Here is a 288358-nt window from a genome sequence, read left to right on the forward strand (position 1 = left end):
GTCTACAATTACGAAGGGCCCTATGTCTGTCTTTTATGAGGGATATTTGGAAAGAAAACCTGTTAGCACTTGCTGTTGGTTGGAAATCACCACACAGTTTTCAGTTGTGGTTTCTAACTGTGGATACCTCAGCAAGACGTCAACTATTTGGTTCCTGGAAAATGTACTATACACTTTAATGTTTTCATTCTGCCGCTGATATATAGATTTGAAACTTATTATTTGTGAACCACAAGAAATAATTGCATTTTATAACTGTCCAGATAGATAAAATTAAAACATAAACCGTATCCAATAAAAGTAACTGAGACTCTTAGCCAACGAATTCTTTCAGCAATTGGCCTTAGAGTGAACAGAATAATGTTTAACTCATAATCATGCTTTGAAATTCACCAACTGCCCTGTCCCTTTGATCACTCCAAAGAGAAATGTGTTCTTGTCCATTTGAAAGAGAACCAGATACAGAACACTTTGGCTATGGGCCCTATACTTGGTCACCAGATTCGTAAACAAAGTTGTTTAAACTACAAAGAAAAGAAGGAAGGAAAAGCTGTTGGAAATTCAGGAAATAGTACCTAAAGAAGAAGAAAAAATAGAGTACTGTATGTATGGGTACTGTGAGACAAGGACTCACAAGATGTCTGTGACTCAAAGAATTAGTCACAAATACTACATGTGATATTTTCTCATGCCCATGAGAAAGAAATTGGCCACGCTGTGCATGGAAAAACTTCGGTGCTTACAAGAAAAAAAATCAAACTCATGAGGGACCATTAGGAAGAAAAGTTTGACATACACTTGTATTTCCAGATACTGAAGTGAAAATTCTGTTTGGATGAGCATCAGAGGATACTTAAGGGCCCCAGAGTGTCTTCTCAGTGGAATATAATACACAGACTTAGACATTGTAAAGAATCTCTAATTTGAAATCTCACTTTCCAGATTAAACTCCATGCAAACTCTCCAATTCAACTAGTTTTTCAGCCTTCTTCGGTATCCTGTAAGTAGATCTTAGCTCATCATGGGAAAAATATTGAAAACATTCAAGTTTTAGAATAATTCGTTTTTTTCTCATAAATTTAAAAGACTTAATCACAAGGTGAAATTAGTTAAACTTTGGAAGTTGGAGCAAACAAAAGCCCATGTAAGGGCCTAAATTAGCATAAAGCAGTCTAGACACTAACTGCTGGACATTTAATATCTTTCTAGCTTTCATATCTTTTCCTCCATCTTTCTCTGACCTCATCTGGATGGCACTTTTACAAGCTTGTTCATCTGATGTGTATTTAAAAGACAACTCTTTTGAACTTGGAAACAAAGAGGAAACCTGTAGTATTATTGGCAAAAGATGTGGTTGACTAAACTAGTTATCAATGGACTCCAGAATAAAGGTTTAGGAGAGATTTTCTAGATGGAGAAAATGAATGGCAGAGCTAAATGATAATATTCTTGAGTTATATTAGTGAGTTCCATTAAACACGTTCAGCAAATTATTGGTAAATTGTGACCTATTATTACTAAACAAGAATTAGAAGTTTCAGAATAGTTCTAAGAAAAGCATTTTAAGTAGCTATGGCTTCTTAACAAATTATCCCAAAACTTTGCAGCTTGAGAGAACAAACCTAAGGATATTAAAGATGGAGGGTAGGGAGGGAGGGGTTTGGGAAGTGATAGGTTAAGCAAAGGGCATAAAGGAAGAATGAATACGCTCATAATAAATTTAAAAATTTAAAAAAAAAGTTTTACAAAATAAGATGGATGAGGTTTTTTTCATGCAATTTAATCTATGTGACGAGAATTGTGCAAGTCTATGCACCTTGCCCCACCCATCACTGATGGTATGTAAAAGTCTCTGGGAAGTCAATGGCAGGCATATTCACAAAACTTGCCTTTGAGATCCAGACAAATCTACAGTTCCTGACACTATGAACCACTACAGCAACTACTACAGAGGCCTGGGCTACTGCTACAGAGGCTTTGATGGCCTGGGTGCATTGTTAGGGCAATGGTTGGAATCCTGCCAATGTAGCCAATTGTATGGTTAGGACCACGGCCCACAGATCCTTCAAAGTCATTGTTACAGACTGGGTCACCAGACCACTCACATGCAGGTCCACGAGCTAGATAATCAGGAAAGATCCTGGGAGGTGCTGGCAGATGACATGAGCTCAGTCCTCAGCTTCCTCAGCAGCAGTAGCAGCTTACAGCAGCCTCTAGCAGCAGTGGTGGTGGCCTTCTGGAGTGTCCTGAGGGCCCTGGCAGCAACAGCCTCCAGCAGCAGTAGCAGCCTTCCTGTGCCCTGCCCCCCCCCCCCCCAGAATCCTGTAGGTGGGGGTGGGGTCAGTGCCATGGATCAGAGCCACTCGTCCTTTATACTTAAGTCTGATAACCCAGGACACCTGGTTGCAAGTCAGACAACCGAGGAACACCTGGGTGCCCACACACATCCACAGACAATACCCAAGGAACACCTGGGCACACATGCAGTTACATATTTACATCAAATGCTCAGCAAGATTCTGCACATCTGAGGGAGCCCTGACCATTTTCCTACATTTTTTCTGCACTGGGCTATGGCTATAAAGGCTTTGGTGGCCTGGGCTGTGGCTATAAAGGCTTTGGTGGCCTGGGCTATGGCTATAAAGGCTTTGGTGGCCTGGGCTATGGCTATAAAGGCTTTGGTGGCCTGGGCTGTGGCTATGGTTCTGGCTGTGGAGGCTACAGATACCTCTATCACCGCTCATTGTGCTGTGGAGGATACAAATTCTATAGCTTCTACCAAGTGAACTTATTTTTTGGATTATTAGAATCTGCATATCATCCTGATTTAATTCTGCTTTCAAGCCCTTCTACCCCTGTGTGAATTACACAGCTACTTTCTTGATAAACCAGATACACCAGCAGAGGCTGCTGTGTGAACTTTTCAAAATCAAGACTCAGTTCTGGCAACAAACACTGAAAGCAGCAACAACAGAAAGGGAAACTCTTCTGGTAGAATGACATGGAATCTCATCTTTCAAGCTGTTAATTCCTCTTCTCTTTTAATATATCAATATGGTACCAACTCATATTTCAATAAATTGATTTCAATAGCAAAAACAACAACAACATGCATGTATAATACCTCATAATCTGAAAGTAAAGAATTTAATCAGGGCTCAGTTGGGTAATTCTTCCAATACATATAGTGTTGACTAGGGTCACCCAGTAGATTTAGCTGGCAAATGGGCTTGTCTGGAGGGTCCAAGACAGTTTCACTTACATGTCTGGTGTGTTGGTTGTGATGACTGGAACACTCAGTTTAGCTGGGGCTCTTAACTAGTTTAGGCCCTTAACTAGAGTACCTATCTGTGGCCTCTCCATAATGGTTGTCTCAAGGTAGTCAAATTTCTTGTATGGTACCTGAAGGTATGCAAAGAGAAAGTTGCAAGAGACAAAAGTTGGAAACTTCCCAGTTTCTTAAGGCCTGGTCCCCCAAACTGGAAGCCCATCATTTCTGCCATACTTAGAGGACACAGATTCCACTTCTTAGTGGACAGTATTTCAAAATTTGTAGCCATCTTTATTTTGTATGTTGTGGTTACTAAAATAGTAACCTATATGTTTTTAGCTATCTGATATGGAGACATAAGTTATGAAATCTATTATTGAACATGTATCATACTTTTTATTTTGCATTTTTAAACCTTCCTATTTCCATAATAATCAAGAAAAATGAGTGGATTTTGTTTGGATCCTGAACTGAAAAAACCAGTGTAAAAAGAGATTAAGACAAGAGAGCAAATCTGAACATGAACTAGGTATTAGATATTGCCTGGGTATTGAATGATTTTTTAGATGTGATAATGTATGTCATTATGGTTGTGTAAGAAAATGCTGTTATTGCTGTTTTTAAGAAACACACTGAAATATTTAGGAATTAAATTACATTCTTTTGGGGATTTGCTTAAAAATACCCTAACAACAAAAACGGGCAGATAGCTGAAATAAGTATGACATAATATTGATGATTGTTAATGCTAATGATGGGTATTTGAGGGTTCATTATAATCTCTACTCTTGAGAATGCTTATACATTTTCTAATAAAGAGCAAAAAGAAATGCTTTGTTGTTTTAAAAATGCACATATTTTATAATTACCACTGATTCATTCCTTAATAGAAAATGTTTTAAAAGTCACAGCACATTTCTGAAGATAAAAGTTCCTGTTGAATCATTTTTTAGTTTATCATGCACAGGTTGTCTCAGGGTATAGTTCTGGATCTTGCATATTTACAGACACCCCTGCATCTGTTCTCAGCAGCTTATTTGTATTAGTTTTTATCATTAATATAACATAATTTTCTTTATAGGTATTCATTTATTCCATCACAAGTATTTCTTGAATGCCTACTATGTGTCAAATGTGTGCTAGGGGCTACAGATAGAATTTTGAATAGCAGCAATAAAACAGACCTAATCATTATTTTAAGAAGTTTACAATGTAGTAAGCGAGACAAATATGTAAAACAACAACTCAACAGTACATCTGCATGATAACAAACTGTGATATGTGCTTTGTCAGAAAGATCACATTATTTTGAGAATAAATAAAGGGGACATGACCTCATCTAGATGGTTACTTAAGACTTGGCAGCAGAAGTGATAATTAATTTAAATCTGAAAAAAGGAATAGGAATCAAATGAAGGAGAAGTGGGTATATTCCAGGCAGAGGGAAGAATGTGTGCAAAAAAACATGTGAGTGGAGGAAGCATGGTTTATCTACAAAATAAACTAAAATGAGGCATTTAGGGCTAGAGTGCTGAGAGCATAGGGAATGGGAAGTTCAAAGCATAGACAGGAGGCAGGCACGCAGAGCCTTATAGGTCACAAGAAAGAGTTTCCCTTCCTTCCCTCCTTCCCTCCTTCCTTCCTTCCTTCCTTCCCTCCTTCTTATTAAAAACTAAGAAGCTATGATAAATCATGGAAAATGATGGGTGGAGTGTAAAGTGATCATGCTTTCAGTTTGAAAAGAATCTTCTTACAGTGTGGAGAGAATAATTTAAGGTGAAGGGAAGAAGGAATGGATTCAGGGTGGTTCCAGTAGACATGGAGACAATTTAAGAAGTAAAATCAACAAAACTTGGTGATAGATTAAATATGGAGAATTAATTGAAAGGGACTGAAAATTAAATGCCAGCTGTCCACCAATATTCATTATCTCCCGCTTTAATAACACTCATTTTAACCTAAAAACAAATGTACCAAGCACAGTTCTAAATACTTTTCTTATGAAGTAGATGGAGTTACGCACATTTTCCATAAGAGGAATCTGGTACACAGAGAAGCAAAAATAAGTTGTCCAAGATCACACTGTTGATTAGTGGTAGAGCAGGGATTTGAACCCATGAAGTCTGTGCCAAGAGTCTGTAATCTTAACCCTAAACCATGCTAATCCATTCCAGTTTTGCTAGGCTCATGGCCAATCAACTAAAGATTATATTTCTCAGATTACAACTCCTTTGCAGTTTGATGTGTTTTTGTGACTAAGCTCTGGCCAGTGATGTGTGAGCAGTACTGACACATACCACTGCTTGATCATGTATTTTATTCCCCTGCCCTTTCCCTTTTCCCACTGAGAGATGATAAGCATTGGAACACTGCTTAAACCCAGAAATGGATATTGTGTATTGAAGAGAGCATGGCTGCCCCAACAGCCTGGGACCACTTACTCAGAAACCATGTGAAAGAGAGACATGCTTCTGTGTTATTTAACCTACACTAAAATAGAAGCTATCTGTTAACAGCAACTTAACTCATCCACTACTTAATATTAGGATCTGTCATAGATAACTCCTTTTTTTCTGGAGTATATAAATGGAGGCATGAGGGGGCCGTTCACTAAGAAAAGGAAACACTTCCGTTTTGGAAGAGGGAAAGATCATGGGGTTAGTTATAAACAAGTTAAACCGAAGTGACCTTAAAGCATTCAGACAGAGATGTTGAATAGGTAGCTGTGTGCATGGGAATAGAACTATATATATATATATATATATATATATATATATATATATATATATATATATATATATATATATATATATATATATATATAAAGATATAGCTGAAGATAATAGTTAAACTAATTAATTCTTACAGTTCTAAAACCAGCTGTACATCAAGTGAAAAAATATATATTCCTGAGATGAGATAGCTTGTAATAATCTCAAATGCTAAAAGGTACTCTACGCCCCCAATTTATTCACTTTCAAAACTTATCTAACAAAATACATTTTTAAATTATCAATGATTAGAATAGATGGTCTAATTTAATCTTATATTTGCGAAGAAACATTTGCCTCTTAAAAGCTAATTTAGTAATGATGTGTCAGAAGAATTACCTGATTTAGGGAGGTTAGGTTATTGGTAATTGTATTAGTTGTCTATTGCTGCATAACACATTACTCCCAAAACTTAGCAGGTTAAAACAACATATTATCTCATAGTTTCTGTGGATCAGGAATCTGGGCAGAACCCAGGTGGGTGCCTGTGACTTAAGATCTTTCAGGAGATTGCTATCAAGGTATAGGTTGCATCTCAAAACTCAACTGGGGCTAAAAGATCTGCTCCTAAGCTCATTCAAGTTGTCATCAGAAAGCTTTAATTTCTTGCAGCCTGTTGAATGGAGGAGCTCATTTCTTCCCCATGCTAAGGGGCCTCTCCACAGGGCTGCTGACATCATGCAGTTTGCTTTCCCCAGCATGAGTAATGAGAGAGAAACACTGAAGAAGAAAGATTCAGATGAAAGTGCCATCTATCCCCTCTGCAGTATTCTATTCATTAAAATTGTCAGCAAGCCCTGCCCTCTCAAGGGGAAGAGATTATGCAAGGCTGGAGATAGCTGGAGGCAGGGATCACAGGGGGCCATTTTAGAAGCTGCCTACAAGGGTAATCAAGAGTGATCCTATTGATACTAATGTAGATTTATGGGTGTACTTAAATTCTCCGAGTTCTAAAATTTTTAAAAGTTACAATCAATGTTAAATTTATTTATAAATACAAAACACATATTTTGTGGAATACAAATATAAATAAGTCATAGGCTATAAATAAGTCAGGCTGATCTTAAGTAGTTTCTGCTAAGACATGGGATCTACTTACTCCCCAGTTTGAAACTGATATTACTTTTGGAGCTCAGCTGGATAGATATAGATATAGGTAGATATGTGTGTGTGTGTATATATACATTCTCCATATGGCAAAATGGGGTATCAGGAAAAACTATATTTTTTCTCACATGGTGATAAATCAGATAATGTCTTTATATTTGACATAGTAAATGTTTTAGGAATAATAAAAACTAACCATCCTATCATATTTAGGAATTGATGTTCTTAACTTTCATCAATAAGACATTTTTATTCTTAAGAAATAGGAATTTAAATACTTTTTTTAAATGTGCAAAGGCAAAGAATGTAAAATGCTTTTACATTTCATATTTGTTGTAATAAAATTCAAGGGGAGAGTGATGGTGAACCTCAGGAAAGCTTCTTAAAAAATTCATTGCAGATATGATCCTATTTGTTAAGCTTAACAAAAAAGCAATTAAATTAAGATAATTAACACAAAACACAGTATTCATGCTCAGTTGGGTTACTATATACTGGATTATAATTGAAAATTGACAACTTCTTAACCAGCACACTAACCAAGGGCTTTTATTTCATCTTGAGAAGATTACATATCAGTATAAATCCAGAGATTAGCAAACTCTTTGTAATTACACAAATTGCCTCTGTAATATCATGTCAGTTTGAATGTTACATAAAGATAGAGCAATAAAGCTAAAAAGTCAAAGTAAACAACCATTTCACTGCTGAAGAAAAGTCTATGAAAAGGGCATACTATGCCCTCTACTAAGAAAATATCAAAGAGTTTCAATTTTTTTATTGATGAGCTCATTTCCAGGATGTGAATCCCTGTAAACTATTGAACTCCGGTGAAAGGAAACAGATAAATTCAAATGTTGCAAATAAATCACGGCACTAATTCTCTGATCCACTTATAAAACATTTGCTACTCCATTGTTTCGTTTATTTTTCATATTAAATTAAATACATATGATGGGATAGTACATAGGAATTATCCTTATATGTTGGCACGATTGTTGTTGATATGTATAGTCTGCAACAGTCATATTTAAAATTATTGCCCTACAATTTAAACAAAGATCAATTAAGAAATAACTGGATAAAGTGTTGACTGATTAGGCACTTAATTAAGTGGGCAAAAAAGATTCTTGGGTAGGTAGAGAATTTTTCATATATTGTCTAAGATGAACAGAAAAAATTACACCATCATTTTGATATGTAATATCTACTATTCACTCATCTATTAGATTCCAACAAACATTGGTTAAGCCCTTATTATGGAACAGGTATTGTTATAAGCACTCTATGTGATGCAGGAATGAATAAAAAGATAAATACAAAGATAATATAAGAAGTGATGTATAAAGCACAAATAATGTCATGGAACCTAACCTCAAGAAGTGTATAATACAACACAAGGGTTATACATTTCCCAGTTTGAAACTTATATTACTTTTTGAGCTCAGGTAAGAAATACTAAGGGAATTGCTCTGCGTAAGTCAGCACCTTTCCTTTTCCCTCCTAGATACCATCCAAAAGGCACAATGATAACAAGGACCTCTCTAACTGCATTTTCAGGGAAACTAGGAAGCAGAATTGAAATGTATGTACTAAGCAGAAGCTACATAGAAGAAATTACAGAGAATAATATGAGAGTTATAAAATTGCTCAGTGGCAGCATATTTCAGAAAGCACCAGCAAAAGTATATTTTCTGAAGGTGAGTGGCTTACTGTGAATTGTGAAATTATATCCCTTCTTTGCATTAACAGGAGTGGGAAATGTTCTAAGCAGTGCTGATGATATATATGTCTGTCCCCCATTCCTATTCAAAGGGGTTTAATTGAAAGAAGCAGAGGTGGGAGGGCTACACAGGAAAAATCTCCTAGAAGAGATATTTTAGCAGGAAGCAGTCTAGAGAGGTATTTGTAAGTAGAGGAGAGAATTTTTGGATTTTGAAATCTGGAAGATAGTCTGGAATATCTAACTATAAAGAAATCTCCTGCAAATAGTTTGTCCAGAAAAATTCCAACTCTCTCAGTGACAAGTAATACAAAATGTATAGGAACAGCATCTATGCAAAGATGACATACAAAATGAAGCATAAAGCATACCACAGAGTAAAAACATTGCTATGGTGCCTATGAACATTGTGAACAAATATTTCAATATGAATTGAGAAAAAAAAAAACTCATAAAACAAGAGCCTCTATGATATTAGACTAGAAACACAAAGAACTCAGGTAGGAGATGTCGAGAAAATATGTGAGCTGAAAGTGAGCTGTCTTACCTCAGAAAAGAAGTAGAAAAAAATAAATTACTACAGACATACAGGGAAACATGAAGGCCATAAAGAATTGTTATTATAAAAAAATGTAGTAAGTGAGATAGAGAATAGAAAAGTGGAAAATTAAAGATAAAGACTTAAAAATAACTTCAAATATTAGCTATTTAAATTAGATGGTGGTACCTCTAACATATGCATAATTGGAGTCCCTGTTGAAGAAAGCAAAAAACAAAAACCAGAAAAATGTATTTAAAGTAGAATGGTATATAGTGGTTACCAGGAACTGGTGGGAGGAGGGGTGGGGGAGTTGTAGTTTGATGGGTATTGAGTTTCAGATTGGGAAGATGAGAAAATTCCGAAGACAGAGGCTGTTGATGATTGCACAACAATGTGAATGTGCTTAACACCACTGAACTGTATACTTAAAAATGGTTAAAATTGTAAACTTCATGTTACATGTATTTTGCCACCAAAAAAATTCATGAAAGAAGAAAAGATGACTTTTTAACAAAAGGGAACATCTTGTGCCATAGAAAATTAACCTAGAGCAGGCCAAGACAGACTTTATCAAAAATATTGTACATTAAAGACAGAGATAGGCAAAAATATGAAAACACTTGTAAAGGGAAAAACAAATCAAGCTGGTCTCAAATTTCTCCACAGAAAATTTTCAACACCAGAATTCAGTGGAGAAATATCTAAAAGATACTTAAAAGTGGAAAGCGTGAACCAAGAATTTTATATGCTGACAAGGCACACTCAAGTATAAAGTCACTGATAATTCTTTTAAATATGAAAATAACCTGGAATTTTATTCCCAAGAGACCTTCTTAAGACAAACACTAGAGGAAGAAACTTCAGCTAATTAAAAAAAGATCAGTGAAAATGTGACTAAAAAAAAAAACTTGGCATGGAGCATCCATCAAATACATTTAACTGCATAACTGTGATGATTAGGGTTAAGTCAGAGAAGGCAAAGGTATATTCCCTGGCAATAAAAAAAATAATTTAAAAAGAAGTAGGAAAGAGAACGTAGGAAAAAATTGGAAAGATAATTTCCTGCTTGTTTCATGTGAAATATCTGAGAATTAAAGAATATAATTGACAGATGATAATTAAAATACAAATATATAAAATATATATTTGTAATATTACATATATTTTCTCACCTATTGTCACTATAATGTAAAATATCAGTGGTTAAAGCAATAACCTTTAATTGCCAAAAGTCTGCTTGGCCTGGGCATCTCTGTTTCAGGAAGCAAGTCTGTAGATCCAAGTCTTCACCACAAGGATATAACCCTTTTGGGAACAATAGATTAGCTAACTAGGAATGATTTTGTAGTTATGGTAGGGGCTCACAAGGGCACACAAGGCCTCTTGTGCCATAGCATTGAAACAAACTGAGCTCATCTCTTCCTTGTAATACCTTATCACACGTAGTTAAAAGTAACCAATATATACTTTTGACATTCTTCCTGGAACCATCTTGCCCAACCTTCCATTCTACCTGGAATCACAAGATCACTGGCTACATTTTACAATTTTTAATTTAAAGTAAATGGCAGTTTTTCCCAATATTTTGCCACCGTATAAGACACTGGTTGAATTCCTCCTCAAAAATTTCACATCCTAATTCCTAATACCTGTGAATATTTGACTTTATATAGCAAAAGAGTCTTTGCAGATGTGATTAAATGAAGAATCTTGAGATGAGGAGATTATCCTGGGTCATTTAGGTGTGCCCAATGTAATTATGAGGGTCTTTATATAATGGAGGCAGAATGATCAGAGCCAGGGAAGGTTGTATAATGACAAAAGCAGAGAGATTTGAAGATGCTACCCTGTTGGCTTTGAAGATGGAAGAAGAGGCCATGAGCCCAGGAATGCAGGCAAATTTTGGATGCAGGAAAATGTAAGGAAACATATTTTCCCCTAACCCCCTTAGAAACCAGCCTTGCTAAAATCTTGAATTTGGACTAGTGAAACTGATTTTGGACTGCTGACCTTCAGAACAGTAAGATAATAAATTGGAGTTGTTTTAATTCATCAAGCTTGTAGCAATGTGTTACAGCAGAAGTAGAAACCAATATACATTGGTCACCAATTTTCTAAAATTATGTAATAAATTATTTTCTTACCAAATTTCTAACCTCTCATATTAAAGTTGACACAAAATTCACTGGAGAAGGGAGAAAAGGAATTGGCTGTACTGCAAGTTTTGCTAATTGTCTCTTCTAAAATACCTGAAAGCTAAATATATTATTTAAATATGGCAAATCAAGTAATGTAAATTTATGTATATTTAACAGCACAAAGGTAAAGGGTAATAAAATGAGCCAAATATTAAAAGGGGGGTAAGGAAGGGAAAGGAAAATGTACTAATTTTATTATTATAAGAAACTAATAGACCCTGTCTAAATCAATCAATCAATAAAGGTGTTGAGGTTGTAACTATAGCAATAGAAAAAATATATATTCTTTAACTTTAAATGCATGTACACACACACACACACCCACGAGCACACCACATACATATACATACCCAAATCAAAGAGACTTCATAGTGAAAGTGTACAAAAAACATGGGGAAAAGAAACAGAAAACATAACAAGATAATACGAAAATAAAGGAATGGTCAATAGTACAACACACAAATGAAAATGAAAAAATAAATAAAAGCAGGGGCGTAATTTTATCAGCTAGTACAGAATGTGATGAAAATATGAAGTGGTACCAAAGGAGAAATTTAAAATTATATAAGGTACAGTTCTCAATGAAGAAGTGATGGTGCAAATATCCACATAGTAAATAGCCTAACAACAGAAAGCAGAAATTATAGAACATTCAAGGAATAATATACTAAACACATTAGCAGTTAAAATAACTGACTTAACTCAATCCAGCAAATATTTATTGAGCTCCTATTAAGTCCTGGGAATATATCAGCTAAAAAAAAAAATAATAATAATACAAATGCCTTGCATGTATCTTGCATTGTAGTGTGGAGAGACAAACAATAAGTAAAATAAATAAATAAATAAATAAATAAATAAGCAAAATATACAATAGGGTAGAGGATGATCTGTTTGATAGAGAAATAGGAGAGAAATGGTGTAGAGAATAGAGTTCTGAGGGTGTGGGTTTCGATTTTAAGTAGGGTGAGCAAGGGAGACCTCAATGAGATGGGGCTTTTGAACAACATTTTGAAGATTACACAGTGTTGAGAGAGAGGATAATGAGAAGTAGTTAAAAAAAGCAAGAGTGAAAAATAATCTTTTTACTCTGTACCTTTTATAAATTTTGAACCATGTGATTATCATGCCCTTTGAAAAAATTAAAATATACTACTTTAAGAGTTAGCATTATTTGGAGAAACAAACTGAATCATTAGACAGAATATCTGGGTCTTGCAATTGCAGATAGATTTACCATATGACCCAGCTATCCCACTGCTGGGAATATACCCAGAGGAATGGAAATCATCAAGTCAAGGTATACCAGTTCTCCAATGTTTATTGCAGCACTATCTACAATAGCCAAGAGTTAGAACCATCCCAAATGTCTATCATCAGATGAGTGGATATGGAAACTGTGGTATATCTACACAATGGAATACTACTCTGCTATAAAAAAGAATTAAATACTGCCATTTGCAACTACATGGATGGACCTAGAGAGAATTATATTAAATGAAACAAGTCAGGCACAGAAAGAGAAATACCACATGTTCTCACTTATTGGTGGGAGCTAAAAATAAATAAATAAATACACCAAAAAAAAACCTGGGGGGGGGAGAAGACATAACAATTGCAATCCTTTGAAATTGATATGACAAGCAAACAGAGAGGACATTGTTGGGAGGGAGGGGGGAGAGGGAAGAGGGAGGGAGGTTTTGGTAATTGGCCACAATAATCAACCACATTGTATATCAACAAAATAAAATAAAATAAAGTATTTTTTTAAAAAAAAGAATATCTGGGTTTTGGTTCAGGTTTGGTCACTATCTTGCTTGTGACTATAAATGAGCCACTTAATCCACTGAGCTTAGTTTCCTGATCTGTAAAAATGATGGAGTTGGATTAGGAGGTCTTCCAGTTTCTTCCTCTTTTAATATTCTGTGGGTCTATGATTTAATACAGTGTTCACCAAACTGTGGCCTAGGAAAACAGTTTTGGAGTCTAGCCATTACTCAACCTTTTTATCAGCACTTTTGTCCTCTGCTTTCTTGAAACACAAAAATAATGAATAACTGTTTTTCCAATTCTGAAGTTATGTAACTCAAATCATGTAAGGAGTAAATATTAGAAAACTCAAGGAACAGCACACTTTCAAAGGGATTCAAGACAAAATGACAACAGGAAAATTCTCTAAAAAAATGAGACTGCACTATCCTTCTAGGCATAATAGAAATAACAATGAAATCATGAACATACTTTAAGATATATATTTAATGTAAATCTATAAATTTTTAAAATTCTTTTGTAGATTTGATATAGCCTATGGGTAAATTCCAGAAGAGCCTAATTAAAACTGTGAGAATAATATTTCTTCCCTCTATTTGGTCTAGCAATTCATGGTATTACATGACTTACCTTATTCTTACAGTTATGTACCTAAATTCTGTGTCCTATCTCTGCATTTTGTGAAATTAATTCCTTGGAATATGATCCCACTTACTTCCTCAGTAGCTTCCACACACGTACCCCAGAGCTGTGTACAAGAATGTGCTCAAACATGGCTCTATCTTGACTGACCCGTGACATGAGGGAGGATACAAGGAGCTGTTCAGGTGCAGCCCTCCTAGATGACGGTGACTTCTAAATTCTCTTCCCTTGATGTGAATGAGTGAATGAGAAAAATAGGCAAAGTAGGCAAAGTTTTTCCTGTCCACAGATCAGCATCCCTTCCCTTAGAGAGTCAACGCCCCAACTATGAGAACCTACTGTTTTTACAACATATAAAAATACAATAATGGTATTTTTGCTTTCTGATCCAATGGGGATTTGATACCCAGATGTTTATCTTAATGACAAGGAAAGGATGACTGTGATTTTCATAAATAGTCTTTGTCTCAACGTGCGGAAGGAATCAAGCTCCTCGAGAGCAAGGTTGCAACATTCTGTACAATCTCCATATATCCTCTGGAAACGGCTGGCTGATGTGCCATTTTGGCAAAGTGCCTTACTACATTTCTTCTTTCATTTACGTAAATGCATTCTTTGTTTTCCTCAGGGACTTTCCTGAAACTGTGGTTTTCATGTCTAGGAAATGATACAATTATTTCAAATCTTACACTGCAGTCAGAGTCAGCATTTTCTAAATAAATAGTTCTATATAGTCCCACTCCTATATGATTACAAGTTTATACATTATCCTTATTCACCACACATGAAAGTATGTGTTTTGTGATTTTCTTTAAAATCAATATCTCCTATGAAACTGTATAATAACCAAAAATCAGAGTGGCAGAATTGAACATCTTTTAGTCAGAGCAGTATCATGTTAAAAACAAGGTTCAGTCAGGATAACAAAGCTTCATCTCAGTTCTTCGTAGATCTGAAACAGCTGCTTTATCACGTGAACCAGCAGAAGTTTGAGCAGCTCTACTCAGAGGAATTCTGTTCTAATTATCCTCAATTATCATGGATATCACCTGTTTTGAATTTCTTACTCATACTCCTTGGTTAATTTTCCATTATTGAATTTATTTGTGTTTGCATGTAGTAATCAGTGATACGTAAAATGTATCTATTCTCTTTATACAAGGGGCCTTCAAAAATTCATGGAAATATTTGTATTATCTTTTAATTTTATTTTTCCACAAACTTTTTGAAGTACCCTCATAGTTGTCTTCTCTACTGTTCTCTATTATGTTAAATTACCATATTATTCCTGTGTAAAAGCCTATTATAACTATCCTAAACTGGAATAATGTAGTATAATGTTATTGCAAGCAATTCGAAAAAATGCAATATACAATACTGCAATAATGATTTAACAATTTGTCCTTCTCTTGAGTTTATATAAGATTTTCACTGACTAAAAAAAAAATGCCTCAATTTGTACAATTCTATATCTCATTTTTTTCTTGGTTGCAGCATTCAGCCATGTCATAAAATTGAACCTAGAAAATATCTTTATTTGGATAAGCAGCTTGGTAGAAAAAATGCTTTAAAATATTGTAATTTGGATAAGTTGTTCTTGGGAAACTGAAATCCCACCCATTTAAAAACTATTGTTTTCATTCCTGAGAAATAACTGAAACTAAAATGCTATTTTACAGTGCTATTAAAATTGGATAGAAGTTGATATAAAAAATAAAATCAGTCGTTTTCCAAAGGAGACCAGAAGCAAACACAAGAAAAGTTGAAATGAGTTTTTTAAAATATTAAGTATATTAGATTTATTAATTGTTCATGACATTGGTCCAAGATGGAGTCAAACTGAAAAAACCATTGGGCTGGATATACCCCTAATGCTTTCTTATTCTCCACCTCTAGGATGCACTAGTATTATCATCTCAACAGACAACTATTCTGGTTTTGTTGTTCAAACAATATTTATTTGGGAAAATCTTTATAATGTATACTTTCAAGGCATTTTGAATTTAAACTGAGGTATCCTGGTGTTTCCTGAGGTGATGTAACCTTTAAGATTTTGCTACATTAATAATTTTTATCACTTAAAGCCACTCAGTGCTTCCTGGGATCATGAATCCGGAAATTAATGAGCTAGCTTAGCAATATCATTGCAGATCAACAACCAATTGTTTTTATTTCACAGAACACCTAAGTTAGCAAAACCTACTGGGGATTCCACATTGTCAAAAAGAGAACACATATTGTATGGAATATCTTCATGCCAGCCATCAAGTTCGTAAAAAACCCCTATGGCAGAAATAAATAAATAAATAAATAAATACTTGAACCCTCTTTGCTCCTGAAGTTGGAGAGGTGGCCTGTTTTGGACTTGGGGTTCCCTAAACGGCCAGACCAGAAGAGTTTTTGAGACCTAAATAACTTCTCCCAAGTCTGCTCATTACCCATTCAACGGCTAAGTGCAAAATTCTGGATTACGTGCAGTGTAAATATATATACAAAAAAAAAAGCAACAGATTCTGTCCTGAAGGACCTAATAGTCCACGAGCAGAGGTGGTAAATATACACAGACATCTGGATAAATGGTAAAAACTAAACTCAGCCCATTTGTAGCTATCCTCATTCTCCTAGTTCCAAACCCACGCCTTCTCACACATCTGTTTTTTTTTTTTTTTTTTTTTTTTTTTATGGGCCACAGAAAGGAGGATTTATTATTTTTGAATGGTTCGATTTCTTTTTTTTTTTTTTTTTTTTTAATTTTATTTTGTCGATATACATTGTAGCTGATTAATGCTCCCCATCACCAAAACCTCCCTCCCTTCTCCCTCCCCCCCTCCCCCCAACCATGTCCTTTCTGTTTGTTTGTTGTATCAACTTCAAATAATTGTGGTTGTTATATCTTCTTCCCCCCCCCCCCCCGGTTTGTGTGTGTATGTGTGTATGTGTGTGTGTGAATTTATATATTAATTTTTAGCTCCCACCAATAAGTGAGAACATGTGGTATTTCTCTTTCTGTGCCTGACTTGTTTCACTTAATATAATTCTCTCGAGGTCCATCCATGTTGTTGCAAATGGCAGAATTTCATTCGTTTTTATAGCTGAGTAGTATTCCATTGTGTAGATGTACCACATTTTCCGTATCCACTCATCTGATGATGGGCATTTGGGCTGGTTCCAACTCTTGGCTATTGTAAAGAGTGCTGCGATAAACATTGGGGAACAGGTATACCTTCGACTTGATGATTTCCATTCCTCTGGGTATATTCCCAACAGTGGGATGGCTGGGTCGTATGGTAGATCTATCTGCAATTGTTTAAGGAACCTCCATACCATTTTCCATAGAGGCTGCACCATTTTGCAGTCCCACCAACAATGTATGAGAGTTCCTTTTTCTCCGCAGCCTCGCCAGCATTTATCGTTCATAGTCTTTTGGATTTTAGCCATCCTAACTGGGGTTAGATGGTATCTCAATGTGGTTTTGATTTGCATTTCCCGGATGCTGAGTGATGTTGAGCATTTTTTCATATGTCTGTTGGCCATTTGGATATCTTCCTTAGAGAAATGCCTACTTAGCTCTTTTGCCCATTTTTTAATTGGGTTGCTTGTTTTCTTCTTGTAAAGTTGTTTGAGTTCCTTATATATTCTGGATATTAATCCTTTGTCAGATGTATATTTTGCAAATATTTTCTCCCACTCTGTTGGTTGTCTTTTAACTCTTTTAATTGTTTCTTTTGCTGTGCAGAAGCTTTTTAGTTTGATATAATCCCATTTGTTTATTTTTCCTTTGGTTGCCCGTGCTTTTGGGGTCGTATTCATGAAGTCTGTGCCCAGTCCTATTTCCTGAAGTGTTTCCCCTATGTTTTCTTTAAGAAGTTTTATTGTCTCAGGGTGTATATTTAAATCCTTAATCCATTTTGAGTTGATTTTAGTATACGGTGAGAGGTATGGATCTAGTTTCATTCTCCTGCATATCGATATCCAGTTATCCCAGCACCACTTGCTGAAGAGGCAGTCCCTTCCCCAGTGAATAGGCTTGGTGCCTTTGTCAAAGATCAGATGGCAGTAAGTGTGTGGGTTGATTTCTGGATTCTCTATTCTATTCCATTGGTCAGTGTGTCTGTTTTTATGCCAGTACCATACTGTTTTGGTTATTATAGCTTTGTAGTATAGCTTAAAGTCAGGTAGTGTTATGCCTCCAGCTTTATTTTTTTTGCTCAGCATTGCTTTGGCTATGCGTGGTCTTTTATTGTTCCATATAAATGTCTGAATAGTTTTTTCCATTTCTGAGAAAAATGTCTTTGGAATTTTGATGGGGATTGCATTGAATTTGTATATCACTTTGGGTAGTATGGACATTTTCACTATGTTGATTCTTCCAATCCAAGAGCATGGAATATCTTTCCATCTTCTTGTATCCTCTCTAATTTCTCTCAGCAGTGGTTTGTAGTTCTCATTATAGAGATTTTTCACCTCCTTGGTTAACTCAATTCCTAAGTATTTTATTTTTTTGGTGGCTATTGTAAATGGGCAGGCTTTCTTGATTTCTCCTTCTGCATGTTCACTATTGGAGAAAAGAAATGCTACTGATTTTTGTGTGTTGATTTTGTATCCTGCTACTGTGCTGAAATCATTTATCAATTCCAACAGTTTTTTTGTAGAGGTTTTAGGCTGTTCGATATATAGGATCATGTCATCTGCAAACAGGGACAGTTTGACTTCATCTTTTCCAATCTGGATGCCCTTTATTTCCTTCTCTTCTCTGATTGCTCTGGCTAGTACTTCCAACACTATGTTGAATAGGAGTGGTGAGAGTGGGCATCCTTGTCTAGTTCCTGTTCTTAAAGGAAAAGCTTTCAGCTTTTCCCCATTCAGGATGATATTGGCAGTGGGTTTGGCATATATGGCTTTAATTATGTTGAGATACTTTCCCTCTATACCTAACTTATAGAGGGTCTTTGTCATGAATGAGTGCTGAACTTTATCAAATGCTTTTTCAGCATCTATAGAGATGATCATATGGTCCTTGTGTTTGAGTTTATTAATATGGTGTATCACATTTATTGATTTGCGTATGTTGAACCAACCTTGCATCCCTGGGATGAATCCCACTTGATCGTGATGAATAATTTTTCGTATGTGTTGCTGTATTCTGTTTGCTAGTATTTTAGTGAGGATTTTTGCATCTATATTCATCAAGGATATCGGCCTGTAGTTTTCTTTTTGGTTATATCTTTACCTGGTTTTGGTATCAGGATGATGTTTGCTTCATAGAATGAGTTTGGGAGATTTGCGTCCGTTTCAATCTTTTGGAATAGTTTGTAAAGAATCGGTGTCAATTCCTCTTTGAATGTTTGGTAAAATTCTGCTGTGAATCCATCTGGTCCTGGGCTTTTCTTTGTTGGGAGCCTTCTGATAACAGCTTCAATCTCCTTTATTGTTATTGGTCTGTTCAAATTTTCTACGTCTTCACGGTTCAGTTTTGGGAGCTTGTGTGTGTCCAGAAATTTATCCATTTCCTCCAGATTTTCAAATTTGTTGGCGTATAGTTGTTTATAGTAGTCTCGAATGATTCCTTGTATTTCAGATGAATCAGTTGTAATATCGCCTTTTTCATTTCTAATTTTTGTTATTTGAGTCTTCTCTCTTCTTTTTTTTGTTAGCCATGCTAATGGTTTGTCAATTTTATTTATCTTTTCAAAAAACCAACTTTTTGATTCGTTGATCTTTTGAATTGTTTTTTGGTTTTCAATTTCATTTAGTTCTGCTCTGATCTTAATGATTTCTCTCCGTCTGCTAACTTTAGGACTGGATTGTTCTTGTTTTTCTAGTTCTTTAAGGTGAAGTGTTAGGTTGTTCACTTGCCATCTTTCCATTCTTCTGAAGTGAGCATTTAATGCAATAAATTTTCCCCTCAATACTGCTTTTGCAGTATCCCACAGGTTTTGGTATGATGTATCATTGTTTTCATTAGTTTCAATAAACTTTTTGATTTCCTGCTTGATTTCTTCTTGGACCCATATGTCATTAAGTAGAATGCTGTTTAATTTCCATGTGTTTGTATAGTTTCCTGAGTTTCGCTTGTTATTAATTTCTAGTTTTAATCCATTGTGGTCTGAGAAGATACATGGGATAATTCCAATTTTTTTGAATTTATTGAGACTTGATTTGTGACCTAATATGTGATCTATCTTGGAGAATGATCCATGTGCTGATGAGAAGAATGAATATTCTGAGGTTGTTGGGTGGAATGTTCTGTAGATATCTGCCAATTCCAATTGGTCTAGAGTCTTGTTTAGATCTTGTGTTTCTCTACTGATTCTTTGCCTAGATGATCTGTCTAATATTGACAGTGGAGTGTTCAGGTCCCCTGCTATTATGGTATTAGTGTCTATTTCCTTCTTTAGGTCTAATAGAGTTTGTTTTATAAATCTGGCTGCTCCAACATTGGGTGCGTACATATTTATGATTGTTATGTCTTCTTGATGGATCAGTCCTTTTATCATTAAGTAGTGTCCCTCATTGTCTCTTTTTATGGTTTTTAGTTTAAAGTCTATTTTGTCAGATATAAGAATAGCCACTCCAGCTCGTTTTTCTTTTCTGTTTGCATGGTAAATCTTTTTCCATCCTTTCACTCTTAGTCTGTGTGAATCTTTATGGGTGAGGTGGGTCTCTTGTAGGCAGCATATAGTTGGGTCCTGCTTTTTGATCCAGTCAGCCAGTCTGTGTCTTTTAATTGGGGAATTTAAGCCTTTAACATTAAGAGTTGTTATTGAAAGGTGTTGATTTATTCTTAGCATTTTATTGGTTGTTTGGTTGTCTTAGGTGTCTTTTGTTCCTTGCTTTCTGATTTACTGTTTGGTTTCTTTGTTTGTTGGTTCCTTAGGTTGTAGATAGTGTTTTTGTTAGCTTGTTTTCTCTTCATGAATGCCATTTTTATTGTACTAGCGGGTTTAGATTTTTCTTAGGTTTTTATGGCAGTGGTAGTTATTTTTCAGGAACCAAACCCAGTACTCCCTTGAGGATTTCTTGTAAGGGTGGTCTTGTGGTAGTGAACTACCGCAGTTTTTGTTTGTCTGAGAAATATACTATTTGCCCCTCATTTCGGAAGGATAGCCTTGCAGGGTAGAGTATTCTTGGTTGGCAATCTTTGTCTTTTAGTATTTTGAAAATATCATCCCATTCCTTTCTAGCTTTTAGGGTTTGTGATGAAAAGTCTGATGTTAACCTGATTGGGGCTCCCTTATAGGTGATTTGACGCTTCTCTCTTGCAGCTTTTAAGATTCTCTCTTTGTCTCTGAGTTTTGCCAATTTGACTATGACATGTCTTGGAGAAGGCATTTTTTGGGTTGAATACGTTTGGAGATCGTTGAGCTTCCTGGATCTGAAGATCTGTGATTTTTCCTATACCTGGGAAGTTTTCTGCCACTATTTTGTTGAATATGTTTTCAATGGAATCTCCATTTTCCTCCCCTTCTGGAATACCCATGACTCGGATATTTGAGCGCTTGAGGTTGTCTGATATCTCTCTCAGATTTTCTTCCATGTTCTTGATTCTTTTTTCTTTCTTTTTGTCTGCTTGTGTTATTTCAAACAGCCCATCTTCAAGTTCAGAGGTTCTCTCTTCAACTTCGACAAGCCTGCTGGTTAAACTCTCCGTTGTGTTTTTTATTTCGCTGAATAACTTCTTCAGTTCAGCAAGCTCTGCTACATTTTTTTTCAGGACATTGATTTCCTTGTATATTTCCTCTTTCAGATCCTGTATACTTTTCCTCATTTCATCATGATGTCTAGCTGAGTTTTCTTGTATCTTATTCAGTTTCTTTAGAATTATCACTCGAAATTCCTTGTCAGTTATTTCAAGGGCTTCTTGTTCTATAGGATCTAGAGTATGAGATTTATTAACTTTTGGTGGTGTACTTTCTTGATTTTTTGTATTTCTGGTGTCTTTTTTTTGGTGTTTATTCATTGTGGCAGGGGGTTTCACAGTCCACCGGTTTAAGACTAATGACTAACTAGGATGTTGCTGTTGTTGCCAATTTGGTATGGCTCCCGCCGTGACTGCTCAGTTGGCCTCTAGTGTCTTGTGTGTGTGGTTGCCTCGGGTCTTGGGCTTCTCCGGGGATCCACCTTTCTGGTCAGCTTGTACTCTGCTGGGCTGGTGGATCACGTACCACAGGGTGTGTGATCTCTGTTGAGCTTTCACTTTCTGTACAGGACTTCTCCCCGTTCCGTGTGCTCTGGCCCAGGCTGTTAGATCGTGCAGTGGCGACCCCACCGGGTGTGTGGTTTCTGTCGAGTCTCCGCCTCCCTGGCCGCACGTCTCCCCCCTCTGTGCACACTGTGCTGGGTTGGGGCGTGTCTTCTGCACCCCTCGTCTATCAGCTGGGCCTTCAAGACCCTGCTCAGCACCGCCTCGCCCAGGAAGTCTACCAGGTTTCTGCTAGGCACAGACGACCGGTCTCTCTGGGTGCCTTTGTAACACTGTGAAGATCTTTCTCGGGTCTTGTTCACCTTTGTATCCCCCCGGTATAAACCGAGTCTAGTGCCCGCCTGCAGCCTGCTCTCCGGCAGGTTCAAGCGGACCTGGGAACTCTCCTACCACACTATTCCCAACCAGAAATTCGTTAGGCTTTTTTCCAAACTGGTGGTCGCAGAGATGGTATCTGCCTCCCAGTAACAGGAAGTTTACCGGGGCCGGAGTCCAGGGTGTGGTGGAGTGACAGTCAGCCCGCCCGTACTTCCTAGCCCTCCCAAAACTGGTCGGGACGCCCCACACCCCCAGCCCTGCCAGAGAACCGTGGAGGGAGTGGGAGAGGAAGCCGGCCCGCAGGGTCCGGAAAGCCCTGCACCAGGCCAAGCAAATGGGCTCAGTGATGGCCGAGCAGGGCGGAGCTGCCCGCACCTGGGAAAATGGAGGCAGCACCGGGGCAGTGAGTGGCCTGGTGGTGCAGTCGGGGAGCCGCGTGGGCAACCACCCCCCGAACAGAGCTGTGCCAGGGATCACTCACAGTGCTGTGCCAGGTCGGGCGCTCGCTCTGTCTCTGGTTTGTTGCCTTCCGTGTTCTCGGCGCTGCCGCCTCGGGCTGTTCAGTCGCGGCGCCGCTCGGGCGCTCCCAGGAGTCTTCTTTAATGCCGGCCTGAAACCTCGAATCTTGAATAGGGCAGCTGGCCGCCTTCAGTGCGGCCCCAGCCTCCGGGATCCTGGCTGCATCCACAGCAGCCCTGGCGCCGTGTTCCCTGTTTCAAGACTCACTTTTGCAGCTAAGAATCAGTTCTTTTCCTGCTCCACACTTCAAAGCTGTTGCCTGTAAATGAGGCAGCCTCTCCTGCCGGGGGCAAAGTGGCGTTGAGCCCCCACGACCGGCCAGCAGCAGCAGTCCTCCCTTAAGAGATGGCCAGAGGAAGGTCCACAAGTTTCCCGGCTGCCTGAGGCCCAGTGGCCACCTTTTCCACCTCAGCTACTCCGCGCCAGCCGCCGCAGCCGCCGCCATCTTGAAACCGTCACACACATCTGTTTTAGTAATGGTACACCCCCCTCATCCCCAATAAAGATGCCTAGCAACCTCCCCAACTCTTTCTTCTGACTTCACTTCTCTATCCCAGCTACCCATATTTTAGGTAAGAAACTGATCATATTTTTCCCCTAAATAACTGTCTGAGCAGTTCCTCTCGTCCCATAACTTCTTCACAATGACATTTCTGATATAAACATCTGATCATATCCTTATTGACAACCTACAAGCTGAGTTCCAAAATCTCATTTGGAAGATAAGGCCTCTGCCATCTCACTTCTGACTGCCTCTCCCATCTTAGTTCTCATTACTTTTCTTCGTGCAACTTAAACTCTAGCCACGCTGAGCTACTTTGTTGTCCTCAAATATGTATTTGCTTGTGTTCATCCATCTGAATGCCCTGTACCACCCCACTATTTATTCCATGTGGTTTACTGTGAACTCTTGTTCATCTCTCATTCTCAGTCCAAGCATTTTTCTCTCTGACATATTTCATAATGCTCCTGATAATAATATAGCCATATACCTATAAAATAGCATCTGTTGTTCTATACTTTCAGCACCTTTCAACATAGTATTATATTTGTTACTAGGTCCTGTCTTACCACCAGTTTGTGAACTTCTTGAAGGCAGGGACAATACAAGTATTTTTCCATCTTTGTATCTCCAGTTCTTAATGCAATATGGGACACAGTAAATTTTCAGTAACTATAGAATAAAAAAAAATAGTTATAAAGTAATAACACAAGACAGCATGTGGAAAATGTTATGATTCTAATAGTTTTACCTGAGTTGAGAGAGAGTACATGAGCTGAGAAAATCAGAAAAGACTTTGTGGTATAAGTTGTACTTGAGACAAAGAAAAAAGAATTCATAGAATTTACAGACATGGAAATGAAAGGGAGAAAACGCATAGCCTGGGGAGTTGTATGTTCGGGAACAGAAAGTTGAAGAAATATTTGCTGTGTATGAGGAACTGGTCTGAATAGAGAAAGGGTAAAAGAAAAAGAATTATAATAAATAAGGTAGAAAAGTTACCTCGGAGAATAGATTGGTGGAGATCATGAATATATACCTAGAGAGTAAAAGTTTGTGTTTTGTCTCTAGTAAATAAAATATGAATATATTGAAGGATTGTTGTCTTCACACACACACACATAAACACATATATTTTGTCAAGAAAAGAAACTATAACACATTAAGTAGGAGATTAGCTTGAGAAGATATGAAAGTTTACATACTATTTTTTTTCCTAGAAAATATGGATGTAGGAAAGATAAATAGATGATACTGTTTAGTTACAGATACCATTACAGAAACAGACATTGACACCAATATCCGGTCAAATAAAAGGCCGGAATTGAGAATGATTTTCACAAACTGAACTTGGGTAATTGTAATTCAGAGTATATAAAACTTTAGAAGACACAATCTACATAATTTGGTACCTGGTTAGAGGAGACAGAGGTAGGGAAAAGAGAAAAGACAAGGCAGAGAGATATGAATCAAAGAACCCATTGATTGGGCACCTTTTATCTATCACCTTGTACCATTAATTTACTTTCTTTGCATAAGCCAGATAAGTTTACTAAAGGTGGGGCTCTTTATTATCCATTTTTAAACTCAGTAGAGGATGTGATTTATTTTGGGTAATCAACAAATATTGAATTGATCTAACCACCGCTGGATAGTTAATGAGATAATGGCTCACCTTAGACTTACCTGTCTATGGCTATGTTAGACTTACCTGTCTATGGTTATCTTATGAAGGCTGGCCACAAATCAAATTCATACACTGTACCTTTTGAAAACCTGAGACTATAGCACTTAGCTTCAATGTGTTCTTACAGTTCAGTGGCCCCTGTTTAATCTTACCACATACGGGGAAAAGAAAAATGTGTCAGCTTGAGGAAGCACTGTCTTATTGTAACAGTAAATACACTGTCTTATGCTAAACTTAGTGAGACATACCATGTTTGCCAACAAATTATTCTTAGCAAAAATTGTGCATCTAAAGTTCCAAAAAAAAAAAAAAAAAACTGTATTTATCATTTAAATAGTGAAATGTAAATTTAGAAAACCAAGAGAATTAAGACACTGAATCTTTTATGCCCTCTTTATTATGTTTTCACTTTGTGAAAAGCAAGCTGTGCTGTATAATGTATCACCTACAGAAAAAAGGAATGCAAAACTACATGCAGCTACCAGTTTAAAAAATGTTATTAGCTACTTCTATTTACACGTTTATTCCCTTTTCTCTCCAAATAGTTTTTGTTATAATTTAGATATATAGAAAAATGACTTCCTTGAATATGCTAACCTTTACTACTGCCTGTTATGTCTAGAATAGCTATTACAAAGCTTTCTAAAAATCTTTGTAGTTTCTAAGGAGATATGGGAACTGTCTTTTAAACCAACTATTTTGCTCCCCCCTCTTCTCCAAATTCTAAAGTAATTGGATAGCATTAGGCCAATAATTATCTAATTTGAATTTTTAAAATATCGAAGTCGTTAAGGAATTGTCTTTCAGAGATGTGTGTCATTGAAAGGAAACCTGTGAATTACTATCCTACTTTTCTATGTCTATACATGACAGGATCTACTGTTTCTATAGTTAATTCAGTCAAAGGAACCATTTGATCTGAATGTTTGACTGAATGACCAGTGGTTTGACTAAACTCACAGCCATCGTGGCTGTTCTGCCCATGCATGTCCACACTGGCTTTGTTTGCCTGCTGGCAGTCTATGCACAGAGAATACACAGCATATGCCAGGTGGCCATGTGTCGGAGGCAGAGGGAAGGCAGAACAAAGCAAAAAAGATTCCATTTGGACAGAGATGCTTTAAGCCCTCCAACTGCCAGTAACATATTAAGAGAGAAGAAAATGCAATGATGCTTGAATATATTCAACAGTAAACAACTTCAAGCCCGAGATTCAGATCACAAATCTCCCTCTGCCACTGCAGACATGCTCAGCTTCAACATAGTTGCAGGAGACAAAGAAACCTGTTTGGAGAGGAAAATAGAAGAGAAGATTCCCCACCCTGATCTTAATCCATCTCAGATGAAAGTTTTAGGAACATGCTATATCGTAACCATTGTCTTCTTATATCATTGCGTTCTGTTGAATGTGAGCATAAGGGAAGAAGGTTCTAGAATTGTAAAAAACAAAACAAAACAAAACAAAAAAAAAACTTCCTTTCCTGTCCACCTCAGCCCCTTTTTTGCTACCCTCTACTTGACAACACACTTCTCACCACCATCTTCCCCACAAAGTGTGGAATACAGAGGGCAGATGCTAATGGCATCTCAGAAGTGTTGCGGACAGGGCCAGCCGATGGCTCACTTGGGAGAGTGTGGTGCTGATAACACCAAGGCCATGGGTTCAGATCCCCATGTAGGGACGGCCGGTTAGCTCACTTGGGAGAGCGTGGTGCTGACAACACCAAGTCAAGGGTTAAGATCCCCTTACCGGTCAAAAAAAAAAAAGAAAAGAAGTGTTGGGGACTGCACAATATTATTTTAGAAAGGCAGCAGGATGGTGTGGATTCCCTAAAAAAGTGGAATGAATAATTTTTTGTAGGAATATAGTATTGCCCTCATTCCTGCTTCATGATTTAGGATAAATTGTTTCTCTGTATTATTTTCCCATTACTCATTTATTGAGCAGCTGCTATGGGCTAGACATATGCTAGAAGCCTTACCTTCAGTATTTCCAGTCTTCCCAACAATGCAGCTAAATTCCACTGTGTTCGGTTTACAGATGGGAATACTGACATTCAGAGTAGTTAATTAACTTGCTCCCGGTCATTCAGCCAACAAGTGAGAAAGAGATTTAAATCCAAGATGATCTGATTCCAAAGTCTGTGCTAATCACACATTACACCAAACTACAACTTCATTTATATTAAACTGATAAGAACAGATACTACACTTGATCTTAGCCAAAAGGCCGAGAAGCGATACAACTTCATTTATAAGTAAGTCATCCTGCGATAATCTCTCAGGTGTTCTGCACTTGTACGAGCTGTGCCATTTAACCAATTTGAAATGAGTTCTCTGATGAAGTATTATTCTCAGTACTTCAGATATGAGAACACTAAAACTCTTAACAACCAGCTGGTCCAAGTCTGGGTCAAAATTCAAACATGACTCTACCCCAATATATATCTCCATGTTAGTCCCCACATTCAATTGACCTGGACTCAAGAGATGTAAAGAGCTACACTCTTTATACATTCTTGACGGTATTATGTCATCTCAAAATCAACAATATTGATGCAAATTTGAGTAGACATTATCATCATAGGACTGACTCCGTGTATTTGAACATTTAGTTCCTTCTGCCTGGAATGTATTTTTCTCTCTATTACATCTGACAAATTCAATTCATCTTTCATAATCTAGTTCCAATGAATGTTTTTTGGACATACTCTTTAATTCCATAAGTCAGAAATAGTTACTCCCTTCCTGGTGCTACAATAAGCACTACACTGGGGTACTTGAAAAAGTTTATGGAAAGATTTGTATTATCGTTTAGTTCTATTTTTCCATGAATTTTTTGAAGTACCCTTGTATTTTCACCTGTCTTAAAGCATTTTGCCATATGGTACTGGGCCATTATTTGTTTCTGGGTATGGCTCCTCCAGGCAACTTAGCATCACCCAGAGGACACTATCTGTATCTTGTTGACCTTCGAACTTCCACTACCCAAGTCAGTGTGTCCTATAGCAGCAGGTATGCAAAAACACTTGCTGTGAGAGTGTATGATTAAACAACATAATAAAAAGAAGCCATAAGAAAAACATAGATGTGTATCTGTGTTCGGGTGTTTAAAAGGCAGTATGGAAAGGGAAGAAATGTCATTTAAAGTGAAGGGACAAAGTTATATTACCTCTTATCTGGCTTGTAAGGGGAATTTGCTGAGCTAAAAATCCCATATTCATAGTAAGGCCTTACTTGAGTTGTCAATACCATCTAAGATTATTTTTAAAAAGATTTTAAAGATCTAATTCGCTTTTTGTCATGCACTGGTTGCCATTTGCATTCCACTCTGGTGGAACATTGAAATGAGACGAATCTTTATCACCTTTGTGTCTGGTCACGTCTGCTTCCCAGTCTCACTGTGCTAGCACAGTGCTGCAGTCCCAGGCTGTAAACACAGCAGCAAAATGGCTCATGAAAGAAAAAAGAAAAGGAAGCAGAAAAAGAAGGCTGCTCTGCCTCATAATTGGATGAAAATATATTTAATGAAAACATTTCTATTGGTAGCAGGCTTTTTATAAATTCTTCTTTTCTTTATAATTAAATTTTCTAAAATGCAGACACTTGGCCTTAGATAGCTCATGGATATAATATTGGCACCAGATCAGTTCAGCTTGCTAGCCAAGCTTAAAAGGGAAAATATAATGGGATAACACTGTGATTTTGTAGTTCATGTAAAAATGAGGAAATCACAATCTGCACAAAAACCCCAAGTAGTACGTCCCTAAATCTGCCCACAGAGAGACCGACATAAATGTCTACAGTTTTGCGGATGACCTTAGAAACCTATTTTGGGTTTATTTTAGTTTACCTTAACATAACTATAGACACATCTCAGCAAACAGATGTGCAGAACATGAACTTTATGTTCATTGGCTCAGGAAATGGAATTGAGAATTTAAACTAATTTCCATTTCTATTATGTAGTATGACTTTTGCTTCTTTGTTCTCTCATAATCAACTTCAGTCCCCCTAACTGGTAGCCTCTAACAGGGTGAGACTATGTGAGCTGAATGTAGACTTGTTTATGATCGCCTTACCCACATACGCACCTGACATACTTTCTCTTGGTGGAATAACAAATTGAATTTTTCAAGAGCAGGAGAGAGGTTCAAGCTCCTTCTAATAAAGCAAATATGATACCACTTGTTTATGGCAGAGTCTTTGAACTGAATTAAAAGTACATTTTTGAGGCATTTAAGCAGAGAAAATTTGGCATCTACATCCTTGCTAAAGAAGAAATTGCACTGAGTTTCTAGGTGGGGGTGAAGAGAACTATGTCTGAGCATTTGCACAGCTCATCTTCCTTTGCCCATCAAACCCACTTCCCTCTCCTCTTTGGCCTCTCTGTGTTTCCAAAGATGCTTGCTGTGACCTGCACGTTTTCAGCTCTTTTGCAGACTGACCTTCAGTTTTGTTTGGCCAGCAGGAGATGAGGGTGGGGGGAGAGAATAATGTGCACATGTTCTCCCTTTTCTCCATGGTTTAGTGGAGAACAACAGTGGCAGTGGCTGTGTCTCTGTACAGCTAATGCTTTCAACAGAAAGTCCTCCATCATGGTCCTCACTTCAGTGTTCCACCATAACTCCTTTCTGTGTTCCTTTGGCCCTTGGAGTGGCCAAGTCTACCTAATATTGCTAGTATTTTGGTGTCTCACCAACTCTTGCTTGCTTTCTTACCCCTGCTCCTGCTCTATATGTTTACACTTAAAAAAAAAAAAAAAAAAGAAAAGATGACCGGTAAGGGGATCTTAACCCTTGACTTGGTGTTGTCAGCACCACGCTCTCCCAAGTGAGCTAACCAGCAATCCCTGTATGGGATCTGAACCCTTGGCCTTGGTGTTATCAGCACCACACTCTCCAAAGTGAGCCACGGGCAGGCCCTATGTTTACACTTTTTATGTGAACCATCTGAGATGAATCCAGGGTCCTGCTAGGATCTGAATAATAGAGAATACAACCTCTTCTTTCTTTCTTTCTTTATCTTTTAAAAATAAATGGTCATTTGAATAAAATAATTCAGTGGATAGTCACAGAGTGATTCTAACTGGCTTCCAGTAGGAAGGCCATTGTGACCAAGGTTGTCTAATTACCTTCACCTTTAATCTCCATGGCAAAGACTGACAGAACATGAAATAACTAAAGTCTGCATCTTCTAAGGAAATTAAGAAAGCTTTCAAAACTCTTCCAGATTGTTTAAGGAATCTTCCAGATAGAGTGAGAATTATTTCATATTGATAGAGGTATAGAGGGTGGATTCACAACTCTCCTGGCTGGGACATAACATAAAGTGGAGGAGGAAGTGAATAGAGAATGTCCAGTAGAATATCCCCTTTCACTTGAAGTGCCAAGGACAGCTGGACTCCAGGGCATCTTAGTAAAAGAAAAAGGTTTCTAGGACATCTTTTTGTCCAGAAATTCAGGAAGTCCTCAATAAATAAATAAATAAATAAATAAATAAATAAATAAATAAATAAATAAAAATAAGAAAGAAATGGTTTGAACATATTGGGAAGACATGGGACTCAAAGGGGTTCCCCCTGCCCAAATATAGCCATTTCGAGCTCAAAATAGGTAGTGATAATCATTTATAACTTATTGAATAAAATTAGAATCCCTGCATTTATACTGAATGAATTAAAGAAGGAGAGGAAGAAGAAAAGGAAGAAAGGAAGAAAGAAAGAAAAAGAAAGCTAGCTTTTCCTTACAGTAGCATGCCAACTAATACATATATCATGATAAAGTTTAATAATGTAGCATTTAAAATCAATGAATTGTAAAAAAATAAGTAGTATTTTGATGAAGAAGAGGACATTTCAGAGTCTCAAAAAATCCCCCACAAATTGCTTCTTAATTACTAAGGGAAAAATAACAACTTCACCATAGAGAAACCTGTCAGATACCCCTAAAGGGTGGCAGAATATGACACCCCAAAATATGCCACTTTGGCATAGGAATGATTTTGAGTTAAAGGCACTTAGAAAAAAAACAGCAGGTGCAGGAAGGATGCTCTGGACCTACTTTGGTTCTTCCTGAAAGCAAGAGATAAACCCCCCTATGGAAGATGTCCTCCCTTTATCCGAAGCAGTAACATCTTTTTCAGTAAGGATGGGAAGTTGAGACGGGGAGAATTCTGTACAATGAGACCTTGTGAAAGTAATTCTTACCTTCCCTTGGCCTCCCCACAAAGGTTAGTTCACTTCTCCGCAATTGCCTCTCTTTGTTCAACCTATTATAAAAGCATTTAGGTTTTGCCATATCTTTGGGTCTTTATTTCCTTGTGAGGACTCCTGTGTCACACGAAGCTCATAGTAAATAAATCTGTATGCTTTTCTCCTGTTAATCTGTCTTCTGTTGGTTTAATTCTCAGGCCCTGCCAAAAAGCCCTAAGAGGGTAGATGTAAAATTTTGCCTCCTCTACACCACTTTAGTCAAAGGCTCAAATGAACTTAGTATCTCCAATATAGAAAAAACCATTCATGTGCCTCCTGATATGACGTACTGGGAATAACACATAATTTTTGTGATATTCTTGCCAAAACTAAGTGATGCAAAGAAATAACCCTCTCTTTCCTGTTGCTTACCTGACAGAAATTTCAATCTCATGTGTTGGAAAATACATACTTGCTGAAATGTTATAAGGAAGCAGATAGAGAGGACTCTTCTAAGACTGCTGGCATTCCAAAAGTCTGTGCCTGCAGGCACAAACGTTAAACTTAATACTATGAGAATGTAACTAGAAGAGAGTATTTGAGAGATGACAATTAAGAAACAGAGTAGAAATGGAAGGCAGAGTGGACTGACAGAAGACCACAGTTCTTCTACTCTTACATTGTTTTTCCTCTTTCTTTGACTACTAATATTTTATGTCTTCTGCTTAGACATAATTATTTTATTTCATTTAGAATCTATGGCAAGTCTATTAAACATTTTCTTTTTCCTATTTTTCATTTCTCAAGCCCTCTGTCAGGCACATCCCAGTGCCCTATTTATTCTATCAGATATTGGAGGTGCCAACATTTGTAACTTGCTCATGATTTCTTTATTGCTATTCAAACGTTAATGTCTCATTCAATTCTAGATCTCAGTGTTTGGTGAAATCCCTTTTTACATCAGTATTGATATCGGCTGTCAAAAAGGTTTCTGCATTATTTGTGTGTCTCCTTTTTCTCATTGCAATTATTTTAGCAGATTGCAAGTTATTCTTCCAGTTTGGATGTCTATTTTTGAGTATGTATACCAATTTTGCACTACAAATTCTAGAATACTTTAACCTTAGTCCCAAATCCACCAGAAATATTTTTTAAAAGTAAGATCTTTCAGATATCTTTTTTTAAAATAGTGAAACCACATAGGCAACTATGCTTTATTCCTTCCTTTGGATTTATAATGAGAGGTGCAATCATACATCAGAGGGCTTTGTTAGCAAATACTGAAACATTTATAAAAATATATTGGTGTGTATATTTTTAATTGCTACTCTGGGCACCTCTATTTAAAATGAGGTTATGAAAATATTTTCTGAGTGCTGCTGGGCCTGCAGCTCTGTGTCGAGCCATGGATGCTGATCTCTGTTTTGCAGGATGGGATTTTTTAAAGCTGTCAAGAATAAGGCCTACTTTAAGAGATAATGAATGAAAGTTAGAAGACAAGAGGGTAAAACTGATTACTATGCTTGGAAATGCTTGGTGATCCAGGATAAAAATAAATACAACATGCCTAAATATAGGATGATAGTTTGTGTGACTAACAGAGATATTTGTCAACTGCTTGTGCATGTATAGAAGGGGATATGATAGTGTACAAATATTGTACTGCGTGCTGCTGGTCCACAGGCTTCTCAATAGGTTTGACATGGACAAGATCTATGAAAGCCAAGTGAAGGTAAGACTGGAGATGAATACAACATGGAAAGCATTGATGGTCACCACGGTGCCTTCATCTATTTGGATGCATGCCTCGCCAAAACTACCACTGGTAATAAAGTTTTGGGGGTCCTGAAGGGAGCAGTAGATGGAGGCTTGTCTAACCCTCATGGTACCAAATGACTCCCTGGTTATGATTCTGAAAGCAAGGAATTTAATGCAGAAGTACATTGGAAGCACATCATGGGTCAGAACATTGCAGATAATATGCATTACCTCATGGAAGATGATTAAGATGCTTATAAGAAACAATTCTCTAAATACATAAAGAACACCATAGCTCCAGACATGATGGAGATATATAAGAAAGCTCTTGCTGCTATACAAGAGATCCAGTCTACAAGAAGAAGCCCAAGAAAAAAGTTGAAAAGAGGTGGAACTGTCCCAAAATGTCTCTTGCCCAGAAGAAAGATCGGATAGCTCAAAAGAAAGTAAGCCTTCTTTGTCTTTTTTAATGTTTTTTGGTTTAAAGTCTACTTTGTCTGATATAAGAATAGCTACTCCTGCTCGTTTTTGGTTTCCATTTACATGGTATATCTTTTTCCATCCCTTCACTTTTAGTCTATGTGTGTCTTTACAGGTGAGGTGGGTCTCTTGAAGACAACATATACTTGGGTCTAGCTTTTTAATCCAGTCAGTTATGGAATACTATTCTGCCATAAAAAAGAATGAAATACTCCCATTTGCAACAACATGGATGAACCTGGAAAAACTTACATTGAGTGAAACAAGCAAAGCACAGAGGGATAAATACCGCATGTCCTCACTTATATGTGGGAACTAAGAGAGAAAGGAAGGCAAGAAAGAAAGACCACAGTAGTGCCGTGATCCAGCAGAGGGAGAGAACATTCCTGGGGCTACAAATAGGAATGGAGGGGAGAGGGGGAGGGGGTGGAAGGTTGGGGAATAATTGAGAGGGAACAAAGTGTACAAAGATGATTTCTGGTGTTGGGTATGCCCCCAGTATGAATCTGGCCCTCACATCATGGGCAGGAGGGGGAACAATTAGCTTTGTATCTCATGAATATTCTTAATAAATAAATAATTTAAAATATATATAAATATATCCATTGTAAAAAAAAAAAAAAAAAAAGGGAAGCTTCCTCAGAGCTCAGGAGTGGGCTGGGAGGTAAACCGAACAACTTTCCATTAAGATTTTTCAGATAAGGACAATAAACTTATTGACCAGGCAGTCAAAGAAAAGAAAAAAAAAAATGTTTTCTAAGCATGATTCTTTCATGTGAACGAGTTATATTTAAACAATTTTAGTATATTTATGTAAATACAAGCATGCCTTTGTTTAGTAACTACTACAATCAAAGAAAATTTCAAATCAAACAGCCTTAGAAACAATGCAGTACAAAAAGGCAGAGTTATGACCTTTCTAATTGTATCTTAGTGTAGGGGTTATCCAGGATTCCATTGTTTTTATTACTCCTTTATTTTTTTTTTTACTTAGTCCCTCACATTTCCTTGTCTTCCGAGGATGTTCTTACCTACCTCCTCTTGCACATGACCTTAAGCCTTAACTCTTCTTTCCCAAGAACAAATTTTGCCTCTTCTGAGAACCACCCTTGACCAACTACTCTCTACAACTAGCTGAATTTCCCCTGTCCTGCTAAAACCCTATAAAGCATGCTATTTTCCTTCCCAAATTAGAATTTTCCTTGATAGCCTTCTCATGCCCAGTATCTCTGAAATTTGCTTAGGCTAATAATATTCTGGTTGCTTCTCTTCCACAAAATATGATATATGTGTATGTGCACAGAGGTGTATACATGAGTATGTATGTATATGTATAACATACACATGCATGTGTGTGTGTGCATGCATATAATAAGAGTTTAATTATCATAATGCTTTAAAGTAAATGAAATGTTTAACCTTAGTTTTCCATTTAATCATTATGATCAAGGATCATTTTTCTCCCTATGTTACAGAAGGGAACTTAGGTTCAAGCAGAATAAGGTGGAAAATGTGATGTAGGAGAGAAAGGGCTTTCTATGTAGCTGAGATGGTAGTTCCAGTCTCTAAGATAGGTAAAATGTGAGCTTAGTTTGGACATCATCAGTTTGAAATCACTCCTCTGAGATATCTAAGTGCAGATGAAAATAGCATGATGTATAGTCTGAAGCTCAGTAATTAGATTACATAGATTGGAAACTATCAAAAAGATGGAAACTGAAAGTTTTGGTCTTCCTACATATTGGGGAAATCCGAATATGTAGATTAGTTTAAAAAACGAATCATATAAACATAGCCCAAGAAATGTTAGGTCATGCAACATCCCACAGCCCACAGATAGACATAATGTTTCAAACCTGTTATCAGTGTTCTACTGAATCCTCTTGCAATGAACACAGTAAACGGGCCATAACAAATAACTTGGAATCATTCTTATATAAGCAGACCTACAACATGTTTAATCATTCATAATTAACTTTCCTTTTCTGTAAATTATAAATTATAAATTGGTACATTTCCTCAATTGAGTTATGATGTTTTACTTCAAGATTTGTGAAATGGCCATAGTTATACCTTTTCTAAGTTATAGAACTACAATTACTAAAACCATACATGATTATGTTAATTACTTTTTATTTCTTGTTCCCATATCTTATCCTACTTGAAGGACTTGGCTAAATATTGAATTTGTTAATTATCCTTTGAAAGACTAGGCTTCCATTTTGGAGAAACTGATGTCTCTGACAAATAATCTAATGAGCTGATTAATCGATTTCATAATTTCACCAATTACTAAGCCAGGATCTAGATGTCCCATTCTCCTTATTATCAGAATCTTTCTACTGAAACACCTATCTCCTCATCATATCCTCCATTTTATCCCTTGATCCCCCAATTGCTTCCTGTTGAGAGATTTGGTCTCTTTGTTTTATTCCCATTTTTCATCAGGTATGCTGTGAGGTAGCTTTTCTCAGACTCTACAGTGAATTTTGTTCCCTTAAAGAAAGTTAAACTAAAAAGACTGCAAATACTTCCCATAAAGAACTAGTCAATACCATTTGCAGAGTATGCTTCAACCAGCAATTAGTGATCCCATTTCTCCGAGGTTGTGTTAGAGCCCTAAAGCTAAAGGCTCTACTCTGACAGGGGACAGGATCTATCAATACAGGGGACCTATCAAAGGCTGAGATTCCTCTTCCAGAATGCAACAATGTGAGTTTTCTGTTAGAACTTTAATTTTAGCCTATAACATTATTTCATAAACTGTTTTCATAATTTTCACTAATTTAAAAAATTCACTCATTCGCAATATTTTAAACTTCTTTCTTTTCAGATTATTAAGGCAAAATAATCTCACAGAATTGTATACTTTTCTAGACAATCCTTTTATCTCATTCTTCATTTCACTTCACAAACTTTAAGGAGATTGTGCGATAATTTCACCAACAGTTTTTATTCAGATATAATCAGAAAAGGTAACTCAGATAGTGGTCAAGGGATTTTCCTAACTCTTTTTACAGTGGAGTTTCCAACTCTAATATGTGTATGTACTTCCTCCAAATTCTGCTTTCTTAACAGGTTCGTTTTTTATTCTGTATGGCCAACCTAAGGAAGTAGAAAAGCCAGAATCATATTTCAGACTTTCCCAACTGTCAGTTTTGTACTCAAACAAACTAGTCATTGCTGTCCCTCAGAAGGAAAGCTGCCTCTCACATGTAAAGAACCTTCTTCTTGGAAGATTCTGTATCTTAAAAGGTTGTTTTGAAATGTTGATGTACCATATAAGTAAAAAAATTCTCCAGGCAGATTAAATGCATATATAAATTTATAATAGCCTACTGACTCCAGTTGGCAGAGTTATAGCTTTAGGATAAGTGGCAAAACACGTTCCAAAGAAGTTTGGAGACTCTTTTTTGTCTTTCTGCCAAGTCCTCCCCACTGAATCTCACACACTGACTAATGCATATGCTTGTTTGTGTAAGATTCCAGGGAATGGTCTCTACTGAGGCTGGTAGGTGAGAAGACTTTCAGTCAAGGCCTATCTGAATTCTTGACTGGTTGGGGCTTCTACTGTATTTCTAATGGCTTTCCTTCTATATACATCAACATTAGCAAAATGGGTGTCCTGCAGTTTTTAATTCAGATTTGGCATCTTTAAATATGAAATATATCTTATAATTTTTAAATGTTAATTCTGAAACAACACATACATATTGTTTAAAAATAAGAAATAAAGGAATAAAATTTCCATTTAATCCAGTTTTTCATCTTTTCTAATAATTACCCTGAATAGTAGTCATACACCTCACCTCTTTTTATTGATTCATCCATATTAGAAAATACCTATTTTCTCCTTACTATATAAATGAAAAATTAGAATTTCAAATTTTCTTCTATTTATCAACCTCTTACTTCTATCAAAGCAACTTCTTCCTTTCTATGTTATCAGTGTTTACTGTAAGTAATTATTATTCATTGCTGCTAAATTTTCCATTATATAAATACTCCATAAATATACCATAATGTTATTTATTCTCCTGCTTTTGGGTAATTGAGTTGTTTCTTGTTTGGGTCGATTATGAATAAATTTACTAGGGAAATTTTTACACTTTTTTTTTTTTTTTTTGCCATAAGCACGCATTTCTGTTGTGTGTATAACTCAGAGTAGAATTGGTTATATGCATGTTCAGCTTTTGTAGATACTGCCAACACTTTTCCAACAGTGATTATAGAATTATGGAATGTTAATATGTACAATTTTTAAGAAACCTCTTTGATTTGTATCCTCACTAATATTTAATATTTTCAGCCTTTTAAAATTTTAATCATTCTGCTTAAGATGTAGTGTTATTTCACATGGCTTTTATTTGTATTTAGCTGATGACTAATGATTCTGAACACCTGTTCATATAGCTACTGGCCATTTGGATATTCTATTTGGTTAAATGACTGTTCAAGGATTTTGCTAATATTTTAAAAGTTATTCTTTTTCTTGTTGACTCATTGGCATTCTTTATATTCCTTGCATATGAGTACATATATACATATTGGACAATTCCCTCTCACTTTATATGGCTATATGTATGCACACACATACACATACATATACAATTATCTTCTCCCACTTGGTAGTTTGCCTTTTTACACTAATAAAGCTATACTTTAATGATCAGAATTAACTAATTTAAATAAAGTTCTATTTGTTAATCTTTTTTTATAGTTAATAATTTAAGAAATCCTCTTACCCTAACATTACTCACGCATTCTCCTATGACTTATTCTAGAAAAGTGTTCTTTGGCCTTCCAGCATGTCTATAATCCACTGCAACTTCAATTTTGTGAAGAGTATAAGGTAAGGTGTAGATTATTTTGCAAATGGATATCCAGTTGACTTGATCATTTAATAAAACCACCATCTTTTCCACACTGAATTGCTGTGGCATCTGTGTGATAAATCGGGCGACCATATGTGTCAGTCAGTTTCTGGATACCTTACTCTGTTCTATTGGCCTATTTTATTTTTATATCAACACCACACCAGTTGTAATCACTGCACCTTTATAATAATACTTGATCTCTGTTTGTACAATACAGCCAGATTTGCTCTTTTTCAAGATTGCCTTGCTATTCTAGGTCTTCTGCATTTCCATGTATGTTTTAGAATTAGCATACCAATCACTTCTCCCACATAAAGAAAAAAGAAAAAGAAGATATCTTTCTGGTTTTTAGTTTGTGAGAATGTTGAATCTATAGAACAATTTGGGAAGGACTTACATCTTAATAATGATGCGCCCTCCAAGGCAAGAACATGTTCTATTCTTTTATTTATTCAGATTTTTAAAAATTCTCTCAGTATAGTACTGTTTTACTGTTTACAATGTAGAGTACTTGGATTTTCATGAGAATTATTTTTAAGCATTTAGGGGTTTTATTTGTGTTATTATAAATGGTCTTCATTGATTCCTTTCTTAAAATTTGCTGCTAATATCTAGAAATGCTATTCTTTTTTGTATATTGATTTTATATTCAGTGAATTAATAAATCAAGATTAAATTTAATAATTTTTGTATATTCTTTTGAATTATCTAAGTACCTATTCATGTCATCTGTAAATAATGACAGTTTAAATCTTCCTTTCTAATTTCTAGCTCTTTAATTTATTTTATTTTATAATTGCATTGACAAGACCTCCCAGTATAATGCTGAATAAAATTAGAAATGGTGACCAGTGTTGTTTTCTACCACTAGAGAAAAGATTATAATACTCACTAAGTAATATGTTTACTGTAAGTTCATTTCTGAATATATTTTATTAGATTGATGAAGTTCCCTTCTGTTTCTAATTTGCTAAGGAGCTTTCATCATAAATGGTATCAAATGCTTTCTCTAAATGCATTGAGATAATCACACTGTTTTTTTTTTTTTTTTTTTTTTTTTCCTGTATGTCATTAGTGCGCTGAACTACACTGATTGATGTTTGGATGTTAAAAACCAAACTTGCAGTCCTCTGATAAACTAAACTTGACCATTACCTACTATGTTTTATAGTAAACATTGTATATGAATATATACAGATTCAATTTGCTGATATTTTGCTTAAAATTTTTTGAAAAGGTGTTCATGGGAGATTTTGGCTTGTAATTTGCTTTCCCTGTAATGTCCTAATCAGGATTTGCTATTAAGGTTATGCTGGCTCCATGTCATTTTTGAAGCATTCTTCAGAGCATAGTAATTAACAGCACAGTCTCTGAAGTCAGACTGAGTTCCAATTTCAGCTCCATCATTTACTGGCTGTGTAACTCTGAATTCTAGGTGTTGCTATCAGACTATCTCGATTCAAATCTCAGCTCACATTAGCTATGTGAGCCTGAACAAATTATTCACTATAATAAATTTTCTCTATATTAAAATGTAACTTCTTATGTTAAATAAACATAATAATAGTACTTGCTTTGTTGGGCAGGTGTAAGAATTAAATGAGATGATCTATATAATGTATTAAAAACAGTGCCCGGCATAGTAAGCACTTAAATGTTAGCTATTTACATAGATGATAGATATATGATAGATGATAGATAAATAGAGATAGCTATAAATAGATTTGTCACACACACACACAGAAGCAACTAATCATGTTAGCTTCACCATGAGCATATTTTCAATCTATCATTGGGATGATCAAATCTAGACTCTAGTGTTACTGCCCATTCTTATTCTCTATATGCCAACTCAAAACTTAAAGCCTTCACTTAATGTAAAAAACAACTCTCACTTTCTATACACCTTACACTGCATGTTTAAGAAGACTGCTAACTCTGCTTTGAGTTTCCGATTGCATTAGTCAGAGTTCTTCAGAGAAACAGAACCAATAGGATGTGTAATGTGTATGTAAGTCCTATTCCCACAGCTTCCTATATTGTTAAGGGAACAAGGAATGGTTTTGCTCCCATTTATAAAAAATAATGGGGTGGCAATAAAATATATATACCTGTCAATGATTGCCTCCTGGGATAAGGTATTAGGAATCTGCAGTGTGAGAAAGATTTTCCTTTCATTAAATATTTGTTTACACATTTATTTATTTATCTATTAATTTATTTATTTTTGGTGGTTGGCCGGTATGGGATCTGAACCCTTGACCTTGATGTTATCAACACCACACTCTAATCAAGATTTGTTTTTCCATGTATGTATACTTTTGTTCTTAATTAAATGTTCCAATGAACTTTAAATAAGTCATCTCCATATAGATTTTTTTTTTTTAATTGAGTTGCCTGTTATTTCCATAAATGAGTAGCTCTGGCCTAATGAAATTATCTTTTTATCTTTCTACCAATAGAATTGAGAAATAGCAAAAGGAATACAGGTGAGGAGGCAATGTAAGATTGGACCAAAGATACCACTAGTTGCCAGCCAGTAGCTTTTTCCTAAATATCAAATAAACATGTAAGTAAGTTTTATCACTCAAATAAAATTAAAATTATAGGGTTTTTAATTTGTAGAAAGGGTTTTAGAATACATATGCTTCTTTAATGCAATTAAGTTCCTGCGGTTTTAAAAGAATAAGTACCTAATGCAAGGTCTAATTTACATTCCAAGTAGCTAATTTATTTGGTTGAATCTGGCTCTAGTTATTGAAAAATTATCAACATTTAGTACTTAGGGCTTCCAAGTAAACAGAACTTTGCAACTGAATTCAATTCTAAGCTTTAGTAGATTTGGTTTACTGGGGAAAAAAGAGTTATTTATATTTTAATAGCATTTTATATGTCTTTTTTATTTTCTTCTGTCAAACCTACTGAAATAAACGTCTCTCAAGATAACCTTTGAAATTTCAAAGGAAGACCATTTGCCTTGGTGTTGTGGAAATTTAACTCGATAAAATTATCCCTAAAATGTTATTAAAATCCTTTCAGGACCAATAGAAACAGAGACTCCTCCTTTTGCTTGTGCCTCCAGGATTCTGGTATGAAACCGCTGCCATTTGCACTGCACGTTAACGACAAGCTGGATGTTTGCATGAAAGCCAATATGTTCTTACACTGCTTTTTGAGACAAGTAATAATCAGTCTGTCATCAATGTCATGCTGCAATCAGGCTTTGACAAGGTTTGCAAATAACTTGAAAGGAATTGCTCATCCCTGAACACTGCAGATCAAAACCAGACCTGAACAAAAACTAAGTCTGTTGAGCGTCAGCTGCACAGTCTTAGGAAACGTGCTGTGCATGAGCAGTAGCAACAAGAGAGAGAACGACCAAGTCCCACCTTGCTCCCCATTTTCACCTTTTTTTTTTTTTTTTTTTTTTGAGAACTTTTTTCAGCTACTGCTCCTGGGAACTCGCTATTCAAAACAATGATGTAGCCACCTGAAGACGACTGGAAAAGCAAACAGTAGACCCATCCTTGGTGTGGTTTGTTTTCTCAACCGATGGGCTGGAGCAGGCAGGATTTCTGACCAACTCCAGCACTCCCACCAGTGAGACTGTGCACGAGAATTTGCCACCAATTGCTTCCTTTCTCTCTCCTCCCCTCTTCAATCCTTCCCACTCCATATAGGGGGTAAAATGTGTTATTTGCTCACTGTTGTTCCTGACACTAGTTAACTTGCAGGCTTTCCCAGTTTTAAGAAACAAGTTAAATTTATATATAAAACTTTGAGAACAAGATCTTTTGGAGAAAAAAATTTTTTTTAAGTATCATCTGGTCACAGTTCTGCTCAGAGCTTCAGACCATGTTTATACTTTATGTTTGTATAAATAGCTGAAGAGTCACTTGACATGTAGACTTAAGCATACATGAATTATGCCTAAAACATGAATACAGATTTGAGATGCGAATTAATTGTTTATTTTATTTTAGCATAATTGAATAATTTAATTCAGAGTTGTCTTAATGGTTTTTACAAGGAATCCTGAAAATCAAACACTATTGAGTGGGCATAAGACATTCAAGGTGAGGAGAGTAATAAAAGAAAATAGGAAAATACATCATAAGTGAAAAGTCCACATTCCAAAAGGAAAAGAGATGTAAAACACATTTAAGATACCATTTCATGTGATTACAGTCATTTGGGACTATAGGCTATATAGTCCTAAGAAGAAATATCCAGTAAAGTGTCCATTTCATAAATAAATGCTGAGCACCATGATATTGGCTCCGTACCATGTTAGATATAAGAAATAAGTGTGATGTGTAAGAATTAATCCTTATTTTTCAAGGAGTTTATGATCTGGTTAGGGAGAAGATACTAATGCACATGAACATAAAGCAGTAACTTTTTGAAAGTGCATAGTGTAAACATTGAAATATGAGACAAGAACCACTTGAACTACACTGAGGACTTGCAACAAATATCCAGAGGCATATCTTTAAGCCACATTTGATTATCTGCCAACTTTTCTGGTCTTTTGAGCTTATCCTTTACCATTTAACTAAAATCTAAGTCCCAATCTCATAAACGCAGACCCCATCTCTGGTGTTTCTGAGGTCCCCACAATGTGGGCTGTACATATGCATCTAAACTGTCACTTGTCACTTCTCAATTTTGACTATAGAGATGGAATTCTTCAGCAATTGTCTCTGTCCATCCCATCATTGGTTCTCTTTGCTGAGCCTTTTCTGTCCAGTCAATTTCACCCCAAGACATAGATATACATCCACACACTGGCTGCTCTACAGCAATTTAGTTGAGATTAGATTGGTTTAACAAATTGACCTGAAGTCTTAATGATTGCATCAAAGAATTACAATGCAGAAAAGAAACTTAAAATGGGTTATAAAGTAGCATGTCTCCTGCAGTGAGTGTATCAGCTGTGAGCTCTTTTCATATTCCAAAGCTCTTCTATCTTCCCTGGAAATTTGAGACCCTCCTCTCCCTACTACCTAAATCTCCAACCTCCTTTGTCTGGTTTCTTCAGTGCAAATCCAATAATCAGTTAACATAACAAACACCTCAGAGGTGTGGCTGTGCTCAGAATGAAGCCAGACATTCATATAATTGACAGAGCTCTCCAAACCCTCTGAACTTAAACACTTCCTATACGGTAAGCTCTGGGCCTTGTTCAGATTTGTAACTCAGACACACTGCGAAGGAAAACAAAGATTTGTTTCTGGGGTTCTAATAATCTAGTGTGATTAGCAAGACTAGGTAGACCCTGAAACAACAAGAGTTCTTTACACAGAGTATTTAATGTTCAAATGAGAAAAAAACCTAAATCTAAATACTATTTGTTGAATTCTGCTTAGAAATACAGTAATATTTATCCATTTTTTGACATTAGTCATTCAAATACACTACAAATCTATCTTAGATTTCAACAGTTACTATATATATGTAACTGATGAAAGAATTTACACAGTACATGGTATAATACTTCCTGTGGAAAGGAGTTTTAAATACTTATTCATTTATGATTAGATCCCAATGTTTTAATTGGTAGTTAATTTTTAAAAATAATTTACATATCTGCAAACTGTACACTCTCATTCAATTCTCATTTGAATATTAAGTTAACCTAGAATTGTTACTAGAGAGCTCTCTTCTTCATGGAAAACCAAACTGTGATTTTAATTTAGATATCTTAGAGAAGGCATAAGAAAATCATCTAAGATATTTAGCATGAGTCTCTGTATTATTCTGTTTCTACTGCTTATAATGGAATATCTGAAACAGGGTGATTTCTAAGGAAATGAAATTTATTTCTTATAGTTTTGGAGGCTGGGAAGCCCAAGATCCAGGGATCACATCTGTTGAGGGCTTTGTTCTTGGTGGGAACTCTATGGACTCCTCTGGCAATCAGGGTATCACATGGCAAGGATGGGCTGAGCAAGAGAGAACTAACTTTCTCACTTGCTCTCCTTATAAAGCCATCAGAACCACACCCATTACTCGATGAATGAATCAATCTATTCACAAAGGCACAGTCCTCACAATCTAATCACCTTTTAAAGGCCCCACCTTTCAAATACCATTACTGTATTTCCCACCCTCTTAACACTCTTACAATGAGGATCAAGTTTTCAATTGAGTTGTTGGGGGACACATTTAACCCATAGCATTCTCATTGAGTATTATGCTTTTCAATTCCATTTTAAATAGCTCAGCTGGCTTTTAAGAAATCTTAAAGGATAACCAACTGTTTTAGGAGACTCAGAAGTAATTGAGCACAGAATAAAGGACAGAGTTCCACGGCAGTATACAGATGGTTCCTGATTTATGATGGTTTGACTAATAATTTTTTGACTTTACAATGATGTGAAAGCTACATTCATGTAGAAACCATATTTTGAGTTTTTCATTTTCTGTTTTTCATTTTCATTACCGTATTCAATAGATTACATGGGATATTCAACACTTTAGTATAAAGTAAGCTCTGTGTTACATGACTTTGCTCAAGTGTAGACTAATGTAATTGTTCTGAGCACACTTAAGGGTAGGCTAAGCTATAATGTTTGGTAGGTTAGGTGCATTATGTGAATTTTTGACTTACAATATTTTCAATTCAGGATGGGTTTATTGGGTTGTAATCCCATCTTAAATTGAGGAGCATCTGTTCTAGACACCTCCTGGTAGACTTACGTTACTTAACTAAGTCATTTGTTCAACAAATATTTGCTGAACGCCTGCTAGGAAAGATGCTGTGCTGAAAGCTGGTGAGTCAATGATAGACTAGAAAGCCAAGTATTGACCTTTAAGGAGCCTACACAATAACAGAAGAGAAAAATAATAACTAAGGACACAAATAAATAAAGAAAACAATTATACACTGTATTGAGTGCAAGGAAGGAGATAAACAGTGTTATTCTAAAGTAAAAAGAAATTTAAAAGTTCTTAAATGTAAAAAATATCTCAACTTCAAAAATAAAAAAAGACACATGTAAAACTACAGTGACAATGTTTTTCACCTGTCTTATTGACAAAGATTGAAAAGTTTGATGGCACATTCCATAAGAAAGAATGAAAGAAAACGTCATTTGATTGTGAATGTAATTTACCTTTATGGAAAGCAATTTGGCAATATCTATTAATATGCAAGAGTATTTCCAAAAGTTCATGGAAAAAATGGAATTGAAGGATGACATGAGTCTTTCCATGAACTTCTTGAAGGCCCCTCATATAAAAACATAACTTTTGACCCCTCATATAAAAACAACTTTTAACTTAATTCAGATATAGAATTATGGCCTATAAATTTGTTCTCTCATTTGTACAAAATTGTGTTATGTACAAGGTTATTCACTGCAGTCGTGTTCTTGGTGAGACAAGACTGAAAAAAAATCTAAACATTCATCGATAAGAAACCAGTTTAATAAATTATACCACAAACATAAAATAAAATGCAATGTAGGCATAGCACAGAATGAGACCGTAGCTTTTTGTTTGTTTACACACATGGCTCTCTCTACAGGATAGTGTTATGTGAAAAAATTAAGACTGTACCATAATATGCTAAAAAGAATGTGAACACTTTTATTTGCATATGCCTAAAATATCTCTGGAAGTGAAGTGTAGAGAGATTTTTTTTCAATGTACATATTTTCTTTTGTTTCTTTTACATTTTGAATTATGCAAATACATTATCTCTTTTAAAATATTGAAATATTTGGACAAAGATAATTTCTGGTAGTGTTATTATGGGATTCTCATTACCAGCTCCATAAACTGAAGAAGATAAAAATAAAACTGTTAAATTTACAAATGCAAAGTCAGGTACAGGACCTTAGAAGGGGCTTTGCCAGAGAAGATCCTCAAAGCTTAAGCTTATTTGTCTCACAGAAATCCACCCTGCTTCTCTTAGCAAACAAATTTTCTTAAACTTCCTTCTCTAGTTTAGCCTGAAAATCTACTTGGGATGGAGGGATGTAAATATCAATAAGGCCATAGGTAATTAAAAGAAGTTTTCCGTATCACTATCTAGATGACACTCATTTATTAGCTATTCTTCATTTTGGGAAAAAAAGTAAAATTAAATCTGCCGTATCAGATTCAATAAAACAGACCAGAGGTTTTCTCTTACAGAACATAGCATCTTGCAGTGCAATTTACATACTCTTCTTTTAACCTACATGTGGAAATTCAACAACGATTTTTTTCATTCCTCAAAAGTGGTTTGCAGTAGCAGTTCTGACAATTAATTCTCCCACCACCAAGCATTTATTGGTATGATACCACATAGCTCTTTTCCTTCGACAGAGTCCCTTTCCGTTCAGCCTTGACTGCAAAGATATGCTGAATTTCCCTTGATAGTAAGAAAAAAGCAGACATTTTCTAAGTTTTCTCTCTTTTATGATGCCAGGGCAGGTGGCGGGGGGGTACCATCTTCGACTAAATCTGGTAACCATGTTATCTAACTCTCAAAACATGAAAAATGATGGGGAAGAGAGGAGGCAGAAGTTCTAAGAAACATCCCCTGGTTATTGTTGCTAGGGCAACTGCTACTTGGCATCCTCCAAATAGTCATCGTCTGTCACACTTGGGGTATAATTCACAGACATGCAGCACATTTGAGTGGGTCTTGAAAAAAATGGTGGGGGGGGGATGAAGATTCATGTAAATAAATGAGGGAATTTTAAATTGGCACATAAAGAAAATGCATCCCTAATGTTTAGAAAGAAGAGAAAGGATAGGCATAAGAGGAATATGTTTTTGATAATGTAAAAGTTACTGCCATATATTACTGTTTCTTATTGCACAAATTAGCCTCTTCTCAATCCCAATAATTGTCTACCCATCTGCCTCCTTTTACAAGAATCCCTTCTTTCTCCAAATAATAGTCTTCTGTAGTATGACTTCAGACTAAAAATATGCAAAGATTTAGATGTCATTTTCTTTTTCACAATCCTTAAGAGAGCAAAGAATATTTTAAAATACTTCTTCATTGTTTATCAGAATATCTGAATTAGAAGCCAGCCTGGTTTTGTTATAATGGAAGACAGAGTATTTATTATCCAAATAATCATTGACGAAAACAGCCATAAGCCCTAAAATACCCTAGGCTAAATCTAAGTTTTACATTTCATTTTTCTTATGCCTTAATTTCCTAGAGCCAGGGTGTCTGTTTAATCTTTCTAACCACTGTCTCTTTTTCTTAACATTATAGGAATGTTATTTTATACATTGTGAAAAAAGCGGTTACACTGCTCAAATCGTATAACAGAAAGGAAGCCTTAAAAATACCTGTCACCACAGTCAGATAAAACCCTGACACTTTCAACCTCCTCATAGCATTTGCTGGTGTCAGCATCATAAAAATGTAAAGGAAACCCCTATCAGCGTGTCCCATTTACAAAATGGGTTTAATAACAAATGTGTTTTTTGAAAATAAGTGGGAGGAAAAGGAAAGAATTTTAACTAAACTGCACCAAATGAATACCAAAAAAAGCATAATGTATTAAAGAGGAAGGAATTAAAAAATCAGAAAAAGCAAGTTCTGGCATTGGCTTCCGGCTTTTCCTTCCCCTTAAAGAAAATTGTTGAAGTCCTTTTATGAAAGACAAATATATACTTTCATATAACCAAGATAATGAAACTAGACTCCAAAGCAAATGAAATAAACCTCTTTAATTACTAGGCTTACCATTGCACATTGATTCAACCAAACCAGCCCGGCTTTGGCACTATTTTACATGTTTTTAATAAAATCACTCAAATTTGGTGAACGGAGACACTCACGGCTTGGATCTCCAAGGAAGATATAATCACATGATGGTAGCCATAATAAAAATGATGGCTTGCTTTTGTGAAGTGCTTACTATATGCCAGTTCCTCATATACATTATAAAGATCAATTCATTTAATACTCACATTACAAAATACTGAATTAAATGATTCCTGTTGTACAGACTAGGAGTTAATGCTCATAGAAGGTATGTAACAGTAACCAAGGAGGTGAAAAATCTCTATAATGAGAACTACAAACCACTGCTGAGAGAAATTAGAGAGGATACAAGAAGATGGAAAGATATCCCATGCTCTTGGATTGGAAGAATCAACATAGTGAAAATGTCCATACTACCCAAAGTGATATACAAATTCAATGCAATCCCCATCAAAATTCCAAAGACATTTTTCTCAGAAATGGAAAAAACTATTCAGACATTTATATGGAACAATAAAAGACCACGAATAGCCAAAGCAATGCTCAGCAAAAAAAATAAAGCTGGAGGCATAACACTACCTGACTTTAAGCTATACTACAAAGCTATAATAACCAAAACAGTATGGTACTGGCATAAAAACAGACACACTGACCAATGGAATAGAATAGAGAATCCAGAAATCAACCCACACACTTACTGCCATCTGATCTTTGACAAAGGCACCAAGCCTATTCACTGGGGAAGGGACTGCCTCTTCAGCAAGTGGTGCTGGGATAACTGGATATCGATATGCAGGAGAATGAAACTAGATCCATACCTCTCACCGTATACTAAAATCAACTCAAAATGGATTAAGGATTTAAATATACACCCTGAGACAATAAAACTTCTTAAAGAAAACATAGGGGAAACACTTCAGGAAATAGGACTGGGCACAGACTTCATGAATACGACCCCAAAAGCACGGGCAACCAAAGGAAAAATAAACAAATGGGATTATATCAAACTAAAAAGCTTCTGCACAGCAAAAGAAACAATTAACAGAGTTAAAAGACAACCAACAGAGTGGGAGAAAATATTTGCAAAATATACATCTGACAAAGGATTAATATCCAGAATATATAAGGAACTCAAACAACTTTACAAGAAGAAAACAAGCAACCCAATTAAAAAATGGGCAAAAGAGCTAAGTAGGCATTTCTCTAAGGAAGATATCCAAATGGCCAACAGACATATGAAAAAATGCTCAACATCTCTCAGCATCCGGGAAATGCAAATCAAAACCACATTGAGATACCATCTAACCCCAGTTAGGATGGCTAAAATCCAAAAGACTATGAACGATAAATGCTGGCGAGGCTGCGGAGAAAAAGGAACTCTCATACATTGTTGGTGGGACTGCAAAATGGTGCAGCCTCTATGGAAAATGGTATGGAGGTTCCTTAAACAATTGCAAATAGATCTACCATACGACCCAGCCATCCCACTGTTGGGAATATACCCAGAGGAATGGAAATCATCAAGTCGAAGGTATACCTGTTCCCCAATGTTCATCGCAGCACTCTTTACAATAGCCAAGAGTTGGAACCAGCCCAAATGCCCATCATCAGATGAGTGGATACGGAAAATGTGGTACATCTACACAATGGAATACTACTCAGCTATAAAAACGAATGAAATTCTGCCATTTGCAACAACATGGATGGACCTTGAGAGAATTATATTAAGTGAAACAAGTCAGGCACAGAAAGAGAAATACCACATGTTCTCACTTATTGGAGGGAGCTAAAAATTAATATATAAATTCACACACACACATACACACATACACACACAAACCGGGGGGGGGGGAGGAAGAAGATATAACAACCACAATTATTTGAAGTTGATACAACAAACAAACAGAAAGGACATTGTTGGGGGGGAGGGGGGGGGAGGGAGAAGGGAGGGAGGTTTTGGTGATGGGGAGCATTAATTAGCTACAATGTATATCGACAAAATAAAATTTAAAAAAAAAAAAAAAAAAAAAAGAAGATTTCAACACCAAAAAAAAAAAAAAAAAAAAGAAGGTATGTAACAGAAATAAATTTGCATAGCAAGGAAATGGCAGTAGAACCTCTGTTTTTCACCTGAGTGTTGCGTGCTGTAGAAATTTGGCTGGATGCCCACTGTCCACTCAGGCCTATGGGCTCTTCTCACTTGGGGTATTTTGTGAGTTTGAGCAGCAGCTTCCTTATCTGACCCCCACTTTTTAGATGGCAGATACTTCTGATGGTCCTTCTTTCTGGGTCTCTGGTTTTCCCCTCAGATCCTTTTTTATACTTACATTTGCATTAAACCCCAGTATTGTGGGTTGAAGCAACTGAGAAGCTCGTGTACATATCCTCAGCCTTATTCTTTCCCTTGGTATTCTCTGCCGGCATCATTTTGCCTAAGTGGATACCTAACCCCTAGTGTCTTCTTCCCACCTTGTTTCTTTGGTTTAAATGCATTGAATATTGGACCATTTGAATTTGCACTTAAGGCATTGGTTGCTATAAAAACGCCTCCCTCCCTTCCCCACACACGTACACACACACACAGGGTTATTCTACCCCTTGATAAATCTTATGCTTATTTCTCCCTCATGAAGAATAAAATTGCCCAGAATAATGGGACATGTACCATGCTAGTATGGAACTGTGGGAATAAATGCAGAGTATCTTGAGAGCAAAGGCTAAATTTTGCTACTTTCTATATCTGCAACCCAAATAAATACCTAGCGCTGTTCCTTAGACACAGAAGATTTCAATGGCCAATTATAAATTAAATGGGATCATATGCCAAGCACTAGCTTTTTAATTTACATTAATGCGTACTAGTCAGGATAAGCTAGGCTGTACTGCACTAACAAGCACAACAAAATCTCAGTGACAAATTTATTTTTCGCTCACCTTGTCCTGCCTTGAAAGATAGCATGGAGATTTTGCTCATCATAATCATCCATGTTCCAGGTACAGGGAGTCTCCATCTCAAAACATGATCTCACATGGCTGAGATAGGAAAAAGAGAATATAGCAAAACAAATAGCTTCTTTACATTTCTGTGCAGAAATGACACATATAATCTCTACTCACACATTATTGGACAAATTAAAACAATATGGCCACCCCCAATGTGTAGGAGGACAGGGACAAGCAATCATTCTTTTGACTGGGAAGGAGAAATGAACAAAAATCTCAGTGAACATTCCTAATGACTATGGCAAGGGACGTGCCATTTATGCCTTTTCTCCAGAGTAATCCCTTCCATTAGTGTAAATGTGGTTAGCTTATTATCCTAGCCCCCAAATTGTGTGGCAAGCAGTGCAAAGAGAAAAGTAATAACAGACGGTTCAGATATCAAGGATATACCAAGTTCTAGCAGGTGGCACAGTCTCAGAGTAGGACTGGGGAGAGAAGACAGCAAAATGCAGTCAGCCATAGAAAGTTTTATTCAGGAGCAAGAACCTAGTCTCTGTGGCAAGATTTCTAGAGAAACTTGGATATTGGTTATACTTCCTCACGTAAGACATGGAAAGAGATTATCAATGCATCCAGGAGGTGACGTACCCTACCTAACATGGACCTGACTAGAGTAAGACTATGACATCTAATTTCCATTTTGTCTTTGACACCTACATCTCTGAACTTTCTGAAGTCAAATGTTCTGTTTGTGCTTAGCCTAAAACCTCTTGATGTGTTTATGTCCAAAAAGGCCAACAGTGTATCTGCAAAAATAATAATCCTGTGTATGAATTATGTATTCTGGATGAATCCAAACTAAAATTCCACTCATAAAATCTCCCAATAATAACTACAAGCTGAACCAACTTAAAGTTGTTGTTAAGATGCAGTATGTTCAATTTTTACAGTAGGAAAATCACTTAATCAAAGATCACATTCCTACGTAGTGCCACAATTCATTCACATGTCATGTTGGAAGTCACTGGTTCTAAGGTGATCTCCCCAAAGAGCGAGCATGATATAGGAAGCATGAAGGGTAGGAGACAGCTTCTTCTTTACCAAATCAGTATTAGCTTTAGAAAGTGATGGCAAAACACTGCAGATTATCTAGAAAGTGGAAAAAAGTAAGGTTAGTCTATGCTTACTTTTATACTGACAATCCTAGTTACTTGATTTTTCCATAGTATGAATCTTTCCTTTTACCTTCCTGTGTGCTCCATAAATTATTTCTGAAATGTATAACAGGAAATTCAAATACTCTAGCAATGATTTCCAAACATCACAGCTTCTGTCAAAAGAAGAATGTATCCTGCATCCTGCCTTACAGGGTGTACTTATGTTGTGACTAGTCCTGGACATTTAGATGTATCTCAGTATCGGGGGAATTATTAATGGAACAAAATTGAAAAGCATCCAATTTGTGTGGAGAGTGAAAATCCTCCTTGTAGAGATCTATTCTTGAGGAAACATGGATTTTTGGAACCCTGAGTAAGAATTAGTTGTCAGAAGGGATTAGGGATTCTGAGTACAGTGCCATGGCTCGTAAAAAGCTGATGCTGAGCCAGACACTTGCATGTATATCTATATACCAGAGAGGGAAGCCTAAAAGTATACTAGAAAAAAATTTTATGCTTCTCTCTCCCTAGCATATAGGGTGGATTTACTGAACTCTGTCATATACCAGTGTCCAAGAAACAATGCTCAGATCTCACAAAGAGGAGGGAACTTTAACTTCTCGTTGATCTCCACAAAGCTTTGGAATCTCATGGGCCCAAGGAACAACTGAAGGAGAATGTCTCTGCTCTGTAGAAAACAGAAAAAACTCACACTCTGTGAAGTGGAACCAAGTCATGCTAGTGCATGGCACACAAGAGGTGGTATGACAGTGGCTGCTATTCTGACAGATGGAGGCAGCCATCAGAAAGGAGATGCTGGATCTGGGTAGCACAGAGCAATGAAGGTGTCCACCACACCCAGTGAGCAGCAAGCACACCCTCTATGACTAGTGAATTGGAGCATCATTAGAGGGTGAATTGATCAGTTCAAAACAGCATTGAAGATCTGAGGACCAGTTTTGGACAGTGGCCATAGCAACAAAATCACTATGCCATGCAGAACTGTTTTGGGCATCATTTAGCTATGTCTCCACTTTTGTATTTTTGAACATTTAAAAGACCCTTGGAGAATAACAAATATGAGTCCAGAGTCTTTGCAATAAGATAACATACACATGTATTATCAGTAGATGATGGTAGTGATCTTTCTTATTAATTTAGTGATGTATATGATCTCATGTATATTCATAAGCTAGTGAGGCTGTGAAAGTTTAACTTTCATAGTACCACCATTTTCAAGGTAATAGGAAATTTTGTATTGCTGCATATATATACATATACATATATATATATATTTTTTGGTGGCTGGCTGGTATGGAGATCTGAACCCTTGACCTTGGTGTTATAACACTGCACTTTAATCAACTGAGCCAACAGGCAAGCACTGCATTTTTGTTAATAATTGTTCAAGGGGCAATTTAGTGCCCCCATAATTGTTTGCAAAGCATACCAGATGATGGAAAACTTTTGGAATGACTGTATTTTGAAAACTGATTCCAAGCATGTTATATAGATTCTTCTTAGCTTAAGCCACAAAGAGCAATATTTCCTTACCTAATGTTTTGTGTTTTCTGTTATCTCTGTTTCAATTACCTTTTGTCCTAATACATAATTTATTTTATAAAATCTTTAGAATCCTTTGAAAATACAATTACTTTAATTTTCTGCAAAGAATGTTCCAGATCAATAGTTGTTCTTGAGCTTTCTTGGTTCTATTTTTTTCGTGTGCACATGTGTGTGTGTGTGTGTGTGTGTGTGTGTGTGTGTGTGTATGTGCACATGCGTGCACGTACATGTGCCAAACACTCTCAATAGTAACATCTTTCAAGGAAGCCGCAAATCCAAATAGGGGGTCAGAAAGAAATGTCTTACTCTCTTGTGAAGTGATAGTTTGAAATAAAGCTCTTTCTACAATATAAAATGATTTCCTGGGGGGTTTGCACATACTAGGAGCTTTAAAACGATGTGTTGAGTGGTGAAATCATATTTTTATAAATTTGATTTCAAATTAAAATTAAAACTCATGTAGTCTATTATTTATTTCAGATGATGCAAAAATTTCTTCTATGCTCCCCAATAGACAAATTTGGTCCCAGGAAAAGGTGTGAATCCCACTGTATCCTTAAGGTCTTTGATTCCAACATGTAAGCCTTATTCTGAAAATGAATTTCTACTTACATTGAGTTGAAAATCTGCCTTTCGGAAACATTACCCATTAGGCTTGGTCATTATCTATGAAGCATCACAGGCAAAGCCTACCTCCCAACCTACATAAGAAAATTTCAAATATCATAAAGCAGACATTATGTGTCTTTTTAGGGGCCTCTTTTCAGTTTAACTTCTCTGGTTATTTCTACCATTTTTTCTACACCTTTCCCCATTCAGGCCATTCTTATCTCTATTTTATGTAATTTGTCATGACTCTCTTCAATTGTAATCCCTAGAACTGAACATAGAGTTACAGGTATGAATTTATCAGCATTTATTGTTCAACTTTCTTTAAATATTTAATGAGTACCTACTATAAGCCAGCTATTGTAGTAAGCACTAGAGGCTAAACAAGAGAGACACAGTTTTTACCTGCCTTAGGAAGCTTGGAGTCAAAAATGGTGCTGAGATTGTGGTGGACTTAACCCCATTAATACTCAATTATAAACTATGGTAAATTTACAAATAGGATAGATCAAATGTTTATCTCTGGAAATCATAAATATATTATAAAATCTAAAATTATGTTGGTAACTTTAACTTCCACACCAAAATTTTGATTAAAATAAAACTAGAGATCATTAATGTTTTCATATGATTTGCTGATAATGTCCATCAGAAAATTAGTTATACCTGATATTGAATTTCTCAGAATAAAGAAAAAAAAAAGGAAAAGCCAAAGGAAAAAAAGGAAAAGCCTAAGAAAAAAATGGTATGACAGCTCTAGATCTCTAATAAATGTACACTGCAGGGGGGGGGGGAAGCATAAGCTTAAACAATAAACCCAAAACCCAGAAAACATACATAAACATACATATACTTAAAGAACAAAGAATTTTGTTTTTCCTTGGTCCTTGGGACAGCATTTCACAGTAGACAGAGTACTGAAATAAGAATTTGGTGATTGGATACTAAACCAGGTGATGTAGTCCAAATTAGCTACTGTCTTTGATGTTCAATATCTTTATCAGAAATATAGAATTTAAAATTTTCCTTCTTCCTTAGTTATCATCTTGTGTGCTAATTTAGTTGATGATGTTTTGAGAATAATATGAGATAACTTGTGATTTTTTTTTGAAAAAAAATAAACCACAATGCAAAGGCACTTGTTTGTTTTTACAGAAGAAGAAGAGATATTGTGGTTTCAGCCATGATGAAGTAACATTCTTTGGATGTACTGCAAACAGCTATGAAATGCTGTTGTCATGCACAGATAGTTTCCCTAAAAAAAGGAAAACATGCTAAGTGAGCCCCACATTTACCTCAGCTTCCTATCTGGGGACACCCTCCAAACTGAGCCAAAGAGAATTGGAGACAAATATAGAGCAATAGTATTGCTGGGCAAACGAACTAATCAGGAGGATTTGGGGCTGCTGAGGTGGCTAAAATTTATGAGACAGAATATTGGGGAGAAGAAACATACACAGAGAGGGAAGCCCAGAAATCTTCATGGGGTCCTTCTTGATTCTTTTATGAAATATTAAGTTGTATTTGCACAATGTGAGATATCATGGGATCTGAAAAAGATCTCAATGAAAGCTGAATGTGAGCTGAATGAAAATTCTAGAGAATTCTTAGGGCTGAGAGTACTGGAGTTCCAACTAGTTAGAATAAACATCACTGAAAACCATGGACTTTCATTTCAGACTTCAAAAAGACCCAGTTTTAGAAGTAGGACTATTCCAGACATACCCAAGCCTTGTTGGGATCAGGCTGATCTTTGTATAAATCAATCACTTGACAGAAGAAAACTTAATCTTCTTTAAAGGAGACTATGTAATTTAGATTTCAGCAACATAACATCTACAGTGTCCAGCATACAAATGAAAGTACTAAACTTGTGATAAACAGAGAAAAATACAGAATAAACAGTCAACAGACACAAGCACAGAGATGAAATCGATATTAATTATGAGACAAGGACCTTAATATAGCTATAATAAATATGTTCAAGGATTTAAAGGACAAAATGGATATAATAAACAAACAGATTTTTAAAAACTCAGTAGAGAAATGACAACTTCTAAAACTGAAAAAGACAATATCTGAAATGAAAAACTAATCACAGATTAGGCACTGCTGAAGAAACAGTTGGTGAATTGAAGACAAACCATAAAAACTAATTAAAACAAAAGCACAAACTGTAAAAAACTGAAAGCAAAAAGGCCTCAATGACCTACCTATAAGGAAATATAAAGCAGAGCTACATATGTGTTTAAAATGCTTTTAAAAATGTCATCCCACAGATTCAACAATCTCAAATAACCACAATTAGTATAAACAGAAGAAAAGCACACATAAGCACATCACTATAAAATGGCTAAATCTCAAAAATAAGGAAAAAAATCTCCAAAGCAACCAAATAAAAAAGACACATTACATACAGGAAAAATATAACAAGAGACATTACTGACTTTTTAAAATAAGAAACTATACATTTCAGAAGACAGTGGAACAAAATTCTAAAATGCAAAATTTCTTTTAATGTCAGTTGAGAATTCAATACACTGCAAAAAAAAAAAAAAAACCCTCCAAAAATAAAGATAAAATAAAAACATCATGGTTAAACCACTGCTGAATTTGTTAACAGTAGATGTAAAATTCAACCAATGATAAAGATAGTTCTTAAAGAATAGATACCACAGAGGAACTCAAATTTATATGAAGGAATAAAGTGTAGGAATGACTAACTTGTGATTAAGTATAAAATATGCTTTTATTCCTTCTTAATTTTAAAATACAATTGATTGTTTAAAGCAAATAGGAACAACAATGTATTTTCAGGTTTATAACATATTTAGAATAAAATGGTATAATGCAATAGCACAAAATTGGAAGAGGGGTACTGTATATTGTCATCAGATTCTTATATAAGAAGTGATAGAATATTACTTTGAGGTACATGCTGATAAATTAAAGATGTATATTATGAACCTTAGAACAACAATTAAAATAAAAATAAAGTAGTTACATTTAATTAGATAATACAAAGAGTGGATATCTAAAGGTACTTAAATAATTAAACAGAAAGCAATTTATTTAGTGAGGCAGTATACTCCTGATATCAAATGGTGGTGGAAAAAATAAACAAATAATACATAGAAGTTAATAACAAGATGAAATATGTAAACCTGATCACAATGATAATTATATTAATGCAAATCCAAATAGACTAAACACTGCAATTAACAGATAGATAATATCCAACCTGCCAGAAACACAGGACAATGTTCAGCCTCCAATATAGTACCACATTAGACTCCCTTCACTGTGAACAGGACGGTGATTAATCTTGACAGGAACTGGCATATTCTGTAGGTAGCTTTGCCTTTTCTGCTTCACAGGACCTCAGCCAGCACCAATATCCAAGCATTTACAATGTTAGATTGAAGATCTACAAGCACAGATAGTGCATGAAACCCATTTTATAGCAAGAGTTATAGCAACGGGCACACAACAAAGGGACCCACTGCCCTAATGTGCACACCAGCATCTTCGAGACCAACCTTCCTTTAGAGTGGCCTGTTGAAGCTCCAACTGAGGCACCAGTTTAAATACGTGAGGATGAGTACCACCCTTAAGGGTGCTTAATTCACAACCAATATATGGTGCTATCTTCAATTGGTAAAAATCATGGGTCCAGGAAGAAGATGTGAAAGTGAAAGTGGCCCTATTTACCAATTCTTTTCTTTCTAAAAAAAAATATGTATTTTTTTCTTTTTAAAGATTTTTTTTTTAATTGAAACATGATTGATTGTACATATCTGTGGGCCATTACTTTTCTTGATCCATGCTTCAGGTCTTTGCAACAATAAACCCTGCAAAGGTCTCTGGAAATCCTAGTTATCCAAACAGTTAAAATTGGTGACCCAACAAAAGTCTTAATAGATTTTATTCTCTGGCTACTGCCTCAGCATTCTGAATTCATGCCAAGAAACTAGCAGAAACACAGAGGAGTCACTGACCCGAAGTAGCAATTGTCCTTTACAATCACAAGGAGTCAGTGCTGCTGTTATACAGTGGAAGAATAAATTTGGCACTCAGAAAACACACTTGAACAATTTTTGGTGTCCCTTTTGCACAACCTTGCCAGTTAATAAAGGAATGTAGCATCCACATCCTTAGAAGGGCATGCTGACAAGGTTCTCAGTACCCTCAGATACGAGGTTCTTGATCATCAGGTAAACCTACTAAAGGAGCTGAGCTGCTAGCTAAAGGTGGCTACTAGAGGATGGAGGTGCTGAATGTCTTTTGTAGCCAAGAGACCAGCTTCAGTGATAGAGGCTATGATTAATCCCATTAAAATTCCTTTTACAAATTTCCTCTGGGAAATGAGATCCACCAGAGTTCTTATGCATCTTTCCCCCAAAATTTTATGAAGTAGATCCAAATGGCACAGAAGTTGAAATATAATGGATGCAATTTTGTGCAGACCAGAACCCCAGCACCCTAGCCCTTTAGCACTGAAGGACTTATTCTCCTAGCTGCTCAAAGTAGCACTGGAAGATAGCTCTCAGATATGAGCCTTCTCTCAAACTACTTTCAGCTAAAAAGACCCACTCCACCTAGGGCTATTGCTCCTTTCAGTGCAACCTGAAACCAATGACTGATTCATACCTTGCCATAAAATTACAGTTCCTTTGCTCCAATTCAGGACTTTAAAGAGCTATCCAGATTTCGATATTCCCATCAGATCAATTGATACCTTTGTTGTGACTACATTTTAGCCCAACATCTCCTTCTAAGTAATCCTATTTCCATTACTTTCACCATAGGTAGATATTTATTCCAAAAGAGTACTCTGCAATAAACTTTGTGCAAGCTAGTCTGTCTTAGAGTCTGACCTGTAACACCAATACACAGAAAACTCAAAATAAACTAAAGAATATCTAAGTAGGTGAGGAGATGTATTAATAAATAACAAGCATAATATTGCTAAGATGTCAAATATCCCCCAAAGAGTCCTTTGGATTCAATATGATCCCACTAAAAATTTTGCAATTGTTTTATAGAATTTGGCAAGGAAGGTGACTGTAAATTGTATATGAAATAAGAATTTAGGTTGCCTAAAACAAACTTAACAAAGACAAGTTTGGAGAATTTACATCACATGACTTTAAGACTTAGAATGAGGAACATTAATCAAGACAATTTAGGTTGGTGTAAGGACAAAAAAATAGATTGAGCTAAATCAATAAGAGATTTGAGAAATAAACCCAGAAACTACAATTGATTAATTAATTTTAAAGACACTGTACTGCATTTAGTGGAGAATAAAAATCTTCCTGCCAAATGGTGCTAAAATAGAAAAAATATTCCTATGGAAAAAAGTTGAACATTGATCCCTATACCAGTGTCTTACCCCATACAAAGAAGTTAATTCAAGACGGTTCACAGATCTAAATGTACACAACAAAATTATAAAATTTACATAAGAAATTGTTGGAGACCAAGTGTTTTAAGTTTCTTATATGGAACACAGTGGATGAATCACAAAAAGAAAATAAAAGAGGATACATTGGATTCCACCAAAAATTATAACAGTTGCTCATCCAAAAACGTCTGTTTTTTAAAAAGTGAAAAGTCAAGCCACAGCCTGGGGACTATATTCAAAACACTTGCATCTGGCAAAAGATAAGTATCCAGGATATATAAAGACCTCTTACAACTCAGTAACAACACAAAAGAACCAGCATTGTTTAAATGGGCATAGTACTTGAATTGGTACCTCACAAGGGAAAATAAGAGAAATATACAAAAGGAAAATAAGCTCAAGAAAAAGTATTCTGGTTTACTACCGCAGGGCAGGGTGAGGGTGGTTAATAGTAAGTAATGTATCATGTATTACAAAATAGCTGGAAGAGAGGCTTTTAAATGTCTTCACCATAAATAATTGATAAATGCCCGAGATGATAGATACACTAAATACACTGATGTGATTTTTATGCAATATATATGTATTGAAACATTAAAGTGTATCCCATAAATATGTACAATTACAATGTATCAATTAAAAATAAATTAATTAATTCTAAAAAAAAAAAAAGAAAAAGTATTCTGCATCATTAGTCATCGAGGAAACGCAAATCAGACCACGATGAGATATAACTTCACATAAACTATAATGGTTATAATTAAAATGTTTGACAACCTGAAATATTGGCTATTTGGAATGCTATGGTCTAAATGATTGTGTCCCTTCAAAATTTTTATTTTGCAACCTAATCATCAATGTAGTGGTTTTAGGAGGTGGAGCCTTTGGGAGATGATTAGGTCATGAGGGTGGACTTCTCATGAATGGAATTAGAGGCCTTATAAGAGACCCCAGGGACTTCCCTTCCTCTTTCCACCATATGAAGACACAGCTAGATGGTGACATATTAACCAGAAAGCAAGCTCTCATCAAACACTATTCTATTGGCACCACAACTTGGACTTCCCAGCCTCCAGAACTGTGAGAAATACATTTCTGTTGTTGATAAGCCACCTGGTCTAAGGTATTTTGTTATAGCAGCCTGAATGGACTACGACATGGAACAAGCAGAATTCTCATATATTGCTAGTGGAACACTATTTGACAGTTTCTTATAAAGTTAAACACATATCTACCCTTTGATTTAGCAATTCCATTCCTTAGTATTTACCCAAATAAACACATATGTCAACTAAAAATTTCTAGGAGAATGTTCATAGTAGCCTTATTCATTATAGCTCAAAGCTGTAGACAACACAGATGCTCCTCACCAGTAAAATGCATAAACAAATAGTTACATATTCATACAATGGAATACTACTCAGTAACAAAAAGAATGAACTACTGTTGCACACAGGAACTTGAATGATTCCAGAAAATATTCCATTTATGTGAATTTCTAGAACAGTAAACACAAATCCGTGATAGAAAGCAGACAACAGTTGTTTCCGAGGGATTAGTTAACTGAGAAGGGAAAGGAAGAAAATTTCTGGGGTGGTAGAAATGTTCTATCTTGTTAGAAGTGTGGGTAACACAGATGTATGCATTTGTGATGCACTCTAGAAATATACGCATTTGTCATACACTCTACACTTATAGGTTGGTGGATTAGTGTATTCCACTGCATAAAAATTATACCTCTAAAAAACAGGAGGTATAATTATATGTCAGGAAGCTACTAACAGGCAATACATTTCAATATTTCTGGGAGGTCAGAACCAAATTATAAATTGTTGGTTTGCAGTGACCACACAACTGAATTTTGTCTTCTCTTCCTCTTTATTGAGTGTTCCTCTTTTTCTTCTGTTAGCAGATAAATATTTACTGAGTGTCCATTATATCTTAGGCACTATAATCTCAGGTTTCCTATGTCCGATATGTAATTGCACATAGCTAGCTAGTTAATTAAGTTAGAAGTTTCAACTTAACATTTCCTTTTCTTTATCATTTGTAAGAACACTGGGAAAATTAATACGGAAGAAAAAATCAACTCGGGAATTTTTCTGTCAGTGATAAACCAGTTGAGGAGAAATTTTTTATTTGGGAAATTTCTAGCCCTCCTGAGATCATTGAAGGCTTCCATTTTTCAAGTTGAATATTTTTCGACACTCGAGACTTTGATGGAAATACAAAAGCCAAATAGGACTAATCAGAGTAGAATTTTACTTCACTGTATCTTGTAGATATTCCTTGCTGGCTGTTTAAGCATTATCTGAAGAGCTTGAAAAATATGCAGATTTTGAGCCCTAATTTTGGAGATTCTATTTTAGCAAGGTTATGCAGCCAGCTTCTTAAAATATTATTACAGAGAGTTGGGTTTTAGAAATAAATACACAAATCCTTGGTGAGGAAAAGAGAAACGTCTTTATGGAAGATCATCACAGGTAAAAAAGGATGGTGGTATGAATGATTCCCCTCTTCCCAGGACTTACACCTCCCGCTCGGTTCTCTTAATTTTTTCTTCACTACAGCATCCAGGGGCAGACAGTCGGTCCCATTCTACAAGTCCCAGAAATAGACAAAAACCCTTTTCCCAATCTAGACACTTAACAAAGAAAACCTAAAATTTGAAAATAACATTACTAAGAACCAAGGAGAAAGTAAAAGAAAACAAAGAAAATGCAAAATTAGAAAAAGCTTTGTCTAATAAAATACAGATTTCTGAGCCAAACTTAGTTAAATGGAAACCACAAGTTAACAAGTCCAATTTACTGACATTCAGGCCAGAGTTTTGCTCAACTTCCTCCAACACATTCTACTGATTAGAGATTCATCTGGGTTTGAAAGAAAAAAAAAACGAAAACAAAAAAAAACCTTTCTTTTAAACTTACAAATTACTCCTTAAGGAGGTTAAGTCTATCATAAATTTTAATCAGAAAATCTTTTTTTTTTTTTTCTAATCCAAAACTGAGATAATGGTGCTGGGGGTGGTGGTGAGGGGAAGAGGACTGAATAGACAATTTCATAGCAGGAAACATGTCGGAGCCTGAGCTTTTAGCAACTCCTTGCATGTCCTTGCCACAGGCCCGAAGCACCCTTTACGAAACAATTAATCTTTCTTTTTTCACTAAGGGTTTATCTTTTGGCCCCCAGCTTTAAAGGCTCTATTCGCCTGGTTTTTAAATTCTCTTTGCATGTTCCCCTCTGAACAGTGACTCAGTTGGCCATCTGTGACTTGGCTGTAAGTTACCCTTGTAAGATGCTTTTTTCATTTGATTGGTTTTTATCTCTACAGTCTGGCCTCTTCCCAGATCTTGCCCTTGATTCCAAAATCACTGCCCTACAGACTTGTCGGTGCTCAGGGGAGCCTCCTTGTCTGGAAGTTGACATCAAATGCATGAGCGGTGAAACATAGAAGGCTGGGTGAGCAGAAACCCTATCAGGGCACTGAGAATGTGAACAAGGGTCATATGTGGGATTCTAAGTTGAAAAGAAGTGAAAAAAAGAATCTGCCCACAACATACTTCTAATAATTTTGTTTTCTCTGATGATGTCCATGACGGAGGTTTTTGACCTCAAAGGCATTGAAGCCATCTTGGTTCCCCGCATACCTCTCTGCTTTTCCTCTTTCTCATTGGGTGGAACTTTTTTTTCCCATTTCCAAGGTCTAATCTTTGGCCTTCTGCTCTTCTCTATTCTCTAAAAAATCATTCTTCTGTTTACATGTTTTCAAATTCTATCTCTATGCTTTCAACTTCTAACTCTGCAGTCTATGTCCAGCACTGTTTCTTTCACCTCTATTTTCCTCGAAAACAAATGTCATGACCTATAACTCAATAGCTACCTTCCTCTTGCTAATAGAAATATTTGCTGACAAAATTATTTGAAAGATTTTACATCCAAAGCATATGTTTTCTTTTTTCCAGTCTCTGACACACTGCCGTCTGGTTTCTGTTTCTGCTTTATCTTCATCTACATTCTCTCTCAGACCTCTCTGTTGCATTAAAAACTCTGAAGCCTGCCTCATTAAAGACTGTGAAACCCTTTTAGTAAACTTACCTCCTTTCTGATTTGCTTAAACCAACTGGAGCAGGGATATCATAAAGAAAAGTAGCACCAGTAAGGCTAGATACAAATTGGAAAGCTGCCTCCCTCCCAGTTCAACATGGTTATGTTGAAGTCCTGCTATGTTCCAGACACTTTGTTGAAATGCTAGAGAAACAAAAGTGGGAGAAAAAAGATGGATTGTTGAATTTTTGAATGGTAATGAATTCTTGAAAATAATTCAAGAAATTTTAATGAGAGTTTTATCTGTGTGAACTTGAGCTCTAAAACTCCATTTGCAAGATCTAATAGAAATATCTTGCCATAATCTTAATAGCAACAAAACTAAACTCATTAGTCTTTCTTCAATTGTCCCTGAAAAATGGCTTTTATGTTTTAGTCATCCAGCTCTTTCAGTCATACTTATATAACTTTTTTTATATTCCTTTATGTACGATCACTCACGAAGCTTACCTTTTCTAAGGTCTATGTACTACACTGTTAATGCCTCTTACAGAATTGATTTTTTGAGCTGAGCTTTGTTTTATAAGTCTACATAATACAGACATTTTGAAAATTATTAGAAAATACAAAAAAGATTTAAAAATTGTAAAACTTTTTGAACATAAGAGGAAATTCACATTTTTACAATCATAATGGGAAACTTAGGCATACTTTTTCCAGAAACTAACAGATAAAATAAACAAAAACTCAGCAAGACAAGGGAGGATTTGAAAAACATAAATACTAAACAATACTGCATTTAGATGGTAATACACATGAATTTGAAATGCACGTGAAATATTTACAAAAAATGACCAAATGACAGGGTCTCCGAGGAAGGCTCCAAAAGTAAAAAATAAACAAAATTATTTCATTCATGCAATCTATATTCACTATTAAAGCAAAGAAATAAAATTCAGTAGCCATTTTAAGTGAAACAAAGCAAAACAAAGTAAAAAGCAAACAAATGAAAATATTAGAGGTAATAAAACTCTCTAATTCTGATAGTGTATATTCATTAGAAGCCCATGGTGAATATCATGCCTCAAACAACTAATGAAAAACATTAAATATTTCCCTATTAAAGTCAGAAACAGGATTATAATTTCTATCACTATTACTGTCCATCATTATACTAAAGGTCTTAGCCAATGCTATAAGATAAGCAAAGAAATTAGGAAAAAAAATTTTTTTCAAATATTATGAATATTTTTGAAAGAAAAAAACTACTATATTTATAACAGGGCAAATAAGTGAATTTAGCAGTATAGCAGGATTGAAGTACAATTATAAATATCAATAGCTTTTCTAAATCCTGCCAATATAAGGCAGAAACAATCACTTTCACAGTAATAAGAGAAAATATAAAGTACTTAGGACTATATATTATAAAAAATTTTTTAAATGACGAGTAAGTCATTCAACTTATTAAAGCAGATAAAACTCAGGGTAAAATTTCAGAAAATAAATAAAAAGTGTATGTTAAAATATTAAAAATTGAAAAAATCAAAGATGGCCAAAAAGCAAAACTGGGTTCTGTAAAAAATAAATTCTAGATAAATTTAAGAAAAATTAAGCAAAATGTTATAGTGTTACAAACAATGTAACACAATGGGTTTTTTTGCACAATGTAGGTTACGGTAAATAAAACAAAAAAGCAAAAATTATAAATAAAAATAATTTATTATAAATAAATAAAAATTTTGATACTTTGACTAAACCAAAATTAATAGCATAAGTTTCACTAATATGCCATTAATAAAGCTCAAAGGTAAGCAAAGACAAGAGCGGATATTTGCAATGTTTGAGATACTAAAACATTTAGAGCATACTTCTCAAACTCTCTGTGGTAGAGGCTCCATTTTTTTTTTTTTTTTTGTCTATTTTTAATTTATGGACCAATACATTTATAGAATACAATAATAATGAGTTACCAGCCAAATAAAGTTTAAAAGTCACAGAAAAGCACTAATACTCAACACATAAAATATGCTAATAGGTCCTGGTAGCCAGGATCTAGTAAATTAAATCGACAAGACCTTTTAAAAGTTGGTAACATCAAGTCTTAGGAAAACTGTAAAGAAATAGGCCTCAATACATTGCTGATGATAGTACAAATTGGTAGAGCCTTTGAAAACTATCTGATACTATCTCTTAAAACTAACCAGATGCTACCAAATCAAAACTCTGTAACAGATCATTTTCCCCTAATCCTATGCTCTATAGGGGAAATCGCATATTTGTACCAGGAGACATGTACAGCCATGTTTTTTTTGTGATTGTTTATAAAAGCAATAAACTGAAAGAAAATATTTTGTATATAAACACGCCTTGTCGTTATTCCATAACTACCCTTTGTTCAGAATTATGAGGGCAAAATAGCATTCTAGAATCTTTTTTTTCTAAATGCTTAATTATCACTACAATATTATTTATGAATAAAATATAACATTCAAATACAAAAAAGCATTTCTTTACTTGTATTATACTCTCTCACAATACAATAAATGAAATTTTACATTCTCTAGGAACTTCTTTTGAGCCATTGAAAAAATTTTACTTTTCTTGGATGTGAGATGAGGCCTACTGGTTTCTGACTAGATTAAAAAAACAAAAACAACAACAACAAAACTAAAAGGGAATAAAAGTAGAGAACGAAGTAGTGATTCGTGCATGCCATTTACGTATGAAATGATATAAATAATGGTAAAGTGCCATGTTGCTCCCACAGGCATTGGGGTCTGAGAATGAAGTTATAAGGTTGAAGAGTCAAATATTGGTTCTTTGTAGGCACATAAAGTGAGTTTTTCTTCCTCACCCTGTATTTTATTACATCTGTTATCAGCCAGTGTCCAGTTACAAGGAAAAGAATCTACGCTAGCTTGTTTAACCAAAAGGGGTTTACTTAAGGACATTAAATGTCGTATAGCATCAGTAGGAGGGCTGAAGACCTTCACTCTTAGCTGGGTTTTCAGGAATCATTCATGAAGCTACATTGCAGAATTGGGCCATCAAGAGAGCTGCAGTTCCTGCCACAATCCAGAAGCTGTAAAGCAGGAAACTACATATGAAATCAGGAAGCTGTTGCTACCACATATACCAATTCCAGCACCAAACTCCATCTGCCAATATACGCAACCAGTTAAATGGACTTCTGATACTCTGACTTCCTAGCCACGTGACTCTGTTTGAAATCAAAATTTTGTGCTAGTTCATCTTATCAAAAGTTTATCAATCACATCTAGAGCTCTAGCCACAAGAGAGCCTAGGAAATGCAGTTTCTTGTTCATTTTTGTCTGTTTCATTTGCTACAAGAAGGTTGGAATGTCTGTTGAGTGAGCTCATTCATAGTAACTGTCATAGAATACAGTATATGCACCTGGTTTTTTTCTATCAGTTGAGAGAGAATACATAAGACATTATCAGTAAAGGTGTGAAAATTCTAAGAGATATTTGATATATTTCTGTTTTGGTTAATAAGAAAAGAAAATGTGGGTAGAGTTTTAGAGATTCAAGTTGAGGCAATGAATAGTTATTGAACTACATTATTGATTAAAATGTCAACAATTTCTTCAATTTTTACAGAAATGTAAAGCTTTTAACAAGTTAGTTTAAAACAATTAAGCCTCGGCACTACTGAGAATTTCTGCCAGATAATCTTTCTGTGAGAGGTTGTCCTGTGTATTGTAAGATGTTTAGGAGCAACTCTGGCCTCTACTTACCAAACGCTGGTAGCATGCCCCCTTCCTTCAGGTGTGACAATCAAAAATGTCACCATATATTGCCAAATGTCCCCATACATTGCCAAATGTCCCCTGAAGGGGGAGAAGGGCAAAATTGCCCCCAGTTTTGAACCAGTGGTGTAGATAGATTACATAAGAAGGAGAAGTCCAAATCCTGTTTTCTATTTTAAAAATAGAAACAAACAAACAAAAAAAACATCCGGAACACATAATTCTTCACATCGTTATAATTTTCTATTTTTTAAGTTTAGAAATATATTTTCCAATTTTAGGTTTTTAGAAAATATTGATAATAAGGATAAACTTCATTTAAGCAAATGACTTCTGCAGTTATCAGCACCTATCTGTACACTTGCTGCTTTAAACAAAGTGAGTAGTTTCTCTACATTATGAGATCCTACAACATAAAATGAAGAGGTAAATTTTAAAGTATCTCATTTTCATACGACATTCACATTGCGTGGATGTCCCATTTTCTAAAAATGTAAAAATAGTATGATTTCTATGTTTTTGTTAAAGCTATAAATTCACTGTAATTTTTTATCAGTTAATTTCAACAGTGATGTTATTTATAACCTCAAGAAACTAAAATTATCACTTACTTGTAAACATACCACTTTCTCACACAAATAAATCTAGATATTAGAATAAAATGGTGAAATACTTATCCTATTCCTGAAAAAGTGGGAGAAATCTCGTAATTATTGATTAATGTTGCCTTTGCAATAATAGTAATAATAGGTAAGTTGTATATTTAATACCTTCATCTCCTGGTCATCAGCGTGTTAGCTCCACGTCAAGCTCTTGCCTCAATCTTACAGAAGCAGTGAGAGTGACCGTTTTCAACCTTTTCTGCCTCAACCTTTTCTTTCCTAACAGTTAGGAAACACATCCTGAGAATAAACAGTTCGTGAATCAAGTCTCTCTCTTTCTTTCTCTTTGTCTCTCACCCCACCCTACTCCCATCCTGAAGAAGAAACCCTTAACAAAAGCGGGTATCTTCCAGTGCAGAACTGGAAATACTTTGTGTGGAAAAGGATGCTTTCTTTAACATTAGGACTAAATCTGGAAAAATGAGGTTCAGTGTCATTATCAACCTGAAATTTTCAGAAAGAATGTGGAGCCAACAGACAACTCCATAGCTCCGAGGATGGCTTTAGGAGGATCTTCTGACCCACAGTTCTATCCAGAATGCTAGACTGTTTCTGCCTCCATAGCCTACGTAATCTAGACACAAACGGTCACTCAGACAGCCTGACACTACCAGCTGCTGTGCCAGCTCTCAATCCTGTTTTATGTATGCTCCAGATCACAAAACTACTTTCTTGTAGGATTATGTGACTGTGAGAAATCTGGTTAATATTTTTGCATCTCTTTTCTCATCTATAAAATGAAGTAAGTAGACTAGAGAATTTCTAAAATCTATTACTGCTCTAATAATTTATTTCTTTCTTTGCAAGATTTTTGTCAAAGTGATTAATTATTGTTCCAAGCTTTAGAACTCCAATGGCATATATTAAGTTATTAAAAGATTTTGAATATGTATTTGCTTTCAAAGTCAATCACTGACCCTCATATTCTCCGTTTCTTCTTTTATCTCTGTTTTGTCTTGGCATCTCCTCTTCTGAGATAGTTAGTGTGATAGATTATCACATTTCAGTAGAGGGAAATTAATGGGCTAAGTATAAAACACAGAAGATAGAGAATGACAACTAAAGTGATAGAAAAAAAGAGTGAAGAGGAAGTGAGATCATAGATACCAAATGCACATGACTCTTAAAGATGAGAAACTGCCATAATGAGGTGTCAGCAAGGTCAAGTAGATAAGTACTAAACTTAGAGGATTCTGGTTACGTTGGCATTTGAGTTTGCAAATGGACTGTATACACTCTACCCCCTCCCAACTGCAGAAATCTGCCACACACTCTCCTGCTCTTGTGACAACTCTCTTCAGCCCTTCTCCTCCTGCAGAGAGTCATGAATAACAACCCCAAAGCCCCTGCAAAGACATCCCTCACCCCTACTGTAGGCAGGTGCAATCATTCAAAATATACGCAAATTCCACAGAGAGAAAGACATTATGACGGCATCGCAATCGATCTCCTCACTGCTAAAGAAGTTAAATCCACATGACCTATATTCATGTACAGATTAGCTCAGATGGAAAAATGAAAACTAGTGGCAATGAATCATGTGGTAAATACAGGTTCTCATAAATAAATAAAATCCCTGCGGGTAGGAAAGTCAGAGTTGAAATAAGAATGCCTGATAAATGAAAAAATCAGTTAGAATTATAATATAAAACTTTGGAAGAACTGGTATAAAAATTCTAATATCTGTAAATAGATCTTTCTCCTGGATTAACTAAGTGGAGGAAGTTTCAAGAGTAACCAAGTGACAGATAAAACCTAAATTTGGGGGGTTGAATGATTTGATATTTTAGCCTCTCGGTCTTAGTCTCTAATAGTAATCACTGTTATAAACAAGTTTGATTATATATACATGTGTATATATATATATATGTATATGACTATATATATGCATATGTGTATATCTGTATGTGCATATGTATGTATGCATGTGTGTAATGCATATATACACACATATATACATATATGTACATACACATATATATATCTCAAATATGTTTATATTTCCCATATATTATAGTTACTAATTTAAGGGTATATTTGCATCTATACATACTCATATACTTTTGACACAATGGGCTCATATTTTAGATTTTTTATGCACATTCCTTTTTTTCACTCAATATAGTCCCACTTTGTGGGGTTACAACCTGGCTTCACTACTTAATACTTATGTGACCTTAAGGTATGCTGTTCAAATTCTCTGTGCCTTAGTTTCTCCTTCCAAAAATGTGGATAATGATGGTACCTGCCTCTTAAAGTTGCTATGCAGTTTAAATGGACTATATCACGAGAGCTTAGAATAGTGTTAACACATTGAAAGCATTGTAGAAGTGTTAGTTCTTATGTTGGTTTTCACCATCAACGTCATTATAATCATCTTCATCATCACAGATAGTGGATGGTGTGGTATTATGACCAGATTTCCTCATCGGGGCATTTTTGATAACTCACAGCCTTGCCTCTTACTAGTAATTGCCCTTGGCCACAGGGAACTACCATGCACAAAGTTATGCTCACATTCCAGGGTACAGTCCACAGCTAATGGACTGGCTGATGTAGGAATATAAATGCTCAGCCTTCCTTGCCTCAATTAGGATAATTCTGAAGGGCCATCCCAGATCCAGAACTTTCTATAGGATTAGAAGCTAGCTTCTCCTTTTACTCAATTCTTTTTTCTTCTCTCACTTTGCACTTACAGATATAAATCCTGAGACCATTCACCAATAAGTGTACTACATATAATTTCCCATTTCAGAGTTTATTTCCAGGGAACCTCCCAACTAAAGCAATTAGTTCCAGAGGTAGTCCTAGATAACATGTTCTAAAATGGAATTTTCTACTTGGATTACCCACTGTTCAACCAGTATTGTAGACACTATTACTAGTGGATGATGGAGTATGGATAGCCTGTACCAGGTTGTAGTTCTCTGCTGTTAAAACTTTCACTGGTGGTGAACAGGGTTTGATATAAGTGGAAGGAAGGAGATACAGCTCCTGGTGCAATTTCTCTGTGGTTTGTGAGGAATCAGGTCAATGGAACTTTGTGACTATCTTTGAATTCTACTGATTGGTTAGAGAGATAATGATAGCTCAGGACGATTAATCAACAATTCAAGGCACAGTGTGAAAGACTGCAAGCGGCTTTTGTAGCATTTAAGAGAACCCTAATCTCTGGTAGCTGGAGAGCAGAGAGAATGAATGCTCACTCTAAGGACTTAAACAGAAGTGGAGTTTCAGAGAAAGTTGGGTTCTCAATCCTGGAAGGTCTCCTACACTGAAGATTTTATCTCCAGCTCTAAAAGTAGTGGGACCTTGAGACTTGGAATGGGGATATCTAGGTGAATGTATTTGAGAACCTTAAGCTCTCAGATTCCCCTGACGTTTGCTTGCAGAAGTGACCCATGCTCTCTTATTAGAAGACAGCACCACTCCCCACACTCCCTGCCCCTTGAGATGATTTTGAGGTCTCATATAAACCAAAGACATTATAAGACAATGCTTGCTCCTTCAGGATATCCTGGCATCCAGACCCATAACAAGGACCAAATCCCAGCACAGCCTAGTTAGGGAACCACCATGCATTCTAAGGGAAGACAGGGACTCTGTACTGAAGTTGCTACGCTATCTGGATAATATGTTCTGATAGGAGCAGGAAGGGTATGGGACTGAATCCTGAGCACTCTGGATCAAGGGAGAAGAAGATAAAGTTGAATAGGAAGAATTTATCAACATGGGATCACTCTGAGGAAAGAGAGGATTTAATATCATGGCAAGGTCCGCTAGAGATGGTGCTAATACGCTGTTAGTGTTACCGGGCACACAGGTTCGACTGCCTGCCCCCAGAAAAAAATAAACAACCCAAAAGTCAAACACTGGTGAAAATGGAAGTCAGCTTTTTTTTCTTTTTTTTCTTATGAATATTCATGAGATACGAAGCTAATTGTCACCCCTCATGCCTATGATGTGAGGGCCAGATTCATACTGGCAGCATACCCATTACCACAAATTGCATTTGTACCCCATGTCCCCACCCAATTATCCCCAACCTCCTTCCCCCTCTCCCTTTCCCCCCAACTCCGCTTTGTAGCCCAAGGAATGTTCTCTCCTTCTGCAAGACCAATGCACTACTGTGGTCTTCCTTTCCTTCCTTCTTTCTCTCTTAGCTCCCACACATGAGTGAACACATGCGGTATTTATCCTTCTGTGCTTTGCTTATTTCACTCAACATAAGTTTCTCCAGGCTCATCAATGTTGTTGCAAATGCGAGTATTTCATTCTTTTTTATGGCAGAGTAGTATTCCATGGTGTATATATACCAGTTTCCCTATCCAATCATCCATCAACGGACATTTAGGTTTGTTCCATATCTTGGCTATTGTAAACAGAGCTGCAATGAACATGGGAGTGCAGGTATCCCTTCGACATGATGATTTCCATTCCTCTGGGTATATATTCAAAAGAAGAATTGCTGGATCATATGGAAGATCTATCTGAAGTTGTTTGAGAAACCTCCATACTGTTTTCCATAGTGGTTTTTATTCAAGAATACTGGTGACCTGAGGAGAGATGTTAGGCTAATCCATCCCCCGGGTAAACTTGAAGGAAAATGGCCAGACTAAAGCCATCTCAAAGACCCAGATTTACTGAGGGGGTTCTAAAGAGTGGGCTAAGGGAATGGAACGTGGGAAATGAAAGGGAGAAGGGAGGGCCATAGGAGCCACCAGGGCTTCATGCAAGGTTTTAGACTTGCATGCAAGACTTCATGCAAAGTCTCACCAAGAATCCATCTGGTTTCTGCTCCCATCTTCGCTGTTATCTCAAGGTCCTGATGGAGGGGTGGAATCAGCATAGATTTATTGATGTCTTGCTTGTTTTCCCAGGTTCTGCAAGTTTGCACCTTCGGGCTGGCTGGAAAACAACTTTACATTCATGTAAATAATGCCATCTTGCCCATAACCAAGGTTCAAAATATTAAATAACCATAGGAAAAGAGGGCATGCCAAGAAAAATAAAAAACAAAAAACAACTCTGTCTTTCAAAAATTTGCCTACAGCCCATACATCTTTAGCTTCCAACATGGCTTCAGTCCTCCTCACCCCAACACTAGGAAGGCCTTTGAAAGCTAGGAGAAAGTAATGACTTGCACAAATGAAGTAGAAATGTCAGAAAATACTCTGATAGATAGTGAAGGAAGGGGTCAAAAGACTCAGAAAAATGAACATACTATCTAAGGTCAGAAAACTCACTGGACAACAAAGTTTTTCAGAGTGTCCCGGAGGATACTCCATTTATTCCAGGAATAAGGATTGTGCTGATGAGAGGGACACTGGAATTGCTGAGAAGCTGAATGGTGAAAATCATCTGCAGGTCAGGGTAAAAGCAGAAGATACTGTTGCAGTACTAAACTCCCTGAGAGTAATGAGGATAATAGGATCCTGAAATAGCAGTGGCTGGGCAGTGGCATGAACCATCAGAAGTGAGGCAAATGTGATTACTGCACTAAGTGACAACCCTGAAATTGTACCCAAGGGCCTGACCAGCACAGCTATGAATTTGGTAAAATAAACCTATTATCCCTAGAAATATGGGCAAGAAATACAGGCAGCATGGGTATTGTTTAAGAAATCAAGGCTATATGTACGAGTATGACCAGGAGCCTGAGGGTGCAAGCTGCATCAAAAACCACAATCTTTTATCAGATTCATAGAACAGCACAGCAAACACATTCAATAGTAATTTCTACAGTTTTTCCCAAAAGGAATTTATGGCCATTTTCTCAGGCAATTATGCAAATTCATTATGATTTGACTTTGATATTCAGGGACCCAAGCACAACCATGTCCCCCATTAGAGTAGAGGTGTGGGGGGCCAGGTGAAAAGAACTGGAATACTAGCCCACATCAGGATCACAGTGGGTCCACCGGGTCCACAGACTCATTCTATGGTAATTTGCCCAGTCCCTAAATAAATAATTGGAACAGACATACTTGATTATTAGCACAACGTGCACATTGGTTACTTGATCTGTGTAAAAATTATCTTAAGAAAGCCAACTGGAAACTTCTGAAATCGTGCCCCCTCCACAGTAGAAACTCAAAAATAATTCTGTGTTCTAGGACAAATGCAGAGATTCAATTCTCAAAAACTTAAAGAACACAGGAGTGTGGTTTCTTTCATATCAAAATTTAATTCCCTAGATTCGCCCTTAAAAAAATAAAAATAAAGATGAATCATAGCAGATGGCCATGGATTATTGCAAACTTAACCAAGTAGTACTCCTAATTGTAGCCACCGTCATATTTTTGCTAGAACAGACTAACACAGATTATGGTATGTGTCCATTGACTTTGCAGCTGCATCCTTTTACATCTCAGTCAGAAAGGAGTCTCAGAAGCAGATCATTTTCATGTGAGATGAATGATGTTATACATTTTCAGTCTTGACTTACAGCTATATTAACTTTCCCTCCCTCTGACATGATATAGTCCAAAGGGACAAACAGCATTTAGACATCTAACAGAATGTCACACTGGTCCACTAAACAGATGACATCATTCTAATCAAATCACCTTTTAGCAGGCGGGTAGGTCATGAAGACAGAGCCTTCATGAATGGAATTAGTGCCTTATAGAATTGGCCCAAGGGAGCCCATTTGTCCTTTCCTCCATGTGAGGACACAGAGAGAATGTACCATCTATGAACCAGAAAATGGGTCCTCACCGGACACTGAATCTGAACTTCCCAGACTCTAGAACAGTGAGAAATAAGTATCTGTTGCTTATAAGCCAACCAGTTTAGAAATTTTGTTAAGCATTTCAAATAGTCATAACACAGATAAGCCTTTGTAAAATGGATGAGATAAATCAGGTGTCATGCAAAAACAAGGCCAGATGGCGTGAGTAAGGTGCGGAAAGAGGAATAAGCAATGCAAGAATATAGACAGCTCATGGACAGTGGTGTAACTGATTTTTCAGGGTCTGCAAAAACTACAGATTATAAGATTGGGAACCAGGAGGTCTGAGGAAGTGGCATGTGAGTGGAGAAGAAGATAAAAGAAGAAATGAGGGGTGAAGAGTTTTATAGCACTTTTCAGTTCTTACCCAGAGAGCATCTACCATGAAGGAGACTCTAAATAAAGTTGATGACATGTCATGGCCAGTTTACATCAGCCAGCCTGTGTTATCAGCCACTCTTCTGTTCAATCAATAGGTGTGTGAATAAGTGGCCAAGGCAGTGAGGATGGAGGGTACGCATAGGCCTAACAAGATGGGCTTCCACCAAACAAGGCTTATGTAGTATTGTCATGCTGAATGTTCAAACTGCCAGAAACACAGACCAAAGCTGAGTCTCCATATGGCCCTACCACTTAAAACCATCCAACCATCTAACCCTGAAAACAACAGAAAATCATTTTGCCTTGTATTAACAAATATTCCTTGTTATGCGTTTGCTTTTTCTCCTTAGAGAGCCATGTTTAACATTATTTTTGAGGACAGAGTATTTTATCCACCAACATGGGATCCTATAAGGCATTGCTTCAGAATCAAGAAATGAACATTATAGAAAAAGTGGTATATAAATCGGCCACAGATGTGGGATCCACCTATTCTATTCACACATTGCTCACCCAGAATTTGCCAGCCTGATAGCTTGGCATATTGGATCTTTAAAAACACAGTAAAGGCTTCATCTTAGAGATGATACTCTGAGAAGATAAGATGCCATCTTCCAGGTGATATACAACTTAAATCAATGATCACTATATGGTGCTGTGTTTCTGGTTAAAATACATATTTAGAAGCCAAGTAGAAGTAGACATGACTGACGTGATGTAGGCATGATTCTAACATCATTTCCAATGGCCCATTTGGGAAAATTTTGCTTCCTCTCTCTGCAAATTTAAACTACTAGTCCAGAGGTCCTCATACAAGACACAATAAGAGTTCCATTGAACTTTATGCTATGGCTACCACCAGTTATTTTGTGCTCTTTGCTCTAATAGACCAGCAGACAAGAAGAGGAATCACCATTCTATTGCAATTAATCAGGGGGAGATAGGTCTTCTGGGTGCTCCCAGGCCCAGTTTTAATGTTAAAGGTACAAATATAGAACCACAGTATGAACAGGGACTCTGGTGCTTCATGATTACAACACGCTGGCCAAGAGTGAGGACAATATAGAATGTGTTATGGAAGTGGGTATAATAATTCTCAGTTATTAACTCTCAATTAACTGCTTCAATGATGGTTGTAATTCATCCCATTAACCCTTCTATGGTAAGTTTTCCTAGGACATTTGACCAACCATAATCTTGAAGAATCACTTCCCAAATGGGGTGAACTTGCCATAAAAAGTAAGCAGATCTGAGTAACACAGTGGAGGACTATAGCGGACAGCATGGTACACTGCCCAAATCACTCATCAGGGACAAAGAGTTCACCCATAGAGCCTAGGCATGTCGACTGCTGACAATTTTACCTCCTCTCCAAACTGGGAATTATCCTCAGCCATAGGGAATATCCTCACCCAAATTTATGTTTCCTCTCAAGGAAGGCCATGACCAATAGTTGTATAATGCAGAGATACAGTCCCCCCCAACACATATACACTTTGCCATATTTTGTTGTAAATCTGATGGTCAAATTTTCTGTAATATCAGTTAAGCCCTGGTCAAATTTTCTGTAATATCAGTTAAGCCCTGGTCAAATTTTCTGTAATATCAGTTAAGCCCTGGTCAAATTTTCTGTAACATCAGTTAAGCCCTTAGTTATAATTACATTGCAGCTAAGAGTCTTCTACCCAATCCTGCTTTTTTAACTTTCTCACACCCCAGTAAACATTCTGCACATGCCTCTCCTTCTCAGATTGTTTCCTGGCAACCTAACCTAAGACATTATATCATGCCAGTAGATTAATATCTGTATTATTGAAATGCCTACGTAGTTCCTCTTTGTATTTATTATTCACTTAACCAGAGAGTTAGGTAATTCTTAAGGCAACCTAGACTAGATCTCAATGATGATAGCAAGTCTAGATCATATTAGCAGCCAGTGAGCCAAGCGATCCAAAAGTTTAGCTTCTTGGTTAATCATTGAAGATGACTTATTGTAGTTCATGATGCTTATGGTTTATTTAGCATAACCGAGTCTAAAAGGAAACTTATTTTATCGTGTGCTGACAGGATTACATGGAAAAATTGCTGATCCCATGTGATAAAACATTTCCTTGGTGCTACTTTATTTCATTGATTGACAGCTGATCATAAGTGTGTTTGACTGAATGAATGAGTAAGAATACAGCAGAACTTGAGGTCTGGAGAAGAAAATGTAAAATGGTAAATTCTTAAGGACGAGTTAAGGTAGCAAAAGGAAAATAAATGCAGCAAGGATTTTTACTGTGGCTCTTATTTAAAATCTGTACTTTAGTTATGTTTTCTCCTTCTGAAAGGTCAGTGATGTCTGTATTTTAATAATAAGAGTTAAAGAGACACCATCCATTTTTGGAGGTCTCATAGTGTTGCTTAAGACTTTCTTTGTCCATAGACAGATAAAATTGCTCCTGTTCTCTTCCCTTCCTTACTGAATGTTAAACACACCAAAGAAGATCAACAAAAGCGAGGGGAAATATTTGTTGTTGCTGCAAACTATATTTCTCACTGGGTCACATGAAAATGCAGTGTTGTAATTGTCTTGTATTAATTATTTATGTCCTGTAAGAGTAATGTGGAATTATCAGGCCTATTTTATAAAAGTTGGTAGGTGGTAGCCAAAATGTCAAATGATATACTTGGTTCCACTCTAGGCTTTTGTAACTGTGAAGGTTGTTCATTCCTAGCCAAGGGATACAGCAGCATGTTTGTGATGATGCCCTTCTGTTCTGCTCCTTATTCTTGACAGCTGTCTTCACATTTCTCTTCAGCATATTTTTGTCTTAACTAAGTCTTGATTTCCTAAAAACACTTCCCCTGTATCCCTCTCAAACAGTGACTGTATATTCTTTCACAGGTTAAATACATCAGCGTCCAGAAGTGGGGTTCATTTCCTCATTGTTCCACGTTGCAACTCTCAGACCATTACCTCCCCACCCTCTTGTAACACTCATATTCTTTGAGACTCAGGTCCTAGTCTCTGCCATCTACTCACTTCGAGGTCACTTCATCTCATTTATTGAAGACTTCTGCACCTGGCTTAAATAGTTCCTCTGCCCGTCCAATCCTCTCATCATCCTGGATGATTTCAAACATCCATGTGGTTGATATACCTAACAAATTACCAGGCCTCTGGCTTCCTTGATCCCTTCGTCTCTGAGGATGGTAACTGACTTCTCAGCTCCTGCATTAGTCAGAGTTCTCCAGAGAAACAGAATCAATAGAATGTGTGTGTGTGTGTGTGTGTGTGCGTGTGCGTGTGCGTGTGCGTGTGCGTGTGTGTGTATTCTATGATAATCAGGGGGATCTAGGTCTTCTGGGTGCTCCCAAGCCCAATTTTAACATTAAAGGCACAAATATAGAACCATAGTATGAACAGGGACTCAGATGCATCATGACTACAACATGCTAGCCAAGAGTGAGGACAATATAGAATGGGTACTGGAAGTGTTCCAGGGAGAGAAGAATGTACAATTCATAGTGAAGGCTGAGAGTTCTATGATGTGCTGTCTGTAATCTGAAGGATGAGGAAAACTGGTGGTGTAATTCAGCCCGAGTCCAAAGGCCTGAGAACCAATGGAACCAATCTTGTAAATCCCAATCCAAGGAAACAGGAGAAGATGAGATAAGATGTCCCAGCTGAAGCAATGAGGCAGGGAAAAAAAGGATGAACTCCTCCTTTCTTTGCCTTTTGTTCTATTCAGGCCCTCAACAGATTGGATGACGTCCACCCACACTGGGGAGAGCAATCTACTGAGTCCAGTCATTCAAATGCTAATCTCGTCTGTTAGCACCCTCACAGATACATGCAGAAATAATGTTTAATCGGGGCCCAATCAAGTTGACACATAAAATTAACCATCACAGCTCCCCCTCTGCCCTTCTCTCCTATGGTTACACCCTAGAACTTTTCATCACCCAAAATGCTCTACCTTCAAAATCACAGATTCAAGCATCTGTTCTCTCATAAAGGTCTCTCTCCTTCCAGGCCCTAACTTTTCCAACTGTTTTTACTATGGATGTATATATTCTTATATTTGTCCTTTTCATTAAAGTTTCTTAATCTTCTCTTCTACTTTGACTTCATTCTTCTTATTTTTCTCCCTTAAACATTTTTGCCAATCTCCTTAATTCTCTTGTATCCCTACAATTTTATTACATCTACCTGCAAAACCCTCATCCTGGATTAACCCTATCATTTTCTATTGTCTTAACCTGGGAAATGATGCTGAGAAACAATTTGGTTTCATTATAAATTCATAGTCACCATAAAAAAAGTGACTCAAGATAGTACAGAAATTTTTTGGTCTATTTCATCTCTTAAAAATTTTTCTTTTTCCATTCTGCTCTTATGCCCATTTATCCAAATGCAAAGTTTTCACTACCATCTATACACTGAAGACTCTCAACTTTTATCTCCAACTCAGGAATATATACAATTGCCTCTTCGACATCTCTATTTAGATAGCTCAATATAGCAAGATTTTATATTCATGAATTTCCTTCTTCCCTGTGCTCAGTGTGGTCCTCTTGTGTTCCTTTTATCTCTGAATGACATCACCATGCATCCACCTATGCAGATGAGAAACATAATATTTATCCTTAAAATTTCCCTTTCTCTGATCTAGCATAGCCAATCCATTACAATTTTAATATTATATATTCTTCTCTCCCTAGAACACTTGCAATCTTCTCCACTGTTGCAATGTATGAAAAATCATCAAAATATTAATGCAATGGTACTCAGTGCAGTATTAATGAATTGTTACATTATAAAATTAAAGATGAGCACTTTTCAAGCTCATTACAAAATATCTTTCAGAATAATTTGGGGCAGCAATTCATTTTGGGTAGAAACAAGCCATATTGCATAAACAAAATAACCATTTGAAAAATGACACGTGATTTCCAGTTGAAATTGTTTATTTGAGTTATGACTTAAATGATGACTGGAGAAAAAAGCAAAAAACATTAAAGATGGGCCTTTGAACTTTTTGTCTTTTTAAAAATTTTGTGTTTTGATATATATTTATATAGATATAAATCTATGTTTATAGAAGTGATTATAGAGGTGATTATTTCCTGAAGTATTTTTCTAGAATGATGATAGGCTAAATAATAAATACCTCATGAAAGGGGTTTGGTCAAAGATGTACATGAAATGGCAACACAATAATCTCCAAAGAACACAAAATCAAAGGTGAATGCATGAGTGCCTTATGTGGCAATAGTTTTGGTGTATATCATAGTAATGGTAATAAAGGCTGTAAAAAATACCCAAGCCTCTCACCGTCAAAATTTATTTTATAGAAGCCTTTTATTTTTATATTTTAAGTTTTGAATTTGAATGACTTCTTAAGTTTTTGTTGATTTGAGTGATGCTTTTGTAAATGTATTATTTATTCTAGACTTTCAGCCACCTATGTGACAAATATATTTTTAGATTTAAAATGTTGCCCAACATTTTTTCGTTTTAATTTGAGAAAAGAAAAACAAGGGTTGAATTTAATCCCTCCTTTAACCTTTTCTGGCTGCATAACTTTGTGTAATGTAAATAAATAGTGTATTGCACTTCTTTGAGCCTTGGTTTTCAACTGTGTAGTTAGAACAATAGGAATGCTAATACTTACCTCAAACTGGTTATGGTGAGAGTAAAAATATAAAAGCCACCTAAAATCCTTATCATAGTAGCTCTTTTTTTGAGCCTTTGCTTATAATCACAAGTAAAATTACAATTTAATTTTACAAAGCCAACTAAATTATAATTTATAGGAACACAATGAGATACAGGCTGAGTTAGTTTTATTATTATTATTATCTATAGAAGATGGTGGTTTCTGAGGTTACTTTATCTGAGAGTCAGTTTGGGACATGAATCCTAATTTACTGCAATGAAGTAATGAGAGTTCAAATATAACAAGTTATGGCAGATAACTGGGAAATGAAATTTAAATCTGAGAATGCTAAAATCAGATAGAACCATAGAGACAATACAAGGCATCCTTCTCATTTTTCAGAATGTAAAGACTGAGCCTGCAGAAATTAACTAATTTAACAGGACCACACAGCATATTAGCAAGAGGGAAAGTGGGAAATACATTTGTTTTAACTCCCAGTCCAACACTCTTTCTAATACTGCATCAGGCAAATTAAGAAAAAATTAATTTCAAAGTTATTTGCTTCTCTTACAGGCATAGTGTTTTGGACAGAAAATTTCTGGATTCTTATGGAAATTTCATTATAGACATATAGATGGTTGGCTGTGCTTGCAAACATCATTCTACATGTTTGTAAATATTCCTAGAGAAACTTAAATGTTGATCAAGTTTCTGGGATAAAACTTCTCATTTAACTACATACATTTATTAGTTAGAGCTATGGGTCAAATGTGTCCCCCCAAAGTTTGTGTATTGGAAACTAATTCCCACTGTAATAGTGCTAAGAGGATGGGAAATCTTATTATGGTAAATGAAAGGTAGGGCCTTTAAGAGGTGATTAGATTGGAGGACTGTACCTTATTGAATAAATTAATTCATTAATGGTTTAATGGGTGGTCATGGGAGTGTTCTGATTGCTTTATAAGGAAAGCCAGTGAGAAGCTTAGCTCTCTCTTGCTCAGCCCATTCTCATTAAGTAAATAACAAAGAAGATGTAGAGATATGGGTATGCAAAAAGCATTACAATAGTACACAGCAGCAATATTCACCTGTGGTCAAATTACCACTGTTTAGATAAACTTTCAGGTCAAGAAGTTAATAGAAAAAAATAGCCAAGTGTTTATGCAGATTACAATAAAACTACCATCACCTTAACTTGTTTCTATCTGCAAAAAGAGCTACTGGGAAATAGTACACCTTTCTCAGAAAAACAACACTACATTGATATCATTACCATAACCTTTGATTATTACTCTTTACTCCTGTTGATATCATTACCATAACCTTTCATTATTACTCTTTACTCCTTTGAGAAAACAGTGAGAATCTGTCTCCTAAACTGCCAGCTAATAAGATTTATACTTCCACTTTTAGAAAGCACACCCAACTTCAATCAAAAAAGGTTATTTTCAACACTTTCTATTTTTCAAAATATGAAAAGAAACTCCAAGCAAGAACAAAAAAGAAAGTAAGGCAGCTGTTTGGGTTATTACCAAATAATTATGATGCTTAGCACTATTGTTGCTTTTTAATGTTAATTTAAAATATGCTAGGCTCTGTAAAGCACATTGGTAAACGCAGCATTTTAAGGAAACTTTGGGCTGAAATGCATAATATTTTATTTGAAAGAAATAAAATACAAGTAACCCGTTGTCACATCATAATTTTATTTTGTTTTGGGGGGAAATAGCATTCCATTATTCTGGAGTAGAAAAAACAGTGCATGGGATGTTCTAGAGCCATACTGAATCAATTATATCTCATAAAATCACTACAATAATAATAGTATTCATTCAAATCAAAAGAGAATTTGAGCGTTTTCAAAACTTTTGTTTTTTTATGTTTTATCTTAGTTAAAGCCTTTTAGAATCCATCAAAATAATGGAGAAACTACACCAAAATTAGTATATGACTGTCTATATTCTTGAGTCTAAATATTTTTGCAAGAAAACTCATTTATATGTTATACTAAACAATCACCATGTACATTCTTTATAAAATGTCCTGGTGAAGGAATTAAGTATAAAGGAAAAAAAGTCAGTTAAGAAAGATTTCACAGAAAATAGCAGGAAGTATTTTCTACAAAATAGACACGTAGCCCTGTATAATCAGGATGAAGAGATTTGGGGAACAGAAAATAAGGGGGTGAAAGACAGAACATAAGCTGATTTGCAAATTGAGCTCTGTTTTGAAATTAGATTAAAAATTTGGTTGTACATAAAACAAATTTCTATAGAAGCAATAATAGAATTAAAGTATACATAGACATAAAAGTAATATTAAAATTAACAAAAATGAGATTTGGGGATAAATATACACATATGTATGTAAATTTATATATATAAATAAATATAATGGGCACATTTTTGTGCCTTCAGAACGAATGATCATCTTTCTAATAGGGGTTTGAAAATTAATTCTTGAAGAGCGTGTGTGCGCTAATTTGATTTTAGACTAATTTTCTCCTGTCCTCCCGACAAATTTTAAAATATACGTTATTTTTTTCATCTTTAAAAATCATGCAGTGTGAGGTTGAGAGACGGAGAAGCGTGTTCTCAGCAGCTGTGCAATGCTAGCATGTTGTGAATATTCAACAAATATTAAGTGACATTGAAATATGAATTGATGGATAATGAATCACTTTAGGGAATTATCCTGCCAAAATGTTTTGGAAGATCCATGAAATGTTTGACAAATCCAAAAGCTCCTAAGCTTTGCCTTTGCTGAGATTTATTTATTTATTTAGAGGATGGGGAGACAGGTTCTTATTTTTCATCTGGCTCATTATGTCCTTCTCTTAGAGAGTAATTTTTGTACAAATCATATTACTTTAACTTTTGTTAAGCAATTGATTTCTTAGTGGTTACATAATTGGAAAAACAGAACATCTAGAAAAATTGCCTCTTTTTATTAAGTACAGAAATAAAACTGATTAAGCAGAAACTTAATTATAGTAATGGGATTGACTCAGAAGTGGTGAATGAGCACCAGGACGAGACACAAATACTGCATTTAGAGAGTTTATACTTAACAACATTATCTTATTTAGCATTAACTTAAATAAGAGGAAAAATTCGCAGCTTATAAAATATTTTTGCCTCTATTTTCTTTTGATTATTTTCAAATTAACAGTTAGGATCTTTGTCTGAGATCTCTATGGTGATTTAAACATAATAATTTAAATATTACTTTATGTTAGATACCAAGAAATTTTAGCCCATCTCCTGCTACTTTTTGCATCCCCTACCACGTTTGTTCTGTGTGTGTACACATCACTGTAGTTACTAAAACCTTCTCAGAACGCCTGTAGTATAAAAGTGTGTGGATTAGTCAGGATTCTTAAACTTGCAAATTACAAAAGCCAGTTTAAGGAAAAAGAGGGGACTGATCATTAGGATGCAGGGATTTCTAATAGTAGTTACAGAAAATAATGCGGCCAGATGTCAGGTAGGGCAGGAAGGAGCAAGAGAAAGAAGACTATTGCCAACTGGGCCATTCTTTCACCATTTCTTGATTCTGCTTCTTTCTGTGCAGAATTTCTCTTTTTTGACAGATTGGGTTTTTTTTCCTTCTGCTCAATCCAAATGATGGAAGAAGAAAAGCAAAACAACTATATATGGTAGAATTCAAACCATATGGAGAGATGGACTCTCTTGATCCTGATTTCTGATTCTCAAGGAAATGACTTGGGTCCAGGCATGGTATTGTGTTCAGTCATTTACCAATTAACTCTGGCCAGGGAATCAATGTTCCATTGCACAAGTATGGCTGCTAGGTGCTAATGAATATGAGGAGGTATGAAGTGGCGGGGGGGTAATTAAGTGGTTCATTGAGAGCTGGGAGATACCCAATGGAGTTTACTATATTACAGAAGTGAAGTCATGTCTAAAAGTGTCCTTCTGAAGTACTTTACTCTTCATATTCACTGTAATTTTTAGGATGTCTTTTCACCATTCAAAATCCAATTTTCATGGATGAGCTTGGAGAAAATTATGTTGAGAGGGAAAAATACCGCATGTCCTCACTCATAAGTGGGAGCTAAGAGAGAAGAAAGGGAGGAAAGTAAGACCCCAGTGGTGTGTTGAACTTGCAGAAGGAGAGAGCATGCCTACGGTTGTGGGGGGGTGCAGAAGGGGAGGGAGGCCGGGGACTAATTGGGTGGGGGACACGGGGAATAAGTGCAATTTGTGGTAATGGGCACGCTGATAGTATTGATTTGGCCATCATATCTTAGGCACAAGTGGTGACGGTCAGCTTGGTACCCCATGAATATGCATAGCCAATACAATAAAAAATCTTTTTAAAAAATCCAGTTGTCAATCCATTTGTTAAGTAATGTTAATGGAGAAAGGATCATCCAACAAAGCAATCTTTCTAGAGATAGCTATAAAATGTAAAAATTACAGACACAATTAGGCATGGGTTCTGGAAACTCAAATATGACAGGCAGATTTGGGGTATAGAACAGAATGAGCTTCTCTCACTCTCTCTGTTCTTTTCTTTTCTTTCTTTTTTTTTTTTTTTTTTGGCAGTTTTGCCCTGAGGGTAGCCATAGTCACAGTGGCATTGGTATGGTAATGGCTCAAACCCTACCGGCTTACTGGCTAAGGGAAACAAGGTAAGAAACGCTGGGCAACCAGGGTTACCAGAGAGTGAGAGGAGAACATTAGAAAGGAGAGAGCCAGAGGAGAACCTCAATGTCTGTGCTTAAACTTAGCCAAAGTCTCTGACTGACTACTAAACCACATATTGAATGGGACAAACAGAAAGCAGCTCAGAGCTCGGTTCAAGGAACTGAGCTGAGATCTAAGCTGCCACCCACTGCAGACATGCTGTTTGCACTTTGAGTCCAACCAACCTAATAGACTGTTAAAACAAGAGCACCAACACTTTTTGAAGCAAAATAACAGAATCCAGATTCTCCACAACCTAATATTCATAATGTCCAAGACACAGTCCAATATTATTCACATACAAATAGCCAGGAAAATATGACACCATCTCAAGGGAAAAAACCATAAACAGATGACACCAGATGAAGTTAGCAGATGTTGGAATAATCAGACAAATACTATAAAGAAGCAGTTACAATTATGCTCAGTGACATAAAGAAAATTAGACTGTATTGGGTAAAAATATATCACTGCAAATATTAAAAAATTGGAAATTTAAGAACTAAAAATTTCAATATGTGAAACAAAAAATTCAATAAAATTGAGTTGATTGTAAATGGAGATAAAGGAGTCAGTAAATTTGAAAACATATTAATAAGAAGCATCCAATTTGAAGAATGGTAATTTCCTACAATATAATTATTAATTAAAAGGGAAAAAGAGAGTAATGTTATGGTAGAGAAAATAATAATAGAAACCACATTAAAACCAAGTGATAGAGTTAACATCACCAGTAATAAGATATGATAACACCTTCTACTTCCAATATGAAGCAGTGAGAAGCATACAGCTTCACTTCTATGGTTTTCTTTCTAAAAATGAATAACCTGAATTTAACATGGAAAAACATATGACAAACCAAAATTCAGAGATATCCTACAAAATAACTGGCCAATACTCTTCAAATGGGTCAAGGACATGAATGACAAAAAAATACAGAGGAGGTCTTCCAGAATGGGAAGTTAAGGAGACATGACAAATAACTGCATTGCATGACCCTGGATTGAACTGTGGTCCAGAAAGAGGGCATTAGTGGAACAATAGTTGAAACTTGCATGATGTCTATATATTTGTTGGTAGCATATGTCAATGTTAATACTGTAATTTTTCTAACTGTATGTGATTATGCATATATCCTTAAATTCATTTTCCTTAAACAGATTTATAATTTAAAAGCAATCTAAGTGAAAATCCCAGCATGGTTTTGCAGAAATTTGACAAGTTAATTCTAAAATTTATATAGAAATGAAAGTGAATAAAAATAGCCAAGCAATTTTTAAAAAGAAGAAAAAAAAATGGAGAACTTAAATACTGTGATTTCATGACTTACTACCAATAAATAGCAATTGAAAGAGTGCAGTATTAGAAGAAAAAAATATATATATAAATAGAAGAGAATAGAGTACAGAAACAGACTCAAACATAATTGGCTAAATAGTTTTTGAAAAAAGTATAAAGCCTTTTCAATGGGGGAAAGAAATGCCTTTTCGAAAATGATGTTACAACAATTGGATATTTGTATGGAAAAAAAAATGAACATTGACTCTTACCTAACACTGTATACAACATTTAACCCAAATCGATTCCTGCATTTAAATATCAAAACTAGAAAACTCCTAAAAGAAATAAGGGAAGAAACTCTTTGTGTTCTTGAGATAGGTCAATATGTCTTAAAGCAAAATGCTTGAATCATTTTTTTTAAATAAACCTTATCAAAATTAAAACATGAAGCCTCAAAATAGGGATCAAGTACATATTTATATAACCAGGGAGCACCCCGCACCCCCGCCCCACCCCAGACATTTTTCACAACTTTTTCCCTATTTAAGGCCTAGTTTTACAAAAATCCAGTTTGGTATATGCTACCAAAGCAATTACTACTTCTAACTGACAAAAAATAATGTTTGTTGAGATATGTTTACCTGTGTATTATGAAGCTTTACATTCAGGTCTTCTTTCTAAGAAAAGTTACTTTTAAGATGCATAGCATTCTCACTAAGGTTAAACCATAGGGGAGACATTTCCACTGAACGTATAGAGACTGGAAAGGAGAAAAAAAACAATAAATTTTCTAGTACCTTTTATTTGAGTGCTTAGCATGACCAATGTACCTGCCTTGTAGTACAAAGGAAAGTTCAAAAGGAGGAGTGGAAAACATTTTTTTAAAATTGGAGAAACCTCTCCACTGGGAAACCTAGAAATGTGGCAGCAAATGATCTCAGTGGGTCTAAGTTAGTATTAGCAGAGTGAAAACAGTTATAATCATGAGAGAAAGTTTCTAGCAAATGGCAACATGTTGAACAGAGTCTTGGGTTACATCTCTGACACTCACAAGGTATTTTTCAAGTATTTGGCTCAACAGCAGCTCACAAAGCTTTTGCATAAGCAATTTTTCAAAGCCTTGTAATTCTTGTGGATATGTATATAATTCTCATTTTTGACTCTTTTTATGCTAAGACACCAGAACATGGGAATTTATATTTTTAAGTTAACATAGTTTGGATGTCACAGAATGCTGCTGAGTATTACTTAAAGGCTCTTCCCCCAACCCCCTTAAAAGTTTTACACTGCTTTCCTAATAGCAAACCTATTCCAACATTAAAAGATTCCAATTAGATATGAAACTCTAAACTCCATGAATTTTGAGAGGGTTTGGAACTTGCCAAAACAATTTCTTGTTAGACTTGATAACTTGGATTACATACTCCCACTGTATATTTAAAAGCCTTTACTATAAAGGTTTCCTGTAACAAAGGGGAGATGAAAAGATACTGTAATTATTCACAGAACATATTCAAGCCATCATTGCTGATGAAATATATCTGGGACATTTCTCTACTGTAAATAAGGCAGTGATTCAGAGAAGTGTTATTAGCTACAGAAAACCCATTCTTACCTTTATTAACACATAAAACAATAACTGTCATCTCAGACTACTCTGCCTCTCAGTCTCAAACACACCAAATCTAAACTCCTTGGGAATAAAACATAAATTGCAGGTTGGTTTTAGCTTTTTATACTTTTAACTTAAGTAGGAACTTTGGGTGCCTCCCCTCTAATGACATGGGCAAAGGAATATTCCTCCCCCCCTAAAAAACAAAAGCCAATATTCTAGCAGCCTGATTCTTTAGGTGGACCTGGGTGGGGGAACTAGGCTGAAGAAGGGCTGTCTTTTTCAGTTAGCACACTGTACTGAAAGTTTTTTGAGTACTATGAGGCATAGATGGCTCATATTGTATGCAGTATTGGAAAAGCCACATCAACCCTGAACTGGACACTGAACACAGAAATCATACGGAAGCACACATGATACCTAAATGCAGTTTGCAACCTGCAGAGTGAATGCTCCCCTTGCATTCATTCTGAGAAACCATTCTTGAAACTGCATGTAAACATATTCTGATAACAACAGAAATGCTGGTAAATGGACAACAGCTTGATTAGAAGAGTTTCACAGTTCACTGTGTAATGCTTTCCAGAGCATCTGTCTTCACCACTGGCAATTCTTTTAGAAAAGGGATCATGCACGCATTGCATTTCGTGGTTTAATAAGGCGCCTAAGCTGCCAGTGTAATTATTAAGGCTTTAAAAAGTGGCATGAGTCGCTTCAGTGCCCAGAGACTTTCTCCCTGATTGTATCACAACAAAACTAATATATGAAAAGTGGAGGTGAAATGGCAAGTTGACCCACATGCCATTTCTCCTATGCCATCTGAACCTGCTGCTGCATGATTTTTCCTGCAACCGATGTGTTATTAGGCATGACCTCATCCGACTTAGAAAACCAGCATCCATTTTATCCACTTGCTGAAAGTACACAGAATGCTGAAGATAAAATTTCCAAGAATATATTAAAACAAAACTGCTAACCCAGCCAAATTTCCTACACACTTGGAAAGCCTATAAAACAGCAGGCCAACGTTAATACGCAGAAAGTGGAGACGATAGTATAACTAAGCAGAAGCTGCTGTTTAAATGTTAAGGTTTTGAAAATCAGGAGAATGTTTACACGAGTGCCAGTTCTCTTTTAGTGGCCACGTGAGTTGTTTCAGCTTGACTTCAGGTTATTTTTAACATCAAAAATTGACATTGCAATTTGCTGAATGTATCCATTTATTTTATTTTTCTAAATTGAAGAAATAATTTTATAAATAAGGCTTAGGTTTCTGAGAGGCCATTGTAGGTTCCAGTTTTAGAGAAAAATCCATTCCAAGTATTCTCCAACACTGAGAAATACTATATGTATATGTAAATTGATAGCACAAAACTCACTGTTACTTACATCAACAAGTAATTTGTGAATTATTCAGTATTTTTCTGTCTTGTTCTAGGCACTGAATTTATATTAGATCATTTCTATCTACTGCTTGCTCATCTTTCAAGCACCCTCGTAGCTTAAGAATATTGTACTCAGTTATCTCCATATAGTATGAGTGACCCAGCTCTTAGCTCATAGGTTCCTTGCTTTAAGTTACTATTTGTTCCATTTCCATATTCACTGTCTAGCATAATACTGTTCTTGGCAAATAGCTGTTACAGAAAAAGTATTTAACAGAACCAAAGGCTACATTTCTCACACAATTTATTTTGATATTACTCTGAAAAAAAATTTTTTTTAAATGCAAAACATGTTGACTTATTCCACAGATAAAATGTGATGAGTTTAACACATGCTGTTACTAGTACAACATATTTAACCACTTTTATTTCCATCTTGTACTTTTCTTGAACATCGTGGCAATTTTTATGTATATATATGAATTGCCCAAACTAATTGGAAATGAGTAACTCTAACATATAAGGTTTTTTTCCCCCTTAAAACCCAGATCAGGTCTAGATACTAGTTCTGTTGAACTAAACTAAAATCAGATTAATGAATCGGGGTTTCCTTTGCCATTTAAATAAGCGTCAATAGAATATGTTGATCACTTGACTTGATACTCCATTTTTAAAAAGAAGAATTATTTTAATGAGATACAGGGACTAAATCTAAGGGAAATTGCCTATTAGGTAGCCATTATTTGTGAGTTTAGGATTTTATATCTTCACCTACCTAAATAGTACTTCTGTGTAATTAATAAGCTTTCAAAAACTGTTTTCACTATGGGGAAAATGCTAGAGATAAAGAGAAAAATATCTCTGTGAATTAGTTAACAAACAACATAGATTAAGAAAAGGGATTATTGGTGAAATCAAAATTTAAAGAATATTATCAGCAACATAATAGTGTTCTTTATGTTTAAGAATAAAATGAGGATATTTTAGGATGTAAGGACAATATTTGTGACATTTGGCCTTTCTGCAAAAACATAAAAATAAAACAATAAAATTGTCCTCATTACGAATGGGTTTACTAATCTATATGTCATATTATGTCACATCAATAATATTTCAACTAGGAATTTTGTAATTACAAACAATGCTATATAGCATAAACATTTATCTGGGAGTCAAAATATTTGTTTTATAATCTGGGTCCTGTCCCTAACTATTTTTGAGGTTGCATAGTCTTTTAATCACTGGCCTGTATTTTATTTCGATGTTTACAGAGTTATCAGGTCAGCTGATCTATCTGTTCCTTTCTAGCCCTAAAATTCTCCGATCTTTCAGAAGACCACCATTCTGCTCGGTTATGAAGGGCTTATTAAGTATGGTTAAAAGTTGTGTTTAGGATTGTATTTTTCTTCCTGTATAAATGTTATATTAGCTGATTTATCAAAAACTTTTTTAGAGAATTTTGTCTGAAAGTGGATAATGGAAAATAAAGATAAGAGAAATAGATTTGTTTGGGGTTTATCTATGCCTGTGTATATGAGTGTGTTATGTGTGTGTTATGTGCATTCTTTTGTTTGTTTTCTTTGTTTTTTGCCTTTTTACACTCTTTAGCATTTCTTACTTTCAGAAACTTTCAAGTGCCAAAAGAACCACATTTATATGAAAAGATTTTTTGTAGCATTATTGTCAACCTTGAGTTCAAACTGGAGTTTACAAATCTTCACAGAGCCTATTTTAATGAGGTTTCCAGCTTTAATAAAAAGAGTGTGGTTGCTTAACTGAAGTGACCTGCCAAACTTTCTTAGGTTCATCCATGGTTACACTGAATATTAAAAATATTGAATAATGGATTGAAACAAGAGCCTAAACTTACATCTAGAAAGCAGTACAGTTGCTCTAAGCCTTTATATTAAGAACAAATCCTCTCAGAATATATATAGAATTAATAATTCTCATTAAATAACATTTACTGCAGGTATAATCTGTGGTAGTTAACATTTTGTAAAATTAAACTTGCTTCAGAGTTTTGATTAAAAGTATTTCTTTCAGGCTCTGTGAATAAAAGAGCTCTGGTAAAAATGATGAAAATTTTGCAAGTTGTTAAAAACAAACTAGCTTTTGTTCCTAAAGTCTGAAAAAAATATGAAAGCATATTTGTTTCCAGATGGAAGATAATTAACACAAAAAAATCTGCTTTATCCATAAATATGGTTCCTATTTAAATTTCAGTAAGTTCACCAAAATACATACATTCTTTTGGAACAAATTAAAGTAAAACTGGTATTGGAGAAAAATTAAATAAATAAGAACTACATATTTTTTCTTTATTATATTCAAATTATGGGCAAGATGGGTATTATAAGTTGAGAAAATATATCTTTGTTACTCTCATTATTTCTTTGTGTAAGGTGTTTGTTAAAATGGGAATAAGGCTGTCTATTGACAAAACTACATGACAATTTGCATAATTTTGTTGCATATGTGTGAGGCTAGTTGTGAATGATTGGACTGTTGTTCAAAGTTAAAATGTCTATTTTAGAAAAGCCAATGATTGTAAAATGAATAGGATTATTTGTGATAGCAAAAATATTTCTAAATTGCAAAATTAGACCATCAGTATCAAAAGGACTTAGACTGAGTAACATTATTTACCTCTATCCATTAATGATAGAAGCTAAATGAAAGAATTCACATAAACACAACAGTATAAGTCACCACTAAGTATGGTGTAACTTAAATTATTTCTGTTCAAGTGCATTTAAAGTGTCAATTAATTGCCTCCATTTCAAATGCACACCTTTTCCCCAATTATCAAATTAAAATTTGAGCTGAATCAATGAGCACAATGATAGTTTAATTATATTAAACCACATGAAATAAACAGTGAGGAAGTGTTTGTGCAGATGGCCACCTGAGTCTGTCACCTCCAGGCATAGCCAATGACAAGCATCATTCTCTTGGTTAATAAAATTGCTTTATTTTACTGTCAGTGCAGCATCCTTCCTTTTAAAAGAGAGGAGAATAGGTTCAGATAGAAAGATTTAAGGGAATTACAGAAGGAGAAATTGCAGACGCAGATGTATTTTTTTCTAAGGGCACCAGGTGTTTTAAATGCCACCAGAAGGGTGCTCCAGGCAATTCCGTGCTGTCCAAGATAGCTTGGCATAGATTATCTGAAAGCTTTTGTGTCTTTTCAGCTTTTGATTAAAGGCCAGTGTCAGGACTCCTCTGGGCTTTTGCTTGGTACAGTAAAGCCGAGGGATTTTTTTTTTTAAGCTGCTGCCAAAAAGATGCCAGTTAGGATAATTACATTTCAATTTAAATTGGTAATTTTATGAAAATTTAAACCAGAATATGTGTCACCCAAATCTCCTTACTTTCATTCCTCCCAAACATGCACACACACACCCCTCTTGTTTTGGGGGAGACAATGACAGCAGCCCACCAGAACCTTCCCATGACCCAGAGATATGTGCCAGGAATTAAACAGATGAGAGAAAATTGAACAGAGCCTGTTTTCTCTGTCCAAATTTATTTTCTAGCCTGGATTTATCACTAGTGTACACTGGAACCATCCCAGGGCATCCTAGCTTCTAGTATCTTTTCCCCATGGACTCCAGCAAAAGAAGCTTTGGACCATAACTGTAGTATTTAAGACATTGTTTTCCATTCACAGTCAAGCTTTGTATTTGTGAACGGGATGTAGAAAAGGAATCAAACCTATTTAGAGTCTCTCACCCTCTTGGTGAAAGGAGTAGGGACACAAGTGGCCAGATGAACCCTGAATTTTCTGTCTGCCACTTTCTTTTTCCAGGACACATACGCAAGCTTGGCAGCACCAACAAAGTGGAAGTAATGTTCCTTTGTTTAGAATGCAGTGTGTACGAACATTTACATAATAAAATACACACACAAATAACAGATGGTGAAGAGCCGCTCACTTCGCCACATGTTGTAAGCACGATATCGTTCCTTGATGATCTCATTTCTCTTACTTCTGCCTACAGATGTCTACCAGCTATTTAACCTCAGGGGTTATTCAGATGGTGAAAAGTTTGAAGACAGGCACAAATCATGTCTACAGCGTTTCCCTTTTCCATCAGGTGCAAAATGCCCTTTTTGGGTGAAGCTATCAATCCACAAAAAATGCTTTCTTCTGTCTGAAGAACTAAATAACAAACTCCACTTCTCATGACACTTGTTGGGCAGATATTATCTACAAAAGTAGGACAATAAATACCACCAATATGCCGACTTCAAAAGAGGTCTTTTACCTCTAACCTTTTGTTCTGAGCAGAAAGCTACTTATTCATAATTTTGGTTATAGATGAATGGCCTTCTTTTACGGATATGAAGAAGGGCTTTCTGAAATGAGTGGAAGTCTCCCAGATGCTGTTTGCTCACATGTCCGATCTGTAATTAGAGTTAAGCCTCAAATGTGTGGTAATAGATACGTTGTACAGATTTAACTGCCACTTCCCTCCCTAATTTACACTTAGTAACACTTCTCCTCCCAAAAGCACAAATTACATTCCTTTTAATTAGCTCTGGATATACTTTATTAAAGTGCGTTGAGAATGTGCATTATTAACCTATTAATTTATGAGGGTACATTATCCCAATACATATAATCATTAATTAAATATTGCAACACTTAAGGGGACAGCATTATCACACCCATTTTACAGAAAGGAATGCATGTTAAATTATTTGCCCAATGACTGATCCAGAATAAGAATCCATGTTATCTGCCTAGGATTCATTATTTTCTCCAATAAAATGTCCCTTTTGGCTAAATTCTTTTATTTCTTCTTACAAAAAGTGTAGCATAATTTTGAAGCAAAAATTGTAGGAAAAAAAGGTAATGCATTTAAATCAATTAGCACTTGAATCTATGGAAATCTCTTCTTTTAACAAGTAACATGTATCTCATATTTAATATATGGAGTGTTTAATAAGGATTTAGTATTTATATCAACACTAGAATAAGCCAACCAATATGGATTTTAAAAATAATCTGCCTAATATGAATATCTTAAGAAAAGAACACTTAAAAGAAAACTTAATTCAAAATGGCTAAAAGCAAGCAAACAATCTCATCTCTCAGAGACTGTCTAGAAAATAATATTCAGAAATAAGTTTAGTGATTGGCTGGAATGTAAATGAAAACCTTTAAAAAGATCAGAATGACTTGTGGAAAAAGAAAAGAAACAAAAAAGCGAGTTCATTTAGGCCTATTCCTGAGGGATGATTAAGAAATCCTTAATGACCAATTGAACATAGGTATTTTCTGGAATTAGCAAATGGTCTGTCCACAAACATAAGACAAATCAGTAATCACAGAATAAGGAAAAAGACAGCAGGAAAGGGAAGGTAGTAAGATGGTTGGACAAGACCTTTGACTTTAAATAGTCTTTGATTACAAGGATCTTTGAGCAAAGGAAGGAAAATGTAAGAGAGAGCAATGAAATGGTTATGAGAGCAGAAAAGGGGAAAAAATTGATAGTCTGACAAAATTTACCAGCAAGCACTAGATTTGACAGCATTACGATTCTCAAGAATAATATCGAGCACTTAAAAATTGCAGCCCTCACAAAAAAAAAAAAACAAAAAAACAAGACAAGACAAAACTGTATTTCTGAGGACAGCTATTCAGTTAAATGATTTCACTTGCTTATTTTAGTCACTTTTTGTGGCTTTTCTATGTGGTGAGTGGCAGGGTCTTTTCCCATCCTCCGCACTCCCCTTACACTGCATCGTCCCCCGCGTGTCTGTCACCCACGCGTCTGTGTCCCCACCCTTCTTCTTTACTGGTATAGTCAACCACTGGGATAAAGCAGTCATGGTGGACTGTTCCTTTTGGTTTACACCTAAGTCAAACCATCACCAGCCATGGACTTCATAGATGAAAGAACCCCTGGGCTATGACACTGAAGTGCCAAATACAAGACAGAATTTCATTCTCAGCCTCTGGATTCTTTTATGGCATCTTCTTAGAATATAAGCAAGGAAAGCTGGACTGCTAAGGGAGGTATATGGAACCCAGCAGGAATTAGGTAAACTCCAAATCGTAGGCTGGGATCTTCCAATAAATTTGGAACCTTTCCAAGTTGAGAATGAATACAGTGATTGTTTTTTCCTCTCCGTGGAGTTTACAGGGGTTCTTTGGAGGAGCAAAAATTTGCCCATTAGCATCTTCAAAAAATTTTATTGCTACTATCCTTTACCCTAGTTTGGAACTTCTTTTTTACCAGTTTTCTTTTTCAACCTCTGTTCTATCTCAGTCTCAAATAAAGGAAGTTCCGTAACTAATGTTTTGCTAATTGATTACATACCTAGATGCCAAGTGCTGGCTAATTGCTTATGTGTGTTAATTCATTTACTCCTCTCAACAATGTCCTAAAACGGGCCTCCTTATCCCCAATAAGGAGAGAATTGTACTAATCTGTAAAACCTTGAGTTCAAGGAAGGCCCAAGGAACAAATCTATAACCGTCCATCTTCCTGCTGCAGACGATTCTTCCTACCTGAGTGCTAGTGGTCTTACCGTTTGAAAATCCTCATTCACTCTTCAGTCTCTTTAAGAATCCTATATTTGGAGCATTACCTTGGAATGCCTTGAACTCTCAGACACTCAAACCTTCACACAACTTAACATCTAGGCCATGATCTATCTCACAAGCTGCTTCCCCAGGCTCTCCTGTTCTCCCTAATCTTCTCTGCTTCTTCTGAATTTCAGAAACGCTTACCACATTTACTGGACCATCCACTTTGACTCTTTATTTCACAATTGCCTCCACAGCTTCATGATAGAGATTAGTTTCTTTTTTTCCCCAAACTTTTCCAGCACCTAAAACTGAAAACAGTTTGGTTTTTCACAGTCGTTATTTCTTATCAGTAAAATGTAGTGTTTGAATTACAAATTGAGGATGTTGAAGTTTCAGAGATGCCCAAACTGAACTCAGTATTGTCACATTGCATTGGTCTGTGTGAAGAAGAAAAGTTTTACCTAACAAATGATACAAATTAGTAGCTAGTCATTGCCAGGTGACAGGTACTATCCTATGTTCTAGATAATTGTTATATACACAAGTGTGTGTATACAACCTTACACACAGGAACACACAGACATACAGCCTAAAATATCAAGGATTTCTTGAACAGAGAAATAATGAAAATCAGTAGAAATGGGTTGATTCCTTATAACGATGCTTTATTTGTACTTAATTTTAACCAAGAATTGTTCTTTGTTTTCAGTCTCTTTAGTTTTCATGTCTTGAAATATTTTTCTAATTTCTTTTCTTGGCACCTTTCTTGGTGGTATTGATTTTTTCCATCATTTATTTCTAATGAAGACTCCTCTAAACACTACTTTGTCTAAATTTCTGGAGCCCTTCTGGCAATTTTATTGAAAAAAGTAATTTTTGAGACTAGCATGAGGCTTGGCTGCCCAGTTGTTACTTAACATAGCATCAACCAGTTCTCTTTATTTATGTTTCTGTTTATTTTAACATATTACCTACAGAATTTAACAATTACCTACAGAAAACTGTAGCTATCTTCAATGTAGGGCCAAAGTCAAAACCCTGAAACTCAGGCTAAACTGAATTCAAAACTTAATTTAGCTCTTTTACTTGCCTTAGCACAGATATTGGTAATGAACTCGATTCTCAGATATATCCTCATGCAGAAACTTTAATGCTAGCAAATGTGATCAGAAAATTGTGTTGAGTCCTTTGCTTCCAAATGTCCATTTTACACTGAATATTTTAGATTGGTCCTCTCTAAATCGTTTCTCTACATTTTTCCAGCTTTTTCTACCCTACTCTGCCCAGAAGACTGACCTCTGTAGACCCCATCCTCCCAGATCCCTTACTCTCCACTTCTAGTTGGTTCAGTTCTAGGGGGACAAGGGAGGTGAAAGGCAAGAGAAGTAGGAGCATTTATTCTCTCAGCAACATCCTTGCTTGACTGAGAGTAGCATTAGCAGAGGTTGTATTCCACTAACCAAAAGGCTTTTCTTGGCATGTGTACCTTTCTTATAGTTACAGCTCTCACAGACTTCCAGTAACTCCTCCGTCTCCTTACTCCTATGGTCTCAAGAGTGATGAATTCTTCTTAATATTGCCAGCTATTAAGTTCTTCACCATAACTCATCACATACCCACGATGCTCTCCGCATTATTGTAAATAGTCTCTTCATTAAACTCATTTCTATTACTTCATTTTGAGCGGGCTATCTGCTTCCTTTTGGGACTCTAATTGATACTTGTGTCTTTTCTTAGCATCCTCAGTTTTCTATCTCACAGACCTAATTCAATATTGAACATCTATGGAGCAAACTAATAATCAGAATAATACATTTTAAAAAATAGTAAGAATAATTACAATAAAAAAATCAACCAGCCTAAGCCACAAGATCTACAAGTATTATTCCCTCACTTCCTCCTTCTGAGACTCCCTTAGGAATCTTCCCATGCTGTGCTTTCTCTTATTGCAGTTAGTCTAAAAAATTTAGCTTTGCTTCATTTAAAAGAAAAAGTAAGAATAATCTTTAATGCTTCAAAATGTAAGCTAAAATTTTAATAACTATGTTTTTGTACTTACTTAAACAATTAAGTATTACACTTTTGCCCACAGTAACTTCTATTAAGAATGTGTCCAGTATATGGCTAAAAGTGTGTGAAAGCAATATATCATTTCATAATTGCTAGCAAGTTGCTGAAGAATTTCTTAAATTAGCGGCTTTAAAATAAAGATTGGCATAGCATTTGACATTTGAAATTTAGCTTTCTCAAAAATATCTCATCTATATTCCCACCTGTTTGTTTGAAAGAATCAGATACAAATATTCCTCCTCAAGAGTGCAGAGTGATTCACTCTTTTACCATGAATACATTAATAACTGTACGATTGCACTTAAACTTTAAAGGGAAAATGTCTAAGTAGAATCAGGTTTCCAAACAAATCTCAACATACTTCAGTTGTAAAACAGGTAGAATCCCTTGAGCTAAATATCCTGCATGATTATTTTGTTCAGGACATACCTTTATAAAAACTACTTTCAAAACTTTCAGCCCTTGAAAACTTTCTCAGAGACTGAATACTAATAACATCACTGATTAAAAGTTTTTCAAGAATTCATCTATGTTTTTTTTCATCTAAGCATAATGAAGAACATTGAAAATGCTTTATGACTATGTGGGCTTCTTCAAAATAGTTGCATTATCTAAAACTAAAATGTAATTATTACATGGAGATAAGGAAAAATAGAAAAATAAAGGAAACTCTCCTCTAGGCCTGTGCTTCTTTTGAGGTTTGGGCTTTTGCTCACTCTAACATATCAATTCAAGAGATATTTTTTGATATACTACCTCTCCTTTCCTCACTCTCTCCCCTGTACTGACTTTTTCCATTTCTCCCTCCAGATTCACTGTCTGCCCTGCTCTTCCCTATACCTGTGCTTTGATCAAGAGGCCAACACCATAAATTGCAAAACCTCGGTATCATTGCTGTCTGATCTCTAGATAGGCCATCAGGGGGAGTAGAGAGGACACCAGCAGAGGGTACCCAGGGCATTTCTTCCCCCATTGCCTTTGGGCTTCAGTTCCATGTTTGGGGCATTGGTGTGTCCCTGTACAACTCTAACCTTTCCAGGCAGCATTTCTCCATGTCCTCAGCTCTTCCAGAACTTCTATAACAGTTTCCTCTCCTTACCTCACCAGGCCTACAAGAAGTGATGGCCTCCCACTGCTGTTGGTCCCTGGGCATCTCAACGTTTCTAGGTTCCTTTAAGACTGCTCTGTAAATAGTCCCCAGAGTTTTATCTAAGTAATCCCCATGTCAGTTCAAGATGCTGACTGATACATCCCCTGTTAGCCCTTCTCCTTACTTCTTACATGTACCAATTTGTTCATAGTCCTGGCCATTGTTCACAGGATGCTGTAATGGGACACCTATTTTTTCTGCCTAGGAGTATTTTCAGATAACGGTGGAAATACAGTGGGTGTTAAAGTATTCCTCTAGAAGCAAGAAGAAGATTATCTTTTGCCAGATTGGGTCTCCTGATGTTCTTAGATTTATCCTGTATGCCACCACCTATTCACTTGCCCCGCAGGTTGCCTAGCTCTTAAGGCCTTGATTCACTACTGTGGTTAAGGATTTGAGAGGATGAATGATTTTTATACCAGCACTTGTCTAACAACTTCCAAAATGAGTAAGGCAGCACTGCAATAGAACCACAAAAGTTGTAGTCTCTGGAGAGTAGGTGTCTGGAGTAAAATTTCAAAGTGGGTAATTTGTCTCCTACATCTTTTTCTGTTTTTCTTATTGCATTCCCCTACTTCCAAGTGGCCTATGTGTGAGATGTAAGAAGGCAAACAATCTGCATTTGAAAAATAAAAAATAAAACCTTGATGAGAAAATATGGCAAAGCCAAGTTTTGGGAGGAGGAGTCAGAGCACAGTGAGGTAGACATTGTATTCTGAGTTAAACTGTACCATTTGTTTGTTATCTTAATTATGCTTCATGCTTTTGGTACAAATGTATCTGATGGGAAAATGGAAGAATAGAGTCATACTCATCCTTCTGGTCTCCTTTTTCTTTCTTGCACTAAATACAGTGAGGTCAAGAAAGCCTACAGAGTTTAAAGTTACAGTTGTCAGTCTACTATAGACTTGCCATGTACACCATCAGACCTGGAAATTCTCTTCCTCTTCAGCTGGCCCAGAGCTTCTAGATAGGTAACAAAGACAAGATCCAAAATGAAGATACTTTGAAGTCAGTAGATTGGCGAATCAAGATACTGCTCAGCAGAGAGCACACTGCAATAAAAAGGGAAAGACTCATCTCTAATATGACTTTTCTAGAAAATTTAAACACTGTCTATATTATTGGCATACAGCATCCTCTTTTTGTCCCTAGCCTGTATAATGTGTCAGAGGACCTTGAACTCTTCTCTTTAATATTACCCTTCTTGTTAATACTTGCATTATTAATTACAACTTGTTCTGTTTAATTTACTATACATCCATATCATTGATCTTTCAATTTTGAAAACACAATAGCAAAACTTTCATCCCATAGATTTGCATAAGGTCAATTATGCCATCTAAAAAATAAAAAGGTCATATGCTAAGAACATAATATATCCATACCTTTCATTAGAGGAGGTAAAATGTAATGTTTAAGAGCGTTGGTTCTGAATCATGCTGCCCATGTTTAAATCCTGGCTCTACTACATCTAGGTTTGTGATGTAAGCAAATTTCTTAACTTTTCTATGGTTAGTTTCATCTTCAAATGGAGATAATGATAATCTCTGCTTCAGTATGTTATTTTAAGTATAAAGTTGGTTAGACTAGTGCTTGAAAATGATAAGCAGAGGGGAAAAAATATATATATATATATATTTGTATGTATTCAGAAGACTTTAGACCAGCTTCCAACACCAATGTTATGACTGGTTACTTCACAATAAATAATGAAATCTTAACCTATTTTTGTCTTATGGCATCTTCAACTTTCACTGTTGGGGTAAATATTAGAATACAAGTCTTGAATAAGTTTGCTTTACCTGCACACAGGTGCCAATGCAATCCTACACCAGAGAGGTAGGAAGAGTAGAAACTGGGGAGCTGTGGCTATAAAGAATGTCCTGGACTCTTTCTTGCTTTTCTATACCCATTTTATACAATATTTATAAAGATTCATAAAATATATTCTGTGTTAGCATACTATATTTAATATACTTATAAATACATACTTTAGTATTTATAAGATATTTATGCCCTAAAAGGACTTGTCCATTAAACAATCAGGGTTCATATTTCCAGTGTAGCCTGCTTACTCCCGTGAGAATCAAAGAATAGCAGGCTCAAGGTAAGAAGTCAGTATACAAGTTGAGATGTTGCCTCTCATTTTCCTCTCTCTTTTCATCCAGGCCCACCAAGTTATAAAAGAATTGAGGCCATTGTGTACTACTCTTATTCTAACACTGCCTGATCTTAGAAAGGGATCAATTGCAAAGGATCATATGAATCGACCTTGGAATAGTGGAGTGAGTTTGAAGCATCTGTCTTGGGAAGGATTTTATTTCATAGGCCTGTTGATTTGCTTAGGAGATATAGCATATGACGATCCTACGAATGACTAAAAAATACAGAGTAGCAGATCCAAATTGAAGAAGTAGTTTTTCCAAGGTATAATGTCTTAAAAATTGAGAAGCTGGAGATCATTTCAAAGATTGCAGGTGAGCTCCATAGCTTCAACAAAGAAATACAAAGAGCAATACATAGATTACTCTGGATGTATTAGCTCAGAGAGTAATTTAGTTACACTGTGTGTTTCTGGAAAAGACTATAGAGAAAAGGTTTAATTTGTGGAGATTTGCTGACTTTCTGGAAGCACGGAAGAAAAGATATGAGAGAGAAAGAAGGAGAGATATCCGTGTTGGATAGAACTAAAATGCATGGAATGATACTCAAATTCAGATTGGGATGTAAACTGGAGACGTGTGTGTGTGTGTGTGTGTGTGTGTGTGTGTGTGTGTGTGTGTGTGTGTGTGTGTTAGCTTCATTTTTTTACATTAACATGTATTGCCCTTATAATAATAACTTCTTTAAAAATGTATAAGAAAACATAGGATCATCTTCTAATCAAGTAGGTATAACAGCAGAAGTAAAGTACAAGAAAAATGCATGAGTCCTGAAATAAACTCAATTTCACTGAGTTCTTAGTAAACATTGAAATCTCCAGAACCACGGTCCGGGCTCAGTTTCACTGACTCTCGTAAAGACAGTACCAGAATATTACTCAGAGTAAGTTGAGAGTACTACTTGATTTATCAAAACAATGTCCTGGCTGAATCACTAAAGATTATTCTAGAGCAACCAGATGGAATGTGCCCTGAAATAAATATGATTTGGACTCATTTAAACTAGGATTTAATATCAAGTCAAGGTAGCATGTGAAGGAAATGCAATCATTTTCTAAAATGTGAGGAAGTATACTGAACCTTGAAAACTGTAAAAGGTGCTTTGTGGAGGATGGCTACATGTCCCTCCAACCCATATAAAATAGTAAATCAAACAGCTGATCAAAATATAGGACTTTTGAACCTCTGCTCTGCATGTTTTCTTTCTCTTTGTAGACAGCTACCTATGTTGCTAGTGACCCTTGAGGCTACTTCTTAAACCCCTATTCCAAAATCTCCTTGCTGTGCTCTTATGTTACATTACTTGTAAGACTAAACAAAGTGGGTTAGTTGTCTTTCCAATTGGTACCCATCTTCCAATTCCATCATTGCCCCCCCAGTCTCAAGACCAAGCAAAAGAGTAGGCCAACCCCATCTAAAGAAACAGAATTTTTATCAAAACTAGCATGGCAGCCTGAGGCAGGTGAAGGAGGCCAAATAAAAAAGGAAGGAAAGGAAGAAGGAAGGAAAGAGAAAAAGAAGTAAGGAAGGGGAAAGGGAAAGGGAAGCAGTTTCAGCTATTATTATTGGGATGTAAAAATTCTACACTGAGATTCTAGGTAATGTAAGGATTTGCTTGGAGTTCATTAACAGTCAGAAAACCTTGACTCCAAGGATATATCTGGCTAGCTGTGTAACTTCTTTGATTGTCATTTTCTTTTGGGAGATGATATACCTTATGGATATTTTGTATAATTAAGTAAAATTTGAATAATGAGTCCTTCATGTAGTAGGCACTCAATGAACACTAGTTCTCTGGCCTAGAACCAATTAGAAGAGACTGCTTGGATGCATACGTTTTGCATTCACTTCTTTAGGCTATTAGATAATGAAAGGAAATTTATAATGTCTAGCTGGGAAACCATATAAATTTTAAATAACAGAAAATGGACTCAGGCAGTGTGATAAAAGATCTTATACTTAAAAATGAATAGACTACTAATACACATGCATTAAATTATGCCATTACAACCTTCAATTCTCTCCTATTTTATAACAATAATGTTTGCATCTAGCATGATAAACCTTCATTATTTGTACCCAGAAATTATGGAGTGTTCATTTAAGTGGGAGTGGACATTTATTTCCTATGTAACATGCAAGTGGAAAAGTTGGGATTTTTCTGAAAGAAACATGCAAGTCTAAGAAACAACCTAAGGATCAGAGCCATGCCTAGAACATATAAAAGCAGAAAGATTACTTCAGAACCCCTTCTTCAGGGATCCTTTGCTAATGCTTTGTAGCGACTCAGACGATGAAATTAGAGAAAGGTAAAATACATGGCTTTACCAATTGATGTAAAAAGCATAAGGAAGTTCTCATATACATCCAGATAGGCCATAATATCCAACCCCTGTACTTCCAAAACTGGCAAGATGAACGAGTAAAAATTTCCATTTCTTCCGTGGTCATGCAAGTATTGTTTGTTTATTTTGTTTGTAATATTTTTCAGGTATCTCTTTGATGGTCAAATATGTAAAAATAAGTTTTAAAATATTGAGCTCCAAAACGCAGTCAGTTATTCTTGGCACCAAGGTGTAATTAATGAAAAAAAGAAAATAAGAAGATAGTCACTTTGTCACCACTCAGATACGCCCAGACACAGAGGAGATAGTCAGCAACTGTCTGCATGCATATTATACTCCTGAATTATGTTGTTATTTGATATGACCATATGAAAATGTGTAATCAAATTAAAGATTTGATTCCATTTATCTTCAATTACCACATATTTTTAATCTCTGTAACAAAGTAGAAATTATAATGTGAATTGATTATTTCACATGGCTGGATGGGTAACATTTTTATGTTGAAAATAATAAATAGGATTGAAACTTTGCATTCAGAGAACAAGGAAATTAAGTATTTTTATTTTATTCTTAGTTTCTTCTTGATTGTTGTTTAAAAAAACACATAACATAAAATTTACCATTTTAACCAGTTTTAAGAGTACAGTTTAGTGGTGTTAAGTACATCTACATTGTTGTGAAACAGATCTCCAGAACTTTTCCATCTTGCAAATCTGAAACTCTAAACCCACAGCTACATAAAACATCTTAAAATTATATCATTTTATTTTAAACTGATAACTTCAGTTACATGCAAAAATGTTACTTCTTTATAACTCTACCCCCCACACATACCTTGTGTTATCAGTGTCACAAATTACATCTTTATATATTATATACCCATTAACATATACATATAGTTTTAAAAATATTATTCATGTTTAAATTCTTTGCACCAAAATTTCAATAGTACAAATTAATATATTTATTCAGGTATTTACCTTCACCAGAGAAGCTTGTATTTTCATATATTTTCATATTGCTTTATGTTGCTCTTTATCATCCTTTCATTTGAACTGGGAGGACTCCCTTTAGCATTTCTTGTAGAGCAGGTGTAGTGGTAATAAACTCCCTCAACTTTTGTTTGTCTTAATTCCTCCTTTGTTTTTGAAGGACAGTTTTTGTAGATATAGTATCCTTGGTTGACAGTCATTGCTGTTGTTGTTTTCCAACACTTTGAATATATCATTCCCTTCCCTTTTTGCCTGCAAAGTTTCTGCTGAGAAATCTACTGTTAATTTATGGAAGCTCCCTTGTATGTAATAAACCACTTTCTCTTGCTGCTTTCAAGGTTTTCCTTGTCTTTGACTTTAGACAGTTTTATTTAGGTTTCTTGTTGTGATTCTCTTCTGTTTTATCCTAGTTGGAGTTGTATGAACTTTTTTTGAATCTGTTTGTTCATTTTTTCCCTCATATTTGGGGGATTTTTACACTATTCCTTTAAATAAGCTCTTGAACCTTTCTCTCTCTTTTTTTTTTTTTTCCTGCTGGGACAGTTATAATGCATATATTGGTCTGCTTGATAGTGTCTATAAGTATAAGTCCCTTAGGTTCTCCTCACCTTTCTTCTTTGTTTTCTTTTTGCCCCTTTGACTTAATAATTTCAAATTGCGTATCTTCGGTTTCATTGATTTTTTTTCTTTTCCTGATCTTTTCCTGCTGTATAAACTCTAATGAATTTTTCCATTAAGTTACTTTATTTTCAGCTCCAGAATTTGATTCATTTTAGTTTCTATTTTTTTCTTGATATTCTCTTTTTGTTTATTCCTTGTTTTTCTGAAACAAAATATTCTCATTGTGTTCATGCATTGTTTTCATTTCAATTAAGTAAAAGTAATTGTCTGTATTCTTTTTTTAGTTTATTGAGTATCTTTATGGAAGTTATTTAAAATTCTTTTCAGACAGCTCCTAGGACTGCATTTCCTTAGGGTTGATTTCTGGAGTTTTATTTTGCTCCTTTGATTTGGCTGTGTTTCCTTGTTTCTTTGAATACCTTGTAATTTTTTGCTGTGATTTGAGCATTCAAAAAAACAAGCACCTCTCCCAGCCTTTGCATACTGACTTCATGCAGGGGAAGAGCTTCACCAATCAGCCCTGCTGGAGATTCTAGGACCTCTCAAACTTTTTTTTTATCTCCTGTTTACCCTAGCATCTGCCTGCAGAACTGCAGCTTTAACGTCCTACTCACCTCTGTTTTCAGCAGCTTCCAAACTGTGGCACCAATCCTGTCAGTGCTCCAAATCATGCAAGACAGAAACAATCCCCTCAGGCAATCCCCAGAAAAGCCAGAACATTGGGATCAAGGTCCAGATTTTTATTTCTGTCCTGAGGGTAAAGCCTTAGTCTGGGAGGTTTCCTCCAGGTTGTTCCACACTATGCCATATAAAGGAAGGGGCACAAATGGTGCACTGAATGCTATGAATTTTTCTACTCAATTCACTGGCATTTCCTTTTGGTTTTACAATAGCCTGGGTGATGTAGCTTTTCAACTGCTCTCTAGACTTTTCAACTACTCTCTAGACACAGAGGTATTCTTGTCTGTATATTGTTGTTAATTTGGTATCTCTGTGGAGGAAGAAGTTTCTGTTGCTTCCTAACATCTTTTGCTGATGTCACCTCAAGTATGTTTGTTTTTTTATACCAAATACTCACTTGGTTAACAGGCCCACTCAATGAAAATATCTAAGAAATGTTTTACATCCATATAACATGATATCACAAGTAGCAAATTGTGAAACAAGCTGCAGTCAAAAATGAATCTGCAGTAAACATATAATGATTGAACCCTACCTAATGTTGCTCTCAGACACCTGCACTGTTTGCAGTGTTCTTACAGTGAGTAAAACTGTTCTCTTCTGTAAAGTTATGAAAATGCCTCTTCAGTAAGGAAACAGAGTAGTCAACTAGAACAATTTTTTAAAAAATATCCCTCAGGAAAGCACCAATAAGAAACAATTGAGAGTTAAAAAGTAATTGAGTATAGGCATAAAACAAAAATTTGATATTGTCATTATAAAAAACAATCTGAATTGAATAAGGAAGCATGGAATAATGGAAAACCCCCTCGGTGAGTCATATATATTTAATAAGTCACTATGCCATTCTAAGAATCTGTAGAGAAAGATACAGATATCTACTGTTGTACTATATGACAGTTCTGTGATGTTCAGAGGAAATAATGCATAAAAGTTCTTGATAAATTACAACACTGTTTTCAATCATATTATTTCCGCACTTTCCCCTTCTTCCTCTGTTGAATACAAAGTAGTTCTCTGATCTTTTCCCTGTCTTATCTTCCTCATATGGGATATGGAAAAATCCTAAATTCACAAAGAAGTCAATGCTCCCTACTAATTTCCTGCTACGTACATGAAGCATTTAATTTCAGACATTCTAAAGGTCTTTAGAGAGGTTATAGAGCTCAAACTTTTATGGCTCTAAGCCTTGGACATTTCACAAATGTCAACTTCAGTTTGGGGGGCATTTTTGACAGATTAGCTATGAAAACAGTTTGACAGTATTTGGCAAAATGGAATCAATTGCAATTACATCCTACAAGATTAACTCTACCCACTGCTTCATACTGCCACTGAGGGACATGTGAGGAGCACGGAATATTCATATCAGATGACATAACCTGGAATAACCATAAATAAAGGAAATGGAGTAAAAAGTTAATAATTGTGAGAGCATTCTTTATGACAATCCCTAAAAGAAGTCCTTATGGTAGGGACTTATGACTTATAACCACTTTATGATGTAGGCATTCTGATAGCCATGCTATTAAAGATGAAACCACGATAGGAAAGGTGAAATAATTTGCCCAAAGTTCATAAAGATAGTTGACAGGAAAGGAAGAATTTGAAACCATGTGTGTTTTTTAATTATATTTATCTATACTTAAAAATGTAGATGTATGTACCTACATTTTTAAAATTGGATATTTCTCATTAAAAATAATTTTTTTTTTTTTTTGTCTTTTTCGTGACCGGCACTCAGCCAGTGAGTGCACCGGCAATTCCTATATAGGATCCAAACCCGCGGTGGGAGCGTCGCTGTGCTCCCAGCACCGCACTCTCCCGAGTGCGCCATGGGCTCGGCCCTCATTAAAAATAATTTAAAAATTAGAGAAAATTCAACCGAGAAAAGATATGACATTGTAAAAAAAATCATTAGAAAAAAATGTAACTTTGAAAGTCACATATGAAAAACTTTTAATAACCATTTAGCAACATTCAATCAAATCAAATGTTATGAAGGAAATATCTACTGCTAAATACTTGAAATTGTGGTGATTATCTGTAAGGTCCAGGGAGGAAGAAGTTTTAAAGCAAAACATTTTACCTTGGGTCTATGAACTTTGCCACACTTGTGAAGACCCTAAAATTTTAAATATAAGTTTGTGTTTCTGTACCCTTGGTTCTGGAGAGGGGTTCATAACTTTAGTCTCAAAATGTCCATCATCCAAATAAGGGCAGTAGTTAGTTTTTCAAAAGGAAAAAAATAAAACTTGTTTTAACAAAACACTTTGCAATCCCTCTTTTATTTCTGGCCTCTTCTTAAATATTTTAATGTAGACTGTCAAGCTGTAGAGAAAATGTAATTTTTATGCTTTTTGGTAAAACAGCTAAATATGCTGCCTATTTAGAATTAGGCTGGTTTTTTTCTCATGGAGTCGAAAGTGTAGTTAACAACAGAACCAGTGAAAAATGTACTCATTTTACAAAGTCTGCCTAAATGATTCCAAATACAGTCCTAACATGGAAATTCAGCCATAATTAAATTTAAAGACTAAAACAAATATGTGTAAAAAGATTCTGCTAATTACGAGAAAATGTAAGTCCAGGGATACATTATGAAGAGACACTGAAGTGGAATCTCAGCAGCAAGCTAGGCTTGGAAAGCTGGGGGGGAAAAGAAGAAACACATTAACATGATAGGCAGGAAACACACAAGGTGTAGGGTAATTCTCTTCAAAACACATAAATTCGGCAAGATCACCAAACACCATAAATAATTTCAATAGTTACAAACAAAAAGACTTATTTATAGTCTTAGTGCAGAAAAATCAAATTAGTCTTTTAAATTTGGACCATGAAATCCTAGCAGATTCCTAAGTGGTACAATGACTATGAAGGAAAGCTGTGCAACTATGTATCACACACAGACCTAAATGTTTTGAGAAGCCTATAATTTAGCTTTTGTTCATCCTTTGTATTTGTTTCTCTGTTCCTTGGACATCCCTGGCTTTTGGTGTTCTTTTTATTCTTAGTGAAATTTTGAATAGGATTTCACAGTAGGGAGCTATTTTGAAAATAGGGTTCTGTCATCAAATGATCTCTTGTAAAAATATTTATTTTTTAACTTTACATAATTTTGTAAAAATGACTTATTTTTTCAAACTACAAATTCTGATACCACAGTAGCATAAAAAGCTAGCTTTTCAAGTACAGAAATATTCTCATTGTGTTATTTATTTCAATAGAAAGAGAAAAGATGATACACTCCTATCTAGCCTGCAATGAAAACTCAGAAGATTTAAAAAATTAAATTGGGCAATAAAGAGCAGAAATGTACTATAAGTCAAGAAAAGGGAAAAATGTAAATAGACTTGTGTGGTAGAAGAAAACCACATGCAAATATAACTGAAAATGATCTTTAGAAAGACTTAGGATAAATTTAGTAGCCATGAGTACACCAGCGCATTTTTTAAAAATATGTCTCCGTGGATGTCCCATGGAACTAATTTCACTTTGATATTCTCAGTTCAGCCAAGTTCAAAGATCTCCATAATTTTTTATTACATTTTCTTCCCATTAATGACTTTGCCAACACATTCTCTGGACTATCTGCCTTTATTTATCTTTTTCTATGTCATTCCTTCTTCAAAACGTGGCTCAAAACTTAACAACTCACAGAATTTTCTTCTAACATTTACCACCATTTTACTTTTCACCTCACTCTGCAATTTTCAGTAGTCCCCCATTATCCATGGTTTTGCTCTCTGTGGTTTCAGTCACCCGAGGTCAACCACAGTGCAAAAATAGGTGAATATAGTGCAATAAGATATTTTGAGCGAGAGAGACCATGTTCACATAACTTTTGTTACAGTATATTGCTATACATTTTATTTTATTATTAATCATTGTTGTTAATCTGTTCCTGTGCCTAATCTATAAATTAAACTTTACCATAGGTATGTATATACTGAATAGGAAAAAACATGGTATATACAGGGTTCGTTACTAATTGTGGTTTCAGGCATTCGCTGGGGGTCATGGAACGTAACCACCATGGATAAGGGAGAACTACTGTACTCTCTTTCTACAGATGTTTGTCAATAAGCTTGTGTGTGTGTGTGTGTGTGTGTGTGTGTGTGTGTGTGTGTGTGTGTGTGTGTGCGCGCGCGTGCGCGTGTGTTTACATGCATACGTGTGAATATGCATGTGAGTGCTTTTATGTCGATGGTATCCAGATAGCTTATCAAAGAACTTTCTACCCTAACGCCCATACCTCCTAGAATAGGGCTCTGATACAAAGGAAAAACTCAATAAATGTTGCTGAACCACTGACTGTAGTAACAATGATTTTATTAGGATAAAAACATAATTAGCACTTGCAGATCACATTAGGGCTTAACAAAACATTCACATACACAGCTTATATGCCTATTATTTTATAATGTATAATTTACTGCAGTGTATCTATTGACAATTAAAGAGTATAATAACAATGATTTGTATTTAGCTTTGAAATGTGGGGATCTCCTTTATATTTATGCATGAGGATATACTGGGAATTTATAACATTTCAAATTAATAATGTATCATTTGGATGGTTGCTCAGCAACCCCATTATGCTTCTTTACTTAAGATATGCCTACTGTGTATAACATCTGCTTCCATTCTGTCATCTAGTTTGAGTTAAACTTTTCTTCCATCCTCGGCTAACAATAAAGATTTTAGTTTCAAAGGGCCGAAACTGGAGCTAAGCTGCAAATACACACATCCACTTCTCTCTCTCTCTCTTTTTTTTCCCCCAGTAGCTGGCCAGTACGGGGATCCTAACCCTTGACCTTGGGCTAGAACATTGAGCTCTAACCAACCGAGCTAACCTGCCAACCCCCACACCCTCTTCTCATTTACTTCTACCAGCCTTCAGGCAATATGCAGAAGCGTGGTGAAGAAGGAAAGAAAATCGACACATTTGCCCAAGTCTCAACAGTGGCCATCTAAAGACAATACTAATATAGGCTTATCTGATAGCAAGATCTGGAATTTGATGAAGAAAAGGTTAACATATTGGGTACAGTTGGAATACTTTCTAAACTTAGCCTAAAGGTAGTCTGTGATTACTAATAAATCTCATAAAACCCAGGGCTAAAAGTAATGTAATAGATCCAGTTTTTAAAATGGCCCTTTGTTAAATGGGATAGAAAATTCTTAAAAAGCACTTTATTTTGACCAAATTAAGAACAACTATACTTTTTAAAACGTTTCTTTAGGAAAAAAAAAAAAACTTCATATATATAGCAAAGAAAGAAAATAAGGAAGAATGTTTACATATACTTTAACAAATAACCTTAATAAATGTTTTGTTGATATACAACAAATAAATGTTTTGTAGACCCAGAGGCTAGTCCATAATATTGATTTAAAGTTTAACTCCACATAAGAAAGTGAAAAAAATGTTGAGTATGTACAATACTATATGATAGAATATTACATCTATTTACACTGAACTGTATTATTATTCAATATAAATCTGAGAGTTCTTCATGTTAGCATATCAAAATTTCTCTTATTCTTTTAACTGACTGTGAATGTGTAATGCGTTTACTCCATTTTCTGTGAATGGACTTTACGTTGTTTTAAGTTTTTTGACCCTTGCAAAAAAATTACTCACTTAATAGCTAGGTATATACATCATTTTGCCCATGAATATATTTATGTATAACATAAAGTCTTAGAAGTGGAATTGATGGATAAAAAATGGTGGCATTTGGATGTGTTGTCCCCTCCAAAACGCGTGGAAATCTGATCCTCAGTGTGGCAGTCCTGGAAGCTGTTTGGGTAATGGGGGCAGATCCCTCATGAATGGATTAAAATTTATTATTATCATTATAATTGCTTTAAAGACATTCCACATTCTAGCATTTTTAAGAAACTTTTCTAATTTTTCTTGCACTTTTATGATTTCCTTGAATAAATTTAAATGTTTCACCCTTTTGGAATTTATTTGGTGCAAGACATAAGGTCCAGTGCCAACTTAAATTTTTTTCCAAAATTGCTACCTCATTATCCCAGTACCAATTTTTGATAACCCAATCTTTTCCCTGTTGATTAGAAAGGATGGCTTACCATATATTAAATTCTTAAATGTGTATAAGCCTATGTTTTTTAACCTTATATTCCTTTCTGTCGGTATGCCTCTATTTCAACATTACTCTGATTTCAATTATCAAAGCTTCATATGAAATTAGAGATGTTCACTCTTTCTTGGTCTTCTTTCTCTCAATTTTCTGATTTACTTTTTCTATTCTGTTTTGCCATATAAGCTTTAGAATCAATTTTTAAAATTTTTAATACTTTTATTGGGACTGTTTTAGATTTATAGATAAATATAGGGACACAACACTTTTTATGATGTTGAGGCTTTCTCTACAAGGACATGGTATACAATTTCATTTGTCCAAGACTCATTTTGCATCCCCAAGAACCATCCTAAAGTATTCTTTATATACATTGTGCATATTTCTTGTCCTTCATGGGAATCTTATTTTATTTAGTGTTGAATCTTAGTGGAGCCTTTTCTTCCGTTATAGCTTCTGCCTAGTTGATTGATTATATATAATGGCTATTAGTTTTTGTATATTAATTTTGTATTGAGACACATTTCAGAATATTCTTACTTTAATTTTTTAGTTATTTCCTCAAAATTCCACTTGTATAAAATATTGTCAGCAAATAATGCAATAATTTTAGACTCTTCAAAAATGATATATTTATAATATCTTCATGTTTTCTGTTTGCATTGACAAGTATTTCTGAGGTACAAACAGTCTTTCAAAGCAAAATCAAAATAAAAAAAAACAGAAAGCACCCAGAAGCCATTAAAAATATAACTGATAAATTATAATCTCTAAAAAAGTTCACCACAGCAAAATCCACCATAAAGTCACTAAATCTAAAATTTGATTTAAAAAAAATTTTGAGCTTATTAAAGCACTCTTACAAATCAAGAATTTCAACCACTAAGTAGAAAAATGTGCAAAAGTTGTGAGGATATACTCATAGAAAAGAAAATAAAATTATTCTGAACATGAAAGGATGCTCAATATCACTTTTCACATAATAATTACAAATTAAAACTACCCTATAATTTTTAACCTAGCGGTTTGGCAAAGATCAAAAGTTTTCATAAGAATGTACAAGAACCAGCACTTTCACATATTGCTAGTGAACATTAAATAACAGCCATAATACTGGATTTTCCTTGGCCCTGACTAATACGGCAATAATTTCAGATTTTAGGTTGAGATAAATATATTTCACCACTTTATTTATCTATTTAAATTTTATTAAAGACTTTCCACCTACAATGGATATCAAATATTATCAAACACTTAGTCAACACACTTCCTGATTATATACTATTCATTACATTATTACCACTGCAGTAATGAAGATAGCTAACATGTCTCAAAATCTACAGAATAAAGCTAAAGTAGTGCCTTGAAGAAAAGTTCTAACAATGAATTATTACATTTAAACTAGGAAGTAAATAAAATATCTGAAAACAATGCAGCGTGGTTTATCCCTTACTCCCAGGCCTGATACTGAACAAGAAATATAAGGAATACTATTGCCTCAAAGGATTTTCTTGCATTTGGTGTCCTGCACCTGTTACTTCAAGCCTCTGAAAAAAATTATTATATTTATTTTTGATACTCAGATACTTTGCCTTGAATTCCCTACCTTTTGTTTATAGACTAGCTTCCTGATTAATATAATAAAAACAGTATATTAACATAAAAATTGTTATAATACATCATTTACTGATTGAAGGTTCAACATTTATAGAGCTGATTTCTTGCTTGCTCAGACCTATGAAATGAGAAAACCCTTTCTCCCCTTGGCTCATCTCACTGGAGTCATCCTTTGCCTTTCTGGACTTAAACCTCCATCCCGCTTTCATATCACTGAAGTCTTAGCACAACCATTTACCACCACACCAATCACTCCTGTCCTGATGCAGTCCCAAGTCCAGATGGGGAAGCTCTTTCAACACGGAATTTTCTGGATACATTGTGCCTACCAAGTAGGGTGAGAAGGGGAGTTTTTAGGAAATAAAATATGTAAATCTGTGTAGCTTCTCTGAATATGTTGATGTTGACATACCCATATAATTAATATAATATATTCATGTGAAATATAATTGGTTTTACTCTCCCTAAAGTTTTATTTCTCCTACATTCAGAGATTTATTTTGTTTGTTTTCTTTCATTTTTTTTTTTTTTTGGTTTTGTTGCTATTTTTACCATCTAGAATTTCCTCATGCCTCTGGTGTAGAAGAGAAAGTATGAAAATATCAGTCAGAAAACCTTCTGTTATAATCACATTGATGCTTTGCAGCAGAGCTTACTAAAGAAGAGCACACATGTTCACAGTGGCAGGTTGTGAGTAATAAAAGGCCTAAATTTAGAATGGACCTAATTTTATTGCTTACCATGAATGGTACTGTTTATGTGCAACACGGCCAGTCAAGGATATACTTGTTCCTGAAAATTCTCTAAAAGACATTCCAAATAACTAAAGAGTTGGCTCCGTTAACACAATACTATTGAGCAACCTGTCTATAAAGAAACCTATTTATGTGCTTAGTTTACGGGTGATATAACCAGTTTAAATGGTAGAAATAGTATATTAATATATAAGTCATTATAATATATCATCTACTGAATGTTAAGTGGTCCAAGCTTTCTTAAACTGAAAGGAAGTAATTCCTTGTGGTTTATCTTGCTTTTAGGGTCTGCTGTTGTCTGGGTGTAAGTCATTCATCACCATGTCTATTTTAAAAGCAGAGGCTTTTAAAAGTTCTTATGATAAATGTCCAATATTGATATTTAGAATATAAAACTAGAAATATAATTTCCTTTATCTAGCTAATTTTATTTAAATAATTGCATAGTGCATGGCATTCAAGTAAAATTTCTTTATAAATTCTGCTCTCATTTCCTAAGCTTTTTCTAGTGTGAGATATAACCTCTTTATCCAAGACAGGTGATCATAAACACATTGATTAAATCAGAATCCCCTTCAGGTGCAGGGCATCTTGTTTTCACACTGATATGAAAGGTATGATGCTATGTTTACAAAGACCTAACATTTGAGAACAGACTAATAATGTTTTTTTAGATTGAGAAATGCAGAATTATAAAGACTCTCTAAATATGTAGGATTCTGCAAATATGACTCTTTTATAGGAATTATTCAGTATATACTCTTTAGATTTTATACAATATTATTTGATCCACCACATTTTCTACATTGTAATAAAAAGTCATTATATAATATTTCATATGAACCAGACTGATTAAATAGTAATTTCTTAGTTACGATGGTGGAATTTAGAAAAAGACCTTATGGCTTTAGATGGTGATCATTTAAATAGTGATTCTAATTCACAGACTATGACAAGGACACAAGCTAGCTTTAACACCATCACCATGCCTCCTAAGACCCAGCAATGAAGAAAAGAAATTTATGGAAGCTCAAGAACAGAATTAAGGGCTCCAGTAAAATCTTATTATCCTAGGACAAAAAACACAAATTTTAATGTCAGAGAAGACTTGTGGTCATTGCTGACAAATCCATAGTTTCTAGGACGCTCATTCATTTTATGTACAGACCTAGAAGAGACGGAACTTCATCATATGCCAATGAGGATTTAGCTCCTTAAAACCAGGTATAAAATTAAGGACCCAGATAAAAATTACATCCAATCTTGAAGTAAGAATTTTGCGTTTATTTCATGTATAAAATAAGCAAATCTATATTTTTTAATGTCAACACCACTGTGGATAGTTTGATTTAATTGAGGAGAACTTACCTTACTGGCTGTTCAATTTTCAAATTTATGAGAAAAAGAAAACAAAACTCACTGTTCAGGTAAGACACAGCAATATTTGGGAATGAGTTGTGACAAAAAACTGCCAATGAGTAAAGGATGAAAAGTAGAAAAATTATGTGCTTTTCAAACATTATTGTTTGATTTCATTTGTTCTTTTAGCTTGTCTTTTGTTACAGTTAGCTACAAATTTCAAATCTGTTTCTTAAATTCATTGTTGTTTTTATAATGAAAAAAGCATATCAAGATCTCTTGAAATAAAACTATATAATAATCCTCACCAGTTTATGTAGTGCAGAGACTCATGTTTAGTTGCCTTATAACCAACAGTTGACCATGTTGTGTGCAGAGGGTCTCGTGACTGTTCCAAACTAGCTATTAAGTTACTCTGGAACATTAATATTTTTGCAATCAATACATTTTTCATGCTCCCATGCTTACTTGTATATACTAAATAGATCGTAGCAGTTGTCCTAATCTGACCCGGAAGCATATAGCATCTTGATTCATGCTCTTTTCATCTAGTGTTTATTTATACTAGTGACATGTCAAGAACACAAAATTTCTTTCTCACAGAAACAAAAACCACATCCAGATGGTCAAAGTCTTTTCCAGGAGAGTATGGTTAGCAGAAACACAGACCACCACCAACAACAAGAAAAAAGCATCCATAATTTGTCCAAAGAATTTCTCTATTAAAGAATTTAAAAAGGCCTGGGGAATCAGCATAGGCTACCTGATGTGCCTTTCCCCTTTTCCTGGTGTTTGGCCAGGTTTTTGCCTGTTGGAAGTACCAGGTCTCTTGTTTCCAAAGAGCCGCCTGTGTTGGCCTGTCTTTCAGACTATCATGTTGCAAAATCTGAAGTTCTGTTGCAATAAACACCAGATTTCAAAAGAAAAGCAATGGAAATTGTACAGAGATTAAACTTCATTTTTATAGCAACCATCAGTAGTACATGATTATGTGTCTAAACAATGCTTCCTCTTCCAATATAATATTAGCTAGAGAAAGACACTGATTTTGAGGGTGCATTTAGAAAAAAATTTATCTAGGCTTGGGGGAAACAGAGGGTTGTCTTTTACATAAACGCAATGAATCTTATCCTTTGAATCTTTCCTGAAGCAACCATATGCAAACAGATAACTTTAGAACTGCTTGTTCTAGAGTAATCCTCAGCCAAATGTAGTTGAAAAGTGATTGGGCATAATGAGGGCAACCCTGACACAAACACAAGCAATATGCTTCACAAGATAATTAAAACAAACAAACAAAAACCTAAGTCACGGTATTTCAAGAATAGTTTTCTTCTGATGCTCATTTCATTTGAAATTAGGAATGGTAACCTCAAATAACAGTACCGCATGGATTAGCTTTTTTTAATCTTCTTTCAAGAACATTTTCATTACCATTATAATATATGTAACTTTCAAGGTTCGGCGGATGATATTTAAAGAAAAGTAAGGAGCTAAATATCAAAAAGTCAGGGATGTGCTCATAAACTACCAAGAAACCCAATAAAGAATATGCCCAGGACACAAAGGAATTTTTTTTTTTTTTAGGGTATACAATCCTTTATATTTTAACTCACTTTTTTTTTCTTGGTCTCTTTTCATTCCATCTTGGCTTTCCAGGGCCAGAGCTTCCACAGTCTAATTGCTACAGAACACATTTTTAAAACGCTCTCATGATACTGAAGGAAAATAAGCACTAGACTGTGAGTTTAGGTATTGGACTCCTAGTCCTGACCCTCTCACTAAATTACTGAGTCACCTTTATATAAGTCATTTAGGGCCTTGGTTTCCTGACCAAAAAAAAACAGACTTCATTGTCATTTCCAGCTTGAACTTTGTATGGTTCAGTTGCACAGGAATATGAAGTTGGAAAATTCTTCCTTTTGTTTGGTATATCACGAACTTTGCCAATTTTACTGTTATGTGTTTTAGAGAGGGTGCCCTAAGAAGCAGTTCCTATAATGGAAATTCCTGTGCAAGTGATTTCTTATGGAAATGCTCCTGGGAAGAATGGGTAAGTGAGTAAGGAAAGAGGAGAAGGAAAGGGAAAGATGCTAAGCCATGATGTGGCATAGGTGAAATCTAGCTCCAGGCTGATACTGTGGGAAGCTTTGGAACATAAACTGTGCCACAAATTCTGTCTCCCTCCCTCAGAGAAGAAAAGAGGGCTTTGTACCCCTGAAACAGTCAACTGGATGCCAAGGTTGGGGGTAAGATGTCTCAAATCACCCAAGACCTAAGCAACAGTACCTGAAGCAACCAGTAAAAGAAATTCCTGGGTATTCAGAAGAGGTAGCAACAACTTCTAGTGCATTATGTGTGATGTACTGAGAATTTAAAGCATTTTAACTTATGAAATAGTTTTCCATAAATGAGCCCCACCATTATAGGATATCATTGTACACAATTCGTAAGTTCCATCACTTCATGGTTTACTGAACAAATGCTATGAACCTTTTAAAATTGTCTGCTTGATCTTTGCTAACGTATGAATACAAAGTTTTCTTTATTTTCTGAGAGTCACAAAACCTTTACTACTGCTGATTGCAAGGCAAAATAAAGAGCAGGGGGGATGATCTTAGGATGTATTCTTGTATTATAAAAATATATACATTAAAACCAAAGTAGAGTGTGGAAAGCCTTAGAAACTGACTGTTGGGCAATTTTGTCTTTTCTTCATGAAATGCAATTTTATATTTAAATTCCAAGACGCTATCTTCTTTTTCCACAGAAAGTGTCAATTTTATCATAAGTATAAATTACGCTAAGAAAGTACCTTTTGGAAGAATAGTGTAAAACCCAGATAAGAACTTCAACTTTGTTTTAAATAAGAAAGGAAGTGGAGAAATAAATTCTCATCTTTGAAACTTAAAAAACAAAACAAAACTTTTTTGATTCTAAGATTAGCATTAGTTTAATGTAATGCATTATCCAGTAAGAGATCACATGGTGTTTCAGTGGCTAACTTCCAGCATGGCCTGTATAACCACTCTGGCCTAGCATGAACCCTGGAAGAGGATTCCCTTTAGTCACTCATCTTGAATAGAATATCCCTAGTTTTCATTTTCTTTAAGATAAATCACATTATTTTTTGATATTCTTGCATTATTTCCACCAGGACGCCTCCCTTCCAGTGCTGATTTATTTCTACCATCATGGAAAGAAACAGTGAATGACAAAAGTTAAGAAGCTTTTACATGTAAAACTAATTATTGAAAGTTTTTGTAATAAGGAGAAATTAGTTTCAAAGTTTTGTCATCTTTTAGACCTAATATGCCCTATTAATAAAATTAGCATAATTTCTAAAAGAATTTTAATTCTATCTAAATGTGTATAACTTAGTTCTGATTTGGTTTGGGTGGTAAACTTAATTTAATTTATTTAATTATGTGTTCTTTGACTTGTGTAGGTTATGCCACCATTATTAAGTTTTTATGTATCTTAAAAACTCTAACAGCACAGGAATGTTGAGCAATGAATTTCATTTTATACTCTACGAACAAATGTAAATTTCACAATTACCTTGACGTGTAGGCTTTGTTATCTGGCTAGGACATTTGTGGTAAGTTGAATGTTAGCTGTATATAATTATCCCTTCTTAACTATGTTACATTTTCATTATAACTGCTCGTATAAAACTAATGCCACTTTGCAATAGCAGAAAGTGCTAATACCATGGTACGAATGGAGACAACGTTTTTTCATTAATACCCTACCTTATTTCCAGGCACCTATAAAGAAGTCATGTGTATTTATTCAATATTGAAATATAGCATGTCTTAATCCAAAGCAAGTTTTATTTTTCTTAGCCTTCAATATTTAAACAAGAAAGGGAGAAAACGAGATTTTTTTCCCCAGCAGTGCACACTCTAGAAACAAATATGCTACATCTGTTTCAGCTGGCATGGATAGGGCCCTGCAGGGCAAGGCATTGCTTTAGACATCAAAAATGACAGTCTTCAGACTAGTAGTTCTCCATGTTGCAAAGCAACAGACATCCATGGGTAAAGATTTTATTTTCCAGTGATGTTTATTTAGGGCTTTTGCTTGGATAACTTGAGCTCATGAGTTTATGAACTCTGTTGAAGCAATTATCTCCCCATCTCAGAAGGAGCTGTTGCAATCTCTCATGTGAGTGCCACATAGCCAGCGGGTTCCCTCATCACAGAAGGCATTTTGGTGGTTTATTTGGAAGGCATTTTCATGCTAAACCCCATTTTTCAATACTTCGCAACTTCTTCAAAAGCTTTCTTCAGTCTTAATGTGGGGTTAAGAGCAATTTATCCATTTTTTTGTGAGATTTATGGATGAGAGAAAGTGTTTCTAGGGTATTTGACGATTGGATAATATCTAATTAGGCCATCATGAAATATAGTAGAAACCAGCATTTTAAACTGAAGAACCATATGAGAGCATTGAATTTGGATATTTAGATGCTGAAGAATTCACAGAGAATATTTTACATTCACAAAGGATTTTCTTCCTAACCCCTTTTTCCCTGTATCATCCATTCCCCAAACACAAACTCGCACACATTCTTTTGAAGTATGGGAAGGTGAAATTATAACAGGCATGCCCCTCAGTCTATGCCTGTGGGCATGATTTTAAACAGAAACCTTGAGGGGGTTTATTTCTATTAAAATGCATAGACAGGGCCATGTTTTTAAAAATGTGCAGCACAAGAACTCAATAAAAGTGGAGTCAATACATGTTTATATGTATGTACAAACATATACAGGAACTCACTAATATAAATATATAATATATTTACGCTGCTGGCAGAGACAGGCAATTAAACAATGTGCAATTGGGCATGTGAAACTGAGTCCGGTCAGCAGATGGGAGTGTATTTGAGGGTAAAGCTGCCAACTTGTGCTATAATGCAATATGCTTACACTCAGAAAATACATTGCATATGAAAGAAACAAAAGAAATTTGTTTTCTTTGATTTCAAAAGGAGACTTTTTTTTGGTATTGTTTTTATTATAGGAGAAAAAGCAATAATAATCTGATTGCCAGAAAATATACATACAACATAAGACTTGGGAATCTGAGTTCTTGAAAGCCATAACCAGAGATTTTCTCTAATACCTTTATTTGCAGAGTGTCTTTCCCCAAGGGGACAATATATCTCTACAGCCCTCATCTCATTAATCCTTGCATGATCATTATTAAGTAGTCAGGCAGGCTAGGACTTCTGTAGATTCCACCAGTGAAACAGACAGACAATGGCTGCTGGAGGGACTTGATTGAATTTATAGAACAAGTCGGGCGCACAGCTGGTGTAAGGATCTGGGTCTGCTGTTTGCCAGAGCTTTCTTCTACACGACAGAGCATATTGCCTAAAGCTGAGAATCCCACAGTGTCCTTGATTACGTATTTTCAAATTATAGTTCACTTTAGAGATTCCTATTAAAAATCGGATATGGCAGCTGGCCTGGAAATCATTTAGGAAACCCCAGGTTTCAAGCGGGTGGGAGATTTAAGGAGAGCTGGAGGGATGGAATATCTAAAATGTAGGTGGAGATGAAATGTCTAAATGCTGCCCACTGGATCTTTCTGTGTGGAGGGCATCATAATAGGTGCTATGCTAGTTCATCAGAAAGATGCAGAAGTTATTCCCTAAGAGTTTTTGTTTGACAAGTGGCTTCTTGTGAAAGCCTCGTTTCTACTTGTAAGTTGCTAGAGAAGACAGATGAAGAACAGGAAGATATATAGCTATTGTAGAAGCCCAAGGGCAGCTTGAAATAAACTTCCTCATAAAGTAGAGAGAAGAGCTACTCTCCTGGGAAGAATTCAGTAGGCTCCCTCTTGTCTCACTTGGATTTTTTAAGATGTAGTCTAGTAGGGATAGACTTTTCCCTCATGAATTATTGATACTCTAAAGCCATTTTAATTGTTTTTCCTTTCAGTGCTACATAGAGAAACCCAATAATGATTCTCGCTGCAATATTAGTGTATATTTTAAGCATGCCATATTACCAAGGGAAAGCATCTAATTTTCCTGAAACAATATGCTTCTTTAACTTTGAGAAATATGATTTAAATTAGTAATAAAGATGAGAAGTAATCTAACTTAGATTATAAAATTGCTTTCTATGCTGAAATATTCTGTAGGAAAATAAGAAAAGAATACATTTATGTACAATTTAATTTCATCATATGAAAGCATGATTAAACATTGAAATATGAGATTTGTAGATATAAGATAAATTTCACTACAGCATGAGGGTATTTTCTTGGTCACAGATATAAAAAATTAAGAAAAAAGTTAGAATATATACTTAGAACACTAAAGTGTAATATTTATTAAATTAATACTGTTGTTCTAATAGGCATGGAGCTAAAAAAATATGATATAATACAGGAGCTCTCAAACTTTCAGACCTTAACACCCTTTTACATCCTTGAAAATTATGGAGGACCCTAAATTACATTTATGTGGATTATATCTATCAGTATTTACCTTATTAGAAACTAAAACTGAGGAAATTTTGAAATGTTTATTTACTAATTTATTCAAATAAAAAACAATAAGCGTACATTAACATACATAACACATTTTTATGAAATGTAAACAAAAAATGTTAGTGAGAAAAGTGGCATTGTTTTATGTTTTTGTAAATCTCTGTATTGGCTGGTTTAATTGTCTGGTTGTATTCTCACATCTGTTTTTGCCTTCAATGTGTTGTGAAGTCATGCACAATGTAGCCTCTGGAAAAGTCCACTCTAAACTCTGTAAATCCATGACAGAATAAAAGTGAAAAAGTCAAATAACATGTTGGTATTGCTATGGAAAGAGTTTGACCTTCTGGATCACTGAAAAGGTCTCATGACCACCCAGATCACACTTTGAAAACAGCTGAAGAACAGAGCCTTCGAAAGGAATGCTACAGACCTCATTCCTATTTCTAGTGCCATCGCTGGCCAGTTTTTCACTTTGGGCTGAACATTCTCATCTGCAAAATAAAGGTGTTAGATCAGATTATCTCTGTTGTCATTTCTGTGCTCTCGTTGTCCTCAAAACCTGCTTTCCTCGTTGTGTTAATCCATAACCACAAATATATTTCTGCATGTAAAAAATAATTATGATGAAGGTAAATTGATATGTGAATGCTAGTCATTTCTATGTGGATGCATATTTGGACTTCATTGCAGATAGGTCATTTTATTAAAGAAATGAAGACAAATGGCTAATCTCCACCTCCTTTGACTGCTGAGGAAACCAGTAGGAAGTGGGTGACTGTCACCCCTTCTTTACTTGTGTCCTGGATGCTAAGGAGAAGTCTCTCTTGAATCAGACCAGCTTGTGCTCAAATCTCATCTTTCCCATTTGGTAGCTATGTGATGTTGGTCAAGTTAGTTAACCTCTCTAAGCTTCATGTTTTTCATGAAGGTTAAAAGGTGATAGTAGTCCCATTTTACGTTATTCTTATAAGGATTAAATGAGATAAATCACATAAAAAATTAAGTATAGCATAGTACCTAGCAAAAATTAGACTCAACAATTATAATGCTATTTTCACAGAAATTTTTTCCCACATCTTCTTTGTGGCAATTGTTTAGTGTGTTATTATTATTTTTTATTATTATTCTCCATTTTAACTCTTCAGATAACATTTTTAAAGCATGATTATGCTCAATGTAGTAAACTTTTACCACAAAGCAAAGGAAAAAAAAAAAAAACACAGAAATATCTATGTTCCCACTGCTGAGGAATAACTACTCTTAATATTTTGATATGTACTTCTAGCCTTTTTTGTTTTATATACACTTATTTTTAAATGGCATTTTATTATACTTGAAGGTTTTATATTCTGCTTTTCTCTCTAATATGTTGCCAACAGTTTCCCACACCAAAAAATAAAAAATTAAAAATTAAAAAAACTTCTACAATGGGATTTTTACACTTTGAAGTGCAATATATCATAAGAATGTTTATTATAATTTACTTTATTTTTCAACTTAGGCAAACTATTCTCACTTTTTACTATTGTGATAAGCATATAGTTATTGACCAATCTTAATACATATTTCCTATCTCCTTTAGAATTCCTCTGGGTAAGTCAGTGTCATAAATTCATATACAGGAGCATCCAAATATTTGACCTTCCGTGGGTTTATGTCAAATTATTTCTTAAGGCTCATTCTTAAGCTTCATTATAGTCTCTCTCTAAACTCTCTCCCTAAGTGATCTTATCTAGTCACTTAGCATTATTAAGTCTCCCAGATTTATATATTCAGCCTTGAACTTTCTTCTGAGACTCAGACTCATATATTCATCTCCCGACTTGATTTCTCTATTTGGATGTATCACAAGCACCTAAAATATAACACATCCAAAATTTACTCTTGATTTTCCTTTTCCATTATTTTATTCCTCTTTCATTTTGTTCTCGTAGATAACAGTAAAAAATTCCTCTAAGTTGCTAAAGTCAAGAACATGGAAATCATTTTTGGTTTTTACCTTTGTCTCTCTTTCTATAATCAATCCATTTTACGTTGTCTAATGCTATGATTTTTCTGCATGTCATTGCTTTTTACTAAGAAAAGCCTCACTGTCATCTTTACAGATGGATGGTACTAAGTTTTCTACACTCTAAGGTCTGGAGCTGTACTTGCTTTGTACCTAATGCCATTTGCTTTTGGAGGTATTCTTAAAATTCTACAGATCATAGGAATCTCATTTTCATGAACTCTAGGGCTATCTAATTAAAACGAGTAGATGTGTTATCAAAATGGTGGAAAGATTTTAAAATAATTAAAGAAATAGAACCAGGTTTGGTATGGCTTAAAGAGCAAAGAACCTTGCTTTGATATTTTATTAGTCCATTTTGTGTTGCTATAACAGAAATACCTGAGACTGGGTAATTTATAAAGAACAGAGGTTTATTTGGCTTACAATTCTGGGACAGCTGCATCTGGTGTGGGCCTCAGGCTGCTTCTACTCATGGTAGAAAGTGGCAGGCAGCCAGTGGGAACAAGCAGATCACATAGTGAGAGGAAGCAAAAGAGAGAGAGAGGAGGTAAAAGGGTCTTTTAAACAACCAGCTCTGGCGGGAACTAATAGAACAAGAACTCACTCACTACCCTTCCTCCCCCAGGGAAAGCATTAATCCATTCATGACAGATCCACCCCCATGACTCAAACAGCTTCCAGCACTGCCACACTGGGGATCAGATTTCCACGTGAGATTTGGCGAGGACAACACATCTAAACTCTATCAGATGTCAACATTTTTGGGAAGTCAACATTTCTTTGAAGGAGCCTGAGAGCGTATTGGCATAAGACAGAAGGAATTGGAATGATCTGCTAGCTTGTATGACACTTCATGATCTGTTAATTACAGCCCAAGAAACCTATGAAAGTCCATAAATGTCCTCTCTTGTATCTGGAATAAGATAGGTGGAAATACTCTTTATCTATAAATTCCTTAGCCCATACATTTCTAACTTCTAAAGTCGAAACAAGTCTAAACTCCCAAGGCTTAATAATGCTAGGGAAAACGACATATTCTAGAAGGGGCAACACAAAAGTTTCCTAGCTTGACCAAAAGTGTGATGATAATCTTTCATTGTATAAGTATTAAGTATTTGCTGAGAAAACAGACTGGTATACTTTTGCCTTCATCAGGAGGGAATTAATAAACTACATTATATGATTTTGTTGTTGCTGTTTTATTTTTTATTGAAACGTTGATTAGACATATTTGTGGGGTACAGTTACATTTCAATACATGTATACAATGGGCGATGATCAAATCAGGGTAATTAGTATATTCATCATTACAAAATTTAATCATTTCTTTGAGATGAAAAAATTTGATCTTCTCTCTTCTAGCCATTTGATAACATCCAATAAATTATTGTTAATTACTAATGCCTAGCTCAATTGTACACCAGTAGAATTTATTTTTCCTATCTAGCTATTTTGTGTCCATTATACAACCTCTCACTCTTCCCCTTTCTGGCCTCTAGTACAACAGTTCTGTTCTCTCCTTCTGAAAGCTCAACTTATTAACATTGTTTACCTGTTTGTTTATTTATTTTTAGCTCCCACTTGTGAGTGAAAACATGCAGTACTTCTCTTTTTGTGCCTGGCTTATTTCACTTAACATAATTTTCTCCAAGATCATCATACTGCTGCAAATGGCAGAACTTCATTCTGCTAGAAATTCACAGAAATTCACTGTGTATATATATACCAAATTTCCTTTATCCAATTGTTTGTCCATGGACATTTATGTTGGTTCCATATCTTGGCTATTGTGAATAGAGCTGCGATAAATGTGGGAGTGCAGGTAACCCTTCCTTATGACGATTTCCATTCCTATATACCCAGTAATGGGATTGCTGGATTGTACGGTAGTTCTATTTGTAGTTGTTCGAGAAATCTCCATAATGTTTTCTATAATGGCTGTACTAATTTACAGTCCCACCAACAGTGTATAAGTTTTACCTTTTCACCACAACCTTGCTAGTATTTATTATTTGTGTTTTGATAATAGCCAGTCTAACTGAGATGAGATGTTATATCAGTGTGGTTTTGATTTACATTTCCCTGATGATTAGTGATGTTGAGCATTTTTTCATACCTGTTGGCCATTTGTGTGTCTTCTTTTGAGAAATGTCTACTCACATTTGTTAATGTCTCATTGACCAAAGTAAGTAAAATGTACAAGCCTAGATTCAAGATGTACATTTAAGAAATAGGCTTCATCTGCTGGTGGGAGAAGATACAAAATCAAGTTACAAAAAATATGTATATAGAGATGAGAAATTTGTAGCAATTGCTGCAATATACTACAGACTGCTTTCTGGATACAAATTATTTCTCCTCTATGGAAAATATGCTTACCTGTCCCAGGATCCCCAAAGTCTCATCCAATTATGACATCTGGCTTGAAGTTCAGGTTCTCATGATCTGTTTCTAGTATAGATACAACTGTGATTCATTGACTGCAGCTGCTCTTCATGCAGAGATCTGTGAACTAAAAACATAGGTATCTGCTGCCAACCAACCTAATATACAGGGGTGAGATGGAAGAAAAATAATTATAAGAAATGCTTCTAATTAAAAAGAAGAGGAATGAGAGACATAGAACAGTCATTGGTCTAACCAATTCTGAAATTCCTCTAGGCATACATTAAAGAAGATCCCCTACTTTGGGTCAGTGAATGTTCCTTGATTAGGATCCATTATTCATGTACCCTGAGAGTGATTTGTTTGCTCATTTTTCCCTGAGTCTTTTGACTCCACCTTGAGAATTTTCATTTTTTTACATAATAAATAAACATGATTCTTAGTCTGATTTCTGCCCACAGAATGTTGGGAGCCCAGGAAACATTCCCCTCTTTAAACTATTGCAAGCCTTTTTAGTCCAAGTTGGTGTTGGTTTTGTTAGTATAAAGGTCTTAAAAACTTCATGGCTTGCCTATGAATCTGATTTACATTTATTCTACATAATTCCCAAAGTTCTCTACTTCTAAAATTCCCATTCAATTCTTTTTAAAACTGGCTTCTTTTTACCTTGGCTGTGGTAGACTGTTATGAAAAAAAAATGCCCTTAGGATTATTAGGAGACTCTTTGTCTTGCTAAGGACTCTTATGTCTAGCTTAGAACTTACAGAGATTTTTTTAAAGGGTATCATAGCCACACCTTTAATTTTATCTTTACACTTAGGCCATTTGCTACTTTGTGAATTTTTACCAGCTCAGGAGAGTGAAGATAAAAAACAGTTTTATTTTTCAGCCTAGCAAGTTATAGCTGATTATTATTTCTTCTAAAATCTGCTAGCGAACAAAACAATTTTTTATTAGCTTTTATCTCTCTTTTTATACCTTAAAAATTAGCCTCTGTTGTGGTCAACAGAGGCTAATTCACACTTTCAGCTTTCTGCGATAAAATCATCTTAGATATACAAGTTCATTAGTAACATTTTCTACCTTCCATGTTCCTGCAGATTAAAGTTTTGCCCAATATTTCACTATGATATAACCTCATTTCCCATCTTTCCAACCTTTTCTAACAGTTTCTTCCCTGTTTTTTAGCTTCCATCCACTGTTTGAATCGAAAGTCAGTACTACATGTTTTAGTATTTTACTATATATTTTGGATTTTGTCATGGCAACACCCCAATCCAGGTACCAGTTTTGTATCAGCTTTTGTTGTTAAACAACAATTTGCTTTGAGCAATAAATGTTATTTTTCATGCTTCTGTGGTTTGCCTAGTTGGTTCTTCTTCGAGCTAGCTTGTCTGGTGCTGGTGTTTTCAGATAGCCTCATTCACATATCAGGTAGTAGGTTTTTTGTCAGTTCAGGTGATGGGGATGACTTTGCTTTGTATCTTTTCAAGCAGCAGGTTAACATGAACTCATTCAGTGATTTCAAGGTTCCCAGCATCATAAAGAGAAAGCAAATTGTAACACATGTTTTTTTTAGCCTCAGCTTAGGTCACTGATGATATGTCTTTTTGTCCAAAGCAAGTCACATGACCAAGCCTAGTTTCAAGAGATGAAGGAAAGGATTCCACCTCCTAATGGATGGAAATGCAAAGTCACTTTACAAAGGGGAGGATGAATAAAGAGGTAGAAGAATTTCTGGCCATTTTGCAATCTATACAGCAAGCATATTTTATGAAAGACCAGGGTATAATTTTTATTGCTAGTCTAATCATTAGAGTTTGCTAAATTTCCTATAATGGGTTTATGGAAAAAAGTAATTTATTATAGTTTTCATAAATTAGTAAAGGTTATGAGAATATAAACATATGTGTTTAACTAGATTGAATTATAAATATTGATGTCTTTTAAAAGAACTTGTGAGCTGGAGACTGTGTTGCAAATCATGGAAACTTAGTCACTCCACTTACCCTATCTTGATAAAATTATAAAAGGTTATCTCTCTGACAAACACTTGATATCAATTTTGATTGTGTTGTTCTGTAAGACCAATTTAAATGGAGTTTCTAAAATCATTAATTGACTTTAAGACCTTGGGTTAGTATTAAATTAATGAATAAGTAATCCTTCTAATTAAATTGGAAAATTCAATGAGTTATATGCATCTTCTTACAATATGCTTATAAGTTAATATATTAAAGATTTAATTTGTCATCTAATCATATGTTTATATAAGTTTATGTAAACAAACATACACAAATCATTAGATGAATAAATCTTTGGTATGATAAAAAGTAGAGGACTGATAACTCAACATTGGTCTTGAAGTAGTTAATCTTTTTTTTAAGAGATAATAAATTATGTTCTGCAATCAGCCAAGGTAGCAGAGTTTCCTTAACTCACCAGAATTCTCTCATCTGAGATCCTATTAAATTTTCATTGTGCTTATTAATTATTGATAATAAACAATAAAAGTTTCTACTTCTGAAAAAACTAAAGTTATTTTATTATGTTACCTTCTGCTATGTTATTTTAATATACTGTCACTCTGATTAATATTAATCAAAACTGTAATAATTTACTTATGATATGCTCATATCTTAATATAATAATCAATGTCCTCTAATCAATCTTTTTGAAATTGTGTTTCCCAAACTCAAGCATAAAGTTCAAAATTATAAAACTATTTAGATGTCTTTTGCATCCCACTCTCTTGTGTAATATTTGCTGACTTACTTTTTAAGTAGAAGTGGCTAGAAATAATTTGATAGGTTTGGTATTCTCTATATGTTAATTAGATCAACAATATTGTGAGAAAGAACCACTCTATTTGTCAAACTAACAATATAGGAAGAGCTGTCAAGTCAAAAAGAGAAGCTCAACCTCCTCTAAGTTAATTAGGTACAAATAAGATATTATTAATGTGAACACATTTCCACAGTCATGTGCTTTCAGGATGAACTAAAGTTCATGAACACATGTTCATGTGCAAAGCTTAGTACAATGTTGCTAGAACAAATCAATTCTTTAAAATACTTTCACCTTCTCAGCTGGTGGCACATATTACATGCATTTTACTAGATGGCTCAAAGGCTCTGGAGGTTTTTCAGTGCTCTTAGTAATTATATTATGTTCTTATATTCAGAGTAAACTTTAACTTGATACTTTCTAAATAATTATGAATTATGCCCCAATAGGCAATTTCAGTCTCCTTCATTCTCATGTTTTTGATGACTTTATAAATTTAACCAAAGCCATTTAGTCATATCAATAATTGGCCCTGCTTTTCCCACTGCCCCTGCAGCCATGTTATCCTAAAGGCTCATCCTATATAAACTATAGGACAAAAATTACATCTTTTGGTGTAAACAACAAAAGGATAATAGTCTCACTAAAGGACCACATCAGCTACTGTTGGCCCCTCGTACTGAAAGGAATAGATCAATGCTTTAGGAGTTCCAGTGTAAGCTGACATTGCCACTTCAAGCAGATACCTGACAGACTGCACTAGAGGATTAAATCAAGATTTCCAAAAATGACTGATGGCTTCCTGTATAGAGACCACTGACTTTAGTTTTTTGGGACAAAAATTAAAAGGTTAAAAGACTGAATGAAAAAATTTAAGATTAAAAGACTAAATGAAACTGATAGGGGAGTTTAACTGGTATTTTTTAATTGAAATATTGATTGTATTGTTTATAATGTTCTAAATTTGGATGGCTATATGGAACAGATCCTTTTCCTTCTTTTTCATCTGTATCTAACTCTTGTTTTAGCAAAATAAATTTGCACAAATTAGAATGACACACTTTTTGTTTTGTAATTTCTTCTAACTGACCATACAGAATTCAGGAAAGATATTCTATGAAAAATTTTAAGATAGATTATAACCCTATGAGTATTAGATGATAATTGTGTTGTAAAATAATAATGATTATTAGTAGTTTTCCCTGAGAAACTGTTCAGAACAATGTTTAAAAATACTCAAAATGCCTTCCCTGACTTTCTTCACTTTTTATGGAATATCATAATTATTTAACCTACTTCCCACCAGGACAGAATTGAATAAACAAAATAAGTAAGAAATATCACAATTAAAGGCGAATCTTATTTATTTAGTTGTGGCAAGTCCACAACTGAATAAAAAGAATAGTGTGTAAATAATGCCTGTACGATCCTTTCAAAAAACTTGTCTGTACCTGCTTTGTGGCTGATAGAGTTCTACCCTAACATGTAGTAAGGAATATCACTATCTGGGAAATCCGAAACATTGGCAAACTTGGGGATCTCAAGTTTGAATTTGAGGAGAATTTCCTTATAGCTAAAGGGACTGTAGATGAAACCCAACAGGGGTAAATAGAATGGTTCTTGGTTCTTCTCCTTGCAATATGGAAACAGATGGAAACCATAAAATTATTTATGGCCCAATAATTGTGATCTAAAAAATGTCACCATGGATTTTACAAAGCTAACAAATGGAAATAAATTCCCTAACCCTAATATTGTAAGGCTCTAGCTATTTTGAACATTTTAACAAGTATCAGTATTTTAATACAACTGAATCAAAATATTGGAAAGCAAACTTTTGTGTTCAAATTTGTGCCTTAGGAGAGGAATGTGACCACAAAGAGGGTCTGGACTCACTCCTACCTATCCACTTTTTTAAAAAAAATTTAAATCTTTCCAAGACATGGTTCATGATTTAAAGATAGCCCCTGAAAATCTGGAGATTTTTCTTAACCTACTCTACAGACGTAACTAAAAGCAGCAGAGTCCTTCTGAAATCTCTGTTTCCTGATGTAAGTTCCACATGAGAAAGAGATGGTGTTTTGTTTTTCTAGAACCCAGGAACTTCCACATTTTGTTGTTGTTGTTGTTTTAACAAAACTGATCCAAAAGTTATCCAATCAGAATTTTGGATTGTCAAATAATAATTTGAACGGTACATATCCTAATTATTCTGATTATTCCGTTAGGCCACTTGAAAGCCAGATTTCCTTACATAACTTTCTTATCTTCACTCAAGAGTCAGCATTATCCATGAGGATTTCTTATTTTTAATATGTAAAAACGACTTGTATTATTAAAATATTAATCTCATTGGAGCTGTGTTTGTATACATAAACATAAATATTGGCACAATTTCTAACTTTATGAAAATCAACATAATTCAGCATTCATGCCATGTCTTCCATAATGACTCCCATTGTGCCAATCTTACCACCTGTTATAGACTGAATAATGCCCCCTCACACCCCACAAAGATATCCATGTCTTAATCCCCAGAACCTGTGAATATATTAGGTTATATAGCAAAGAAGAACTTAGGTTATAGATAATATTAAGGGCATTAATCAGCTGACCTTGAGATGAGGAGATTTACCTTATCTCCTCATCTCATTGAGATGAGGGAAGAGACAGAGTCAGAGAGATATTTGAACATGTTATGCTGCTGGTTTTGAAGGTGGAGGAAGCAGCCATATGCCAGGAAATGCAGGTGGTCTTGAGAAGCCTGCAAAGGCAAAGAAATGGATTCTTCCCAACAGACTCCAGAAAGGAACACAGCCCTGCATACCTTCATTTAGCTAGGTGAGACCTATTTCAGACTTCTGACCTCAAGAACTATAAGGTAATAAATATGTATTGTTTTAAACCACTAAGTTTGTAGTAATTTGCTATAGCAGAAATAGAAAATTAATACACCTCAGTATTTCTAACAGCCATTAGAATAAAAGCCAAAGTCCTTCCCAAGTCCTAAAAGGCATCACGCAAACAAGCCTGTCCTTCCCCTCACCTCATCTTGACACTCCTCTTTGGTTACCCTGCTTAAGCAACACCAACATTCTCTCATTTCTTTGAACATGCCAAATTCTTCTACCTGAGGGCCTTGGCACTTGACACTCCTTTGTCTAGTGTGTTCTTTTCCCTACTCTTTGCCAGACTGGCTTTCTCATTCTTCAAGTTGTGGGCTAAATGTCACCTTCTCAATAAGGCCTCTGTGACCATCTTATTAAAGAAAATCTCTCTCTCTCTCTCTCTCTCACACACACACACACACACACACACACACACAATTCTCCTTGTGTCTTTGTTATTTCTTTCTTGCAGTTGTTATTATCTGATGTCATCTTATTCAATTGTCTGTTTACCTTTAATTCTCACCCCCACTTGAATGTAAGTTCCACAAAACTGGAGACAAGCTTGTTTGCTGTTGAATCCCCAGAACCTGAAATAAACTCTCATACACGTGAAAAATTATATATAATTATTGAAGGAAATAAGTGGAGTGCTTCAGCAATACCAAATGACTTGCAGTTATCAAAGCATTGCATGTTTACTCTTGCCTCTGTCTCTTTGAACGTGCTGTTCACTCTTGTTCTGCTTGATTTCCTAGACCATTCCAATGCAATCTGTCTTTAACACTTAATTTAAATATGATCATCTATGTGAAGCTTTTGCTTACTATTTGCTTTCATTCCTATTTCAGTTATCCATTGCTATGTAACATACCACCCCAAAACTTAGCAGCTTGAAACAATCATGGTTTATTATTTCTCAAGTGTCTCAGCTTTATTAGGCTTAGCTGGGTGTTTTTTTGCTCTGTGTGTGGACATTGACTTAGCAGCTTTGAGCTTGGCAGCTGGACTATCTGTTCTGGGGCTGAAAGGGCAAATAAGGCTTCACTTAAATGTCTAGGGACTTGGCACTCTTTTGTGTGGCCACTCAACATGGCTAGCAAGGGCGTTCTCATAGCCTTGTGGTTTCGGGCTAGTTACATTTTGCTATAGGTTGAATGATTATTCTCTCCAAAGCTCATGTTGTAACTTAATCCCCTATATGGTATTTGAAAGGTGATTGGATTGAGAGAACTGTGCCTTCACGAATGGATTGTTTATGAATTAGTGAATTAATGGTTTAATGTGTTATCAGGGAGTAGACTGGGAGCTTTATTAGGAGACCAAGTGAGTATGTGAAAACGCTCTTCCCCCTCCTCACCATGTGACACCATGGGTCACCATGGGACTCTGTAGAGACACCCCACCAAGATGATGGCCCTCACCAGATGTGTCCCTGGACTTCGGGCTTTCCAGCCTCCAAAACCATAAAAAATAAATTCCATTTTTTAAATAAATTACCCAGTTTCAGGTATTCTGTTATAAGTTACAGAAAGTAGGCTAATACACACTTCTTATGTGGTAGCTGGTTTCAAGAGACAACATGAAAGATACCAGGCCTCTTAAAATTCAGACCCCAAATAAAACCAGTACACAACTGCCACATTCTATTGGCCAAAGCAAGTAACAGATACAGCCCAGATTCAAAAACAGGCTTTTGACTGGGCCACAGTGTGCCCAGATATTTGGTCAAACATTATTCTGGGTGTGTCTGGATGAGATTAACATTTAAATTGGTACATTGAGTAAAGCAGATTTCAATCCCTAATGTGGGTGGGCCTTGTCCAATCAGTTAGAGGCCTGAATAAAACAAAAAGATTGACCCTCTTTTTAAATACTTTTTATTTTTATTATTGATAAATAGCATATTCATTATTACAAATTGTGATTTTTTCTTTATGCCCCTTACCTGATCCGTCACTTCCCCACCCCCACCCCCCTCGCTGCTCCCATCCCCATCTCTAGTATCCTTAGGCTTGTTCTCTCCTTCTAAAAGTTCAACATATTATTGTGGTCTTTTCTTTTTTTTCTTTCCTTTTTTTTCTTCTTTCTTTCTTTTGTTCTTACTTTCTTTTTCTTTCTTTCCTTTTTTCTTATCACCCAGTTATAAATGAGAACATCTGGTATTTTTCTTTCCTTTTCTGGCTTATTTCACTTAATATAATTTTCTCCAGACTCATCCATGCTGCTGCAAATGGCAGAATTTCATTCATTTTTATGGCTGAGTAATATTCCACTGTGTTATATATACCACATTTTCCTTATCCAGTTGTCTGTTGGATGCTTAGGTTTGTTGCATATTTTGGCTATTGTAAATAGAGCTGCAATGAACATGGGAGTGCAGGTATCCCTTCAACATGATGATTTCCATTCCTTTGTATATATACCCAGTAGTGGTATTGCTGGATCATATGTTAGCTCTATCTGTATTCCTCCTGCCTGACAGCCTTCAAGCTGAAACATTACCTCTTTTCTTGCCTTTGGACTCATACTGAATCATCAGCTCTTCCAGGATTTCAAGCCTGCCATCCTTTGTAAAGAAACTATACCATTGGCTCTCCTGGGTCTCCAGCTTGTCCAATTACCATGCAGATCTTGGAACTTACCAAATTCCATAATTGCACAACTCAATTTATATATATATATATATATATATATATATATATATATATATATATATATATATATATATATATAGATAGATAAATAGATAGATATAGATATATATAGATATATATAGATATCTCAAAGGCTTCCTCATACATACATATATTGAAAACATCCTATTAGTTCTGTTTCTCTAGAGAGCCCTGAATATTACAGTAGGGGAAAGACACTTCACCACTTAAAGGATGGGACACCAAGTGTGTACAAGGAGGAAAGAAAACAGTAGAAACCATCTTTGGAGGTTACTTAAAACAAGTGTTATCTATGTAAAATGGCTTGCTCTTTTCTTAGAAGAGCCATAACACCCTGTACTTCTCTGTTATGTCATTGACCACATGCTCCTACAATTTGATGGCTTATCTGTCTTTTCTACTTACTGTATTTTTTGGATAATAAGCATAGGGATTGCATCTAATTTATAACTAGTACCTGCTACCTTACCTCAATATGGTATTTAATGCTACTTGGTGGATGAATGAATGGTTAAATGAATATATTTATAAATTTTTATACTAATTGTTTAAAAACTTGATAATTTCCTTTTCACTCCAACTTAGTTACTGTATACTCTCCTTAGCAAGTACGCTACACTATTTCTCTAAGACACCATCTTCAAGATCTCCAATAATCCAGAACACTATGGAACTGATGGAGTACAATTATTGCCATGCGGCATCTGTTCTTCTTTTGAGAAAAAGGAAGATAACCCGATTCTAACATCATCCCATAGAACACTTAATGAGATAAATTAAATTTTATTTTCAATTCTGACCACAGCATTTATTCAAACCACTACAGCCAAACTGACTAAGCAGATCACCAAGAACTGCCAGCACCTCAGTGACGCACATGAAAACAATTTCTCCAAGACACTAATTGGAAAATTCTTGGTGACATGCACTCACTCCATCACAGCATGGCCAAATTCAAAATCAAGCAGGAAAAGGCCCAAACTGAGAAAAAGCTACTATGGACTCTGACCTCAAGGGCATCCATGTGACTCTGAGACTTTGTAAGCATTGGGTCGGTCTTCAAAAGAAAGGGGGGTGGGGAAGAAGATGGAAAACCAAAATCTTACGCTTCTTAAAATGGCAACACCACCAATCATTTTATAACTAGCTAGTTCTTTCTGCTTTGACTAATTCTCATATTATGAGTTCAATTTTAAATTATAAAACTGTTTTGTACTTAGAAATTCTAAAAATCACATTTCGTAAACAAGTATAATCTGAAAACCTGTCTGTGAAATAATACCATATTCTGTTATTCTTTCATAATGATTTTGTGCTAAGTTCATACTTTTTATGTGAAAATATTAGGTATTCCAGAAATCAGACCTGGGTGCACACCTCTTAGAAAGAGTATGGCTGAGTTAGCATCCCTCCTACCCTTACTCTCTCTCCACACACTATGACCTCTGCATCTCTAGCAAAGACCAGACAAGAAAAGACAATTTCAGGGCTTTGGAAGGGCCTAAAATTTGCTTTATCAAGGACAATACTGGCAACCTTCCAGAAACCTGGAGGCCATGGCTCATCTATAAATCATGTACATATATTTGCATGAATTTTATTTTGATTAGTAGCCTCAACCCATTATGGAACTTAGGATGAATGAAGCATTTTACATATATGAATAAATGAAGACAATTTGTAGTCTTACTGCTCATGGCTGTTTTCCTTATTTCTCTAGCTCTAACTCTGTTCATCCCTCTCCTTCTTGTTATTCTCTCTCTCTAAATTTATAGTGGTTATTGCTTTTCTTTTCTTTTCTTTTCTCTTTTTTAACATATTCATTCTATATAGGTGGTAGAAAGAAAGTTTCCCCACTTTTCTATTTTATTGATTCATTTAACCTGGATCTACTATGACCAAAATCATTGGGACTTAGTGATATTTGCAAAGTTGTCTATTTTGACTGGAATAAATTGGCATCTTTTGGGGGCTGAGTCAATGGAGTATACAAAGCTTAGTAAATGTGCAATTTTATTTTGAAAAGCTTATCCCTAAAGTACTCTATAATACATAATATAATATATAAAATATATAATATATATAATATATAATAATATAATAATATAAAATAATCTAATAAGTACTCTAAAGTACTGTATAATACTCTATATATACACTGAAATACAACGTTAGGGCACCAAATATATTAAAAGTTATTTATTAAAGTGTTAAGCCTCTTCATTGGAAAGCTGGGGAAAAAAGTTTACAAATGTGTTAAAAGTAGAGGCAAAGGATAATTACTACTTTATTAATAGCTTCTCAGTTTTCCTAAATGTTCAATTCCCCCTGAATGTGATTGTATGTGTGTGTCTGTGTGCATGTATTTGATTTGAGGAAGAAGAAATTTGTGGAGGACAAAAAAGGATCATTAATTAATCAGAATAAAGAATGATGAAAACAGTAAAAGCGGCTGTTGTCAAAAAATGAGGGGAGGAAGATCATGCTTGTATTTAAATTATATATTATATATTATAAAGTATAGAAAATTCTAGAGAGCACGGGAGGTAATAATGTGGTGGTTACTATCTAAAGACCAACCTTATAGGTCTCTAAACTTTATCAAAAAATCCATACTTACTTATTTCAGTTAGTGACTGATAAAGTCTTGTTCAAAAAAGACTTGCCCTGTCCAATTTCATGAAGTGTTTCCCCTAAGTTTTCTTCTAGTAGTTTCACAGTTTCAGGTCTTAAATTTGTCTTTAATCAACATTGAGTTGATTTTTATGTATGGTGAGATAGGAATCTAGTTTCAGTCTCCTGCATGTGAATATCTAGTTTTCCCAGAACCACTTATTGAAGAGGCTGTCCTTTCTCTAATGTATATTCTTGGCACCTTTGTTGAAATCACTTGACTGTAAATGTATGCATTTACTTATGGCCTGTTTATTCTGCTTCATTAGTCTATGTGTCTGTTTTTATGGGAATACTATGCTGTTTTGGTTAGTGTAGCTTTATACTTATTTTGAAGTCAGGAGTATGATACCTCCAGCTTTGATCTCTTTGTTCAAGATGATTTTGGCTATTTAGGGTCTTCTGTGGCTCCATACAGATTTTAAGATTTTTTTTTCTATTTCTTTGAACAATGTCATTGGTATTTTGATGGTGATTGCATTAAAACTATAGATTGCTTTGAATAGTATAGACATTTTGATGATATTAATTCTTCCAACCCATGAACACAGTGGATCTTTCCAATTATTTGTGCCTTCCTCAACTTCTTTTATCAACGTGTTACAGTTTTCATTGTAGCGACCTTTCACCTCCTCTATTAAATTCACTTCTGGATATTTAATTTTATCAGTAGCTATTGTGAATGGGATTACTTTCTTGATTTCTTTTTCTGCTAGCTCTTTGTTGGTGTATTCTGCAACTTTACTGAATTCATTTATTAGTTCTAGTAGCTTTTTGGTGGAATCTTCAGGATTTTCTATATATATATGATCATGTCATCTGCAAATAGATATAATTTGACTAAAAACTAAAAAGCTTCTGCACAGCAAAGGAAATAATTAACAAAGTGAAGAGACAACCTATAGAATAGCAGAAAGTCTTTGCAAACTACACATTTTACAGACAAGGAATTAATATCCAGAATATACAAGGAACTCAATTCAATAGTCAACAACAACAACAACAGAACCAAATAATCTGATTAAAACATAGGCAAAGGGGCTGAATATACATTTCTCAAAAAAAGACATACAAATGTCCAACAGATATATGAAAAAATGCTCAACATCACCATTTATCAGGAAAATGCAAATTAAAACCACAATGATATATCATCTCTCTCCAGTTAGAACGGCTATTATCAAAAAGACAGAAAATAACATATGCTGGTGAGGTTGCAAAGAAAATGGACCTCTCATACACTATTGGTAGGAATGTAAATTAATATAACCATTATGGAAAACATTGTGAAATTTCCTCAAAAAACTAAAAATAGAACTACCTATGATTCAGCAATTCCACACCTGGGTATGTATCCAAAGGAAATTAGTATATCAAAGAGACACCTGCATTCCCACATTCATTGCAGTACTATTCATAGTAGCAAAGAAATGGAATGCCCATCAAAGAGTGAATGGATTTTAAAAAATGTGATTATATATACACAAAGGATACTATGCAGTATAAGAAAGAATAAAATCATATCATTTGCAGCTAAATCTAAAGTAACAGAAATACTGTTATAAATAGTAATGTAGGAATTTAGCTTAAAATGAATTTGGGAGTTGGATCAATAAGAGTTTGATCAAAGAAGCAGACCATAAGGAAAGACATAGAATAAGACATTTATTATGAGGATTAGATTTTACACAATTAAAGGAGGTGGTGAGGAAGTCCATGGAAAGGCTACTGCCTCTGCACTGGGTATCGTACCTGAAGTCACTGGTGGTTATCAGGGACAGCAGTTGGGAAGGAAAGCTGCACTGGATAGAGTGGAATAGATTGTGGATAAATTGGAGCTCATTAGGATGAACTGGAACTCATGAGGATAAATTAGAACATCTGATTTTCACAACCTCTAATCTGGCATAAGTGACTTGTAGAGGAACCTAGTGCCTTTTACCACAGAGCTACTAATTACATGTTCCAGAACTTAGAAATATTGAAGCAGAAGATCCAGTAGGATTGAGAGGGCTTGTCAGCCTGGATGCTGCCTCATACCAACAAGATGAGCTGGCAGATCCACACAAACATGAGAAAGTTGCAAGACTATCTGGTGACGGACAGTGGCTTTCAAAAGAGCCTCCTGTTTCCTTTCTGTCTTCCAAAGTTCATGCAAATTTCTCCTGTGGCCTACCCTAACCGGGGTCCATACCAGAGGGCATTCAGAGAATATTAGTTCCAACTTAACCTAAGTTGACAGAAGGGGAAAAAAACACACCACCATAACTTCTTGTTCATTTTTCATACATATGTACCTCTTTGAACTATAACTACCATTCAAATAAAGACAATACCTAAATCATATTTCTGGTGAAGATCATGCAACCTCCTTTGTAAAATTAATCAAATCCTAAACTTACCCCCAGAAGAAGACACAGTTCATTTTTCCATCTGTGGGTAATATTCTTTTAGTTGAATCTCTCTTCCCTTTCAACATTCTGTAACTTAAATATTGATTTTCGAGGAACGCTTTTTAGCGAGTCTCACGTTTCTGCATATCTTTAAAGATCTTAACAGCTAATTTGCTTTGTACTGTCTTTTCACAGATGTTTAGAAGATAGAGAGGGCTACATTCTAGGATAGTAAAGATAGAAGTACTCCTGTCCCCTGGAGCAAGTCTCATTACACAGTAAGAAAGATAATGTTTCTATCCAGAGAAGAGTATGATCAGGTTTGCCAGGAGCCCCTTCTATAACATCTGGTATTCTTAATATCAGTATTCATCTCCTGAAATGTCTGCAATATAATGGGCAGAATACACTTAGCTCTCATCACATCACACTGCAGGAATTGGGGCTTGAAGAACATTGGGTTACAATACAGTTACTTAGGCCAGTGCTTTTGCTATGAATAATAAACTGTCTTTTGTCTCTGACCCAGGCATCTCATGTCTTCTGCCAGTGTCTTTGGAACTGACTAACCTGATAGCTTACAAGTAGGGTAAAATCTCAGACCCTAAACACTTCCTGATGGCATGGAGTTATCAAGTTGAAATTAAGACATTTATCTATCTATCTATCTATCTATCTATCTATCTATCTATCTATCTATCTATCTAAAACCTATGTTATATCATAGGGAAATGAGAAGGAAAAAAATGGTTAATACATACAGGAAAATACCCATATGAAAATAATGAAGTAATATTCCTAACTCTTACAGTTCTCTTTTCTGCAAGTTGTCTCATGGCTATAACTGGTATTTATGACTTCCTTCTGCCATTGTTGATTTCATATTTCCTTTGCCCTCAGAAATCACTTTAGCTGGTTGTGGTCCCTTGTCTTTCAAGGTGAGCCAAAACTTTACTTCTTAAAAGACTGGGTCATTAGCCAAATTACCTGATTTAGTTGTAATATTCTGTTGACAATAATCATAGGGCATGAATGTAGTAAGATAACCTCCAGTGGATCTCTTGCATTTGAGATATAGTCCTTCTTACTTCCATTGTGTAATACCAATTCAAGTCTCCCCTCTTAAGTCATAATCAATCACCCACCAATAGAGTAAACCCCTTCTTGGCCTGTTGATTCACTGTTATGACAAGGACAAGTGGCCAGTTTGGTTTAATGGAAGCATTGCTATGTCATGTAATAGAAGTATTCCTTCCTTGGGAACAAGACTAATAAAACCTACAGTTACAGGAATAAGAAACAAACATTTTCACTAGTGTATCACTGAACATAATAGCAAAAGGAATTTCTCCCATTTCTACCCCTTGAGTCCTGGAACAATCAATTCTGGCTTTGAGGGAAAAAAAAGGCACCATAGAAAGAGCATATAACATACCCTGGAAGACATTTTCCCAGCCTCACAAGGTATTGCCACCCAGCCAGTGCCATAACTGAATCATCAAGAGTCCATTTCAATATTTTATCATGTAACATGGTAGTTTGTTAATTGTATGAGCATAAGCCCATTGCCACATTTTGTATGCTGTAAAATGAGTGTTTGTTTCAGTGTAATCAAAGCAGTGCCCCTTCCATGATGAAACAGGGCCTATGTAACCAACTTAATGCCAGGTAGCTGGCTGATCTAGCCATGAATCATGACTATTCTTCAGTGCAAAACCACCAAGGCAATGCTTGGTCCAAACTATGGACTAAATAAATATCTCTTGAATAAGTGATGATGTGGGGGGGGGGTTGCAAAATTTGGGGCATGAATCAAAAAGTCACAGCATGAATAGTTGAATCTTATTTTGGACTACAGACTCCTGCCCTGTTTGTCTGTGCTACCAGTGTTAGAGAATTGCACATATAGGTAGAAATAATAGTTGCTTCCCTCTGCCAGCTTACATTTTTTCAGATACAAACCCACATGCATACACATGCATGCACCCAAGAGCATATGTGTGCAGTTCCATGAAAATGTGTGATTAAAATAGGTAAAAGATTATAATGGATCATTTCATCGTGGCAATTTATAACAAATGAGTGTTATGTAATATTTTATCCAGAGAAAAGAAATTCCTGAACCTGGAGATTTAAAAGTAAAAAATCAAGAAGGAGGTACTATTCGAACCAGTACTTGAAGTAATTTGAAGCCAAGAAGAAGAGGCAGAGAGTTCTTGGAGGTAAGAAAATAATTATATAAACAAAAAAATTGGAAGTGGACAGTGTCATAGTTTCAGAAGAATGGGTAGGTGAAGTGATGGTTTTGCACTGAAGAATAGTCATGATTCATGGCTAGATCTATTTTTGCCCTTCACATTTAAGTACACACTGCCACATGAGTAAGAAGCACCCAAAAGGGACTCAGGTCCTCTCTGCTGCACTTCATGTGCTGCATTTACTGCTTCTCAGCTGCATGTCTGCATTCAGGTGTCATATGCACCCAAAGGGACAAATATACACAGTCAGCACAACACACTGGGATTACACATACTGTGTCTACTCCTGCAGCCAAATCTATTTGGATCCCAGATTGCAGATAATATAAAGATCCAGCAAACCTCCCAGAATAAAATCAGTAAATTCTCAAGAGTGAAACAAGATAAAGGAGTATATTATGAATCCGTAGGATGTTCACGGAAAATACATGCGTTTATTACAGTAACTCTAAGCCCTGTATTTTATTTTATTTTTTATTTATTATTCAAGTTGAATTCATTTCAAAACAATGAGGAAAATAGAGAAACAATGGAGAAAAAAGAGAGAAAAATTGTTTATCCTCTCTTACCTTCTTTGCAGATGTGTGCTGCCAATTTGATTCTCAATTTTGAGCTCTTTTGTGATTATCATGAGTAGTGAGAATTTCTCTCTCATATAGTGTTCCGTACACAGTGTCCTGACTATAACATAGAATGTTCCATAATAGTGATCTATTATGACGTAAATAATTGTGTGAAATTTCAGTACACAAAGCCTGAATTTGTGAAAGTACAATTAGATTGCCTAGGAACATAGCAAAATTAGATGAGAGCTGGTTTGAACCTAGCCATCTATTCAGTTTGCCCAGCAAACGACCCACATGGAAATGAAACAGAAGGATATACATGAAATAGAGTCAGAATGCACTGTAAAACCTCCTGATCTGGCTCTGGATCAAACGGGTGGGTACCTGCTGTGTAATCTGCCCAGATTCTACAACCTTCCCACAAAAACAGCTTTTTAGATCAAACTATGATGTATGGATGCATTTGTCATTTATTTTGGATGTTGGTAGATTTACAAATGAAAATTGTCAACATTTAGTTAATAACTTTAGACTGATGTGAAAATGTGTTGGGGTAATTTTATTTCAGGGCTTCCCTCCTGTCTGAAGTTTACAGGCATGTAGAACACACAATCAAATTTAAAAGAAAAACAACATTTTCCAAGCTCTACTTATACAGTAAATATAATGATCAGATCATGCTTTTAGAATGTTGACTGCCAGTATCCCTTTAGGACCTGTATCCTTTTAAGAGTACTTAAGAGGGCAGAATCAAGGAATGTCAGATCTGGGAAAAAAGTCAGTGGTCATCTAAGCCTCATTTTAGAGATAAGCAAATTGTGATCCTAAGAAATTTAGAGTTGTCCTACGTCACACAAGTCATGAGAGAAGTAAGAACAAGATTCTTTGGGAATCTTGGGATAGTGATTTTTTCAGTAGTATCCAGGTGTGTAGAATAAGGAGCCATTAGGTTTGAATGGGCTCTATTCGTGGGAGTTACTGAGAGGTTGGTGGTTTTCCAATGCCATGCCAATGACAAAAGCGAGAGTTTACTTTTAAGAGGAGTTGTTTTTCTTATTCTCTTTTAATGACCTTCCTTTTTTTTTTTTTTTTTTTTTTTTTTGTCCTTTTTTGTGACTGCGCTCAGCCAGTGAGCCAACCGGCCATCCCTATATAGGATATAGGAACCCGCGGCGGGAGCGCTGCTGAGCTCCCAGCACCGCACTCTCCCGAGTGAGCCACGGGGTCAGCCCATGACCTTCCTTTTTTCCTCCTAAATATTGTGTTTAATATCATTACAAGCTATCCAATGAGGGGATTTTCTAGTTTTCTGGGTGGAAATAAAGTCAAGTGCACATCCCCCCAAACTAGATAGGTTGATATACACTTGGCAGCTGACAGATTTTAAGGAAATAGAAAGGTACAGTTAAATTTCTCCTGCAATCTAATCCAATTTTTTTTTTTTTTAATTTCAACTTTTGCCCTGCCAAGCCCTCTTATTACAAATGCTTTTACAGAGTGAAAAGTGACTAACTGGAATGTCTTGTTGTCTTTAGCTCTCTTTTCCTTGCACTATAATTGGTATAAAAATCTAGGCTAAAAACTATCGAAAATTGTTTCAATGTGTGTTCTTACAGATTATGCTACACTGAGTAATCATTTATAAATTTCCTTGTGTGTATTTGTAAGTTTATCTCGAAGCTAAATTTTAGAGTGGAATTGTTGGGTCAAAACATTTAAATTTTAATTATTGTCAAAATTTCTATAAAGGTTTCATCTACTGATATTTCCACCAAAACTACATAAGAGATAGTATCTGTTACTTCACCCCACATGTATGTACCCATATCAACAGAGTATATTTTCTCTCACCATGAGTGCTTTACCAATTTTCCTATATTTCATGAAACTGGATGCTTTTTCACATCCTTTGCTCGTTTTTCTAAATGCCCACTATAAGGAACTAGTTATATATTATTGTGTAGCCATTCAGTAAAATTATAGGCAGCTATCTACTAAAAATCAGGCAATTCTATATAACCTAATATGGAAAAACCTCCAATATATATTGTTACTTTTTTAAAAAGATGTTAAACAATATCCATAACATGCTAACATTAATTTTCTCAGAGAGGTATATTCATACATACTTGCATGAGCAGAAAATATCTCTGAAATTATATACACAAGACCAGAAAGCATGTTTGCCTCTGAGAAGACATACTATGGATTCAGAGACAGCACTAGAAAGAAAACTTTCTTTTCACAATATGTCATTTGTTAACTTTTGATTTCATTTGGTTTTTACTTTACATATGTATTACCAATTTAAATAAAAAAAGTAATATCTGCAAACTGGAAAAAAATAACATATTAAATGAAAATGGTGAGGAGCAAGGGAGGGTGAAATTAAAGAACTGGCAGTGAATGGTACCCCAGGCAACTAGTGGACACTGAAAACAGACTGTTGGTTGTGACTGGCAATGAGCAGCCAGAGGGCGATGTGATCAGGCCCTGCTGTGTTGGCACCCACACCCTTAGGTAACTGGTAATTCCATCTCCCCTGGTCTACTTGCCCTCTCCCTCACAAAAACCCTAAGGCACACAAGAAGCACAGTTTTCCAACAGCCCAGCTAGTCTTGAGTCTTCCTTAGAAAAGCAAAACATAAAACAACAAAACAAAACCTAACTCGTGTAATAACTTTTGTTGCTGTGTGTGCCTAGAAATCATGTAACACTCTGGATTATATTTTACCATAGGACCAAAGTGATAATTGGAGTATGTATTATTGATTTCTTTTTATAGTAATAACAGAAATAAAAAAGAAGTACAAAGAATTTCACACATGAACAAAAAGTGATATCACCTATAATCCCACCTTACAGAGAAATCAAATGTTACTATTTTTGTTGTTTATATATGTGCATACATACATTACATATTTTGCATGCTCCATATGTTTTTAAAACTTTTACACGTATGTTGATTAATTTTTATATATTTTCTGCATTTACTTTTACATACTTGAGATAGTGATTTTTTAAAACATGTTTACAAATAGACACAACCAGTTATCTCAGGGAATACTTAAAGTGGATATAAAACTTCTGTGGTGGTCCAAAGTATTTAGGGTTATTTTATTCTTTATGAATATGATTGTTGAGGTTCAGTTTTATCATCTGAATGCATTTGGCAGGTTTTGACATTCGTTAGGTTTTACTACCTTTGAAAAAGCAATTTGGAAACTTCTATGTGTATATGTGTGTGCATGCTTGTATGTATATGTAAATATACACAAGGGGTCTTCCAAAAGTTTATAGAAATTCCATATTATCTTTAAATTCCATTTTTCACAAACTTTTTGAAGTACCCTCATGTATACATACATACATACATACATACAAAATACACATGTATTCTTCCATGGTTTTTATATTTTGTTTTCTATTCCTTTGTGGATTTATTTTAATGATATATATTTATCCTTATAATATCCATTTCAAGGAAATTATCAAATGTATATTTTTAATCTCCTCCAGTTTTCATACGTGCCCTCTTATTTTCCAAAATTGGGGGTAGGGTAGAATTGCTGTTGTTCTTCTTAACTTGATTGCAACTGCATATTTAACTGACTTTTTTTAAAGAATTAACTCTTGAACTTGTTTATTTGCAATTAACAATTTATTTAGCTGTATAATTCTACTCCTCAATGTTTTATTATTCTTTCATTATTTTTGTTACTCATTCCTCATGAGTATTAATTTTCTAAATTCATGAGTTGAATGCTTATTTATTTTTTCTTTCTTTTTTAAATAATGAAGGCATTTTAGGCTGGATTGCATTACTGATTAATATTGAACATTATTTCATAAGGCATAGATGTATAAATCTCTAAAGCCTCTAAAATCATTTATAATTTAAATATTATGCTCAAAGCCACATAAAATGTACTAGAAATGTTAATTATAAAAGAAAACTCCGAAGTACTATAAACATATAGAGAGTATACAAGATAACACCTAATTTATAATAAATTGACCCATATAAAATGAATATATGAATGATAACTAATAAGCTAATAAGTTATGAAAAGTTTTACCTTCTAAGATTTTAGAAGAACATTTGGAGATAAACTTTACTGTAACAAAGTACTTCAAAGTATCCAGAAATAATGGATTTGAGCTTAAAGTTGCGATCATTTCTTCAACAAAAAATACCTTCAATAAATCTGAATATTTAAATACCTCACTAAGGAACATTTTCCCAACTAAAAATTTAGAGAAAATTCTCAATATAGTTTTTTATTCCAAATTTTCTCATTTTTTAACTTATGCTTATCTCCCACCCCCTACATTTCTTAACATACAATATAAATTCAGCTTCGAAAATAAAAAAGAATACAGAAATAACACAAAATTGATTTGAGAACTATGATTAAATGCATACATCATTAAATCTCTGCTTTTGTTGAAATATATTTATGATTATTTTAATAAAACTATTGGCTATAAACTGGATTTATCATCTAAACCTGGGACAAACAGCAGCAGCATGAAATGCTATGTTTTTTTGTTGGGAGGTATTCAACATAATCCACACAGGTGTTTAATGAGAAAATAAATAAAGGTGGCAAGAACTTTACAGGATTTTATTTGATATTATCAAATAATCAAATTAATATAAATAATATCAAATAAGTCAGTTCCTGCAAATGGATCTTTGATTCTTGTTAGTTGATAGCAAAAATGTAAAGAAACAGGATATTTTTAGTCAAAGAGTCACTATTACATTATATAATGTGGCTGGAATTATGAAATGTGCAGTGTTATTATGCTTAATATCAGATATTAATGTCAGACAGATTAATATCAGATAAACATTAAGTTTTTTCCTATCTTTTTCTGTTACTAGCCCTCAGAAATTAAAAGAGGGATTTATCTGGAGAATGTGTACATTAACTCTTTTGACCCAGGCTTTATTGCAAAAATGCATATAACAGATAAGCAGTCAATAAATGTCAAAGCAGTGGCTTGCAATTGTTATTCAGCAGAATTTTTAAAACATGTATAAATTTCTAAATGTGAAAGAAGAATGTTATTTAAATCAGGAGGGAGTGTCATTTCTTCCTAATGCCCTTGTCAAACAGCTACTCTAAAATAGTACAACATGTAATTCTGAAATGCCATAGATTAATAAGAGATATCTAAATCCTACATCACAATCAGTTTTTACCTCCAGTCATGACTTTCTTTTCCATGGCCTTTGGTTTTGTTTTTAAACTCATATTTGTGCAAATTGACAAATTTTCTTCTGTAATAGAAATAAAAAAGAGAAGACAAAAATGCACAGTACAATTAAAAGCAGGGAAGAATTATTCACTCACACTCAGTTTTTTGTGTGCATTTTGCCTCTATACAGCCAATTTGAATTTTTTTTTTCCCTAAATTTCGAAAAGTTTGGTATCCACAAGTACAAATTGAACTACAACCAAGAATTTATTTCATAACAGATATAAAATGTAGTAAGTGGGTATTATAGACTGAATGAAATTCATATGTTGGAGACCTAACCCTTCAAATACAGTGGGCTTTATTTGAAGATGGAACCTCTAAGGAAGTAATTAAGGTTAAATGAGGTCATAAGGGTGGGGCCCTGATCTGGTGAGATTAGTGTCCTTACACGAAGGGGCACCAGAGAGCTTGCTCTTCCCTTCCCCAGCATGTGTAGTAAAGGAAGACCATAGCAAAAAGGAAGCCAGGAAGAGAGCCCTCACCAGAAACTGAATTGGCTGGAACCTTGATCTTGGACTTCTAGCCTCCAGAACTGTAAGAAAATAAACTTCTGTTGTGTAAGCTACCCAGTCTATGGTATTTTGTTAGGGCAGCTCTAGCTGACAGTCAGATAAGAACTAAATGGTTGTTCAGTATAAAATCAGTTAAAGTATAACATTGACATAAACTCCCTAACTACAGCTATGTAAGGTTTGTCAGATAGCAAAACAAATACAAGAAAAAGTCGTCTTTAATCTTCTCGTAAATCTTCAAAACCACAAGATAGGATTAATACTTTAAGCTCAAGGTTAATTAAGCATCTTCTTTTTATTTAAAAACAATGTTTTTGTATGGATTGCAAAAAAGCAATTTTTATATTAACACAATTTGCAGAATTTCCAGTATGTCCAAAGAAGATTAGATTCTTAACTAATGGCCATAAAGGAAATCCACTTTAAATAGAATCTTTGACATCCTTCTCTTCTTAATATTCTTTAGTGAATTCCACTGCGGAAAAAATAAAATCTAAATGATCAACCTGGATTTTAAAGCTCTCATCTCAAGATTTCCAAACTTACATCCCTTCTAATATGTGTGCTCAGCACTAACTTTTGCCCTCAGCCAAGGCCAGCTAGTATCCTCAGCCTCCAGGGTGTGTCTTGCTATGTCTTCAGTCAGGAGCCCAGGCTTCCGCCCTGATTCCAGCCTGTCATGACTGTGATGGTGATGCTCACGCCTGAAGGTCTACCTACCGTCAATGTATAATAACATTACCACAACACATTTCTGTTTCCTCCCAATCAGAGTCAACCACTCCCCTGGAATTCTATAGAATTTTTAAAAGTTTTTATAGAGTAATATCTATCACTCACTGCTTTGTTTGATAGCTTTTTGCTTCATTGTTTTTCCCCCCTAATAGAGTGTGAACTCTAAAAGGGCAAAGACCGCATTTTGTTCCTCTCAGCATCTCCCAGAAAACCTAACCCAGTACCTATGTGCATAATCAGTGCTATCTCTTTTTTCTGAATAAAGAAATCTGTACTATGCTGGGAAAGTAAAATTATGTGCCATTGATGTTCAATTTTTAGGATTTTTCTAGAAATAAGAATTGTGATTCTTAAATTTCAGAAATGCTTTTTTTAAAGCAGGGGTTGGCAAACTATAATCCATGGGCCAAATCTGGGCATCCCCCTATTTTTGTACAGCCTGTAAGCTAAAAATAGTCTTTAAATTTTCCAATGTTTGAAAAAATCAAAAGTAGAATAAAATTCTGTGACTTAGGAATATTATATAAAGTTCTACTGGAATGTAACCATGCTCATTCGTGGATGTTTTTGTGCTACAACAGTAGAGCTCAGCAGTTGTGAGAGAGATTGCATAGCCAACAAAGCCTGAAGTATTTACTATTGGACCCCTTACAGAAAAAACCTACCAACACATTTTTTAGAGTATTTGATGTGCGGTGTTTATCACATAGATTTGCGATTTGGTTTTGCTATAATGAAACATTTAATTATTTGGTGCTGGGTTGTAACCTTCTATTTGAAAGAATTAAAAAAGCAACAGTAGTAATATTAAAAAGAAGTTTAGTGGTCCAATTTGTACTAGAAGAATTCTTTTCAAAAGTCATGCCTTGAATGACTGAGTTATCCAGGCATGTCAATGGTGTAAAATTTTGTCATGTTTTCATATAAAATAAGTTCCAGTTAAGTAGAAAGCCAATATTCAGTAAATGATCACTAAGCACATACAGTGTCAAGAAGAGGAAAAGAAAGCAGTGAAGAAAAGGGGACAGAAATAAGATAAATCAAGAATTCAAGGCAACAACAGGAAATTGGATGTAGAACAATGAAAGTTGTAGAAGCCAAAATTGTCTGATATGAGTGAGTAGAATGCTAGTGGTGTCTTTAACAGATGTAAAGTTTACAGCAATTAAAAGCATGCTGGAGAGCTTGATAGAGTCAATTTTGGAAGTACCATGTTTGGAGAACTTGTGTGATATCCAGAAAGAAGTGTTCCAAAAACAACTGAAAATATAATAGTAGAGCTCAGGTATAATCTTTAGTTGTTGTCTCCTTGCAGATAATAGTTGCAGTCTGTAAGTGTACAAAAACAAAGAAGAGCAAAGGAGAAAAAATTATTAGAACATGTTTGAGATTGGCTTAGAGTAAGAGTTGGTAGGGAAAAGAAACAAACAGTTAGTTGGATCGGTAGAAGAGCATAATGAAATAAGATTTTCAAGAATATAGAAGTAATCAATATAGTATTGCTTATAATAGAGAGGCTAAGGAGATAAAATACATAGACACATCTTAAGATTTGGAAATGAGCATATCATTGGGAGTACCCCCTTTAAATCAAGGGAGGAGGGTACTTTCATATCATTTTAGGGGCCCTTCAAACCACAAACAAACTCTCACTCACCACTAATTTAAAGAAGCCATGAGCACCTCCTTCCCTCAGGATTCAGCCATCAGCTCTGGAAAGATGTGCCCAGTGACCCCGAACACTGGCTTTAACAACTCTAGAAAACACTTCCTATAGTGGCACCATGTGCTTGCTGTAGTCTGAATATATGCCCCCAAATTCATAATTTGAAAACTAAATCCCCAATGCAACTAGTGTTAGGAAATGGGGCTAGTGGAGGTGTTTAGGTCATGAGGGATCTGCCCTCACGAATGGATTAATGCCGCTATAAAAAGGGCTTGCAGGAGCAGGTTCTCTCTCTTGCTCTTCTGCTATGTGAGGACATGGTAACCATCCACCTTCTGCCATGTAAGGATGCAGCACAAAGGCTTCATCAGATGCCAGTGGCTTGATCTTGGACTTCCCATTGTCCAGAATTGTAAGAAATAAATTTCTGTTCTTTATAAAATCTCAGGTATTCTATTATAGCAGCACAAAACAGACTGTGACAGTGTTCTAAACAAAGGCAATTGAATTCCAGTGTTGTCAAAGTCTGTGGGTTGTGCTATGACCAAAGATGGGAATGGGATATTGAGAGGATTTGAATGATGAAACTGCATAGGAAAAAAATGACAGTTTAATTAACTTTCCAAATATTTCCTCTCAGCATAAATTTAATAAGTTCTTGCACTACAAAATTTGGCTTCCCAGCAGTGCCAAATATCAATTTTCTTCTTCTTCTTTGTATTCCAATTTGTGTGAAGTACTTATAAATTAATGTTGTATTTGCAGCAGTTGTAATAGTTATTGGGGAACACTTGTCAATATTTCATAATTCATACTGCTCTAAAACTTACATATAAGTAGGTATAAAATTAATATGTTTTAACAGTAATACTTTTTTTACATTTCCAGTTAGACAGTCATTAAATGATAGAATGTCTAATGCTAAAATGACTAATAATGAAACACTTTTATAGGTGTTTTAATAAATATCTTTATATAATTTAATTTTCCCTCCAAAGCACAAAATTTTTAGCTTTATTTAAATATCTTATCCTTAAAATGTTCATACTTATTAATTATAAATTTACCTTCACATTTTATTAGATTTTTTATTTTAGAAGAAGAAATATATTTTAGCAGATATAAAAATAATTTTAATTTTTACATGTGCTTATTATTTTTATGCAGCAACATGGATAAGCTTGAAGAAAATTGCTAAATGAAATAATCCAGGCACAGAAAGAGAAATACCTCATGTCCTCACTCGTAAGTGGGAGGAAAGGAAAAAAGAAAGAAAGAAAGAAAGATCACAATAATACATAGTACTTTCAGAAGAGAACAGAACACTGTGGTTACTGGAGGTGGGAAAGAAGAAGGGTGCGGGGTTAGGGAGAAATTGGTTAATGGACGCAAAGAATGATTATGTCTTACAGTGATGAATACGCTAATTATCCTGATTTGATCATCACATATTGTACACAAATACCAATTGTAAAATATATTAAAATTTTATAAATTTTACAAATAATTACATTTAAGTTTTAATCTCTTTTATATTGGAAATGAGTACTAGTTGATATCTTGATAGAAATATAAAATACTAAAGCAGACCTCAAAAAGGTAAAAATCTGAAAAAATAAAAGAAGTAGAAAATCTCCAAAGAGGAGGATTGCCTAAATGTTTATAAACAGTAAATAATGAAAGGGAGCAGACTTTTGTAGAGCATGATTTGCATAAAACTTATAAACAGAACATTACAAAGTTTTTATTTTAAAAAGTTATAATTTCTGATCAAAACAATGAGATGAGCAGTACAATTATTCATATCAGATCTATAACTGAAACAGGTTAAATAAATCCCTGCAATTTATGAGGCCAGCCTCACCCTGATACTAAAATCAGACAAAGATAAAACAACAACAAAAACTATAGGCCAATACCTTGATGAACTTAGATTTAAAAACCCTCAATAAAATACTGTGAACCGAATACAGCAACATATCAAAAAGATTATACACCATGATCAAGTGAGATTCATCCCAGGGATGCAGGGATGGTTCAACATACACAAATCAATAAATGTGATACACCATATCAGCACAATAAAGAACAAAAACAATATGATCATTTCAATAGATGCAGAAAAAGCATTTGACAAAATTCAATATTCCTTCATGATAAAGACTCTCAACAAATTAGGTATAGAAGTAAGGTATCTCAACAGAATAAAAGCCATATATATTACAAACCGTCTGCCAATATCATCCTTAACAGGAATAAGATAAGGATGCCTGCTCTCACCACTCCTATTTAACATAGTATTGGTAGTACTTGCCAGAGCAATTAGCAAGAGAAAGAAATAAAGGGACTCCAAATAGGAAAAGATGAAGTCGAATTGTCCCTGTTTGCAGATGACTTGATTCTATATATAGAAAATCCAAGAGATTCTACCAAAAAACTCTTAGAACTGATCAACAAATTCAGTAATGTTGCAGGATACAAAATCAAAATACAAAAAACAGTAGTGATTTTATAAATCGACAACAAACTAGAAGAAAAAGAAATCAAGCCCATTTACAATAGTCACCAAAAGAAAAAACAAAGAAAACCCTAGGAATAAATCTAACCAAGGGAGTGAAAGATGTCTACAATGAGAACTACAAATCACTGTTGAAAGAAATTAAAGAGGACAACACTCAAAGATGGAAAGACATTCCTTGTTCATGGATTGGAAGAATCAATATAATGAAAATGTCCATACTACCCAAAGCCATCTATAGATTCAATGTGATCCTCATCAAAATACCAAGGCCATTCTTCACAGAAATAGAAAAAACAATCCTAACACTCATATGCAACAATGAAAGACCCCAAATAGCCAAAGCAATCCTGAGCAAACAAAAATAAAGCCAGAGGCATTACACTTCCTGATTTCAAATTATATTACAAATCTATAGCAACCAAAACGGCATGGTACTGGCATAAAAATAGACAAGCAGACAAATGGAACAGAATAGAGAACCCAGAAACCAACTGACATATTTACAGCCAGCTGATCTTCAGCAATGGCACCAAGAACATACGCTAGGGATGGGATAGCCTCTTCAATAAATGGTTCTGGGAAAACTGGATATCCATACATAGAAGAATTAAGTTTGATCCATCCCTTTTGCCATATGCCAAAATCAACTCAAAATGATTAAGGAATTAAATATAAGTGAAACTTTAAAACTCTTAAAAGAAAACATAAGTGAAACACTCTTGGATAAAGGACTGGGAAAAGACTTTATGAATAAGATTCCAAAACCACAGACAACAAAAGGAAAAATAAACAAATGGGGATTATGTCAAACTAAAAAGCTTCTGCACAGCAAAGGAAACAATCAACAGAGTGAAAAGACAACCTACAGAATAGAAGAAAATATTTGCAAACTATGCATCCAACAGGAGATTAATATCCAGAATATACAAAGAGCTCAAACAACTTTACAGTGAAAAAACAAATAATCCAATTAAAAAATGGACAAAGGAGCTGAATAGACATTTCTCAAAGGAGGACATACAAATGGCCAACAGGTATACGAAAAAATGCTCAACATCACTAATCAACAGGGAAATGAAAATCAAAAGCACTTTGAGATATTATCTCACCCCAGATAGTCTGGCCGTTATCAAAAAGTCAGAGAATAACAAATGCTGGTGAGGATGCAGAGAAAGGGGAACTTTCTGCACTATTGGTGCAATTGTAAATTAGCACAGCCATTATGAAGAACAGTATGGAGGTTCCTATAACAACTACAGATAGAACTACCAAATGATCCAGCAATCCCACTATTGGGTATATATCCAAAGAAATGGAAATTATCGTGTCAAAGGGATACCAGCACTCCCATGTTTATCACAGCTCTATTACAATAGCCAGCCTATGGAATCAATATAAATGTCCATCAATGGATAACTGGATAAGGAAAAGATAGTATATATACACAATAGAATACTACTCTGCCATAAAAAATAATGAAATTCTGCCATTCACTGCAACATAGATGAGCCTGGAGAAAATTATGCTAAGTGAAACGACCCAGATGCAGAAAGAGAAAAACTGCATCTCCTCACCCATAAGTTGGAGCTAACTCCATAAATAAGCAAACAAGAGAGAGAGAGAGAGAGAGTGTGTGTGTGTGTGTGTGTGTGTGTGTGTGTGTGACAGAGAGAGAGAGAGAGAGAGAGAGAGAGAGAGAGGAGAGAGAAACAACAATGACAGTAATATGCTGAACTTTTAGGAGAGAAATGAACTTTTGTTACTAGAGATGGTAAAGGAGAGGTGAGGGGAAGAGGGAGGGGGATTAATAAACTGGCTAATGGACACAAAGAATGATTATGTATTATAATGATGAATAAGCTAACTATCCTGATCTGACCATCACACATTGTACACAAATATTGAAAGTCTACTTTGTACACCAGAAATATGTATAATAAATTATCTTTAAAAAAATTAATAAAATTTGTTAGATCAAAAAAATCTTCAAAAAGGAGGATTGCCTAAATGCTTATAAACAGTAAATAATAAAAAGGAGCAGGCTTTTGTAGAGCATTATATATGTAAAACTTATAAGCAGAACATTGCAAAGTTTTTATTTTAAAAAGTTATAATTCCTGATCAAAACAGTGAGATAAGAAATACAATTGTTCTTATCAGGTCTACAACTGAAACAAGTTAAATAAATACCGGCAATTTAATAAAGATTTGATTACTGATCAAAACAATGAGATTGAGAAAAAAAAAAAGAAACAAAACTCTGGCTTGCTACTTATATAAATAAAATTAAATTTATATATGGAAGAAATTCAGAAGAGAAAAATAAAACCTGTAGTTTTACTGTGTTTTTTAGATCGTAATGCTGGAAAATGGCTATGGCATCCCTCTCACAGTGTGAGAATGATTTTAGCTGAACACAATTTGACTCAAATGAAGGTTTGAGATTTCTCACTGAAGGAACATGGTAGAAAATAGTGTATTTTATTATACAAGAAAATTATTTCAAATAAATAAAGAAAACACCAAAGTTAAATGTCATGGTTCATGTTGTTATTACATGGTTTGCAACTAATCCTTAAAATCAGCTCTGGCCAAACATGTTTTTGGAAACACTTTGGTTTTCACTTTAAAAGAATATGAAGCTTCACTTACACAAGGAAAAAAAAAATTCAACTACTAGAACTGAAATAAAAGGAACTGAATAAATAGGAAATGACCAATAGCATTAAATAAACATAAATAAATAGTAATGTATATAATATGATGCTCTTCAACAACAGACCCCAAGTAGCCAAAGCAATCCTAAGCAAAAAAAAAAAAAGTTGGAGGCATTACACTACATGACATCAAATTATACTACAAAGTTATAGTAACCAAAAACTGCATGGTACTGGGATAAAAACAGACACTTAGACCAGTGGAACAGAATAGAAAACCCAGAAATCAACCCACATACTTACAGCCAACTGATATTTGACAAGGGTAACAGGAGCAAACATTGGGGAAGGGACTGCCTCTTCAATAAGTGGTGCGTACATATGTAGAAGAATAAAGCTAGGCCTATACCTCTCACCATATACCAAAATCAACTCAAAGTGGATTAAAGACTTATATATAAGACCTGAAACTATAAAACTTCTAAAAGAAAACATAGGGAAAACACTTCAGGAAATAAGACTGGGCAAAGACTTTACAAGACCCTAAAGGCACAGACAAGAAAAGAAAATATAAACAAATGGAATCATATCATACTAAAAAGCTTCTGCACAGCAAAAGAAATGGTTAACAGAGCAAAAAGACAGCCTATAGAACGGGAGAAAACATTCGCAAACTATGCATCCAACAAGTGATTAATAACCAGAATATACAAGGAACTCATACAACTTAACAGTAAAAAAACAAGTATAACCCAATTAAAAATGGGCAAAGAAGCTGAACAAACATTTCTCAAAGGAAGATATACAAATGGCCAACAGACACATGAAAAAATGCTCAACATCATTAATCATCAGGAAAACGCAACTCAAAACCACACTGAGCTATCATCTTACCCCAGGTAGACTGGCTGTTATCGAAAAGACAGAATAATAAATGCTGGTGAAGATGTGGAGAAAGGGGAACCCTCCTACACTGTTGATGGGACTGTAAATTAGTGCAGCCAGTATGGAAAACAGTATGGAGGTTCCTCAAACAACTACAGATAGAACTGCCATATGATCCAGCAATCCCCATGCTGGGTGTATACCCAAAGGAGAGGAAATAATCATGTCAAAGGGATACCTGCATTCTCATGTTTATCGCATCTCTGTTTACAATAGCTAAGAGTTGGAACCAACCTTAATGTCCATCAAAGGATAGCCGGATAAGGAAAATGTATATATACACAACGGAATACTGCTCTGCTATAAAATGAGTGACATTCTGCCATTTGCAACAACATGGATGATCCTAGAGAAAATCATGTTAAGTGAAATAAGCCAAGTACAGAAAGAAAAATGCCACGTGTCCTCACTCATAAGTGGGAGCTGAGAAAAAAATAAAAAGAAAGAAAGACACAACAATCTCAATAATTCCTTGGAGAGAATGGAACTGAAATCACCAGAGGGGGGAAAGACGGAGGGGAAGGGGGATTAGGGCGAAACTGGTAAAAGGCCACAAAAAATGTTTACATTGTGTAATGATAAATTTTTTTTGAAAATGATGTTCTTAAAAAATACATTATGTGGTGAATAACTAACCAATTATAATGCTTTTCAAGAAACAAACAACACAGTGATTATATAAAATAATGGAAATTTTCTTGTTTAGTAGAAATCATTTTAAATTTCATGCTAAAATGGCCAAACATGTGAGATGTATTAAAAAAAATAATAAAATATTATCACCGCTTAGAATGGAGAAATCAAAATCACATTATTAATTTAACGAATAATAAAGTGAGAGAAAAAATTTTACACAAAATCAAAAAGTTAACATCATTTATCAGTTCAACTAGATTGTACAAGAAAAAATATCCAAGCTGATATGGATATTTATTGTGCATAATTGAATTATCAGGGGAAGAAAATAAGAAAGTTGAAATTAATAAGTATTTTACTGTTTTTGCGCCTGTTATATTTTTTAAAGTGGATGATTTTTATTTAGATGAAGAATTGAAAAAAAACAACTAAGATTTTTAAGCTTAGATGGAAAGATTATGGAGGACAATCCTACGGTAACTTTGTTAGAATGATCGATTCTGGGAGGCTTACAAACTAAGATAACCCTGAAACATTCTTCATGTCATGTGCAGCACATAATTCGAATTTGTTATCAGGGGACCTCAACTGGACCCAAAGAAATAATGAAATACTTTGGAAGACTTTGAAGACTGTATATGCTATTTTTTTGGATTTCTCTAAGGATGTAATACCTAGAGGAAGGATATCAATTTTATAAGCATTCTTGAGGCATGATGAGAATGCTGATTAAATACCATTAAATAACCAAAATGAAGAACACACTTGAAAAGATAAGCAAAACAACCAAAGAGCCTCAGACTAAAGTAAATTTTGGTCTTTGGTGGGAAATACAAAAAACTTCCTATTTGCATAATTCAAAATTATTAGATATGAGCTCTTAAAATTTAATATTTTTTTAAAAGTTACAAAAATATATAAAAGTTTACCAACTTTTTAAAGGATTAAAATTTACATTTTTAATGTTTTAGAATGTCCTTTCATATCAAAAGAAAATGCTTTTGAGATATGTAACAAAAATGGCATTCCAACATATGAGACAATTAGAATAAGAAAATAAAAATTTTTACATGACTATGAAGGAGACAATACATATATAGATAATCCCCAAACTAATGTTAATAGAGACTATTTTCTGGCCATTACGGATTAAAGTATAGTCTCAAATTTGTTATTTTCTGTATTCTTTATAATATCCCAGCATTAAATTTTTTGAAGAAAGAAGAATTTAATAAATATTCTATGAATCTAGATATTATTTTAAAAGATGGTGAGTAGCATCATATAAATAATACAGATTTACATAATGAAATTAAAATGTCTAGTATTTTCTGAAATAATAAGTTATGAATTGTGACTTCATTACAGTGTTTGATCATGGTATGCAAAATTTACGGCTTATTTTTAAATCTCAGCTCTAAAAACTTGTTGATAGTTCTATTAGCCACTAACTCAGCAAAGTAAGCCTTAATTCAAATTTAAATAAATAAGAATAATCAGAAAAAGTTGATTATTTTGGCATTATTGTTCATAGAACACAATTATTTGAAGATCTTGACTATAAAAATATAATTATTAAATCTCCTGAAAATAAGGTGATAAAAATTAATTTAGTGAAATAAGTATGTAATTTATGATTTATGACTATCTTAATTTTATTCTTACCCTAATATCACTGCCTATCAATAAAACATCAGACATGTGCAATAATAAAGTTCATCTTCAGTATTTTTGCCAACTTTCAGTCATAAACACCACAGATGTACAGATATTGTTATGAAGGTATATTTTTCAAGATAAGAGAATAAAACATATTTTATTTAACAATTTGTTAGCTTAATATACATCTTTTGAATAATTAGATACATAGCCTGTGGACTTCCATTTATAATATTCCCCAGGTCTCTGTAAGAGTCAGTGACAGCCCTGATCTTCACATCTCTTAAAAAAAGATATTTCTATTCTGAATTGAGTACCAAGTCAGACTGCAAAATTTATGAAGACATTTGTGACATAGTTAGAGTAAGACCAGAGATGAATCTTGCCTAGGGAGGTCAGGTGACTTCATATATTGCCTATTACAAAAGCAGTGCTTTTTCCCCCTTTTTTTTTTTTCTCAAGTACGTTACAATCACAATAGAAAATGTATTCAAATCAGGGTAATTTAAGAAGAGTTTAACAGAAAACTAAAAAGTAAGGGTATAGGAATATGACAAGAACACAGTTCCCCAAGGTAAGTATTGGCAGAGCTCAACGCCCTCAGGTCTAAAGGGCTGCCTTGAGAGGAAGAAGTTTTGGTAGAAAGAGTCAGCCCAAAGGAACCCCATAGGAATGATGCCAGGGGAATAAGCAATCTAACTCTCTTTTCTCCCTCATATTTTCTGTGAGGCTCTCATTGGATATTGACAATCGTAAACCAGAGGATAAGAGAGGTCTTTGATGTAATCCACACAGATCAGTCTCTCAGGATCCAGATTAGGGTGGAGAAGGATGAAGAGTAGATCCAGCAGGAAAATAGAAGTTACCTGGCCCACTGCATTCTTTCTCCCCTTAGAATCTACTCTTATTCTTCATTCACTTAAAAAGATTTTATTTCCCACACCGTATCATTGCGGTGATATTAATTTGGCCATATTTCCCACGTGGACTGAAATTATTATCTGCCACTAAAGGGTATTCTTCATGAAAAATTGGAAGGGAACAGAGAGAGGTGATTAAGTAACATGGAAATAGTTGCAATAGTCTGCTTTTATAGCTGGCTAAAAGACCCAAGCTAGTAAACATAGTTGTTGACTTCACAACCTATTCCATGTTCTGCTTATACTCCGCCAGGACCTCAGCTCTGATTACTCTTGGCACCTACTGACACAGATTCCATACTCTTGGAAATGGACTCTGAGATTCATGTGCAGGAAGCATATTTGATCGTGTTCAAGATCAACAGCCACAAAGTGAAGAAACAGAACTGTATGGAGGGAGAATTCGAACAGTGTTGCAGTCGCAACTCAGACCTCAGTTGATTCTATGACTAACTTTGGAGCTGGGATAATTCTTCAGAGATTGTATTAGTCTGTTTTGTGTTGCTATAACAGAATACCTGAGACTGGGTAATTTATAAAGAACAGAGGTTTACTTGGATTCTGGGACAGCTGTGTCTGGTGCGGGCCTCAGGCTGCTTCTCCTCATGGTGGAAAGTGGTAGGCAACCAGTGGATACAAGCAGATCACGTGGTGAGAGGAAGTGAGAGAGAGAGGAGGTGTCAGTGTCTTTTAAACAACCGGCTCTCGTGGGAACTAACAGAGTGAGAACTCACTCAGGCCCCCTCCCCCAGGGAGAGCATTAATTCATTCATGAGGGATCTGCCCCCATGACTCATACAGCTCCCAACACTGCCACATTGGAGATCAGATTTCCACATGAGTTTTGGTGGGGACAACATATCCAAACTCTATCAGAGATGTTCTATTTTGTGGCATAGGGGCAGGCCTTTATACCTCTTGACCAATTATTGGATTGGGCTGCCCCAGGAAGGAAGCATGACCTTAGGTGTGTGGACTCTCTTCAGTTAAGAGCAAGTACTGGACAAGAACTCAGCTGAGAACTGTTGGTTGCCAAGACTCTCAGCAGCCAGACAAATGAGTACATCAGACCTAGAAGACAGAATCTGGGCAGTGAACTGTGACATCCACTATGGTCACTGTCTTTCAGGGACACTCTTGAGAGCTGCTGTCCACTTCTAACTGGTGCTGTTATAATAATCAGGTCCATCAGCAAACCAGGTTCTTTTCCCTTCCCCGTGATGACAAAGCGATGAAGCAGGTACTATGTTAAGCTGAGCCTTCTTTTTGTGCTGCTTACTTGTGTCTCCCAGAGCAGCTTGAGTTCAGTTTAATATATACCATCTCCATTTTATAGAGTAATACTGCTATGCATATCCAATTTTATGGTTGGGTTGACTAGGGAACACACAGTTCATCTTGGACAGTATGATTCACAGTCACAGGGTTTTACATGGCCAGACATTTCATTTTCTACCAGACCCCAGTAGCAAGCTAGAAGAAACTTCTAAAATGGAAACAGTTTATGGAAGAATAGAAGGGCGTTGCATTACAACTAAAGTATAGATTCCTGAGCTGTGATTTCCCTTATTTGGGTTTGGAAGAGTTTTATGCAAAAATCTTGTATGACACATATACTTCAAAAATCATTGGTTATACTAGTTTATTAGACCCAAATGAAAAGGAAGCTTGAACCAAAATCAGTCTTGTTGCAGAGTTGTTTCTTATTCAAGACCCAAATCAATACTGTCACCTTTACAGGTCTAGATAAGTAAATGGGTTGGAGAAGAATAACCAGATATAATATGTACTGCTTCCAAAATCCACAGGCCCAACAAGCTATGTGCCTCTTTCATTATGTCAGGTGATATAATTTGTATCATATTTTATAAGGGCTATTTTACCATGAACGCTTAAAAATTTCACTGACGTGGCATACCACTGTACTTTTTCAGCATTTATCTCCCAATCTCTGTCTATGCATACATCTTACTAGAATATTTAAGGGGCTTATTACTTTCTGTCCACAATTTTCAATTAGCATAATGTCTTCAGTAGAAAGGTTTAACATGGTAGTCAGGCCACATCCCAGCTCACTCCCCAGACTTACTGAATCTGAGTCAGCATTTTTACATGTACATCAAAATTTGGGAAGCACTGCCCAATAACCATATCAGGTAGACGAGCACATATGGCATACATAGCCTTGAGGTAAAACAAGCTAAGTATGCTTTTGTCTCTACCATATGCATATCCCCATTCCACACATAATAGTCCTATTCCTCCCATGCTGTGGTTCTTATCTTAGTGTGAGATACTTAGCAAAGTCAAGCATTTAATTGATGTTTACAATCAAACCTTGTTGGTCTCCAGTCTTATATCCCCTGTGCATTCACGAGATGAAGGATTGCTTCAAAACTGCCAACAGGCCTTCTGGCTCTCCACAGGTATTCATAATTGCCTGTTCATAGCTCATACTTTTGCTTTTTCTATATGAACATCTCTAGGACTATACACCAAGTCCAGGGAACCCAACAGTCTTATAATCACTACTGTTGCCATAGCTACTAAGTGTTGCAGCCACTTGATCTCTCTCCATCTGTGCTCCATCTAATGATTTGATTTGATTAATTAGAATGCCACTCTATGCCATAGATACCCATGTCCCATCCCCATTAGCAAAGAGTTATTATCCCAGTGCACTTTGCATACATGAGTGATCCCATTCTAGAATTGCATATTGAGAATCTTTTTCCTGGGGCCATTTCCTGAGCCAATTACTGTATTAGTCAAGATCAAATATAGCAAACTTAAACCTTAACGTTGTCCTGGGAAGGCACACTCAAACTAGGATATTTTGAGCAGGGCAGAATAAAGGGAAACCACAAGAGGATACCGTATTACTATAGGCCTAGTAACAATGGGACTGTCAACACCTCTGGATAGAAATGGGAATAGGGAGATAGAGTTGTGATCAAAATCCAGAAGTGAAGGTGTTATAGACAAGACCACCTTAAAAGGATGAGTAACATTCAGTTAAGAGTCATAGTAAGCCCTAGGCACAAGAGAGAAAGCCAGAGAATAAATACCCTCACCCCTCAATCATCCCTCCCTCTTATCTACTTCAGAGGCTTCCCATTGGCCAAATACAACAATAAGCTAATGGACAAGGAAACCCATTAATGTATTCCATTTAGGTCAGTCTCTTGGAGCAGAGAATAGGGTGCAAAAAATTAAAGAATAACTATAAAAAGGAAAACATTACTATCCAGCATATCATGATTCAATATCCACGCTATGGTGAGAAATATAAGTACCAAGGATAGGAGAGGCTTAAGTCCTCAGCAGAATATTTTCTGCCAGAAGGAGAATTACCGCAAGAAAGGAAGTTATAATAAGAAATTTGCTTGGTGAAAAGAAAAAAAAAAAAAAGCAAGGTTGTTAATTAGATTAATCAAATTAATCTAATTATTATTTGGTTATTAACACCAAATTATAATAACCTGATGTACTCATCTTCACCATAGACATTCTTCATTCATTTTTTTTAATGATCAGTTTTTGAATTTCTAGTTACGAAGCCACATGCTTGGCATTGGGAACAAAAGAAGAATAAAACATTGTCTATGTCTTCAAGGAGCTCAAAGCATAGTGGGTAAACAGACACATGGAATATAATTTACCATAATGAGTGTTGTCTCATAGGTAAGCACAACATTTTTGACATCTCAAAAGGAGGGCACTTAGGTAGACTAATAAATAGATCAGGGAAGTTTCTCAGCGAGAGTTAATTGTGCAGCGTGTTAAGGATTAGTAGATGTTAACTAAGGAAGAAGCATGAGAAATATATTCAGGAGAAACATTATCTGCAAAAGTAGTAAGGAATACACAGAAAATTACAAGTTTCAGGTCATTATGTCTGGAATGTATGAGTGATATGCAGGCGGGGATGAGAATAGCCATATACTCAAGAACAAAATTATGCCAAGGCTTTTACTTGCTAAGAGATTTATACTTTACCCTGGAGTGAATGAAGAGCTATAGAAAAATATAAAACTTTAGAATTGCCTGAATCCTGGAAGAAAGTCACCTGCTAATTAGCTACATTTTTTCCCAAATAGTTTTAAAGACGTCTTGGCAAATCTTTGGCTTCAGGATCCACTTTTTTAGGCTTCAAACTAATGACTGCCCTTCTGTTTATCTGTTCCTCCTTCTGACAGTGGTCAAATCACTTAGATTTAATTTTCTATTTTTTTTCTTAGTTTTTAAAAAATTTTTTCAATATACAATGTGGTTGATTATTGTGGCCCATTACCAAAACCTCCCTACCTCTTCCTTCTCCCCCCTCCCACCCAACAACCTTATATCTTTTTGCTCATCATATCAACTTCAAGGAATTGTAATTCTTTTGTCTTCTTCCCTACCACCCCCTCTACCCCCACCCCCAGTGTTTTTTTGTGTATTTATTTATTTATTTCTACCTCCCACAAATAAGTGAGAAAATGTGATATTTCTCTTTCTGTGCCTGACTTGTTTCACTTAATATAATTCTCTCTAGGTCCATCCATGTTGCTGCAAATGGCAGTGTTTCATTCTTTTTTATGGCTGAGTAGTATTCCGCTGTGTAGATAAACCACATTATCCACTCATCTGATGATGGACATCTGGCCTGGTTCCAACTCTTAGCTACTGTAAATAGTGCTGCGATGAACATTGGGGAACAGGTATACCTTCGACTTGATGATTTCCATTCCTCTGGGTATATTCCCAGCAATGGGATAGCTGGGTCATATGGTAGATCTATCCGCAATTGTTTGAGGAACCTCCGTACCATTTTCCATAGAGACTGCACCATTTTGCAGTCCTACCAACAACGTATGAGAGTTCCTTTTTCTCCGCAACCTCGCCAGCATTTATCATTCAGTCTTTTGGATATTAGCCATCCTAACAAGGGTGAAATGCTATCTTAGTGTGGTTTTGATTTGCATTTCCCGAATGCTGGGTGATGTTGAGCATTTTTTCATGTGTCTGTTGGCCATTTGTATATCTTCCTTTGAGAAATGCCTATTTAGCTGTTTTGCCCCTTTTTTAATTGGGTTACTTGTTTTTTTTATTGTAAAGTTGTTTGAGTTCCTTGTATATTCTGGATATTAATCCTTTGTCAGATGTATATTTTTCAAAAATTTTCTCCCACTCTGTTGGTTATCTTTTAACTCTATTACTTGTTTCTTCTTCTGTGCAGAAGCTTTTTAGTTTGATATAATCCCATTTATTTAGGTTTCCTTTGGTTTCCCATGCTTTTGGGGTCATATTCATGCAATCTGTGCCCAGTCCTACTTCCTGAAGTGTTTCTCCTATGTTTTCTTTAAGAAGTTTTACTGTTTCGGGGTGTAAATTTAATTCTTCAATCCATTTAGAGTTGATTTTAGTATATGGTGAGAGATATGGGTCTAGTTTCATTCTCCTTCATATGGATATCCAGTTATCCCAGCACTATTTGCTGAAGAGGCAGCCTCTTTCCCAGTGTATAGGCTTGGTGCCTTTGTCAAAGATCAGATGGCTGTAGGTGTGTGAGTTGATTTCTGGATCCTCTATTCCATTGATCAGTGTGTCTTTTTTATGCCAGTACCATGCTGTTTTGGTTATTATAGCTTTGTAGTATAGTTCAAAGCCACAAAGTGTCATGCTTCCAACTTTACTTTTTTTTGCTAAGAATTGCTTTGGCTATGCATGGTCTTTTGTTATTGCATATAAATGTCTGGATAGTTTTTTCCATCTCAGAGCAAAATGTCATTGGAATTTTGACAGGGATTGCATTGAATTTGTATATCACTTTAGGTAGTATGGACATTTTCACAATGTTGATTCTTCCAATCCAAGAGCATGGGATATCTTTCCATCTTCTTGTGTCCTCTTTAATTTCCCTCAGCAGTGGTTTGTAGTTCTCATTGTAGAGATTTTTCACCTTTTTCATTTCTATTTTTTGTTATTTGGGTCTTCTCTCTTCTTTTTTTAGTTAGCCATTCTAATGCTTTGTCAATTTTATTTATCTTTTCAAAAAACCAAGTTTTTGATTCATTGATCTTTTGTATCATTTTTGGGTTTCAATCTCATTAAGTTCTGCTCGGATCTTAATGATTTCTTTCAGTCTGCTAACTTTGGGTTTGGATTTTTCTTGTTTTTCTAGTTCTTTAAGGTGAAGTATTAGGTTGTTCACTTGCCATCTTTCCATTCTTCTGCAGTAAGCATTTAACGCAATAAATTTCCCCCTTAGTACTGCTTTTGCAGGATCCCACAGGTTTTGCTATGATGTATCATTGTTTTCATTAGTTTCAAGAAATTTTTTGATTTCCTGTTTAATTTCTTCTTGGACCCATATGTCATTAAGAGGAATGCTGTTTAATTTCCATGTGTTTGTATAGTTTCCAGAATTTCATTTGTTACTGATATCTAACTTTTATCCATTGTGGTCTGAAAAAATACACGGGATAATTCCAATTTTTTTGAATTTGTTGAGACTTGATTTGTGACCTAAAATGTGATCTATCCTGGAGAATGATCCACATGCTGATGAGAAGAATGAATATTCTGAGGTTGTTGGATGGAATGTTCTGTAGATATCTGCCAAGTCCAAATGATCTAGAGTGTTGTTTAGATCTTGTGTTTCTCTGCTGATTCTTTGCCTAGATGATCTGTCCAATATTGATAGTGGGGTGTTCAGGTCCCCTGCTATTATGGCATTAGTGTCTATTTCCTTCTTTAGGACTAATAGAGTTTGCTTTATAAATCTGGCTGCTCCAACATTGGGTGCATATATATTTATGACTGTTTTGTCTTCTTGAATGATGAATCCTTTTATCATTATGTAGTGGCCTTCATTATCTCTTTTTATGGTTTTTAGTTTAAAGTCTATTTTATCAGATATAAGAATAGCTACTCCAGCTCATTTTTCATTTCTGTTTGCATGGTAAATCTTTTTCCATCCTTTCACCCTTAGTCTATGCGGGTCTTTATAGGTGAGGTGGGTCTCTTGAAGGCAGCATATAGTTGGGTCCTCCTTTTTAATCCAGTCAGCCAATCTGTGTCTTTTGATTAGTTAATTTAATCCTTTTACATTAAGAGTTGTTATTGAAAAGTTTGATTTACTCCTAGCATTTTATTGATTTTTGTTTGGATATCTTAAGTGTCTTTTGTTCCTTTCTTTCTGATTTACTGTTTGTGTTCTGTATTTTTTGGTTCCTTGGTTTGTAGATAAACTTTTTTTTCTCTTTGTTGGCATTTTTATTTTACTAGGGGATTTTGACTTTTCTTGACTTTTTATGGCAGTGGTGGTTATTTTTCAGGTACCAAACCCAGCACTCCCTTGAGAATTTCTTGTAAGGGTGGCCATGTGGTAGTGAACTCCCACAGTTTTTGTTTGTCTGAAAAATATACTATTTGCCCTTCATTTTGGAAGGATAGCCTTGCGAGGTAGAGTATTCTTGGCTGGCAATCACTGTCTTTTAGTATTTTGAATATGTCATCCCATTCCTTTCTGGCTTTTAGGGTTTGTGATGAAAAGTCTGATGTTAGTCTGATTGGGGCTCCCTTGTAGGTGATTTGACGCTTCTCTCTTGCAGCTTTTAAGATTCTCTCTTTGTCTTTGAGTTTTGCCAATTTGACTACAACATGTCTTGGAGAAAACGTCTTTTGGTTGAATACAGTCGGGGATCTTTGAGCTTCCTGAATCTGAAGATCTGTGTCTTTTCCTATACCTGGAAGGTTTCCTGCCACTATTTTGTTGAATATGTTTTCAATGCAATCTCCTTTTTCCTCCCCTTCTGGAATACCCATGACTCAGATATTTGAGTGCTTAAGGTTCTCTGATATCTCTCTTAGATTTTCTTCAATGTTTTTAATTCTTTTTTTTTTTTTTTTTTTTTTTTTGTCTGCCAGTGTTATTTCGAACAGCCCATCTTCAAGGTCAGAAGTTCTCTCTTCTGCTTCTGCAAGCCTGCTGGTTAAACTCTCTGTTGTTTTTTTATTTGGTTGAATGAATTCTTCAGCTTGGCAAGCTCTGCTACATTCTTTTTCAGGACATTGACTTACTTGTATATTTCTTCTTTCAGGTCCTGTATACTTTTCCTCATTTCATCATGTTGTCTAGCTGAGCTTTTCTGTATCTCATTTAGTTTCCTTAGAATTATCACTCAAAATTCTTTGTCAGACATTTCAAGGGCTTCTTGTTCTATAAGGTCTAGAGCTTGAGAGTTATTACCTTTGGTGGTGTACTTTCTTGATTTTTCATATTTCTGGTATCTTTCCTTTGACCTTTAGTCATTGTAGCAAGGGATTTCATGGTCCACTGGTTTGACACTATTGTCTGGCTAGGATGCTGCTGGGGCTGCCAATTTGGCATGGCTGCCTCAGTGTCTGCTCAATTGCCCACTGGTGCCCTGGGTGCATGGTTGCCTTGGGTCTTGGGCCTCTCCAGGGAAGCACCTCTCTAGTTGGCCTGCACTTGGCTGGGCTGCAGATGGAGTCTGGTGGCGGTGAGGCCTACCTGCTCAGTTGCATGCTGGCCTAGATTTAAATTTTCTATGTTACAATCAAATTCCAAATTTTTCCATATCACCTTAACTAAAAATGGGTATTCAGGAATTCATCAGTCACATTTTTATGTATTTTTTCCATGGAATCAGTTACTTAAATAGTAGCTATCCCAAGAAGATTTTTTGTAAATTTCATTTTTTAAGTAATGGTATATTTTGGGTTTAGGATTTAATTGCTGTTATCTTTAGACCTTGATAAAAATTGAGTCAGGAAAAATGGAAAGCACCAGACCAGCTCTTTAGGAACCTTATCTGTGAATGGAAGGAAATATTTTTATATTCTTATTAGATTGTACCATGAGAAATATCAAGATCATAAATATGCACATTATAGATAGACATTGAATGGATAGATAGATGCATATATATACAGAGATTGGACCTGATTGCTTTTAAATAGAAAAGAACCTCCAAAGGGTGAGATTGACCACCAGAAACAAGAAAGTGAATATATGAAAGAACTTAGTTTTCAGAATAAGCAAGACAAATATTTAATCATATACATAAATAGGAGAAAAAACAAGCCAAGAAAAAATAGAAAATATCTTCCTGGGAGAGATTTAAAAAAAAAAGAAATAAGAAGCAGGTGAAAACAAAACATTTTCACAATATGATATAGATCAGAGGAAATTCTCATACAACAGCCTCTGTTCTCTCTAAATAAATGGAAGAATAAGGTCATCCATGGAGACTGAGAGCAGCAGAATAGAAGTACTTAAACAGGCTGGAACTGTGTTATATAGAGAATATACGAATGTAAATTTACAATGACTGGAAGCATTATTGGGCGAGAGTGAAGAGGTCGACTAAAATTAAACAGATTAACATACCAGTTATTCATACCAGACACATTCAGCCTGTAGTTAATTGTTCCTAGCAAGCCTTAATAGCCAGAAGCAAAATTGGAAAAAGGAAGTAAATGAATTCGTCCAATACGTACAATTAAAGAAAAAATTTTAAGGACATTAAAAAATAAATTTTATTTTCTTTCAATTATATAAAAATTTTATAAAACCTAGCTTTCAAATAGTCAAACATTTTATCTTACCTTGAAAAAATAAAATTCAGAAATTATAGAATAAAGGTAGTAATGTTAGACTCCTTCAACAATCCCCTTCTCCAAAATGAGTCTCTTCATTTCTGAATGTCAATCATCAAGTGTCAGAGACTGAATTGTGTCCCTTCAAAATTCATGTGTTGAAGCTCTAAATCTCAGTACATCAGACGTCGGCTGTATTTGGTGATAGAGCCTTTAAATAGGTAATTAGGTTAAAATGAGGCTTTTAGGGTGGGCCCTATTTCAATCTGACTTGTGTCATAAAAAGAAGAAATTTGGACACACATTTGGACACACAGAGATAGCATGGATATGAGAGCACACAGAAAAGGCCATGTGAAGACACAGTGAGAAGGTGGCCATAATCAAGCCAAGGAAAGAGGCCTCAGGAGAAACCAAACCTACCAACATTTTGATCTTGGATTTCCAACCCCCAGAATTGTGAGAAAATAAATTTCTGTTGCTTAATCTCCCCTGCCTACCCCCCGCCCCCCCAGTCTGTATTATTTTGTTATGGCAGTCCAAGCAAACTAATAAACCAAGTTTTTCTGTTTTTTACCCTTCCATGATAATTCACAATGTGAATTTTTTAATTTTATTTTTAGTATTTTACTACCTGTTCACCTGTGAAAAGGTGATTGTTGATTTGAGATCTTTCTTTTTCATTAATGTATGCATTTACATTAAATAAATTTCCCTTTTAGCAAAAAAAAAAACTTTTTTTAAGTAAAATTTTAAAAAGTTCTAATTGGTACTTTAAAAAATATGCCTAGTTAATCTTAATGGTTTCTTGTTCTGTGCTTATGGTTCTGGTACCCTCTTTTATGTCCTTAATCATATTAAACATATATTTTATTATTAAAAATATTTAATCAAAAAATACTATTGCTATATCTTAAAACTCTATTTCTCTTTTACCTCCTCACTGGCCTTCTTAATTCTCCTAAGGGCTTAAGAGTTTGTAAAGCAAATGCCAGAAAAGCTTGCAAGCAACTTTTACTTTCTACTCTTCCACATAGCTGTTTTGAAAGTAAGGAAATAAAAAAATAAGACATAAACTACTCACATGATACATTTCCTCACAAGAGGATACTTTCTATGTCTTAGCCATTATATAAAATTAGTAAATTTATTAAATCTGTAAAAAATATATATGAATTTTTTTACCTAAGTGCCCTGTCAGCGTGAAAGACACTTTTTCCAGGGCATTTATAAAAAACAACATTTTTTAAAAACCTGTGGCAATTATTTAACATTGTAACTGCCTGAGGCAGAAATGTGGTTGGGGCAAACGAAAAGCTGACCAAAAAACAAAAGAAATATCTTGGCAATCAGCCAATTGATAGTAATAGAAGACTTTCAGATTGTAAGGAAAAAAGTTAAACTATTTATATTCACAGACGACATGATCTTATATGAAGAAAATCTTAAAACCTCCATGAACATGAAATACATTCAGTGGAATATTATTTGTCAATAAAAAGAAATGAAGTAATGATTTGTGCTACAACATAGGTAAATTTTGAAACATATGCTAAATAAAAGAAGCTAGTTACAAAAGGCCATTTATGGTATGAACCCATTTATATAAAATATCCAGAATGTGCAAATCTACAGATACAGAAAGTGGATTAGTGATTGCCTGGCGCTGGGGGAAAGGATGAGTGATTGGAGGAGACCACTAAGTATGTGGGATTTTTTGTTGGGGTAATAAAAATGTTCTAAAATTGATTGTGGTAAATTGTTGCACAATTCTGTGACTATACCAAAAACCATTAAAGTGTAGACTTTAAATGGGTGAATGGCATGATATATAGATTATATTTCAATAAAGATGTTAAATAAGAAATTATCAAAAAATTATAGTCCTCGACTAACATTTTTATTTCTAACTTTTTAAATGAACATGCAGCTTTATGCAATCTCTTGAGAAAATTCTGCCCTTAAAATGTGGATCTAAAAATGTGGCAATGGAACAGTGTAATTGGAGGTGAAATTAAGAAAACCATCTCAGAATTTCTCTCCGTAGCTTAGCTTTCCTTGCCTACACACCAATTTTAGCAATAGCCTGGAAAAGATTGGTAAGTGGATCCTTAGTTCAGGTAACATGTAAAAAATATGGGACGGTTTTGCTACTTCACAAGCAAGTTTCAGCCATTTTACTCTGTGGGCAACAGTTGGTTACGTCATATTATATTGATAATATTACCTACAAAGTATAGTTTTAAAGTTTTCTTTGTTCAAGCAGCTTTTTTTAAAAATATGTAAAGTGTATAAAGCCCTTGAAAAAGCATTTGAACATCTTCTGTATGTCACATAGCTTGTTTTTGGCTTAAGGCCATTTTTCTGGTTATGTTGTGGTATGTTATAATTATTCTGTGAACAAATAACTGATATGTGTAAACAAAAAAATAGTAACTACCATGCTTGTTACATTGTCAGTGACAAATTCATGATACTTTCTACAAAGCTTTCTATTCTGGAGATATACCCTCAATCAGGCTCACTGTAGTATCAGCTGTGTAAAACAGAAATCCCTAAGCAATGAGTAAGGTGAAAGTATGGAATTCATCATTATTTCAACCTGCTGTTGAATTTTTTTTAAAAAAAGCAAAAAGTGGTCACCTCTCCATGTTCCATATGTAAGGTACAAATACAATAATTTTAATGATATTACTACTGGTTTTGTGCAAAGGGTAATATAATTCTGGAAGACTTTTTCTCTTACGTTTTCTTGTGGAACTTTGTAAGATACACAGCTTGGGCAAATCTCAGAAATTCTTTATATTTACCACTGCAAGTTCTGAGCAGCTAATACCAAAATTTCCACAAACCCTTGTTTAAATGTTTATTCCCCATAGATTAAGAACTATAAGGAATTTGTATAGAGTCTATTGTTTTGAAGTTTAATCAAATGTTTTGGTTGGATATTCTGCTCATAATAATTTTTTACAAGATGTGAAAAATTAACAAGTAAGATCTTTTTTTGAAAGACTTCATGTCCTAATTGCTATACTAATTGCAATTAAATAATTAAAAATCAAAAATATTTTTTAAAGTAGGTTAATGCTGTAAATGCTATTTCATTATTTTAATTACATGAAGTTCTTAATCACTCCATGAATAAGCATAAGTATCATTAATTATAAAAGTATTTTATCTTTGAAATAATATCTATGCATTTTAACTTATTGATGATTTTCCACTCTCACATCTAGAGCAGTCTATTTATCTACATATTCAGAGACCAAAAATAAGTTCAAATGATATACCTCTCTGCTTTTATGAAACTGGATATGATAGTAGCCTAGGTTATCAAATGATTCTAGATAACATATTAATTGGAGATTTAAAAAATGACACTGTATTAGGCATTTGCTATTTGGTATCACAAATGCTAAAGCCAAAGCCAAGGCTGATGAGATATTCGTGGCCAATCATCAAGACCAGTGTTGAACTTTGGCACATACAAAAGAATAGGCATACAAAGCCAAGGTAAAACATGTCACTGAGCATCCTTTGAAAATTTGCCAGGTATTGGCTAGGCCACGTGGACATTCCAGAGAAGGTATGAACTTTGCACTTTGTCTCAAACAAGTACACATACACGTAGAGCGGTATTCTTAATGTTCTTTACTTGTGGCAGCCAAAATTATTAACATTTTTTGTGTGTGAAGCCATAAAAATTTGCAAAAAATATCTACCTTCTCTTATAAATCCAATTTCAAAAGCAACAATATCTGGAAACTGCAACAGAGATTTTTCAATATAATCTCTTCCAGTTCTTTATTAACTGCTTTTTTTTATTATGTTTCATTCAGTTATTAAAATTGACTGGCTCATATCAACTTAGCTGTTGAAACACACACCTGAAAAAGCAGTTCGTATTTGCACTGTATATATATTCAAGCTGAACATGTGGGGAAATGTAGAACTATCAGTTACTAGGTTTCCATGGAGAAGGTAGAAAATGTGAATGGTCTTAAATACATTTTGGAAAAGATGTTTATTCTATATCTTTTGTGTACTTCAATACTTTTGAAGCTGGATACCCATTCTTGCCACTAGCAGTCTTCTTTCCCAACCTCATCTGCTTTATACCCATGCATCACTGCAAGATGCAGCACTTCTAATGATATTGAAGCAAGTTCTAAACCCTGATGCTTTCTAAAGTCAAGGCAGGCCAGCATGGGGCAGGGGAGAGAGGTTTCAATAGAAATCCATTCTCATAGGTTTCATCATAAACATATTTTATTTCGAACACTGTCAATGCTTAAAGCAAGGAAAGATAAATTCCCAGAGTACACTACATCTTAAACTATTTGAACCACAAAAGTGAACACACTGGGAATATATCTATTTAAGTGTTTTGTCAATACCAGCTTTAGTATTGCCACTGGGCTTTATAAAATTTTTAGGACTTAGATTTCTCCTTTTTTTTTTTTTTTTTACAGAAACTTTGGACCTAAATTTAAGTGACTGTTACCAAGTTGAAGGCTGGGGTATTTTTAAAAGTCAGAATTATCATTTGACTTGAGGGTTGTAACTTGCCCTCTCTTGTTCCCATGCAGATTTTCCTATTCTCTCTCTTGAATCCCACACAAGATATATCCATTGTGTCTTATTGCTGACCAGAACTCTTTCTGAGCTGCCTTAATCATATTTCCTTTGGCATGGAGAAACCCTGAAAAGGATATGGGGGAAATAAAAAAAAAAATCACGACTTTTTACAAAGTAAACCCATGGATTTGTTTTAAAAACAAACAGTAAATGTTGTTTCAGGAAAGTCTTGCCATTTCAGTTAGACGCTGTAAAGGAAAAACATTTTCAACATCACTGTCACATATTGGGTTTATAGCAGCCTTCCAAACATAATCTTTCTTATTTTCTCTTTTTAAAGAAAATGATGTGTATATTGATATGCATCTGATATACATACACACACAATGTATATGTGTGTGTGTTTAAAATAATATTGACCTAACAAAAAGGAGCATAAAACACAAACACTGAGCAACTATATATGGATTAAATCAAAATTTAGAAAAATAGTTCCCAGGGATTTCAAGGTCCTAAAAAGAAGTTATGGGAAACAAGATTAACTCCACAGTGGCCAATTGAGTTTCCTAGCAAAGTGGAGTGAAATAAGTAACATATAAAAGAAAAAGGCTTTGGAAATGGGTCAGACTTGTGAGTTCTGTAGGCAGTTTTGTCACACAGCTATGTATTTCAGGAGCAACAAATTTATTTATTGGAAAGTAAAATCTTGCAAAGAAGAATCAACTAAAATACTCATTTACTAGTTCTAATCCTTGGAATGACAATAAGAAGGAGTTTGGCGATTTTCTTCACATAAATGAATTCTTCTGGAACTTTGCATCTTACCCCTTACTAACTCTACATGACAGCACTCAAGTATCTTCTTCAAGAAATAATCTCAATCTGTGGTAATAGGCTGATAGTACTGCTCTGGCCATCACTTCTTGGGCACAAGCTTTGTATCCCACGAATATGCATAACCAATAACCAGTGTATCACTTTGTCATTACATTTCTCAACCTATAATATAATTTTGGGGTTAATTCTCTGTTTTATTCACTAGACTGCAATTATTTTAAAGGTACACATTACATCTACTCCATTTTTTATGTATCCAGTGCATGACCCATGCACTACCCGTGGTAGTGTTTCATTCAATATGGGTTGAATGAATGCATGAAGGGCAAAATCAAGGAAAGACAAGAAATAAAGAAAATGCCATTAATAGTATGCCTACCATGAAGCTAGTACTAGCCCTGTGCTAGACACATAAGTATTTTACTCCTTTATTTCTCACATCAACACAGTAAAGTGGCTACTTTACAGATGAAGATGATCAAGTTTTAAAAAGATTGAGTGTCGTGCTCTGGTCTTCACAACTGATAGGTAATGACGTTTGAAATTTAAATCCAGCAATTATTTTTTTAATTGAAATGTAATTGATTACAGGTATTTGGGGCATACAGAGTTGAATATCAATAACTGTGTACAATGTGTGGTGATCAAGTCAGGATAATTAGCATATTCATCATTACGAAACATAATCATTTCTTTGTGTTGAGGACATTCAATCTCCTCCCTTCTAGTCACTTGATAACATGAAGTAAAGTATTGTTAATTATAGATGCCTAGCTTGACTGTACATCAATAAACAGCTAGTGTTTCCTAGCTAGCTCTTTTGTGTCCATTAACCCATGTCTTGGTATCTCCCCTGCCTCTCCTCCTTTCCCGGCTCTAGAAACCACAGTTTCATTCTCTCCTTCTGAAAGTTCAATATATTATTATGATTCTTTCTTTCTTTTTTTCTTTCTTTCTTAGCTCCCACTTATGAGTGAGGATGTGTGGTATTTCTCTTTTTGTGCCTGGCTTATTTCACTTTATATAATTTTCTCTAAGTTCATCCATGTTGCTGTGAACAGCAGAATTTCATTCTTTTTTATGGCAGAGAAGTATTCCATTGTGTAAATATACCACATTTTCCCTATCCAGCCATTCATCAACGGACATTTAGGCTGGTTCCTTATCTTGGCTGTTGTAAATAGACCTGCAATAAACATGAGACTGTAGGTATTCCTTCAACATGATAATTTCCTTTCCTTTTGGTATATACCCAGTGGTGGGATTGCTGGATCCTAGTTGTTTGAGAAACCTCTATACTGTTTTCCATAATGGCTATACTAATTTACAGTCCTACCAACAGTGTATAAACGTTCCCCTTTCTCCACATCCTCACGAGAAATTGTTATTCTCTGTCTTTAAAAACTAAGTTTAAGGAGCACTACTTATGATACAGTCATTTTAATTTACTCTTGATAAGGACCCAGTAAGTTTGAGGCTGTTTTCCCCATTTTATCAATAAAGAAACTTAGATATTAAGTAATGCGAAAAAAGTCGGGGAGCTAAGGCAAGGTAGGAATTGATTCAAGTCTAGAGTTGGATGAACGAAGAGTTTGGTCAAAAATATTTGGCTCAAATCATAACCCTGCTATTTATTAATACTCTGACATTTGGCACTTCACACTCTCTGTGCCTTGTTTTCTAATCTGTAGAATGAAGTTATTGATGCCTTTCTAGAGCATTGCTGTGAATATTAGAGATAATACATAGACAGCGTCCAGCAGAGTGACTGGCACATAATAGGCACTTTATTTATACATTCATTTGCTCACTCATTCATTCTTACTAAGTCCATGCATTTCATGGCAGGAATGGGATTTGAACCCTAGCTTTGGGGGATTTAAATTCAGGACTTGTCATAGGAGATTAGTTACATCTTTAATTTATCAATATACAAAATATTTATTGGGTCAAGTGCATCTAACATCTAAACCATATTTTGTAACTTTATTTGTCTTGTTTTTTTTCTTCCCAATCCCTATTGATCAGAGTAATTTTTCTCTACCACCAGAGTGATCTTCCTTCTGGCCTGTGCCTTGATTGTCTTATTAATTTTCTCAGGAAAACACCATATTTAAAACTCTTCACAACCTAAACTCTACCTTCTTTTGAAATTCATCTGCTTCTATTACCTGGGCTCCAGCATGGGACATATCTGATTCTTATCCCAACTTCACTTTAACTCATTAATTCACTTGCCCCCATGTTGCAATCTCCCTGCCCCTTTGTCTCAAATTTTCATCCATTCTTCAAGGACCACGAAGCATTTTTTTCTTTCCTGCAATGGGATGTGTCTAAAACAGAGCTCTTTTGATTCTTTGAACAAAGATTTTTTATTCTTCTTTTCATATGGCATTTACATAGAACTTTAAATTATAGATATTTGTACTTTTAACTCATTCTCCCTAGCTAACTAAAGTGTTTTGAAAACAGGAACTTTCTAACTCATTTCCTGTCAGCTGTTCCACTTAGTACATAAGACCTTATATCCGGTTGGTGCTTAGTAAATACTAATTGAACACAATTAAAAAGCTTGGAGGTTTTTATTCCTATTCCTGAGCCTTTAGACCTGTGTTTGTTAAACTACTTCAGACCTCCGGGTAGGTTATATAAAAGCAAAATTAACTAGCAAGAAGGTTATGAAGAACAATTAATGAATAAAAGAGTTGAACTTTCAGAAAGCGGTGACAGCGTTCATTTTCTTCACCAGCCGGGACAAACTCAACAACGCAAATAAAAGTTATTGAATTGAGCTGGGATCCTTGGTGAAACAACATTGTATAATATCTCACAGTGGCTGTAAGTCACCACAGTGTAGTGGGTTAAAGCATTTTCCACTTGGAATCCAAGGAACTTAAAAGGATTATTGATTTTTTTTCCTCTACTTACAAATGAAACTCACATATTAGGAGTAAGAGCTACAGACACAACGTAATGCCTTGCTACTTGGCTCCTTTTTCCTAACATAAACAACATCACTTTCAGTGGTTAAGAAGATATTAAACAGTCAGTCTTGTAATTTTGTGTGACTGTCCGTACCTTGAGAAGAAAAATTAGCAGCTACTTTTTTAATTTTTAGAATTTCAATTCTGTTCACTCACTTAGCATTAGAAATCTCAACATCTAATTGCAGGTTTTCTCCTTCGACTCTGTTGTTGAAACATCCCGTGTTTACTTCATGCCTCAGCACTAATACTCAAATTCAGCTTGAAACAATTGCTTTATTGAAGACATAGACCTTGCATGACCTTCTTTTAGATGAAAGATTTAAAATAAACTTATTGCTTCCTGCCATGTTATCATAAAGAAAAAGATCCTAGAATACGAAACAGTGGGGAAGCCCATATTAAAACTGGCCCAAACAAAAGATGTGGGATTGATAAAATCATTAAAATCAGATTTAGTTTTGTACCTTTTGGATTTCAACTTCATGATTTAATTAGGGACTTTCTGAAAACAAGTTGAGGCTTGACAGATTTCCTGTTCTTTGGTGCTAGTTTCGTTCTTGGGGATTTAAATAACTGTATTTTCTCCAACTTTTCCCTCTTTGGGGATAAAGTTTTTGAATTGTTTCTGTGTTTGTTTCAGGGTTTTTCTTCTTTTCTGGCTATTCAGTGAGATCTACTGTCTCGTAAACACTAGGAAAGCAATGTGCTCCTGTGTGGTCATCCACAACTACTTCACTGCAAGCAAGCAGGAACGTTTTTGTAATTTGAAAGGTACTATGCAGATACTCTGTCTAAACATATTACCCCCAGCACTCATGCACACACACACACACACACACACACACACACACACACACACACACACACACACACACACACACACACACCCTGCCAGTTATGCATGAAGTTCTCTTTCATTAGTTCAGTCTAAAAAACGCGTGTTTCACATACTAAATGAGAGTCATCTTTTTAGATACTGGAATTTCAAAAATAGTAATATCTACAATTTACCCAGCACTAATTATGTGCTGAGCACAGAACTAAGTGTTCTATGTATATTCTCTCATTTCAATCTTACACCATCACCATGAAGTAAATATTAGAAACCTCAATTTCCATGTGAACAAAATGAGGTCCAGAGAGTTAAGTAACTTGGCCAAGGTCAAAGAGCTTGTCAGTGCTAAAATGAGCAGGTTTTTCTGATTCCAACCTAGAACGGGCTCTTCCTGAAACTGCTTCTATGAATAAATGAGTCACTGTTTAAGGCGTTGATGGCCAAGGCGAATAGGGTAATAATTCTTAAGAGTTTGCAAAGAGTCTTCAACTCTAGCAAGGACCCCATTTTTTACAGATAAGAAAATAGGTTCAGAGAATTTTCAAACTTTTCCAAGCTTATAAACCTGGTGTGTCAGTTAGCAATTTGTAATGTCTTAGTTCAAATCTACTCTTCGTTGTCTGCTATTCAGGATAGTTTGCGAGGGCTGCCATAATGACGTACTACAGACTGGGTGGCTTAAATAACACAAATTTATTTTCTCACAATTATGGAAGCTAGAAGAGTGAGATCATGGTGTTGGCAGGGTTGGTTCCATTGTGAGGCCTCTCCCCTTAGCTTGCAGATGGCTGTCTTCTCTCTGCACATGTTTGTGTCCTAATCTCTTCTTACGAAAACACCAGTCAAATTGGATTAGGGATCATCCTAATGACCTCATTTAGCCTAAGTTCGCTCTTTAAAGATTCTTTCTTCAAATACAGCCCCATTCTGGGGTTGGGACTTTATAATCCCAGATGGGACTGTATTTGAAGAAAGAGTCTTTAAAGAGGGAATTTGTGTTATTTAATCTTTATTGTATGAATTTTGGAGACACAATTTAGCTCATAACACTTTAAATACTTCTTCATTATACCTAGCATGGTATTAAGCTTTGCCAGTAGAAGCTGCTGGAGGTACACTGAGGGGAAGATGCTTTTCTTCCTGGTTCTGTATGCTGATTCTGTATGCTGGTTCTTTCTGGTTCTGTGTGCTCCTTTAGACAGGCCCCCGCAGCACATGTGGCTTCTGCAGCACATGACTTCAAGAGCACCCACCAGATAGCTGCTGCCAGCTTCCTCTTTGGAGACTTTGCGGTGAAGAGTCACCAGCATGGCACCTACCATGAACAGCATCCCCAGGCACCCCCTTGGGTGGCTGCACAGCAGAATGCTGCTAGCCCAGCACCTCCCCATCAACAGCTTCCCCAAGCACCTCCTCAGAGCAGCTTCACAGTGAGTTCCAGGGCACAGCACTCCCCCAGTGCAGCTTCCCTCAGCATCCCAGAAAGGGGCTTCCCAGCAAATACTGCCAGCACGGTACCTCCCTGTGGATGACTTGCCCCAGGACTTGTCCAGAACCACTTAGGTGGTCTGGCAGCTTTGGTGAACATTTCTGCCATCCAGTGAGCTACAGCTGCACCCTCTCCAAATGAAGTCTGTATCTCAGTATGGGGGTGGGAGGGGTCTTCCAGTTTTTTTTCTTCCTTTGGTATTCTTTCTCATCTTTAGGAGTAGTGGCTGTTTCCTATACCTGCTCTTCCTTTATTCTTTAGAGCATTTTCACTCCTACTAGCCAATCTCCTGTTACTCCAATCCCCTATCAGTAATCCTTACATTAGTTGTTTCTTCTTCACATTATCTTCAAACAAAAAAATCTGTGTGGTTTCTGTCTCCTGATTAGATCTTAACTGATACAACTGGTAAATGGCAGACCCAGTACCCAGATAATCCTATGAGAGAAGAAAATGCATAGGTATTATAAAGGTTGGAAAGTAAAGTGTAAAACTGTCATTATTTCCAGAGGATAGGATCATCCAATTAGAAAACCCCACAGAATCACTAGAAAGGCTGTTGGAACTGAAGAAAGCATTCAATATATTGGCCATTTCATGCAAATAATAGCAGTTTTTACGCTCCCAATAAACATAGAAAATGTGAATGAAAAGAAAACAGCATTCTATTCTCACAGCAACAAATTTATAAAGAATCCAAAAATTAACCTACCAAAGAGTGCATGAGATCATTACAGAAAAGTTTTGAATAATATAAAGGATATAAAATATGACATGACTAAAAAAAGAAATATACGTGTTTATAAATGAGATTAATAAAATTGTAAGGAATTCAGTTATCCGCAAATTAAATTAAACAAAATTCCATCCAGAATCTCAGTAGAATTTTAGGGGAATTTGAAAAATTTAGATTTAAATGCAACAATAAGAACCACAAATCTTTGAAAGAGAAAAGCAAAGAGTAGGGAAAGACTTCAATATATATTGATAAACTTGAATTCAAAATTATTAAAACAATATGATATTATATAACACATAAGCAGATTACTGAAATAGAATGTAGAGGTCAGAAATACAATCTTGCATAGTAAATTGATATATGGTAAACATAAACCACAGAGCAAGGGAAATAGAATAAATTTTTCTGTAAATAACTTTGGGACATCTGGCACACTCTAAGGAGAAAATAAAACTGAATCCATAGATTATATCGTGCACCAAAAAGAAACTTAGAATTACTGAGCTACATATGAAAGCTAATGTTGTAGTCCCAATAAAAGAAAATGTGGTAGAATATCTTTGTAACCTGTGGCTGAAGAAAAACTTCAAGAAGCACAAATAATAAACAAAAACATGCTTCGAATACATCGAAATTTAAATTTTCCACTCAAAAGAAAAAGGCAACTTTAGATTACATTAAAAACAAAGATTATAGATTTAAAAAGATATTTGCAATGTCTATAACTGACAATGGTTAATAGCTGAAATATACCAAGAGCTCCAGAAAAACAAACCAACAAAAACGATAGGAAATCTAATAGAAATTATAGGCAAGGGCTATAAATAAGTAACTCATAAAAAGAGTACTGCCCAAGTATATTACAAGATGGTCAAAATCGCTAGTAATCAGAAAAACAAAAATTAAAATAATTATGATGTACTACTTCACATATATCAAAATGGCAGAAATCAGAAACCTAGATAATCAACAGTGTCAATACATGGAAACTCTCATGCACAGCTCTTGGAAATGTAAAATGAATTAGTCATTGTCAAAAGCAATCTCGAAAATTTTTAAAAATATTAATTGTACATTTGACTTACGGTACAATAATCCCATCCTTAGGTAAGTATCTAAGAAAATTGTTGGTCCAGTCTTTAAGGGGACATATACATAGAATATCATCTTGACAATGTTTGCATCAATGGGAATTTAGAAGTAAACTCATTTATTGCTAAGGGAAATGTTAATTAAAATACAGTAGATGCATAGTTGAGAACACTAGGCAGCAGGTAGAAGCAACAAATTCAGCAACATGGAGAAATATTAAAAATATAGATTCGAATGAATATAGTTAAAACAGAATGACATTATACCACAGTGCCATTTTGGAAAATGTATAAACAACTCAGACTGTACATTTAGGACAGAAGCATTTGTAAGGACATATATAAAACTTGTAAGAATGGATGCCTAATGGCAGAGGAGTATAGAGATTAAGACCATAAATGACAGAAACACAATGAATAAAGGAAATTAACAATAAATTTTTTAAAAGCAGATCCTTACACAAATTAATAATGATAAATGACTGTAAACTTAAGAGTGTGAAACTCTCTCTACCAAAATTCTAAAAAGTGTAGTAAAATTTAGTGAAATATAACAAAATGAAATAAAAGATTACAGGAATGGAAGGCATCAGCAAGGGAGAGTTTTGTAACCAGAGGGAAGAGGGATGATCACAATGAGAAAGGCGGTAGAGGTAGAACAGCCAGTGAAGGAACTGACAGGGAATGAAGAAGAAAGATTGTGGGTGCAGGATGTGGAATTCTAGGGGGGGAAAAAGGGTCAGCAAAGCTATGGTCTGTGAGCCAAACCTGTCCTTCCTCCAACTCCTTCCCTGCAACCTTCCACCCACCTGTTTTTGCACAGCTCCTGAGCTAAAAATGGGTTTTGTGCTACAACAGAAAAGTTGAGTAGTTGCAACAGAGTCTGTGGATGGCAGCCAAAGACTAAACCATTATCATCTGGCACTTTACAGAAGAAGTATGATGATCCACTAAAGAACGGTTTTAAGAAAGAAGAATTGATCATCTATATCAAGTGCTGTTGTGAGATGGGAAAAATATGAAAATAAAAATATGACTATTTGTCGTCTTGGATTCTGTGTCTTCTGCATGTGAATTTTACATCTGTACATCTCAGATACGTAAAAAAATCTAACCTTCATTCCCTTAAATTTGAACACCAGCTTTTGAACTCCTATTCTCCAAAATTTAAGATATACTTGGTCATATTTCAATTGTGTGTTGCAGAAGTCAGATTCTTTTGACTAAATACTAGATGTATTTTTGAGTTCCCAGCTTCTTTCCACCTAGGTATGATCTAGGTTACAGAGGTGAAAAGAAGGCCAGCCTGGTTCACGATAATCCTCTGTCATTCATTGACCTCTACCAAGATGCCGCATTCGTCACTGATCTTTGATGGTTGGAATTTACCTCTCCTACAACATCCACCTTTGATCACCAGGTTGATGCCAGGCACACCCTGTCCTTATCATGCCAACTATTATTTTGGGCCAAGTCTTCCCCTCACTCACCATCCCTTTTTCATCTCTCTCACTTGGGCACCAGAAAACTTTGCTCTGCTCCCTCATGTACCACAGTGGACTAGCAGAAATCTGTGAGAGCTCACCATCTACTGACATTCTTCTATTCAAGAAGCATCTCTGGGAGCTGGGGTTCTCACCAGGTTACCCTCAGAAATGGGCTGACCATCATCACAATTATAGGAAGTGGAGCGCCAACAAAGAAGAAACTATCAGTTGATCTATAGCACTCTCTAAGAGAAAGGATATGATTGATCATGAGAAGAATCATCTGGTACTGCTGACCACTATGACTCAAAGGTGATGAATTCACTAGACTTCCATAGCTCAGCACCACTAGCTATTAAGAGTATTTGACCAACTGCTCTTACTCTGATTCTATTCCTACCACCACTTTCTTTTTTATATTTTTATTTTATTTTATTTTATTTATATTTTGGGGGGTACAGTGTATTGTTTCAATAAATGCACATACTGCATAGTGACTCACTTAGGGTAGATAGCATAGTTTTGTACTACTTAGTCCACCCCTTTTTATTTCCCTCCCACTCCCTCCCCTTCCAGTCACTGATAATCATTATTCTATTCTCTACTTCTATGACAATCACTTTTTTTTTTTAGATTCTTCACATGAGTGAGACCATGTGGTATTTGTCTTTCTGTGCCTGACTTACTTCACTTAACATGATGGTTTCCAGTTCCATTCACGTTGCTGAAAATGATAGTATACCATTTCTTTTTATAGCTGAGTGGTATTCCATTGTTTTTTAAATCCATTCATCCATTTATGGGCATTTAGATTGATTCCATCTCTTGGCTATTGTGAATAGCATTGTAATGAACATGGGAGTGCAGTTGTCTTTTTGATATGCTGATTTCATTTTCTTTGGGTATATACCCAATAGTGGGTGGCTGGGTCATAAGGTAGATCTATTTTTAGTTCTCTGAGGAACTTCCATACTGCTTTCCACAATGGCTATACCAGTTTACATTCCCACCAACAATGTAGGAGGGCTCCCTTTCTGCCCATCCTCATCAGCATTTGTTATTTTCTGTCTTGTTGATAATAACCATTCTCTAACTGGGGTGAGATGATATCTCATTGAGGTTTAAATTTGTATTTCCCTGATAATTAGCAATTTTGAGCATTTTTTTTCATGTGCTTGTTGGCTTGTATATCTTCTTCTGAGAAATGTCTATTCAGATCCCTTGCCCATCTTTTTAATTAGGTTATTTGGTTTTTTGCTGTTGAGTTGTTTGAGTTCCTTATGTATTGTGGCTATTAGCTCCTTGTCTAATGTACTGTTTGCAAACACTTTCTTCCATTCTGTACGTTGTCTCTTCATTTTGTCGATACTCTACCTTCCCATACACAAGCTTTTTAGCTTGATTTGGTTCCATTTGTGTATTTTTTGCTTTAGTTGCCTGTGCCTTTGTAGTTTCATTCCAAAAAGTGCTACCCACTCCCATTTTGTGTAGTGTTTCCCCTATGTTTTCTTCTAGCAGTTTCATAGTTTCAAGTCTTATATTTAGGTCTTTGATCCATTTTGAGTTGATTTTTGTGTATGGTAAAAGATAGAGGTCTAGTTTCAATCTTCTGCATGTGGATATCCAGTTTTCCTAGCACCGTATATTGAAGAGGCTGTCCTTTCCTCTGTATATTCTTGGCATTTTTGTCAAAAATAGTACCACGTTGTTCTAGTTACTATAGATTTATAGTATATTTTGAAGTCAGGAAGTGTGGTGCGTCCAATTTTGCTCTTTTGGTTCAAAATTGCTTTAGCTATACAGAATCTTTTGTGATTTCATATAAATTTTAAGATCTTTTTTCTATTTCTGTGAAGAATGTCATTGGTATTTTGATAGGGACTGTGTTGAATGTGTAGATTGCTTTGTGTGATATGGACATTTGATGGTGTTAATTCTTCCAACCCATAAACATGTGATATCTTTCCATTTATTTGTGTCCTCTTTGACTTTTTTCACCAATGTTTCATAGTTTTTATTGTAGAGGTCTCTCACCTCCTTGGTTAAATTTACTCCTCGATATTTCTTTTTTTGTTAGCTATTGTGAATGGGATTACTTTCTTGATTTCTTCAGTTATTTCATTATTAGCATATAGGAAGGTTATTGGTTTTGTGTGCTGATTTTGTATCCTGCCACTATACTGAATTCATTTATTAATTCAGCAATTTTTTGGTGGACTCTTTAGGATTTTCTATGCATATGATCATGTCATCTGCAAATAGGGATAATCTGACTACCTCCTTTCCAATTTGGGTGCCTTTTATTGCTTTCTCTTGCCTTATTCCACTGGCTAGAACTTCCAGTACTATGAAGAATAAGAGTGGGGAAAATAGGTAACCTTGCCTTGTTCCAGATCTTATAGGAAAAGCCTCCAATTTTTGTGCATTAAATGTGATACTTGCTGTGGGTTTGTTGTATATGACCTTTATTGTGTTGTTGTACATTCTTGTACAACAAGTTTGTTGAGTGCTTTTATCATGAAGGAGTGTTGAATTTTATCAAATGCTTTTTCTTTTTTTTAATTTTTATTGAATCATAATTGATTATACACATTTTGGGGGTTCAATGTTGACATATGTTTGTCAAATTAATATTACTTGCATTTATATTGTTATAAATCATACTTATTCTGTAAAGAATGCTGATGGAGTTTGGACGTGTCGTCCCCTCCAAAACTCATGTGGAAATTTGATCCCCAATGTGGCAGTGTTGGAAACTGATTGAGTCATGGGGGCGGATCCTTCATCAATGGATTAATGCTCTCCCAGGGGGAGGAGAGGTAGTGAGTGAGTTCTCGCTCTATTAGTTCCCACAAGAGCTCACTGCTTAAAAAGACCCTGGCAACTTCTCTCTCTCTCTTGCTTCCTCTCACCATGTGATCTGCTTGTACCCACTGGCTGCCTGCCACTTTCTGCCATGAGTAGAAGCAGCCTGAGGCCCATGCCAGATGCAGCTGTCTCAGAATTGTAAACCAAATAAATCTCTTTTCCTTATAAATTACTGAGTCTCAGGTATTTCTGTTATAGCAACACAAAACGGACTAATACAAATGCCCCTTGTCCAATCTCTCCCCATCCTCCTCTCTTTCCCCTTTCCCACCTCTGATAACCCTAGATTTCTTCTCCCCTTCTGAAAGAGTAATGGTTACTCTGTTGATTTGTTGCCTAGATTATCTGTCCAATGCTGAGAAGTCTGTTCAGGTCCCCCAATATTATCACAGAGCAGATGCTTCTTCTATTTCTCTGGAATGGGCATTGTGGAGAGAGACATCCTCTTCTTATCTCTTGTCTCTGCCAGTGACTCTCCTTGTGTAAATGCACTGCAGTGGCTAGTAGAACATCTGCATGGTGCTTGTGGTGTCTAGCCACTTCCACAGCAGCTGTGGTTATTGTCGTGGCTGTGGTGCGCCACCCACATGGAGATGATGTTTTTGGCATGCTCCTCACCTAGTCACTGGTGGCTCCTAGCCCCATACCTCAGGACCCTTGGCAGGCCCTTTAGTGCTGGCAGTGTGCCTGGTTGTGGGCGGAGGGTCCAGTCTCTGGCTCCATACCTCAGGACCCCAGGCACACCCCAGTGGGTACTCTGTTTCTTCTTTCAGTTCTGTGTTGGATTATTTGCTGTTCCCACCACTTAAACTCTGTGCTAGAGCTAATTTGTTGTCCTTTACTTACTTCTACAGTGGGGGAATTTCCTGTGGCTACCAGTACTTGAGCTCTGTGTTTGAGCTAAATTGCTGCTTTGCTACTGATTCCCTAGGGAAGGCTTTTTGTGCAGCTCAGGTTTTAATCGTCGACTTTGTAGGTACTTCCAGGTTTAGTGAAATCTGATGCACCTAGCTTGTGTAGAAACACTGGTCTGGGCCTGAGTCTGTTCATCGAACTGCACCCCATGCAATTCTATATTCCTGGCCACTCTCCTCTGAGGTGCCCTGTGCTGATTGGGAGGCAGATCATCTGTCCTTGCTGTGCCCCAGTATTCTCCTGGTGGGCCCATCTCCCCTACCAACCATGCTGCAAACACTTCCCATGGGATGGGCTGTGCTCTGGTCTCTTGCAGTGACTCATTAGCCTCTGAGTGGCTCCTTTTTTTCATTTGTTGTGGCTTCTCATTCCTATGTTGGTCCACGGGAACCCTATTAGTGTTTATTGCTGACCTGGGGGCCACCAAGGCCCTCTTCTCCCCTGCTGCCTCCAAGCAACTTCATCTGAAGGTTACAGCTGCAGTTTTGCCAGCTCCTGCTGTGCTTACTCAGCAGCTCCAGCCTGGAAACATCCAGGATTCAAAACAATCCAAGTGGTTTTTTCTTTCTCTCATCATGACTTCTCCCACCTTCATATACTCTGTAGGTCTCTCCTCTTCCCTTGAGCTCTAGCAGCACCAGCTTTGCTGCCATTGCTTTTTAATAGTTGTAAATTAGTTGATTTGTGGGAAAGAGTGACCCTGAGGACCATCTATTCTGACATCTTGACTAGAAGCCTCAAATACTTTTTCTGAAACTATTGAAATGATCATAGAGTTTTTTCCCTTCATTCTATTGGTATGACATATCACATGCATACATCCTTGGGATGAATCCCACTTGATCATGGTGAATGATATTTTTAATGTGTTGCTGGATTCTGTTTGCAAGTATTTTATTAAGAATCTTCACGTCTTCATTAGGGATATCAGTCTGCAGTGTTCTGTTGTTGTTGTTATTGTTGTATCTCTTTCCAGTTTTGGTATGAGGTTAATTTGGTCTCATCGGATGAATTTGGAAGTATTCTCTCCTCTTCATTTTTTTGAAGAATTAGAGGAGAACTGGTATGAGTTCTTTAAATGTTTGCTAGAATTTGGCAAGGAAGCCATCTGGTCCTGGGGTTTTTTTCATTGGGAGATTTTTTTACTACTGCTTTAATCTCATTACTTATTATTGGTCTCTTTAAGTTTTCTAGTTCTTTATGATTCAACCTTGGTAAGTTGTATGTGTCCAGGAATTTATCCATTTCTTCTAGGATTTCTAGTTTGTTTGCATATAGTTGTTTGTAGTAGTCTCTTACAATCTTTTGTATTTCTGTGGTATCATTTGTAATTTCTCATTTTTCATTTCTGATTTTATTTATTTGAATCTTCTCTTTTTTTCTTCATTAGTCTAGCTAAAGGTTTATCAATTGTGTTTATCTTTTTGAAAAACCAATTCTGTTTCATTGATTTTTTTTAAATTTCGAATTCTTTTAGTTCTACTCTGATCTCGTAATTTCTCTCCTACTAATTTTAGCTTTAGTTTGTTCTTGTTTTTGTAGTTCCTTGAAGTGTAACGTTAGGTTGTTTATTTGAAGTCTTCTTTTTGCTGTAGCCCATAGGTTCTGGCATTTTGTGTTTTCATTCTCTCTCTCTCTCTTTTTTTTTTTTTTTTTGGATTATACATATATGTGGGGTACAAAGTTGACTATCAAAAGTTGTGTACAATGTGTGATGGTTAAATCAGATAGTGATCTTATTCATCATTATAAAACGTAATCATTCTTTGTGTACATTGACCAATTTCATTTGTCTCCAGGAATGTTTTCATTTCCTTTTCAATTTCTTCTTTGACTCATTCATTGTTTAGGAGCATGTTGTTTAATTTCCATGTATTTCTGTGGTTTCTAGTGTTCCTTTTGTTTCTAGTTTTATTCCATTGTGGTCTTACAAGGTAGTTGATATGATTTCAAGTTTTTTTTAATTTGTCAAGATTTGTTCTGTGACCTAACATATGGTCTATTCTAAGAATGTTCCATGTGCTTCTGAGAAAAACGTATATTCTGCAGATGATGGATGAAATGTTCCATATATGTTTGGTAGGTTTAATCAGCCTAGAGTAGAGATTAATTTTGATGTTTCCTGACTAATTTTCTGTCTGCATGATTTGTCCTTTGCTGAAAGTGGGGACTTTTATTACTGTGTTAGAATCTATTTCTCCTGCTAGGTCTAATAGTAATTGCGTTATATAACTAGGTGTTCCTGATTTGGGTATATATAAGTTTAGAATTGTTACATCTTGTTGAATTGATCTCTTTAACATTATATAATGAAATTCCTTATATTTTTATCAATTTCCTTGGCTAGAAGTCTGTTTTATCTGATATACTTATAGCTACCACTGCTCTTTTTCGGTTTCCATTTGCATGAAATATCTTTCCCCATCCTTTCACTTTCCGTTGGTGTGTGGCTTTATAGGTGAAGTGAGTTTCTTATGGGCAGCATATTGTTGGTTCTTGTTTTATAATCCATTCAGCAACTCTGTGTCTTTTTAAAAAAATTTTATTTTGTCGATATACATTGTGGTTGATTATTGTTGCCCCTTACCAAAACCTCCCTCCCTCCTCCCTCTCCTCCCTATCCCTCAACTCTGTGTCTTTCAATTGGAACATGTAATCCATTTACATTTAGAGTTATTACTGACATATAGGGACTTGTTATTGTCTTTTCTTCCTGGTTGTTTTGTTAATTATTTCCTTCTTTTTTCTGATCTTACTTTCTTCCTTTGTGATTAAGTGGTTTTCTCTAGCAGAGTATTTTGATTTCTTGCTATTTATTTTATTATGTCTCATAAGTTTTTGTGTTATGGTTATCATGAGACTTATAAAAAACCTATTATAGTTATAATAGATTATTCTTGACTAATAACAACTTAACTTTGATGTATAAGAAAAAAGAAAGAACCAAAGCCAACTCTGTGCTTTGGCATCATTAACCCTCACACCCACACTTTTTGACATTTTGTTATTTCAAGTTACATCTTTTAATATTGCTATATTTTATATGGTTGTTTTATTCGTTGTTGTCTTGTTAGATTTTTTCCTTTAGACTTCATACTAAGGATGTAAGCAGTTTATCTACCATCCTTACAATATTGGAGTATTCTGAGATCATCTGTGAACTTAGTTTACTAATGAGTTATGTACCTTCAAATGTTTTCTTGCTGCTCCTTAGCATCATCTCTTTCAGACTGAAGAACTCCCTTTAGCATTTCTTGTAAGGTAGGTCTAGTCTTGGTGAATTTCCTTAGCTTTTGATTGTCTGGGAAATACTTTATTTCTCCTTCATGTTTGAAGATTAGTTTTTCTGGACAGAGAATTCTTAGCTGACAGTATTTCTTCCTTAAACATTCTGAATATATCATTCCATTCTCTTCTGGCTTTTAGGGTTTTTACTGAGAAATCTCTGAGGAATATATTGGGGCTCCATTGAATGTTATGTGTTTCTATTCTCATGCTGCTTTCTGAATCCTTTCTTTGTCTTTGGTTGTTGATAATTTGATTATGATGTGCCTGGGGTGTTACTCCTTGGATTCAACTTGATTGGCAACCTCTGAGCTTCCTGTACCTGGATGCTGTTATCTCTCTCCATATTTGGGAAATTTACAGCCTTCATTTCCTTGAATATATTTTCTACGTTTCTTCATTTTTCTTCTCCTTGGGGCATGTCAATTATTCTGAGGTTATTTTGCTTAAGGGAGTCTCATATTTGCTGTTTCTGTTTCACTTTTTCTTATTCTTTTTTCTTTATACTTCTCTGATTTCATAATTTTATATATTTGATCTTTGAGCACACTGATTCTTTTCTCAGTTTATTTAAGTCTGCTGTTGGAGCTTTGTATTGAATTTTTCAGTTCAGATAAAGTATTCTTTATCTCTAGAATTTTTTTTTAATTGATTCAATTCCTTTGTCAATTTTCTCATTCTGCTCCTGGGTTGTTTTCCAGATATCACTTAATTTTCTATCTATATTTTCTTGTGACTCCCTTGACATCCTTGAGTGTTATTCTGAGTTTTCTATCAGACATTTCATAACCCACTGTTCCTCTGGGTCTGTTGCTAGTTCTCTGTTTCCATTGGTGGTGTCATATTTCTCTGTTCTTTATCAATCTTTGTGTCTTTACATTGATGCCTGGGTGTTTGAGGAGATTGCTAGCTTTTCTAGGTTTTATACGTGTTTTTTGGTGGTACTAGACCTTTACTGGTTAATATCAGAATTTTGTCTGTGGTCTGTGGGTTGTTGTTGTTTTTTTTTTTCTTTCAGTTCTGTATTGAATTATTACCTACCACCACTGCTTAACCTTTGCACTGGAACTAATTTGCTGTCCTTTTCAGTAATTCTACAATGGGGAAACTTCCTGTGGGGACCAGCACTTGAGCCCTATAGTTGAGTTAAATTGCTGCTTTGCTATTGATTCTCTGGGGACTTTTTTTGGTGCAGCTCAGGTTTTAATTGTTAACCTTTTAATCACGTCTGGGTCTTGTAAAGTTAGATATACCTGGGCAGTGTGAAAATTATGGCCTGGGACTGAGTCTTTCCCGCCAACTACACCCCCTGCTGTTCTATCTCCCTGACCAGTCTCCACTGGATGGACCTATGCCGATGGGAAAGCAGATCAGCTGCCGACACTGAACCCCAGTGTTCCCCCAGCAGAACAGTCTCCCCCTGCATTCCAAACATTTCTCATGCAGTGTGCCATGCACTAGTCCCTCGCTATGACTCACCAGCCTCTGCGTGGCTCCTATTTTCAGTTGGCTGCAGCCCCTCACTCCTATGTGGATCAGTGGGAACCTATCAGTGGTTTTTCTGATCTGGAGGCTGGTATGGTGGGCTCTGAGGCCCTCTACTGCCCTGCAGACTCCAAGCAACTTCATGCAAAGGGCACAGCTGCAGGTTTTCTTATCTCCTGCTCCATGTCTTCACTGAGGCTGGCCCTGAAGTGGCCAAGGCTTGAAACAGTTGGAGTGATCCCTTTTTTCTCTCACTGCAGATTTTCCTGCCTTTGTGAACTCTGTGGGTCTCTCTTCCTCTTCCCCTGAACTCTAGCAGTCCCACTTTGGCAATTTCTGCTTTTTAATAGTTGTAAATTGATCGGTTGTAGGAGAGAGTGACACTGGGGACCATCTATTCCACCATCTTGATGATATTCCCTCTACTACCAACTTTCTGATTTTTTGGTTTGCACATGATTTGCCTTTATAGAGACTATACTGACCAGTGAATTCTACTCTCTGGGACAATTTGTTTTATATTATTAGTTTTAAAATCAGCGTTAAGTTTTACATATTTTCTTATTATCACTTTAGCTAATTAAGCCCCAGAGCCCTCTAAAGCCTGCATGCATTAACTCTCATATTTCTAAGACACCCCCCATCCTGAATTGCCATAACTAGATAAAGTTACCACCACTATGGTAATATGTAGCTCTGTCTCACCGTTTACCTTCAAACTGTAATAAATAGCATAATATGTATTTGTTCCATTTTAGTATAAAGAAGATACAGGCAGAAGATATATCCAAGCAAGTAAATATCTTAACAATAACTTCATTGCAATGTACCCAGAACACAGGTAAAATTAAGTCCCACAACACAATAAGAACAATACAGCTATTATGTTTAAAAAAAAAAAAGAACTTTATCATATGCACTGGTATTTTAGAATTAAATTTACCATTATGGAGGATAAGAAGCCATTGTGCAGAAATATCATGATCTAATAATATATATTTCACTTTTCTTCCCCTTCTGGTATTGAACAATGAAAAAGTAAAGTATTTCCAAAAGGATAACCATCTTACTTGAATGTAATTGTCCATGCTACATTAATTTTTAATTAAGTTTTAATAGGCACACATTGCTGTATCCTTCTACAAAATACTAAACATTTAAATTATTGCTTTCTGTAATCAATTTATTTTATAAAAAAGTAAAAATTATATTTGCAACTGTACCTTCCATTGGCTCTCTTTTTTCTTGACTTCCATGAAGTCTTTAAGGGCATGTTTTTATTAATGCTTTTCACACATTAGCCTCTTTTTCATTTTTTGAAATTAAAAAATATATATATGAATAATATCAGGCATGCTTTTGGCACTTGTACATTCTGAAGCTTACAAATGGAATTCAAGATAACAAACTGCCAGAGACTGCAGGGAAAACAGATAGCAAACACTGAGAGTGCCAAAGAAAGTTGTTTGCCATCAGTCATACTGACAGGATGCACATACACTGAGAGAGACATAACAGCATCCTGCTAAATAATTCTAGGAAAGAGGGATAAAAGCGTAACAGAACAATTAGTGGGATATCTTTTTACCTGTTTAAAAACTGATTACAAAATTCTTCTTAGTTTAGATTTCTGATTGACACTGACTCATTTGCTCACAGAGTTTTTAGTACAACACCTGGAGAAAGAAGTATGGACGTTATGTTTAGTGAGTGGTGATAACCAGACCAGGGTTGTGTTCTTCTTATGTAACCCATGATATAACCTTGAAGCAATACAAAGATAACAAATTAATAACTGGCAGACTTTCAGAAGAGACAATGTAAATTTTACCCTCAAGAAATTTTGCAATAAAAGTTTTAAAATTTTAACTTAAGGAAATCTATGTACATTTTCTTTCTCCTCTTTGTCAATTTATATATATATATGAACTAACTTGAAAGAGTTCTGAGAAATAAGAAAAAGGTGAAAGCTATACAAAGAACAGCAAAACTGTCATACCCTGTTTTGAAGAAAGAAAATTCATCTCTATGGCCTAATTTGGTAGTTGTAGATAGTACTGATATTATTTTAGAACTTGCCTGATGAACTGGAGGTATTGCAGAAGGGCGTTTACATCAAAGGACCAATGAAAAAATCACATTCTTTGATTCAATCAGCATTTAGCCCCTTTTAGTATGGAGAACAAGCTTAAGGTGAACAAAAATACAAATACAGGGCCGAGCCCGTGGCGCACTCGGTAGAGTGCTGCACTGGGAGTGCGGCGACGCTCCCGCCGCGGGTTCGGATCCTATATAGGAATGACGAGTGCACTCACTGGCTGAGTGCCGGTCACGAAAAAACGACAAAAAAAAAAAAAAAAAAAATACAGAAGTACGTAATGACACGATAAAATGAAATTTAATCAGAAAATAATGGATGTTACATGGCTGTAATTTCCTCTATTTAATTCCTAGACTGATTATATAAATGCTCAACTGGCCAGTTTAAAACCAGACAACTAAAAACTCTGTCTAGATGTGTCATGTGCTGCAAACCCATCATGCTGAAAATTAGACTCACTACATATTCGTTTAAAAATTATTTTTAGAACATACTATGTTCAAGGCGATGTGACTTTTCTCTCTGCCTAGTCCTACTCCCTTGTTCAGAAAACATAAATCATACAACAGTACACCAAAGCCTAAGTATTTTTGATTACAACAAAATTAGCTTTTATCAAATACTTACTTCTTCTTTATAAGTATGGATATTACTCAGCAAATAATGGAACAAAATAACCTGTTACTTTGGCCAGGTGCATGGGTTCCCTCTACATCTTGTTTCAGTATCTTTCCATTTCAGTATGGCATAATATTCACAGGTTTCTGCTTTACAATATATACCTCTACAAATAGTGAGCATATTTTAAAACATTGTTTTATACCTGAAGGAGACAGCAAGAAAATAAAACTTCTGTTAACTGATGAATTCAGAGCATAATCTCTAAGTAGGAGTCCTTAACACTGCTCCTTCCTGTAATACCCTGTCTCTGAATAAGCATGTGACTGCTTATTCACAGAAAGTTATACGAATCAGTTTTTTACCAGTACCTAAAATGGTTTTACTCTATTTAAGGTCTATGATACTTTACACAATTATATGATATGCTCATTTTCTACCTTGCTTTTCTTCCACTTTACTTCAGAGTGAATTGTAATAGTAAATATTTACAACATTCTGATGAAGATTAAAAAAAAAAGAAAGAAAAGAAAAAAGTGTTAGATCTATTTGTAGTTTTTACTTGTCCTTTCTCAAAGTCAATTTTATGTTATTGAGATATGAAGAAAAATTTGTCTTATTTGACAAGGCCTAATTTATTACAACTTATTTTTTCCACCTTGCAAATCATTTTTTCAGTAGAAGAAACAATTTATAATCCTCAGAAGTCTATAAACACAGATCAAAATATTGGCAAAATAATTATCTGAAAAATTTTGGTGTATTTATTTTATAATTAGTATGCTATCTTTTGAAATTACTTAAGCACCATAGGAATTAATTTTATATATTACAAAATTGTTTTTATACATCTTTAATGATAGTGTTTTTAACTTCAAACTACTTACTTAAGACATTATGCTGCTAGTAAAACAGCAGTGTATCGAATAGGAATGTTATATTTTTTAGGGTAAGCTAGATTAAAGTAGTAAATGGACTCCAAACTTTAGCAGCTCAGTATAATGGGAGTTTATTTCTCAGTCATAGGTGTGAGCTCCTGGTTGGTGAAGGCTCTTCATGCTGTGATTGAGGGACCCAGACTTCTTCCCTACTGTAATTCTTCTATGCCCTACAGGCTTGAACATCATTCTGACTCTAGGTGTACAAGAGAAGCACTGTTGCTTCTTAAAAGTCTTACCTAAAAATTTAACATGTCACTTCTCCTCACATTCCATAACTATTTACAAAGTCACCCCTAGCTTCAAGGAGTGAAAAATAACATTCCACTGGGAACATCCATTATTTTATACCATGAAAGGGTACATACATTTTGGTGGGCAGTGAGATGCTTTTGCCACCATTATGGTCATATAAGTAACCAAATGTAATCAGGAAATACAACTTTTCGACAAGAAAGAAAAATATTATTAAAAGCCAAAAAAGCCTGTGGTAAATACGTACTGATATATTTATGTGGCACAGTTGTTTTACTTTGATATTTTGTAAACTGTTTGTAATTACTGCTTTGTCCACCAAGGGCATCAATTTCCTAATTTAGTGTTTGATCAAAAAAAAATTGCAGAAACGTGTAACAATGCAACAATGTGACCCTGTTTCCTTCAGTTCCCTAATCATGGTCTCAAGAACATATTTACAAACAGCAAACACAAATGTACATCTGTTTCCTGGCTCTTTTTATTTGCATATGAAATGCCAGTAAATATCTAAGATCCTGACCATGTGAACACTGACATTTAAAACTAAGATGAAAAACCAATGAATATCTCACAAGTTTACTACTTATAAAACAAGTAATTTTAAGATCGGTACCTCTAGCTGCAACAACTCATCCAAACTACTGATGAATTTCCAGTTGATTAATTAAATTCTCTAACAGTATGACACATTTAGTTACTCAAAATTAATAAATCCCAAACTAAGTGCACCTTCTTCCCTTTGAAATCTAAAACTTGATGGTCTTCAAATATTTTGGTAAATGATTCACTCATTCATTAATCAAATAGAATTATACCAGGAGTTCATGTAAGAGATGTCAGCTCCTTGTAAATACACTCTAAAGTGAGGACATTTTGGAAAAACAGACCCACAGAATGGCCAAAGAAGAGCAATGCAGCTAGCCATACTAATCAAGATAGTCCCTTAAGCATATTATTAAATCGTCAAAGAGGGATCACCAAACATTGAAAGAGATTAAACAGGTAGGAAGAAATGAAAGGTGAATAAACTAATCTGATCCTAAATTTTAAAAAAGCAATAATTCAAGAAGAGAAGATTGTTGTTTTATTTAAAATCCAATAATTATGTCAGACAAGAGAATGTTGAATTCATAAAAAAGATTGTCAAAGATGTAAAAGAAGAAGAAAACAAAGAGTTAATTAAAATCAAAAATATAATTTCCATTAAATCACCAGATAAATAGTTCTTCATCTAATGAATTTGGTTAGCAGGATTTCTAAATAAAATACAGGACCTCCGGTTAGATTCGAGTTTTGGATGAGCAATGGATAGTATTTTTAGTATGAGAATGTCCCAAATATTGCATGAGATATGTTTATGTAATAGGTCATTTATTGTTTTTCTGGAGTTCAGATTTGATTTGATTTGCTCTATTTTTATTTGCTAAATCTGACAGCCCTATCCACTAGGCACTTTGGGAGTGGGGAGTGAATATCATACCTGAAGAAGAGCACAAAAAGCCATAAGGTAAATTTGTATTGTTTTGCTATTAAAAATATGTATAATTTCCAGTTTAAAAATGAAATTGCTGAATACAAAGGTGACATGGCTAAATATTTCAGTAGGAGTCTAAAAGACAGAGTTAAGTGATTCCTCATAACTTAGATCAAAAAAGACAGGAAAAACATGAAAGAAAAATTGCAGGATTTGTGAAGATTAGATTCAAAAAGCTAAATCCACCCACTGAGAAACAAGGACAACAGAAAGAAGGAGGAGTACTATGCTTTCCTTTTACAAAATGAAAAGTTAGTAGAAATTATCTAAATTTGAAGTTTCTAAATAAAGACATAATATATTTTAAGGTGATCTAGGAAACCAATGAATGCATTTATAATAATAATATAACTATCAAGGAGGAAGAGAAAACAGAAAAAAGTGCTAAAATAATTTTTTTCAAAATGGGGAGAATACATTACTCAAGATAAAGGTATTTATTATTTATCCCTGTAGTGATGTACTTAGCCTACATTCCCCCCTGAAAAAAAACTAAAGACTAATGCTTGGATGTCAGTAATTTATTTGAGAAGTGATCCTAGAAATCAGGGATGAAGAAAAATTGTGAGTAAAACAGAGAAGGTAATAAGGCAAATAGAAGAACGAGTTGTTGAGTTGGCTACCACAACAGGTAACCAAAACTCAATTCTAACATATTTTCTTAGGAGTATTAGGAAAATTATTTTCCATTAATCTCCCAGGAGACAAAACAGGAAAGCATTTGTTCATCTGCTCCATGCCCCATTGGCTAAAGCCAACAATGTGTTCTACCTAATGTCAACACAATCGAGACTGTGATCAAAAGCAAAAGTTAACACAGACCTGGGGCAAATGAATGTGTATAATTGTCCTTTCCATGTGAAAGCAAGTTGTACTCAATCCTCTTTATTGACTGGCATTAAGACGAATACATTCACCAAATTAAGAGCCATATATGAAGTGCTGGAGGTTGTGTTTATATTTTCTAGTGTGTCAAGGCTATTCATTCATTATTGCTCTGCTACACTTACAATTACATGCTGAACCTACTTTTCAGAAAAGAATTCCATGCAAATATAGGAGATGAGAATCTTCTGAAAAGTTGCTATAGAACAAAATTCCAACCACCCCTAAGCAGGACGGAATTCTACCAGCAGATGGTCATCAGACTTGAACGGCAACATCGGCTCTTCCTGGATCTCCAGTTTGCTGTCCCACTGTTGCCAGCCTCCATAACTGTGTGAGCCAATTCCTCTAAATACACACACACATACTATACATATACAATTCCTATAAATAAATATGTATACACACATGTATACACATCCATATACTTAATCCTATTAGTTCTGTTTCTCTGAAGAACCCTGACTAATACAGGTGATTTTAGTACTTTTATGCCTCTGCAAGCTGAGAGATACACATTCTAAACAACAGGAACAGGATTCTTATTACCATTTTAACAGAAAATGATCCAGCTCAGCAATTCCATTCAGAGTGTGTGCTTTTAAGGCCACTCCAAGAACCACTTTTCTTAGCATGAGTTCTCCACCACTCACGGCCTAAGACAGAAGTGTGTGCAGATAACTTACATGGAAGTAAGCCCAGGAAGTAGAAGTTAGGAATAGAATCTGTGAAAGGCGGGAGTAGGGAAAATTCATACAAGGATGAACAATGGATTTGGCTGTCCCTCTGGGCAACTGGCATCCTTTCCTGCCAGACCATCTGACAAGATTTATGGAATTAGTCTTAGTCATTGGCTCATATATTAGTCTGCTTGGGCTGCCACAGCAAAATACCATAGACTGGGGACCTTAAACAACAGAAATTTATTTCTCACAGTATGGAGGCTAGAAGTCCATGATCAAGGTTCTAGCTGATTTGGTTCCTGATGAGAGCAAACATCTGCCTTTTCACTGTGTCATCCAGGGTCTTTGCCCTCATTTCATTTAGCTAATAATAATAACAACAATAAAATTAAAAACATGGTTTATTTTTAATATATCAGGTCAGACACATTTTGTCCTGACCCGTGGGATATTCAACGCAGACCCTGGAGGGGGGAGTGGGAATTGGATGGGACAAGAGACACGAGAAATGGAGACAAGACAGTATTCTGATCAAGTCTCGTTTATTAGCCAGAAGGTCACAGCTTATATAGACAGCAGGAGGGAATCAGCAGATAAGGAAGTATGCAGATGTTTTCTGGGAGAAATCACAGCGCAAATCTTCCCAGGAAATGGAACATTTCTCAGCTATCTAAAGCAAAGCAGTGGTGATCTACGCCTAGGGCTGTGCAAGCAGTAAGAAGGAGAAAAAGGAGGAAAGGTCACAGCATTTATATCTTTAGTGTCAGAGGGCTATTGGCAGGGCTTCATGACCCTGGGCAGGCTATGACTGGGCTCTTTGGCCCCGACAGGTCCCCCTTTTTTATTTTTTCAAGCCAAGAGAACCTCTCGGGAACTGTGCCTGTCTTAGGTTGGGGTAACCCATCCTGAGCATGGTACCCATCGTAGAAATGGGTTGCCATTAATGGCAGCCTTTTGTTTAGAGTGGTGCGGGGGACTTACCCTCTTACCCATCTTTGGCTATCCAGTTCAGCTCACAGAGGCAGCATTTGTTAAGGTGAATGTGGTGGTATATAGGCACCACTTTGTTCTTGCATCTCAAGGCGTTGATAATGTACCTGTATAGGCCTTGCCTGAATAGCCTCAATTTGTTGTTTAACAAAGGCTGTGACTTTATTAAGTAAAAAGGGCCCCAAAGAAAGCAAGAGAAGCAAGCCCACAAGCGGCCCTAAAAAGGGTAAGAGATAAGGCAGGAATCCATTAAGCCCAGTCCAAAGGGGGTTTTCTGCCAGTTGTTTTCTTCTCTTTTCTAAGTCGTCTTGCAGTTGTTTGATACGGTCTCGAACTATCCCGGATTTGTTGGCATAGAAGCAGCATCTTTCCTGTAGGGCTAAACAAACACCTCCTTGTTCTGCAGTTAGTAAATCGAGACCTCTTCTGTTTTGTAAGACTACTTCTGCCAGGGAATCTAATTGGTCTTGGAGGTCCTGTATAGTTTGGGAAAGGGCTTGTACATCCAAAATCAGCTGGGTAGACAATTTTGTATATTGAGATAGAGAATGGGTGAGACCGGCAGTTCCAGTAGCAACTGCTGCAGAAATTCCCAAACCAGCAAGTAAAGGAATAAACTGTACAGCCCTTTTAGATCTTCCAGCTATATGCTCAAAAGTAGGGACAGGGACAGGTTCGCTCCCAGATATAACATCTACATCAGGCAGAAGGAGAGCCAAAACACATAACCCTGTCCAGTTAGTGGGTAATTGGGTATAAGCTTCATTGCTACCGCAGACAGAGACTGAACTGTTATGGGAACACAAGGAAGTAGAAATGTTGATAAACGACTGACAATTTGCAAATGTAGCAAACCCAACATCGACCTCAAAACTATTATTAACTGAGGGGGAAATGAAACAAGTAGCATTATAAAACTGTAAAGGTTGTACCTGCAAAGGGAAAGTTAATGAACACTGATGACCATCACAATAATTAAAAGACAAAGCGGGAAAAGCAACAGGGACAGGCTGTCCTACTATCAGACAGAGCCAACAATTTTGAGCAAGATCAGGATTGGTGGCATTAAGCGACTTACGAGTTGCATAAAGAAGGTTGGAGGTCTGAGGATCAAGCCCTAAATCACCCCTGTTCTTGGGCAGGGCCAGGGGGTGATAGGTAAGTTGAGGAAACAAAATGTCATGCATTTCTTGAATTTTTGTTTCCACTTTTAGAATTCTAGTTTGGTCTTGAGGGCCTCTTCCATCAGATATGTGAACGAGGGGAGTGGTGGGCCAACAAACAGGTTGACCTACTGAACCTGTACAAGAGGCTTGGGCATACTTATTTGAGGCAAGCCCAACAGCAGAAGGGGGACCTGCAAGATCCCCTCCAAAAGTCCCTGCATAATTTTTAATCAGGGTGGCTGTGAAGTATGTTTGGTTTCCAGAAGTGCACAATTGGTATGAAGAATAACAAGTGCTATGCATAGATTCAGCAAACGTGCTGCAAGGACATGGCTTAAGGCTACCACCACTGCTGGCTATGAACTTAGGTTTTTCAACACAACTATAAGCGGGAGATGATGAGGACAAATAAGCTGAATGGGTGTCACAATCTACAACAGATATGTATGATGTAGGAGGACTAGAAACGGTCCCACCCTTGCAATCACATGGTTTTCCGCACTGTTTGTTCACCAATTGGTGAGCGAGTCCAGGATCTCCAAAGCCAGACTGGACCTTGGGCAGTTGACCAGACAAACCAACAATCAAGAAGAAAATGCTGGTTGCCATGACCCCTGTGGAAAAGAAAAGAAAAAGGCATTCTCAGGGATCTACCGAATCCCTGGCTGAGAGGTTATGATCAACTTGTTTAACCAGCCGTTCTGGCAGCCATCTGGCTGAGTTATGAGTGCGAGAAAAAACACAGACTGAACCTCTACCCCAGGTCAAAACTGGATCTGGGCCATTCCAGGAGTTATCTAGGGGGTCCTTCCATTTGACCATGGTAAATTGTGATTGGGACTCGGAATGCCAAAAACGGTCAGCTGCTGATTTGCTGTTGACATCAAGATTTAAAAAATTAAGGATGAAAAGGGCATGACTTAGTAAATTCCTGGGGGAGCTTCTTGTGGAGTACCATTCCCCCTTTTTTATTTTTTCAAGGCAAGTTTTTAGAGATAAGTGGGCTCTTTCGACAATTCCTTGGCCTTGAGGGTTATAGGGAATGCCTGTAATATGTTGAATTTGTAATCTAGCACAAAAATCTTGGAAAGCCTTGGAGGTATAGCCAGGGCCATTGTCCGTTTTAATCTGTTTTGGGATTCCCAGGATTGAAAAACAATGTAGCAAATGAGCAATAACATGTTTGGTTGCTTCTCCTGTCTGTAAAGTGGCGAGCAAAAACCCACTGTAGGTGTCTATGGACACGTGAACATATTTTAGATTACCAAATTCTGATAAATGAGTAACATCCATTTGCCAAAGCATATTTGGGACAAGTCCTCGAGGATTAACTCCCAAATGGGGAACAGGCAAGAGTGTAACACAGGAAGGACACTGTTTAACTATCTGTCTAGCTTGTTCTCTAGTGATTTGAAACATTAACCTAAGTGTGCGAGCATTAATATGATGAAGGGAGTGAGTAGTTTGTGCCTGTGTAACAGGATCAGTGGTAATGGTGGCCACTGTTTTAGTGGCCGCATCAGCCAATTTGTTTCCCATGGCGAGAGGGCCTGGGAGGTTGGAATGTGCTCTAACATAACCTAGAAAAAAGGGCAAACGTCTTTGTTGAATCAGTTTTTGGCATTGCAAAAAAAGCTCAGTGGCAGTGGAGGTATGTTTGATTTGGGGAACTGTTTCTAAAAGGGGGATAGAATTGGCTAAATAGGAACTATCAGTATAAAGATTGAGGGCCTGATTTGGGAAGGTTAAAAAAACCTGAATAACAGCTTGTAACTCCACAAGTTGGGCAGAAGTATAACAAGTAGTAAAGCGGACTGTGTGATTATTAATGGTACAAGCTGCAGTCCCTGTGGATGAACCATCAGTAAAAACCAAAAGGGCATTAGTTACCGGCGAGTTAGGAGTAACTCGGGGAAAAACCAAAGTGTGTAAGTTACAAAACTGAATAAGTTTATTGGATGGATAATGATTGTCTATTGTGCCTTCATAAGAGGCACAAGCCACTACCCAAGTATCAGAATTTTGTAAAAGCCAGTGGACCTGTTGTTGGGTGTAGGGCTGGATTAATTTGTGAGGTTCAAGCCCAAAGTACTTTCTACTATTTTCTCGACCTAATATAATTAAATCTGCAACAGCATCAAAGTAAGGAAGCAAGGTTTTTTTTGGTGATGAAGGTAAATGAACCCACATAATAGGGTTGTTCTGCCAAAATAGCCCAGTAGGGAAAAGAGCCGTATTGAATATAATAAACGTTAAGGGTTGGGTATAATCCAAGTAAGAGACAAATTGAGCTGCAATAGCATTTTCTACTTTTTGTAATGTAGTCAGTGCTTCTGGAGAGAGATCTGGAAGATTTAGGGTCAGGATTTCCTTTTAAAATATCAAATAAGGGCTTTAGGTCTCCAGTAGTAAGTTTTAAATATGGATGGAGCCAATTTATATTGCCTAAAAGTTTTTGAAAATCATTAAGGGTTTGTAATTGATCCGTGCGGATGGAAGCCTTCTGGTTAGTAATTTTGTGTCCCATCATATGAAAACCCAAAAAGGTGTAGGGATCATGAAACTGTATCTTTTCTGGAGCTATTTGTAAACCTGATAAAGCTAACTGCTTTTCAAGCTGGATAAAACATTGTAAAACCCTGTCTTTTGAATCGCCAGCAAGTAAAATGTCATCCATATAGTGTATAATGTACATATCTTTCCACAGATCTCTGATTGGTTGGATGACTGCAGCCACAAATTTTTGGCATAATGTAGGACTATTGGCCATTCCCTGGGGCAGGACCCGCCATTGGTATCGTTTCATGGGTTCCTTAAAATTTATGGAGGGGAGACCAAAAGCAAAACGTTTTTGGTCACTAGCATGTAGGGGAATTGTGAAAAAGCAATCTTTGAGATCTATAACATTTTTAAAAGAGCCTGAAGGAACTGCCACTGGGGATGGCAAGCCAGGTTGCAAAGCGCCCATAACCACCATTGTGGCATTAACAGCTCTTAGGTCCTGAAGCAGTCTCCATTTTCCAGATTTTTTTCTAATAACAAATATAGGAGTATTCCAGGGGGAGTTACTCTCAACAATGTGTCCTGCCAGTAACTGTTCCTGTACTAACTGTTGGGTGACACATAATTTTTCCGAGGTTAATGGCCACTGATCAACCCAAATGGGCACACTTGACTTCCAAGTTACGGGATCAGCATGCCTTTGGGGTACAGGCTTGTCAATGGCCGAAATCAAAAAAATTTCCAAGGCCTTGTTTATTAAGTTGGCCAGTTGCCTGAATAGGTTGTAAAATACCTTGTTCCTGTTTTCCTAAACCTTTGCCTGGACTGTATCCTTGAGCCAGCATTTGTGCTGTAACTATTTCATTAGGGCTGCACATTATTATTTTCATTGTGAGAGCAGATCCCTGCCCCAAAGATTGACAGGCAAGTAAGGGATGACATTCGGTTGAATAAGACCTGAATTATTTTCCTTATCTGTCCAAGTAAAAAATTTAGAACTCTGTTTAGGATTGCGGCTTTTTCCAATTCCCTTTAGATTGGTTAAGGTATCACAAAGGGGCCAAGTGGTGGGCCAGTCCTCTTATCTAATGATTGTAACATCAGCCCCAGTATCTATTAGGCCAGTGAATTGTTTACCATCCAACCATAAGGTTAGAGAGGGTTTTTGACGGGAAATCTGTTGGACCCAGTAAGCATCTGAGGATCCAAAGTTGTCTGCACCTCTCACAATATTATGGGATTTATTATTTGTTTTAACTAGAGGAAGTAGGATAAGCTGGGCTACTCTTTCTCCTTGTGGAATCGTGACAATGTCAGTAGTTGCTTTGGCCAGGAGCTTAATTTCTCCAGTAAAATCATTATCAATTACTCCGGGAAAAATTTGTAGCCCTTTGAATATCGAACAGCCGCAACCTAGGACAAGTCCAAAAGTACCAGGGGGCAATGGACCAAAGACCCCTGTATTTAAAATTTGAGGTCCCATTTCAGAAGTTAATACTGTGCAGGAGGTGGAACAGAGGTCCAGTCCTGTGCTCCCTGGGGTTGCTCTAGTGAGGTTTGAAACGGATTGTTGTTGGCTGGGACAAACTTGATAGCCCCACTTTGGTTCAGGGCCTGGGGCTGGCCCCTTTTCCCGTTTCCCTGAGGGGGTGGTAAGGGATTTCCCTGAGCATCAGTTTTGGATCTACATTCATTTGAATGTTTTCCTCTTTTACATCGTGGGCAAAGTCCAGGAGGCTTGGTGACTACGGCTTTTGTCTGGTATTCCTGACAGTTTTTAGCAAAATGACCAGGCTTGCCACATTTAAAGCAACCTTTATTATTTTGGCCTTTATTAGCTAAAAAATCCTTTACTGTTTGTCCACTGAGGGCTGCGGCCATGGCTAGACCTTGTTGATAAGAGGAACCAATGTCCAAGCAAAGACAAATATATCCTTGGAGGTCAGTTTTATTTTTGCGGGGCCTAATGGCCACCTGGCATGCAGGATTAGCATTTTCAAAAGCCAATTGTTTTATATAATCAAGATTGGCATCCGCATTGCCTAACAACCTATCTGCTGTTGTCATTAGCCGGTTAACAAAATCCGAAAAAGGCTCTTCGCTTACAGTTTTACACCTGTAAGCGAAGCGCTTGAATCCCCCTTAGCTGGGAGCCTTCTCCAAGCCTTTAAAGCGGCTGTTTGAATTTGGGAAAATAGACCTGGGTCATAGTTTTTTTGTTCCTCAATACTAGAATAGTCACCGGAGCCGGTCAACATATCAAGACCCCAATCTTTATCAGCCTGAAGGTTTTTTCTAGCAATGTCTTTGCAGTTTTCAAAAAATTTGGACTTCCAGAGTAAGTAATCACCCCCCAAGAGTGTGGCTCTGACAAGGGTGTTCCAATCTATAGGAGTGAGCCAGCTTTCAGCCACAGATTCTAATATAGCAAGGGTATAAGGTGCTGTGGGCCCATATTGGGAAATGGCACCTTTTAGCTCTTTGATAACATTAAATCCTAGCCTGTCATGTTTGTGGGTAATTCGTCCCACGTTATTCACAGATTCGGATACTGGGAAGGCCTCAAATTGGTCAAAAAGACTTTGATCTACATGAATGGGAGCTCTTTCTGTGGCGGGGGCTAACTTGTTGTTTAATGGAGGGCAATAGCCAGTCGCTTTAGTTTGACATGTTGTATTCTTACGTTTTGTTTGTAATTCTTGAAGTTTGGTCGTTAAGACCTGGAGCTTTTCCTCTAAGAGAATTTGTTTTTCTAATTGTTGAACTTCTGACTCTAAAATTTTTAAAGGATCTGATACCCTCACCACCGCGGGAGCGGAGGGCAAATTGTAAGGGGGAGGGCACGACAAGGGCTGAGCCATAAATGCATCATCTGGTGCATGGTATTCAGCGGCCTCTGTGTCCAGATCACCCCAATCAACTCCTGAGGGATCAGGATTCTGTGCCTCCTTATCATCCTGGAATTTTAATGTGGATACTTTTTAGATCTCTTAGATATGGCACTGGCTGTCTTGACCTCCTCACTTTCATCTTCTAGGGAGATTAGATCTACGTCCTCCCTAGGCGGTGGAGAGGGATTTCGGAGGTCAGTCTTGGAACTGGCTTTTAATATTGTTTCAGTTTGGGCCACAGTTTCTGAAATTTCTGGGGATTTTTCCCTATCCTGAATCATATCCCTGATTAAATTCCAATAGGAGAAGGCAGTAACGGGGACCTTTTCCGGCCCGAAAGTCTCAGAGAAATCTTGTAAAGCATCTCCAACTCGAGACCACTTTTTATAATTAATAGTCCCTTCTTCTGGGAACAAAGGACAAAGATTCCGCACGAAATCAAAAAATCTTAATAGATCACTTGTTTTAACCTTTACTCCTCGCGTCTTTAAAGCTTTTTGTAACTGTCTTATGTAGACATCATGACAACTTAAATCTTGTCCCATTATCGGGTGCACTTACTCACCTTATCCTGACGCAGCAGGTTCCCGCAGCGGACGAAGGTTTTACTCTTTCATTTTCAGTGGTCGACCCTCCAATGCGCCGTCTTCCTCACGGTGTCCCCCGTATCCAGTGCCCCACGTTTGGGCGCCAAAAATGTCCCGACCCGTGGGATATTCAGCGCAGACCCTGGAGCGGGGAGTGGGAATTGGATGGGACAAGAGACACGAGAAATGGAGACAAGACAGTATTCTGATCAAGTCTCATTTATTAGCCAGAAGGTCACAGCTTATATAGACAGCAGGAGGGAATCAGCAGATAAGGAAGTATGCAGATGTTTTCTGGGAGAAATCACAGCGCAAATCTTCCCAGGAAATGGAACATTTCTCAGCTATCTAAAGCAAAGCAGTGGTGATCTACGCCTAGGGCTGTGCAAGCAGTAAGAAGGAGAAAAAGGAGGAAAGGTCACAGCATTTATATCTTTAGTGTCAGAGGGCTATTGGCAGGGCTTCATGACCCTGGGCAGGCTATGACTGGGCTCTTTGGCCCCGGACAACATTTTGGTGTGTAACTCCTGCATATTTTTCTAGATACTTTCCAGATAAGCCTGCTCCAAAGCCTTCCCATTTCCAAACTAATCTAGATTAAATAACCTCTTCAGAGACTCCGTAAAATCTTTTGCATATTCTCTCTCAGAAAAATACATTTTATTCCACTTTATTGTAATTATACTCTTTTCTACTTGTTTCAGTTGATTGCAAAGGCAATCCTTTAGGGTAGAAATTGTGTGTTATCTTGATGTGTTTACACATCTTAAACAATGTTAACATCTAAAGTCTAGGACTTTATCAAGGTCAGTTTCTAATTGTAATGACCAGTTTAGAGTCATCCTGAGACTAAACTATTTTATTTTTCGGTATAGTTAGAGTTGAAATTATTTTCTTTCCCTCCCAATGTTTGTGTAGATGTGTGCTTTAATTCAAGAACTACATAATTACATTATCCTTAATACTTATGTAAAGTTATTTTGGTCAGTATTTTTACTTCACTTATTTAATGTGCATTTTTCATAGAGATCTTCTTTGAAATTCCTATTATGTTGGCTTTCAGAATTCCCTTCTCTAGCATTCCTCATCAAGTTTGGTAGCTATATATTAGGACTTTGATCATATCTACATAATATCTAAATCTAAATATCTAATATCTAAAATTAATTTACCTTAAAATATTTAGAATCTTATTTTAAGTATTTTTCAATACTCAAAGAACAGCACTGAAATCTCAAAAAAGATTTCACTGACCTACTGGGAATAAATCTCTACTTTATAAACTAGTGCTATCTGAGTCAAAGTGATTTTTTATATTATGTCCCTGTATTAGTAATTACATTATTTTTACACTGTTCTGCCAATATCGGAGAAAATACTTGAACTCTGCTGCCTTAACATTACTCTAGGCATGAAACAAGAGATAATGTAATCATAATATCGACAGCTCTGTTTAAACTTCCCTCAAAGAAATTTGAATCAAGTCTCATATTGTGTCTGAAAGCAGATATTTATAAATTGCTCTGAATTATATGACACTTTTCTTCTCCCAAGGAGCTTATTCTGATAGTATTTATTCTGTGGCATTTCAAATAATTGATTTGTTTCAGTGTGCATGTCCAGAGGCCCCAAGGACATGGTCATGTTTTTCACAGACCTAATAAGTAAAATTAACTCGGGGCAAAAACCAATGAAGGTAAGCTAGTGCGATGTGGTGCAAGGCACGAAGACTCAGTGCACTGTGTGTTGTTCATCTCATGGAGTATTTTCCTGTATGCTGCAAAGATATTGAAAATACGTAAGTTATTGGATTTTCTATTTCTAACCCTGACCCTATTCTGACTCAGTAACTGACCGTGGCAATGAGTCACTAAACATTTCGCAGCCACAACACATTTACTTAGTAGAATTAGGTTATTGGTCAGCTGTGTTCTAACAGCATTACCTGCCAGACATTACAGTAACTGATGAGATCATATTGTAAATAAATTAAAATTCCTTGGATGATGAGAAATAGCAAATCATAGTTCATATCTTCCTAAGTGAACAAAAGAACCCCCCCAACCCCCCGCACAGCTCCACTCAAGGCCCACCCTGTTACTTGACCCATAAAAATTCCTTGGATTCTCTAATAAGCCTTTGCCTCAAGAGAACTTTGCAATATTGCCTGAGTTGAGACGCCAAGGACCAAAGATCTTATCTAATATAATAGAGATTGAAACAGAAAATGTAGAAAATGATGCTAATACCCCCAATATTCAGTAAATACATTTTATAAGATATTAACACTGCTCCTTGAATTAACAATAGAACTATTTTCTATTCTCTTCCCTGATTATAACTATAATGTGCAGTTGTATTTAATTAAATTAGATTTGTATAAAACATCGTAATCTAAAAAAAAGAAGCAAGCAAATTTTGTAGGTCATTGTTTCTGCTGTTTCTGTCTGACTCTAGAGTCTCTTTCTACCCCCAATAAAGTATTTGTTTTAAATAGATGTCAAAGGTCCTAGCATCATTATTTGCCCAAGCTGTCAGTATGTCAGACTTAGAGAAGAAACTAGTAAAGAAATATGGTACACATGTGCACATTTATTATGTATAAGTTGGTGGTGACTCAATCCTATTTGAAATGAAATGCAATTAACATATTAATATTAAATGCTGTCTACCATTCTTAGCAGAATCTCAGCATGAATAAAATACACAGCAGAATTTAGTAAAAATCTATTGCTCTGTGTGTGTGTGTGTGTTTGACATAACTCATTTTCTATTCTTCCCATTTGTGAGCAGCTCCGTGGGGCTTTGCCCTGGGACAATAGCTAAGCTTTCTTTTTTTTCCAGTTTTTTTTTCGATGAAACATAGTTGATTGTATATATCTATGGGGTACAGAGTTGAATATCAATAGCTGTGTGTGATATGTGATGCTCAAATCAGGAATAATTAGTATATTGAACATTATACACTGTAATCAATTTTTGTAGCCCTTTACCAATTCCTCCCTTGACCCCCTCCCGCTCCCCCATTCCCGCCTCTGGTAAACTCAGTTCTATTTTCTCCTTTTAAAAGTTCCACATACTATTATGATTGTGTTATCATTCTTTTTTATTTATTTGTTTATATTTTTAGCTCCAACTTATGAGTGAGGACATGCAGTATTTCTCTTACTGTGCGTGGCTTATGTCATATAACATAATTTTCTCTAAGTTCATCCATGTTGCTGCAAATGGCAGAATTTCATTCTTTTTTTGTGGCAGAGTACTAGTCCATTGTATAAATATACCACATTTTCCTTATCCAGCCATCCAAAGATGGATATTTAGGTTGGTTCCAACTCAGCTAATGTAAATAGAGATGCAATAAACATGGGAGTATAGCTATTCCTTCAACATGATTTCCATTCCTCTGGGTATATACCCAACAGTGGAATTGCTGGATCGTAGGGAAGATCTATCTGTAGTTGTTTGAGGAATCTCCATACCATTTTCCATAATGGCTGCACCATTTGCAGTTCCACCGACAGTGCAGGAGGATTCCCCTTTCTCTGCATCCTCGCCAGCATTTGTTAGTCTCTGTCTTTTTGATAACAGCCAGTCTAACTGGGGTAAGATGATATCTCAAAGTTGTTTTGATTTGCGTTTCCTTGATGATTAGCGATATTAAGCATTTTTACATGTATCTGTTGGCCATTTGTATATCTTTCTTTGACAAATGCCTGTTCAGCTCCTTTGCCCATTTTTAAATTCAGTTATTTGGGTTTTTTTAGTGTGAAGTTGTTTGAGTTCCTTGGATATTCTGGATAGTAATCCTTTGTCAGATGTGCAGCTTGCAAATATTTTCTCCCACTCTGTAGGGTGTCTTTTCACTCTGTTGTTTCCTTTGTTGTGCAGAAGCTTTTTAGTTTGATATAATGTCATTGTTTATTGTTTCTTTTGTTGCCTGTGCTTTGAGGGTCATATTCATAAAATCTTTGCCCAGTCCTACCTCCTGAAATGTTTCCCCTATGTTTTCTTTTAGGTGTTTTATAGCTTCAAGTCTTATTTTTAAGTCTTTAATCCATTTTGAGTTGATTTTGGTATATAATGAGAGGTACAACTCCAGTTTCATTTTTCTACATATGAATGTCCAGTTTTCCCAGCACCATTTATTGAAGACAAGCCTTTTCCCTAATGTATATTCTTGGTGCCTTTGTTGAAGATCAGTTGGCTGTAAGTTTGTGGGTTGATTTCTGGGTTTTCTATTCTGCTTCAGTGGTCCAGGTGTCTGTTTTTATGTCAGTACCATGCTCTTTTGGTTACTGTAACTTTGTATAATTTGAAGTCAGGTAGTGTTATGCCTCTGGCTTTATTTTTTTGCTCAGATTTGCTTTGACTATTTGGGGTCTTTTGTTGTTCCATATGAATGCTAGGATTGTTTTTCTATGTCTGTGAAGAATGCCATTGGTATTTTGATGGGGATTGCATTGAATTTGTAGATTGCTTTGGGTAGTATGGACATTTTCAAAATGTCGATTCTTCCAATCCAAGAGCATGGAATGTCTTTCCATCTTTTTGTCTCCTCTTTAATTTCTTTCAACAGCAATTTGTAGCTCACATCATAGAGATCTTTCTCCTCCTTGTTTAACTTTACTCCTAGGTATTTTATTTTTTTGCTGGCTATTGTAAATGGGCTAGCTCTTTTTTTTCCTGCTAGTGCATTGTTGGAGTAAAATAGCTAAGCTTTGATTTCACATTCCTAACAAATCTCTGCCAGTGGAGGCAACAGATCTAATGTTGTCTGCCAATTCAGTTCAGTCCCCACTTCTTCTTTTAATAGTTCTGATGTTCTTAGGTTCCCATGTGCCAAAGTGAGTTCTGTCTGTTTCACAGCTCCGTGTGCCTGAGCTGGTTTCCATAAACAGGCAAACATTTTCTGTGCTATGGCTCTTTTGCAAACGTGTAAGTTTGAAAGGAGCTGTATATCAGATTCACTTCTGAAAAGTTTGCTATATCCATTTATGAAGATAAAGACTGTGTCAGACTTTTCAAATTGTTCCGCATTAACTGTTTTAATTTTCTTAACAAGCTTAATATTAGTCTTGTATCTTAACAGATATGTTGTTAATGATTCTGGAATTTAAGAGGGAATAATTGTCTTACCTGAGTGTTTTTATCCAGCAACATTCAATTGCACAGGCATAGATTCTCTGTAGAGAGTTGGATTTAACCTGCGTTATTGTCTCCTCAAACAGGCACAACAAACCAAAAAACTTAAAGGAGTTGAAGGTATGTATAATAGCATTAAAAAAGACTGATCACTTGACACTTTGTAAATCTGAACCCACCTGAAGCAGACCTCTTGTTGTACCTAGGGTAAGAATGAATTTAAGAAGTGACTTGTTTGTACTTCTGCCTCCAGGCATGATGGAGTAATAGGGTTAAAATTTATACTCCAGCCTTAAACAGCTAAATATAAGAATCAATGGGCATTATTTGACAATAGGTAGTACAGGACATTGATCTCTGAGAGATGGGGAACAAAAACAAGGTGATCCCTAAGATTGACCCATCTTGCTGCCTAAGGAAATTTCCAGGGTACAGTGCATGAAGACGAAACCCAAAGGGAGCCTGTGAGTATTCCTGAGTTGAGAAGACAAGTACAGAGTTCAAGGAAGCCAAGGCATCTAGAATTCACAACGAAGAATACTGGAGAGAGACCGCTAGCCAAGAGAGAACCCCAGAGGTCTTCAGAAAGCTCCCATCAAGCCTTCATTGTGAGCACAATCGTGATCAGTACATGCAGAATAGAAAGCTACCTAAAACATGGGGAATTGACTAATTGGAAGGGCATTGCTTCAGGCAAACCTAGAAAAGATCCACTTGTTTTCAAGGAACTTACTGCTTCCCAGAATAAAGTCCACAAAATATTGAAAGAAATACTCTAGCAAATATGCTAGCACACCATATATAAAATTGAGTGTGACATCCAATCAAAAAAAAAAAAACAACAGGCATGTAAAAAAGCAGGAGAAAAATCAGGAGAAAAATCAATCAGCACAAACAGATGCAGAAAAGACACACACGACAGAATTAGTAGATAAGAATGCAAAACAGTCATTATAAATATGCTCCAAATGTCCAGGAAAATAGATGAAAGCAAGCATGAATGACAATGAGAGACATTGGGGGAGGGAGGAATTTCTAAAGATAAAAAAGGAAATAAAATATACATTATTTTAAAACATACTTTGAACGTTTTCCAAAAAGATGATGTAAGTCATAAAACAAGTCTCAGTAAGGGGAAAAGATTTTAAAACATCCAAAGTATGTTGTCTAACCACAATTAAATTAGCATAAAAATAACAAAAATTATGAAAGATCCATAAATATTTTGAAACAAAACAACACACTTGTAAATAATTGGTGCGTCACAGAAGAAATCACAAAGGGGATTAGAAAATATATAAACTAAATAAAAATGAAAACACAATACATCAAAATTTGTGGGGTGCAACTAAAGCAGTAGTTAGAATGATATTTATAGCTTTAAATGTGATTTTAAGAAAAGCAGATGGGTCTAAAATCAATTAACTAAGCTTCTAAAATAAAAAAATCAAAAAGAGAGGAGCAAATTATATTCAAAGTAAGCAGGAAAAAGAGAATAATAAATAAAAAATAAATCAATGAAAGAGTAAAGTTGTGTGTGTGTGTATATATAGAGAGAGAGAGAGCAAGAGAAAAGAGAAAAAGACAAAATTAACTAAAAGTGGGTTCTTTAAGAAGATCAATAAAATGAATAAACTTCTAACCAGAAAAATGGAGAGAAGATGCATGTTGCCAGTATCAGAAATGTGAGAAGGAAACTCATTACAGATGCTATAGCCATTAAAAGAACAATAAAAGAATATTATGAAAAATTGCATGACAATAATTTCAACAATATAGATGAAATAAACTTTAAAAAGATAAACTACCGTACCTCATTCTAGAAGACATAGATAACCTGAATAGCACAATATTTACTTTGAAAATTGAATTTGTACTTAACAACTTTCCCAAGTCTTAAACCCCAAGCATATGTAAGACTTCACTGGTAAATTCTACCAAATATTTAAGGAAAAATAACACCCATTCATATTTCAGTTTATTCTGAGGCCAGTGTTACTTCTGATATCAAAACCAAAGAGATTACAAAAAAATAAAACTATATACAATGACTCTCATGAACATAGAGCCAAAATTCTTAACCTAATTTTAGAAAATGGAATTTAACTATACTAAAAAGGATAGTACACCATGACTAAGTGCAGGTTATTTAAAGAATAAAATTTTTGTTTAGCATTTGAAAATCAAACAGTGTAAGTCACCATAACACAGACTTAAATAGAAAAATCATACGATGTTCTCAATAGAAGTGAAAAAGCATTTTACAAAATTTAATATTAATTCATGATTTAAAAACGCAGTAGACTAGGAAGAGATGTTGTGTGAATAATTGCCTCCTAATCACTGGAAGCTGTGAATGTTACCTTATATGGCAAAAGAGACTTTGCAGGTGTGGTTAAATCAATGATCTTGAAATGAGGCAATTATGCTGGATTATCCAGGTAGGTCATAAAGCAATCAAAAGAGTCCTTATAAAAGAGAAGCAGGGGGAGATTCCACTCAGAAGAGAAAAGGCATACGATGACTTATGCACAAGCTGTGAATATGGAGGAAACAGCCAAGAGCCAAAAATGCAAAGAATTGAGCTCTAGAAGCTGGAAAAAGCATGAAAATAGATTCTTCCCCTAGAGCCTCCAGAGGTAGCATGACCCTGCTGACACCTTGGTTTTGGCCCAGTGTTACTGATTTCAGACTTCTGGCCTCCAGAACCGTAAGAGAATTACCTTGTGTTATGTTAAGCCACCAAGTCTGTGGTAATTTGTTACAGCTGCTATAGAAAACTAATGCAAAAAGAAACCTCCTCAACCTGATAAAGGGCATCTAAGAAAAATCAATAGCTAACATCATACTTAATGATGAAAGATTGAATGTTTTCCCCTTAAGATTGGAAATGAGGATTGGAAGCAAGGATGTCCACTCTTACCACTTCCATGCCACATTTGTGGTTACTAGTCAGTTCAATAAAGAAAAAAATAATTAAAATTATAATGATGGAAAAAGAAGTAAAACTGTTATTTGCAGAAGGAAAGCTAAATCTGGTAGAAAACCTTTTAAAATCTGAAAAAAGTTATTAGAATTAATGAGTGAGTTTAGCAAAGTCACGATTCAATTTCAATGTTAAAAAATTAAATGTATTTTAATATAATACCAAAAAAAAAAAAAAAACCAGAAAATGAAATAGAAAACAAATACCATTTATAAGAGCATCAAAAACATTAAATACCTAGGAATAAAATTTGATGATGGGATGCAGAAAATTGTTCTTCAATATATGGCATATTGGCATGCTGAGTGCTTTAAAAATTAGAAAGCCTCAAAAATTAGCCTCAGAATCAAGGTCCCTCTGACCTTGTGATGTTTTCCTCACCCCAAGCACAGGGAGGAATGTTCTCTGGAATTTCCTTATCTGATTAGGAAAGTTTCTTTCCAAAAGAAATGCAACTGTTTTAGATCCCTTCCCTAGGAATTTCATCAAATAAACAGGAAAGATTAACCTCTGAAGAAAAGAAGACAGTGGGAGGTTACTACACCTACACAGACTTTTTCACAAGAGAATATCTACCTCGGCCTCATTCAAAGTCCAGAATCAGGGCCGGCCCCATGGCGCACTCGGGCGAGTGCGGGGCTTGGGTGCGCACGGGTTCGGATCCTATACAGGGATGGCTGGTGCGCTCACTGGCTGAGCATGGTGCGGACGACACCAAGCCAAGGGTTGCGATCCCCTTACCAGTCACAAAAAGACAACAAAAAAAATGTCCAGAATCATTTCTGTCTCCTGGGTCCATTACACTCCCTGTCTCGCCTTCCCCAATGAAGAGGGCATTTAAGCTTCAACCATCCAGCCCGTCTTCAAGTCTCATGCTTTGCGTGTGGCTTCTGCGCTTATGTGCATTAAACAAAATTTTCTATGCTTTTCCTTCTATTAATTTCCATTTTGTCAGTTGATTTTCAGTTAACCTTCAGGGGATGAAGAAGTCTTCTTTTGGCCTCTACATTTACAAAAGTTGTGGAAGATGTGTTTACTAAAGTCTGCAAAATATTGTCTATAGAATTAAAGAAGATAATACATAAATGGTCAGAGGGAGCATTCTCAGTAATCAAAAGAGTCAATATCGTTAAAACATAAGTTTTTCCCACCTCAACCTGTTGGTCAAGGGTTGGCAAACTTTTTCTGTAAAGGACCAGATAGTAAATATTTTCAGCTTCTCGGGCTATATATATATGGTCTCTATTGAAAATTCTTTGGTTTTTGTTTGGTTTTATTTATTACAATCCTTTCAAATGTTAAAACTGAACTTAGGTGGAAGGTAGTACAAGAACAGATTTGTACTGTTGGCTGGATTTGACACCTTTGGCCATAATTGCTGACTCTTGCTATGGAATCAATGAATCCCAATGAAAATCCCAGCAGCCTTTTATTACAGAAATGTATATGGAAACACAAAGGTCCTAAAATAGCTAAAGACTGAAAAAGAAGAACAGAGTTAAAAGACTTACACTTCCTGACTTGAAGACAAATTTTCAGTCCCCAATAATTGAATTACTGTTAGGTTGGTATAAAGTTAGATGTACAGATTAATGTAACTAGAGAGAAAGTTCTGAAAAAACAAAACAAAAAAAACCCATGTATATATGATCCACTGAGTTTAACAAAGATGCCAAAGCAATTCCGATAGAGAAAGGATAATCTTTCAACAAACGTTTCTGGAACAATTGGATGTCCATTTAGGGGTGGAACAGAGAACATAAGCTTTTGTCTCAGAAAAAAACTTAGGAGTTAATTTTGTATTAGGCAAAGATTCCTAAATAAAACACAAAGGTCATGATCAATTATCAATAAAATATTGGATTTCATCAAAATATAAAACTTTCGTTTTTTGTAAGAAATTATTAAGAGAATGGAAGAACAAGCCACAAAGAGGGAAAATATACCAAACCTATAAACGACAAATAACTTCTATCTAGACCAGGAATCAGCAAATCAAAGCCCATAAGCCAAGCATGGCCTGCTGTCTTTGTAAATAAAGTTATATTCATTCATTTATGTCTTGTATGTGGATGTTTTCATGACACAGTGCCAGAGATGAGTGGTTGTTAACAAATTATATGGCCCTTAAAGACTAAAATATTCATTGTCTGGCCCTTTACAGAATAAGTTTGCCAAAAATCTCTGATCGAGAATACATAAGGAACTTATGCGGCTCGACAATAAATAACCCAATTTCATAAATGGGCAAAATATTTAAACACTTTACAAATGGAGATATATAAATGGCCAACAAACATATAAAAAGCTGCTCAACATTATTAGTAGTTAGGGAAATGCAAATTAAAGCCTCAATGAGATACTGCTATATATCCATTAGAATGGCTAAAATTGAAGACTGTTCATACCAGCTGAAGAAACGGGGGAAGAGGAACTGGAATTCTCAAACACTGCTGGCAGGAATGTAAAATTATACAATCACTTTTGAAAATTTAATAATTTAATAATTTCTTTAAAAGCTAAACATACACCCACTGTACAATGAAATTATTCTACACCTATTTACTTAGAAAAACATAAGAATATGTCCATACAAAGGCATGTTCGTTCATGAATACTCACAACCATTTTGTATGTTATAACCAAAAACTAGAAATGATACAAGCGTTTGTCAGCAGCTTAATGGATAAACATATTGTGGTATATCGAAACAACCCAATTTCCAAAAAAAAAAAAAAGAATAAATAGATGGCTCTCAAAATAATTATACTCAATAAAAAAAGGTGAAAGATGGTAAATTAAATAATAAAAGTACGTGCTGCATGATTCTATTTATATAAAATTCTAGAAAATGCAAAATAATCTAAAATACAGGAAGCAGATTAGTGGGTGCATGGAGATGGGGGTGGAAAATAAGGGATAGACCGCAAAGGGGTATGAAGAAATCTTTGAGATTAAGATATGCTCATTATCTATTATAATGATTTCATAGTTGTGTACATATGTCAAAACTCATCAAATTATACACTTTAAAATGTCATTCTGTTATACATTAATATCACCTCAGTAAAGCTATACAAAAGATTTTTCTTAGATAAAATTTCCATAGCTACAATTTCTCCAACATAGATATTATTACTGAAGCGTGACTTGTGAAGGGAAAATAATTACAGTGACATTCAGCCTACCTACTCAGACTGTTGTCTGAGGAGCGACAACTTTGGCATTGACTGAGAGCTTGTTGGAAACACTGAATCCTTGCACTAGCCCAGCCACCACCCCAGGGCTTTAGATCAGATCATGCATTTTGAAAAGGTCTCCAGATGATTTACATGCACATTAAAGTTTGAGAAACACTGTTCTAGAGAAAACAGCTTTCGCTCAAATGAAAGGTAAAAATCAATGCAACAATATCTTACCAGAGATGTAATTTACAAGATTTATGTGTCATGTCCTAGGGATAACTAGATAATTCTTTAAAAAACCCTTTGATTCTAATTCCACACACCCATGTTGTTGCCTGTTTTGTCACTGAGGCTGCCACCACTTTTCACATATGTTCTTTCCTTTAATATCCTCTACCTTTTAATCACCCCGTACCTAAGCATAAATGTTCATTTTCTTATAGGTAATTTTAAGTGGTTGCCATCGCTTTAAAATCACGCTGGGCTCCTTCGCCTCCGTTCTTATCCTCAACTCCTGTACGCTGTGGTAAAGTAGGACAAAGGGTAGCTTCAGAGAGTTAGTCACCTAACTTGTTGAATCAAAATCTCTAAAATTAACTTCGGAAATAAATGAAGAGGAAAAACTCTTCCATGTAAACAGCTACCCATTGAATTCTTTTCTAATGGACTTTCAACAATCACTCAAAAAGATAAGATGGAAAGATTTAAACAGAAATTCATAATATAAAGCAGGTGCATTGAAAAAATGGCACAAGGAAAATACTACTTTGTACATTTTTTATAGATTTTACTGTGTTCTCATATTATCTCACATTATCTATATCATTTAGTCTTTTTCTATAGATCTTTGAGATAAGAAGTCAAATATTGTTACCATTTTCCAGACAGTTATGTAATCTTTCCAATGTCACTATCCTGGAATTCAAATCCAGGTGTTTCAACATCCAGTCTGTTGTTCCCTGTATCAGCCCACATTGCATATATTAAATGTCCTCGCAAAAAACACTATGAGAAGATCTCTATCACATTTCACATGTAAGAAGTTCAGTTAAAGACTAAAACAGCCTGAAGCATTTGCTCTCATTGTGAGCCAAAATCTGAAATGTTAAAATGAAAATTGCCTTTGAGTTACAAATTCATATAAACGCAGATTTATCTCCAAAATGTATATTGTCTTCTCACCTAAAATGAAGAAGCAGGCAGAATTAAATTTTATTTGGTAAAAAGTAGAAATACTGGGTAGAAAGTTATTCATTCACTTTTTTTTTGAAATCTGGATAGGTTTTTTTCTATCAAGTAGTTACTCCTATTGAGTTCAGAGTCATATCATAAAAGACACTGTTCTCAGACCCTTTCTACTAACCAAAGAAATCTTTCCCCTCTTCAGGCAAATTTACTATGTCCCACATTTTATTCTGGGGTTAGCCATCACTTGTATCCTTTTTTTCCCCCCTTAAATGACTGTTTTCCTTGATTTTTGCTCCTGGCAGTTGTAAAGTTTCAAATTTAATCTTGAAAAAGTATCTGAAACAAGCCAAAATGAGCACAGATCAAGCACAATGACAAATGTTTCTCTCTCTCTCTCTCTCTCTTTTTTTTTTTTTTTTTTTTTTTTTTGTTCTTTTTCTGGTGGGGGTCAGGCAGGAGATTGTTCTGTTTTACGTTTGGTCACCTGGCACACAGCTCAGTGACTTGAGAATTTTTTCCCTTTTCTCATTTCAGTTGCTTTTAGATATGTCCTAAATTAGCTTTTCTTTAAGTCTTGAAGGGAGTTGGCTTTCATTCCCCAAACGGAACAATAGTTTCTCTTGGGTAAGCGTGCCAGCTATGTATGCTATCTGTCCTGTTCCCAGCAGGAACACTTCAGTGCCTACTTAGAAAAATTAGTCACATTGATTTATAATTGGGGAAGAGGTGGCTAGCTTTAGTTGTCATCTTCAGTTTGTAAGAAAATTGAATTGCTTTTCTCTTTTCATGTCTCTCATTTACCCATGTTAGAATTTTGTAGGTGCTTCACCTTCTCTTCATGGCAATCAAGAATGAACCCATCTTTGGAATGTTCCAAGAACAGCGGGTACATTTAGCCCGTTAATGCTACTTACTCGGCCCACTTCCACTTTTGCTAATTACATTCGGCTCCTGAAAACTATCTCTGCATTTTTATTTGATGATGAAAAAGATTGATTTTCAACCTTCTCTTCTGAGCTAAAGCACAACCCTGAAAAGCCCAGCATGGATCCACCCAAAGTTGCCTAAGGAAATATTCCCTTAACATGGGGGACTCCAACACAGCCCGGGCATTCCCAGCCCTCCACGCACCCACACCAAAATCAATATTCAAAGATAATATATATGGTTATATGGCTGCAAAAGTTTGCCCTTTACTTTAAAAGAGATACTTCTTTACCAAGAAGTAAGGGATAATAACATACTTGATGATCTATACCAAACACCGTCAAAGAGAGCCAGGAATTCCCTGGAAACACTTTGTCTGTTTTCTTTTTGAAAATGAAAAGCATTGTAACGTCATCCAAAAAGTCAAATTCCTACAGTTTCTAACAATTCTTTGATGCCACATGTTGTATGTTCCAAACGTGTACTGTGTGCTAAAGACATTCAATGAAATATATACATCTTACCATGATGTCTCTTCTTTGCTACAATATTTGTAACAAGGGCTCGTTACTTTTATTTCAATTGCATCAACAAAGTGGCATTTGCCCTTGTTATTTCAGCTTTATTTCAGAAGTTTCTAAAACACTTGTCTCTGCAAGATTTTCTTGATGTTAAAACACAGGAAACTTGCTTTGGGCTCTGCTGACTCGACATTTACACGTTTTTCTCCTGATGAAATATTTTGTTTGCTTTAAAACAAAATGATGTAATGAAACTGAAACAATATAGAATTATACTAATTATGATCTAAAGTGACAGATTTAGATGGAATCATACTTTAAGTCTGTTCTTGTAGTATATATAGTCATTATCTATCAAGTGTTCACATGTAGACTGGGAATTTTCACACCAGCTGCCAAAACTCCAAACTAACCCGTTTTTTAAAAAAAGTTAAACTTCAAAAGGCTTCCAGGTTTAATTGCTATAGCACCATCAGTAAGTGATCAGTGAACAAATTTATTTTGCTGGTCATTGTGCCTAGAAAATTCCCATGATTAAACTTTTTTTTTTTTTTTTTTTTTGACTGGTAAGGGGACTGCAAGCCTCAGCATGGTGTGGTCTGCTCCTCACTCAGCCAGTGAGCGCACTGGCCATCCCTATATAGGATCCGAACCCGTGGCCTTGGCGCTCCCAGCGCCGCACTCTCCCGAGTGAGCCACGACGCTGGCCCAAACTTTTTTTTTTTTTTGGCGAATCCCACCTTCATGATTCACAGTCTGAATTAAAATAGGTTCATACGAGTTTTGCTATTGGTGAACAGTTCTTCTACATTTTCTCTTACAAGGTTTGTGTAAATGTAAATGTGTCTCATGAATAGCCTAAAAAGAAAGAGATAAGTTATAATACAAGTAGATTTTTCCACCATATGTCAATGAAGATAAAGCGTTAGGGAATGTAGTTTTAGGTGATAAAGAACAGAGATTTGGTGAAATCTCCCAATTTTCAATTAACATTAAACTATACCATTCAGAAAAATGACGAGTGAAAAAGAAAAACTTACAAAGTTCAATGAGATGACAGAAGAGTGGTAGATGAACTTCCACTTAGAAAAAACGGAAGAGAATCTATTTATGGAAAAATTACTAATTATACATGAATCATATAGACTGCTCCTAGAAGATAGTAGTGTAAAGAGGAAGGGTATTTTTTAAAAAGAAGAAAAACCACGTAGTTTTGCCTGTGTACCAAAACATATGCGCTATGTTTGGCAGCTCTGGAGACACCTACCACTCCGGACAAAAAGGAACCAGGATAGGTATGTTTCTAGAAAGGCATCCACGATGGTAACTAATGAGCTTATTTCCATTTAAGGATGAAAAATGTAGATATCTTTGTCTAAAAATGTAAATACTTTCAGAAAATGTTGGTAAAACCAAAAAATACTTACAGAAAGTGGACAGAGTAAAAGCTAAGTCTTAAGTCAATAAAAGGAAATAATAATTTTCAAAGTACGTAGTGAATTTGTGAAATTCATTACTCCAAGAAGTTGAAGATAGTCTATGCTCTGGATGAATGTGAATTATTGCATCAAATATTTATTATAAGCAGTAAAGGGAAGGTTAATAATATGTAGTTATAGTCCTGCCCTTTTATATCTATATTGTAAAGATCAGTTATCATGTCCTCTGAAAATATGTAGTTTTACTTTCAAAGAAAAATGATAGGAAAAAGATCACTAATTTGACCTGGGATAGCTGGAGGTTTTTTCGTTTGTTTGTTTTGTTTTGTTTTGTTTTTTTCTTTACAAAGATCTAGTATTTTTATCTATAGGACAAAATTCTGGTGATAGATAGAAGCATTTAAGAACAATAGGTGGTAGAATATAGAGAAGCTGGTCATACAGAATAATGAAAATTCCAGAATGCCTGTACACTCCACTCAATCTTTTATTGTTTTCTCTTTGCCACTAGTCCTTGGGGCACTTTTGGGACTTGGAAGAGTCCCAAACACTTCACACACAACCCTTCTTTTATAATCTTGGTTACTATTCAAATAATTAAATGTAAAAAACTCTTACAATAGTCCTATCCTACATTTTTAAGTTTCTAATAATATATAAAATGACAGCCAGACATCTGTTCCTAATTTAAAGTGCCAACCTCCATCTAAGAGACCATTTCTCTTACTTTCACTTCATTTTTTCTCTCCCTTTTACTTGCTTTTCACATTTTAGTGAATCTCACTGAAGATAACAAAATGAATGTCTACTAAGGCTGAAGCTAGATGGGATCTCTATTTACTTTTTATTAAAGCATAATTAATTACACATATTTGTGGGGTACAGAGATCATATCAACATGTGTACAATGTGTGATGATCAAATCAGGATAATTAGCATGTTCATTAGAAAAGATAATCATTCGTTGTGTCCATTACCCAATTTCTCACTAACACTCCTTTCACTCTGCCTTTCCCACCTCCAGTAACCACAGTTCTACTCTCTTCTTCCAAAAGTTCAATATAGTATTGTGATTAAGTGATTTCTTTCTCTTTTCTTTCTTTCTCTCTTCTTTTCATTTATTGATTTACTTTTTGGCCCCCACTTATGAGTGAGGATATGCAGTTTTTCTCTCTGTACCTGGCTTATTTCACTTAACATAATTTTCTCCAAGCTCATTCATGCTGCTGCAAATGGCAGGATTTCATTCTTTTATGGCTGAGCAGTATTCCATTGTGTATACATACCACATTATCTTTATACAGTGTCCATCACTGGCCATTTATGTTGGCTCCATTTATGTTGGCTCCATACCTTGGTTATTGTAAGTAGAGCTACAATAAACATGGGAATGCAGGTATCCCTTTGACATGATAATTTCCATTCTTTTGGGTATATACCCAGTAGTGGGATTGCTGGATCATATGGTAGTTCTATCTGTAGATGTTCGAGAAACCTCCATACTGTTTTTCATAATGGCTGTACTAATTTACAGTCTCACTAACAGTGTAGAAGTGTTCTCCTTTCTCTGCATCCTCTACAGCATTTGTTATTCTCTGTCTTTTTGATAATAGCCAGTCTAACTGGGGTGAGGTGATATCTCAATGTGGTTTTGATTTGCATTTCCCTGATGATTAGTGATGTTGAGCATTTTTTCACATACTTGTTGGCCATTTCTTCGGAGAAATGTCTATTCAGTATTCAGCTCATTTGCCCATTTTTAAAATGGATTACTTAGTTTTTTACTGTTGGTTGAGTTCCTTGTATATTCTGCAAACTATACATTTATCAATCCCTTGTTAGATGTATAGTTTGCAAATACTTTCTCCCATTCTGTAGGATGTCATTTCACTGTCAATTGTTTCCTTTGCTGTGCAGAAGTGTTTTAGTTTGATATAATCCCATTTGTTTATTTATTTTTTGTTGCCTGTGCTGTTGAGATCTTATTATTAAAGTCTTTGCCCAGACCTAAATCCTGAAGTGTTTCTAATGGATTAAGTATTTAATCCATTTTGAGTTAATTTTGGCATATGGTGAGATATACAAGTTTCATTCTTCTACACATGGATATCCAGTTTTCCCAGCTCCATTTAGTAAAGAGGCTGTCCTTTCCCCCAGGTATGCTCTTCATGCCTTTGTTGAAGATCAGTTGGATGCAAGTATGTGGATTGATTTCTGGGTTCTATATTCTGTTCTATTCATCTGAGTGTCTGTTTTTATGCCAATACCATGCTGTTTTGCACTATACTTCGTAGTATTACTATACTTTGAAGTCAGGCAGTGTAATGCCTCTGGCTTTATTTATTTTTTGGTTTTTTGCTCGGGCTTGTTTGACTATTAGGGGTCCTTTTTTGTTCCAAATGAATGCTAAGATTGTTTTTCCCATTTCTGTGAAGAATGTCATTGATATTTTGATGGGGATTACATCAAATCTGTAGAGCACTTTGGGTAGTATGAACATTTTCACAACATTAATTCTTCCAATCATGAAGAAGAATGTCTTTCCATCTTTTGGTGTCCTCTTTAATTTCTTACAGCAGTGTTTTGTAATTCTCATTGTAAAGATCTTTCACCTCTTTGGTTAAATTTATTACTTGGTATTTTATTCTTTTGGTAGCTATTGGAAATGGGCTTGCTTTCTTGATTTCTTTTTCTCCATGTTCATTGTTGGTGTATAAAAACACTACTGGTTTTGGGGTATTGATTTTGTATCCTGCAACTGCTGCATTTGTTTATCAACTCTAGGAGTTTTTTGTTAGAGGTTATAGGTTTTTCTGTATATAGGATCACATCTGTGAACAGGCACATTCTGACTCTGTCCTTTCAAATTTGGGTGCTCTTTATTTCTGTCTGAGTGCCCTGGCTAGTACTTGCAATACTATGTTGAATAGGAGTGGTGAGAGTGAGCATCCTTGTCTTGTTCTTGTTCTTAACAATGATGCTAGCAGTGTGTTCGTCATAAGGGCTTTTATTGTGTTGAGATAATTTCCTTCTATACCTAATTTCTTGAGAGTCTGTCACAAAATGATGCTGAATTCTGTCAAATGATTTTTCTATTTAGGAAATCGTACAGTTTTTGTCCTTGATACTGTTGATGTAGTGTATCATATGTATTGATTTGCATATGTTGAACCATTTTTGCATACTTAGGATGAATCCCACTTGATCAGGTTGTATAATCTTTTTGATGTGCTGTTGTATTCTGTTCACTAACACCTTGTTGAGGATTTTTGCATCTATCTTTGTCAAAGATATTGGCCTGTAGCTTTCTTGTGTGTGTGTGTGTGTGTGTGTGTGTGTGTGTGTGTGTGTGTGTGTGTGTGTGTGTCTTTGTCTGCATTTGGTATCAGGATGATGCTGCTCTCATTGAATGAGTGGGGGAATGGCCTCTGTTTCAATTTTTTGGAATAGTTTGAAAGGACTGGTAATAATTCTTCTTTAAAGGTTTGGTGAAATTCAGCAGTGAAGCCATCCAGTCATGGGCTTTTCTTTGTTGGGAGACTGCTGATTACTGCTTCAGTCTTGTTGCTTGTTATTGGACTATTGAGGTTTTCTATTTCTTCTTGGTTCCATCTTGGTAGTTTGTATGTGTCTCAGAAATTTATATGTTTCCTCCAGGTTTTTGAATTTGTTGGCATATACTTCTTCATAATAGTCTCTAATGAATCTTTATGTGTCTGAGGTATTTGTGGTGATGTCTCCTTTTTCATTTCTGACTTTTGTTATTTGGGTCTTCTCTCCTTTCTTTAGTTAGTCTAGCTAACAGTTTGTCTATTTTGTTTATCTTCTCAGAAAACTAACTTATTGTTTTGTTGATCTTTTGTATCTTTTTTTGTTTGTTTCTATTTCTTTTCTGCTCTGATTTTAATTATTTCTTCCTGTCTATTAATTTTAGTTTGAATTGTTCTTGTTTTTCTAGTTCTTTGAGGTGTAATGTTAGATGGTTTATTTGAAGTCTTTCTATTCTTTTGATGTAATCACTTACTGAAATAAACTTCCCTCTTAGTACTGCTTTTGCAGTATCCCAAAGGTTTTGGTAAGTTGTGCTTGTGTATTCATTTCTTTCAAGGACTTTTCTGATTTACTGCTTTATTTCTTCTTGGACCCTGTATTAGTCTGTTTTTGTTGCTTATAACAAAATACTTGGAACTGGGTAATTTATAAAGAAAATGTGAAATTTATTGCTTATAGTTTCTGAAGCTGGGTAGTCCAAAGTCCATCTGGTGATGGCAACAGTGACCAGGGGTCTCACTTTACAAGATGGTGGAAGCAGAGAGGAGAGAGAATCATGCCCCTGACCACCACTTTTAATCCATTTACTACTTCATGGTCCTACAATCCAATCACCTCTACCACATGGCCAGGCTGCAAATTTTCCAAACCTTTATGCTCTGCTTCCCCTTTAAATTGTGGCTTTACATTGTGCCTTTGCTGCCATAACTCAGCGTAGGCTGTTACAAGCAGCCACACAGCTTCCTTAAAGCTTTGCTGCTTAGAAATTTCTTCCGCCAGTTACTCTGGTTCACAATTCCTAAGTTCCAACTTCCACAAAGTCCTATGGCATGGACACAATGCAGCCAAGTTCCTTTCCAGTTCAAAGCAAGGGTCATCTTTGCCCCATTTTCCAATAAACTCTTTATTTCTATCTGAGACCTCCTTAGAATGGTCTTTACAGTCCATATTTCCATCAGCATTCTGCTTGCTATCATTTAGCCAGTCTCTAAAATGTTCCAAACTTTCCCTCATCTCTTCTTCTTCTTCTGAGTCCTCCAAACTCCTCCAACCTTTGCCTAACACCCAGTTCCAAAGCCGCTTCCACATTTTCAAGTATTTGTTATAAGCAACACCCCACTTCTGTGGTACAAATTTTCTGTATTAGTCCATTTTTGTTGCTTATAAAAAAAATACCTGAGACTGGGTGATTTATAAAGAAACACAACATTTATTTCTTACAGTTTCTGAGGCTGGGAAGTCCAAAGTCCATCTGGTGGTGGCGACAGTGACCCAGGGGTCTCACATTGCAAGATGGTAGAGAGAGAGAGAGAGAGAGAGAGAGAGAGAGAGAGAGAGAGAGAGAGAGAAACAGACTCTCCTCTTCTTTTAAAGCCCTCAGAACCATGCCCCTGGCCACCATTCTTCTTCTTTTTTTTGACCAGAAAGGGGATCGCAACCCTTGGCTTGGTGTTGTCTGCACCACGCTCAGCCAGTGAGCGCACCAGCCATCCCTATATAGGATCTGAACCCATGGCCTCAGTGCTACCAGCACCACCCTCTCCCAAGTGAGCCACGGGGCCAGCCCCGGATCACCATTCTTAATCCATTTACTACTGCGTGGTCCTACAATTCAGTAACCTCTTCAAGGCTCCACCTTTCAATTACCATGATAGGATTTCCCACCCTCTTAACAGTCACAATGGGGGCTAAGTTTCTAATACATAAAACTTAGGAGACACAATTCAAGCTTCAGGGAGTTTTGAGGGGACATAATTCAATCCACTTACAGACCCATAGGTGGTTCATGAGCATGTTGTTTAATTTCCATGTATTTTTATATTTTCCAAAGTTTTTTTGTTGTTAATTTCTAACTTTATTCCATTGTGGTGAAAAAATATAGTTGATGTGATTTCAATCTTTTAAAATTTGTTGAGACTTAGTTTGCATCCTAACATGTGGTCTATCCTGGAGAATGTTCTGTGTGCTGATGAGAAGAATGTATATTCTGCAGTTGTTAGATGCAATGTTGTGTAAATACTGTCAAGTCCATTTGGTCTAAGTGCTGTTTAAATTCAATATTTCTCTGCTAATTTTTGGTCTAGATGATCTGTTCATTGCTGAGATTGACATGTTAAAATCCCCTACTATTATCGTGTTGGAGGTCCATCTCTCCCTTTAGAGTCCATAACAGTTGCTTTATATATCTGGGTGCTCTGATGTCGGGTGTATATATATTTATGATTGTTACATCTTCTCGCTGCATTGATCCTTCTGTCGTTATATAATGTCCTTTTCTCTCTTTATAGTTCTTGGTTTGAAGTCTATTTTACCTAATATAAGTATGGTAACTCTGCTTGTTTTTGGTTTCCATTTGCATGGAATATCTTTTTCCATCCCTTAACTATTAGGCCAAGTGTGTCTTTATTGATGAAGTTAGTTTCTTGCAGTCAACATATAGTTGGGTCTAGTGTTCTAATCCGTTCAGCCAGTCTATATCTTTTAAGTAGGGAATTTAATCTATTCACAGTCAGGGCTGTTATTGAAAGGTATTGCCTTTTTCCTGCCATTTTATTAATTTTTTTATGGTTGTTTTATATTTCTTTTGTTCCATTCTTTCCCTTTTATTGTCTTTGTTTTTGTTATTATTTTGTAATAATAAATTACATTTCCTTTATCTTTCTCTTTTCTGTATCTGTTCTACCAGCAATTTTTATTCTTTCTTGGGTATATATGGTGATATACATTGCTCTTTTGATTCCAGATGTAGGATTCACTTGAGGATTCATTAAAGGGCCAGTCTTGTGATCATGAATTCCTGCAGCTTTTGTTTGTCTGGTAAAGACACTATTTCTCCATCATTTCTGAAGGAAAGTTATGCTGGATATGGTATTCTTTGTTGGCAGTTTTATTCTTTTAGAACTTTCAATATGTCATCCCACTCTCTCCTGGTTTGTAGTGTTTCTGTCAAGAAGTCTGCTGTTTTCCTGATGGGGATTCCTTTATAAGTAACTTACTTGACACTTCTCTCTTGTTTTTTTTAGAATTCTTTCTTTGTCTTTGACTTTTGACAATTTGACTACAATATGTTTTGGAAGGTCCTTTTGGGGCTGAATCTGTTTGGGGATCTCTGAGTTGATTGGATCTGTGGGACCCTATCTCTCCCAATACTTGGGAGCTTGGGGCTATTATTTCATTAAATAGGCTTTCAATGCCTTTTCCTTTCTCTTCCCCTTCAAGTACACCCATAACATGGATGTTTGTACACTTAAGGTTATCAGAGAGATCTCATAGGCTTTCTTCATTTTTTTAATTCTTTTTTCTTTTTTTGGTTCCACTGTATTAATTCAAAAAACCTGTCTTCTAGTTCAGAAATTCTTTCTTTTGCCTATTCCATGCTACTGCTGATGATCTTGGTCGTATTTTTTATTTTGTTGAATGAATTCTTCAGTTCTGGGATTTCTGCTTGGTTATTTTTTATTGTTTCTATCTCTTTGTTGAATTTCTCATACATGATCTGGATTTTTTTTTTGATTTTTTTTTTTTTTTTTTACTATACTATGACTTCTATCTATTTTTCATCCATCATGCTGAGTTTCCTTAACATTTACATTTGGAATTTCTCTTCCGGCAATTCACAAGTTTCCTGTTGTTTGGGGTCTGGTATTGGAGAATTGTAATATTCTTTTGGAGGCATCATGTTTCTCTGTTTTTTCATGCTTCTCATATCTCTGCATTGATGTTTGGGCATTTGGTGCTCTAGTTGCTTCTTTTAATTTTTGGAGTGGTTTTTGAGGAAAGAGATTTTTACCTATAGAAGTGTCTTATCTTGATATGTTGAGCTATGTAGGTTTGGTTCAGGTGAGTGTGGTAGTGCCAACTTGTTCCCTGCCTTTTCTCCACTGGCACAGTTTATCCATTATGTCAGATGGGACATTGGGTTTCTCCTGAAAGGTGGTATGGATCTAGGTGGTATGTACACACCCAGTGAAGTCTCCACTGGTGCTGTCAGGCTTGCTGCATGAGGAAGACTCTGAGCTCTGAAGGTAAGAGGACATAGATCCAGTCAACCAGCACAAGGGACTGGCACATCCTCTTGTCACTGTCCACTGGGGCAGGCACAGGTCCTTGCGTCAGGTGGGACTCTGAGCTCCCAGAGGTGAAAGTCATGGGTCCAGACAACCAGCACAAGGGGCCAGTGTAGCCCCCACTTTCCATCCTCTGGATCAGGTGCAGAACATTGAGCTGGTCATGGGTCTGAGCTCCTGGAAGAAGGAGGGTGGGGACTGAGACACCTTGGGTGCTCCCCAAGTCTCTGCTGGCACAGGCAGTTCCCCTATGCTGAATAGGGCCCTGGCTCTCAGGAAGAAAGAGGGCATGGATCTAGGCAGCTGGCACACTGTCCCCCTACCTGACACTCTGCCAGGTTGTGCAGGACCAGTGGGTCAGGAGGACTCTGAGCTCCCCAGGCTCCTATCCCAAAATGGCAACATCCGGTAGCAGCCCAGGACCAAAGGGAAATGAGGTGACTCTACATCAGGTTCCCCTCTGAGAAGATATAGTCATTTAGGCTCCTAGTCAATCCACATGCTAGGCTCATATCGATAAGGGTTGTGAAGCTACTCTGCAGCCTGATTTGCAGGCATCTAAGGTGAGAGAGCTGGCCACAAGCTACCTTGTTCTGGCAATGCAGGGTTTCTCAAGTCTGTATGCCAGTCCCAATTGCGAGTTTCTCCTGTCCTTCTATGTTGCTGTCTCAAGTTTCCAGGTCTTGGGGGATTTTCCTCACTGTTTAGCTGGATTCTGTTGTTTTCTCCTAGACACTCAACTCTTCAAGTGACTATTTGTAGGTTTGGACTTTTTTAGAGGCAAGGACTGGCTGCCTCTAGTTAGTCATCTTGCCAGAAAAAACACACACACACACATTTATATATATATATATATTGGATCTTTAATTTAAAGGATGATTTGCTTAGTTATTTTGACCAAGAGATAGATTTTTTTCCTCATACCGGAAAATTTGACACAAAGCACTGATTTCCACTTCAACATGTAATGAGTATGGAAGAAGCTACAGGTTATTTGTTGGTTTTGTCAACTACATGACAATCTTAAGAATAGCATCATTTTGACAGTAGCAACAACTCAAAGAACAAAAGAAAGTATTATAATGCCAGTGAGCTCTGCTGCTAGGTAAACACAGATGTTTGGGATTTAAAATGCCAAAATGCTTTAACAATATTATAGTCATCCTATCTTTAATTTCATTGACTCACTCAATTTTAACTCTACCATTTAGCTGATTTAACACAATAAGAAATGGGAATTTAAACAACAGTGCCATTTGAGACTTACTAAACTACCTGTCATGAGTGATGAAAGTATTCAAATTAACATACAGCAAATGACATACTTGCATGAGTACTGGCTTGAGTATTTTGACTTCAATTTCAACTTTTGTAATAGCTACAGCAAAATTTTTCTATCCAAATTTTTTTAAAGGCACAATGTCTTCATAAAAGAGCAAAAAGCTGGGTATCTGGAATTAGGACTCTGACAAGTGTTTAAATGCAAGCTTTCTCATTTTTATGTAGCTGAGTTTGAACATAGAAGTCTATTTAGCTTTTTCTTAATTAAAGATATAGGTATAACTACTCTTGTTAGGACTCTCCCAGTCTACCTGCTTGTCACAGTCAGAAGTACACTGGAGAGAGCTAAGAGAGCCTAAATTAAATTATTACATAAATGAAGTTTTTCAATTAGTGACAAATAATTTTATTTACATGTAATTTGTGACATCCTTTGCTCTCCACCTTCCTTGGAATAACTCTTTGAAGAAGAAAGGAGAGGAAAGGAGAAATTAACATTTCCTCATAGTATACTAAGGGCCATGTTGTGTCTTCCTCAATCCTCATGCTGATGGAGAGTGGTTGAGGATGCTTTGGAGCAGTATGTTGAGGCTGGAAGTACAGAACATGGTAATTGACCTTTATACTATAGACATAAAAGGGTCAATTGATATAGACTATTACCCCTTTAGAAGCTAGAAGTGATCAGTGATTTACCTAGATCTTTCTAGTATGATGGGTAAGAATGTCCATCTCATTCCTGGAGTATAATTAAAGAAAGGAGGGGTGCAATCTGATGACCTTACCTTTAGAAATTAAAGTTGATAGCAGAAGTCTAATGTGGACTTATAGGTACCAAGAAAACCAAAGAGTTGGGATCTCTGGAAGAGAGAAAACTATAAAAATGACATTTCTTAAACTTTCTAATGTTCCCATGGCTTATTTTATCTGTGGTTTCTCATCTACTTTTATGAAGTAATTGCCGTTAGAGCAAAAACATAAAAAGGCCTTATCCTTTAAATCATGAAATAGATTGGTAGTTTGAAAACCTGCATCTAATTCAATGCAGGTTGGGGAAAGACATCCCCAAAAGATACTTGAGATTTTGTTTGCGACAACCAAAAGAAAAAAAGAAGAGAGAGCAAGCAGGAGAGGAAGGAAGGAAGGAAGGAAGGAAGGAAGGAAGGAAGGAAGGAAGGAAGGAAGGAAGGAAGGAAGGAAGGAGAGGGAGGGTGGGAGGGAGTGAGGGAGTGAGGGAGGAAGAAAGAAAGACTCCAGGACCAAAAGCAAAAAGAAGACTTTGCCCTAGATCTGAACAGAACAGCCTGTGGACTTCTTGGAATCCCATGCAGAAAGCATATTTTTGTTGAGGAAATTTAGGCTCACAGAAGTTGTGTGATCCTTCCAAAAGGACTGTGATGAAAGAGTTTGATTATGGGCTTTGGAGTGCATCCCAGTTGTGCTTGAATTCTAACTCCACCCTTTGCTAGGTGTGTGTCAATCTATAATTGACAATAATTTACTGCATGTTTTCAAATGGCTAGAAGAGAGATTACAAAGAAATGATACAGTTTTGTAACGATGAACATGCTAATTACCTTGATTTGATCATACCATGGTATATATATATACTGAAATATAACTTTGTAAATATGTATAATCAATGTTTTAATAAAAAATAATTTTCAAAAAAACCCTGATTGTGCTAATGCATATTAAGTAACTTTTTTGCTACATGTTCCCATTGTACTCCTTTTTTTTTTTTATGGTTCTAGTTTCTCATTATTGGCTTAAAATTCTCATGTCCTTTCTATTTGCTTGTCGTATCAACTTCAAGTAATTGTGGTTGTTATATCTTCTTCCCCCCCACAGTTTTATTGTGTGTGTGTGTGTGTGTGTATTTATATATTAAATTTTAGCTCCCACCAATAAGTGAGAACATGTGGTATTTCTCTTTCTGTGCCTGACTTGTTTCATGTAATATAATTCTCTCAAGGTCCATCCATGTTGTTGCAAATGGCAGTATTTCATTCGTTTTTATAGCTGAGTAGTATTCCATTGTGTAGATGTACCACATTTTCCATATCCACTCATCTGATGATGGACATTTGGGATGGTTCCAACTCTTGGCTATTGGAAAGAGTGCTACGATGAACATTGGAGAACAGGTATACCTTCAACTTGATGATTTCCATTCCTCTGGGTATATTCCCAACAGTGGGATAGCTGGGTCGTATGGTAGATCTATCTGCAATTGTTTGAGGAACCTCCATACCATTTTCCATAGAGGCTGCACCATTTTGCAGTCCCACCAACAATGTATGAGAGTTCCTTTTTCTCCGCAACCTCGCCAGCATTTATCGTTCAGAGTCTTTTGGATTTTAGCCAACCTAACTGGGGTTAGATGGTATCTCAGTGTGGTTTTGATTTGCATTTCCCGGATACTGAGTGATGTTGAGCATTTTTTCATATGTCTGTTGGCCATTTGGATATCTTCCTTAGAGAAATGCCTACTTAGCTCTTTTGCCCATTTTTTAATTGGGTTGCTTGTTTTCTTCTTGTACAGTTGTTTGAGTTCCTTATATATTCTGGATATTGATCCTTTGTCAGATGTATATTTTGCAAATATTTTCTCCCACTCTGTTGGTTGTCTTTTAACTCTTTTAATTGTTTCTTTTGCTGTGCAGAAGCTTTTTAGTTTGATATAATCCCATTTGTTTATTTTTCCTTTGGTTGCCCGTGCTTTTGGGGTCATATTCATGAAGTTTGTGCCCAGTCCTATTTCCTGAAGTGTTTGTCCTATGTTTTCTTTCAGAAGTTTTATTGTTTCAGGGTGTATATTTAAATCCTTAATCCATTTTGAGTTGATTTTAGTATACGGTGTGAGGTATGGATCTAGTTTCATTCTCCTGCATATGGATATCCAGTTATCCCAGCACCATTTGCTGAAGAGGCAGTCCCTTCCCCAGTGAATAGGCTTGGTGCCTTTGTCAAAGATCAGATGGCAGTAAGTGTGTGGGTTGATTTCTGGATTCTCTATTCTATTCCATTGGTCAGTGTGTCTGTTTTTATGCCAGTACCATACTGTTTTGGTTATTATAGCTTTGTAGTATAGCTTAAAGTCAGGTAGTGTTATGCCTCCAGCTTTATTTGTTTTGCTCAGCATTGCTTTGGCTATGCGTGGTCTTTTATTGTTCCATATAAATGACTGGATAGTTTTTTCCATTGCTGAGAAAAATGTCTTTGGAATTTTGATGGGGATTGCATTGAATTTGTATATCACTTTGGGTAGTATGGACATTTTCACTATGTTGATTCTTCCAATCCAAGAGCATGGGATATCTTTCCATCTTCTTGTATCCTCTCTAATTTCTCTCAGCAGTGGTTTGTAGTTCTCATTATAGAGATTTTTCACCTCCTTGGTTGACTCAATTCCTAAGTATTTTATTTTTTTGGTGGCTATTGTAAATGGGCAGGCTTTCTTGATTTCTCGTTCTGCATGTTCACTATTGGAGAAAAGAAATGCTACTGATTTTTGTGTGTTGATTTTGTATCCTGCTACTGTGCTGAAATCATTGATCAATTCCAGCAGTTTTTATGTAGAGGTTTTAGGCTGTTCGATATATAGGATCATGTCATCTGCAAACAGGGACAGTTTGACTTCATCTTTTCCAATCTGGACGCCCTTTATTTCCTTCTCTTCTCTGATTGCTCTGGCTAGTACTTCCAACACTATGTTGAATAGGAGTGGTGAGGGTGGGCACCCTTGTCTAGTTCCTGTTCTTAAAGGAAAAGCTTTCAGCTTTTCCCCATTCAGGATGATATTGGCAGTGGGTTTGGCATATATGACTTTAATTATGTTGAAAAACTTTCCCTCTATACCTAACTTATAGAGGGTCTTTGTCATGAATGAGTGCTGAACTTTATCAAATGCTTTTTCAGCATCTATAGAGATAATCATATGGTCCTTGTGTTTGACTTTATTAATATGGTGTATCACATTTATTGATTTGCGTGTGTTTAACCAACCTTGCATCCCTGGGATGAATCCCACTTGATCGTGGTGAATAATTTTACGTATGTGTTGCTGTATTCTGTTTGCTAGTATTTTAGTGAGGATTTTTGCATCTATATTCATCAAGGATATCGGCCTATAGTTTTCTTTTGGTTTATATCTTTACCTGGTTTTGGTATCAGGATGATGTTTGCTTCACAGAATAAGTTTGGGGGATTTGCGTCCGTTTCAATCTTTTGGAATAGTTTGTAAAGAATCGGTGTCAATTCCTCTTTGAATGTTTGGTAAAATTCTGCTGTGAATCCATCTGGTCCTGGGCTTTTCTTTGTTGGGAGCCTTCTGATAACAGCTTCAATCTCCTTTATTGTTATTGGTCTGTTCAAATTTTCTACGTCTTCATGGTTCAGTTTTGGGAGCTTGTGTGTGTCCAGAAATTTATCCATTTCCTCCAGATTTTCAAATTTGTTGGCATATAGTTGTTTATAGTAGTCTCGAATGATTCCTTGTATTTCAGATGAATCAGTTGTAATATCGCCTTTTTCATTTCTAATTTTGATTATTTGAGTCTTCTCTCTTCTTTTTTTTCTTAGCCATGCTAATGGTTTGTCAATTTTATTTATCTTTTAAAAAAAAACAGCTTTTTGATTCATTGATCTTTTGAATTGTTTTTTGGTATTCAATTTCATTCAGTTCTACTCTGATCTTAATGATTTCTTTCCGTCTGCTAAATTTAGGTTTGGATTGTTCTTGTTTTTCTAGTTCTTTAAGGTGAAGTGTTAGGTTGTTCACTTGCCATCTTTCCATTCTTCTGAGGTGAGCATTTAATGCAATAAATTTCCCCCTCAATACTGCTTTTGCAGTATCCCACAGGTTTTGGTATGATGTATCATTGTTTTCATTAGTTTCAATAAATTTTTTGATTTCCTGCTTGATTTCTTCTTGGACCCATATGTCATTGAGTAGAATGCTGTTTAATTTCCATGTGTTTGTATAGTTTCCAGAGTTTCATTTGTTATTAATTTCTAGTTTTAATCCATTGTGGTCTGAGAAGATACATGGGATAATTCCAATTTTTTTGAATTTATTGAGACTTGCTTTGTGACCTAATATGTGATCTATCCTGGAGAATGATCCATGTGCTGCTGAGAAGAATGAATATTCTGAGGTTGTTGGGTGGAATGTTCTGTAGATATCTGCCAATTCCAATTAGTTTAGAGGCTTGTTTAGATCCTGTGTTTCTCTACTGATTCTTTGCCTAGATGATCTGTCTAATATTGTCAGTGGGGTGTTCAGGTCCCCTGCAATTATGGTATTAGTGTCAATTTCCTTCTTTAGGGATAATAGTTTGTTTTATAAACCTGGCTGCTCCAACATTGAGTGCGTACATATTTATGATTGTTATGTCTTCTTGATGGATCAGTCCTTTTATCATTAAATAGTGTCCCTCATTGTCTCTTTTTATGGTTTTTAGTTTAAAGTCTATTTTGTCAGATATAAGAATAGCTACTCCAGCTCATTTTTCTTTTCTGTTTGCATGGTAAATCTTTTTCCATCCTTTCACTCTTAGTCTGTGTGAATCTTTATGGGTGAGGTGGGTCTCTTGTAGGCAGCATATAGTTGGGTCCTGCTTTTTGATCCAGTCAGCCAGTCTGTGTCTTTTGATTGGGGAATTTAAGCCTTTTACATTAAGAGTTGTTATTGAAAGGTGTTGATTTATTCCTAGCATTTTATTGGTTGTTTGGTTGTCTTAGATGTCTTTTGTTCCTTGCTTTCTGATTTACTGTTTGGTTTCTGTGTTTGTTGGTTCCTTAGGTTGTAGACAGTGTTTTTGTTTGCTCGTTTTCTCTTCCTGGATGCCATTTTTATTATACTAGTGGGTTTTGATTTCTCTTGGGTTTTTATGGCAGTGGTAGTTATTTTTCAGGAACCAAACCCAGTACTCCCTTGAGGATTTCTTGTAAGGGTGGTCATGTGGTAGTGTACTCCCACAGTTTTTGTTTGTCTGAGAAATATACTATTTGCCCTTCATTTTGGAAGGATAGCCTTGCGGGGTAGAGTATTCTTGGCTGGAAATCTTTGTCTTTTAGTATTTTGAAAATATCATCCCATTCCTTTCTAGCTTTTAGGGTTTGTGATGAAAAGTCTGATGTTAGCCTGATTGGGGCTCCCTTATACGTGATTTGACACTTCTCTCTTGCAGCTTTTAAGATTCTCTCTTTGTCTCTGAGTTTTGCCAATTTGACTATGACATGTCTTGGAGAAGGCCTTTTTGGGTTGAATACATTTAGAGATCGTTGAGCTTCCTGGATCTGAAGATCTGTGATTTTTCCTATACCTGGGAAGTTTTCTGCCACTATTTTGCTGAATATGTTTTCAATGGAATCTCCATTTTCCTCCCCTTCTGGAATACCCATGACTCGGATATTTGAGCGCTTGAGGTTGTCTGATATCTCTCTCAGATTTTCTTCCATGTCTTTGATTCTTTTTTTTTTTCTTTTTGTCTGCTTGTGTTATTTCAAACAGCCCATCTTCAAGTTCAGAGGTTCTCTCTTCAACTTCGACAAGCCTGCTGGTTAAACTCTCTATTGTGTTTTTTATTTCGCTGAATAACTTCTTCAGTTCAGCAAGTTCTGCTACATTTTTTTTCAGGACATTGATTTCCTTGTATATTTCCTCTTTCAGATCCTGTATACTTTTCCTCATTTCATCATGATGTCTAGCTGAGTTTTCTTGTATCTCATTCAGTTTCCTTAGAATTATCACTCGAAATTCCTTGTCAGTCATTTCAAGGGCTTCTTGTTCTATAGGATCTAGAGTTTGAGATTTATTAAGTTTTGGTCGTGTACTTTCTTGATTTTTTGTATTTCTGGTATCTTTTTTTTTGGTGTTTATTCATTGTGGCAGGGGTTTCACAGTCTACCGGTTTGAGACTAATGACTAACTAAGATGTTGCTCTTGTTGCCAATTTCGTATGGCTAACTCCATGACTGCTCAGTTGGCCTCTAGTGCCTTGTGTGTATGGTTGCCTCAGGTCTTGGGCCTCTCCAGGGAGCCACCTTTCTGTTCAGCTTGGACTCTGCTGGGCTGGTGGATCACGTACCACAGGGTTTGTGATCTCTGTTGAGCTTTCACTTCCTGTGCAGGACTTCTCCCTGTTCCATGTGCTCTGGCCCAGGCTGTTGGATCGTGCAGTGGCGACCCCACAGGGTGTGTGGTTTCTGTCGAGTCTCCGCCTCCCTGGCCACACATCTCCCCACTCTGTGCGCACTGTGTTGGGCTGGGACATGTCTTCTGCAACCCTCGTCTATTAGCTGGGCCTTCAAGACCCTGCTCGGCACCGCCTTGCCCAGGAAGTCTACCAGGTTTCTGGTAGGCACAGATGACTGGTTGCTCTGGGTGCCTTTGTAGCACTGTGTAGATCTTTCTCGGGACTTGGTCACCTTTGTATCCCCCTGGCATGGACCAAATCTAGCGCCCACCTGCAGCCAGCTCTCTGGCAGGTTCAAGCAGACCTGGGAACTCTCCTACCACACTATTCCCAACCAGAAATTGGTTAGGCTTTTTTCCGAAATGGTGGCCGCAGAGATGGTATCTGCCTCCCAGTAACAGGAAGTTTAACATCAGTCGGCCCCGCCCATACTTCCTTGCCCTCCCGACACTGGCCGGGGACGCCCCACGCCACCAGCCCCGCCAGAGAACCGCGGAGGGAGTGGGAGGGGAGGCCGGCCCGCAGGCTCTGGAAAGCCCCGCACTGGGGCAAGGAAGTGGGAAGGCTCAGTGAGGGGCAAAGCCGGGAGGAGCTGCCAGCACCTGGGAAAATGGAGGCAGCCCCGGGGCGGTGAGTGACCCGGTGATGCAGGCGGAAGCTGGGTGGGTGTCAGCCCCTTGAGCAGGGCTGGGCCAGGGGTCACTCACAGGGCTGTGCCAGGTCGGGCGCTCACTCTCTACCTCTGGTTTGTCACCTTCCCCGTTCTCAGCCGCTGCTGCCTCGGGCTGTTCAGTCAGTCCCGCGGCGCGGCTTGGGCGCTCCCAGGAATCTTCTTTAATGCCGGACTGAAACCTCAAATCCTGAACAGGGCCACTGGCCGCCTTCAGCGTGGCCCCGGCCTCCAGGATCCACAGCATCCACAGCAGCCCTGGCGCCGTGTTCCTTGTTTCGAGACTCGCTTTTGCAGCTACGGAACAGTTCTTTTCCTGCTCCATTCTTCAGAGCTGTTTCTTGTAAATGAGGCAGCCTCTCCTGCCGGGGGCAAAGTGGTGGTCAGCCCCCACGATCGGCCAACAGCAGCAGTCCTCCCTTAAGAGATGGTGAGAGGAAGGTCCACAAGTTTCCCGGCTGCCTGAGGCCCAGTGGCCGCCTTTTCCACCTCAGCTACTCTGCGCCAACTGCCACAGCCACTGCCATCTTGTAGACTCTTTATTTTATTATTTTTATTTTACTTCTCAAAATATATTGTACTTGATTTCATGTCCCTTTACCTGTTCCTCTCACCCCTCCCCTCCAACACACATCATATCTGTTCACTTCACAAATAGTTCAAGGAATTTTTGTGGTTATTCTGTCTTCTTCCCCACTCCACCCTTTATTTGTTTGTTTGTTTATTTAGTTATTTATTTTTAGCTCCCACAAAATAGTGAAAACGTGGCATTTCTCTTTCTGTGCCTGACTCATTTCACTTAATATAATTTCCTCTAAGCCCATCCATGTTGTTGTGAATGGTACAACTTCATTCTTTCTTATAGCAGGGTAGAATTCCATTGTGTAGATGTACCGCAGTTTCCTCATGCATTCATCAGATGATGGACATTTGGGCTGGTTCCAACTCTTGGCTATTGTAAATAGTGCTGCAATAAACATTGGAGTGCAGGTATCCGTTTGGCATGATGATTTCCATTCTCCTGGGTATATTCCCAGTAGTGGGATAGCTGGGTCATATGGTAGATCTATCTGTAATTGTTTGAGGAACCTCCATATCATTTTCCATAAAGGCTGCACCATTTTGCAGTCCCACCAACAGTGTATGAGAGTTCCTTTTTCTCTACAACCTCTCCAGCATTTATCATTCTCAGTCTTTTGGATGTTAGCCATCCTTACTGGACTGAGATGGTATTTCAGTGTGGTTTGGATTTGCATTTCCCATATGCTGAGTGATGTTCAGCATTTTTTCATGTGTCTATTGGTCATTCGTGTATCTTCTTTTGAGAAATGCCTATTCAGCTCCTTTGCCCCTTTTTTAATTGAGTTATTTGGTTTTTTGCTGTAAAGTTGTTTGAGTTCCTTGTATATTCTGGATATTAATCCTTTGTCAGATGTATATTTTGCAAATATTTTCTCCGACTCTGTTGGTTGTTTTTTTACTCTGTTGATTGTTTCTTTTCTGTGCAAAAGCTTTTTAGTTTGATATGATCCTATTTGCTTATTTTACCTTTAGTTGCCTGTGCTTTTTGGGTCCATTTCATGAATTCTGCACCCACTCCTACTTTCTGCAGTGTTTCCCCCATATTTTCTTTAAGGAGTTTTATTGTTCCAGGATGTATACTTAATTCTTTAATCCATTTTGAGTTGATTTTGATATATGGTGAAAGGCAAAGATATATTTTCATTCTCCTGAATATGAGTATCCAGTTTTCCCAGCACCACTTGTTGAAAGGCAGTCTCTTCCCCAGTATGTAGATTTACTGCGTTTGTCAAGGATCAGATGGCTGTAGGTGTATGGATTGATTTCTGGGTTCTCTATTCTATTCTATTGATCTCTGTGTCTATTTTTATGCCAGTATCATGCTGTTTTGTTTATTATAGCTTTGTAATATTGTTTAAAGTCAGGTAGTTTTATGCCTCCAGCTTTATTTTTTTCGCTCAGGGCTGCTTTGGCTATGCGAGGTCTTTTGTTGTTCCATATAAATGTCTGGATAGCTTTTTCCATCTCAGAGAAAAATGTCATTGGAATTTTGATGCGGATTGCATTGAATCTGTAGATCGCTTTGGGTAACATGGACATTTTCACATGTTAATTCTTCCAATACAAGAGCATGTGATCTTTCCATCATCTGGTGTCCTCTTTAATTTCTCTCAATGGTGGTTTGTAGTTCTCTTCATAGAGATTTTTCACATCCTTGGTCAACTTTATTCCTAAATATATAGATAGATAGATACATAGATATAGATATAGATATATATTTTGGTGGCTATTGCAAATGGGCTAGCTTTCTTGATTTCTTTTTCTGCATGTTCACCAGAGGAGTATAGAAATGCTACTGATTTTTGTGTGTTGATTTTCTATCCTACCACTTTGCTGAAATTATTTCTCAACTCTAATAGTTTTTTTTATAGAAGCTTTAGGCCGTTCAGTATATAAGATCATAACATCCACAAAAAGGAACAGATTGACTTCATCCTTTCCAATCTGGATGCCCTTTGTTTCCTTCTCTTCTCAGATCACTCTGGCGAGTACTTCCAACACTGTGTTGAATAGGAGTGGTGGGAGTGTGCATCCTTGTCTAGTTCCTGTTTTTAAGGATGATATTGGCAGTGGGCTTGTTGTATATGGCTTTAATTATGTTGAGATACTTTCCATCTATGCCTAACTTGTAGACAGTCTTTATCATGAAAGGATGTTGAATTTTCTCAAATGCTTTTTCAGCATCAATAGAGATGATCATGTGGATTTTTTCTTTGCTTTTATTAACATGATATATCACATTGATTGATTTGCATATGTTGAACCAACCTTGCATCCTGGGATGAATCCCACTTGATCATGGTGTATAATTTTCCATATGTGTTGCTGTATTCTGTTAGCTAGTATTTTGTTGAGGATTTTTGCATCTAGATTCATCAAGGATATTGGCCTGTAGTTTTCTATTTTTGATGCACCTTTGTCTGGTTTTGGTATCAGGGTGATGTTTGCCTCATAGAATGAGTTTGGAAGAATGGCCTCTGTTTCAATCCTTTGGAATATTTTCTAGAGAACTGGTATCAGTTCTTCTTTGAAAGTTTGGTAGAACTCTGCAGTGCACCTGTCTGTTCCTGGGCTTTTCTTTGTTGGGAGCCTTCTGATAACAGCTTCAATCTCTTTTATTGTTATTGGTCTGTTCAGATATTCTATATCTTCTTGGCTCAGTTTTGGTAGTTTGTATGTGTCCAGAAATTTATCCATTTCCTCCAGATTTTCAACTTTGTTGGCACATAGATGTTTATAGTAGTCTCTAATGATTTGCTTTTCTAAGGTGTCAGTTGTAATATCACCTTTCTCATTTCTAATTTTTGTTATTTGGGTCTTCTCTCTTCTTTTCATAGTTAATCTTGCTAAAGATTTGTTGATTTTATTTATCATTTCAAAAAACCAACGTTTTGTTTCATTGATCTTCTGTATTGTTTTTCGTGTTCCTATTTCATTTAGTTCTGCTCTGATCTTAATTATATCTTTCCATCTTCTAAATCTAGGTTTGGATTGTTCTTGTTTTTCTAATTCTTTAAAGTGAAGTGTTAGGTTATTTATTTGCCATCTTTCCATTCTTCTGAAGTAAGCATTTAATGTGATAAATTTCCCCTTAATACTGCTTTTGCAGTATCCCACAGGTTTTGGTATAATGTATCATTGTTTTCATTAATTTAAAGAAATTTTTTGATTTCCTGTTTAATTTCTTCTTGCACCCACGTTATTAAGTAGAATATTGTTTGATTTCCATGTGTTTGTATGGTTTTCAGAGTTTCATTTATTATTGATTTCTAATGTTAATCCATTGTGATCAGAAAAAATACATGGAATAATTCCAATTTTTTTTAATTTGTTAAGACTTGCTTTGTGACCTAACATGGTCTATCCTGGAGAATGCTCCATGTGCTGATGAGAAGAATGAATATTCTCAGGTTTTTGGATGGAATGTTCTGTAGGTGTCTGTCAAATCCAATTGGTCTAAAGTACTGTTTAGATCTTCTGTTTCTCTGTTGATTTTTTGCCTAGATTATCTGTCCAATGATGAGAGTGGGGTGTTCAGGTCCCCCGCTATTGTGGTGTTAGTGTCTATCTCTTTCTTTAGATCTAAAAGTGTTTGCTTTGTAAATCTGGCTGCTCCAATATTAGGTGCATATATATTTATGATTGTTATGTCTTCTTGATGGATAGATCCTTTTATCATTATATAGTGGCCTTCTTTATCTCTTTTTATGGGTATTGCTTAAAGTCTATTTTACTCGTTTTTCATTTCTATTTACATTTCATATCTTTTTCCATCCTTTCACTCTTAGTCTATATGTGTCTTTACAGGTCCAGTGAGTCTCTTGAAGACACCATATTGTTGGGTCCATCTTTTTAATCCAGTCAGTCAGTCTGTGTCTTTTGAAAGTGGAGTTTAATCCCTTTACATTTAGAGTTATTATTGAAAGGTGTTGAATTACTCCTAGCATTTTACTGATTTTTGTTTAAATGTCTTAAGTATCTTTTGCTCCTTTCTTTCTAATTTTCTGTTTGTTTTCTGTATGTGTTGGTTTCTTGGGGTGATAGATAAACTATTTTTTTCTCTGTTATTAGCATTTTTGTTTTGCTGTTAGGTATTGCTCTTTCTTGCATATTCATGGCAGTGATGGTTGTTTTTGTGGTATCAAACTTAGTACTTCCTTGAGAATTTCTTGTAGGGCTGGTCATGTGGAAGTGAGCTCCTGCAGTTTTTGTTTGTCCAAGAAATATACTATTTGTCCTTCATTTGGAAGGATATCCTTGTGGGGTAATATATTCTTGGCTGGCAATTTTTATCCTTTAGTGTTTTAAATATATCATCCCATTCTTTTCTGGCTTTCAGAGTTTCTGATAAAAAGTCTGATGTTATTCTGATTGGGGCTCCCTTATAGGTGAATTGCCACTTCTCTCTTGCAGCTTTTAAGATTCTCTCTTTGTCTTTGAGTTTTGTCAGTTTGATTATCACATGCCTTGGAGAGGACCTTTTTGGGTTGAATGTGTTTGGTGATCTTTGGGCTTCCTGAACCTGGAAATCTGTGACTTTCCCTATACCTGGGAAGCTTGCTGCTATTATTTCATTGAATATGTTTTCAATGCCATTTCCTCCCCCCACCCGTTCTGGAACACCCATGATTCGGATATTTGAGCATTTAAGGTGGTCTGTTGTCTCTCTTAGATTTTCTTCAATTTTTTTGATTCTTTTTTCTTTTTTCTGGTCTGCCTGTGATAATTCAAAGAGCCTGTCTTCAATGTCAGAAATTCTCTTTTCTGCTTGTTCAAGTCTGCTTGTTAAACTCTCTGTTGTGCTTTTTATTTTGTTGATGAATCCTTCAGCTCCACAAGCTCAGCTACATTCTTTTTCAAGGCATTGATTTCTTTATACATTTCTTCCTTCAGATCCTATATATTTTTTCTCACTTCATTGTGTTATCTAACTGAGTTTTCTTGTATCTCATTTAGTTTCCTTAGAATAGTTACTCTAAATTCCTTGTCTGTCATTTCAAAGACTTCCTGTTCTATAGGATCTAGCACTTGAGAGTTATTAATTTCCTCTGCTGGTGATGTACTCTCTTGATTTTTCATATTTCTGGTATCTTTCCTTTGGTGTTTTGTCATTGTGGCCAGGGGTATCACAGTCCATCCATTTCACCCTGATGTCTGGCTTGGATCTTGAATGACTGCCACTTCTGGGAAGCAGAAACTAGACTGGGCTGGATGTTCCACCCTGCCTGCCTTCTCTATCATAACTAGCTCAGCGTGTGGGTTCCCTAAGCCTCTTAGGACTCTCCTGGCGGTGGGCACAGCCTGAGACGGAAGTCCCACGCCACCTGCCTTCTCCGGCTTGGCTGGCCAAAAAGTTCAACTATTTATTTCTTTATTTACTTATTTTTTGCTCCCCCATATGAGTGAGAACATGTGGTACTTCTTTCTGTGCCTGGCATAATTCGCTTAACATAATTTTCCCCAAGGTCATCTATGTTACTGTGAATGACAGAAAGAAAGGAAAATATTATGGAATATAATACAATATTACAGCATAAATAGTCTAATGAAGTAATTTGTGTAATACTAAAATTTTGGTGAAACACCTGAACATGAGAGAGAATAATATTCATGAAATAAATAGGCAAATACTTTCAGGTAACAGGTTAGGAAGAACTAAGTCCTGTTGCCACTAAGTGGAACATGTATTATAGTCCATTTTTATTATATCTGAGCTTTACTGGACATATTCACTGTAGTTTGGGGAATATGAAAGAACGCTGGACTGGGGTTCTGATCCCCAGCTTGTTATAAGATCTATAATAAATCACTTCAAGGAATGTCTGGACCTGAGTTTTTGAATTGAATTTATCACAATGAGGCAGTTGGCCTAGATCAGTGGGTGTAATATATAGCTTTACTACAGAATTCCTTTTTTCAAATAAATTCTTAAGTTGATTTCAAAGAGGTAATGCTGATAAAAATTGCAGCATGATAAATACCAAAAAATAAAGATTTTTTTCTCTGAGCTCTTAGATTTATGTTTCAGAGCTTTAAAACATGTAGAAAAATGATACTAAAGTGAAATATATTTCAAAATTTCTCATATTGTATTCCAAAATGTTCTAGTTCCTGGAAGCAGTGTTTTAAGCAGAATGCTCTGGCTAATCATATTGTTGAATGATGAATACTGCATCTCCTTTTGGAGAGTTAAAATACATGTATAATTAAAGATATCGATGAAATTCTGCAGGAAAAAAAAAAGAAACCTGTTTAACTTTGTTTATTCATATGTATCATAAATGCCCTTGACCTTGAGCCACCTTTTTTTTTTTTTTAACTTAAAGTGAATGTTCCAAGAAGCATTCTTTTTATTGTGGGTTATAAGTTCATAAACTCCAAGGACCCTATTTTAAACACCTCAGCCTTCTTTCAGATTCTGAAATGGTAACTGAGCATAAACCATGACATATTTAAAGCATCTTTTAAAAGAGGAGGGAAGATGACGTTACAAAGCATATTCAAAGCTCTTCAAGGAAAATAAATTTGAGATAATGTAGATATACACCCAAAATAGGAAAAATCCCTTGGAAGTTCTTCCATCTCCCTTTATTTCTTGACTTCAAGCTACCTAAGACTTCCTCTTACTGGTCCATCCTCTTGGCTTGTCCCCTAGTCAAGGACAGAAGAGAAGAAGGATGAAGAAAGAGGAAAGGTTAGAATATGAGTAGCTACCCCACCTCTCCCAGTCCTGATCACTCAAATAGGCACTGTCCTCACCAGTCCTTATCCTGGCTTGCATAAAAAGAGTTCTCTTTATCCCAGAGCTAGTGCTTTTGGTACAGCTCCTGTAATAAGATAAACAGTGTGGCCTGAGACTGGTTTTCTACTGAAATGTGAATTTATATTCTTTAAGCCCTTTTTGTACTGAGATTATCTTGACTATCCATATGCATCTCTAAAATCACTAAGTGAAAAGGATTATATCACATAGGAAAGACTGTGATTGCCTCATCTATACCAATGGCAAATAAATAACTCAGTAGATAAATAGATACATATAATTTTTGTTTGTTTTAGAAATGAAGACTAAAGAAAAAAACTAACACTATTTTTTTTCTATAATTGACCAAAGCTTTACTTCTATGCTGTAAATAGTGACTATGAGAGAAAGAAGTGGGCAAACCAGAAGAAAAAAGAAAGAGTAAAGATGGGGAAAATAAGAAAGAAAGAAAAGAAAAGAAATTAAGGACAGAATGAGAGATCTTTATCTCCAACTCCTCCTCTGCTTGAATACATAAACTGGCCCTGGTACCCACAACTATTCATTTAGGAAGATTCTTCATTCTTTTTCCCAAAAGATAGGAGGGTTGGAGAGAAGACATATTCCATCATTGTGAAAGAAGGGGACCAAAAACCATGGTCACTTTGTATGAAGTGAAGTGAGAATATCATCAAAATAAGAACAAAACCTTTTATGAAATTTGGACATAGGTTAATTTTAGAATAAAATGTTTTTTATATTCCTTCTAAATGATAAATGAATAATGTATCAAAATATAATTTTTGGGCCGACCCTGTGGCGCACTCGGGAGAGTGCGGCGCTGGGAGCGCAGCAGTGCTCCCGCCGCGGGTTCGGATCCTATATACGGATGGCCGGTGCGCTCACTGGCTGAGCATGGTGAGGCCGGTCCCAAAAAGACAAAAAATATATATATATATAATTTTTAAAATCTTCACAGTTGGCAATTGCAATGATATTAAAACTTTATGACAAGAAAAGAAAATGTTTTAATGAAAATTACAAATAAAATGGTCAAAAACATCGTTTAAATTTAGCACTTAAAAACATTTCTAGGACAGTGGAAGATGCCCAGATTCAGAATACTAGTTGTAGACCTTCATTCAGAAATGTACCAGTGATTTATTTCTTTATTCAATAAAATTTTCCTTAGTATTTACTATATACCAGGAGGTCTCCTAGCCATTAGGGGTACAGCAGAAACAAAAAATAAGTAAAAATCCATGCTCAGGAGCAAATAGGCTAGAGTAGATATATAAATTAATTTCTTTACCAAAGCTTTGTTAAATGGTTTCTAAAAAACTTCTTTCTTCACCAATATGATCTAGAGTTAGCTATTTTAAGGGATAATATTCAATCTGGTTGTCAGCCTCGAGAAGTCTGGAACATGTTTTATCTATCTCTGAATCTGCTTCAGTACATTGCAGAATGACATACATTATTTAATGATGATGTTGAGTTGAATTAAATTAAATTAAATTGAACTGAATTTAATAGAGTAAAACAGAAGTTATTGAATTACTAAAAATACCAACTCATGAACCAGGAATATTGTCATTAAAAATTAGTAGCAAAACCAGATAAAGGCATTATAATAAACTAAAACTATAGACTAATATATTTCATGAACATAGATGTAAAAATCCTCAACAAAATATTAGCAAAACCAACAATATATAAAAAGAATTATATACAATGACTAAGTGGGATTTATTGCAGGTATATAAGACTGGTAGAGTATGTGATAATCAATTAATATAAAATCATTCAGATAAACACCCTAAAGAAGAAAATTCATATGATCATATCAATTGAGTCAGAAAAAAGTATTGATACATCCTAGCATTTAACACCAATTCATGGAAAAAAACTCTCAGCAAATTAGGAATAGAGGGTAACTTCCTTAACATGATAAGAAACATCTCTAAAGAACCTACAGCTAATATCACATTCAATGGTGAGAAACTAGATGTTCTCCCACTGGGAACAACTCCTATTCAACGTCATGCTAGAAGTATTAGCGAACACAATAAGAAAAGAAATGGAAATAAAATGTATACGGACTGTGAAGTAAGAAATAAAATTGTCTTTGTTAGAGATGACATGATTGTCTATGTAGAAAATCACAGAGACTCTACAAAAAGCTCCAGGAGCAAGTAAATGATTATAGCAAAGGTACAGGATACAAGATTAATATAATATACAAAAGTCATTTGCTTTCCTGTATGCAACAATGAATAATAGGAATATGAAATTTAAAACACATTATCATTTACAGTCACACTAAAAATAATGAATTATTCAGGCATAAATCTAAAAAATACATACAGGATCTATACAAAAAACTATAGAACTCTGATCAAAAAAATCAAGGAACATCTAAACAAATGGAGAGATATTTTATGTTCGTAAATAGGAAGACAATATTGTTAAGATGTTAATTCTTCTCAACTTGATCTGTAGATTCAAGGCAACCCCAATCAAAATCTCAGCAAGTTATCTTGTGGTTATCCTTAAACTAATTCCAAAGTTTATATGCAAAGGTGAAAGAGACAGAATACTCAAGAACATATTAAAGAAGAAGAAATTACAGAACTGACACTACCTGACCTCAATACTTAATATAAAACTACTGTAATCAAGACAGTGTGGCATTGGCAAGATATATAGATCAATGGGACAGAATAGAGAACCCCAAAATAGACCCACATAATTGTAGCCAACTGATCTTTGGCAAAGGAGCACAGGCAATTAAATGAAAAAAATGATAGTCTTTTCAACAAATGGTGCTGGAACAATTGAACATCCATAAGCCAAAAAAAAAAAATTTTTTTTTAAAAGAATCTAAATTCACTCATTCTTCAATCCACAATAATCTGGCTTCTGCCTCAATTACTTTTCCAAGGCCAATAATGGCCTTTCTATTGCCAAAACCAATGGGCACTCACCCATTATCTTACTTTATTTTTTGGATGTATTTGACACATTATTCATTCCTTCCTTTTTTAAATACTCTCTTCCTTTGCATTTATTACATCTCATTCTCCTGGTGTGTGTGTGTGTGTGTGTGTGTGTGTGTGTGTGAGAGAGAGAGAGAGAGAGAGAGATTCCTATCCCTTACTTAAGTGTTATTGTCCATAAAGCTCAGTTCAGTAAGTTCTTTTCACTCTACATTACTCTCTGTGTGATCACCTTAATTCCCCTGGCTTTAGTAACTACTACATGCTGATGTTTCCCAGATTTTGATCTCCTGTCCAGAGCTCTCTCCTGAGCTTCGGAAAATATTATCCTACTTACACTGGCATTTCCACTTGGCAGCCACACTCACATATCAAAATCAACATGTCCCAGAATAACCTATCATCTCCTTTCTCCCAACTCCTTAACTGTCTATATTCTCTATGTCAGTATATGGCACCCACCATTTTCTACTCAGGACAATAACATAGTCACTAAAATAAATTTTATCCTCACTGTCAATACTGAATCATCCCTTCATTCTATTCAAGATATCTGCCAAAACTTTCTCAACTCCATCAACTTCTATCTATCCCTAGTAATACCATCCTAGTTCAAGCCATCGTCATTTCTAACCTGGTTTCCTACAACAGCCTCACACTGGTCTCCACAGTTCCATGCTCTTTTTTCCAATCCATTCTCCACTAGCTCATCATTCCCTAAATCAGGGCACTTTATTGGCTCCACTTTGCTGTTGGTTTGAGGTTCCAATGATTTCATTTTGCCTATAGGGCCTTTCATAGATAGCACCCTGCTTAACCTTCCAGTGTGCTTTTCTCCTTCTTTTCTCCCTATTTCCATCTCACACAATGTAAACTGCTTTCAGTTCCTCTACCATCTATGCTGCTCCCCTCTGCATAGGGCATTCCTCCATCCCACTCTCATCGTCACTTGATCGAACTTCAGCATTCAACATAAACAGCCCTTCCTTCAGGAAGCCCTCTCTGAATCCACAAACTCCAGCTAGTTGCCTCTCCTATGTATTACTGCAGATCCTTGTCCTCTCTCTCTCTCTCTCTCTCTCTCTCTCTCTCTCTCTCTCACACACACACACACACACACACACACACACACACACACACACACACACAGAGACACACACCACACACACAGTTACATTTCCTGATTCCTTATCCATGCTGCTTATTACACTCTAAGTTCTATGAAGGTAGTAAGAATATCTATATTAGTATTCTCTTTCCAAGAATATCTAGGACAATGACTGACACTCAGAAATACTTGAGAGATACATTGGTAGATTGACAAAAAGATGGATAAATTGCCAAGGTAACTCCAAAAAACACATGAAAACTTGAAAGGTAGAAAATCTATTTAAGCTCAGAAGTTTAAAAACCTCTCTTGACTGAGTTACCGCTTTACTAGCATTTTTGATTCTAATACATTATCTTAGAAATAGCCTTGGTTTCTATGCGTTTGAAAAACTTACAAAGAATACTCACTGTATCCCACGTTCAAAGTGAGGATTTTCCAAGATCTTTATTATTGCTTTAGGTTGCAATAGTCATGTTAATCACCTAATACCATGTTTGAACTACACATGAATAGGCAGAACCAAAATTCCAAGACATCAAAGGACTCAAGTTTGATAATAACAGCTTGGAAGTAATCAGGGAGTGGCTAAGGAAGGAATTGTCAGCAATTGAAGAATAACAGTGGGAATAAACCAGGACATATCATAGGGCTACGAACACAGATTCATTGTGGGATGTATAAATAGCTACGCAAGTTAAAATCAAACCCCTAGCTCAGGAATCCCTTGGATTTCACAATTGGACCATCCAAGAAGATTTTGAAGTTTAAGGGAAATGAACCTAGAGCAGATTAGGAAAGTCTGAGTATTTCTAGCAGCAAACTGTGTAGAATAATAGGGTAAGATCAAAGATATTCCGCCATGCTCATGTGTAGGAGAGGATTGAAAAATAGAACTATGGGGTGAAAAACTTATGGGTTAAAGATACATACTAGACTTTCTCCAAATCAGCTTTTTCTTTCAAAAGCAACAGTAGCCAAACAGCTTCTAATGTTTTATTTTTACTTTTTCTTTTGGTTATGCTTATAATGAAATCAAAACTCCACATGAAAAGTACTTCTGAATATTTTCCTTTTAAAATGGGTAATCGTGATGTCTTATGTTACCAAGAAATAGGCACCAAGATGGCATGAATGACAAACTGAATGTTAACACAATTAAAAGTAACAGAATGACAGCTACAATCCGTTTCTCTCAGCTTCTACCCTAAAGTCCACTGTATCTTATTAGTCATTACTGTTTTGTTTTCCTTTCATAAATGAAGACACTATCAAAGAAGGAATGGTTGATAATCTTTCATCAGTTTTGAAAATCTACTTTGTATCTTACTTCATCTTCATTTAGATCATTCACAAGATAATTGGTCTAGGAAACAACTTGTCTTTGCTTTTGTCCCAAATGTTTTAGTTAGTGTAGTTCAATGCATCCAAATCAGCAGGCTGTTGCGAAGCCCCCACTTGATTTTTCTGTATAGATTTGACCGACCACGTGTTTGAAAACTCCTTGAGTACAGGAGTGTGGCTCGGCTTTTCTTTGTCGTCTCCAACTTGTTACACAATAATAAGCAAAGGAAATTCTCCTAAGTGCTCAAAAAGGACTTGTGTGGCAAATGAGTGAACCAGTAGTGAGAGAAATAAGTCCCTTAAACCTTTGCTCACCTTGTGGCAGGTATTACGCCTAGATGAAAAGAGTGACCACCTATCATACACTCATAATATCAAGCTGCCGAACTGCTAATTTCTGAGCGATGTAAGATACCTTGGCATATATTTTTTTCTACATTCTTTTGTTGACTTATTTCTAGGGGTTGCACATTTTCTCATTATTTCTCTCTTCCTGCCACCATTTGTGCATGTAATTGCTTTTAAGCCATAAGGTGGTTGTTACAAACAGTGCCTTCTTTGTTGAAGAAGACTATACTTGACAGATTAATGATGTTAAAATATTTAATAACCTTCTATCTTTAAATAAATGAAAAGAGATGCAATTCATTTGTTTATTTTTAGTCCTCAGACTTTGTACAGGCAGTTAATACATAAAAAGGAATTAGAACAAACTCATTTCTGCGTCAGGAGCTAGAATTGAGCTCTTCTTCCAGCACTGAATATTTATTCGAATTTCCATGCAGAATCAAGTGCCAATTACATTAAAATAATTTAGACACCTTTAAAATCTAAAGGCCTATTCACAGGGTAAGTTGGACTCCAAAATTTATGGAAATAGTGATTTCATAGATGTCTGTAGTAACTTGTTCCCTTGGCTAATGTTCCTATTGAACTAAACAACACAGATGCAAAATTTTATGGGAAAAATTATATTAGGTAGCCATAGGTGGAAACATCTGACTTCTCAGCTGTTTTTTCTTAAACAGAGAACATTAGGTATCATGAAATAAAGTCTGTAATTAGTCTTACATCTCCAAAGACTAACCATTCTGAATTTCAGAGAACAGTCCTGTCTGTTTGTTTAAATCTATAAAGAATGAGAATCTGCTGGAATATTTTCTGCTTACAACTTTAACGTTTAAATTCAATTAGATTTTTTTCTTTGAATTCTTTTTTTTTTTTTTTTGAATCTTGGACATTTTTCTACCGTTGGCTTAATATTCTCTAAAGGTGAATTTGTGTGTGTGTGTGTGTGTGTTTACTCATTTGTTTGATTCTGCTTTTACTCAATGCAATAAACTTCATCTTATTTCCTTTTCTTTCATTTGCTTTGTAAAATTAACTTAAAGCATGTGTATAGGCTTGAATGGAACTCAGAGTGGAAAAAGTACATAGCTTTTTTAGTGAGAAACTTAACTTGGTTTTTATGAAATATTATATCTATTTTTACTGATAACAAGTTTTAGAAATCACTCATACTTGGTTTGTGGATATGCTACCTACTTTTCTAAAATAGATTTATCTCCTTTAATTTTGTGCTGTTTATGTCACTTGTGACATTCACTGTGATTTTACAAATTTTTAAAAATTTCAGCACATAAGAGTTCCCCTCCCTTAGGTATATTTATTCAAACTTGAATATTGTAACAACAGGTGTTAGGATTTTGCAACAGACACCAAAAAAAAAAAAAAAAAAAAAAAAAAAACCACCACCTTAAGTCATACTCTCACTTTCCTTAAGTTTCCAGATGGTGGTGGCTGCCTGTTCCTCATATAAGTACAAATGTTCAAAACTGTAAATTTTCTTTATGGCAGAACAAAAATTTTAAAACCATTATTTAAAAGATGTATTTTCTGAGAAAACTTAAGGAGATGAATGCCTTGGAGATATGTTATTATTGATTCACAACATTCACTTGTAATATATTTTGTATCTTAGCTCATGTTTTACATTTTATATATTCTTCTTCTTAGGCCTAATGTTAACATTCTCATGGCTGCTTATCTCTGAGTGGGCAGTGATTTTTTTTTCTTTTTATTTATTTATTTATTTATTTATTTATTTATTTATTTATTTATTTATTTATTTATTTTATTTTTTTTTTAATTTTATTTTGTCGATATACATTGTAGCTGCTTAATGCTCCCCATCACCAAAACCTCCCTCCCTTCTCCCTCCCCCCCTCCCCCCCAACCATGTCCTTTCTGTTTGTTTGTTGTATCAACTTCAAATAATTGTGGTTGTTATATCTTCTTACCCCCCCCCGGTTTGTGTATGTGTGTATGTGTGTGTGAATTTATATATTAATTTTTAGCTCCCTCCAATAAGTGAGAACATGTGGTATTTCTCTTTCTGTGCCTGACTTGTTTCACTTAATATAATTCTCTCGAGGTCCATCCATGTTGTTGCAAATGGCAGTATTTCATTCGTTTTTATAGCTGAGTAGTATTCCATTGTGTAGATGTACCACATTTTCCGTATCCACTCATCTGATGATGGTCATTTGGGCTGGTTCCAACTCTTGGCTATTGTAAAGAGTGCTGCGATGAACATTGGGGAACAGGTATACCTTCAACTTGATGATTTCCATTCCTCTGGGTATATTCCCAACAGTGGGATAGCTGGGTCGTATGGTAGATCTATTTGCAATTGTTTAAGGAACCTCCATACCATTTTCCATAGAGGCTGCACCATTTTGCAGTCCCACCAACAATGTATGAGAGTTCCTTTTTCTCCGCAGCCTCGCCAGCATTTATCGTTCATAGTCTTTTGGATTTTAGCCATCCTAACTGGGGTTAGATGGTATCTCAATGTGGTTTTGATTTGCATTTCCCGGATGCTGAGTGATGTTGAGCATTTTTTCATATGTCTGTTGGCCATTTGGATATCTTCCTTAGAGAAATGCCTACTTAGCTCTTTTGCCCATTTTTTAATTGGGTTGCTTGTTTTCTTCTTGTAAAGTTGTTTGAGTTCCTTATATATTCTGGATATTAATCCTTTGTCAGATGTATATTTTGCAAATATTTTCTCCCACTCTGTTGGTTGTCTTTTAACTCTTTTAATTGTTTCTTTTGCTGTGCAGAAGCTTTTTAGTTTGATATAATCCCATTTGTTTATTTTTCCTTTGGTTGCCCGTGCTTTTGGGGTCGTATTCATGAAGTCTGTGCCCAGTCCTATTTCCTGAAGTGTTTCCCCTATGTTTTCTTTAAGAAGTTTTATTGTCTCAGGGTGTATATTTAAATCCTTAATCCATTTTGAGTTGATTTTAGTATACGGTGAGAGGTATGGATCTAGTTTCATTCTCCTGCATATCGATATCCAGTTATCCCAGCACCACTTGCTGAAGAGGCAGTCCCTTCCCCAGTGAATAGGCTTGGTGCCTTTGTCAAAGATCAGATGGCAGTAAGTGTGTGGGTTGATTTCTGGATTCTCTATTCTATTCCATTGGTCAGTGTGTCTGTTTTTATGCCAGTACCATACTGTTTTGGTTATTATAGCTTTGTAGTATAGCTTAAAGTCAGGTAGTGTTATGCCTCCAGCTTTATTTTTTTTGCTGAGCATTGCTTTGGCTATCCATGGTCTTTTATTGTTCCATATAAATGTCTGAATAGTTTTTTCCATTTCTGAGAAAAATGTCTTTGGAATTTTGATGGGGATTGCATTGAATTTGTATATCACTTTGGGTAGTATGGACATTTTCACTATGTTGATTCTTCCAATCCAAGAGCATGGGATATCTTTCCATCTTCTTGTATCCTCTCTAATTTCTCTCAGCAGTGGTTTGTAGTTCTCATTATAGAGATTTTTCACCTCCTTGGTTGACTCAATTCCTAAGTATTTTATTTTTTTGGTGGCTATTGTAAATGGGCAGGCTTTCTTGATTTCTCCTTCTGCATGTTCACTATTGGAGAAAAGAAATGCTACTGATTTTTGTGTGTTGATTTTATATCCTGCTACTGTGCTGAAATCATTGATCAATTCCAAGAGTTTTTTTGTAGAGGTTTTAGGCTGTTCGATATATAGGATCATGTCATCTGCAAACAGGGACAGTTTGACTTCATCTTTTCCAATCTGGATGCCCTTTATTTCCTTCTCTTCTCTGATTGCTCTGGCTAGTACTTCCAACACTATGTTGAATAGGAGTGGTGAGAGTGGGCATCCTTGTCTAGTGCCTGTTCTTAAAGGAAAAGCTTTCAGCTTTTCCCCATTCAGGATGATATTGGCTGTAGGTTTGGCATATATGGCTTTAATTATGTTGAGATACTTTCCCTCTATACCTAACTTATAGAGGGTCTTTGTCATGAATGAGTGCTGAACTTTATCAAATGCTTTTTCAGCATCTATAGAGATGATCATATGGTCCTTGTGTTTGAGTTTATTAATATGGTGTATCACATTTATTGATTTGCGTATGTTGAACCAACCTTGCATCCCTGGGATGAATCCCACTTGATCGTGATGAATAATTTTTCGTATGTGTTGCTGTATTCTGTTTGCTAGTATTTTAGTGAGGATTTTTGCATCTATATTCATCAAGGATATCGGCCTGTAGTTTTCTTTTTTGGTTATATCTTTACCTGGTTTTGGTATCAGGATGATGTTTGCTTCATAGAATGAGTTTGGGAGATTTGCGTCCGTTTCAATCTTTTGGAATAGTTTGTAAAGAATCGGTGTCAATTCCTGTTTGAATGTTTGGTAAAATTCTGCTGTGAATCCATCTGGTCCTGGGCTTTTCTTTGTTGGGAGCCTTCTGATAACAGCTTCAATCTCCTTTATTGTTATTGGTCTGTTCAAATTTTCTACGTCTTCACGGTTCAGTTTTGGGAGCTTGTGTGTGTCCAGAAATTTATCCATTTCCTCCAGATTTTCAAATTTGTTGGCGTATAGTTGTTTATAGTAGTCTCGAATGATTCCTTGTATTTCAGATGGATCAGTTGTAATATCGCCTTTTTCATTCCTAATTTTTGTTATTTGAGTCTTCTCTCTTCTTTTTTTTGTTAGCCATGCTAATGGTTTGTCAATTTTATTTATCTTTTCAAAAAACCAACTTTTTGATTCGTTGATCTTTTGAATTGTTTTTTGGTTTTCAATTTCATTCAGTTCTGCTCTGATCTTAATGATTTCTTTCCGTCTGCTAACTTTAGGATTGGATTGTTCTTGTTTTTCTAGTTCTTTAAGGTGAAGTGTTAGGTTGTTCACTTGCCATCTTTCCATTCTTCTGAAGTGAGCATTTAATGCAATAAATTTTCCCCTCAATACTGCTTTTGCAGTATCCCACAGGTTTTGGTATGATGTATCATTGTTTTCATTAGTTTCAATAAATTTTTTGATTTCCTGCTTGATTTCTTCTTGGACCCATATGTCATTAAGTAGAATGCTGTTTAATTTCCATGTGTTTGTATAGTTTCCAGAGTTTCGTTTGTTATTAATTTCTAGTTTTAATCCATTGTGGTCTGAGAAGATACATGGGATAATTCCAATTTTTTTGAATTTATTGAGACTTGATTTGTGACCTAATATGTGATCTATCCTGGAGAATGATCCATGTGCTGATGAGAAGAATGAATATTCTGAGGTTGTTGGGTGGAATGTTCTGTAGATATCTGCCAATTCCAATTGGTCTAGAGTATTGTTTAGATCTTGTGTTTCTCTACTGATTCTTTGCCTAGATGATCTGTCTAATATTGACAGTGGAGTGTTCAGGTCCCCTGCTATTATGGTATTAGTGTCTATTTCCTTCTTTAGGTCTAATAGAGTTTGTTTTATAAATCTGGCTGCTCCAACATTGGGTGCGTACATATTTATGATTGTTATGTCTTCTTGATGGATCAGTCCTTTTATCATTAAGTAGTGTCCCTCATTGTCTCTTTTTATGGTTTTTAGTTTAAAGTCTATTTTGTCAGATATAAGAATAGCCACTCCAGCTCGTTTTTCTTTTCTGTTTGCATGGTAAATCTTTTTCCATCCTTTCACTCTTAGTCTGTGTGAATCTTTATGGGTGAGGTGGGTCTCTTGTAGGCAGCATATAGTTGGGTCCTGCTTTTTGATCCAGTCAGCCAATCTGTGTCTTTTAATTGGGGAATTTAAGCCTTTAACATTAAGAGTTGTTATTGAAAGGTGTTGATTTATTCCTAGCATTTTATTGGTTGTTTGGTTGTCTTAGGTGTCTTTTGTTCCTTGCTTTCTGATTTACTGTTTGGTTTCTTTGTTTGTTGGTTCCTTAGGTTGTAGATAGTGTTTTTGTTAGCTTGTTTTCTCTTCATGAATGCCATTTTTATTGTACTAGCGGGTTTAGATTTTTCTTAGGTTTTTATGGCAGTGGTAGTTATTTTTCAGGAACCAAACCCAGTACTCCCTTGAGGATTTCCTGTAAGGGTGGTCTTGTGGTAGTGAACTCCTGCAGTTTTTGTTTGTCTGAGAAATATACTATTTGCCCCTCATTTTGGAAGGATAGCCTTGCAGGGTAGAGTATTCTTGGCTGGCAATCTTTGTCTTTTAGTATTTTGAAAATATCATCCCATTCCTTTCTAGCTTTTAGGGTTAGTGATGAAAAGTCTGATGTTAACCTGATTGGGGCTCCCTTATAGGTGATTTGACGCTTCTCTCTTGCAGCTTTTAAGATTCTCTCTTTGTCTCTGAGTCTTGCCAATTTGACTATGACATGTCTTGGAGAAGGCCTTTTTGGGTTGAATACGTTTGGAGATCGTTGAGCTTCCTGAATCTGAAGATCTGTGATTTTTCCTATACCTGGGAAGTTTTCTGCCACTATTTTGTTGAATATGTTTTCAATGGAATCTCCATTTTCCTCCCCTTCTGGAATACCCATGACTCGGATATTTGAGCGCTTGAGGTTGTCTGATATCTCTCTCAGATTTTCTTCCATGTCCTTGATTCTTTTTTCTTTCTTTTTGTCTGCTTGTGTTATTTCAAACAGCCCATCTTCAAGTTCAGAGGTTCTCTCTTCAACTTCAACAAGCCTGCTGGTTAAACTCTCCGTTGTGTTTTTTATTTCGCTGAATAACTTCTTCAGTTCAGCAAGTTCTGCTACATTTTTTTTCAGGACATTGATTTCCTTGTATATTTCCTCTTTCAGATCCTGTATACTTTTCCTCATTTCATCATGATGTCTAGCTGAGTTTTCTTGTATCTCATTCAGTTTCCTTAGAATTATCACTCGAAATTCCTTGTCAGTTATTTCAAGGGCTTCTTGTTCTATAGGATCTAGAGTATGAGATTTATTAACTTTTGGTGGTGTACTTTCTTGATTTTTTGTATTTCTGGTGTCTTTTTTTTGGTGTTTATTCATTGTGGCAGGGGGTTTCACAGTCCACCGGTTTAAGACTAATGACTAACTAGGATGTTGCTGTGGTTGCCAATTTGGTATGGCTCCCGCCGTGACTGCTCAGTTGGCCTCTAGTGTCTTGTGTGTGTGGTTGCCTCGGGTCTTGGGCTTCTCCGGGGATCCACCTTTCTAGTCAGCTTGTACTCTGCTGGGCTGGTGGATCACGTACCACAGGGTGTGTGATCTCTGTTGAGCTTTCACTTTCTGTACAGCACTTCTCCCCGTTCCGTGTGCTCTGGCCCAGGCTGTTAGATCGTGCAGTGGCGACCCCACCGGGTGTGTGGTTTCTGTCGAGTCTCCGCCTCCCTGGCCGCACGTCTCCCCCCTCTGTGTACACTGTGCTGGGCTGGGGTGTGTCTTCTGCACCCCTCGTCTATCAGCTGGACCTTCAAGACCCTGCTCAGCACCGCCTCGCCCAGGAAGTCTACCAGGTTTCTGCTAGGCATAGACGACCGGTCTCTCTGGGTGCCTTTGTAGCACTGTGTAGATCTTTCTCGGGTCTTGTTCACCTTTGTATCCCCCCGGTATAAACCGAGTCTAGTGCCCGCCTGCAGCCTGCTCTCCGGCAGGTTCAAGCGGACCTGGGAACTCTCCTACCACACTATTCCCAACCAGAAATTCGTTAGGCTTTTTTCCAAACTGGTGGTCGCAGAGATGGTATCTGCCTCCCAGTAACAGGAAGTTTACCGGGGCCGGAGTCCAGGGTGTGGTGGAGTGACAGTTGGCCCGCGCGTACTTCCTAGCCCTCCCAAAACTGGTCGGGACGCCCCACACCCCCAGCCCTGCCAGAGAACCGCGGAGGGAGTGGGAGAGGAGGTCGGCCCGCAGGGTCCAGAAAGCCCCGCGCCAGGCCAAGCAAATGGGCTCAGTGATGGCCGAGCAGGGCGGAGCTGCCCGCACCTGGGAAAATGGAGGCAGCACCGTGGCAGTGAGTGGCCTGGTGGTGCAGGCGGCAGCCGCGTGGGCATCCACCCCCCGAACAGAGCTGTGCCAGGGATCACTCACAGTGCTGTGCCAGGTCGGGCGCTCGCTCTGTCTCTGGTTTGTTGCCTTCCGTGTTCTCGGCGCTGCCACCTCGGGCTGTTCAGTCGCGGCGCCGCTCGGGCGCTCCCAGGAATCTTCTTTAATGCCGGCCTGAAACCTCGAATCCTGAATAGGGCAGCTGGCCGCCTTCAGTGCGGCCCCAGCCTCCGGGATCCTGGCTGCATCCACAGCAGCCCTGGCGCCGTGTTCCCTGTTTCAAGACTCGCTTTTGCAGCTAAGAATCAGTTCTTTTCCTGCTCCACACTTCAAAGCTGTTGCCTGTAAATGAGGCAGCCTCTCCTGCCGGGGGCAAAGTGGCGTTGAGCCCCCACGACCGGCCAGCAGCAGCAGTCCTCCCTTAAGAGATGGCCAGAGGAAGGTCCACAAGTTTCCCGGCTGCCTGAGGCCCAGTGGCCACCTTTTCCACCTCAGCTACTCCGCGCCAGCCGCCGCAGCCGCCGCCATCTTGAAAAACTGTTTTTTTCTTTTTTTATCTCTTTCAGCAGCCATTTAATTACTCTACATAGACTGTTTGAAATAATCAAAGGGACAGGAGTTTACTTTTTCAGACTCTCACAGTGAATTTTGTAGCTTTCATTAAATGTAACAGGAGAAAAATTAAAAGCTCTTATGGGGGCCGAGCCTGTGGCGCACTCAGGAGAGTGCGGCGCTGGGAGCACAGCAACGCCCTCACCGCGGGTTCGGATCCTATATAGGAATGGCCGGTGCGCTCACTGGCTGAGTGCCATACAAAATTTCAGTTACGGAGAAGGAATAAGTTCAAGAGATCAATTGGTGACTGTAGTTAATAAAAGTATATTAAAAATAAAATAAAAGCTCTTGTAACATGACTCTGCTTTATCAAAGAATCAGAAAGATGTTTTTGTAAATTGTCCTAGCTTCCCTCCTCACATCAGCTTTTTCACCCAGCACATCTGATTTGATTTCCTTCTATACCGACTAAGCCTGTTAGGAATACATCCATACCTCTCTTTCTTCACCATTCTCTTTCTCGCTGCCGTCAAGCCCACTCTCTTCCTCTCTCCTCCAGTTCATATATGCTCATACATCCTCTGTTCACTTTCCTGCTGGATTATTAATGGGATTTTCAGCTCTCATCCAGCATTTTTCTTTTTCTCTTCTCCCTGCCAATCCAGATATAGAATTTGCTCCCCCTTGGGGTTTTTGGGGGTTATTTTTATTTTCACTGAAATAATAATGAACAACAACAAAAAAATGGCACATACTAAGTATATAATAGAATTTACTGGAGTTTTTGGTGTCAGTGAGAGTTCTACATCAAAGTAATGAAAGCACCTTAAAATTAAATGTTACTTAGCTCTTAAACTTTTTCAGTCATTTCTTTGTCCAGCCTTATCTACCACTGTAACCTGAGCTCACTTCCCCTATACACACTCACTATTTTCCATAATTTCAAGTTAATTTCTTGTGTAGATGAGTTTAGTAATATTTTTTAATCCCTTTATCTTACTAACACAAGCCTTAAAAAATGTCACTTTAAAGCTCCCAGCAGTTTGTTACTTTCTTATAGAAACAGTTTACTTTCTACAGAAAAGTGTAGTATCACCTATTAAGATGATGATCTTTCATTACTATAGATAACATTTTTAGTACTCTATAATGTCTTCAAAATAATGATTAAGTAGGCCCCAAGTCAGCCACGCAGGAACAAGCAGGTGCCACAGGACCTCCAGCCCAGGCCAGTCGCTGCCGCCCAGAGAGGCCTAAGACCTGCCGGGCCCACATACCCTGAGACAGCCAGGCTGGAACAGGCAGGCACCACATACCGTGGGACCCCCAGCCCAAGCCCATCCATGCTGCCCAGAATTGGCAGTCCCATTGAGATCCAGGCTAGACATCAGGGTGGAATGAGTGGACCACAATACCCGCTGCCACAATGACTAAACACCAAAGGAGAGATACAAGAAATATAAAAAGTCAAGAAAGTACACCACCACCAGAGGAAAATATAATTTTCAAGCTCTAGATCCTATAGAACAGGAAGTCCTTGAAATGACTGACAAGGAATTTTGATCAACAATTCTAAGGAAACTAAATGAGATATAAGAAAACTCAGTTAGATAACACAATGAAATGAGAAAAAATATACAGGACCTGAGAGAAGAAATTACCATGAAATCAATGGCCTGAAAAAGAATATAGCAGAGCTTGTGGAGCTGAAGGATTCATTCAATGAAATAAAAAACACAACAGAGAGTCTAACCAGCAGGCTAGAACAAGCAGAAGAGAGAATTTCTGAACTTAAAGATGGCCTGTTTGAATTAACACAGGCAGACCAGAAAAAAGAAAAAAGAATTTTGAAAATTGAAGAAAATCTGAAACAGATAACAGACAACCTTAAAGTCTCAAATATCCAAATCATGGGTGTTTCAGAAGGGGAGGAAAAAGGAAACAGCTTTGAAAACATATTAAATGAAACAATAGCAAAAAATGCCCCGGGTATAGGGAAAGTCACAGATCTTCAGATTCAGGAGGCCCAAAGATCCCCAAACATATTCAACCAAAAAGGTCCTCTCCCAGGCATGTTACAGTCAAACTGGGAAAACTCAAAGACAAAGAGAGAACCTTAAAAGCTGCAAGAGAGAAGCATCAAGTCACCTGTAAAGGAGCCCCAAACAGACTAACATCAGACTTTTCACTGGAAACCCTAAATGCCAGAAAAGAATGGGATGATGCATTGAAAATACTAAAGGACAAAAATTGCCAGCCAAGAATACTTTACTCAGCAAGGCTATCGTTGCAAAATGAAGGACAAATAGTACATTTTTCAGACAAACAAAAACTGTAGGAGCTTACTAAGTTCACTAAGGGAGCACTGGGTTTGGTACCTGAAAACAACCATAACTGCCATGAATACTCAAGAAAGAACAAAATCCACCAGTGAAACAAAAATGCTAACAATAAAGAGAAAAAATAGTTTATCTACCACCCCATGAAACCAACAAACACAGAAGACAAACAGAAAATCAGAAAGAAGGGAAAAGATACTTAAGACATCTAAATAAAAATCAAAAAATTCTAGAAGTAAATCGACACCTTTTGATAGTAACTCTAAGTGTGAAAGGATTAAATTCCCCACTCAAAAGACACAGACTGACTAACTGGATTAAGAAGATGGACCCAACAAGATGCTGCCTTCAAGAGACTCACCTCACCTGTAAAGACACAAATAGACTAAGAGTGAAAAGATAGAAAAAGATATACCATGGAAATAGAAATGAAAATGAGCTGGAGTAGCTATTCTTATATCAGATAAAACAGACTTTAAACCAAAAACCATAAAAAGAGATAAAGAAGATCACTATATAATGATAAAATGATCTATGCATCAAAAAGACATAACAATCATAAATATATATGCACACAATGTCACAGCAGCCAGATTTATAAAGCAAACACCATTAGACCTAAAGAATGACATAGACACTAATACCATAATAGTGGGGGACTTGAACACCCCACTCTCAACATTGAACAGATCATCTACGTAAAAAATCAATAGAGAAACACAAGACCTATACAACACTTGGAGTTGACAGATATATACAGAACACTCCATCCAACAACCTAAGAATTTTCATTCTTCTCAGCAGCACATGGAACATTCTCCAGGAGAGACCACATATTAGGTCACAAATCAAGTCAACAAATTCAAAACAATTGGAATTATTCGATGTTTTTTTTCAGATAACAATGGATTGAAAACAGAAATCAATAACAAACAAAACTCTGGAAACTATACACATACATGGAAATTAAACAACATTCTCCTTAACGACATATGGGTCCAAGAAGAAATTAAATGGGAAATCAAAAATTTCTCAAAGCTAATGAAAATAACGATACATCATACCAAAACCTATGGGATACTTCAAAAGCAGTATTCAAGGGGAAATCTATCATATTAAATGTTTACTTCAGAAGAATGAAAAGACAGCAAGTAAAAAACCTAACAACTCACCTTAAAGAACTAGAAAAACAAGAACAATCCGAACCCAAAGTTAGTAGACAGAAAGAAATCATTAAGATCAGAGCAGAACTAAATGAAATAGAAACCTGAAAAATGATACAAAAGATCAACGAAACAAAAAGTTGGTTTTTTGAAAAGATAAATAAAATTGACAAAATTTTAGCAAGGTTAACTAAGAAAAGAAGAGAGAAGACCCAAATAACAAAAATTAGAAATGAAAAAGGTAACATTACAACTGATACCTCTGAAATACAAGGAAGCATTAGAGACTACTATCAACTACTATATGCCAACAAATTTGAAAATCTGGAGGAAATGGATAAATTTCTGGACACATACAAACTACCAAAACTGAGCCCAGAAGATATAGAAAATCTGAACAGACCAATAACAATAAAAGAGATTGAAGCTCTTATCAGAAGGCTCCCAACAAAGAAAAGCCCAGAAACAGATAGGTGCACTGCAGAGTTCTACCAACTTTCAATGAGGAACTGATACCAATTCTCTACAACCTATTCCAAACCTATTCCACAAGATTGAAACAGAGGCCATTCTTCCAAACTCATTCTCTGAGGCAAACATCACCCTGATACCAAAACCAGACGAATATACAACAAAAAAAGAAAACTACAGGCCAATATCCTTGACTAATATAGATGCAAAAATCCTCAACAAAATACTACCTGACAGAATAGAGCAACACGTACACAAAATTATACACCATGATCAAGTGGGATTCATCCCAGGGATGTAAGGTTGGTTCAACATATGCAAATGAATAAATGTGATACAAGTTAGGTATAGAAGGAAAGTGTCTCGATGCAATTTTTTTTTTTTTTTCCAGTCCTGGATTTATTTTATTTATTTATTTATTTATTTTTAATTTTTTTTTTTAAGTTTTATTTTGTCGATATACATTGTGGCTGATTATTGCTCCCCATCACCAAAACCTCCCTCCCTTCTCCCTCCCCCCCTCCCCCCCAACAATGTCCCTTCTATTTGCTTGTCATATCAACTTCAAGTAGTTGTGGTTGTTATATCTTCTCCCCCCCCCCTCGGTTTTTCTGTGTGTGTGTGTCTGTGTGTGTGTGTGTGTGTGTGTGTGAATTTATATATTAATTTTTAGCTCCCACCAATAAGTGAGAACATGTGGTATTTCTCTTTCTGTGCCTGACTTGTTTCACTTAATATAATTCTCTCAAGGTCCATCCATGTTGTTGCAAATGGCAGTATTTCATTCGTTTTTATAGCTGAGTAGTATTCCATTGTGTAGATGTACCACATTTTCCGTATCCACTCATCTGATGATGGTCATTTGGGCTGGTTCCAACTCTTGGCTATTGGAAAGAGTGCTGCGATGAACATTGGGGAATAGGTATACCTTCGACTTGATGATTTCCATTCCTCTGGGTATATTCCCAACAGTGGGATAGCTGGGTCGTATGGTAGATCTATCTGCAATTGTTTGAGGAACCTCCATACCATTTTCCATAGAGGCTGCACCATTTTGCAATCCCACCAACAATGTATGAGAGTTCCTTTTTCTCCGCAGCCTCGCCAGCATTTATCGTTCATAGTCTTTTGGATTTTAGCCATCCTAACTGGGGTTAGATGGTATCTCAGTGTGGTTTTGATTTGAATTTCCCGGATGCTGAGTGATGTTGAGCATTTTTTCATATGTCTGTTGGTCATTTGTATATCTTCCTTAGAGAAATGCCTACTTAGCTCTTTTGCCCATTTTTTAATTGGTTTGCTTGTTTTCTTCTTGTAAAGTTGTTTGAGTTCCTTATATATACTGGATATCAATCCTTTGTCAGATGTATATTTTGCAAATATTTTCTCCCACTCAGTTGGTTGTCTTTTAACTCTGTTAATTGTTTCTTTTGCTGTGCAGAAGCTTTTTAGTTTGATATAATCCCATTTGTTTATTTTTCCTTTGGTTGCCCGTGCTTTTGGGGTCGTATTCATGAAGTCTGTGCCCAGTCCTATTTCCTGAAGTGTTTCTCCTAAGTTTTCTTTAAGAAGTTTTATTGTTTCAGGGTGTATATTTAAATCCTTAATCCATTTTGAGTTGATTTTAGTATACAGTGAGAGGTATGGATCTAGTTTCATTCTCCTGCATATGGATATCCAGTTATCCCAGCACCATTTGCTGAAGAGGCAGTCCCTTCCCCAGTGAATAGGCTTGGTGCCTTTGTCAAAGATCAGATGGCAGTAAGTGTGTGGGTTGATTTCTGGATTCTCTATTCTATTCCATTGGTCAGTGTGTCTGTTTTTATGCCAGTACCATACTGTTTTGGTTATTATAGCTTTGTAGTATAGCTTAAAGTCAGGTAGTGTTATGCCTCCAGCTTTGTTTTTTTTGCTCAGCATTGCTTTGGCTATTCGTGGTCTTTTATTGTTCCATATAAATGACTGGATAGTTTTTTCCATTGCTGAGAAAAATGTCTTTGGAATTTTGATGGGGATTGCATTGAATTTGTATATCACTTTGGGTAGTATGGACATTTTCACTATGTTGATTCTTCCAATCCAAGAGCATGGGATATCTTTCCATCTTCTTGTATCCTCTCTAATTTCTCTCAGCAGTGGTTTGTAGTTCTCATTATAGAGATTTTTCACCTCCTTGGTTAACTCAATTCCTAAGTATTTTATTTTTTTGGTGGCTATTGTAAATGGGCAGGCTTTCTTGATTTCTCCTTCTGCATGTTCACTATTGGAGAAAAGAAATGCTACTGATTTTTGTGTGTTGATTTTGTATCCTGCTACTGTGCTGAAATCATTTATCAATTCCAACAGTTTTTTTGTAGAGGTTTTAGGCTGTTCAATATATAGGATCATGTCATCTGCAAACAGGGACAGTTTGACTTCATCTTTTGCAATCTGGATGCCCTTTATTTCCTTCTCTTCTCTGATTGCTCTGGCTAGTACTTCCAACACTATGTTGAATAGGAGTGGTGAGAGTGGGCATCCTTGTCTAGTTCCTGTTCTTAAAGGAAAAGCTTTCAGCTTTTCCCCATTCAGGATGATATTGGCTGTAGGTTTGGCATATATGGCTTTAATTATGTTGAGATACTTTCCCTCTATACCTAACTTATAGGGGGTCTTTGTCATGAATGAGTGCTGAACTTTATCAAATGCTTTTTCAGCATCTATAGATATAGTCAGCCAGTCTGTGTCCTTAGATTGGAGAATTTAAGCCTTTTACATTAAGAGTTGTTATTGAAAGGTGTTGATTTATTCCTAGCATTTTATTGGTTGTTTGGTTGTCTTAGGTGTCTTTTGTTCCTTGCTTTCTGATTTACTGTTTCGTTTCTGTGTTTGTCAGTTCCGTAGGTTGTAGATAGTGTTTCTGTTTGCTTGTTTTCTCTTCCTGGATGCCATTTTTATTATACTAGTGGGTATTGATTTTTCTTAGGTTTTTATGGCAGTGGTAGTTATTTTTCAGGAACCAAACCCAGTACTCTCTTGAGGATTTCTTGTAAGGGTGGTCATGTGGTAGTGAACTCCCGCAGTTTTTGTTTGTCTGAGAAATATACTATTTGCCCTTCATTTCGGAAGGATAGCCTTGCAGGGTAGAGTATTCTTGGCTGGCAATCTTTGTCTTTTAGTATTTTGAAAATATCATCCCATTCCTTTCTAGATTTTAGGGTTTGTGATGAGAAGTCTGATGTTAGCCTGATTGGGGCTCCCTTATAGGTGATTTGACACTTCTCTCTTGCAGCTTTTAAGATTCTCTCTTTGTCTCTGAGTTTTGCCAATTTGACTATGACATGTCTTGGAGAAGGCCTTTTTGGGTTGAATACGTTTGGAGATCGTTGAGCTTCCTGGATCTGAAGATCTGTGATTTTTCCTATACCTGGGAAGTTTTCTACCACTATTTTGTTGAATATGTTTTCAATGGAATCTCCATTTTCCTCCCCTTCTGGAATACCCATGACTCGGATATTTGAGCGCTTGAGGTTGTCTGATATCTCTCTCAGATTTTCTTCCATGTCCTTGATTCTTTTTTCTTTCTTTTTGTCTGCTTGTGTTATTTCAAACAGCCCATCTTCAAGTTCAGAGGTTCTCTCTTCAACTTCAACAAGCCTGCTGGTTAAACTCTCCGTTGTGTTTTTTATTTCGCTGAATAACTTCTTCAGTTCAGCAAGTTCTGCTACATTTTTTTTCAGGACATTGATTTCCTTGTATATTTCCTCTTTCAGATCCTGTATACTTTTCCTTATTTCATCATGATGTCTAGCTGAGTTTTCTTGTATCTCATTCAGTTTCCTTAGAATTATCACTCGAAATTCCTTGTCAGTTATTTCAAGGGCTTCTTGTTCTATAGGATCTAGAGTATGAGATTTATTAACTTTTGGTGGTGTACTTTCTTGACTTTTTGTATTTCTGGTGTCTTTTTTTTGGTGTTTATTCATTGTGGCAGGGGGTTTCACAGTCCACCGGTTTGAGACTAATGACTAACTAGGATGTTGCTGTGGTTGCCAATTTGGTATGGCTCCCGCCGTGACTGCTCAGTTGGCCTCTAGTGTCTTGTGTGTGTGGTTGCCTCGGGTCTTGGGCTTCTCCGGGGATCCACCTTTCTGGTCAGCTTGTACTCTGCTGGGCTGGTGGATCACGTACCACAGGGTGTGTGATCTCTGTTGAGCTTTCACTTTCTGTACAGGACTTCTCCCCGTTCCGTGTGCTCTGGCCCAGGCTGTTAGATCGTGCAGTGGCGACCCCACCGGGTGTGTAGTTTCTGTCGAGTCTCCGCCTCCCTGGCCGCACGTCTCCCCCCTCTGTGCACACTGTGCTGGGCTGGGGTGTGTCTTCTGCACCCCTCATCTATCAGCTGGGCCTTCAAGACCCTGCTCAGCACCGCCTCGCCCAGGAAGTCTACCAGGTTTCTGCTAGGCACAGACGACCGTTCTCTCTGTGTGCCTTTGTACACTGTGTAGATCTTTCTCGGGTCTTGTTCACCTTTGTATCCCCCCGGTATAAACCGAGTCTAGTGCCCGCCTGCAGCCTGCTCTCCGGCAGGTTCAAGCGGACCTGGGAACTCTCCTACCACACTATTCCCAACCAGAAATTCGTTAGGCTTTTTTCCAAACTGGTGGTCGCAGAGATGGTATCTGCCTCCCAGTAACAGGAAGTTTACCGGGACCGGAGTCCAGGGTGTGGTGGAGTGACAGTCGGCCCGCCCATACTTCCTTGCCCTCCCGACACTGGCTGGTGACGCCCCCCACCAGCTGCCCTGCCAGAGAACCACGGAGGGAGTGGGAGGGGAGGCCGGCCCGCAGGCTCCAGAAAGCCCTACACCGGGCCAAGCAAGTGGGAAGGCTCAGTGACAGCCGATCCGGGCGGAGCTGCCCGCACTTGGGAAAATGGAGGCAGCCCCGGGGTGGTGAGTGGCCTGGTGATGCAGGTGGGAGCCGGGTGGGCGTAATCCCCCTGAACAGAGCTGGGCCAGGGGTCACTCACAGGGTTGTGCCAGGTCGGGTGTTCACTGTCTGTCTCTGGTTTGTCGCCTTCCCTGTTCTCGGCCTCTGCCGCCTCGGGCTGTTCAGTCGCGGTGCGGCTCGGGCGCTCCCAGGAATCTTCTTTAATGCCGGCTTGAAACCTCGAATCCTGAGTAGGGCAGCTGGCCACCTTCAGCGTGGCCCCGGCCTCCGGGATCCTGGCTGCATCCACAGCAGCCCTGGCACTGTGTTCCCTGTTTCGAGACTCACTTTTGCAGCTAAGAAACAGTTCTTTTCCTGCTCCACACTTCAAAGCTGTTGCCTGTAAATGAGGCAGCCTCTCCTGCTGGGGGCAAAGTGGCGGTCACCCCCACGACCGGCCAGCAGCTGCGGTCCTCCCTTAAGAGATGGCAAGAGGAAGGTCCACAAGTTTCCCGGCTGCCTGAGGCCCAGTGGCCGCCTTTTCCACCTCAGCTACTCTGCGCCAACTGCCACAGCCACCGCCATCTTGAAACCCAGTCTCTTAATGCAATTAAAGCCATATATGATAAGCCCACTGCCAGTAACATCCTGAATGGGGAAAAGCTGAAAGCTTTTCCCTTAAAAACAGGAACTAGACAAGAATGCCCATTCTCACCATAGTGAGAACTTCAACATAGTATTGGAAATACTAGCCAGAGCAATCAGAGAAGAGAAGGAAATAAAGGGCATCCAGATTGGAAAAGATGAAGTCAAACCATCCCCGTTTGCAGATGATGTGATACTATATTGAACAGACTAAAGCCTCTACAAAAAAAACTCTGAGAGTTGATAAGTGATTTCAGCAAAGTTGCAGATACAACACACAAAAATCAGTAGCATTTCTATACTCCAACAGTGAACATGAAGAAAAAGAAATCAAGAAAGCTATCCCATTTACAATAGCAACCAAAAACATAAAATACTTAAGAACAAAGTTAACCAAGGATATGAAAGATCTCTATGAAGAGAACTACAAACCACTGTTGAGAGAAATTAAAGAGGACCCAAGAAGGTGGAAAGATATTACATGCGCTTGGATCCAAAGAATTAACATTGTGAAAATGTCCATATTATGCAAAGTAATCTACAGATTCAATGCAATCCCCATCAAAATTCCAATGACATTTTTCTCAGAAATAGAAAAAACTATCTAAACATTTACATGGAATAACAAAAGACCATGAATAGCCAAAGCAATCCTGAGTAAAAAAAATAAAAATAAAGCTGGAGGCATAACACTACCTGACCTTAAACAATATTACAAAGCTATAATAACCAAAACAGTACGGTACTGGCATAAAAACAGACACACTGACCAATGGAATAGAATAGAGAATCCAGAAATCAACCCATACACCAACAGCCATCTGATCTTTGACAAAGTCTACACACTGGGGAAGAGACAGCTTCTTCAGCAAACGGTGCTGGGAAAACTGGATATTCATATGTAGGAGAATGAAACTAGATCTGTACCTCTCACCATATACCAAATCAACTCAAAATGGATTAAAGAATTAAATATGCATCCTGAAACAATAAAACTCCTTAAAGAAAACATAGGGGAAACACTCAAGGAAGTAGGAGTGGGCACAGACTTCATGAATATGACCCCCAAAACACAGGCAACCAAAGGAAAAATAAACAAATGGGATTATATCAAACTAAAAAGCTTCTGTGCAGCAAAAGAACCATCAACAGAGTGAAAAGACAACCAACAGAGTGGGAGGAAATATTTGCAAAATATGCATCTGACGAAGAATTAATATCCAGAATACACCAAGAACTCAAACAACTTTACAGCAAAAAAAAAAAAAAAAAAAAAAAACCAAATAACCCAATTAAAAAATGGGCAAAGGAGCTGAATAGGCATTTCTCAAAGGAAGATATACAAATGGCCATCAGGCACATGAAAAAGTACTCAACATCACTCAACATTCAGGAAATGCAAATCAAAACCACTTTGAGATACCATCTCACTCAGTTAGGATGGCTAATATCCAAAAGACTGAGAATGATAAATGCTGGTGAGGTTGCAGAGAAAAAGGAACTCTCATACACTGTTGGTGGGGCTGCAAAATGGTACAGCCTTTATGGAAAATGGTATGGAGGTTCCTCGAACAATTACAGGTAGATCTACCATATGACCCAGCTATTCTACTGCTGGGAATATACCCAGAGGAATGGAAATCATCATGCCAAAGAGATATTTGTACTTCCATGTTCATTGCAGTGCTATTTACAATAGCCAAGAGTTGGAACCAGCCCAAATGTCCATCATCAGATGAGTGGATAAATAATTAGTGGTATATCTACACAATGGAATACTACTCTGCTATAAAAAAGAATGAAATAACTACCATTCACAACATGGATGGACTTAGAGAAAATTATATTAAGTGAAACAAGTCAGGCACAGAAAGAGAAATACCACATGATATACCCCATGCTATATACCCCATGCTATAAAAATCATTAATAATTTTTATTTGTGGGAGCTAAAAATAAATAAATATACAAACAAATAAATGGTAGGTGCAGGAAGACGACACAACAATCACAACAATTCCTTGAAATTGTTGAAACAAGTGAACAGATATGATGTAGCTGTAGGGGAGGGGAGTGAGGGAGGGGGGAAAAGAGGAATTGGTAAAGGGACATGAAAATCAACTACAATGTATATTAAGAAGTTAAAATAAAAATTAAAGAAAAATAATTAAAATAATAAAGAAATGATTAAGTAACCCTGTTAACATTATATATTTTTATTATGAAAATGAATGCATAGTATACAATTGCAATTAGCTAAGAAACAATGACAAACAAATTAGGATGTTTACTTTCCTCATCTGAAGGAAGTTTAGAGCTGGGCTTAGGGCAGGTCTGAATGTGTTTAGAAATCCAGGCTCCATTTTCTTTCCACTCAAATGTCTTTCACATATGCTTGTCACCTCATAGTCACGAGATGGGTGCCTTATCCAGAGCATTGCATCAATGTCTCCGGCAAGAAGATGGGGAGATAAAAGGCAGAAGGCATGTGCCAACTTAATCTGTTTGTCTTTTAGGGAGCTTTTATAGATGCACTATTTATATCTCATTTGCTAGATCTGTTTTACATGTCCATCCCTGGCTTGAAGGAAGGTACACTGCTACTCTGATCTAAATTGAGGTTCTGTTGTTTGTGAGAAAAGATTTTGACTATGGGGTCATAGCATCTGCCACAATAAAAGTTCTAGCTCTTACAATTTCAGAGAAAACCCATCTATCCTTTTAGTTCATAACGAGGACCGGGCAATATGGCTTAGGCACATTGTGCTGTAACTTGATATACCCCATGCCGTTAAAATTGTTAAACAACATGTTGCTTGCAATGATCTGCAGCATGAATCATTTTGATGGTTCCCAGGTGCAGGTCTTGGACCAGGATTTTCAACCTCAGCACTATTAACATTTTGGGTCAGAAAATTCTTTGTTGTGAGGGCTGAAGGCTGGTAGCCAGTAGCACTGCCCACTTCTAGTTGAGACAATCAAAAATATCTCAAGACATTGCCCATGTGTCCTGGGGGCAAATTGTCTAGGCTGAGAACCACTATCTCGGATTAATGGATTGTTTTAGTGATAGCATTAGAATCACCTGGAGGACCTTTTTGTTTGTTTACTTGTTCATTTATTTTTAGCACAACATATTCATGTATCCTTGATTCTCTTCCCATTGCTTTTTTTTTTTTATGTCCCATCAATATTTCAAGCTCAATGTATCCATAATCAAGACAATATATCCTTTTCTACCCCACCCAAACCCCATTTACAAACCCCAAATTTATCACTTTTCTTAATGTCTTTCTCTGTTAATATTCCTACAACCGTCTTAGTTTGCTCAGGCTGCCATAACAAAATACCACAGACTGGGTGGCTTACACCATAGAAATCCATTTTCTCACAGTTCCAGAGGCTGGAAGTCCAAGATTAAGGTGCCAGCAGGGTTGGTTTCTTCTGAGGTCTTTACTAGGCTTGCAGATGGCCTGCCCCCTTCTTTCTGTGTCCTCACTTGGTCATTCCTCTGAGCACATGCTCACACGCCTCTGATGTCTCTCTCTCTCTCTCTCTGTGTTTGTGCGTGCGCGTGTGTGTGTGTGTGTGTGTGCGTGTGTGTATCCTAATCTCCTGTTCTTATAAGAACACCAGTTAGAGTGGATTGTAACTCACCCTGAAAGCCTCCGTTTAACTTAATTACCTTTTAAAGGTCACGTGTCCAAATACAGTCACATTCTGAGGTACTGGCAGTCAGGACCTGAACTTAGAAATTTTGGTAAGCGCAATCCAGCACATAACAATATCCATAAACTTCTAATCACCCAAAAACTTCAGATGCTTTCTGATTCTTTCTCTCTTCCTCTTTCTATTCAAACACATTTTGCATAAATTCTACTGTGATACTTTTTCCTACTCTCCATTTCTACTTTGATGGAGATTTCTTATCTAGACTATCCATACAGCATGCTAAGAAACTCTCCACATTTCTGTCTTACACATTGCTGCCAGGTCTGTCTTTCTAAGATTTAGTGGTGATAGTGCTATACCAACCCCCAAACCTTAAGTTACTCCTAAGTTATTGCTAAACAAGTGCCTAACAATTACTTAGACTTCCATTTAAAAATGTCCTTAGACTTTTAAGGCCTTTCTTCATATTTCTCCAAAGAAGTTTGTAGTATTATGTTCCACGACCCCTCTGTGGAGTCTTTAGTTTTTAGAACAGCGTGCTTCATATTGTAACAACTGTTGGTAAAGCATGACACCAATTTTAGCAAACATTTTAGAAACTAAAGAATAGAATAGAAAGAATAGACTATGTCAGAGTAATATTTAAAAGAGTATCTAAACATTCACCCATGTCACAAAGTCTTAGTTCAGATTCTTCTATTTCTCTTCTCTGCCAAGTTATTCCTTGAAACTTCCCTGAACTTTTTATCTTATGCCTTTCTTTGAATATTTGCAAGACACTATTACCTTACAGGTAATTAGATTGTACAACACATGAATATAAATTACATTTATCTCCCCAAGCAATAATTGAATTTTGTTCACACAAGTCTGTTTTCTGAAGTCTTTCCTCTGACTCCTGACTGACAGGTGGGTTCAGAAGCTAGGCCTGTGCACCGTAGCATGACCACAGTAAAAGCATTAAAAATACTATATTTCCTGACATTTATTAGATTTTAAAACCTCCTAAGCACCTATGACTGGGAAATTTTTAATTTAATACTGAGTGGAGCTGAATTATTAGTCATGTACAAGTGCTGCTGTAGGTTCTTAAAAAGATTTGTGTTGATTAAGCATTAACAGAGCCAGGGTGCTACCAACCAATGAAAAATACAAAGACCTAGGAGCAAAAGTCTCCCTGAATGCTGGGGATGGAAGTACAATTTGACTGTTACAGCAATAGACTTAGTGGAATGAGGGGCCCTTCTTTGGCAGAATAAAGTGAGAACATAATAAAATATCTGGTACAGAGAGGGCAGAGTCATGAAGAACAGCAAGTCGTTTCTTGTGAGTTTTATTTTTTAGAGGAAATAGAAAAATAGAGCAATGTCATATGTCTTAGCTCATTCTGGCTGCTATAACAAAAACCCTGGGTGGTATAAACAGCAAACATTTGTTTCTCATAGTTCTGAAGACCAAAGAGTCCACAATCAAGGGATTAGCAGATTCAGTGTCTGTGAGAATCCCCTTCCTGGTTCATAGATGGCCCTCTTCTCACTGTGTCCTCACATGTAAGAAGGAGTGAGGGAGCTCTCTGGTGTATCTTTTATAAGGACATTAATTCCATTTATAAGGGCTCCATGTTCATGATCTAATCTCCCAAATGCCCTACCTTCTAATACCATCACATGGGGGTTAGAATTTCAACATATGACTTTTGGGACGCATTCAGTCCATAACACCATATTACTAAAATTAATTTTAAACCATTGTATTTACCCACTGATGCTGCAATGTGGACTTTCAATGGCACTTTTATGCGTTCCAGGAAAAAAAATGGACTGAGTTGGGCCACCTCTGTCCTGACAATTCTTGCTCTATGTATATTTTCAGTGGCACAGGAAATCCCTGAGATCTACCCACCAAGAGGGGTTTGTCTCCCACTAATAAAAACATGTACACATCCATGAAGACTATTTCGTTTTTAAAAATTACATAGAATTATTGAGTAAGGAATTTAAAGTGGTTCAAGTCACCCACAGTGTGTGTCATCAAGACTTTAGTGTCACTGAAAGTTTTATCCAGGCTAGATTCATACTTGAAAGAAAACATACAAACCACAAAGAAATGAGAGAATACACTTCAAATTATAGAAAAAATGTATATTTTCAATTGTGTTCATTATTGTCCACAGAATTGCAAGACTAATGTTTAGACATTTACTATTTCTCTTTACTTTAAACATGTCTCTAAAATCTTGCTTTCCATTTTACTGTGGATCAGTCATTCTCAGATGCATAAGAATCACCTAGAGAGCTTTGCAAAAATGCATACTCCAAGACCACGATCATGGGGATTCTGTTTCAAAGGTCTAGAATGGGATCCTGGCATCTACATTTTTAAACTTTCTCTTTTGCCCTTCCCAGCTGCTCCTATCACCAACCAAAGATTTTTCTATCAAAGATGGTCTACAGACCATATTTTCAGAAATAACACTGCATGCTGCTTGATTCCATCCCTGATGTCTGTATTTTAGATACACATATCAATTTAAAATATCTATCAGACCTGCATATACTCCATCCAGAACAGGAAGAATATCTGCTACCTAAAGTGTATGACTTAAAAGTCACCAAAATTCTTATGGCTAAGAATTATTCTCCCAACTGCCAGTCATTTCCCTATTTATCTAATCTGATTATTCCCTGTAAGAATTCTTCATTTCTCTGTCTGCTGAGATTATTCATTGTTGCATATTGTCTTCAGGAGGTCACAGTTAATATGCACGTAGGCACCCTCTAAGACTTACTCAATAGTAATTCTTCATTATATTAATTAGTATGTTGCTCAGACCATCTCCATTAAAATTATCAGGGAGGGTTGTCCAAACAAGATTTTTGGTACCTTCCTCAGATCTACTCAATCACAAACTTTGGGTCATAGTTTTAAGTATCTGAATTTTTAACCACCCCCTAGACTTTCTTTTACACCACTGCCAGTTGCCTTCTATTGAAGATTCAGAAGATAGACATATTTGCAGTTCTTACTTAGCTATTCTTTGTACAACTTTGGAGCTAATACACAGCACTAAGGTAATGTGGAGAGGAATAAAGGAGAGTGGGAGAATGAGGGGGACTGAGCTAAATCTAAGGAGACTGTGGAAAAGAAGCCTAAATGGGAGGAGATTGCTGGCAGAAATAGTCTCCCAAATTCAGTTTGCCCATGATATACAATCATGGTTTGGGTACTACTTTCTTGGGGGGTGGGGGCGGGGTGTCAGCTCCTGGGAGAACTTTTGCCCCCCATTCTACTTCAATACTGCTAATAAAATCTTCACTGTGTTGCTATAGCTGTGGTCACAGGATGATGTAGAGAGGACACAGAAAAGTCTGTCCTGAAGAACTTAAAGACTTGATGACCCTGACCTTGAATACATACCATCATTGTCATGAGTTTAACCCAAAAGAAATCTTAAGCACAGTTCAAAGGGATTAGCTTTGACGGATGTTTATGTCAGTTTGCTAGCCCGCCTTCATTAGGGCTTAATTCCCGAGAGGGCTTTCCTTACTGCAGGCAAATCAGGCGCCACCCCAGCCTGGGACTAAGGAAGTGATGTGCTTTCAAATGCCATCAAGGTTTTCTAAGTTGCTCTCCCATGCCTGTGATTGCAGTACTTTGTATGTGGAGCACCTGAACCTGAACTGGGTCCCAATTCTCCACTTGGGAGCACTTTTTGGTCCTCTGCCCAGTGGGTGGGGTTGACCCAATGTCATAGGAGTGAGATTTGTGCCTATAGGGTTTGTCCTTGATCTTCATCCAGGCCCCAATTCCAAGAGCAAAGCCTGACAAACAGATCATTCTCACTACCAGAGTGCTGGGGTGTTTTTGTTTTTGTTTTTTTGCATAGTTGCATGAGATTGGACAGCCAGAATAGTTCTGACACACTGAGTTTGAGTCACCATCACTCACATCGTTGAGCACAGGAAGAGTTCAGTCCTCTGGGGTCCTGATGTTTATCACCAACCCTTGGACTGGAGCCAATGTTACAATGTGGGCCAATGTTACAATGGCTCAGGAATATCTCTGTTCTGACTGTAGTGCTGCCTCCAGTCTACAGCACCCATGGGCAGCAAGGATTACAGCAAATGTCATTTACCCTGTGTACTCCACAACTGTCACTCAGAGCAGTTACCCCAACCCTTCTGAGCCTCCACACTGCACATCAGGTTGTCCTCCAGGAATGGCCACCCTATTGTCCTCTGAGGACTTTAAACTATTTTCTCCTTGACGCTAATGAGTTATTGATATCATACTCTCCTGGATGATTTTAACACATAGCTGACAAGAAACAGACATTTCTTTTACAAATGGGTTCATTCTTATCACTTCACTCAGAGACCCTAGCCTGTCGCCTATGCTGATGTCAGTACATGGAAGGCAGGGACGGGATCAACACTGAAAGAGATCACAATCTACAAATGCAGTTCAAGAGAAGACATGTTTTGAAGATATGTTGATTCATGGTTATGACTACTAAATTCCAAATGACAAACAGCTTGACCAGAAAAGAAATGACCATTCCCAGTTTTTGCATGCTCTGGGTAAGACTTGCACTTGTGGTCATCATCAATAAAGCACAGTACAACTTTTGAGAGAGGCCAAAGGGGCTGGTATTTATGGGAAGCATGATGGATGGTGCAGCACCATGAGTAATAATACACCCAGCTGTAAATAAGTGGTGTAAAGATATTGTTTCCATATAAACAGGTTCCAAAGATCAACAACATGATGAGAAATAACAGCATGACTCTCTTTTTCTTATGGTGACAGAAATGAAATTATCCAGGAATGAAGCATTTGACAACAAAGAATATGAAGGGATGGTTCCTAGACCTAAACGTAAAAGACATGGTTCCTGGACCCTGTAACAAATCTTCACGTGCACTGATTGGACAACAAAGTGCCTGGACCCTGTAACAAATCTTCCTGTGCACTGATTGGACAACAAACAAGTAAGTACATCTTCCCTACCCTTATTTTAAATCATCATTGACAAATCACTATTCTTCACGTGGGACCTTGAATTTTGTAATGTAAGAGGATACTTTTAAAAAGTTCATGGAAAAATAGAATTATAAGATAGTAAAAATCTTTTCATGAACTTTTAAAAATACCCTCATATTTGTAATCAAATTGCTTATATAGATAGTCACCTAAAAAAGTATTTATCTGAGGGACTCTAAACCCTAGTGGGGGCCTTGATTACCAATTTCCTTCCATTTCATCTTCTTAGCAACATGCAAGTGAAGCAAATGCTCATTTCTGAGTCACAGGTTGTCAAGAAAACATAACCTTCAGGTCAGTTACGCAAGCTGAATACTGCTCTTGCTTCTTTCATCTCCTGGCCTCTCAACCCTTATCTTTCTGCTCCCATTAAATTCTAATGTGTATTTGGTGAGAGGGAAAAACAATAGTACTCAGCAGAGACTTAGATTACCAATAAGGCAAAGTCAGTAGTCCCAAAGAGAGCCCTTTTATACTTCTCCTGAAAAGAATAAGACAGCTGGGAAAAAAGCAGATTTCACAAAATGAGGAATGGAAAACATATTGTATGCATTTTAAATGGATGATTTGAATATAAAAAATATCCCTTTTACCCTCAGTTCTCTCTTTCTCCCCTATGAGGGCATGAAACTTTAGAAGGAACAAAAAGGGCCATAAGACATGAGAAAGTTTTCAGCTACACCAAACCATTATCCATATGTGGATTTTAAAAACCATTACTCCTATAAGATTGTTTTTAACTTCTAAAGCTCCATAGGGCATTTTTTGGTCTTATATACTATATTCTTCCTTTGTTTGAATGTTGTAAAGCAGTACATAAACTCTATAGTTCATTCTGATGAATAATTTTATTTACTCAGGAATGTGATCTTCATCTCAGAAGGACCAGAGGCAACATTTGATACAAAGGTCACCACTGCTATATTGCTTACAAAGTACAAATTTTAATAGCCCTTCTGCTTTACTCTTTACCCCCACCATCCATATAGCATGAAAAGAAGGCCTGTTCTTCTGGCAGGCTGAATATAAAACACTGGAGTTTTTGTTTAATTGAAAATTATTTCCTAGTCATGAAAAAAATAAAATACCCAAGGATCAATTTAACCAAAGAGGTGAAAGATCTATAAAATGAGAACTACAAACCACTACTGAAAGAAATTATAGAAGACACAAAAAGATGGAAAGATATTCCATGCTCTTGGATTGGAAGAATTAACACTGTGAAAATGTCTATACTACTCAAAGTGACCTGCAGATTCAATTCAATCCCCATCAAAATACCAATGACATTCTTCACAGAAGTAGAAAAAACAATCTTAACATTCATATGGAACAAGGAAAGACCCCAAATAGCCAAAGCAATTCTGAGCAAAAAAAATAATAAAGCCAGAGGCATAACACTACCTGACTTCAAGTTATACTACAAAGCTATAGTAACCAAAACAGCATGGTACTGGCATAAAAATAGACACTCAGACCAGTGGAGTAGAATTGAGAACCCAGAAATCACCCCTCAGGCTTACAGCTATCTGATATTGGAGAAAGGCAACAAAAACCTACTTTGGGGAAAAGGCTGTCTCTTCAGTAAGTGGTGCTGGGAAAATTGGATATCCATATGCAGAAGAATGAAACTAGATATGCACCTCTCACCATACACTAAAATCAACTCAAAATGGATTAAAGACTCAAGTCTAAGACCTGAAACTGTAAAATTACTAAGGGAAAATATAGGTGAAACACTTCAGATACTAGGTCTGGGCACAGACTTTATGAACATGAGCCCAAAAGCACAAGCAACAAAACAAAAAATAAACAAGTGAGACTAGATCAAACTGAAAAGCTTCTGCACAGCAAAGGAAATAATCAACAGAGTGAAATGACAACCTACAGAGGGGGAGAAAATTTTTAATAACTATGCATCCAACAAGGGATTAATATCCATAATATACAAGGAACTCAAGCAATTACACAGTTAAAAAAAAAAACACCCCAATTAAAAAATGGGCAAAGGAGCTGAATAGACATTTTTCAAAGGAAGAAATACAAATGGCCAATAGGTACATGAAAAAGTGCTCAACATCACTAGTCATCAGGGAAATGCAAATTAAAACCACACTGGTATAAACTGGACTGAAATATCACTTCACCCCAGTTAGACTGGCTATAATCAAAAAGATGGAGAATAACAAATGTTGACAAGGGTGTGGAGAGAAGGGAATGCTCCTGTACTGTTGGTGGGACTGTAAATTAGTACAACCATTATGGAAAACAGTATGGAGGTTTCTCAGACAACTACAGATAGATCTTCCATACAATCCAGCAATCCCTCTTCTGGGTATATACCCAGATGAACGGAAATCATCATGTCGAAGGGATACTTGCACCCCCATGTTCATCACAGCTCTGTTTACAGTAACCAAGATATGGAACCAACCTAAATGTCCATCAGTGGACAATTAGATAAGGAAACCGTGATATATATACACTGTGGAATACTACCCTGCTATAAAAAAGAATGAAATTCTCTCATATGCAACAACGTAGATGAGCTTGGAGAAACTTATGTTGAGTGAAATAAGCAAAGCACAGAGGGATAAATACCACATGTACTCACTCATAAGTGGGAGCTAAGAGAGAAAGAAGGAAGGAGAGAAAGACCACAGTAGTGTGTTGGATTTGCAGAGGGAGAGAGCATACCTAAGGATACAAAGTGGAGTGGGGGAAAGGGAGATGTAGAGGAAGATTGGGGATAATTGGGTGGGGGACACAAGGTATAATCACAATTTGTGATAATGGCCATGCTGCCACTATGGATCTGGCCATCACATCTTGGGCACAAGTGGTGACAATCAGCTTTGTACCCCATGATTATTCATAACTAATAAAAAAAGAAAAGAAAAGAAAATTGTTTTCAATGAGGCCTCTCATTAGTTCAATTAATACATATGAAAACTTGACGGAAGCTGTAACTTGTTACTGCTGTTATGTTGCTCATTTGGGAATATATTTCAAAATATATTTTCAACTTATCACATCCTGTGCTAAAATATTTTAGCCTAAAATTTCCTGTCCATCAAAGATTATGACCAATTATCGAATAATTACTGAGAATCTCTCATGTAAGTTAATAAAACACAAAGGTTGCATAGAAGAAAATCTATGATCCCTACTCTGCCCTATCTAGTTGGACTCACTGAGAGGTTATGCTCCCAAAACTAATAATACTAATAATAATAATGACAATTAATAAATAGTTATGAAGAAATTGCCCCTTGTGTTTTTAAATTCAAAGGCCTGTAGAAGCCAGATTAGACATGAGGCAACGAGGAGACTAGAGAACATACACAGTCCATCTCACTGAGTATCCTCCATTCGCTCCAGCCAATATTTGCCATGTAGGAATATGACCCTTGATTTTCCAATTTTTCTGGCTTTTCCAAAATGTCACATCAAGTTTTGTGGTTTCTACATGTAGCATGCATCTCTATATGCCCTCCTTTCATCTATTTGCTGGAGCATGATGGGCTCTTCATGCTTTCATTTCCCAGAAAATGCCTCTGAACCTATGGAAATACATTTATCTAAGAACATGATAACAATGCAGAGTTACAAGAAATAAGCCCTAATGCATATCTGTATGCACAGTGGGATACAATTTTGCGAGGGTGAGAAAATCAGATAAATAGATATACATAGCATGTTTATCTGTGTGGCGAGAGGATGGCTATGTTTAAAAAAAAGAATTTCTTTGTTTTTGGCAATAAGTGTATATTATGCATATAGATATTGAAAGAGTTTTCAATCACTTCTTGGCCTTTTGACTAAGACCAAGTGAAAGAGTTTTCATTTCTCCAAGTGGTGAAGGAGAGAGGATGTACAAGGAAAAAGGGATTAGGAGAAATTATATTTTTTCTGAAAGAGATTGATAAGATTGATGGTGTTAATGCCTTTTCAGACATGAATGTATATCTTACCCTTTTTTAAGTTATAAATGTTGTAAGCGTAAAAACTAATTTTCACCAACAAAAATGCACAATTCAGTTTTTGCTTTTTTTTTTTCCCCTGTACTGTGGAAGAGATTGCTCTGAGAGTTTGTGCTACGTATTCCACAAATTCCATTCTTTCCTCCTGTTTTGTGCTGGTGTCACCTGAGTTTCTGAGTCCACATAAAACCACACTCATTCAAGAAACACTTTTCTTTTATGGGCACGCCACTTTGACAAGTTAGAAAAAAATATGATTTGGCTCAGAAATCCCAAGAAAAAGCCTCCACAGAGTAAAGAGATCCATCCTGTGGAAATTTACATCCACTAATCAGCAGATGTGCCTTTACTCCTCTGAGCTTCACTACATTCTTCCCAATATTAAATGTCCTTATCGTTGCAAAACAATATTATCATAAGCATTTAAAATATTTGAATAAATTAAGGCACACAGAGCTTCACGCAGATGATTAGGCATATAAATTATAATACATATTCAAGTTGACTACTGTATTTTAAATTCATTTGTTTTTAAAATTCACCGCTTATTTTTCTTTCAAGACAACCCGCCTACCTTCCTTTCCCACAAATTCTTTCATCTTCATGCTTGTCACTTCATGGTAGCAAGCTTCACCTTCTGCTGCAGCTCTAGACATTGCACCAACAATGAAAATAAAAGAAGAAATAAAAGAAATATGGAAAGCAGTACCAGCTGCTCTGCCTTGCATCAAGAAAATAAAGCTTTCCCAGAAACCCTAAATGACATTCACCTCAATCTCGTTGGTTAGATTTAACCTTTCAAACTGTTAGAACTGTTAAGTGTCACATGGTTAAACCTAGCTGCAAAGGAAGCCAGAAAAGAGAATATATAGATGGAGATATTGCTCGGTCAGGCAAAATTCAGGTTTTGTTAACAGTAAGAAGAGGAAAATAGATACTGAGTAAGCAACTAACAGTATTGGTTACAGTGACCTACTTAATGGGTGACAAAACTATTCTCTATTGCCATGTACACCAATTCAACTAGGCTAACAGAGTTAGATTCCTAGACCTATTTGAAAAATATATTTAAATGATTTCTAATTAGCATAATGGTTGTTCTTGGTGGAGTGGGTACTTTTATAGTGCTTTGTTACCTTTGATGGAAATTGTCCTAGTATTTAAAATACTTTCTTACCAATTTTTTTTTTTTTTTTTTCCCCATTGAGTTAGCAATGCTAGTAAAAAATGAATTTGCTTTGCAAGGGTACACTTGAGCCCAGTCCGTTCATATTTTACCAATTCCAAGCCAGTAGAGTATGAATGTTGTATTATTACATTGCTTTAAAACAAAGCATGCTTCTTAATTCAGACTGCTAAATTCAGGTATTGAAGTTGGGTATTTAATAACACACACAGTGCTAAAACTCCCATTGAAATGACATGATTTTATTTCAAATCCTTTATAGAGTTTTACAATGTTCTAATAATGTAGTTTTGGCTAAATGGAAGTAGTCAGAACCTGTGAGGTTGAAAATAGTATTTATAGACCATAAACAATTCATAGGAGGGTCCCACATTGCCAAAAAATTAATAATGATGACTTCAAGTAAGCCTAATTTTCTGACTTATGGGACTGGTAAATTCTCTCTGGGAAAAAATTGCTGAACTCATGGGCTCCCACTGTTTCTTTTCTTTTCTACATCTTCTGGAATGTACAGATGTCAAGAACCCAAAAGAATTTTAATCACTTTTCCTTTTTCCCAATCATGCTGCACTTCTCAAATTTTTCTCTTTCTCCCTTTAGTTCTTCTTTATACTATGCAGATTTTTTGCTTACCCCAACCACCCTCCCTCTACCTTCCCTTTTCCTCCTCATGTTACCAATCCTACCAATTGCATCCCTTTTAAGTTTCCTTGAAGTTTGCTCCAGTTCTCTCAAAGTCAGCAGCAGAACCAAGGGAAAAAGATGAGATTGCATGACCCTGAGGCAGGGTGCCATCTGTGGGCCCCTTGTAATTTGGAGCTTGGCTGGTGCATGAGTAACAACCTAAATTACTAAAACACTGCCTTAGGAGCTTCATAATTTCAGCCTGGTTTTTTGTTTATTTGTTTTAGAAGAGATTTTCAGCTCTTTGCCACTTTTACTTACTCTCATTTTGCCTTTTTTTCCCTTTTCATTTTAGTTATTGTTTTTAGATACTTGATACCAAATGATTGAAATTAAACTTAGTTTATTATGGCGAAAGACAGTATTTTCAATTTTATAAAATGGAAAGGCCTCTGGGTAAATGCCAGCCCCCTTCTCTCTCCACAGCCACCCACACAAACGTATTTATCCAACATAAACCACATTAATAGGTTCTGATATGGACTACAAAGTAGTGAGGGACTTTTCCAAATAAAACTCCCTCATTATTTTTTAGGCCTCTATAAATAGCCAAAGTATGTGTCATTAAATTAATCATCAAAGTGCTTCTTTAAATGACTAACAGTTCTTATTTCAACTGTTATGGCATAAAACCTAAACACAATTATACACAAAGAAATCACCTTCTCCCTTTATACCTGATAGCGACAAGGTCATAAATTGCTCTAAATCTATATTTCCACTCTGCCTTTTGCAATATAGTTTATTGTGGTATTAAGTGCTACTTGATGAAATTGCTTATGATATTAAGAAGGTGTTCTGTTTTCTAGAGGAGAAATGGTAGCAATTTCAAAAGGTTTTTGAAAAAACTAAGGTTCCATGTTTGTTGTAATATGTGAATTAATTGTGTAGCTGTCTGAACACTTCGCCCTTACCCATCACTCTCCACACTTCTGGATCATAAAAGCAGAGCCATAAGGCACAACTTTGCCTTTCTGAGAGGCAAACTGTCTTAATTATGAATACTAGATTTTTTGTTGTTTAGTTTATTCACATATTTATCCCCTGATGTAATACATGGATTCTGTTTATGTTTTGTTTAACTTAGGAAGAAAAGGGTCACAAAGAAATAGGTTGTCATAATCCACCTATAACCAGGGTTGAAGAACAGTAATCACTTTAATGAGTAATTACATTACAATTTTTAAAATATACCAAATAATTTAAGAGAAAAAATTAGGAGGAAACTAATGCCTTGAAAATTAGAATTTATTGGTTTCAAAAGTTCTTTTTTTCCCAGCATTGGAAATGACTTTGAAGATAATCTAGTTCAGACTCCTTACTTTGTAATGAGTGAAATCCAGATAGGCAAAGGGACACACTTGCCGTCCTAAGGCTGTTCATTGCTGGAATCCAGACTCCAGTGAGGGTCGTTTACCCAGAGACCTCCCACTGAAGCTTGTGGCCTCTGAGATCATGTCTGAGCACTTTTCAGTAGCTACCACCTGGACTTGTTAATATATTTAGTATTATTTTAAAAGTTGGCCACTTTCTTTTATAGGTAGAAAACTGAGCAGTAAGA

General features: G+C 36.1%; 1 protein-coding gene, 1 non-coding gene and 1 pseudogene across 2 annotated transcripts; 1 reads left to right on the forward strand and 2 right to left on the reverse strand.

Moving 5' to 3' along the window:
• Positions 1-27295: 27295 nt before the first annotated feature.
• Positions 27296-27494, reverse strand: LOC134364761 (U2 spliceosomal RNA). Its single transcript, XR_010021884.1, has one exon. It is a non-coding gene; the product is annotated as a U2 spliceosomal RNA (small nuclear RNA).
• A 5373-nt stretch (positions 27495-32867) lies between these two features.
• LOC134362974 (large ribosomal subunit protein uL18-like) lies at positions 32868-181664 on the forward strand (annotated as a pseudogene).
• A 19875-nt stretch (positions 181665-201539) lies between these two features.
• Positions 201540-203273, reverse strand: LOC134363041 (syncytin-1-like). The gene has a single exon (XM_063078606.1). The coding sequence runs from the start codon at positions 203271-203273 to the stop codon at positions 201540-201542; it is 1734 nt and encodes a 577-aa protein (XP_062934676.1).
• Between the last annotated feature and the right edge of the window lie 85085 nt (positions 203274-288358).

Source organism: Cynocephalus volans, chromosome 1 (assembly GCF_027409185.1).
Source record: "Cynocephalus volans isolate mCynVol1 chromosome 1, mCynVol1.pri, whole genome shotgun sequence".
In the NCBI taxonomy this organism is placed as follows: Eukaryota; Metazoa; Chordata; class Mammalia; order Dermoptera; family Cynocephalidae; genus Cynocephalus; species Cynocephalus volans.

Excerpts from the sequence above, each read along its gene's own strand:
- LOC134363041 (XM_063078606.1), bottom strand. The coding sequence starts at position 203,273 with ATGGCAACCAGCATTTTCTTCTTGATTGTTGGTTTGTCTGGTCAACTG.